We start from the raw sequence: 276071 nt of genomic DNA on the forward strand, positions 1-276071 counted from the left end.
AACCTGCTTCCAATAGACCTGGAATTCACCCAGTTTTCCAATTATTCTCCAAGTCAGGCTCTTGCTATCAAAGACTCTCCTGGGCGACCATACACACAGCATCAGATGAGAGAAGCAGATATCATTTAGCACGCCTGACGTCCATGCACATGAATGGAGCTATCATATTTAGTTTTCCCCACATATACTTTTTTCTTTAAATGCAAAGCATCCCATTGGGTATAAGCTGATGTTCATTTATCTCCCATTCTGGAAAATCCACTCTCTGGACAAGGCCACATCTTTGAGCATGGTGCCGGGGACCTGGAAATGCTGGATGTGCCCACCTAAACACACACACACACACAGTGGCAAAACCCTGGAAAGACATAGGTCAGCATTCTGCATGGATGTATGTTTGTGCCAAAGCTGTATTTCCGCTATTTTAGAATAACAGCAAATAACAAAAGATTCAAACAATTTCTGCTGGAAAAAAAAAAGGGGGGGGGGGGTCTTGGAAAAGTGCAAATAGGCTGAAATAGTCTCAAGGAAGAACGAGCACATTTGGCCAGTGCTGCTCTGAAAGAGGTCAACTGTCCAAAAGCTGCAGCAGTCTGTGAATTTAGGAGGTCTTTACAAAAACCGGCACCTCTGCAAGACTGGCGGAGTAATTCCTGAGGATGGTGCCTCCATCAAACACACGGGCAGTGTTGGTGTCCATCCATAGATGCCCTTCTCCAGGCAGGTAGATATCTCTCCACGTTTGCCCTTTTTCTGTTATTGGGGCAACCAGGACCTGCAGTGAAAAAAAGAAAGAAAAAAGAAAGAAATTTAGCAGTTGGAGGATTAGCCAGGACATACCACTAGCTGTGCCAAGCAAACCATGAGGCTGAAGGGACAAGCAAGCAACCACAGAGAAGATCAGGAAGTCTGGCTCATCACTGCAAATGAAAGTATCCATCCGTGCAAGAAGCAGAGGCCAAAGCTGGTAAGTGCAAGGGTTCTTGAATTGCAGTGAGAAAGGATGATGCAGTGGCCTTCATCTGACTGGGACTGGGATCACTGTTGCCTGCAGTAGCCCCTAGAGACCATCCAGCTCATATTTTGGAAGACCTGAACAAAAAAGCCCATCAGAAATCTGTGTTTCCGGCAAAACAAAACTCATGCTTCTAGGTCGAGTAAGACAGGGTGGGCGCGGGCAGGCCAGCAAATCCCAGGTGCTGCAGGTGGGTTCAGGCTCACTTGAGGCAGCTTCTGAGGAGGTTTTGCAGGATTGCAATGGGAATTGGTGGCACAGAGTCAGGGCAATAGACATCCCCATGCCACATAGGGGATTTGGGGCAGAATTGGGAATTTCCCTTTCCTCCCATAATCTTCATAATCTGGTATGAAACCAAGCAGAAACTAAATTCTAAATTTCAATTAGAAAGGAACACGTTATAGGGGTAGGAGAAGAGCTTTGGCTCCAGGCTGCTAAAAAGGAGGGCTTCAAAAGCCCTCTGCCCGGGGCTGCTCTCCAGGCAACTTAACTCTCCCTCCCCACCTTTCCTCTCCTGCATTTAGGAGAAAGATTTGTGTTTCAGCCTCTCAGACTAATTAAGCATTGCAGGTTACATAAACCCTAGGAAAAGCTTGTGTTCAAAATATACAACATGATATACAGAGTCTCAAGCAACATATTCACATTTATCATTCTATGGACTCAAGGCTCCTTTGGAGATTCAAGGGATTTAGCTGCCCAATGCCCTTAAATGTTCATGAAAATCCCAGCTGGCAGCCTTGGCATATTGGCAATTGCATTTTAAAAAGCATATAAAAATGAAAGCATAAAAAAAAGTTGCACTTGGGTCACAAATCAGTGAGTCCCATTCAGATATGAGGCATAAGGAGAAATGTGCTCTGCTCACTCCTCCCCAATGACTTAGTCAAAGTAATCCAGTCTCCAAGGAACTTTAGAGATTTTTTTTTTTCCCCTCCTTGCTTTATGGGAAAAGCAGTTTCCAACATTCTGAGAATATTTATTCCTGATAAATTATTTCACTTCAGAAGCTGAAAGAGGTTTTCAGGGCCCTAAATAAGAGTTTTGCAAGAAAAAACAAAGCTTCTTTGAAAAGGAAAAAAAACCCACCCCGCCCCCCCAAACTAGCTGCTTTGGCTTCAGTTTAAATCTGCTTGAACACTGAGGCTTTGATTTGTATTTGTGCAGAACCGGGTTCACATGATGATAAAAAAAGAGGGGATGATAGGAAAAAAATTAAAACTCTAGAAAGACCATTAAAGGAGGAAACAAACAAACAAAAAAGGCTAAATAGTGAAAACTGGATATGAAATTTATGGATCAGTCCCTCTTACACCCCATTTTTGGAAGTCCTGGTCAACAGCAAAGAGCAAGTGCTGGGGACTTATCCCTGCACCCCTTAGTGATGCTCCTTGAGCTACATGGCAGCATTGTCCCAGGGAGATGTGGTGTTTGGCACACCTTGGGGGACACTTTTGGACCCTCCTGGCCTTCATAAATATATTTGGCAGCAAGACCTGGCTTCCCTGCCTCTTGCAGCATCCGCTTTCACCAGGCACATGGCACTGACACGCAGCGATGCTGCGTCACAGCCACAAAACAGCACCCAACAATATTTTTTTGCCAAATGAGTGAAACTTGTCTCTTTGCTATTACATTTCAGTATGCTTTGCTGGAAGGAGTCAATAGCGGTCAGCTCCAATTCCCTTTTGCAGTAGTGGAAGTTTGCTTATGAGCAATGCTGGAATATGGCCGTGCAGTGCTAAATCCAGTTTCAAGACCTCTAGTCAAGGATCAAAACCACCCCGACCACTGCAGTCCCACACCACCGCCTCCCAAAATGCTTGCAGAAAACCCAGAGGCATTGCTGTCCCGTCTGCTCAAAGGCAGCAGATGTTTGTTTCCCTTGGTAGTCAGCAAAAATCTGACATAAAAACTGCTTATTGAGCACTCTGCTAATTTGACAGATACATTGTCCGGCCTGATTCAGGTTGAAAGTGTGCTGCCAAGAGATCTGGATGAACGAGATCTGGAAGTAATGAATGTACAAATCACAGCCTGAAAGTCAGATTTCAAAGCAGCCCAGAGTTACCTGCAAGAAAGCCTGGGGCACAACTCAGAAGCAGGAGGGCTACAGCAATAGCACAAAGCCGAGTTTGTCAGCACCCTGCTTGCGCTGAGGGATGATGCTCAAGAGGTTTATCCCAGCATCCTAGCACTTAGTCCTGCCTCAGACCATACCGGGACAGAACCCCCCTGTGTATTTGCCAGTAGTTTATTATTAATGATGCTCCAAATTGCACCAAAGCTGGGTTTGGAGTGCATTTCTATTCTTCCAGCTTTCAAAACCCAGCTTTAAAGTCAAAACATCCCCTGTCTGGGCTCTCCTGCCACAAGCTCAGGCTCTTTCAGGGGGGTGAAGGGATTGAAAATCAGGCGAGCTTTTTGCCAGAAGGGCTTGGCCCTGACAAGTTTGTGGAGCAGACATCACATTTTACCGTATTTTAGGAGCTTTCAGCCAAGCCAAAGCTTTGCGCCTCCTGGGAGAGAGGGCTAAAGCTGCTCTGACTGTTTCCCCCGCCCCCCAAGTTTGTGGTATTTTACTGGGAATCTCACCTCACTAACACAGACCACATTTCTGCCCTGGCTGATTCAATTGCATCAGGGATTTTTCAGTCTGAGAGATTTTGGGGGAAGGAACTAGGTTTTAGCATGCTCAGTTATAACTAATACCATTGTTACTGCCCAAACGTGTACTCTACAGCATGTTGGGACAGCAGAAAAGCCTCAGTTCCCTCCAACCTCTGTGCTTGCACAATGCTAGTCTAAAATTCATTTGTGCCAAGGATGTGTGTTTTAAAGCCTTTACACTTGGTTATCTGAGCTCTCTGCTAAAATGTCTTTCTGCTGCTTCTTAAAAAGTAATTTCCTGCAGTGAAAGTTTCCTTTAAAAAAAAAAAAAAATCTATAAATTGAATCCACAGAATCTGTGGCCAGAAACTCAAGCTTGGAAATCAGGTATTGCAGTATCTGTTGGAGGTTGCAAGCAGAGCCCAAAAAGATAACTCTGCAGCACAAGCTGCTTTTATATTAAAACAAGAAACAAACTCCTGTTGAGCTTTGCTCTTGGGATTGGGATTTTTTTTTAGGGAGACGATATCCCCATGATTAGCAGCATCCCCATGTAAAGACAGCCCAACATGTTGCTGCAAAATGAACGCAATAGCATGAATAGTATAAATATGCTTTTAATGGAAAAAAAAACAATGTAGGAACTGCCAAAATCTTGAGCTGCTGGGATGCCGCACCCAGGCAAAGCAGGAGGGACAAAGATAAAGTGATGCCACCACACAAAATAAAAGGTCTCCTTACAAAAATGGGAGGATGAGGCACAATTTTCTAAATTGCAAACCTGAAGGAGCCAACAGGGTCCCCTCAGCCCTTTGGTTTCACACAACCTCTGTATGAGCACTGTATTCAGGTAGGATGCAAAGAGGCAGATGGGCGAGCACAGGGGGCACCTTATTTGCCCCCACCTACCCTTTGAGGGTATTCAGTCCCCACATTTCCTACCTCATCTCCAATGAGAAATTCATCCTCTATGGTAAAAGCAGTTGGATCTGTGGGACTGAGCCACCACGCCGGCCGGAAGATGGGGTACCCCAAACTAAGCCATTCCTCGCTGTATTTTAGGAGGAGTGGCACGACGAAGTCCTGGTGCCTCTGTATGCATTGCCGGGTAAGATTCAGGACCTGCAGGGTGGGGGAAGAAAAAGAAACCCATGACAAGTCCTTCATCCAATAAACAGCAAAACAAGCAGAAAGAAAAGAAAATTTGCATACATACATATATATTTTTTTTTTCCCCCTTGGGAAGAGAGATTAGCAAATTGCAACGTCCTGATCAAGTTATGGCAGCTAACAAGGCGCAAACAGGGTTCATACAGTGGATTTATTCCCATTAGATGCAAAAGCTGGGGACAGCAGCTGACTGGTGATATCCACCAGGGTGTTGATGTCTAACCAAAGCAATGAACTTTTTTGCTGCTGGCAAAGAGATTTAATGACATTTCCCCCTGTGCCCCCAATTTTAAGAATCACTCTCCCCTTTTATTGCCCTAAAGGTGACATCCCTGGGAAAATGCCTCCGACTGTTTAAAAAGATCTCAAATGTGAATCTGCAGGCTTCACCCTGCTGTAGATATTAATTATAGTTTGACCGAATAGTTAAAGAACTTCAGCAGCAAAAAGGAGGGAGAGAGACACATGATGATTGCTGTCATTTCTACAGGTGTTGTAGATACTGGTCCCGCGGTTGCACATAGCTGTGAAGTATAAAGCCACAAAAACTCACATGAATTTTGCAGCAGAAATACTGCTGAGAGTGTACAGTGATCTGGTTGCTGGGGCAGAGAGCAGGATTTTGTGGGTAGCAAGAACAGGACAGAGATTTTTAGCCTCAGCTTTCCCCGGTAGGGACCTTAATGGCTTTTGGGGGTGTTTGTCGTATAAGGGACACCGTGTCCTCCTCCACAGGGCATGGGAGTACATACCCAGGCGTCGCAGCAGAGCCAGGGCGGCGTGCTGAAGGCCATCACGGGGAGAAACGTCACGATCTGCAGCCACCGCACGTACAGCTCTGGGTCCCCTGGGGCGTCACTGGCCAGGCTCCCTCCTGCCGGGGACAAGGAGCTGAGCAAAGCCGCTCGGGGGCATCTCATGGTGGGATGAGTCCCAAACGACCTGCTCACCATGCGGGCAGGACATGTTACCCCATTGCAAGAGGGGCTGAGTTCTCCCCACCCGTGTTTTTCTTCCTTGAGCACCATCAGCAAACGTCAATCAGACATCCATCTCTGGCCATTTTAGGACCAGACATGCTGGGGCATTGTAAAAACGGGATTTCTCTCCTGCAAAGAAGAGTGTTGGGAAAATGCTGGACTTTGCCACTTTGATGTGCAAAGACAAAGCATCACAAGAAAATGCTCCTCTAATTTGGATCCCTTCAAACTCATAGTGAAGGGTGGTGGAGAAGCAGAGTATTGCCAACTAATTAATCAGAAACGTGTCATGGAAGGGGATTCCAGTTCCCCTCTGAAACACCAGAGAGGGGCTTGGGAAGGACAAGAGAGGATGGGATGGGACAGGGAAAGGGAAATGAAGCCCTTGGGGCTGAAGCATCCCTAGGAGCTCCGAAAATCTGGCACAGCTTCTCCTAGAAGTGGTACCAACCCCCCCTCCCAACACCAAGGGCTCACCCGAACCATCTACAAAACCCCATTTCTGCCAGAGGCTTTCCCCATCCTGACCAGCCCCTGTTCCCTATTACATCTCCCAAGCTGTGGTGTCCCTCCCACATCTCTTTGGGGAGGGAACTGGCATGCTGTGATTGCCTAAGCCTTGTTTTCTAAGGAAAACTGGCTAAAAATAGAGGCCAAATTGAAAAATTGCTCAACAACCCCCTTTTTCAGGACCGCCTTTGCAGCTCTGCTCTCTGGGTCTGACACTTCACGTGCAGCATCTCTGTTTGGGGCACGTTTTAAACACAAATAACCCAGTCACCTCCAAGAAGAGGGGAAAAACGAGCTGCTTGGCCCCAGTTAAAGGATTGTTTCTTGACTTCTATAATGTTTTTATTTAAGGATTTCTCAATCCATTGTGCTTTGGAGCAGAAACACAAACTTGGAGCAGGGCTGCTAGTGTTTTAGGAACATCTATTTCCCAGCCAGGAGCCTGGGCATGCAGTTTCCCGGCTGTGGGCTCCCTCCTCGCTTTTGCTGGGTGGGTTTTCGCTCAAGCAAAGCTGCGAGAGGCGGCGGGCTGCCCTCCGCCTGCGGTTAAGCTCTGTGAAGGGCATCCCCCAGAGACCTGGCTGCTTCTAGGGCTGCCTATTAAAATTTACAACATGTTTTTTTGTTTTCAATTCCTCGGTCAATTCCCTAGTAACATGCAACCCAATCAAGTCAGCACAGCAGAAAATTGGGTACTGGGAACCAAGCGTTTCAAGCCTTCATATAGCACACCTAAGCCAGATGGTGCAAATGTACCTCCCATGCTCCTCCCGCCTGAACAACTGCTGCAAAAGTCTCTTCAGAAGAGCCAGAAATAGGGGGAAAAAGCAGAAAAGAAATTATTACCTACTGCATCGGGGATGAAGAAGTTGTAGCCCAAGAGGCTGTAGTGCAGCACGGAGGGAATAACGCCCTTCAGCCCAGCGTGGCTCCAGTCCGAGTGCAGCGGGCTCATCTGGACGAAGAGCGGTAGATGACTGGATCTGGGGGAAACAAGGACAAACCCAATGTTTTTAGATGGCTCACAGGAGCCGAAACTCTCTGACGCCTGGCTGTCTTGGCAGTCACTGTGGTCAGATATGGGTTTCTCCAACCACTTGGCATCTCCGTTGGAAGGAAATCAGTTCTCCCCAATACCACTCCCACCCACTGCACCTGCCCTGCCGAGCTGGGCAACCCCAATCCTCCTCCTTCTCCCCAAATCCCCTATTCAAAGCTTTCCTTCTCCTGGCTTGATCTCATGAGGACCGCAATTTGGTGGCCCACCTTGACGGCAGCACAGCCACGCTCTGGGTTGCAGCTGTCTTCTCGCTACTTCTCACATGGCAAAATGCTCACAGAAAACATACCCGTGACACCAGCTGGGGTATCCCAACAGCACCCTCAGCCCCAGGTCCACGCGGTTCCCCAAACCCAAAGCACCAACCTCCTTGCGATGTGGATGGCCCAGGGGACATGTCCTGCAGGGAGGATTTCTCCTCCTGGCTTTCATTTGCACTCCTCTGTTTCACACTGAGCAGCTGTCATTCCTGACAGCAGTTTTATCTATCCCCCAGAAGAAAACATTATTTTCCCCATATTTTTTTTCCCCCAGTAGCATTTCTATGCCTTGGGTTTACTTTGGGGGGGGGGGGGGGGGGCAGGGGATCACATCATCAAGCAGCCCAGTACAGGACACAGTGTTTCTCGTGGCCAAAAAGGGTCATATCTGGACCTTCATTATGAGCTTTGGCTTGAAAAATGGTCTGGAGCTCATTGAACCATGGCGGGGGGGGGGGGGGGGGGGGGGAGTGGGGTGGGTTGGTCTGAGTCTGCTTGCTCCTAGAGTTTGGTTTCTTCCTCAACCTCCCACCCATTTGCTGACTCCCCAAAGGTCTCCCAGGGACACTTTTTCATCTCAGGAGCTGGTCAGGCTGATGCGAGACTTTATGAAACACTTCTGGTATGGAAACTGCCCACCAGGAAAGGTATGATCCTGGTCGGACTAAAAAATGGTTAGAAAAAGGGGGTTTTCCACAAGTCTGGTTTTGCAGATGGCTGAGTAAGAGCCCATCACCACCTTGGCATGTGAAACTGCTTTTTCAAAGTTGCCTTCTCATGCAATTTACTGTCGATGCCTCATCCACAACATGAAATAAGTCATTTTGCAAACAGCCTTCAAATGCCTTTGCATCTGCCAAACATGAAAATAATGGGAAAAAAGTAATAGTTTTTGGTGCCTTTGACCAAAGGGTCCCCATGTTAATAGATGAACCCTGTTGTGGGCTATGCAAGCATGAAAAGTCAGAACACTGCAATCATTTGACACCACAAGCGATTACCAACACAGGGATTTGGCCAAGACTCCAGGGTTCACCCTCTCCCTCCTGCAGAAGAGGCAGTGACCCAGAGCTTGAATGGCCATAAATGACAAGATGTGTTTTTATTGCATCTGGCATTAATGCATTTAAGCATTTTTATGCTTTGAGACTTTTAAGAAAAATAATTAAAATGCTCCAAAAGAGAGGAAGACGAGATATGAGAGCAATCCCTCCCTACATATTGCTCTAGACCACCTCCATGCTCCTTCCCTAGGTGCTGAGTGGTGTCTCGGCATCCCAAGGGCACGTTTAAATCATCACCTCAACCATCTCCCAAGCAGCTCACGCAGCCATCGGCTCCAGCGAAGCATCTTCTCCTTGGTACCCACCTGGCACCAGCGCTGATGACAGTGGCGTTTCCCAGCGTCGCCAGCGCCGCTGCCAGCGCCCCGGTGTATCGGTCGCCCACCAGCTCTGCGGGAGGTGGGACGTCTTGCTCCAGGAAAGCATTGCCCTCGGCACCCTCGAAGACCACGTACGCGGCTCCCAGCACCTGCCGCAGGCGCCGGGCACGTGCCAGGTACCAGCTCAGCGCCGCCTCGCTGGTGATGTTCAGGCGGGCGCAAAGCCGCCCCTTCCACGTGGTCAGCAGTGGGACCTGCGGCAGAGGATGAAAATGTCTATCAGATCCACAAAATATCCCGACAACCCCGGGGTGCAGGGCTGGAGGATGCCCGCTCTGCCCTCATCCTGCCCTACCACAATTTGCACCATTGTGGCACAACATGTAAGAGGTGTAAACCCTCTCTCAATGTGTTCCCCCCCCCCCGCCAAAAATCCCTGAGTTGATGGCAAATTGGCATATCATTAAAATGACTGCAAAAAAGGGAATCGAGGGGGATTTTCTGAACACCGGCAACTTCTAAAAATGTCTTTTGGAACTGGAAATTTGAAAGCTGCTTCCTTATGAAAAAGGAGAAAAGCCGCTCCCCCAGACATCGCTTTGCCCCCAACACAAGAGGATCGGGTTGTCCTCCTCTGCCAGTATTTATTCAGCTTTAATTTTGATTTTATGTTGAGCAGCAGGTTCAGGGGTTGGAGGAGGGTCTCGTACCGAGCAGCCCCCGGATTGGGGCTGCAGACTCAGCCAGTAGCTCGCCGCCTCGCCGTCCCGCAGCGAGCGCAAGAAGAGCGGGGAGGCGATGCTGGCGTACGGGGACAGCGTGATGGAGAGCTGCAGCGGTTCGATCAGGGAAGGGTCCCAGGCGCGCGTCGAGTCGTGCCTCTTCCTCCGCTCCCAGGGCATGTGGTCCTGTGGGGAAGGAAAGGCAGAAAAAAGGTGTTTTGTAGGAGTGGCAAAGCCGCCGAGCACCGGCTGCTGGGTGTCACCACCTGCGCAAGGTGAAACTCCAAACCGAGCGTCCCTTCTCAGGGAGGGGAGGTTCCCAGCCCCCACCCCACAAAACGGGTGCATTTGCATTTTACACGTAGGGATTTAACCGTGCCCAGAGCAGGGCTGACGGCATCTCTTCGTTTGCCTTTCGAGCCCGAGGGCCGGCAGGACGGGACGTACCGCGGCGGCGAGGATGGCGGTGCAGCGCTCGCCCAGGGCCAGGACCCCCTCCTGAAGATGATGCCGCTTCAATCTCTTGGCCAGCGACCTCAGACCTCGTTTAATTTTGGCAGCCGAACCCGCCGGGCCGTGATACCGCCAGATGGGAGACCTGCATGGTGGAAAGAGCCGGGGAGGCAGAGGGGTTTGCGCCTTGCGCCGGCACGAGGTGCTCAGGGCATCGACCGGGATAAGGGCTTGGAAAGGAACCCCGTAGCCGGGAGGGAAGGAGCATCTTACCCCAGGAGGGCCGTGTCCGGCAGCGCCCGCGCCTGCCCCACGAGCTGGCTGCCCACGAGCTGGTGGGCGGCCGCAACGTCGGGGCTGACGCAGAGGAGGTAGCGCAGGGGCACGGCGGCTCTCCCCGCCGGCGTTTCCAGGCAGAAATGCCTATTGCTCTCCAGCGAGACGAAAAGGGGCACATCGGGCGCCACTGTCACCGTCACTCCTTTGGGGAGAGAAGAGGAAAACGGTGCCTCAGCAAGCGGCTGGCTCCTCTCGGTCCTCACGCTGGTGGCCACAGGGACGGGGATGCGCAGGGCAGAGCCGAACTGGTAGCAGGACCTCCCGGATTGATCCCGGCCACAGATCCGGCCATGCAAGCAAACCCCCACTCTCTGTTTCTGCTATTCCCTTTTAACCTCCAAAATGCCTTTCAAGGGCTGGATTTGCTCCGTTTCTTGCCTTTTTGCTCTGCATTCAGCTTAGGCAGCGGCTTCAGCTTCATCAATGCAGGGCAGTTGCAGATCAGTTGATTAATTTGGGGGAATATCTGAAGTTTGGCATTCTGCAGAATAATCTAAATATCCACCCGAAAATGGCAACAGCAGGTGAACTCATGCCTGCATCCAGCATCCCGTACCAGCGTCAGGGACCCGTGAGCTCAGGCTGAAGCCACTCGAGTGGAGCTGGAGGATGCAGCAATGGACACAGATCTCTGCTTAAAAAAGACACATCAAGAGCATGGGATTTCCCTGGGGTGACTTGGATCAACCCCATCTTCTCAGGCACTGACTTGTAAACACAGCTTAGGTGCACTGAGGTTTAATATCATGACCTTTTCCCCAGGGATGAGGCAGTGTGGGATCCGTCCTTTGTGTCCTGCTGCCAGCTGTCGTTACATTTGTAGGATATTTTAATCTCGGAGACATCTATCCTGCTCTTAAACTAGTTGCTTTATAGATGGGGAGAGGGATGGAGAAACACAGGGGTTAAAGCAATAGGGCATTGGACAGGGAAGGATGCAATTACCTGTTGAGCCTAAAAAGTATCTCTCCAAAACAGGCCCGTAGCCAGCGGGGTTTTTGCTGAAGTCACCACTGACGAAGGGCTGCGCGTGGCTCTCGGCGCCGTTGAGCGGCCAGCGCTGGGCGCGGATGCTCGCCCCTCCGTACCAGGAGACGTTGGCCATGGAGAAGCAATCCTGCAGCCAAGAGAGCATCATCAGATGGCGAGAAACGCCTCGAGGTGAGGACGAATGCGCGAGTAGTTGCATTTGGAGAGGCAAACCCCGTGCAAGTTATTCCAGTGTTGTCAGACCAGTCATGGGACTGGTCTTTTTGCAGGAGGAAAACCCCCAATCCCATAAGATTTAGGTGTTTTATGCAAAAAGCAGTGGGTGCTCACTCTTTGCTTCCCACATCTAACCCGGTAGAAGATACTTGGGTTTAAGTTTTTCCTCCACAAGAACAAGAGCTGGGCTTTCAGGTACAACAAAGTGCTGAAATTCTTCCTAACCGCTTGATTTCTCAGTGTGCAACTTATTAAAGTTATCAAATGGTGTAAGAGTAGGAAGAGAAAAAAAAAAATTGTAGCAAAAGTCAAAAGTGCAAGTTATGCACTTTGGCTTTAATTAGCAAGTTAAGACTTGTTGTTGTTCAAGGTAAACAAAGACAACAATTTTTCTTCCATCTCCCCTTACACATCTGCATTCAACATGCAGCCACGTAGAGGAATATAAAAATCCCACCACAGGAATAAAAACTCTATAGCTTAAAAATTATGGTTTCCTCTAAAATAAAAAAACCACAAGACATCTTCCCCAAGGCCTGCCAGTTTTAGGTAGATGTACTTAAATAAAATTGCTGTGAAGCAGTCCGGCGACCCAGAGGTAACACCCACGCGTGATACCCGGTGCCTTGGAGAGCCCACCTGGTTACATTCCTGCACTCATCACAATTATCAAAAATTAATGGGGTTTTGAGTTGCTGGTGAAAAGATGCTGAAAACTGTTTAAGCGAAGGGGCTTCACAGGTGCACGTTGCTGCAGGACAAGAGTGACAGTGGAGGTGGAAAATTCAAGGCAGCGGCTTTAAAATACAGTGACAGTGCTTTCATAAACCCATCTTGGAAAAAATCTGTTTGTTTGGGGTTTTTAAAAACAAACAAACAAAAAACCCAACAAACACTACCACCCCACCCCCCCCAAACTTCTCCTAGCTACTTTCTGCAGTGTTTCTGGGGTGAATTTACAACCTGAATCTGCAGCTATCCCCACCTGCATGCACAGAGGGAGATTTTAACCTTGTCGTGAGTGCTCATCTCAATAGCACCGCAGTGTCCCTGGGGTAACTTGTGGGTTTTCTGCTCTCTCCCAGGGCAAAGCCTCCCTCTTCCCTGAGGGCTGGTAATAGAGAGTAATTCCCCCAGCTAGACTAAATCAGTTTGGGTATTTGGGGCACTTCTCGTAGGGCTGACGGGGCAGCAGAGCAATGAGCCATCTCCAAAAGCTGCTGGTCCCAGGGCACGTCCCCATCCTTGACCCGCCTCCCTTCAGAAACCATCAATTTTCACTTCAAAGCCTCTAAAAACTTTCCCCTTTCTGCCAAAGCAGGGATCAGCAGGACTTAGCATCCCGCATGACTTCACATGTGGGGACGGGCTTCCCCGAAAGCCTGGGGATTTGGGGCTGCGGAGGGAGGGTGGGACGGGCAGAGAGGGACACGACGACCTCCCAGCTCAACACAACGTAGTTTTATTCACCCCGACCCCGATCCCAAGGCTCGGGCAGCGCTCCTGGAGCCCTGAGCTTGTTTCTGCCGTGGGGGCAGAGAGAGGTTAAGTCTCACTAAGGGGTGGGGAGAGGAGATGTGAATTATTAAAGTGGAAACCCTGGAGGCTCAGAATAGCTGTACCAGGTGTCAGCTGAACTAGTTACACCAGCTGGGAAGCGGGGGGGGGGAGCGGAAAAAGCCTATTCTTAACTCTTAAATTTCACTGGATCATATTTTCCAATAGGTTTTTGGTTTTGTTTTGATTTTTTTTTTTCAGAATAGGCTTTTTCCCCACTTTTTATCTTGCTCATCCTCTCAACCACCCCAAATTGATGTCAGCAAAGGAAAATCAGCCCCACGCGCAGCGGTTGTGTTCAGGCAACACCTTCCACTGGCCCAAAATTATGTCAACAGGCAATTTACAGCTAAAGGGGAAGAAATGCCCATCCCCGCAGGATCCCATCTCGCTCCCTCACCTGTCCTGAGGGCTCTCCACAACAGGACGCCACAGTCTGACAGGGTTTTTCCTTCCCTTCCCTCAGGCTCACTTTCAGAGTCTGCTTTTATTTAACTGAAGGAGAAAACTGGGAAGGATAAAAAAAAACAAACCAAGCCCCCATAATTTTTTGCAGCAGTGGACATGGATTAATTCCATCCCGAGAGAGCTGCCACATTGTGTCTGTGGTTGGGAGAGACCTTCCTGAGCTCCTCGCGTTTCTTGCCAACATTGTGATCTTAGGCGGTTATTTATTCTGTCTCTATATAAACACGGTTCTCCCACCCTGGGGTTACCAGTGTGGCACCGGGAGGAGGTGGCCGCGGCCCCTTGGTGTTTTGGTGGCTTGGCATCAGGGCACGAGGCTTCCAAAGGGGCTTTTCCCATCTGGGACCCTCCAGCCACTGGAGGCTTTGGAAGATGGGGTGCCCCCAACCATGGTGCAACCCCATAACCGTGCTGGGAAATTGCACGTTCAGGCCAGATCCTCCTCGCTTTGGCTCGTTTTACGCCAAACGCCACAGTTCAGAGAAGGGCACGGGGGTCCCCGTTACCTTTAGCATCACGTCGGGGCGCAGCGGGGTCCAGCGGACGCCGTAGCACTCGGTGGCGGGGGCTGGCGGGGGCTCGAGGGAGAGCCGGAGCTCGGCATCCTCCTCCCAGGTGTAGCAGAACTGCCCACCGTCGTGCCAGCAGCGGTCCCGTGGCGGAGGCGGCTCGGCGGCCGGCACGCCGCCCACCGCGATCACCGCCACCGTCCGCCCTGCCGGCAGCGCCCGCAGGAGCAGGGCACCCCGCCGGCGCTCCCACAGCATCCCACTGGTGCGGCCCCGCAGCACCCACTCCTCCGGTGACTGCTCCAGCGCCTGCCAGGAGATGATGCCGATGGTCATGGCGAAGAAGACGGCCACGCCAAGGCAGCCGACAGCACCTTTCCAGGGCTCCGTCATCTCCCTGAAGCCCGAGGTCCAAGCAGCATCGGGGATTTGGCCGGTGGGGCGGGCGAGTGGCATGGTGCGATCGCAGGGGGATGCTCCGACTCCTCTTTCTCTCCCCTCCTGCAGCAGCACAAGGAAGACAACCCTCTTCTTGGACTGCTCCAAAAGAATATTAAAAAAAAAAAAAAAAAAAAAAGAGTTTAAAAAAAAATAAAGCCGCAACTCTTTTCTCTTTGCAGTAATCCAAAGGTAAGAGAAATCTCTCTTCTGCAGCCTCCCTCTGCTCGCCACCGCGCGGCTAATCCCACTGCCGGGCTCGGCGCTGGCTGCGACGACGGCTCAACCACAAAACCCCGTGCCGGCTGTCAGCTCAACCCCTTGGCACGGCCGGCAGCATCCGCTCAGCGACGCCGTCCGGGGCCGCAGAGAAGCACACGCGTGGCCAAAAGCCACGGGAGGGCAGACGAGGCAGCAGCTGATGGGAAACGAGGCAGCGGTCGAGCCTCCGCAGATCTTTGGGTTTTCGCTTCGCGAAGCAGCGTGGCTTTGCTTCTCGGTTTGCAAAGCAGCAGTAAATAGCCGGGGGCGTGCAGAAAAAATATTGCAGGGGTGGTTAGAGAAAGAGTGGGGGAACGCAACACTGGTTTTCCACCCCCCTTCCCTCTTGCCTGTAAAAGTATTTGATTAATGCATAGAGCAGGGAGAAAAATTACCTGCGGGCACGGTCCGGCTGCACTGGCTGAGCCCTCGCTCGAGGGAACAGGCACCCGGTGCTCCAGCCGGGCAAGGGGCCACCTGCGGTGACAACCCCGTGGGGTGACACCGGCTTCTCCCCCCGTCCCAGGCTGCCCTGACCGCCTCTGCTGCCTCCTTCCCACCTGCCCAGGGGCTACGCTGCCTTTTGGGGCCGATAGCCCACCAGGAACGGGTGCCACCTCTCCCCGGCTCAGCGCACCCACCCGTCGCGTCCCCCCGCCACCGCCTCCCAGCAAAGGCACAGCTGCATTTCTTTTACCTAAAGGCAGGTTAAAAGATGCTTTAGCAGCCCCCAAAGTTGCTGCCGATGACAGAGCACTCAAGCCCCAATTATTTTTCCACTGGCGGGTTGGGCAGCAGGTTTTTCTCCTCTTTCCCCAGGGTAGTTTTTCCTCCCAGCCACGTCAGAGACCTTTACAGCCGAGGCAACTTGATCCAAACTAACCCAAGAGCGTTATCCAAGACGAGACATGGCGTGCTCCCTCCCACCCTGCTCCCTTGCAGGCTTCACGTATCCTCAGGTAGTTACATTAGAAGCAGAAGCAGGAAATTAAAAGAATAATTTTAAAAAGCATTTATTTATATGGGAATAATTTTAAAGGGATTTTTTTCAAAGTTATTGAGATGGCTCCAGTTGAGCCCTTACTACACACGTGCGAATCCACACATGAGAGTCGTGACAGCGCTAAGCCTCCCTGTTCCGCTGCTTTGGCTTTTTTGGTTGTTATTATTATTACTACTATTATTATATTTGGAGGACTTTCTCCCTGTTTCTAAATGAGCTGCTGGGGGCCCCCTCGGGTCATCTCCAGGGCTGCAGGAAAGGGTGCTGCTTGCACCCAGAAGCAGAGCACCCTTGCAGAGGCAAGCAGCCACCTGGGACCATTGCAGTCCCCACCAGTGCAGAAAACTCTAGAAATCTGGGATTTCCATCCCCTTTTCCATGCCCCAAGCACTCATCCCACCAGTCCTCCCCCTACCTGTGGGTGATCAGGGAACACCTGGATTTTACAAGCAATATTACAACACACTGGCTGCCAAGCAATAAAAAAAAAAAAAAAAAATTGACATTTCAAAGAGTTGCCCCATTCTGCATCCAGGCAAAACCCCAACAACCCCAAACCCTGAACCCAAAGACAAAAGCACTACTCACCGCAGGAGATGCTGCTCTTTGAGAGGGTCTCAGGAGGGCTGAATCCACCATGAAAATCCTTGGCCATGGCCCAAATAAGCCCCTGGAGGGGCCTTTCCCACAGGCACCTCCAGTATCGATTTTTAATTTCAACTGGGGCAATATCCAGTAAGGGATGGAGGGGAAAATGGGTCGATCCTATCAGGACAAGCATCTCCCAGCTGCTGGCAGGGGCTCCAGAGCAGGGAGAAAAGGTTGGATCCAGGGTAAGGAGAAAGGATGAGGCAGGCTTCACCGAAAGCTTGAAGACGAGATGGGGGACAATGATGTCCGTCCAAACAGGGACCGGGGATCACCTGGGAAAATGCTCTCTCCAGCTGCCAGGTTAGAAGAGATTATAGCAAAGCTCTAGGTGATGGAGATGGCATTGGGTGTGATGTGCCAAAGAAAAAGGTCCCAACTCTCACAGGACACCCCAAAAAAAGCCGTGAAGGTTATAGACTGAAAACTAGTTAAAATAAAGGCAAAAACATTAAAAAAAAGAAGGGAGAAGGGGTGCTTCTTCCACCAAAGAAGTTACAGGCAAGGTCATGGAACTCGCACTGCTCACCACACCCCACGACCTGGATAAAGGCAACAAGTAGAAGTTAATAAAGTCCCATGGTGATCCAAAGCTGTTCAGCTACAACATACACCTAAGCCAACTGAATTATTAGGGTGGGATTTGCCACTCTTTTTATGAGGTTTAACAACTCCATCTGCCCTAGCAAAAGCATAGTTCGGCTAAAAAACATGCAGAAACAGGGCAGAGGAGGTGAGAAAAATGACCTTTGGGGTGCGGCTGTGGTCATCATCTGGTCCAAGATAGAGAGGGATGGATGGGGATGCAGTAGTAGCCCTAAAAATCCAGAAAAGCTGCACAGGGATCAGCAATTCCCCATTCCTCACCCCAAAACAGGCCGGGGACACACACACACACAGACTGATGGGGTTATTTGGCAGTGGCAGCTCAAGGCAAAGCTCTGTCCCACGGCACACGATTAAATCACGGCTGCGGGATGGCAGAGGGGCCGTGAATCACTTCAAGACGGGATTAGAGAAACCCAGGGACGACGAGCCCAGTGGTTGCTATTAGCACAGCGGTGACAATGCAACAGGCTAAGGGGGGGGCTGCAACCAGGCGGGATGCCAGGGAAATGGGGATTTTTTTTAAAAAGCAGCTCAAATCTCTTCTTGCATACCAGGGAAAAATCCTGCTGGAGGTTTCAGCAACCCAATATTTTGCCAAATTAGGGGGCCCCTGCCAGCTTGGCAAATAGGTGACTGTGTGGGGGATTTGGGACTGAACCCTCTCATCAAATTTTTTTTTTTTTTTTTTTGAGGGTGGAGGAATGGTTTTACCAATTTTCCTGCCCATCACAAATCACAGCACGACCTGGCTCCCACAAACAGCTTGAAGCCCCACTTGGCCTCCATTAGTCTTCCTTAAACCGCCAAGAAAAACCACTTCTCCTTGACCGGTCGCAGGAGAAAAAACATTTTGGGGCGGTTCGCCTGGTTTCCAGCAAGCCGACCCTTGCAGGTCTGAAGAGACCTCGAGTTTCCCATGTCACAGCCGATGAGGCTTTCCAAGCCCCATGGATGCTGAGGGGCACATGTGCTACCTCTGAAGGGGTTTGATTTACAAACCCTCCAGGGCTTTTGCTGGGGTGGGTGGGATGCAACTCCTGGCTGCTGGTGCCCAGGGAAGGGAGGGGGTGGGCAGCTGGGAATACATTTAACCCACCAGTGTCAATAAGCAGAGCTTGGGAATCAAAGCTTTTTGGTGAAACACCCAGAAAATAGGGACTAAGGCTTATTCCCATTGGGATTTAGGATCGGTGGCCCGCAAGAGAGGCTTCCTTCACAGTACACCCTGCAGATTGCATACAGCATCCTTTTTAAAATCCTATCGTTACCTTTCAGGCTGGCTGGAAAAACAGAGAGCGCAAACAGCCACAGGGATTTTCCACGCATGTGAGCAGAGGTGAGAAGCACAGGGCTGCACTTGGAGAGGACCAGCCCTTACTATCAATATTTCCCTACAACCTCATAGTGCCAGTGATTACAGTCACAGCTTCCCAGCAGTATGCCCAGCCTATACTCGGGATGCTTGTTTGGGGTTTTTTTCATATTATTATTTTAAAAAAAACCCAAAACGTCGGCTGGCCAAGAACAAAAGAAAACTGGTGGGAGCAGCAAAGCGCCTCCAGGACTTGGCATCTCTCCTCGATTTTCCCTAGGGGGGAGCAGCCTCATCCCCCAGGCTCTGGCCAAGCTCTCACTGTGGGGCTGGATCCTACATTGCCTTAAAAGCCTACACCCAACCCCCCCCTTTTTTTTTTCCACATTATATATACAAGCCAGGAAATAAAGTGATGAGCCAAATCAGATCACCCAAAGCTTGACAGCACCGACGTCCCCATCCGCCTGCCCTCACCGCCACTGCAGTACCTACCCGTGGTTTGTGTGCTGTTCTCTAACCAGGAGGAGATGCCTTAAAAATGAAACCCAGGAACAAGGCAGCTGATGTGCTGCGGTGGATGTTTTCCTTTTGCTTTTCTCCCTGTTGCAGTTCCCTGCCTTTCCTTTCAGGGCCAGCAAAAGCCTTTGGCTGTGCTGAAATTCTCCGTGCCTTATAGAGCCTTGTGCTAGTTATTAGAGCTAAGCTATTGAACAGTTTAAAAGAAAAAAAAAGAAAAAAGGGTGATATAGTTCCTGAAAACCCTAAATCTCAGCCCCAGATTTCCCCCGGAAAGCAATCCCGAATTTCCATGAACTCCCAGGCAACTTCACAGCTATTTATAATGGCAAAACAATGAGCAGCAGGACTCGCATTGAGAACGTGGGCACATAAATAGTAACAGCATTTGGAAACGACCGCCCGGGACTATTGTCTCTTCCCCCACACCGTGTCCGCCTGAACCAGGAGCACCGAGTTGTGAGTTGTTTGCGTCCAGCCACAGCCCGTCTGAGCTTTCAGCGTGGGCTCACATCAAGCAGCCGTTTTTCAGGCAGAGGGTGGGCTGGGGGACAGCACAGAGCACCCCACAGGTATTCAGCTTCCCAAAATTTTCCACAGATGTGTCACGGCAGCCGTCCGAAGCAGCTGGAAAGTCACAGGCTCCAGCTGCCAGCACCAGTCGGTGCCGATGGGATGGAAATGGCTCTTGTGTACCCCTTGCCCCCCCTCTCACCCCAGGCAAAGCCCGATATTTAAGGGACAGCTAGGGTGGTGAGAGAGTGGCAGGGACTGACCCCACGTGCCCAACGCACTCATGGCACAAAAATCACCTAAAATTGCTAATGTGGGAGAGAGGAACCTGCTGTGCTGAGGAAAACCACCTTTATCAGGCACTTGCCCTCCTGCACCCCCAGACCCAGAAGCCTCCAGGCATCCAGGTCGGGCATCTTCAGGCCAGGAAATATCACAACACCCAGACAATCTCAATTTTTCTGCTCTGAGCTTAAATCGAAGCAATTCATTAGGGGGGAGAGGTTGCACTTATTTTGGGTGTCTAAAAGCAGCAACTGCTTGGAAGAAGCTGCTAGCTGCTCTGCTCTCCCCTCAACCCCCAGGACCGGGTTTGGGGCTGTGGCAAGGCCAGATCCACACACTGCTCCTCTGGGTAAAGCCTTCAAAAAGGCCCAAACCCTCTTTTTTTTATTTAAAAAAACCCCAACAAATACAAGATTGATAATAAAGGCTGCAGCTGCAAAGAGAAAGCAGCTCCACTCCACCTCGTAGGCTTATTCTGTGCCCCTTGCTAAGAAGGGATCACACCTCCTGTGAAATCAGCCTTCCCACCTAAGCATGGTTTTAACTTTCTGAGCAAGGCTTTGGCTGCTAGAGTTGGGTCCCAGCCCCATAGCTGGCTTAATTTTTGAGAAAGCTCCCCAAAACCACATGGGGTGTGTAAGCAGAGGAGTAGGTGCCAACAAGGATTCGAGCATCGGCGCAGGGTTCCTGCTCCATCTCACTCTACAGGGCTCAACCCGAGTGCAATGTAGGGGGAAAAAAGAAGTTATATGTACTGATCTCAGCCCACGCCATACACACTCACCTTGCTTTTTCAGTGAAGGCATTTGCAGATGGGTTAAGGGGAGATAATACGGAGGCTTGGCATGCCAGGGAGCTGCTGCTGGGGACCGGCAGGCAAGGGAGCTTTTGGGAAGGACATTTCTGTTTCATTTACTTCATCTAAGCTTCCCAGAAATCTGGGAAGCAGATTTGCAGCCTACATGCTCACCTAGTTAAATCACTGCCCTGGAGATGCCTTTTGGATGATGAGACCCAAACTCTTCAGCTGCTCTCCGTGGAGCTGAGCCATCACGGCCCAGACATGGGGCTCGAAGGACTGCGGGTGCCCAGGTGCAGGACAGCCTTCGGGACACCCACGTGTCCCCAGAGGGGTGGCATTTTCCAACAACACACAGGAACATTTGCCCAGAGGATCACTATGGGATACCCCAGCTCCATCAAGCTCTCTTTCCTGCATGGGTTATTAAGCAGCCCTGAAGCCTGGTCCTCCACAAGGGTGGTTTGGGGTTTTTTTTGGAGGTCTCTGAGGCAAGGCAAGCCAAACCACAGCCCTCACTCCACACACTCCTGACTTCCACCCCCAAAATCCCCTTTAATGTTACTAGTGGCGTTGCCCTTCTCAGCGAGGAGGAGGCTGCAGGTCAGGCGTCCCCACAGACCCAAGCACTTCCAAGGGGCTGCAAAATGGAGGTCTGGGCACCTCCTCTCCGGGCACCTGGTTTTAACCCACCTCCCCGAGCCTCTAAAGCTGCAGGCTCTGCTCCAAGGAAGGGAGAGACCTCCTTCTTCTTCCTCCTCTCCTTCTTCTTCCTCCTCCTCTCTTGCTGGAGCCCTGCAGAGCCTCCACCACAGGGATTTAGGATTTATGGGGGTGCCCCTGTGCACCACCCCCAAGGGTACATTTAATCCCCAGGTCCCCACAGAGAGCCCACCCCACTGAGCCTCTTCCCACCCGTGATGGATAAGGCACCCTCAAGACTTTGTACCTGAGAGGGGAACCTCCCCCAGGAGAGCCACTAAAGGCTTTCACTAATTAGCAATTAGCAGCCCTGACAAGCTTACCCTGGCCTCTCTGAAAGCAACTGAGCCTGATACTAATGAGGTTTCTTGCTAATTATAGCAGGCTAGCAAGGCCAAGCTGCCTCCTGGCCTCGGTGAGGGGGCTGCAGGCTGAAACATGGGCAGCGACCACACCGAGCTTTTGGCTGAAAACCTTTTTGAATTCCTTGTGCTATAAAAAAAGCGCTGGGGTTAATTCAGGACAGCGATCCCTGCTGTGCCGAGCGCTCCTCTGTTCCCAGAGACCAGGAGCGCTGAAGGATGCTGTTCCCGGCGGCTGGCTGTGCTCTCTGCTCACAAGCTGGTCCTCTCTCATTCATCATTTCGAATAATTTGTGCCAAATAATGTGGGTTTCTGCCGTGTCCAGCATTGCACCGACCTGGAGCTCGAGCCAGCAAGGAAATACAGTCCCTTGGACAAGCCTTGGGGACATCAGGGACTTAAGCAACATGCTTGAAGACACCCAAAACCTCTGTGGCATGGCAAAAGGCTCGAGCATACATTCAGCCTCCCAAGGGGTTTTTAATCCCTCTTGAGCTGGACTGTTAATGCAGCCCCAAGCTGCTGGGTTTGGGGTTGGCGAGCGAGGCTGAAGGCTGCATCTTCGTAGCTGCCGGGCTCTTCTGTCCCTGTCCTGGCGGCTGCGTGGTCGGGCTGGCTCTTGGCTGACTGGGGTCCCTGGCGCGCGGCAGCCAGCTCAGCATCTCCCGAAAGCGGCTCTTTTCCAGCCAGCCCCAAGAGCCGGGCAGCAAACACCCGCTCCAGCTGCCAGACCACAAAACCCCAAGCCCAGCTCGCAGTGTTCAGCCCACTTGGGAATGCCATAAAAAAACCTAAAATTAAAACAAACAAACAAAAAAACCCCAGCCCTTGCTTCCCCTTGGCCAGCTTCTCAAGGCTTTAAAGCCCCCAGTTTTACTTTCGCCGTACGCAGAGCCGTGAGCGAACCGGCAGCCCCCAGCGGCATTTCCCATTGCTGGCATTCAGGATTTTAATTAAGATGCTGGAAAGGAGCAGTCCCAAATTACTTTCTTGGCCTGGCCCCTCGACAGGGTTCATTTTCACCCCACAGGAGGGATGTGGGTATGTGAACGAAGGGGGGATTTAATGAAACCCTTGGAGACAAAGCCCTTGGCTAGATGCAAGGAGCCCCAGGAAACATCTTTGGGAGCTGTAAGAGGGGAAGGGGTGTTCGTGCAGGTTTTGTAGCAGGGAGGGGAGGTGGGATAAGCGGTTTCCCCAGGCTGCGATGCTCCGGAGGGAGCCCCACTGTATACGTTCCCTGGGCACGCACCTCTGCCTGCCTTTTCCCCATTGCTGAGAGACGGAGGGAGCCAGGAAGGCACACGGTGCTGGGGCTCAGGCAGAAGGTAAGGGAGGTGCCCGGCCCGAATTTAAAGGGTGTATTCCCCACCGTGCACCCCTTTGCTACAGTCTCCCTGAAAGGGAAACAGTGTGATAAAATAACCCTGTCCCCATGCTCGCAGGCACGAGAGCATCGTAGGCGGTTGCTAACTCGGCTTTTATTGTCACAGGACGCAGCAGCAGACGATGCAACAGGTTGCTACAGGGGGGACATGGGCATTACACCACAGGTCTTCCAGCACATTCACCTCGAACGGCAACGCAGTGCTCCTCATCAGGCAGGAGGGAGGGAGAGAAACGATGCTGTGGGAGGATGCCGCTCGCTGCAAGCCCTGCTCCTTTCCGTGCCTTTGCTGTCCCGTCTCTGTGCAAAAAGACAAATTCTCAGGCCACAGCGATTTTCCCTTTGGGGATGGGGCAATTAGTAAGCAGACAAGGGGGTCCCTGCTAGGAGCATCATTTGCACCTCCCGGCATTGGCTCCATTGCATCCATGCTTCAAATTGCCAGCCAGTGGTTTTGCTCGCGCTACGCTCAGCTGAGTCGCAGGGCAAAGGCATTAACAGGAGAAGCCGCCCGGGAATACTGTTCCTCTAGGATGGAGAAGCGTGATCTTAGCCTAAGGTTTCAACACACATCAGAAATGCAGTCTGTTCCACTTGCCTCCCCTCAGAGACAGGCTGCCCTGAGCGAGATGGCGATGCAAAAATAAGGGGCAGACTCAGCGAAGGCAGAAACCCCAGCAAAGCACCGAGGATGTGGTGCCTTCAGCCTGAGATGGAGCAGCAACATCTGCCACCTTCACTGCCCTTTGCCCAGGATTTTATTTACAGGGTTATTAAAGGAGAGTGCGCCAAGGAGCCTGAAACGTTAAAAAATGTTTTTTTAGAAAAGCCAGGGATTAACAGGCTTTTTTTCCCCCCACTGTAAACAGATCTCTGGTTTGGTTTTAAAGATACCCTTGGTGCCAGCCTGTGAGCAGCCAGGGAGGGAGAAGGGCTCCAGCAGAGCTGGGGCCCTGCAGCTCCTCTGCAGGGGGGGGATGCGGGGGTCTGCCCCTCTGCAGCAGCTTCAGTTCACAAGCCCAGGGGAAAACCAGGATGGAAACACAGCCCCGGGCTCCAACAGATGGATGCTGGTGGCTGCAGATGGGTAAATGGGCTGGTCTCCGCCGCCCACCGACCCGCGCGGTGGCTGGGTCTGGGGGCACTGAGGGGGGGATGTCAGCAGCAACCACCCCCTGGAGCAGCCGGCCAGACTGGGAAGGTTTTGAGCAGCTGGGGGATTTTACCCACCAGCAACACTGAGCAGCAGAAGCAACAGCCATTTTCCCCAGGACGGGGACAGCTAACGACAGCCCGGGAGCCAGCGCGACCCTTGGGGTCACCCCGGCATTGTGGGTGCACACGTCGGGGCACAAACGGACCCAGCAAGCTTTCTTAGGGGAGTGGGAAGACCCATACAGACGTTTCTGTCCTGGGTCTGATCCCCACCGAAACGCTTCTGAGCTTCCAAGGGTGGACCCACCACCACTGAAGTCACCACGAACCACCTTCGCTACTGACTTCAGCTGTGCGGGAGGAGGAAGAGGGAGCAAAGGGGTAAGACGGACGAAGAACATCTTCCCTGCTGACACAAAGCCCGTTTGTAAAAACCTGTGGGCTTTAAAAGGCTGTTGTACCCCAATCTCCCCCTCCCCACCTCTGAACCTTCCCCTCCTGGGAGCCGGCGCAGCCCCACGAGCTGCCCCTCGACCCTGGAGCTGAAGCAGCGGGTGCCCTGGCAGCAGGATAACTTGTCCCTCAGTCCCAGCTCGGCTGTCACTCTCGCCTCCGCAGCGGGGATGCTCACTCGGGGATGTAGTCCCTGAAGGAGTTAAAGCTGAGGCTCCGGCCGGCTGAGTTCAAGGTGGAGCTGGCTTGCATCTTGGGGATCTTCTCCATCAGCTTCGACACCGTTCTCCTCTTGAAGGAGCCCGGGGAGAAATGCCCCTGTCTCATGAGCTCCTGGTAGAGCATGTTGAACACCGCCACGGTCTCTTCATAGCTGTCCCGGGTGGAGATCTCATAGAAAGGAAGCTTCAAGGCTTTGGAGAGGTTTTCGCCGTCCTCTGTGGACACCATCCTGTCGAACTGCAAGTCCTTCTTGTTGCCCACGATGACCACGGGGGGCTGCTCGCTCCCGCTGCTCCGCTTGGGGCTCGAGTGGATGTGGTTGATGAGGAAACACAGCCGCATGACCTCATCGAAGCTGCACCTGTCCGTCACCGAGTAGACCACAGCGAAGCCATCGCCCCATTTGATCTTCTCCTCTATCTGCAGGGAATCCTCCTCCTGCCGGGGCAGACAAGGTCGTGTTAACACCAGAAGCCCCAGCGTCTCCTAAATACCAACGCCGCTGGTTGCAACCTAGAAAACCTACCACGGGGGCCCGTCACCATCCCCCTGAAGGTTTTTGGCCTGGGCTTGCACACAGCAGCGACTTGCAAAGCAACGCAGGTAGCCCAGGGCAGGAATTTGATGGGTTGGGCAAAATGATGGATGGAGACAGCAATATCAGGCCCATCCTGATGTGGGCAAGGGGACAGTTAGTGCCGCTAAAGCAGGTACGCAAAGGCAGTGCTGTTGCTAGATGGGAAGCCAGCACAGGGCTCTCCATCGCCCGTAATCCTGGTGCTTGGTGGCTCCTTCGACCCAGCACCCTCCTGCTCCCTTGTGCTGTCTCCCTGCCGTCAGGATGCTCCACAAACACGGGGAGCAGAGCTGTGCCACACACCGGTAAAGGGAATGGGGAAATATTTAGCTGAGGCCACGCTGTAATTGATGTTAGAGAGACATAAATTCTCCAAAACACCTTTTTTCCAAGATGAACACATCTTGATCAACATTTCGGATACAACAGATTAAAGCTGATGGAAGAGCAGGGATTGCCTTCAACGGCAAGTCACGCTGCTCCGATGGTATTTTCCAGGGTCAGCCAGCTATGAAACGGTGTGAGCTCACCTGTCCTGCTGTATCGAGGATCTCAAAGTGCACCATCTCCCCGTCAATGACGGCCATGTGTCTGTAGATCATTTCTGGAGAAGGACAGACGGAAAAGTGTGTGTGAGAGAAGGCCCCAGGTAGCAAATGACAACCCCGGTGGCCTCCATGCAAGCCGTGCTGGAGAAGTTGATTTTCACCTGCTGCAACCTACAGCCCACGTGGCCCCTGTTTCAAGTCCACGTCTTGAACTGGTCCTCAGCCTGTCTCCCCACGCCTGGGAAGGACAGCCCTGCACCCACAGCGTCGAGCCCAGCGTTTCCAACAGGCAGCGGAGACCCCCAGCCAGCACCCGGCCGGCTTTCGCCTTGCTGGAAATAAAAGGGCAATGGTGACCGAAGCATTAGAGCAAAAAGGGGTCATGGAATGCTGCTTCTGCAAAGGAAGAGGGGCTCAGCAGGAGGGTATGAGAAGCTGGGTTTTGTTTTGAGACCCTGCTCATGTTCCTAACCCAGCCCTTTGCCCAGCCGGCATTCAACTCCTGCTCCGAAGCAGCGGGGGAGCGGCTCCTTTCTAACCAAGCAATAAAAGCAGCTGCGAGGCGTGCATCTGGGCAGCTCTTCGGCACAAAAACCGCTTCGAGCTTCACTAATATCAGGCAATAAAACCAGCCAGCACTCTGCATAGCAACCGCTCTGGGCACAGCATGCTCGACGGGACGCCTCACTCTGTGCAGATGGAGCACCTCGTTCACACCGGGCTTCGTGTGCCACGCACGACGGCAGAAACCCGCTTGGCTTGGCCGTCTACGGGATAAACCAGGCATTTTCCCCTCCTCCGACATGGGGAAGCACCAGGTATGCTCACCGTATGGTCTCTGTGTTTTATCACATCATATGGAGCGAGCCCAATGGGAGGAAGAAGCAGCAGGCAGAGAGGAAAAACAAATTGCACTCTGGGGGAAAAAAGCATCATTCACCATAACAAGCAAGGAGTGGGGATGTAAAGGACAGATGGGGCAATGGCGAGCTTGTTTTTCAAACCAAGCCTTTCCCTGGGGTCCCTTGTGAACCAGCTGGGTTAGAACAACACAGAGACTTCCTAAATTTCCCAGCCCGGCGGGTGACAGCAGGAGTTAGGCAGAAGGATGCACAGCCAGCGACCGGTCATTTCTGGGATACTTCAGCAGGGACACAACTTCAGCGCCCAAAAAAACCTCAAACCCAAATGCAAAAAATCCCCCCAAACCTAGAAGACAGGAAAGCACTAGCCGCTGCTCCAGTGGCTTAGATACCTCCTTCCCCTTAAAAGCCACCTCCCAGCAAATTGCTCGAGGATGACTAAGCCCACTGTGCGTCTGTGCTTCCTCGTGCAATGCCAATGGCTCACCCCAACAGATTTTGCCTTAACAAAACAACAGAAAAGGAAAAAGGGATGCAAGAGCCAGGGAGGTGCTACGATGGCTGGTGGCTCTAACTGCTGCCAGTCTGGTCAAGGAGGAAGAGGAGGGAATACAGTGAGTTTGGGAGCAGAGTTGGCTCTGCCAGGAGCGGCACTGGCTGCACCAGAGTCTCCAGGCTGAGCCAGTGACAGAAGCGAAAGCAACAACAAAAAGGACTTTACCTACCTAGGGTTGGGTCATAGTCTCCAATGAATCTCCTGGTGATGAATCTTACGGTCAATGCTGTAAAAAAACCACAACAAACCCAGTTACGGTTGTCAGATCAAACTGCAGAAAAACATCAGCTGATAGAGGCAGGAGGGATGGAGCAAAGACCTGCCCCAGCCTCCTGCGAAAGCACCCGAGTGCGCACCAGGAGAAGATATCCCAGCAGCGATGCTACAAACCCAGCCCCAGGAGGACCAGGTTATTGCAGGGTTGGGAAAAGTATCTTCAAAGGCGCCCAGACAGGCTGGGTCACTGCTGCATGCTGGCCAGGGCTGCCCTATGATGATCAGAGAAGACTACAATAAAGCAGCAAATTGCCAGATCTTGGTGGCAAAAGGTGAAGGTGAAGCAGACTGGGAAAGGATCACGGTTGCCCAGGTGGATGCCTTGGACCCAGACTGTTACAGGCCCTCTTTTCTCCCCTCTCGGATGGCAGTGCAGCCCTGTGCAGGCTGTCCTCTGCCTTGCTTTACCCTGTGTACAACGTGGGAAAAGCATGTCAGGATGGGCAGGAGCCCACCCAGGCTGACAGCTTGCACCTCACCACTTCTACACAGCCTAAAACATTCCCAGAGCTTGCGGACATTGGTAATTTCAAAATAACTTCACTGCAGCCCTGAGAAAAGGCTAGATGCTTTTTGCACGTTCTTTGCAAACGTTTAGATCAAGGACCAAAACCCACCGCACAACGGGATGCCCCAGGCAGAGGAAGACGTCTCTGCCCAGCTCCATGAGCAATGCACCAGGCACCTCTGCCCAAAGCTGCCTGCTCGTCAGCAGCAAAACGCCCGTCACATCAACGAAATGCAGCCCAAAGGCAATGGAAAGCACCGATGGCCCCCCCGAGATTGGCTAACCCAATCTCTCCCCTTGCCGGGGCACAGCAACCTCTCCTGCACTGCTGCTGTCAGAAACATCCTTCCAGGTCGCATGGAAGCGGCAGCTCAGGAGCCCCAAAAGTGGCAGAGAGAGGTGGTCGGGCTGCGCAGGAGGCGGCCAAGACGGCAGGAGTTCCACCGTGCTCGGCGGGCGGCAGCAGGCAAAGTCCAGGCAGAGCCGCAACCTGCGAACGCACCCAGACCTGCAGGTGAGAGGCAGATCCTCGCACGTGGAATTCACTTTCCTGCATGGTCAGGGTTGATAAATTGCATTTTCTGGCCTTGATCCTGCAAAGATTTATGCACATGCTCAAGTTTTATGCCGGGTGAGCGATCCCCTTGGTGGCCTCCAGCCAACCACTTTCCAACACCAAGCTCAACGGGGGGGCAAGTCGGTGCCGGGCCAGGCTCTCCCTCTATATCACCGGCACTGACGGTGTAAGTGCCTGGATGGGTCTCATGAATTTCAGCCCTGTTTGTTTAACCTGACCCAGGCACCCTGCACAGAGACAGGAAGGCCGTTGGCACCAAATCTCATGAAATTCATCAAAAGGCCAAAGTCGGAGGAACACGGGGCATGGCAAACCGGGAGGTTCTCCTTACGCCAGCCATGTGGTGCAGCAAAACCAGCCCTGGAAATGCACCCGGCAGCATTAGGAGCTGGGGGAGCACGGCTGAGCAGATGTCCCAGGGAGCAGCCCACCCCTGGGCGGACACATCACCTTCCTGCCATGCCTGCGCCTGGGAATTCACGTCCCCAACGCGGGGATGCGGAGCTCAAGCGGGGACCGCTGACTCTCTTCCATCCTTGCAAGGAGTCCTCTTGCCGCTCCTGCGGCAGCTCTCCGGCACGCAGGGGGACGAAGCAACCCCCCGCCGCGAAAACACCCCTGCCCCTTCTGTCTGCTGGCAAGGCATCAACACAGAGATCGAATCATTTGGCCCAATATTTCCTCCTTGCAAGGGCAAGGAAAGGAGGAACAGCCGCAGCACGGCAGTGTGGGCAATTAAACCCCTCTTATCCAATTATCACATCTCCCTGCACCAGAGACTGGGCGATGCGAAGCCCAAATTACACGCTAATGCTAGGCTGGGTGGAGGTCTGCTGATGCTGGAGGCTTGCCTGATAGCTCCATCAAACATGGCAAAGGCTTTCTCCTCGCTGGGGAAAAGTACTGCCTCTCATCGTTTCTCTCCATCCAGCCAGGCTGAAGGAGACAGACCTCAGCTCCAGAGCAAAGGCTTGTTTGAGGTGGGCAAGCTCTCTGGGGACTGCAAAAAAAAAAAAAAAATATCAGAGAAACTGCTTATATTTTTCTGTAAGGGGTAGCAAAAGCTTTGCCATTGTGCAAGGTCTCTAGGCGGGTATTTCCAGCAATGGGGACAGCAGGCAGGGCTGAGGCTCAGCTGGCAAATAGCCAGGAATGGGAAACGGAGGGAGGAAAAAGCAAAGGCTTTCTAAGTAACGAAGCAATCTGGAGGTGCTGAAAATCCTGCTGGTCTGAACGGGGCAGGGAGGCAGCCAGAGCGTACCTCTCACTCCTGCTAACAGAGCATCAAGCTTTGCTAAAAGTCCCTGGTGTGGCCAAAGGGCCACAAAAATGCATCTGTCCCTGCCCTGGTAAGTGCTGGGTTTTATCACGGTCTCCTGCTCCAGAGCTGGCACACGGGGAAGCCTCCTCTGGCACCGCAGCAGCCCCGGGGCCACGGCAGGACCATCACGGGCCCCATGCCGGCACCCTGGGTGGCACAGGGAGGTGACAAGAGGAGACTGGTGCTCGTGAAAATGGGCAGAAGCAGGTGAGATGCTACCAAGCTGTTGGCGAGATGCTACCAAGCCGGCTTCGTTTCAGGAAGAGTGCGGTGAGGCTAGTGGCATCCCAAGGGAGGATGCAGGAACACGGCGCTGAAGAGCTAGCCGGAGACGTGTTTTTGCTTTGAAGCAAAGCTGACATACTTTTTACTTGACTTCACACCCGCAGCCTCAAGCACCCCATGAAAAAGCCCCAGCAGAGCTGCGAGGAGGCCGTGATGCTCAGGCTGAAGGGGAGATACTGGAGAGGTGAGGAGGAGCGGGTAGTGCTTGGCTGCCGTCAATTTACCAGCAGCAGAGAACTTGTCTCCAAGGCTATGCCAGGGGCTCACGGCACGACAACTCCTTTGCCTGGCAAGGGAAGCCCATGGCTTGGAGCCTCTGCCTGCAGAGAGCGAGCGGTCACCCCTGGGCTTTCACAGGGAAGGACGAACAACAGCAAAGCCGAGGTGCTGTTCAGCCACGCACAGAGCGAGGGCACGACGTACAGGGCCCACGGTGGCTCGCTAAAATGGGTCGTCTCATCCAGGATGGGATAATTACTGGGTGGCAGTGATTTGGCAGAGACCGGCAGCGGCACAGAGGAGGCGGGTGGGGATGTGTCTGCGCGCCGAGGCTGCGGTTTGCAGCTCAGCTCGGACCGAGGAGAAACTGCAGCTCTGGCTGCCAGAGGATAATTCGGGAGCAGCCCCGTAACAGCAGCGCTACAGGAACCTGGCTCTGGATCATGGAGCTGAAAAAGCAACGGAGCAAACGCAACGGGACGTTCAAACATTACACCTCCTCTGCTCAGAAAACATCAAAGGATGCAGTCCTTGAAACTCCGCGGTGCTGGAGGAGCTTTTGCATCAGCGGGAGAAGCGACCAGTCTTGAAAAGAGATCGCTGCAGGTGACCAACTGCATCTCCTGACATCCCTTCTGCTGGCGAAGGACTCCCTGGCCAAGCCCAAAGGCTTGTTTTTCTACTCTCCTTCACCTCCATCCCCAGCCTCCGGAATCTCTTTCTGCAGGGAATTGCCTTTAGGATGCAACAGGGTGGACCTGGAAAGCACTAGCACCTCTGAAAGCAGATCTCCACCCTCACAGAGCGAGCGAGCTTCCCTCTGGCTCTCAGATCTTCCCTACAGAGCAAAAAGGGGAACTGCGTTTTGGGGAGAAAAGTCAGCAGCAGCGCAAACACCCTCTCAGATGTTGTTTCAGAAAAGCCTTGCTCTTCTCCTTTGGAAAGAGTGAGGCAAGACAACTAATCTTCACACTTGGTCCTCGAGGTCTAAGCTGATTCAGACAACTTCCAGGCTGCCTCCGTGCGCAGGAGCCGATCCATGCGCCTGATGCTGCAGATACGCCTGTTCAAAGCAAAACCCTCCACGGGGCCTTTTGTATGTAACATCTTTTCAATGCAGCTGCTTCGAAAATGCACCGTTGATGCTTGGGTGTGATTTTCTGGTGTAGACAGAGAAAGCCATGGTTTGGAGGCTGAAGGGAGCACAGGAGCACAGCTAATGGCAGTGATGCTTAAGCCCTTCGAGGTGTTAATGACGGTAATAGGTACAGACAGGCTGTGCAGGGACAGGAGTGAAAAGCAGCGGAGAGGCTGAGAGCTGGCTTGGAAAGGCAACAGGAGCAGAAAGTGAAATTGGTGGAAAATGAGTGGGAACGGGGGAAAAAAAAACACAGCGAGAGCAAGGCAGGAGCGCAGAGCCCAGGAGGGACAGCATGGAGAAGCTGTGCACCAGGCGTCAGCGCAGCGGGAGGAAGGAACCAGAGCAGGAGTGCGAAGGGAGAAGAAACCTCACCAAAACCAGGACAAACCCCCTCAAAAACACAAGATGTTGGTGAAAAACTAACACCAGGCAGGGCTGGTGCACTCCCGCACCGAGCTTGCCTTCCCCATGCAAATTCGGGGGCAATTTGTCCCAGCTGGCCATCAGCAAATGTCCCCCCACGTCTTGCCGCTGCACATCCACACCGTGCCAGTCAGGATCTGTGCGTTTGCCCTGGGAATGTGGCTTCCCACCTGAGCCGGGCTTTCTGCTTCTTCAGCCCCAGCATCTCTGCCCCAAGCAGCTTCTCCTGCCCTCCTACACCTGCCCAGCTCCTGTTTGGGGGATTTGCCATCCTCTCACCTTCCAAGCCACCTCTGGGTTTCAAATCCTGCCTGTCAGAGAAGGGATTTGATGGAACAAGCATGTAATTTAGCAAAACTGCTCTGTGGAGATAACCAAGCACCCCACAGGAAGCATGTATCAGCACCTTCAAAGAGGTGACCAAATTATCAGGGAGAGAGCGAGACAAGTCAGGCTCAGTTTCTAGAAAGCACCTGATTCTGTGTCATATGTTAGGCAGCCACCCAAAGCCGGAGCGCATGGTGTTGTTTGAGAAGAGGAGCCAATTAAATTGATTAAAAATTGGCTGGAACGCAAGAACACAAGCAAAGCTGCCAATCGGAAGAAGTGGATGCAGGCAGAAAAGCGTGAGCACATCCACACAGCCTTATAAGGAATTTTTTTTTCCCCATCTTGAACATAAGTAACCTCAGAAAGGGCTCTCCTTGGAGAGCCCCAAAGCTGAACGAGTTAATTTTATATTGAATTTGGTCTCTAGGAATGACTATGGAATGGCTTGATGCGTGATTAACCTGCCATTGCAGGGGTGGGCTGGGTACCTCCAGGATCACATTGAGCCCTGCACGCCCACGTGCTGCTCTGTTTATGCTGCTGCATAACACATCTCTGTTGCGAGCATAACGGCTTACAGCATCAATTCATCTTTGGTTTGTGTTTTGTAAAGCAGAGCTTTCCTCTGAAGTATGGCAAAGTTTACACTGGCTAGCATCAACAGCAGAAGACAGAAGATAACGCAAGCTCTGGCTGGACTGGATTTAAGCCTCCCGCAGGTGATTTACACAGCCTGGGCCAAATCTTTAAACTGCCGATGGGGTTCAGCCACGGGTCTGCACCCAAACCTGTCCCTGCTCAGAGGATCTGGGACCTTGGATCACCATATCTTGAAGATTTCCTAACTGCTCCAAAAAAATAGAACTCTTTTGCCAAGAACTGTGTGGATTTTTCCCCCTTTCGCAGCTGCCTGGATTTTCATTGCCCTTTTGATTGTTGACACCCTCAGCCCACTCAGCTCTCCCAAGCGGGTGGGTGCCAACAGCTCGCCCAGGTGATGCTCCGGCGTGGGGTCCGCTCACAGCCCTTCCATCCCACCAGGACCGGGAGCTTGGCAGCTCAGGGACGGGTTCGGATGAAACTTGCCTTCACCCTCTCCTGCTTCCCCTCCCCAAAACAGGGGATCCCCATGCATTGCACCCTGTCCTCTCCTAGCCACCTTGGGCAGCCCCATCTCTCCCCTGCCTTGGGGACCAGGCACCTCCCGCAGTCCGTCCTGCCCAGCCCCGTGGGAGCTCAAGCGATGATGCTGATGCTTTTGACTCCTTCCTCGCGTTTCACACGTGGGTCCCTCAGGCCAGATGCTCATGGTCCATTACCCAGGGTGTTAGCTGCCCTGCCGGGCAGCGGAAAGCACTTAGAAGTTTCCTCGCCCCCAGCTCCATCTGGCACAGGGGCTCGGAGGCAGCAGGACCCGGCAGCTCGGGCACAACACCCAGTGAAGATGACACTCCGTTCCCTTGCAGGAGAGGACGTGCAGGACAGCACCCAAGGGGACAGAGATGGGAGAGCCCTGCGTCAGGGTGGCTGCCAGCCTGCGGGAGATCGCATGCCTGCTGTTCCCAGGGACTGCTCCCAGTTCCTGGCACGCTCCGGCTCTCTTCTGCATGAGCCAGGTATCGATTACCTCCCTCTGCCCTGATTTCACAGCCTGTGTTACCATCACAGCCCAAAAACATGCAGCTGAAGGGCACGAAGGTTGCAGGCACCCACAGAGCTGAGCTGCCGCAAGGCAGACCCTGCAGATCGGCCCCGGGCGATATCCAGCTCTGCGGTGGCAGCCAGCGGGGAGGGCACCGGGGCCGAACCCGGCTGGAGGAACCTTTTAAGATCCTCAGCATGATCCGACCCTACGGAGGAGCTACAGCGGCCTCTCGCTTGCCCACAGGAGAGGCCCAAAGCTTCCAGGCGCCTGCTCCACGCTGGGTGGGATTAACGCCGGCGGGGGAAATACGTATGTGCAGGCCGGGGTGCGGGGCGAGCCAAAGCACTTTGTACGCTTTGTACAACCATCGCTCACGGCTCCATCTGCTTGCAGAGACTGAGGCCAAACACTGTTGCATGGACCCCCCCAGTGCTCTGGGTACGCCCGGAGCTGAGCCCCATCCCTGTGCTCCCGCTCCCTGGTGCTGGGCTGCTAATCGAGATCTGGGAGTTGCCTCCTTTAATTTAATCAGAGAAATCATGATTTTTCACTAATGCCGGGGAAGAGGCTCACCGGTTACTGTATATGGAAACGCAACTTCAACGGCACCAACAGCCAAAGCTGCTGGCCGCGAGCCAGGCAGAGGTGCCACCGCCGCAGCGTATTTAAAGGTTATGCTTTTTCTGGAGTGGCAAGCCAGCGGGACATTGCCCTGTGCCCAAGGACGCGGCAGTCCCGGCCATGTCCCCCCCGAGCTCTGCGTGGATCCCTGCTCCCCTGCCCTGCAGCAATAAAAGCAACGTGGACCCGTGCAGACACGCACCTTTCCTTGCCAGCGACCGGCACCTCTCGACCCCGCTCGTGGCACGCTGGATGCTGCGCAGAAGCGGAGCGGAGGCCGCCTTCGCCCCTGGGTGCTCGCAGTCTGGGATAGGGGAGCGGGAAGGGGTGGAAGGACGATCCCCGGGCAGGAGTGGGGGTGAAGGAGGGAGCTCAGGTGCTCCCGGCTCAGCATCCCAAATCCCCACCCCGGCAAGCCGCAGATGGAGAGCGCTGAGCAAAGCGCAGGGAAAGGGAGTTTTCCTAAAGGAAAACTAAACGCAGCGCTGTTAACAGGCGGCTCCGCGAACCCGCTGCCTTTGCTAGAAACAAGCAGCAAACTCGAAGTACCCGGTAAAGCACAAACCCGAGCTCGGCTTTCCGTCCTGAAAGCTCCCACGGTCGGCAACATCCCACCCTGACCCCCTGCCCTGGGCTCCCCACGCAGCCCGCGACCGCTCTGCCACGGACCCCCCCTCGGGACGAGCCCCTGGCTGCCCACCGCTAAAACTCGCGGGGAGGAGTGGGGGGAACCTCCGTGCCCTTCAACATGAGGGGCTCGGGGGTCCACCTGGGCCATGCCGCGGCCCCCCCCCGGAGAAACTCCTTCCCCATCCCGGCTTTCTGAAACGGCTCCCGCCTGCTGCCCACCCCCGGCTGGACCCCCGGGGGGGGGGGGGGGGGACTCGACCCCGCATTCCCGGGGAAGGAGACCCGGGGAGGGATGCCGGGGGGAGCCGGGGGGATGCCGGGGGTCCCCCGTCCTACCTGTCTTGCCCACGGCGCTCTGCCCCAGCACGACGAGGCGCAGGGAACGGGCCGGGCTGAGGCTCACGGAGCGGCGCAGGGGCCGCGGGAAGCTCATCCCGGGACCGGGGCCGGGGCCGGGGCCGGGGCTCGGCCGCTCTCCCCGCTCCGCCGGGCGCTGCACCGGCGGCTCCGCCCCGAGGGCCGGCCCGGGCTCAGCCCCTGGGCTCGGTGCAGGCGGTCCCCATGTGATGCCCACCTCCTCTTCCTCCTCCTCCATCCCCGCCGGGCAGCGGAGGCGGCCGGTACTTCGTCCCGGAGGAGCCGGGCGAGGGACGCTTCGTGCCTCAGTTTCCCCGCACGCAAGCAGCCCTGGGTGGTTCTCGCCGGGACCCTTCGGGCAAAGGAAAGGCAGCTGCTGGCCTGGGGAGCTGCTCACCTGAAAGGGGGCAAAGCGAGGAGAGAGTGGAGAAGCGGTGCAGCACCTCCCCGGACGGGGAAACACGGCCAGGGTGCTGCCCCCCCCGCCCCCGGTTCCCTGCACGAAATCACGATCTCATCTTCGGCCGCGCCTGTGTGCAAGACAAGTTAATAAAGACAAGTTGGCTTAGCCCCCAGTCTTTCCCCTCGTTCCATCTTTCAGGTGCAGTTTGGTCCTCACCAAACTCGGCCGGGCAGACCCTGCTCGCTTTGCACGGCCGGCAGCACATCGAGCACAAGCAAGGCAAGGAGCAAATCCTGGCTCTGCACAAATCAGCGATGAAATCCCCATCGATATCAAAGAGCTAAGACTTCACATCAGGCCTGGAACCAAACTGTGCACGCGCTTTGGTGCAGCAGCATCACAAGGCTGTTAAATAACAGCGTAAGGCTGTACCCAAGAGCAAGGGGTTACGTGTGCGTGTGTCTATACAAGTGTGGGCATAGGTAACATGTAACTGCTCAGAGCAGCAGGCGGAGCAGGCATGGATGGGTGTTGTGGGTGCACGGAGTGCTGGGAAGAAGGGGAAGGACCTGCAACATCTTGACTGTCTTCAGCAAACTCCAGGACGCAGCTTGCCCATGCGGCGCAGATGCACGGATGACACCAGCACTGCAAACTCCAGCAGAAGGGACCTGACCAAGGGTGTGGAGCAGTCAAATGCCTGCGCTAGGGATTTGGTCTCTTTTCCGAAGGCTTTAGTCATTTCTCTGGCACGGGGATCTCTTTGCCTGACTATCTCGGGTGACTCTGCTTGCAGCAGAGCACAGACCATCCCTGCCGCCTTGGATGGTGCTCAAGGTAACACGAAACCCGCCTGATATTTATCAACAGTATCATGTGTTGAAAGTAAACATCACTGATGCCTACGGAAGATATTAGTACACAACCAGCACCTAAGTGGGTGTCTCACCTAGAATAGCGAGAAGGGTTATCGAAAGTATTGCTGCTGCCAACGGGAGAGGCGTAGCTGTTAATGCTGCTGGGACAAAGTCTGGCTGAAGAGAGGGGCCCTGGATAAAACAGGGACTGTCCTGGGAGGGCTCTCCTTGGAGGGCAAGCAGACCTCACCCAGAAATTCATCTTGCCATCGCAAGCTGGCGCGTTTTTCCCTGCATGTGTCTTTCTGTGCATCAGCCGCTCGCAACAACCGTGTTCCTGCACCGCTTCTCCAAAGCTGACGAGAGACACGTTCACAGCTTGACTACATCTGGAGCCCAGAAGACAACAGCAAGAGCAATAAACCTCAGATTTCAGGACAAAAGCCGATTCCCAGCTGGGGAAGAGGGGGGGCTGTCAAGAAAAAGCAGCCTCCGTTATGTTCCTTTCCTATTTTTAGCCAGATTTCTAAGGAAATGAGATGTCTGCAATCAAGTCCTCTGTCTTGCCTGTCCCTCATCAATACCATTTCTGAATACATTGCCCAATTTCAGCCAAATCTGACAGCGAGGGAGAAGCCGCAGAGAAAATTCTTTTCCTGCAAGTTTTGTGACAAAAAATGGTCAAATTTCATGGAAAATCAACCCTTGCACTTTGGAAGGCAGGAACCAGCTGGCAGGCTCCTGGCTGGAGGAATCCAGAATAACTATTTCCACTGCTCCCAAGGGCTGTTCAGGTTCTTCCTGCACGAGAGTCCCTTGCAGCAGGAGCGTGCTGCCCTCACCTCTTGGTAAAGCAATTGGCACCGCAACCTTGCTGTGCCATGCTGGAAGCCGAGCAGTCCCAACTTATCTATCTCTACCTGCCTTAATTCTGATTGCATTAAAAAGGCATGGATTTGCAGGGATGTGTGGGAAGAAGCAGACAAGAAGGATGGGCTATAAAATTGAAGCACAGCATCAGCATAGCTGCATTCATCTGCCAGCCCTGCCACAGACTTCCAGTATCACCTTGGGAAAACCACTTCACCTCCCCTGTTATTCTGCAGAACTGAACACCTGCACCCGCAGCCTCACCACGGGAGCCTGTCAGTTCCCACACGCATCTCCGTCGGGAGGGAGAGGGATGCACATGCCTCACAGTCCACAGTTGCTCCTAGTTGCACTTATTCAGAACATCAAAAAAACCCCAAACCTCCCCCTTGCAGAGCTGTTCCACTGAGAGGCCTCCCCGCAATGGCAGAAAAAATGATGCTGTCTCATCTTTTTCTTCCAGCGCCAAGGAAAAAGACAGAAGATCTACCCTCAGGAAAATCTACACGGCCCTGCTACGAAGTCTAGCAAGTGAGGAGATCCCAGGCTGGACTTTGCAACTCTTTCAACAGGCCTTTTAGACTGGTCTCAGCAGTGAGTGAGTGAGCATCCTCCTTTGCCCATCCCGGTCCCCTCTTTGGTTATTTTTGACCAGCCGCGGCACAGTTAAGCATTTCAAAGACATTATATAGCCCAAGAAGGTTTCACAGAAGTGGACTGAAGGGAGGGATGGCTCAGCCTCATCCTACACAGAAGAAACCATACAGGAGATTCATGGTAGACGCTCTCAGCATGGAGAAGGCGTCTTTCAGCTCTGGGGTGACCTTACACAAAGTCCATCAAGCTCAAGAAACAGAGCCCTAGGCGACAATCGATCTTTTGTCCTCACACCCTCACTGACCTCCTTCTCTAAACCTCTAAAGGCTCTTGCTGGAGAACACAACAGCATACCTAGACACTTGCCTGCACATCCAAGGGCAGCTCTCACCAAACCAGCTCTGCAACGTACAAGTGTTATTGAAACACGGAGTGCTGTTCTTGCAGCAGAGCCCACAAAGGAGGCGTGGGAGAGGTGGTTATTTCCATTAAGATGATCTCCTATACTTCTTTAGCCTTCAGGACAGAATACAAGCATTCAGCAGAGTCAACCCAAAACTCTTTTTGGTGGTAAGCGTCTAAATCCAGCCAAGTGCAGAGTGATGGTATGCTTAGGTAGCCCACAGCAGAGCTTTGAAGGAGAAACATCTCTGGCCAGCTTGCATCCAACTTCCTTCTCTCCCTCCAAAACACTGTGTTGTTTCACTTACCTCAAAAACAGAGATAGGAGTAGACTGACTTAGACCAGAACTTGTGTAGATTTGTTTCTTTTTCACCCTTGATTCAAGGCAAAAAACCTAGAGTGCTGCAATTCACAGTGTTATGCTCACCTCCAGCCCGGTGAAGTGCTGGCCTTGGGGATCACTAGATAACCACATACTGCTGCAGACCCTCCTGCTGAGATGAGGAGCCGAAAGCACCGCTCAGAGAGAAAACAGCTCTACACACTTCAAAGCCATCTCCCATGACCAGGCTGGATTGGACTGCTGTGACCCTCTGATCCAACTGCTTCAGAGACGATGCAGAAAAATATATCCTTGACTTCTTTAGGAAAAGGTTGGCTTGGGCCCCGGAGCTGGTGGGTTTATATCCCTGACAGCACATCTGGGGACTACCCAGAGAAACTCCTACTCACCTCACACACAGATCTCCTTGGCGTGGTGGGAAGCCACGTGTCTTCCAACATGTGCATTCAGCACCGGTGCCTACACGGTCCCACGTTTGCTGGGGACCTTTCAGCTGGATGACAATGGAAACACAACTTTATCATCTGCAATCGCTGAATAAGCCACCTCCAGCGTAACAAAGCACCTGCGGCGGAGCCAGATGAAAGTAGGTGGAGTAGATATTGTTTTCTGTTGAAATATTTGTGGTCAGGCTATTCCGTACTTGCCATTTTTTAAGGATGTGGAGTCTGCACCGGGAAAGAGGCCAAAGGCACCCATGAATCATGTCCCTGCAAACAAAAATCCAGCAGAAATAAGAAGTTGTCCTAAAGCAGACAAAGAACCAAATCACCTCGGGCTGTAGCCTCGGATCATGGGAGTCCCATACCACGGTCCAAACTAAGTTCCTGCCAGGTCATTGGCTATTTTGAGACCTCCCCCAAAAAATTGAACTGTGCTGCTTCTGAAAGAGAGAGAAGTGGTATGTTTGTTTTTATTTAGGAAAGGAAGATAAAAGCAAAGCTGGTCCCTTGTCTCTCCGTTAGATGATCTGAAGGTGTGGGATGCTAGAAGATCTATGCAGAAACCAACCCACTTTCAAGCTGACTTTGGAGCCTGCACGCTGTTTTCAAAAATGACCAAGGTATTTCAAAGTTTTGGTCCCACAATGTTTAGCTCATCTCCTGAGCATCCACTTGAAGGACTCAAACCCCATGTTTCCAACTCACTATCACATTTAATTGTCACTCATGAATGATTGTACATTGTTCCTATCGAGACAATACCGCATGTGGCAAGCTTCACTGCTAGCACGCCTCTTGAGAGTTAATGTCGGACGGGGCCGTCAGGGAATGCTCTCCAAGAATATAACTGAAGCCACGCCGCCCTGTCAATAAACATATTTTTGGTTGCTATAGCAAAGCCAGCATGCAATTAAAAAGTGCTCTCAGACTTCAGGGCCCTCTCCTTTCTCAGCGGCTTTGCAGACTCACTCTGTTCCTACTGAAATCAAATCCTGACTTTGCTTCAGCCGTGTGAATGCTGCAATAGCAGCCAGGCAGAGACACAGCAGGAGCAGGAACACGATCCCAATAGCTTCTCCCATGTTCTATAAATAGGGAGAGAGAAAATAGATGAAAGGCATCTAGCCCCAGTGCTTGCTCACGCCCAGGCTTGCTGGCCACTGTCTGCCTTCTCCATAAGGGCTTTGTATCAGATGGGACCCGGTGGTGAAGCATTCCCTTTCTCTTCCTAATGAGGGGACTATTTTTTTGGTCACAAGAGACAAGAAAACCTCTAGTGCAAGAGAAATCAAACCAATGCAGTTTCCTGGTGTTACATTCTGTCTGTTGCTGATTTCTAAAGCGTATTTCGACACACAGCCAAAACGTGGCTAGATCATGCTGAGAAAATAAATCTGGCTCCACATAAGAGTTCAAAGGCGCCTTTGCAAAGCTGACAGGGGAAAAAATCGCACCAAAGGGGCATATTAACAGCATTTCCCTTCCACCCCGGAGGCCCGAACAACATGTCCTAAGAACTTGTCAAGCTGCTTTGCCACTTCAACTGGATAAACGCCTGCAGCTCATGACATAGTAGAGCGTATGAATGTTAAGCAGATCCAAATATCATAACCAAGTTGCTAAATCCCTTTGCTGGCCCTTGGGTCCCAAAGAGAGAGTTTCATGCACTTTCGGTTTTCTGCAGAAGCTGGCAGTTGGGAAGAAAGGATGCTGACGCTTACCATGTCTATCTCACTTCATTAGGCTGCACAAATAATGGATCCTCACAACGGGAAGCCTTCACGCTGTGAGAAATGGCATTGCTTGTGAAGCTTATTTTAGAACACAGAACAACTCGCCAAGAGAAGGAAGAGGAACGCCATCAGGTAGGTAATTTAAAACTCATCCAGACAGAGCTCTAGAGATAGGCTGCAGAAAGCTATCCTGTAGGATGACCAGCATGGGCCGTTTCCCCTTCAATCACGATGATGATCTTCTTGTTGTCAGGATGCGAAACCCAAATCCAAGCACCTCAAATCCTGTTGGAGGGTTTAGAAGAACAGCATTAGCCTTTTAAATGATTGAAACCTCGCTCTAAACCAACTCCTGAAAGCATCTGTATCTGAGGGGGAGGAAAAAAAAAAAAACCAGCCGCAAATGAATTAAGGTGCTACAGTCCCTTGCTCTTAAAAGGGCAAAGGATGAGGTCACGGCTGGGCTGACATTCAGCCAGGCCAGGAGTTCATTGATCTCTTGTGCAACAGCACATACCGTTTGCTGCCACGGTGCACTCTTAATTAGGGCTTGGCTATACATCTCCCTTCGCTCTTCCAGAGAGGTAACAGAAAGGGGGAGCGAGGGGTGTCCTGGGGGGACTGCACTGCCTGTCTGGGATCCAGAGAGCCGCAGAGCCAGGAATCCGTTCATGCTCAAAACGGGGGGACGTGAGAGCGATGCAATGCCAAAGCGGAGCTGGCAGAGAAGCAAAGGCACCTCCCGACAAGTCTTTCTGAACAAACCTCTCGGCAGCCCGGCTGGCGAGAAAACAACGCTTCCTTATTGTGGAAAAATGTCAGTGTTGCAAAGCCTGTTGTCCTTCTGCCGGGGAATGAAGCAGAGTCCTACCGACATTCTTCGAAAGCACGAGAGAGAAACCAGAACAGCCAGCGGCTTTGTGGCCAGCAGGCAGGGAGCACGCACTGGAATTCGGGTCTGACTCAGAGCAGACGGATGCCCTCCACTCCAGCCCTCGAGCCTCCCTCTGGGCAGCAAATCCTTATTTACACAAAGTCAAACAGCACCGAGGGGAGATTATGGGGGACAAACGCCACAGTTTTGCTTTAGAGGTGCTGGATGGCAGGAGCTCAGGTCTGGTTCTCGTCTAACCCATGTGGATGTCTAATCTTTAGAGACTCTGGGCAAAGCATCTCTCAAATTCCACCCTCATCTGACGTGCTGTCCAACAAGATGTTTTGTCGTAACAGATAAATTTCCACCATGAATCAGTGCTTGGCGGGGGGGGGGGGGGGGGGGGGGGGGGAGCCTGCTTTGTGGAGAAATTTCTGCTCTTAAACTATTTAAGCGTGGCAAATAACATTTAGCAGCCAGAAAGAGGATCACAAGCGGCCACCCGCCAACAGGTGAAGCCAAATGGAGACTTACAACTTCACTCCAGAGAAGAAATGGGGATTTCTGCTTCCACTTGGAACAGCAAAAAGCTTTTTCTTTAAATTCCCCTGAAGAAAATGTCAAAAATAATCCTCAGTCTGAATGCATTATTTCAATAAAACCTGAACATTTTTCTCTGATTTTATATTATAAAATTTTCAAAACAAAACCCAGGACTTCCTGATATTGGTTGAATTTTCCCTTGCTGCCCAAATTTCCCTTTTCTCACCCAAAACTGCTGTGAAGCCACCCTCATTTCACAAAGTATCTCACTTGGATTAGAATTACATTTCCCAAGGGCTTTTTTGGGGGGCACCAGTTTTACAGATGAACTTAAGACATTCGCTTTTTCTTTTGAATCAACACTGGGCTCTTCCTTCCATATTTCTGAGCCTTGAAGTCGCTCTTGTTATTTTCAAGTGCTCCTCCATAACCAGGAAGGACAGAAAATTCCCCCTACATCCTCTTAAAGCCAAGACATGCATGCTGTTTCTTAGCCCCAGCACTCACATGCCTTAAGAAACACAGAGGGACTGTGAGGTTTCCAGTAAAATTGCTTCAGCTGGCAATGCTGCTTCTGCTGTGGACTGTGAGCAATCTGTAACTGGTAGGCAGTCACTGTGATAGTCTTCATGTCAGCCTGCAAAATATTTCCAGTCACTGCTACTGCTGGGATCTGTGGTCCCAGCACAGAACTGGAGCCACCTTTGGGAGAGGGGGAAGAAAGTGGGAGATGATTTTTGGAGGAGAGGTCCCCCCACTGCCTTCCATTTGTAAGAGCTTGGAAACAAGGATGCAACGATCAAAGCTGGTCGCAGAAAGGTCCCTGCCCTCGTATTACCGTTAGCTGTTTAAAATCTAGGTGTCCAGCCTCCTTGTACAGTCAGTAGAGAAGGAACAGCATCTCCCAAGGGCTGTTCGTGCCAGACAATCCTAAAGGGGAAGAGATGAGTCAGCCTCTGCAGATGACCATCTCACTCCAGCAACTAGAGAACTAGCTTAACCCAAGCCTGCCTGGATCCCTCTCTAGCTGAAGTCAGGCAAGACAAAATGCAGCCTGAGCCATCAAGCTTGCCATTTACGGCACCTAAAGTGATCTCCTGAAGGTTTATACAGACCTGTGAGATTTGAAAGACAGGACAAGACCCAGATATAGTTATGTTCAAAACTAGCATTTCCTTCAGTACAGGGTTGTGGGCAACCTTGGTCCTATGAAGGAGTCACAGTGGGGGTGCCTAAGGACACCCGTATGCGGACTTGCCTCCCAACTCATTTGAAGCAAGGTATTCCCTACAGAAGTGACAAGGTGAGCAGGGCCCACTTATCACTTCTCATGGTAGCTGTAGGGAATCTGATAGCTACCCTGAGAGCCTGCTGAAAGCTCTAGGAAACTCCTCCTGGTTGTTATTACAGTCCAGAAACACATGCAAACCTTGGCTGAATAAGCCTGCTGATTCTGGCCTTGTACATGCTGCTTGGTAAGTGACAGTGCTCAACTTGCAGGCAAAGTGGAGAGAAAATACTGAGATCCAGATGTGAAAATATACTCAATAGGTCAAGCACCAAGTCTGTGAAATAGGCATGAAGTCACTCCTGAGCCACTAGTATCTGTTATTTTGATGGTATTATACACACAGACAATTTATTGCTATGCAACAGACTCTTTGGCTCACCTTTCAGAGGGTTATTTCTCAGCTGCATCTCCTGTTGCTAATCTTTGAGAAGGATTTCCACCACTCAGCATGATCTGGGAGTAGATTTGGGATCCTGCAGTCATCTTGTTTCACTGCTGTCTTCAGTCTCATGTTTGCTGCGGGCCGCACTGTACCCCAGGATATTCCCTGAAGCCATACAGTGCCAGGAATTATATGAACAGAGCAGCAGGGGTTTTGTCAGGACAGGAAAAGGGGCAGGGGGCAAAATTACACTTAGCACTTTTTGAAAACACCTCACCTATTTACAGTGATGTAACTGCAGTCTGTGGAGAGCAATGAGTGTTTCCAGAGGGCAAATCAGCTCACCCAAACACGCCTGCCTCTCTGCTAGCCTTAAGTGCACTCACAGTCCCAGGATAGGGAAACTTGCTAGGACACAAATAACTAAGCACAGCAACAGGCTCTTTAAATTGACTAATTATACACATAGATTCTGCCTTCCAGGCTCAGAGCCTCACCTCTGGGACTGGGGAGGCAGATGGCCCTTTTCTTCCACAACCAGTGAAGCCCAAGGTATTTTATGACACAGCTGAGAGCCTGAATTCCTAACGTACATAAAGACGTGCAGGCAAAGGTAGACCCAGTTGGCATGAAACAGCTAGCAATGGATCCTGGGTTGTTTAAGACTCTTGACAAATAAACACCAAGGCTGAAATAATAGTTTAAAAAAATATTTTCTTTTTTTTTTTTTTAAAAAAGAAAGTACATATAGATTTCCATTTCCGACAACAGCAAGAAGTCCAGAACTTTCCAATGACAAGGCAGTTTTATTTCCATAATTGCCTAAAGCAATAATAAACCTAAGCCACACAACACCCAAGCAATCAATCATGACAAACGGGGGAAAATTTCTATGGTGTTTATCCGAAGGACGGTCTGTGGGTTCACGATGACTGAAAAAGAATGAAAAGAGAAAAAAAATATCAGATGACCCCACAGAACTGTTGCGTACCTTTCGGAAGGCTCCTGCTGGCTTAGCTACATTAGTCTACAGAATGCCAAGGCGTGACAGTTTCTAGGAGGGGGTGTGCTGGCAGATGCTGCCACGTTGGCAGGACAGCTGCATGCCATTGGTACGGCATGAACAAGAGGTCTAGGCAGAGCTCCCATGGGACTGCGTCAGGCCGGTCAAGGTTTTAGCATCCGTTCCATAAAAAAAAAGGTCATACTTTTTCTGTCCCTCAGTCATATCTGAGAAGGGGCAGTCGTTTGGTAATCCAAGCGCCTGCCACAGGATACTGTTAAGGCTTGCTAATATCTGTGATTACGTATCTAGTATTTAAGGCTTTGGAAAGAGAACAAGGTTGCTTTTCTGCCCAGGATTTTTTTTTTCAGCAAGGTCTTTTGCAAGGCTATCTAACAGAGGGTGCTGGACCAAGGGAATATTAAGTCACTGTGCTCTAAATACAGTGGGCACACCTGGGGCAGTGGGCTGGGAAAGAGGTGCTGTGCCATGAGGGGTCCTGGGGATATGGTGAATGAGTGTCCTCCCCCAGGCGCTGCCCTTGTGTCATGATACCTCCCCCTCCCAGATCTAACAACAGAACAGCAGGGAAGGAAGCTCTGTATTCTTTGCATCTTACTTTTCTTCCTTTGATAGTTGTGCCTCCTCCAAAAGCGCATGTTAATTTTTGGCCATGACTCTGTCTTTTCAATCACAGTAGCCTCCACACGGACAAGATCTTTCCTTAAAAATAAATTTTAAAAGTATCACTGTTTAATTATTTACATTCTCCTCCTATCGGTGAGCAGGTTTCTGCAGAAAAGCGACACACAGATACCACAGGAACTACAAAGTCATCATAGAAGGAGGGAAATCTGTCAGGTTGTTGGCTTCATGGTGCAAACATAAAAGCCTCAAGGTGCTGATGTGAAGGTTTGCAGGGCAGTGCCTCTCTGCCACGTGAGGGTAAGTTCAGAAACAGCTATGGAGACAGTAGTAAGACAAACCTGCAGGAACCTGTAGGATTACAGTAAGATTCCCCTGGCACGTCTACATGATCTCATGTGCCCTACTTTGCTTATGGTACAGGTTAAACCCACCCACGGCCACTTCTCCTGCGCTATGCTGGTCAACACTGAAGTCCTTCCTCCTTCTACAAAGCATCACAGTCAGCTCAAGAAAGTCTTCTCACCTTGCTCACCTGATTAAGTCCTGACAAAGGCTCAGGGAAAAGAGATGTGGCCCACTGTTTCCAGCAGGAAGCACAGCTAATTGGCTGCTGGAGTAAGTCCCTTCTCCTCCCACATGCCTCTCTTCTGCTCCTACTCTTGGTCTGTCCTGCTTGTTTACCCCAAATTGGAAGAGAAGACAGGGACTTACTGAGGATTTCACATACTGCTCCCTGCCCCACAGCTGGGGGAGTTCAGGCTGAGCGGTGAGACCACTTGAAGACTCAAATTATTTCTAGAACTCACTTCTACATATGGAAATTCTCAGCAATAAAACATCCCCCCTCCCTAAGGATGGAGATGAAGAGAAGAATATGGCCCATACTTCCTTCACAGGTGAGTAAAATCACAGAGTAATTCATCCCTCCACATTGCCTTACCGACACACACAGATAGACCTCCTGCCCACTCAGGGATTCTGCAGAGCTCCGAGAAAGGAAGTCCCACTGAAGTTAGAAAAAGAGTGCTGGGATTTCTAGCTGCTATCCGAAAAACACCAGAGCTGGAAAACAAGGTGGTCTGAAGCACACGCTGGAGGACCAGCTACCCATCTACACAACAACTCCTCTCTGGGAAGATAACTGCCTCCAGACAAGAGCCAGACTAAAGCTTTGGAAAGCGTGGTTTTAATCAACAGCCACAATGGAGGAGGAAGAGATGCTCTTTCATGCAGCATCACTGCAGAATACCATTAAAAACTCATTAGCATGCTCACTTTGCCGCCAGAAGACATTTAAAGAACATTTTCCTGACAAATGACTCTGTCTGCACTTAAGGGGGGTAGAGGGGGGGGAAGCCCATCTAGCCTAACTGTTCCAGCAAGGTCACTAGGAGGCCAAAGGCTTTGAGACATTTACCATCTCTCTTAACATTTACCCTCTGGGGTGTAATAAATATCAGAGATTGAATCCTTGAGGGAAGAGGGAAGGACAGACAGAGGAGAAAACTGATATACCTGTATTTAGTGACTAGCCCAGTAGAAAATAGACATAAGATAATATAGATTTCAAGAGACCACTGGGTGACCCTGACATCGCAGCTAAAGGATGTTATCCAGATTCAGCCCAGTGATAGGACCCAACCGCACTACTGAAATACACAGCAAGCCTTGCAACGCTAGGAAAGAAACCAAAAAATAAACTGCACTCCAGGGGCTGGCCATGTTTTACCACTATAATTAGGGAGCTATACTTTCTGGGTCTAATTCCTGCCCACTGAAGGCAAAGGGAAAACTAAACTCCCACTGACTTCTCACAGGCTTGGACTGTAAAGGCATGCAAGAAACTCACTAATGATGATCACATGGGAAAACTGGAAAGCGGCCAGGCCAGATAAAGTGACCTGGTCACTGAAATCTCTGTGCTGCTCTCAGGAGAGCCAGGGTTTGCAGTAGCACAGCCAAGCTATCCCTGACACAGCTCTCACCACTGGACAGCACTAGCTGTCCTAGGCCTGGGGTAGCATCCAGCCAAAGGGAGAAACATTGACACACAGATGTGTAGGCAAGTGTCACCCCCCCCCCCCCTCCAAATTGCTCATAGATGTTGACACGGTTTCAGGCAAATCTTTAAGGGTATTGTTGAGACAGCTGAGTATCCAAGTGTGGCTTCACTCTGCAAGTCAAAGTTGCAAACAGGCCCTGGTGAGTCTGTCTTTGTTGGACAAAGCACTAGGAGCTGCTGGTTGAAAGGCTGAAGCACAGCAGAAACCAACTTGCTGGTGAAGTGCATATGAACAGAAAAGTTCTCAGCAAAATAGAGCCCAAGAAAAAAAAAAAAGAAAAAGAAAATCTTTATCGAATGTTTTAGGTATGACTGGAATGTCCATAAAAATAAAAAAAGGGTCACACATTTCCCAGAGTCTGACACAGTCAGGCCTGCTGCTTTCAGCAGCAAAATGGTTCATGACAAAGCACATCTATCGGATTTTTGCAGGAGGCAAGAAAAATTCACACTGAAATCTCATAGATCTAAGTTGCGCTGAAAGCTATTGTCATTAAGCAGTGAAAAAGATCCAGGCAAGCTACAACCCCAAAGGATCATAACTCTTAGAGGTAATAATTTCAACTGACAAGCTCACTTGCTCCCTCCAGAAGGTAACTGAATCCCAGCCTGGCTGTCTGGGAAAAGAACAGGTCCAAGGGCCTTTGTCATTTCCACTGAAGCCACTGCAAAAATGGGCAGGTAGCAGGAGAAAGAGAAAGGTTCATCTAGAGGAAAACATTCCCAACAGCTGTACTTTGTCTAGAAATAAGCTAAACTTTCTCATAGAGGCACCATTCATTTCACTTGTGTCTAAAACAGCTGAGGGCACTCAACTGACGGCCTGAAATGCAAACCTGCCCAAGGTTATGCTCACTTTTAATCAGCTTTAAAAGCGCACAACAATTTCTGCATTATACAGCTAAATAAAGTACAACTGCATACTGCTTGATACCCTTGTGCCAATCGACCAGACAGCAAGTTACTTGAACAAACACAAAACCCAACAGATTCCAGAGCAGAAGCCAGCTAGAAGTTCCCAGAATAGCCTCTGCCACGCAGATATGTTTTGTTGCACTGTTGTTTTTTAAGGCTTTAGAGGAGTGTCATCTTGGGAGGTATCTGACTGCTACAGAAAATTAAAACATGACCATCTGTCCAAAACAGGACAAGTTCCTACCCGCCTCCAAGTTTGAACAGGGAGTGCAGCTGTAATGAACTGTCTTACGCAGATACTGGTGCAAGCATTCACTGATGTGTTTATTTTTAAAACAACAGAAAAACAAAACCGCCTTTGTTCACATCCAACCTCTTATCTCCCCTCCAAAATGTTTGTGGTTTAGGCACAACTGGGAACTATGTGAAAGAACTGCATGTTGCTCATGACACGCTGGGTTCTGCTTTCCTTTCCTCAGCCCATAAGGGAGAGTGGGGGACTCGGAGGTTTCCCCTACAGCTCGGAGGGAGGATGGCATTTCCCCACCAGCCTTTCATTCTGCCTGGTCAGCCTCCTCCTCCCACTGATCTTCCTCTGCCAAAGTTACTGGAGTTCAGGCTAACATTGGCAGATGCGGTTTGGTCTGCTTCAAGCAACTGACAACACTTTCCACACACTTAGAGCACCTGTAGGAACCCAACAGCTGTATTTCTTCCTGTCCCAGAGCTCCTGGGGCTCGGGCCACATGCCAAGTCCAGCATGCAAACTGAGAGTTGCAAAGAACCACCCCAGGGCTACTGGTTAAGAGAACCAGGTGAAGGATGGTGCTCCTAAACTGATTGACATGGCCCTGTCTGCAGAACTCGGGCCCTTATTTGAACTTCTGCAAGATGATATTTCTAGTCCTAATGATGAGATTCCCCTTCCAAAAATCTTCCACAAGTGCACTATCTAGCAATAATTCAAAGACTCCTGATGATCTGCTATTCCAGATCTATTTGCAGTACTGTTAAAAGGACTGGCAGCCCTCAAAATCCTGTCTAACACAGGGAACCTGAGGCAGTTACCACCAGTGCAACTGAAGTCATGTCATCAACTGCACAAACATGTTACAAGTAACTCTTAAATACCAACAGCCCCTGGTACCACAGAAAGCACTCGGAAGTGAAACCAATCTGAAACCATGTGGTATTTCTAACCTGAATCTACAAGCCACCAAGAAATAATTCTCAGATGTACAAGTTCCTTTTTATCTGACCATCCTCTGCCAAAGCTGCTGCAGTTCAAGCTAAGACCTAAACACACGGTTTAGCCTGCAACCAGACCACAGCCAGGGCTTCCAGATACTTTGAGCACTTCCAACCCACCTTAACTTGACTTGCATTTTACCACTAAAACCTCTCGTCCTGGGGAAAATAACAGTTCATGACTTTGCTTCTGGCTAGTGCTAAGAGCTGAGCAATAACACCTGGTCCACGCACCACTTCCTTTTGGTAAAGAAAAGGCTGAACAACCAGGTGTTCTGCCAGTTTGTATAGCAAGTCCTACAGCATTGGGATGGAGATGGTGCCAAGGGGGTAAACTCCTTCTCCCCAGTTCTGTGATTGCTGGAATATGTGACTAGGAGGAAGGGAAAATTAGGAACTCTAAAATTAAGATTAAGGCCTGCTGGGTTAAGACAAGGGCAAAACGAAACGGGTTAAAAAACCCAAGTCAAATTAAGGGATTAAGGGATGGGAAAGGATTTCTGGGTTATTTCAAGATGACTATCACCAAAATTAGGGTAAGGGAGTAAAGATGTTGCAGAGCAAGATTTACTGCTAGTTTGTACAAGGCTTATACCATGAGAAAAAGATCCAACCCAAGAGAAGTGAATATCCTACAGTTACCTTAGAAATGGGTACTGCTGCTCTATCCTGGCACTGTGGCAATGGTTAGAGCCAGCAGAGGCTGATGAGCTTGTTTTATTGGTGATCCTTTCAAAAGCCACAGGGCTGGGAAAAAAGCTAGTGCTGATAAATCCAGGTTTCTCTTCAGTTTCAGAGACTGTAGGAGCCCTGAAGCTACAATTAAGAATTGTCTTGAAGATAATTCTTCTATGAGACATCTTACCCGAGAAGTGGCCTTCCAATAAGCGTGAAGTCGTCAGCACCAACCAGCAAAACCTATGGAAAACAAATCAGGCATATATCACTGGTTCATTGTCCCAGTAGAAATGCAAACAATATCTTCCAAATTCTACAGTCACAATAAAGGAGTCAAACTGCTTAAAAATAGGCCTTTGCACATTTCAAACCTGACACTGTTACTAGAGAGGGATGGTGGGGAAAGGCAGCTAACAGGCAAGAAACAGATTCGTTAAACAACCTTCCAGGAGACCTTATCCTACTAAAACATACTTTAGAAGCATCTTTCACATCGATCAGAACACCCTGAACCTTTCTGTTCTGGCTCACCAACAGTTGTAAAAGATATGAAAAGCAATACAGGGAAGAATAATAATATGCCTTGTGTGGGATGTGAATGAATGGCAGCTCCTAAAATCATTGGATTTTTATAGCAATTGCTACGTATCCCAGTAGAGGAACACGATCCTCATTCTCCTCCATGAGGCCTCAAGATGGGCAATAAAGAAATGAACATCTGGGGGGGATTCACCACCCCAGGGACTAGCCCTTTTGTTTCAGGGCATTTCAACCACCTGCCTATCTGAAGGACCAGGCAGGATAATAGAAAGGATATCGTGAGAAGAGGTAGCATTTCTTACAGACTGCCTCCTTCCCCACACTAATTGTATGGCAGCAGTTAAAAACAATATATAAGTGGTCATGAGATGTTCTGGATTTTGTTTTAGGCAGATACTTGCCAGTAAAATCCCCAAAGGGTTATGGCAGTTAGGCTAGTTTTTCACCTTCACTCCCATCTAGACCTTTGCATTCCTAGCTGGCTACTCCATGCAAATCACTCCTCTCATCTGTATATATCTGTATACAAGGATGCAGGACACAGCTGAAGGGGTGCCTAAAAAGGTGCCTCAAAACTGGACTTCAAAGCAATGGATGAGTAAAAAAACTGCTCGGCTCTCCCTAACTGCTTGCTTGGCTCTAACAACCAACATTATGATTAAGCCAACAGAATCCTACTTCATAATCTTTCATTTAAGATTTGGATTAATGAGCCTCTGCAAGTTTCTGCTAGTTAACCAAGGCTAAGGATAAAGATATTGAACTGCACCTTGGCAGTTCTCCCCTACACGCACCATCCCTCTCCCTCCACCCAACACACTCAGCGTGATAAGGATCTTGCAAAGCATTGAGCAGTGACAGTCTCTCTGGGAATACTGCAAGTATTTTGGGTGTTGGAGTCTCAAGGTAAACACAGTCTTTAGCTGCCGTCTCTAGAAACAACAACTATAATTTTTTTTTTTTGGATGAAGTTAGTACAACAAAAATACATCTGCTGACAGAGTCGGCCACAACTCATTTCAACCCTGTTCAACAGAAATCACAATAATATTATCATGAACAGAGTAACTGAAATTGGAACAAAAGTAAGGCAAAGCAAACAGCTGGAGTAAGAACAGGAGATCCAAGAGGAGCTCTTTGGGACATGTTTTTAAAAACTGGTTATGGGTTTTGCCTCAAGGAACGTTTGCAGGTAATTTGCTCTGGCCCCATACACAGCATGGCATCACAAGCTCTGTGGAAGCATGGCACATCACCTTTTCCATCCGGATTCGGTCTCCACATTCAGCCTCCAGTACATTGTCCATCATAATCAAGTCTTCACCGGTTATTTTCCACTGCTTGCTGGCAAAGTGGACCACAGCAAAGAGTCTTCCGTACTGCCCCGTTGCGATCATCTTGTTCACCTTTTGTACCACTTCTGTTGGCAAACAGCAGGGAAGGAATCAGTGTAGAAAACCCAGCAACATGTGAAGAGCCGTTCAAAACTAATTCAGCCACACTGCTCTCCCACCAAAACTCCTATCTTCTGGGAATCCTTAAGCAAGGATCAACAGCAACGTTGTTTCCTATGGGATGTGAGCCTCCCTTTTGTAAACCTAATGACCTATTTGTATTTTAGTTGCTGGCAAACCCATGCATATGTAAACACCTAGTGTATATATACTGTGCAGCTATCTAAGGCTTGACTTCTCAGCCTATTTCTTAGGCATCCTAAAATGCACTGTATTCAGATATAAAGTGTTCCAGAAAAGAGCGCTTGTCCATACATCCAACATTTGGAGGGGAGCTCCTCTCAATTTCCAAGTGATACGCAGAAGGCCCAGGACTCTGAATACTGTGTTAGGCACGCAGGAACATCGGGAAGAATTTGGCAAAGTACACAGGAAAAAGGGCTCCAGCGTACTAACAAAGCCTGGCCTGAGAACTTGTACCTGCAGCAAAGACAAGAGAGACCTTTCCCTCACTCTTTTCCAGAAAATCTTTTCCCATATGCACATGCACTCAGAGCAGGTGCCAGGAGCAGTACGAATCCCAGGGATGAGGTCCTGCACATGAACAAACTCTGTTTTCTGTGATCAGCTTCCGGAGCAGTGAAACCAAAACCAATTTTTATGGGAACATCAAAAGGTATTGCTTAATGAGTGCCATTCCAGTGCCAAATAGTAGCTTTCCACCCCCTTGAGCTGTTCAGAAAAAGAGCAACTTTTCTATAACTGGAAAAATAGATTTTTTTTCTTTGTCCTCAAAAGTGGCTGAATCATTTTTTCTTGGAATGTAAACGAAAACAACATCCATTTGGGACAGACAAGAATTTAACAGCCAGTCCAACTAAACCAAAACCTTACAGGAACACTCTGAAAGTGTCCAAGTTTCAACCCAGCAGATGCAAATTATTAAAGGTAGAGGTGAGAACAGAAATTATTTGCAAGGCAGTAGTTGCTGCAGTTCCCACTACGATGAAGAGTTTAGCTTCTGTGTTGCTGGAATTGCTGTCCCAGAATAAAAATCCACTGTGTGCTCTTTTCTCTGATTCACAGTGGTCCACTACAAAAAGTCCAGGGAAAAAATACAAACCCCTTCTCTTTGTTATGCCCCAAACTGCACAACAGGTACAGTAAATTTCTTCCAGCTCTAAACTGGTGATCTAGGTATATCAGTAGTCCTGTGGTCAACATTTCGAAAATGAAATTTCAAAATTCTGGCCTAAAATTTTCTCTTGGCAAAAAACATGTAGAGTCATGCTCTAACAAGGGTTATTTCCTTGTCAAATTTCAACTTTCTACCCACGGAGCTTTCTCATCTTTTTGTAACCAAAAAAGGTACATTTTCTTTACTGAACTTGGGCCCTGAAGTTGTTGATAAGTCTTCCAAACACCTCTAGTGACAGGAAACATCAAGTGATGTTACCATTTGATTGCTAGTATGGCTTGTATCTCACCACCATGTGGAGTGACCCTTCCTAAAATATCCATGGCTGTTCCATAGCCAGCAGGAAAATAGAAGGCAGAATTCAAAAGCTCTTGCTGTTGTTTGCTTTGGATAAGCACAGCCAGGAGATAATGATGCAAGCTTATAAACAGTAGGAGGTTACTGGGCATGGAAATCATAGCGGCCCCAAGGATCCCATGTGAATCAATCAGGGGAACATGGGACCCTGTTCACCACAGGGCTTCAGCAAATCAAACCAATCAGTTTATGGTTCACTACTGGGTCAAATCATGCCCAGGGACAGAACACTCATCTGTCACTTGAGCAATCCCAGGAGCACAAAGGAGATAAAAAGCAGGATGAAAAACAGCCAGAGAGGAGACCTGGAGCAGGAGGCTTTCTCCAAAGCACATCACTCGTGCCGTTATTAACACACTTCAGCCCGATGATAGGAGACTATCTGCAAAGAGGTGGACACAACTCAGCTTTTCTCCTCTCACTCTCTCCTTGTAAAACAACTCCTCTCCTTTACTTCCTGGGTCTCTTCCATCTAAAGCAGACAAGTCAGGCGCCCTTCATAGATGTCCCAGAGGCTAACACAACGAGACAGTAAGACTGCCTGTTAATAAACACAGGAGCTCATTGCCTGCACGGAGCACACAACTGCTAATTGCCACCGCCATTGCAACTGTAAAAGAAATTCACCCGCAGGAGCTCATTACTGCCTAGTTCTGAGAACCATCCTGTACATGTTTTGGCTTCCCCACTACCATCCCTAGCACGGTCTGGATGACAACAGCCCCACCTGGGCAATATAAAGCTAGACACATATGCCTTCTCTGTATTTGATTTTCACATCCCCACCTGCCAGGGGAACCTGTGTCAGGTTACAAGTGGAAGACTGACATGTTTTAGTAAGGCTAAGCAATGAGGATGGTTGCTAAACAGCTATGGGCACTTAACTCACTGAATTGTGAGGCTGACTGCTGTACGGTCCATGTGCTCCTTTCAGAAAGACCACTGGCTGTGTTCAACAGTCCTGACTAGACGTGGGGACAAGAATGCATTCACTAACACTGCATCACTTGCCAGCTGCTCATTGCCTTATGTCACACCTCTGCAGCTCTGTCATGTGCCCACCATCCAACTGCTTATGCTGGCTCTAGTGTTCTGTTTTATGCACTAAAATACACCAGCTCTCTGATGTGCCCACCATCCAACTGCTTATGCTGGCTTTAGCTTTTTGATTTATCCATTAAAAGAAAAATAATTTTCTCCTGTCCAAAAGGCTTGTTTCGTGCTTTAGAAAGCAACACATCACATCAGGTAAGATTCCTCTGGGAGTGTTACAAGCTGTCATGCTGTCATAAACTAAGGAGACCTCATATCCTACCCAAATCTCCAGCAGCTGGAGCACAAGTCCAGTGACACTAACACATGCCAGAAATGAGACAAAAACGCAAAGAACAAAAACTAGCTCCAATCATTGAAGACACTTATGCTCAATCAGGCCACCAATGGCAATACTGGAGTGCTAGTCTTCACTTGGAGACTTGAGAACTTTACCTGCATGATACTTCGCTTCTTCTACTGGATCTGGAAGTTTCACTTCAGGCCATGGGGGTGAAGTCAGAGATGTTTTGGCAACAAGTCTGTGAATGATAAGGCAAGATTTACTTGTAGCTAACAGATACTATCAAGAGATGTAAAACAAAGAGAGGAAAAAAGATAAAAGAAGCTAGAGATGGAGTAGAGATGGTTTGCCACTGGGGGAGCAGAAGTTGTACAGGAGGCTGAATGATTTATCAGTATGAAAGACTTGACCCAAAGCCCACTCGGGCCAGAAGGCAATTTCCCACTGACACGTTTCACTTTGTAGCAGCTCATGAGCAAGGAGAGGTTTTCTATTCTGTTCTTAAGTGTTACAGACAGAGGGTGGCAGGCAAGGCAAAAGCCATGTCACCTGCCTAGGACTTAATCCAATGGAGGACACTGGATATGGCAAAGTCGCCAGACCTTCAGCCCAACACCTGGCAAAAGGACTCCAGTAAGACAAGCAATACTGCAGAAGCTGCAGCCCATATCGCAAGGTTGTTAAAAAACATGCAGAAAACACTTGGTCTCATTTCTGAGTTCAACCTGCAAATGCTCTACCAAACATAGTTGCTGGTCCCAGGGCTTACCATCATTTAGGTCCACCATTAACTGCAGCAAGCTTTAAGAAAAAGCGATAAATGCCTCAGTGGTTGGTTTGCTTTACTCCCATCCTGTCATAAAATTCAGTATGGGGAAATGGATTTTTCTCCTTTTTTTTTTTTTCCCCCACACTTCCCACTTCAGAATGTTATTTGAAATAGTTTGAAACAAAGAAAGAGTGCAGAAAGAAAGAAACAGATTGAAAATTAACTGAAAATCCACCCAGGCTAGGTTATCACTTGTTCCTGATGTTGAGATCTGCAGCTGGATGTGCTAGTGGTGATCAAGCTCAGCAACAACCAGTGACTTTCCACTGCCTTGTTTTTACAGGCTGGAATTTTGTCACCAACTCCAATGGAAACAGACCTACTTTAAGCCTTACTTACACCTGAGTTTTAGATAAAAGGCTCTTGTATTTATACCTGGAAAAGCTTAACAAGTTACCTCCACTACAGCTGAGAAGCTGAACACATTAACGCTCCTCAACCCACTTCAGCACCAAGTACAAAGCTCTGAAGTCACCCAATAGTGGGGAGTATCTGGGAGGAGGAAACGTGCCTTCAATGGGGAAGAAGGGCTAATGAGCATTCTTAAACCAGCCTCGAGCACTACACGACTGACTCACACGCATCCTTTTTTCCTCTATTTTTTGAAGCTCTTCTGTTAAATAGATACTTTAGAGAGGGCCTTAAGACCACAGCTGGGTTCTTTACAGGAGAGTTATGAGGCTGCTTTTCTTTTGTCACTTACAGCTGCATTCCTTGAATGGCAATAACAACATCTTCTCCCACTCCGAGTACAATTCAGCATTTAATACCACAAACATTTAGCCAAAAAGCCTCTTCTGTGCCATTACCATGTCTGTCTACAATCGACAATACCAAACTGGGGAGGGACTAGCAGGGACATCTAACAAGACTTCTCAGACCCACACCTATCTTGGTTCAGGTTGACCACAGAAGGGAGCGGGAGTGTGCACCATCCCACATCCATCCAGCCAAGCACAAGCATTGCTCCTCGTGATGACTTTGAGCATCAAGATATTCTCCTAAAAGGTGCAAATTAAGTCCTTACTCTCCTTGAAAGGGTAGCTTCAACTGTTGTGATAGAGAATCGCTTTAATAACATCTCTTTTCAAACACTCTGCAACTGTACCACTGAGACAAGAGCCCCTCCACTTCAAGACATTGCATCAGACCCCAAAGACCTTCCTGGTGACCAGCCCAGCGGACTTCTGAGCATCACAGATGTGTCCCTTTAGGATCATTCAGCGCTGATACAATCACAGGAGCAACCACATCTCAAACTGCACCAGCACCTGAATGACAAATTCTGTGCAGAAGACATCTTACCTGAAGCTACTCTGCTTTCTATAGTTAGACGTTGCTCTCTTACTTACTGAAAATGGTATATGGCTGTCACTACACATGACACCTTCCGTTTAGTGAATAAACTGGGGTCCTGAAGGCAAGCAGACTACAGTATGGATACAGAAAGAAAGGCTGAAAACTGCCAGGGGCGTTTCAGCTAGCAGCCAGCAACATGTTCTCATTAGCGGTCATGGTGGATTCTTTCCAGTTTTCTCAAGATTATCACTGAGAGAGATCCTCTGCCTCAAAACTGAGCTAATTCCCGACTACCTCAAGCCCTGTACAGTCAATAGTGCAGGTATTTATTTGCATGCACACATTGCCTTTCTTGACAGTGGTGCAGACAGCACTAAATCACAAGAACCCTGTTTAAAACAGGGTTGAACAACAATTAACACTGCTCAAATGTGCCACAGGGTGTTAATTAAAAAATGAAACACTATGCAAAACTCACAGTATGATTTTGAGTGGAAAAAATGCAAATGCCACTTTCTTATAATTAGCTGTTTTTCAAGATCTCTAGGACAAGGAGCAAAAACAAGGAGGACCAGAGGCAGCCGTTAACATCTCTGCATAAGAGCCAGTTACAAAAACCATTGATTTGTTCCCAAAGAACTGGAGAGAAAAGCACCACTCTAAGCAGGGATAGTACTTTGCACACGCAGTGCTTTCATGAGAACTGCGGTACGTGTTTCAGGGGGCAGGGAAAGGAGGCACAAGGCCCATCCTGCAGCATTCAGAGATTATCCTGAGGTGCCAAGTGCCTTTACTCAGAAAGAGACACATGACCGAAAGGCATCAGATTATAGTTCCTTATTAAGCAGGAATCTACGACACCACAAAAGACAATCTTAGATTTAAAGATGAGGGAGATTCACGCTGGATCTCAATGAAATGATCAGAAAGGTATCAGTTTCTGAAATTTGAAGACAAAGGTGCTGCTCAGTAAATACCATCTCCATCACAAATGGGAAATCCAGAATTTCTTGTGCACTGAGATCCGTACTTTCTATAACTAACACAGGATGCGCAAACCACACAAAATATTCAGGAAAAAGCATTAAATGCTAGTGAAAGAAGGCAAAATTAACAGAACAGCAGTTGTGTTTGATCCCTTTACTGTGTAATGCCCAGCAATGCCTCTCAAAGGGCTTTAACAGAAACTCAAAGCGCTTGTGAGCAAGTATATAACCACAAGCACCAAGGCTTCGTGGGTCTGTGGCGGGGTTTAGTAATAATGTTGGGCACTGTGTCACAGAGGCAGAGATCCAAACTGTGTTCCCACGTGTGTGAGGACCAGCGGGAAGAGGCCACCCCCCTGCACCCTTCAGCAGCGCAGAGGGAATGAGCAAATCTTGTCATTTTTCCCCGATGCTGCTCACAGGAGTTCTCTATTTCTGCAGTGTCCCCTTCTGGTTAAAGCAAGCAGCAGCACAGCCTGCAGCTCTGTCTCCCACGAGATCCCAGCAGAGGAAACAAAAGACACAAACAAGCAGCTTTCAAAGTGCTGAAACAAATGAAGCCTGAGGTTTCCTGGCTCAGTGTCCTGTAGTGCTTGGGCTGTTAATCCCATTTTATGAAGACTGCAGTGCAAGTTCAGTATTTATCAGATGTCGGAGACTCCAGGCAGGAGATGAACCCTGCCTGAGGAGTAGACTACCTGTACCTAAAAAGATGAGTGTCAGCTGAAGCTCCTTCCACAGCTGAGGAGTTTGCAATGTCCTGACTTGAGTGGCTTCTCTGCTGTCTACTACGGGCTGAGCCCACACTGCAGCCCTTTTCTCAGTGGAGGATCTAATTATCTGTCTCTAGACTCAGCTGCTTAATTTCACAAACCAACGGAAACATCCTTCTGGGAAAGGTGACTGAAGGTAGGCAGAGAGTCCAAAAATACTGGGAAGCGACAGACTGACAGAGGGGTCACATAAGCCTCCTTTCCAAAGGAAACACAAGCTGACCCCCACCCCACCAAGAAAGGTCAGCGTTTCAAGGGGCACAAAGCAAAGCAGAAAGTCATTTGACATTACCCTTGCTGCAGTGACGTGCTCTGGGAACTCTGGTGACGAACCGCAGATGAAAGCAAGAAGGCTAAAAGGGAGAGAGGGAAAAAGAATTAAAAATAAGCAGCAACTGCTGGGCTTTTAGTCCCTGGTGAGGCAGCATTACTGCAATGTTGAACTGTCACAGCGCTGGTCAGCTTCGTGGCACCATTTTTCTGCCTGTTAAAAGCTTTGTTCAGTTTTATCGTGACAGGCAAAGATAAAGGGCAAAGCAAAACAAGACACATGATAAGAGAAAGGACCCATCAGTTGTGGGCAGCAGTGCAAAAGAGCCCAAGAAAGGCCTCCCACTGCAAACACACTTATTTCAAGTGACAGCTCCAGCTAGATGCAACAATTTAATATGGTTACACTCAGAGCATCCCACCTCTTCTGAAAACAATGTGACTGAAAGGCAGAGGGGAAGAACAGGAACACTCTCTTAATTCTGAGCACTAACCGATGCTGCTAGAAGGATCCTTTCCAGCCCTCTGGGCCCTCCAAAAAGGGGAGGGGAGGTATTACACAACATTTACTAGGTGATTCTCGGCAACTTCTACTAAGCCTTACAAAGTTCCCACTCTGAAAAGAGATAAGGAAGACAAGGTGTATTGCTAGTAACTCACTGGCCCTTTAGCTCCCAAGCAGACACCGCGATGCCAAGTGAAACACAGTGAACTAGAAGAGCGGGACAGCTTCAGCAGATTTGATTTTAACACTCCTGTGTCTGGTTTTTCACCATCCCAAAGACACCTCTTCCTTCTAGACAGGAGGAGTGGAGGAGCTACGTAGCTAAACAAGTAACATCAGCGGAAGATGGGAATTTGAAAAACACATTCTTGTTTTTCAGAGCTGCGTATACATGAGCTAACGTTCACCAAAACATTCCAATTGTTACTGTTCCAATACACAAATCTTCAAAGAAAGAGTGGTTTACTACAACTTAAATTACGCTTTTGAGTGTAGCTTCAGCATTTTTTGGAAAGGAGCTGGGCCTGCACACACTGTTAATTAGCAGAAAGAGATGAAGGCCTAAAAACACACGCTCAAGGATTTATCGCTGTGTTATCTCAGGGATAACAATCCCCTTTCTGGAACAATTTGCATAACAAAAAGACAGACCGTGCACAGCTTCTTTGCAAGAACATTATCCTTCACCCACCAGCCAAAGCGCCACCAGCACGAGGGACTGGGAAGACCTCTTAAAACCAAACGTACTTAACCACCTCACTTGTAGAAGCTGCAGTTCACCAAGGTCACACTCACCTGGCACAGAAACCAAACCCAGGGCCCCCCCCGCGAGACCCCCAGTCTTCTCCCACAACAAACACCCTGCTGGCTTCCCTGCCCAGCGAGGAAGGGAGGAGGTTGATGGGAGTCCCTACACCCTCCTCCACTCCCTGGATTTTGCTGAAAGGTTCAACTAGGCTAGAAAAAAGCGTGTCAAGTCGATTCTCCTTCTTGTTAACGTTTCCTCCTCCCCTGCCCCCGAGCCTTCAGGCTGCTCCATGCTGGTCGCTCCTCTTGTGCCTCTTTCACCTCGGCAGCTTTCCCTCCGGGGCTCACCCACCAGGTACGTGGCGTGGATAAACCCGGACCACGAGCCGGCCGGGGGGCTGGAGCCCCCGCCCTGCGTGGGGAGGCCGCGGGGGCTCGCTGGGTCCGCGGAGAGGACGGGGCCCCCGGCCCAGCCCCACGGGGAGACCGGGCCGCATCGTCCTGGCGGTGGAGACCCTGCCCCGCCGCCTCCCTCCTTCCCTCCCCCGGCGGAGCGGAGCTCGGAGCGTCGCGTCGCGTCGCGTCCCGTCCCGTCCCGTCCCACCTCACCTGCCGCCCGCCGCTGGGCCCCCGCCACCGCCGCCGCCATCGCGATGACCCCGACCCCCCGCCCCGGAAGCGGAAGTTCGGGGCGGGGCGAAGGGTCAGGTCCATGGCGGCGGAGGCAGCGGAGCGGCAGCTGGAGCTGCTGCGGGAGGAGCGGGAGGCCGAGGTCGCCGAGAGCAGGTACGGCCGGGCCGGCTGCGGGGGGAAACCTTACTGGCTCGCTCCTGTAGAGCCCGCTGTCCCCTGTAGCAGCCCTGACGCACCGATCCTGGGGCGGGGCCTGCTGTGTCTTATAGGAAACCCTGAGGGACCTTCCCCCGGGACCTGCTGTCACCTGTGGGAAATGCTGACAGACATACCGCTAAGGGACTTGCTGTCACTTATAAGAAACCGTGCTGACTCGCTCCTGCAGGACCTCATGTCACCTGTGGGAAGCCTGCTGTCACCTATGGGAAATGCTGCTGTACTCACTCCTATATAACCTAAACGTCCCAATAGGAAACCCACCCTACAGCACCTGCTCTAATCTATGGGCAACCCTGCTGGACTCACCCCTATAGGACCAGCTCATCCCTGTAGGAATCCCTCTTAGACTCACCCTTTAGGGCTTGCTGTCACCTATAGAATCCAAGCTCACATCGGCAACACCTTGGGGCTCCCCTTCTTCTCCCTCAGACCCTGGGGTGGGGGTGTGCTGGGAACCTGCAGCCCCCACCCAGCTTTGCCCTCCTGCCCCAGAGCTTGAGCTGAAACCAAATCCCACCTGACTCAGGTGGATTTGTGGTGCCAGGGAGGGCGGGGGTATCACCAGGTCCCCCCAGGTTGTGTGGGCCCATGTCGGGGGCGCAGACACCCCTATTTCTGGTGCCAGTGAGGCCTGGCCTTACCCAGCCCTGAGGTCAGAGGGTGCCAGGAGACAGGACAAGGTCATTCCACAGCTGCCTGAAGTTCTCTGACACTTCAGCTCCCTACAAACCAACCTACAGGACACAAGTCAACTTGGGGTACTAAAGAGAATAAACCTGTGGGATTTTCCTTTTTGTTTTGATCTATACAAAAATAAAGTCACTCTCCCCAAGTGAGACTGTGGCGCAAACACAGCTGCTGCAGCACACTTTGGCCCCAGAGGACAGCAGTCTGCAAAGCTGCTGCCTGCATTTTGTGCTGTAGTCACTTGTAGCCTGCAAGTCTCTGCCAGACACCCGCTCCTTTTCCCTGTGCAGCCGTGTGTGTGGTGTTTGTTGGAGGTTAGCACAACTTCCTGTAAAAAATGGCAAATCTTCCATTTAAGCACTTATACGTGATAGGAGAAAACTCAAGTTATTCTGTCCTGGGTCGTGGGATGTGGATAACTGGGCAGGTCCTTCCCTTTCACACCCAGACAGGAGAGAGGAAAATACACATAAGCAGCTGTTACCTCCTCTTCAGGATCTGTGAGCATCACCCCATTTCCCAAAAAAAGCTTGTGGAAGCCAATCTAGTTACATCACTACAAAGTGATCGCGTAAGCCAACATTTCAATAAGCTGATGTCTCTTTTGCCATCATCCTTCCCCCTCTTTTACATCTCCTCCTACTGTCTTTTTCTTTTTTGTCTTCTGAGGCTTTGAATCTCAGCTTCAGTCCAGAAAATGGTTTTCACACCTGTGTGTGCTTTCCAGGGCATGGCAGGAAAGCATCTCCCTGAAGGAATTGCAGCGCAGAGGCATCTGCTTGCTAAAACTCCAAGCTGCCAACCAGAGAACCGGCCTCTACGGACGGCTGCTCGTGACATTTCAGCCTAGAAAATATGATTCAGATGCTGAGCTGCCCTACAACAGTTTTGGGCCTGGTAAGTGATCTTCCTGTCGGTGCAAAGTAGGTAAAGTAAGAGATGACCAATGTCTTCTTCCTAACATCTTTCTAATATGATATTTGATTTGTAAAGACTGAGCAATTGATGCAAAAAAGGAAGGGAGAAAATGTTACGGCTACAGGATGAATCTAGAAAAAACAGCCTCTTTTTCCCTCGGCTTGTTATGGACGTGTATGTTGCACCAGGAAGTGCTGGTGGTTAAAGAACTGGCTTTCCTCCTTCTGAATCAATAAAAACAAAGCCCTCGTCTCTTGTCAGTAAAGATTTCGTGACATTCTTTGTACAAGCCAAAGCATTCATGTTTATGTCTTGCGGTACGTAAGGAGCTTCTGTCACTTACACTTTAATTCCAAAATGGAAAGTGGATTTTCCTTTTCCTTCCTGAGTTGCTGTATTTCCTCCCTTCCCTGTACTATTATTTTTGGCAAGGAAGAGGAAGAAGTGAAGTATGTAGCGTTATTAGTTGACATGCCTGAATTTCTGTTGGAAATGAAGGTACTAGAGAAACACAGACTCACCAGCACATCAGCCAGTGGCCTTTTCACTTGTGTCTCACGCTCTGCCATCACTTCCATGAAAACATGACCAGGAGCATCAAAGCTGAGCTGTTCCCTCTGTGGCCAGTATCTGAGGAAAGCGAGGACGCTGTCTGCCGTGCTGTAAGCAGCTGTGCAGGCTTACCCCTCGGAAGAACTTGGGTTTGACTGTGAAGTAGTTCCATGTGAGTCTGCAGTCTGCCCTCTATTTTTTCCCTGCAGAGACCCTTCTTCTCTTTTCCTTAGGCAATGAGGAGATTGCCATGCACTCTCCAAAACTGGTCCACAAGAGAGAAGCTGGCTGCACCAGATAATTTTCTGGTTTAGTTTAGTAATTTTCTTGGTTTAGTTTGCTAGATCATTGAGCTTGCTAAGCAGGTGCATCATGGGGAACCAGACTGTTTCTGACCCTGTGTCCTGGTTTCAGCTGGGACAGAGTTAATTTTCTTTCTAGTAGCTGGTAGATTGTTATGGTTTTGATTTAGTATGAGAAGAATGTTGATAACTGATGTTTTCAGTTGTTGCTAAGTAATGTTTAGTCTAAACTCAAGGATTTTTCAGCTTCTCATGCCCAACCAGCAAGAAGGCTGGAGGGGCACAAGAAGTTGGGAGGGGACACAGCCAGGGCTGCTGACCCAAACTGGCCAAAGGGATATTCCATACCATGTGATGTCACGCCCAGTATATAAACTGGGGGGAGTTGGCTGGGGGGGGCTCAGGAACTAATTGGGCACTGGTCGGCAGGTGGTGAGCAATTGCATTGTGCATCACTTGTTTTGTATATTCCAATTCTTTTATTATTGTCGTCATGTTATTACTATTATTATTATTATTTTCTTCCTTTCTGTCCTATTAAACCGTCTTTATCTCAACCCACAAGTTTTACTTTTTTTCAATTCTATTCCCCATCCCACTGGGTGCAGGGGAAGTGAGTGAGCGGCTACGTGGTTGCCAGCTGGGGTTAAACCACGACACCCTGGTCGCATGATGGTACTATTTCAAAGTGTGTTGAAGTTCAGTTTGTTGATGCATTCTTTGTCACCCAGGCCTCCAAGCTGCTGACCTTTGAAATTAAAATGACTTATTGCAGATTGGGGCCTCAGCCTTGAGAGCATGTGCCAGTGCTCTTCAAAGAGAAATAACATTGCCGTGGCAGTAAATTATTTCTGGGACACAAGCATTTTAATGTAAGAGCTGATGGACCTTACAGAGGAAGGCAAGCTTCCCATAGTTTGTAAATCTGAAATTTAATCCTCAATAAACGTGAGCCGCGGCTAAGTTACAAACTTAGTCAAACATCCTGCTCAAAACCTCCATTTCAGCATTACACAATGTAATTCGACTCTCTTTCATCATCTCACAGTGACTGTGAAAAGCTGTAGTGAGTCCTTAAAAATCTCTCGTCTTTCTTAGTTCTACTGACTAGCATATAGCAGTCATCTGGGAGGCACATATTGTCATGCAGACTCCTTGGCTATTATTAAAAAATAAAATGGATGTAAAGTGGTTTGTCTGAGAGTTCAGAGAAGTCAGGTTCTCTCAAGGTCTGTGTGAAAGCACATTGGCTTTCTGAGCAGCTCTGGCTATGGGGAGCACTGCTTGTCTCCACCCCAAGACCTGTAGCGTATGGAGGTCTGAAGGCCGCCGGTTAGTTGCTCTCTGGTGTCCTCTCACTGCTAATTGTCCTTTTGCTCCCTCTTGCTGTGTGCTTTCTGTCAGCTAAGAAAAGGATGTTCTCCATTATGGGCTTGACACAAATTCTGACCTTGGCAGGAAACGCAGTGCTAGAGCTATGGTTGGTGTAGGTGGTCCTGCTGTCTCCAATGGACCATGCTTGGTTACTGGTGTCCCCAAAAGAGCTTCTTTTCAAAATGTTTGCCCCACTTCACGCTCTCTCTTCAAACTTGTCTTTGCAGGGGATATTGTGGGCCTTTATGATTCAGCTGGCCAGGGTGATCCGCTCTCCACTGGCATTGTAACACGTGTCACCTCCAAAGCAGTGACTGTTGCCTTTGAGGAATCTCGAGATGGCATGCTGAGCTTGGACCGAGACAGCTCTTACCGCCTGCTGAAATTAGCCAATGATGTCACCTACAACAGGCTGAAAAAGTAAGGGCCATGGGGTTGCAGCTCACATATGGTCACTCTGCTCAGGAGTGTAGAAGCCAATTGAAAATTGCCATGTTTATTCTGAAAAAGCTCTTCTGAGACAGATCTCAGTTTATTTCACTCAGCATGGTTTCTCTCCTTTCCTATTTTACTCCTCTTACTCCTATAGCAGTTCCGCTTAGGGGAGGTATCCACCTTTTGGATGTGCCTTTCTTCTGCTAACTCCTGAGGGAAGCCATACTGAGATAACTCAATTGGATGTGTTATGCCACAGCATCACAACAGCCTAAATTTATCTACCTGCTGGCCGGTATAGTCCTGCTCTTCCCTCTTCTTCTCCCACCCCTCACCCCACACTCAGCTACATATTTTGGTCCCGTGTTGTATCACTGGTACTCAATGATTTGTGTGTAGAGCCTTTTCCACCCTGGCAGGAGAAGTGAGTAACTCTTTGCTGAATTAATGTGTTGAAAAGGCTCGCCACAGGGTCTGACAGTATCAAACTGGAATAATAGAAAGTGGAAGTCTGACCAGCATAAGGGATGTGTGTGTGTGTGTGTGAGGGTTGGGGGGTGCAGCAATTAGATAGGATTAGTCTGTTGTGGAGTAACATTTTTCAGATTTGGAAGAATTGAATCTGTGCCCAAGGTCTTCTGTCACTGGGCCCTAAGGTACACAGGAATCTCTGAAGGAATTCATGCTGTGCATGTAACCTGGCTATTTTCTTCTTTGACAGAGCTTTAAATGCACTAAAGCAGTATCACAGTGGTCCAGCCTCTGATCTGATCAACGTCCTCTTCTTTTCTTCTGATCCAAGTGCATTCAGTGACACAAGTAAGAATGCTTCTTCATAAGATTTTATACCAGACTTCTTCTGCACCTTTAGGGTTAGAGCCCCTGGACCTTCACAGCCAACCACGTGCACTGAGACTGCTACTGGTTTTAGTCTGCTTTGGTATGTGAACTGGGAGTTACACAGGTGGAGAACTCTTTTGGATGGACTGGTGAGAGCAGTGATGTTGCTGCTTTCATGCTGGTTTTAAGCAAGGATATGGAAAGTTATTGTGGGGAAGGGGTGGGGGGCGGAAATATTCACTCTCCAGAGCAATCAGTGAAGCCTGAAGTTCCGTAGCCGCAGGATGAGAGCTCTGCGTTCTCTCCGTGCCCAGTTAGGAGGATGCTTACCTCTTCAGATGTCACATCTGACAGAGGCACAGAGCCGGAGCCCTAAGTGATGACTGTGCAGACATTTCCCACTGTGCTACCGTTACTCCTCTTCCAGTCCTCCAAGTCCTGTCTCTGGTGCTGACCAGCTGAGAAGGGTGCTTGTGGTCTCTCAGTTCAAGACCCATTCTTTGAAATAGCCCATAGGAACACAAAGAACTCTGATCTTTGTGAAGTTTTTATCCACACCAAACATGCAGCTTGCTTTGCTCCAGGAAAGACCTGAGTATTGAATGTGAGTAATAAGTGGTGTTGCAACTGGCAGCATTGAACACTTAACTTTTCATACTGGTTTATGGGTCACCAGACACACTTTACTCATGTGAAGACCCTTGTCATCGCTGCAAGAGAGACTATTCAGGTAGCTGCTGCTCACTTTTTTTGGAGTGTACCAAGTAAAGCTGAATTCTGGCATGAAACAGGCAGGATTTGTGATGGGGGAATTTGTTTGCACACATTCATGAATCTGAAATTCAATTTAGTTTATGAGGCATTTCTTACTTGCTTCCTGCTCCAGTCTCATCCATAAACTTCAAAGATCAGAAACTGCCAGCGCTGCTTCTGTATTGAAAATCCAATAACTCTGCCTTCGTGGGAATTAAGTGACTGTGGAACTAGTCCAGTTTGAAACAGCGTGGGAACACTTGTATTTTTACAGCCTTCTGATTGTATTCACTCAAGTTGGAGATGTGCAGGCTGCTTTGGTTTCATCAAATACTTAAAACCTTACAACTTGGTTTTACCAGCATCTGTCAGAAAAATTGCATATAAGTAGAATCCCCTTTTACTCAGATCTTTTTTGGCGCAAGTCTTTGGAAAAATGAAAGATGAAATTACACAGCTTACCTTTTCAGAGAAACTATGTGAAAACTAAAGCCTCTGATCAGCAGAATATCCAAATGCTTGGCAACTGCTAATTAGTATTATCCCTTGACAGAAGGGAAATATCATCTGGGCTGCAAAAATCAGGAAATGAAAGCAGAGGGTGGATTGAGCTGCCTGGCAGGATCAGGCCAGCCATCTGTATCTAAACCACGTAGAGAGCTCAGGTCTCTCCTCTCATTGCTCAGCAGCATGCCATGGGTGATGCCATCCATCCCTGCCTTGTTCCTTACTGGCCAGGGTTCTGCTTGGTTTCCTCCCCACCACAGCTCCTTGCACTCTGTGCTTGCTGTTGCAGCTTTTCTCTTACTTCGATTACTGTATTTGGTTGTCCACAGAGGTCCCCTCTTTCACATACTCACTCCCATTCCCCTGCAGTATACCTTCAGGCTAGGCTTCTGATACGGTATACCAAGGATGAAGAATTAATGTTAGTGTGAGTCATATCTCTGTAGTTCTAAGCACTGAGCTTAGTCTGAGTCAAACCTCTTAGCCTTTTGGCTACCTAGGGACCTTGGTGCACTCAGGTTTTTAATATTAGATAAAAGAATTAAATTTTAATGAACTAACTTTCTCAGCAGCTTCAACTCTGCTTTTTCCCTTGTGGTAGCAGAACTGCCTTTCTAATGAAGAAAAACTCCTTTTCACCAAATTGCTCAGATGTGCGAAACTAAGCACAGAGATGAATTTTATGTCTCCCCAGCACTGAAAATATTGATAGAAACATTCAGCCACATTAGACAGACAGAAGAGATGCAATATGAGAAGGCAGCATATCACCTGAGAACAGCAAAATGCTCTGGCAGGGTGGAATGGCCTTCCATTTACCTCCTCAATTTATAGCTCCTTTCTCCCCAGCTAGAAAGTTGGGAATTAAATAATAATGACTTTAACTTTAAATAGGTCCTGCAAGGTGCCTTGAACAGCCAGCCTCCACTGAGTTGAAGGGGAAGGCACTCAGCAGCTGGCTGGATAAATCCTGTCTCTTATGCTTATATGACGGCACATGCAGTTCCCCAGGTGTCCCGTACACCGTAGGACATGGGGATGTGTCTCTGCAAATAGTATAGAAACTCGTAGATGTGTGGACTGTCTGGAAAAGGCAGCAAGTGCTTCCCAGGTACATGCTCTGACACAGAAGGATAGAAAAACTTCACAGCATTTCAGGCTGCTTCTCCATGACACTTTATTTCTTTTCATGACAAAGCATCTTTTAGCCTGGTTTCTTAGGGAGATGCTTCCCTGTATCTGTCTCATCCCATCCATTATCTGATTTCAGACCAACCCATCAGGAGTCTCAGAGTTAATAAGTTCTGTACATCTCATAAAACTGGCTGTCTAGACACACATCTATATTAACACCATTCCAGGATGCAATATAAGCTCCACTTCAGTTAGAAACCCAGAAAGCCAGGGGTTGGAGTGAGACCATATAAACACCCACCCAGAAAAAAAGCTAGCACTGACACTTGTGCCGGAAAAGAAGGAGGAAGGCAGCCCAGAGTAGATGAGATCCATACCTGGGGGGGTGAGTGGGGATATTTGTCACTCTCTTCTATACAAGTGGTGGGGAAGAACCAAATTACACGGAGATTGAGAAGTAGAAAGGTCATTGGAAATCATAAGCACCCAGCTCTATGCCTGGATGTTCAAGGGTGTTCTCCCAAGGGCAGAATAGGCTCCAGCAAATGGTACATGCAGCAGCAGAATCCTAAATCTAAGTTTTTAAGCATGGGGAAAAAATTAGAAGCCTCGTTTTTCAAGCACGGGAGTCTCAGGGCTTTTAGGTGGGTTCTGATACCACTGTGCATTTTCATAAAGCATGTAGGGACTTTATAACAAATCAGTTAAAAACTGGTCAGCAGATTGAAGTGTTACAGGGGTGTAAACTGAAAGGGCAAAAGATAGACAACAAGTCTGTGCGTGCTTCACATCCTCAAGAAAGCAGGCTGTAGGTACCCAGGCTGCTGCAACAATGCAGAGTTGAAACACAGAACGCTCACCAGTACCACTGAAAAATGTGAGATGTAGTGGTTCTTTCCAGCAGCAAAGCTAGTGGAGTCTCAATGCCATCCTCTGCTCCGCTGGTGCCTTCTGCTTGTGGCTGTTTCCCAACATTGACCCTTGTAGCCTGGAGGGAAAAGCATCTGGGTTTTTTGTTTTTTTTTTTTTTCCAGAAGGTTGGTTATACAGGGTCTCTTTAGGGCATACCCAAATAGAGTTACAGTAGTCTCATGGCCTGTCTGGTAAATAGCTTTTAGTTGCTTATTTTTTGCGGTGCTGCATTGTGATCTTCTCATGACTGGATCGCAGCTGCTTGGCTTATCTTGGGAGAGCAGGCTGCCAAATGCTGTGCCTGGAGGATCTGTATTAAAGCCTGTGTCATCCCAGGAGAGTGCCTAAATCCAGTCGCTAACCGATTAGGTCAACAAGGAGTCTGATAAAGCCAATGGAAACATGGTTTTGAAGTAGGTAGCAGCTGCTGGCATCTGACCAGTGCATGATACTGGCTTGCTAAAAAGCCATCACTATGCACAGAAGGGTAATAATGACAAAAAAAGGTAGTGCCCTTTTACCCAACTCCTGATGACTGGCAGAGTTGCTGCTGCTATGCTAATTTGCACGCAGCTGTTTCCCACAGTGTCAGGAAAATCCTATTCACTACTTGGGGGATGAATCCCTCCCAGTACTAATGGATAGAGGCATGACTCCCACTGGAACAATGTCCTGGGAGCATGTTTTTGGCACTGGGCTTGCGTAAGATGGTTATCAGTAATTTGGGAAAAAAGTGCCAGGCTTTTGACCCCAAGAAGCCTGAAATTAGTTTGTACCGGCCTTCTCATTCCTGGGTATTTACAGACAACAGGAGATCTCACAGCTAGTGGGTTCTCACACCATTGCTACTGCAGGATGCTTGGATTGCCCCTCTGGGTCTAGCCAGGAGTATGTTTGGGCTCAGGGTTGAGCAGGGCCAGGTCTGATAAATGTTTTGGGATCTGAACTGTGAGGGACAGCCAGGGGCTTCAGGTTTGATTCAGAAAGCTGGTGGCTACCCATCGGATGGTAAGTGACAGGGGTATGTCGGAGGCTCTCCTACATAAAAGGCATAGCTGAAATGCTACTGGAGACATGAAAAATGTCAGTGCACTCTCACAAGCCCACACCCCTTGCATGGCCAGAAGGATTGTGTTTGCTGAAGTCATGCACTGAATCTGTGCTTTTCATCTCTCCTCCTGAGCTGCTGGGATTGTGCATAGGTTGAGGCGTTACCTATAGCACTGCACATCAAAGGACAAATCCTTTCAAAACACTTAAAAATACAACTCTGGATATATATCCTTGGCATAACACAAAAGCACTAGACAGGCTGTGGGAACAATAACCTGTGGAGTAGTCGAAAGGAGCATAAGAAGGTATCACCAGTGGATAGATGGGATCTGCAGCTAAGAATGGGACTGGTCCCTACCACAACGCATTTCCAACCCTTACCTTGCTGCCTCCAGAAAGGTACCAAGTGGGAGAATAAGCTTTCTAAAACGCGAACTCTGAACTGAACAGGATTTCTGCTCGTTGGACTCTCTGGGAAGCAAAATCCAGAAGTCCATCCATAAGAAATGCTCTGCTTGGCTCTCTTCCACTTTAGCCTGCACTCATGGCCCAGAAGCATTTAGACTTTTCACACCAGAAATCTCCTACAAGAAATCCTTCCCTGCTCACAGCATATATGCAGGGACCCCTGCACCTGTACATTGTGGTGGATGTATAGAGATGCTTTGCTTGCCAGTAGAGGCCAGCATTGCTCTGTTTGCTGTGCACCACAAGGCCAGCCAAGCGGGATGGACATATTCCCTTTTCTTTCAGAAATAATGTTATGCCTTATTGTAGGCATAACCCCTGCAGATCACTAATAGCTACCAGCTCTCTCCTGTAGTCCTGGTGTAGAAAAGGCAAGGGGGTGTTCGTCTCTATGCCATGACACTGGCTGGCTTGCATGGTCACATGGAGTGCAAAAGGCATGGCTTATATCTAATTCTGCCTATTGCTGTAAAAAGACATTTGAAAAGAGAAAGAAGGAAGAAAAAAAAAAAAGCCTAGTTAAAAGGCAAGAGTATCCCCAGTAAAAGCCAACCCAGCAGGCAGAGCACTGGGGAAGCACCAGGGATTTCTAGCAAAACTTCCTCAGCTTCTTTGCACAAGTCCAGTGCATGTGACAAGTCCCTTGCAAAAATCTGAAATGCTCTTTGTCCCTCTGCCATGTGATACCTCTTGTCATCACAGGGGCCATGAAGAGGCCCTTGAGATCTATGGGGAAAACTAAGCAGTCTGGACAACTCAGCCGCCAAATATTTCATAGGGAGAGCAGGGGAATTTCCTTGTTTTAGGCTTAATTACCACCTGGATTTTGTCCAACAGTGGCTGCAGTTAGGTTGTAACATAAAGGAGCTGGTCATGGGGTCCCCATGCTTTGCTCTTGGTGCCCATACACACTGATGGTGAGGAATGTACTTTGGAAGGTATATTCAGAAGTGAAAGGCCTCCAGCTCTGGAGAATTTGAGCTTTTCCTCCCAGGGGGACTGTTCCTATCCATGTTTGGTGCAAAGACCCCTTTCCTAGACTTGAATATCACCTTCCAACCCACTACTTCACCTGAACTGCTGATACTGTGCAGAAAAGTGTCTTGGTTCCTGGAAATGTTGGAGGACCAACCTTGATGGCCAAGATGATTTTTTTTTTTTCCCCCCCAATGCTACACTCCCAAATCACGTCATGCATCAGGGACTGAATTACCTGACCACCAGCGAGACCCATCCCTGCCAGGCCCAAGGATGCGGATTTACGTTCATCCTCTCCATTGTGGCCTGAGATGGACAGCCTTGGGCAGAGCAGGAGGCAGCAATGCAGAGTTGATGCCACAGGGCTAGAGCTGGGTTAATGGGTGTATTCTGGGAGCATCTGTGCAAACCCTAAACTGATTGCTTCTAAAGAGCTCTTGGGCCAGCCCTGCTGGAGTGGATAAACTGCATTTCTTCAGGTGAGCCTGCTTAGAGCACAGCTGGTAGATGGAGAAGAGTTTAGAGGAGCCACAGCATCCTTTAAAAGGCTCTGCCCTCCTCCTCACCACTAATGTGCCCGGCCCAGAAAAGAGGCACATTTCCCAGCCTGCCCACATAGCAACTTTTGGCAGTGTGTGATTAAAAGGGAAGAGGGTGTGCATGCATGTGGAGAAGCCTGTTTCTGATCTCATTCCTTGAGCAAGGAAATATCAATGACTCCTACGTCCCAGCTGTTCCTCATTGTGGGAAATGCCTTTCAGTTTTTAAGCTAGTCTGTCTTTTTCTCCAGCCCATGGGATGCTTCCTAGTCTTCTCTTCATCATTAGCAGACTAACTCAAAAATTATGTATAAAGCAAGGGGGAGGTTAACAGGAAAAAGTACCATTAGTCCTGTTTCTCTCTTCCTCACCAAGCATCTTTTTAACGAATGTTACTTGTTTAACCTGGACACCTCGTTTAGTTGTGGTGCATCAAAAGTCAGTGCCAGAGGTTACATGGGAGGTGCACACAAGTTAACCTGCCTAAAACAAGAAAAAACTTTCATGCTATTAATCAAGCTCTTAATGCAAAGATAGCAATAAAACACATGATGCCCAGCAGGGAACGATGCCCAGAGATTTGTCTTATATAATCTTTCATAGGAACTTTATTTTCGGTAAACCTCAGTGTAATGAGTCATCATCTGCTGTAATTAACTTCCATAATCCTGCTGCTAATCTCCTTGTTCATTATGGGGGATGAGAATAAATATGGATTTAAATTAGATAAATCTGGGAGGTAAAAAGCAGCTTGTGAGAATTGGGTCTTCTGCAGTGAAACCAATTCTCTTGTAATGCAATTTGCATATTCTTTTCCCTTTTTTCCTTTATGATCATTAAAGCTCAAACTAATTTTAGTTTTCATCATTTATATTGCTGGTTTGTATCTTTTTCCTGCCTTCCTTTTCAGTCATTGTTGAACAATACGGGACTGCTCTTTTCTGCTCACAGACGCTGTAGTTTTTTCAGCTGCTTTTTCACTAGGACTGTGTTGGGTTTGTCAGCTGGAATGGGAGTGATTCATTTGCATGATCAACTACTTCCTCCCCTCTTTTTATTAAAAGTTTACTAAATACGCTGGCTCACTTTTAAAATAAACCCAGGGCACCTTCCAGATCCAGGAGATCCTAAATGCTTGATGTTATGGCCAGTAAATGCCTTTCTAAATGCTGAAAAGTGTCAGTACATACTAGCTATGTTCACAACTGAATGGTTGCTCCTTCTGAAGTATAGCAGGGTAGGAGAGAGAATGGGGAAGAGACAGATGCAGGATGGGCAGCCTGTTCATTTTGAAAGCATAACAAGCCTTACTTTTACCAGCCTATGCTCTTTTAGCCACCTAGGTGGTACACAGTGTACCTTCCTCCCCTAGAATGTTACTCTCATTATTAAATTGATTTGGGCCAGCTACTGAGTAGCTTCTTATTTGTATTCATAGATTTGCGCTTCTTCGTGAGCACCCAAGTTAGGGCTGGGGTCCAAGTGAATCTCCTGCTGTCTCCCCAGAGCCTCTAAAGCTTTACAATGACTCACTGGATGCATCACAGAGAGAGGCTGTCTCCTTCTCACTGGCACAGAGGGAGCTTGCCATCGTCCATGGACCGCCTGGCACAGGGAAGACCACAACACTAGTAGAGATCATCTTGCAAGCTGTACAGCAAGGCCTGAAAGTGAGTATCAGTGGCAGGACTGTAGTGACAGTGTTCACCTTGGTTTATTTTGCAAACTCATTGGGCTTCATGACAGCTGGAGCAGATCCAGTAACAGCTGTGCTACACTACAGAGTCTGGCTTGGTTTGCAAGGACCAGGGAGTTTTGCCTATCAGCTGAAATTAGGTGCAAATAGCAAACCTGAGCTTTGAAGCCTGTATTTATTGAAGACCCTGCACTAGTGCTTCAAAGCAAGGCGAGAATTGCCTTTGGTGTCTGGAGGCTGTGGAGGTGTCAATGGTTAATTCCCAATAGTATGTGTTGGTCTCCCTCCTCGGACACTGTTACTCCAGTGTTTTTGTGTCCTTGACAGTAACAAGCACTTGGTTTCTCCCCATACAGGTCCTGTGTTGTGCCCCTTCCAATGTTGCTGTGGATAATCTGGTGGAAAGGCTGGCTGGCTACAAAGCCCGCATCCTGCGGCTTGGGCACCCTGCTCGCCTGCTGGAGCCCATCCAACAGCATTCCTTGGATGCAGTCTTGGCCCGTGGCGACAATGCCCAGATAGTAGCAGATATCAGGAAGGACATCGACCAGGCCTTTGTACGTGTCCCTGCAACATGCCCTGTGTGGGTTACCTGAATGCCAGCTCTCTAGATTAGCAGTACCTGATCTGCTAGGCAGGCAAGCTACTTTGTCTCTAAAACTAAGGAACGACTCTGCCACTTCTTGCGTGTTCTTAGAAGAGAACCACTACAACCAGGTGCTCTGGGTTGCCCCAAAATCAGTGGCTAGAGGCAAGTCACAGTGACTAATCCTGCTGTGAGCCATAGGCAGGGTGCAGCCAGCCTGCACCCGGGTTGAACCTGGTATTCATGGATTCAGGGCACCATGAGCCCACAGTGATGCTCCCAGTCTGGTTCTTACTGTATCCAGGCAGGGGTAGAATATTGGTGGGCATGAGCGCCTCTGTGGTCAGTCAACAGTAGAAAGGCCACTTCAGGAGAGAGGAAAGAAAAAAATAGCATAGTGCAGTGGACTAAGTGGCAGTTGATGTGTGTGGCCTGGATTAATCCCATTTACTCTGATGGGAAGGCATTTAACCTGGCCTTGGAAAAAAGGAACTGGGTTGCAAGCCTGGCGGTTTTAGAAACGGGGAAGGCATCCAGCCTGGCAAGGTATCTCACAGAAAGCCTGTCTACCAGGGGCTGCCTGAGCCTCCTTGGTCACCTGCCACCAGTGCTCATCTTCATCTGCTGTAGAAGGGGCTAAAGGTAGAACTCCTCCTAGCTGAATTCCTCATTGGTGGCAAAATCATAGTCATTACTGCTGCATGGGGAGATGCTGCAGTGCCCTGCTCTCTAGATTATCTGTCTGGCATTGTTCATGCAATCCTCTTCACCAGAGAGCGAGAGAAACATTCACATCATTAATTCACTTCCTAACGAGATGTCTGGCTGTCCTGACACTCCCTCCCACTCTCAGCCACCTCAAGTAGAAAGCAGAGTGCACTATAAAAATGCATCCCTAATTTCTTCTTTCACAACCTAATTTTCCTAGACTTAATTTACAGAGTAGCTCTTTTACTTCAGATGATAGGTTTTGATACCAATTAGGTTTTTTCCTCCCCCTCCTGGTGGCAGCACTGTCCAGAAGCCATTTTGCAGATGCATCCAGCTCAAGAGAGATACTGTCTTGATCAGAGATGCAGGAGGGCATCTTCATACCCCTGCACACATGTTGTGTCATACTTGCCCAAGTATATTGCCCTGCCCTTCAGTAAGGCACTGCGCGTTTACTTTAAATGATGCAGACCAAACATGGCTTTCAACTCCATGAACATTAATCTGTAGCCACCATTATGGCAGCAGCTTCAGTTTTCCCAAATGTGGTTATGCATCATCCAGTGTTTCTGTTGCTGAGCAGTTGGGGAAGTCACTTGGCAGACAAGTTGTTCTTGCACATAATGTAAGGGAAGGAGAGAGTGTCCAAGGGCTGGGTAAAGTTGTACTTGTGGCTGAGAGGCAAGTTCATGAAGGATGTACTTATCTGCTGGGATGGAGACCTGGTTGTAGTCACAGCTCTACACAGAATCTTTTTTACTTCTTAATTTATTTTGCATCTTTCTCCCTAGTGGTTAATTTTCCCTTTCCTCTCCTTGGGAGACACTTCAAAAGTTGAGAGGAGGTTTTTTCCACTGCTGATTTTCCATAGTGGAAGGGATATTAAGGAGAAAGCAGAGCCTTCAGCATTAAAGTCTCTATATGCTTCCTCCCTAGAGCAAGGGGTATGTAGGGACTGGCCACCAAGGCTTGTTCTGCCCTGAAATACCAAACAAAAACCCAAGAGCTAGCATACTGCTGCAATTCAGCTTGCATAACAATAGTGCTTTGAGCTGCCTGTGATAGGGTCTTTCACAGAAGATGTGTCTGACTCATTAGCATCTCTTTCTGGTCTGCAGAGAGCTTGCCTCTGAGGTCCTGGCCCATCTTTCTCTCATCCTGCCTCAGTTTCTCCCCTGCAACATCCCCTACTTGCCCCTGTAATAATTTCTTCCTTTGTCCACTCCATATTTTGACTCTTCTCACTCCTTTATTTCACCACTACCCCCAACCACAGGAGAACTAGTAATATAAGTGAAAACCCTTGCTCTCTGCACATTTTCTACCCCTTTGTGTCTCCTTCCCTCACCTGTTCAGGCTTCAAGCTTTCCAGGACATCAGCTTCTGGATATTTGCACCAACAAGGGTGCAGTCCCACAGTACCTGAGCAAGAAAGGTAGCACAGATCCAGTGATGTTGAGCAGGATCAGCCAGCAGTCCAGATCACCAGACAGGTCCAGAGTCATGAGGCAGTCAACCCAGGAAAGAAGTCAAGACCAGAGCACAAGCCCTATAGCTCAGGCAAGAAACAAAGTCTGGCCTTAAATGCACTCCCAGACCAATGAGTGTGTGGGTGGGGGCCCAAACGAGGCAGGTCAGGAAAATTAGAGCCTGCTGGCACCCACAGAGCCCTAACGAGGAGTCAGTGGGATCCAGGCTCACAGTGTCCCAAGCACTATCCTTGGGGCTGACTGGCAGTGCTCTGTTAATTCTGGACTGGGCTCCCTGCTCCCTTAGCTGCTTTTAGAGCTGAGAGTCAGTCAGATGTTTGGATCTTAATGTCACCAGAGAACAGTTGCTGTTGTTAATTTACTAACTAGATCTTTTTTGCTGAACAGACATTAAAATTGGCCCTACTGGCACCATCAGTTTTGCTCTCTAATCTTCCTCTGTTTCTAACAGAGAAGTGGCTGCAAATCTGCTTTGTTCCTTCAGCTCAGTGACTATCATCAGGACTGGCGCCCACCCTGTCCTTTTAGATCAAGCTAAGGAAAAGATGCCTGTGTGATCACGTTATCTGCACATCTGTCTGTGATCCCTCCCCTGTAACTTCTGAGCCTGTCAGCCAATTTTAACTACACTTGACACACTTGTAGAGGTTTCACAGGTATTAAATACCTACAAGTTTAACGAAACAGGTGGCTGAGTAGAAGAGCGAGACACATGAATGTCTTTCCTAGGGAAAAGGCTACAATATGAGCTGAACCAAGTTAGACACTGGAGAATCCATCCATACAGAGGATGATTATAGGAACCATCAGGTCATGTTGGTTTGGCAGCTTATAAAAGCTTCTGTCTGCAACCTTTTCAGCCTTCTCAAGTCATCAGCCTTACCTCCTAGGAAATAATCTAAGTGCGTATAGCTTTCTCAAGGTGACTTGCAGTGAACGATAGCTTGGCTGTTATCTCATAGCTGCTGGTCTGTAGCCGGGGAAGCGCTAGCAACCAGTGGTGATGATTTGTTGTGTTAGATATATTTAATAGGCGTTGCTAAAAAAAGCCATGCGCCTGTCTAGATATTGCTCTGAATCATTTACAGCAACTCAGAAACGCCTTTTTAAAAATGCAAAGCTGCTACTTTGGCTGGACATGGCGCAGTCAACTTGGGGAGCCCTCCTGCTTCAAGGTCATTTGGAGCCAGAGGATCCCTGCTTCCTCCGAGCAACAGAGCAAAATGAGATAGGAAGTCCCAATTCTTCACCCAGCAAAGGCACAAGACCCTTCTTCCCATTAAGCCTAATTACCATTATACATTAGTCCCTGCTTTGTGCCCAGATACTTTGACTGGTGCATAGTCTCAGCCATCAGATGACTGAAGCATCTGACCTCCCTGCTGATCTTTGGGGCACTGGGAAAGTACAGGGCAGAGCAGGAAGGGCTGAACAAAGGATTTAAGGACAGGGAGTTACTCTTCAACACTTTATGCTCACAGTTCAAGACTATCAAAATATGCAGCCAGAGCAGTTTAAGCATGGACCAACTAAGTCTGAGAAATTGCTGTCTGGACCCTGAGTGATGGTGTTACTCCTGATGGTCCCAGATGATCTGATTGGCAGTGATATTCTCATTTTGCTGTTTCATGCTCAGAGCCTGGGGCTATATTGACATAGTTCATCTTTTGCATAGACAGAAATACTCTTTATGCTTCAAGCAATACTGATTGTGGAAGGGGCTTTCTGGCAGGGAGAGGGAAGAGAAACCAAGGTTTTGTGGGACTGATTATGATGAGCCAATGTATTATGGTGGACATAGAGAAGCCATGCTGTATCCAGGTTCTTTGGTTATGTGAGAAGCTGAACATATCCCTAGGACTACAAACAGTTTGTTCTATCTTGATTTTTCTATTTTATAGGCAAAAACCAAAAAGGCTCAAGACAAGGGAGAGCGGAGCCATTTTCTCAGTGAGATTAAGGCACTGAGAAAGGAGCTGAAGGAACGAGAAGAAACTGCCATGGCTGCAGCCCTTACCCATGCCAGTGTTGTCCTTGCTACAAATACAGGTGCAAGATCCTCTTTTTCTTTGGTATTTTACCTTACTTGCCAGGACTCACTTAAACCATGTGCCCTGCAATGCAGCATCCTGCCAGGACAGGAGGGAGACTTAGTCTTCCTGCTCCAAACTCCTGGGAGTTCAGTCAAGTTTGCTGCAAGCTTTCAAGCTCCTACACAGTGGGATTCCCCCTGCTTACACTCTGGCACGTGATATTGTTGTTTAGCAAAGAATATGGGTCTAGAAGGGCCTTTGGTGTGAGCCAATGTGGCCCATCTGTGTTAGTTCTGAGTAGGAGCTGAGCTTTAAGTGAGTAAACAAGTGCTTTGGAGGTGTGCAATCTGCTTATTGATTTCATAAGTCACATGGAATTGCTTTCCTGCTTGGATAATTTCTGTGACTGATTGAATACAGCACGTTTCCATAGCCTGGTCTCAGTCTGCATGTATTTGGCTAGCTCTGTAAGTTGCCCAAGTGGTGTAAATGACATGGGATTTAGGGAACAGTTCCAGGTATTCATCAGGCAGCGCATGTAGGCACATCGGCATCTCAAGTAGGAAAGTAGTACCCTTGCGCTCGAAGGGGAATGTAAGTGCTTAAAGTTTAACACATGCTAAAGTGCTTTTCTAGATCAGATGTGTAATACTCCAGGGCCTACTTATAATCTTCAGATTTGGTTGCTCAGGGATTATTTGCTGAAGGGAAACATCAATAATTTTAGGTCATAGAAAAGAACCTCATGGGGCATTCACAAGTTACTAGTGCGAAAGTTAAAGGAAAGATAAATCCTTCCAGTGCATTATTTGCTGGGAACCGGCACCTCACTTCTTTTAACTTTGCTTGAAAAAACAGGGGAAGGTTTCCTTTTTTCAGTAAAACTGGTATTTTGTGCTGACCGTTGTGTTGATCAGATGTGATTTGCTCCTGGGACTCTGGGACTTGCTAGCCAGTGTGGAGGTCTGTGCAATTCTGCTTCAGCAAAAGGTCGTAGACAAACAAGGGGTTTGGATTTTGTGTTTTCCTCAATTAAGCAATCTTGGTATTTGTCTGAAACCACATAGTCTGATGGGAATTATTATTTATGGAAGCCAAACTGCTCTGTTGCTAGGTTCAGCAGAGAGAGAATTTAATCATGGCAACACACAGGGACACCAGTGACCTTTACTTAATGGGAGTTCGATAAACTCAAGTCGAGCTGCAAGGCTGTAAGGGAAGAAAATCATCTGCACAGCTGCATGCCACATTGGTGCAGTCTTTTTTAGATAGAGAGAACCTTTCTACTTACTTCTTTTCCACCTTCAGTGTGACAAAATTACAAAAGTCAAGTTCAAACTGTATGCCCCTTGATACCAGAGTGGATTCATATAGGCTGGGAAAAACTTTTTTAAAGGAAAACACGGTGTCTCAGTTGACAAACTGTAACATCTGAACTGATGCAAAGCTGTAGAGGCAGCAGGATTTACAGTAGCAAATCAAAATCACCTCAATCAGAGCTGCTTTCAGAGCTACACTGCAATAGCATGGGAGCTTTTGAAAAAACCCTTCTGTGAACGCTGTGAATCTCCTTGTCTGGCATGCTGGCTTCTTAATCCTCCTCTCCTCCTTTTACATCCCTTTTTCTATGAATTGCAGTGATATTTTTGATGCCTCTGAAATTCACAGTTCTGATCAATGCGTGGATCAATATCGGTTCATGTCTGGATTATAGTAAGATGTGTGTAAGGGTTATTTGTTTGACATTACAAATGGACAGCTGATGTAAAAAAATAGGCCTTGCCATCGTTGTCTGATGACAGTCTCCTATGCTTTCCCTTCTCCTACTGCCATGAGGAAGGACAGAGTAGCACAGCCGGGGTCAGCAGCGTAGAGGAGTCAGGGTCTCAGCTGATCTTTCCCTCTTGGGGTGTCCCTCAGTGTATCAGGCAAGGTGAATCTCAAGTCCGTCATCCTTTCAGTTTTGGTTGGTGAGAAATTTTGTTTGAATTTCAGGGCAGAAGGAAAGTGGGTGTTCATTAGTGCTTTTGCTCTGCTCCTGCTCTGGGTGAAGTATTTGAGCATATTGTTCTGTTTGTCATCTGGGTTTCACTGTTGTTTTCAAAGATACTTGGAAGCTTTTGGGCCCAGATGCCAGGGCAAAAAAGTACAAACAGAAATTGGCAAAAACAATTCTGACGTATACATATAAATGTATAAGTATTTGGCAAGGACTACAGAGCTGAATTTCTAAATCTGCAAAGAAACATTATTTTACATGCCTCCCTCAATCACAATTAAAGCGTGTGTGCTTTGTTTTAAAAACAGGTTGCTTGCTCTTCTGTGCTTCCCTGCTAAGCTGTGCACCTTCTCCTTTAATTAGGTGCTTCCTCTGATGGCCCACTGAAGTTGCTTCCTGAAAATCACTTTGATCTTGTGGTGATAGATGAGTGTGCTCAGGCCCTGGAAGCCAGTTGCTGGATACCTCTGCTGAAGGCTCCGAAGTGCATCCTGGCTGGGGATCACAAACAGCTTCCCCCCACCATCATCTCTCACAAGTAAGCAGTTTACAGTCCCAGGTCCTCCTGTTATTTATGCAGCCAAATGCCTCTGAATGCCTCAAGTGTCAAGACATTTCATGAATGTGGATTATTTATTGGTATCCCCCATGAGCTGGGTTTGGTCACACTGCCAGAACTACATCAGACCTGTTTTACTGATAGCCACTGCTTAAAGTTTAATGCGGCTCCATCTGAGCAGGCTTTCTTATCGCACGAGGACGTGACGGTTGTTTTACCTGCTGCTGACCGAGCCACATAATAGCAAAGTGTGTGTAGTCAGCATGGTACTGGAGAGTTGCCTTTTGTGCTGATGAGTGCCTGCTGGGCAACTGCTTCTGGGCTTGCACGGGTTTTGAGTTTGCAGACAGGGAGAGCAATCCAACAGGCAGCCTTTGGCCCCACTCTGGAGTTGCCAGGAATTCTCAAAGGTGTATGCACCTTGCCTGTGAGGCTCTCATCTGTGCGGGAGCAGAGATGTGGCCTGCAGGAGTCCGCGCATTGGATCGAGTTTTGTAGAAACAACCTTAGTTGGGTTACCTTGGTAGAGCTGCTAAAGCAAACCTCAGAAACAGAAGGTGATTCTGTACCAGATCCTATCCATTCGCAGTAGGAATACTTGCTCAGACAGTGACAGGGAGCTGTCTGCCTTTGAAACACTGCTGTGCTCATTTTGCAGAGGTCCTTTAAGCTGCATCAGGGACACAATCCAGCAGCTAGAGTCCCAGCCTTCTCCGAGATTGCCTTTTGCACTTGTCCCACATTTACTTAGGAGTTGTGTACTCACAATGGAGAGGATCCTCTCCAGAAAAAGCAGGGCAGACAGGGAGGGTGAGTGCAATGAGGCAGGAAGAACAGGCAGAAACTCATGCCGAACCATGTTTCAGGATGATCTGTCACACTGGGAATGTCAGGGGTAGCTCTGCAGCATCATGGAAACAGCTCAAAAAGCCGTTGTAACAATGTGTGGACCTTCCCACTCACTGCCATTGCCTCTGTGCAAGGGGCAAGTACTGCTGAGGTAAACAGCATGATATCAGAAGGTATTGTACTGGCTGGTACTGCTGTGGGATTGATGGTTGCTTTCTGTGTGCTTGCCTGCATCCTTCCATCAGTCACCTGAAACATGCCCCAGCTCCAAAGAAGTCAATGCTTGCATTGTTCACTTTGGTTTTTTTCTTTAGTGAGGAGTATTTATGCTATGCACTACTACTGAGTTATTCAAAATTGTGTGTATTTTGACAGATGTTTTTCCTGACAGACGTCATCAGCAGAAATATTTTTTCAATTCTGCTTGCTTAGCAGCACTGTATTTGAATTCTTTGTTTTCTCTCTGCTATGTGAAGTAATTTTCAGAGTGGTTAGAAAAGTTGTTCAAAAAACAGTTTAAAACAATCACATCAGCCATTCAAACTAGTAAAATGGTAAGCAAACAGAAGGTGAACAAAACAGAGACACAAATTCTGGTTTCACTGAACAGTATTTGTATATAAACTTTAAAATGTTTGTTTTTAAGAAAGATGATCTGTTTTTTACATGAGGTTTCCTTGCTCCTGGCAAGAAGGGTGGCCTGGTTTACCTCCTCTTTGCTGATTGCAGGCTCTGTAGAGTGAATTCAGGCTCATACTCAGTTTAATCCAAGCCTTCTCTTCCCTTTATTAAATTCTGCTTCTGTGGTTCCACATTTGTTTATTTAACGTATTAATGTTATAATTATAAGTTGGCCCACCGAGATGCTGCATTATCACACACACCACAGTGATCATAAAACCTCACAAAACCTACAACATGCATATTAAGAACAATTAGTTTGTGGAAGAGATCTGTGGCTAGTGTAAATTGCCTGTGCTTCGAGGGGGATACTCCAGATAGTACTGGGGAGCCTTTGGGTAGTATAAAATATAAATGTGTGCATGTTTATCTAGCTCTAGATCTGGAATTACTGAACCATCATTGTGCAGAAGCAGACAATAGGGCTGACTTCATAAACTTTCTCTCCTGCTTCCAAAAAATAATGAGCAAGATACATATCTATAATCTTCCTTGAATTTTGAACAAGGGAAATGAAAAATCCAGGGGAGGCAGCGGCTCCCAGCAGGTGGCTAAGAGATGGTGCAAATAATGTTAAGGCACTGTGTCATCTTCTCATTTTACCATTATCAGATGCACAAATGCTTGTTGTTTTGTAGATCTTGGCAGGTGATAAGCACACTCCTCCACTGTCTGGTGATGGTGTCTAGGCTGGTGAACTGCAAAAAGCCTACCCAGAACCCCCTACCCTTCTTGTCTTGCTGTTTATTTACTGTGAGTTTGCAAGCTGTGTCTCTCTGCCTAGGTTTTCCCCATCTGTAAATTGGGAATAAATAATTTTACGTCCACGCAGAAGCCAAGTGGCTAGCCAAGGCTGGGGAGCTGGAGAGAGGCTGTAATCTGTGCGGAGCCAAGAGATGTTGTTAGCCTAGGGTGGGAAGAAGCAGTCAGAGGCTAGTTGGGGGCTAGAGCCTCACTTGCTTCCTTTAGTAGGGAATTGGTTTAATCTGGAGTCAGATAACAAAACTATTCCAAATAGAGAAGAGCTCCTTGCCTGATGTGCAAGGTACTTTTTGGAGTAAGTAACTGGTTACTAGCAAGAAGTTTGCAGTTTGTTCCTTCTAATTTCAGGGTTATAATTCTTTAAGTAATGCGTAAGGCTCATCTTCTCCACCAGAGAAACTGTATTGTAGCTGCATAATGCCCCAGTCTTTGTGCTGTCCTTGGCCAGCATGATTAATCTCGACTGCCATTCTGAGCAGTGACACTGGTTTGAGATTTTTTTCACCCCTCTCTCTGCTTGTGCCAGTAAGTTGTTCCAAATTATGAATAAACAGAGAAGAGGGAGTTAGATGCTCTTCCTCTGCTTACGCTTCTGGTTGTGGAATTACACTTGTTCATCTCTCAGGCTCCTGCCACAGCAATGCTGATTTACAAGATCGGAAGCTTTAGGTGGATGAAAATGCTCACCAAACAGTCACTGTGGTCCCAAGACAGCAACTATGTACTAGCGAGGCAGACAGGGCTGCCCAGCCCCAGGAACAGAGCCTAGAGACTTATTCTTCCCAAGACTGTCAGATTAAGGGCAAAACATAGTAGAAATACCAACTCCATTACTATGGGTGAATGGGTCTAATGCTCAACTGATGTCAGTTTTGGCCCCTCTTTGAAATGAAGCAGATTTTCTTCAGAAGCACTCCAGAAACATTATACTACCTGCCAGCTGCTTTCTTCTGCTCTGTCATGATGGCTGATGCCGGAAGCCTTTACTGGTGCTGCATCGTGGCATCAACAGCAAAAAAGTCCTCACTGGTAGGACCCATCTGCTGCAGATCTCCTGGATCTCCTCCTGGTCCTGCTCGAGGAGTTGTGCTTTTCTCTCCCTCAGTTTTGAGTTCATTTGACTTCGCAGTGGAAAGTTTCCACTGTGCAGGGAAGTCAGTTTTTAGGTCAGCTTCCATCTCTTGTGGGGTAATCCCTTTTGGACAAGAAACCTTAGGGATGTTTAAACACCGTGTCACTCTGTGCCCTTCCTAAAGTTCAATAGATTTAAAATAAAATAAAGCAGAGAAAATGTGTGTCTGAATCAATAGTGTTAACAGATTTATATCTCGGCCTGGCTTACCAGTTAAATTATGATCCAAAAAACTTGCTACATTAAACAAAATTATTGCTCAAGGCATCAGCAGGTCCACGACCCAGGTCCTGGTCAGACACCAGTCACCAGAGCTCAGCCTCGCAGACAGTTGTCTTTTGGAAGATAAAGTGCAAAAAGCCAAGCTGACTTCAGCTTACTTGGAAGAATTATGGGCTGTGCTCTCAAATGCTGCCGCTCTCCAGGCAGGTCTCCCTGTTTTAGCCTAAAAGGCAAAGCTGCTATGATGCTGCTGCCTGTGCCAGCCGGTCTTCTCTCCGTTCCCCAAGTAACTCTTGAAACCTATTAGCTAATGTGAAGCAAATCCGTCAAAGTGTGAAAGCTGGGGAGATCTTCAACTCTGTAAAAACAGATAAAAAAGCCAAGACCTGAGTTTGTTCCTGCACTCAGGGGAAAGCCATCATATGAACTTAACCAGAGTAGTGGCTACAAGACAAGCCACACAGGAGGGAAACAGAGAAAACCCTACTTTCTATATTTATTACTGAAGTTAATTTAGCACTGGAAAACTCCAGCTAATATCCTATTGTGTTAGGCATGGTGTATATAATGGGAGATGGTCCCTGTTATGATCTGAATGAACAAGTGTGAGGGGGAAGAAGGATTACTCTCCCCATTTCATCCCACATCATACAGGAAACCTGTGGTGGCTTCTAGGACTGAGCAAGATGACTTGAACCCCAGCCTGGTGTTTGTCTGTGATTCCATCTTTCCTGTCTTTCCCCTCACTTCTAAAGGCTGACATCTTGTTAAGTAAAATTATTCAAAACTGGGTTTTTTCAGGCTTTGCCCATTGCTCAGGTGGCTGACTGTTGGAAGACTGAGAATGCAGGAAAACAAGTGGAGAATAAAGCTTTTTGTGCTATTTATGGCTTTACCTTTAATCTCAGTGGGAGCTCTTGGTAGTAGCCCCACAGGTATTAACTGCAGATGGGTATACTAGCAGGTATTGACTGTACATACAGAAATTAGAGTGGGTGCTCATCAGGCAGGCACTGATCTGGAATCTATCCGCTAGTCCTAGCCTCTGTTTCAGAATAGCAAAAATTCCCTCTCCTCTTTCCAGATTACCAACGTGTCCCTCAACTCCCTGTAGAGTAGAGCGCTCTTGAACAGATCATTTGAATCTGCAAAGCGTTTAAATAGCACAATGCAGAGTATTTGTCCTGTAGAAAATACCTGGAATGAAAGGTGTTATCCTGGTAGAAAGCAAAACTGCCTAATGCTGAAAGAAAAGAGTTTCTTTCTTTCAAGTTCTGTTGTTGTCTAGTGAAACCCCTCAGCCAGGCTGTGATGGAAAAGATGTGCAGTGAGGTCCAGCTGGAGCAGCTGACAGTTTGGCTCAATAGCCTCCTAATTAAATGCAAAAGCTAACAAATTTTGATCAATTAGAACAACTTATTTGAGAAATCCAATTACTTTTCAGATAAATGCCCTTAAAAATTATTAGCTCTTTTTCTTACAGATCTGAACTCTGGCCGTGTTTTTAATTGCTGCCCAAGTAAAAGCATTTGCTGTATCGAACGAGGCACATAACACAGCTTTCCTCTTTACAGCCCCGTCCCCCTGCACGATGTAAATAAAGCAGATGCTGGAGAGCACCACTTTGCACTTTTCACAGTCCCAGCAGGCTGCAAAATGCAACACAAAGGCAGATTCCCTCTAACTCCATCTTGTTAGGTACTTCCAGAGATCTAATTAAGGCACCGAATCACCTACCATCTCCTCTTTGGTTAATGGAAAACGATAAGCTATTTCCAGGGATGATTCATGCAGAGGACTCAAAACGCTTCCGCCTGCCTTCCCCTTCTCCTCCACTGCTGACAGCAGACCTGAAGTGGGTGGACTCCTATTTTGGGGGCCTCAGTGAAGGGTCTAAAGTCAGCCTGGATGAATCTGGGCTGACAGAAGGATCATCTGTTACTGTGGTATGTGAAGTTAATCCTGGTTAAGCAGGAAGCCTCTGTTAAACAGGAATACTTTGATACTTTGTAGGAGCCATACTGCAAGTGCGATCAGACAGCTAGGCTTCCACACAGGTTGTGCTCAGCTCAGGGAGCTGGGCCCTGTCGGGTATACCTACTTTCTTGTTATCTGCTTCGTCCTCCATGGATTCAGCATTTATCAGTTATTATCATCAGGTTTTTTTCCACTTGAGGTTAAGGGACTTTTGGTGGAGAGTCTGAAGGATGCTCCTCTTGCTTGCTTTTTGACATACCTGGAGTTATGTCAGGATGCAGAGGGCATCCCCACACACACCTTACAGTACATTCACCTACATCTTGTCCATACTGGATGTGTTTCTTCTGAAAGACCTCCAAGTGATGGCAAATGCCAGTCCCCTGCTGTTCCCCTCTTGGCAGCCCGCTCCAAAGTTCACGGACATCAGCTTCAAGCCTCCTGCTGGGTTTTGGCTGGGTCCCAGGGGGCCTCTCAATGCCAGGACACTTTCTGCTGTCTGACAGGAACATTTGTTTTCCTTGTTTTCATTTTAGTCCTCATTCCATCCTTTTCTGACATCCTAATTAATTTGTCTCTACGTCAGGGCTTTGATTTATTAATTTGTTTTTACACTCTTCAGATATCTGCAGATACTTATCAGACCTCTTGCTCTCAACTAGTTTCTTAGACAAGCACCGGAATATTTTGCCGTCTTGTTTGTTAGCAGTAAATCTGGATGTCTCCACCATCCCAAATCCACATGGTAGTCCTCCATGCTCAGTAGTTTGCCGATTTGCATATCAGGTCCAAATGGATTTGCTTTCACCTTGTCACTGAAGAGCAAGTGTCAGGCCTTGGTTTTCTTTGGTAGCCTCCACAGCTGGAAAGAACAAGCTACCCTCCTCCATCATATTTGCAAGGACTAAAAAAAATCCACAATATCCAGAGAAAGGGGGAGTTCTGCACAGCCTCAGTTAGTACTACTTTACTTATTTGTGAAACCTCTTAAACCTACACCAGGATAGAAAAGCCTAGGGCACAAAGCAAAGGACAGCTAATACTTTGTGTGTCCACAACAGCCTCAGCCTGTTTTTTGCCATCCAAGAGCTTAATGCAGAGTTCTTGAGGTAGGAAAACACAGTGACATCCTTCTCCAGACTTTGCTGTCTGAATTTGGTGGTGTACAGCAGAAATCAGAGTCACACCAATGTCTCCTTCTGTCTCTTAGGGAGGAGACCAGCTATCCAGAGGATGAATAAGAAAAGATATAACATGACTGAGTGCACAGCTCCATCCCTCCATGGGAAACACTTCCCATTTGTTCCCCCTAGTAATGATTATTCTTGACATCTACATGGCAGGCTGACTCCTCACACCCAGCCCATAAAGGATATTTCACACCACAGTGGGCACAATAGCCTTTGAAATACTTGGTTCCACTTGGCTACAGCTATCTCTGTTAACATGTAGCATTTCTTCTAAGAGCTGGAGGAGGAAGCCTTACCTGTGAAGAGCAGCAGGGCTTCATCCTCCCTCATCGGGATCTATCCTGGTACCCCCCACCCCAGGAAGATGCACTCAAACAAAGTACAGCCTTTTCCTGCATGTGAAGCAAGGTGAAACCAGGTTAGCAGCAAATAATGGCTACTGTGGGCTTATGTCAGTAATTTTAGCTTTACTTTAGGTACTTTAAAGTAGATACTCCCGAGCATCAGATGCGTGATTCTGTCTGTCCAACCTCCTATCCCAATTTAGTTTCTCTAAAGCAATTGATACTTAAAAAACTTTTGCTCAGTGCTCTTATGATTTTGCTGGCATAGAAATCAACCATCGTAGGAATTAATTGAGCAGTAAAATAATAGGAAATTTATTAACAGGTGAAGTATTTGCAAGCAGTTTAATATCCTCATTATTAATTCAGTGTATAACCTCATGTAGATCCCTGCAGTGGAAACTGTGCGGTTAGTGTATAGAAGAGCACTATTTCTAAGGCTTGCTGTGAGGTTTAATGCCTCCCCCATGCTTTATTGTATATCATTACAAGAAACACTTGAGAATATTTGTTGTTAAAAAACACCACGGTTTTCTTGCCAGTTCTGCATGAAAAACAGTTTTAGGCTTGCTCTTAGATTTGCAAGAATTTGTGAGTCAAGGGAGGGGAGTAAAAGACAAAAGCAAATGGGAGGTACCTTTGGTTGGTAAGGCTGCTAAGCCTGCTGCATCCCTTTAAGACTTTGAGAGCACCTTACTATGGTATCCCTCACTTCTCAGTTAAGTTGCCTGATAGGACTTACACAGCCAGTGTCTGGCAGCAGCAAAGGCCAGGAGCGGCATCATCATCAACAGGACACAGTCCCATGGGGTCTGAGGACAGTGGGCAGAGCCAAGGGCTGGTAATGGGCTTCATCAACAGCTCCAGCAAGCTATGAAGCAGGTCCGGGATCCATCCAGGGGGTCCCATCAGGAGGCGGGCTAGAAACAAAGCCATGATGTGGGTCCAGGATCCACCTAGAAGATACAGCTAAAGACTGGATCAAAGTGACCTGCAGCATAGATCCAAGGTCCGTCGATCTCTCCCTTTGGGAGACCGAGCTAGGACATAACTCAGGCAGGGACTGAACGGCCAGTGCTGAGCTTAAATGGGGCCCATGGGCAGAGGGTGTGGGTCCCAGCTGAGGCTGGTCAGGGCAGTTAAAGCCTCATGGTGGCCTCTGGGCCCTGAGAGCCAGATCACCTATGGGTGACACAACGTGACCTACTTTTTTATTAGCTTGTCAGGAGGAGATGGCTGGTGGAAGGAACCAGAAGCGTTTTTACCCTGGTGATAGTGGTCATGCTCTAGGCAAAGACCGAGTGAGAGGTGGGCTCTGAATCTCCAGATTCCTTGGTCACACTGGAGGAAGGACTGTTCTTAAGGGAACAGCTATTTCAGGTAGGTGCTTGTGCCTGAGTGCAGACAGCTCTCCCTGTTAAAACTGCTTCCTTTCTTCCTTGCCCAGGAGATCAAGGCTGCCTTTTAGCACACCCCGTGGGGCAGAGCAGAGCTGGCAGGATCAGGCTGTCAGTGCCTTCTCATTCAGTTGTGAGCCTGGAAGGAGAAAAGCTAATTCCCGATAACAGGAACGAGCTCCCCAGCCCCACATCCTGCTCTTTCCCCTCACCCCACCTAATCCCCTTCCCCTCCTGAAAACTCAGCCCACCTCTGACAGACTGCTGTTTCATCCACCCCTTGCTTTTCTCCTATGCTCTCAGCTAGGACCCTAAAGACCTCTGTAAGTATATCTGTGCCATACCAGTAGCAACGCTGGGGCTGGGAAGCTGTAAAGGCTTCATGGCCAAACTCAGTGCAGTTCATGATCAGCAGCAAAATGCACAGCACAGCTGGAAACCTCTGTTCCGTAAAGCACAATGTCCTTGTTGCAAACCTGCCAACCCTCCTCCTGGCTTCTGCGCCTGTATGTGGTGTTCAACGCTTGTTAACGTTACAACAGCCTTTGAAAAAGCAGCACTGTCTCTGATGTCCTGCAGTTGTGTCCATTCAGAGTTTATGACCCGTTTTTTCCCCATGTGCTGCATTCTGTGATTTAGCAAGAAGGAGGGCTAATGAGACTCAACTTCTCAGAAAGATCTACCCTCAATTTTCTCTTCTGCAGTTTTAATGAATTTGCAGTCTCTTGTTATATTTACCAAGTGCCCTGTTGTTAACATGACAGGGCTGGCCAGTACAGCAAACAAGACACTCGCTGTGGTGCCTTGTAGTAATGTAATGCTTCCCACGGCAGTAATTGGATGCGTGCTGTGCCCCTTAGCCTTGACGGAAATAATTTTCCCGAGCTGTTCTCTATCATCATTTCATCATCTTTGTGCTTGTTCATTGTGTTCTGGTAGCAACCAGAACGCCTCACCATGAACCACAGTATTGTACAAGGCGCTGGACACACAGTATGAGAAAACTCTTTATGCTCTGAAATGCTCAAAACACAAAATCAAAAAGTACAACGATTCTTGTTCTTCTTCCTCAGACAGTACCGTTAGGCGATGCTTCTAACAAACCCTTTCTGTACGGCAAAGAGAAAGCAATTAGGCTCCTGAAAGGCTTATTTCATTAGGAGCTTTATTAATTTGTGGCACAAGTATAAGCACGGGACCTTTGCCAGAAAGTGATGGAGTGTTGGTTTTCTTAATGGATAATAAAGCAATAAGCGCTGAAATGCATTAGTGTGTTAGTCTGGGGTGAGTGGCCAAGGAGTAATGAGAATGCTTGAGCGGCAAGTGTCTTGATGAAACATTAGCAAGGTCTGGCTCTGTTGACATCAAGCGCTTCAAGATTTGGGGTTGAGCTCTGATACTAATGCATTAGGTGATTCTAATGCCGTTGCTGAGCTTGCAGTAACATGAGTGTAATGTTACACTGACAGATGCAGTATCTAGAGCTTGTTATGAGCACTGTGACTAAGGATGTTGACGGGATGAGCTTACAAGTTAAGAGGTTTTAGTTCCAGAGCTGTTTTCCCAAGTAGAGATCTTGGGCATCCTCACTCATTCCAACCACACTGAGCAGATCTGGGTGTGAGAAGTGACTGCTGCAGGCAGGGATAGCCGATACTGTTTGCATCTCTTGCATTACAATGGGAACACCCCTAGGCATTTCCCGATGGGAAGGGGAAAGCAGGCATCTCTCCACCCTGATGTGTTCAAGCTGATCTGATCTCCATGCAAGGCTGAAGTCTATCCCTGAGGGTATTCACCCTGTTGGGGAGCCTACGCTGAAATATAACACTTGGGACCCTGCAGCCTTCTCCTGCTCCCTTTCCACCACCTGTCGGTACCCAAGTGAAACAGTGGGAAGGCCAGGGAGATAACACCATACCAGCAGAGCTACACGAGGGTGCTCAGAAGGGTCCAGAGCAGGTATTGCAGGTGCTCTGACAGCATTGCAACTTAACACCATTAGCATTGATCAACACTGCATTCAATTCCAGCTGCAGCACTGATGGGGCTGCATCTGTAGTGAGATGCTGATTGAGTCTTTAGTCCAAAGAGGGTTACAGCCGTACCTCAGATCATCACTTCAGAACAGATATCCACTTCTGACTTGCTTTTCCCACGTAGGGCTGCTGCCAAGGGCCTTTCACTCAGCTTGATGGAGCGTCTCATCGAGAGGTACGGGGAGAAGATAGTGAAGATGCTGACGATGCAGTACCGAATGCACCAGACCATCATGCAGTGGGCTTCCTCGGAGATGTACAGCGGCCGGCTCACTGCTCACCCATCAGTAGCCCAGCATTTGCTCAAGTAAGTGACTTGCTCTTCACTGGTATGAGCAGAGATGTCCTTTTCATCACACTGCAAGCAGGGTTTGTCCGTTCCCTATGATGGAGTTTTCCATTCCTCCTGGCCCTGCGATAGCATTTCTGTTTCATCCTTTATTTCATCAAGGAAACATTAATTGCGGGAGTTGTCTTTTTTCTTATGTAACAAGAAGTCATGCAGAGTTAACTTCTGTTTCCTCCTTTGGTATGATGAGCAACAAAGTAAGATCCCCTTGCACCTGGTGAGAATATATGAAGGCCTGATTTGCAGCGGGCATACCCCAAGCAGTGTTTCTCTATCTCAAGCTCTCATTGAGGGTAGAACCAGACATGAGTCTTTTATTGTGTTTCCACATGTCCATGTGATTATGAGGGCCAGTGTGTGCGTCCCATCATTGGTCCCAACATTGACATCATAAACATCAGAAAGCAAGGTTCCCTTTCCGGCTTGGATAGTTTTACTGCCAGGACAGCACCTGAGGCAGGTCTGATGGCATCCGATCCATTCCTTGTCTGCAGTGTTTTTCCCTTTCTTTGGTAATTTAAAGGAAGTGACTAGCATTTCATTTCCATTGCATCCTGGGACAGGGAGTTGTTTGCCAACACACACTGTGACTGTCAATAATTGGTGCTTTTTAAAATTGAAGTCAGTGCAGTTCAGGGAGGCGGATGGGAAAACATTAATTCTCTCTGTTGGACTCGGAGAAGCATAAAATATCACAATGCTTGTCTGCATAAAGCTATTGTATTTTTAGCAATACTTTTTTTTAAATGCAAATATTTAAGAGTCAGAAAAATTGATATTCCCCTAGAATCTCTTCAATTCATAATAGATCCAGTTTTGGACAGAGATAGCTGGAGAGGCCATTTTGTCTTACTTGTTTCAAAATAATCTTACTTGTGACCAGTGTGAATACTACCTGGATGGGAAGAGCAAGCTTTGTGTTTGAGAAAGCCCTGGCACCCTCGTCTACATCCACTGCAGTCAGCGTGGGGATTTCTGCTTGTGTCAGCATGCTCTGTATTAAAGCTTCAGGGCTATCGAGGCTTCAGTTCAACTTACATCAGTGAAGCTATGCTGACTTCTATCTTGGTTTATATACATTTGTGTATACATACATAATTTTATGGGTGAGTGTGGTGGGATCTGCAGGTAAGAGTAGGCAAGGCTGGTTCATCCGTGCCAGGAGGAGCTCAGCTGAGCTGGATGGGACTCATTCAGCAATGTTTTAGCCATACAGACCTAATTCCAGGACCAGTGCTGTACAAAACGCTCTTCTTGATTGTTTGTGTTCCTTGCCGTGCTTGTTTTTCCATTTAACTTTGGAAATTAAAAATAGCAACTAGCGAAGAACCCCAGGCAAAATGGCTTGAAACCGTTAATATAGGAAACAATTGAAAAGCTGAAGTTAGGTGACTTTGTTACTCTGATGATCTGGTTATTTTTATAGCTGATGGAGTGAATGTTTTTCTTTCCAGTCCGCAGTGCAGCTTAGTCCCCTGCTCAAGGCCTTTTTCTGCAGAAAGTTTCTGGTTTCTAAACTCATAATCAAACCTGCCAGTCTACAGCCCTACTGACATGTCGCATGAATACAGCAATCCTCAGTTCAGGCACTGGACCACGTAAAGTTTCTCTAGAAGACCAGGTAATGCAGGGGCTTGATATTGGACCATGATCTTCTCATGTTTAGGTTGCTAGCAAAAATTCCTTCATGATACTTGTGAGCATCTCATGTGTTTTGTTGGCTTAGGCCAAATGATTTGCTTAATCCCTTACCTGAGCAAGAAATAAGTTTTAGGCTCTGATAGTTCTAGGAAAAGCTTTCTTATAAGCAGAAGCATCCTAGGGAAGTGGAAGACTGGTGGGTGCCGACAGGAGTTACCTGCTCATACCAGAAAGCAGCCAAAGCCTGGGCTGCAGCTGCAATTGCAGCAACAGGATTTGACAAATTCTGGGTCTGTAGCTTTTTGTTACATCCTTCCGAAGGGCTGGGGGGTGATAAGTGAGGAACCTGAAGAGTCCCAAAGCACAGTCCAAGGAGGGGGATCTCCTTCTCTGCTGGAAGCACTTTGAGCTCTTCCTTTGAAGAAAGATCTGACTGGAGTGATCCAGACTGTAGCTCTCGCCACACCTCTAGTATTGACAAAGCCAGCCCATACAATTGTATTCTAGCCTTGAATTTACAGTGACCTCGGTGCCATTTTGAGAGGGGAAGCTTGAAGAAGCATGTCCCAGTCTTGAGACATACTGCTGGGATGAGGTCCAGGTGCAACCACCTTGTGCTACAAATTGTGGCAGGGAGTTTTTGGTCCAGCTGAACTTGTAAAGCCTGATACCCGTGGGCTTTCATTCAGAACGACTCTCCAGGGTATAATCCCCAATGTCTGATAGTAAGGCTGCACTCCCGCCATGACCTTTCCCTGAACAGCATTGTTGATGCAAGTCTCATCTCCTTTACCTGAAGCACAAAGATTGATCTTTGGAAAAAGAAGTGCAGCTCTGCTCCAAACGACTTCATATTTCCTTACCAACTTTTGCTCTGACATCGGAGGCACTTGGGAATGCTTTGTCTGTGATCTGTTACGGATTTCTGCACCACTATCTTATCTCAAAAAAGGATACTTTGGTTTCGTGCGGTATCTTTTCAGGGGCAGAGTATTTCCAAGGGAGCAAAACCTTCTTCCCAAATCTCCCTTCCTTCTGAAATGGGTGACAAAGCACATCAGAAACCCCCACACATCTCCAGAATTAAGTCAGGGAGGCTGCAAGCAGTATTTTTCACATTTAAAATTTGTGACTCAGTCTGTGAGAAAATGGTTTGAAAATCACCCTGTCATAGCTGCAGTGATCTCTGTACCTTCCCAGCTGTGCATTACAACAGCAATAGATTCAGACAGGAGAAAAACGAGTTTCAGTCAAGAGAGGAGACTTTTGTTGTCAATGGAGTGAGTAATGTCCGGAGTCCAAGGGAAGCAAGGGTAGTTGGTGGCATACAAATGCAGAGGAACAGACATGCAGTGCTGGGAGTCCTGGGAAGGAGAGGCTGCAGCTGGGGGCTTGTCTTGAACTGGAAACTGCCTTTACCCTCACTTCCCTGCCTGTCACTTGGAGGTAATTTTCCTTTTTGATGGCTTGCCATCTGCCTTGTTTATTTGCAGAGTCTCCAGAGTCACAGCTCTCCGTGATTTGTACGTGATATACAGTAACATATCGTTGTTTCAGAGCTCTCCTGCCATCTCCAGGCTTTATGTTCCTGCTGTCCATTGTCTGTCCTCTTTCTAGGCTGTGAATTCAGCTAGCAACTTCCTTGGGTATTAAAATATGGTTTATTAATATTTTTTTTTAATGCAACAGCTTTAGATCTAGAAATGATGTGAAACCCCAATTCCTCTGTGGTTCCTTGTGCTGCACTTTCTTCTCTTGCTCAACAGCACTGCTGTCAAATCTCTGGCAATACTTCAGGCACTCCTTCTCCCTCTCTACACCGTAAAAAACAGAAAGGAGCTGCCACATCTCCCTAGGTCTGCATATCTTTCCTGTTCGAGACCATTTAAGCGAGACACTAACACCCACACACTGTACCCTTGCATTGCAATAACTGGTCTGTGTAGCATAGCCGGTGGGAAAGCTCTCAGCACTGCTGGCTGGCCTCTGTGAGACTCTCTGGGGTCCTCAGCTCTTCATTTGCATTTTGGGAGAGCATTTAAGCAGCAATCCCATGGTGCAGAGCAATAATGGCTTTTCAGATATGGCTTTCTGGCGTTGCCAGACTCCCCTGGGCCTCTTGGGACTTGCTGTGCCATTGGTTGTGGCTGCCATGTGGCACTGAACCCAGGGAGCCTGGACCTGAAAGCCGGAGGACCCCACCAGAGCTAAAGGGCCCTGCTTAGTTATTGTACATGACATGCTCTTCAGTAGCATCACTGCAGATGCAAAGGGGACCAGAGCTTGGTAGAACAGAAAGGGGGGAACCTCAGTTCTGAGTTTCTGTCATTCTTCACCAGCTCCAGAGCCAATTTTCCTGCATTTTCACCCCACAGGATGCCACTGTTGGTCTGTAGCCTTGTCCCTTAGAAGCAATATCTAGCTATGTTTTCCCTCTGTCCTTACAGTGTTGTTGGGAGGAGTAAGCAACAACATAACTGATCATCCCTCTGGCATAATTTCAGCGTTGTTAACTGGCCCTTTCCCAAATACCTTGTGCAGGGACCTGCCGGGCGTCACCTCTACAGAAGAGACCACAATTCCCTTATTGCTTATAGACACTGCTGGCTGTGGCCTGTTTGAGCTGGAAGTGGAAGACGAACAGTCTAAGGGGAATCCAGGTACCATCGTTTGGAAAATTTTGTTGGTCAGAATTGATTGTCTGAGGTCCTCAGCCTCCCATGGGCTTGGCCACTGCACCAGCTGAGCCACATCCCAGAGATGTCCCCCTCCAGAGCAGGTAGCAGGGGGAAGGTGGGGTCCCCAGGGAGCCTTGCTTATTTGAGAGATCATCTCCTCTGTAAATCCTCAAGCTCAAGGACTCTGAGCCAGAACGGAGTGGCCACAGGGCCATGATGACAGTGTGCGGCTTGTGGGTGGCCATGCTGGCTACCTTTTTCCCTTGCAGAGACCATGCTGTGGACTAGGACAGGGTGGAAGATCCCTGCGACAGATGCTTTACACAAGTTGGCAGGGCAAATAGTATCAGGCAGAGTGCAAGGCTGTAGATGTAGCTCAGAATTGCCTCCCAGTCCTCTGCTCCTTTCATGAAGTCCTATATTGCTCTCCTCCATGAATTTTCTTAAGATACTGAGTTTGTTGCTGGTTTTTGACTTAAAAAATAGGTTTCATTATGAGGATTGAGTGTAAAGTCAGGCTCCATAGCTATTCTGATAAAGTGAGAGAACTTTGAAAATGATGATGCTACCTCCTTTGTGTCCTCACACAGCAGGGCAGGTGGTTGTGATTTGCTGTTCAGGGATGCTACTACTCATGCTCCTCTAGATTTAGTCTGGCATCTCCACACCTGCTAGCTAGCTCTTAAGAGGCTCACAGAGGGCCTTTGCCAGGAGGTGTTGCACATGGGCTGTCCAAAATCTGGTGATTCATCTGACAATCCACATATCCCAACCTTGTTATGGAGATAGCTCTCCTAAAAGCATTAGGGAGAGCTTTTAGCCCAGAAGGCTGTCAGCAAAAGGATTGCTAGGAGGCCACAGCGAGCCTTGGTTTTGGGGAAGGTAAGACTCTTCTTTCAGGGCAACATCTTCCCCTGGATTGTAAATTCACTGCCTAGATAGGCTCTGCGGTGCCTGGAGGGGACCAATCTCTGTGTGCGGTGCCTGTGCCCTGCCACCTCACCCATGGCCACCCCTGCCTGCCTGGCTGCTGCCTGCAGTTTTTGCAATGCACTTTTCCCGATGGCCAAACCACAGGCTTTTCTAGCCATTCGCTCTCACATGGCCAAAGAGCTTATTTGGCAACACGGCTGCCTGCTTCAGGGTTTCACTTGTTTTCTTCTCTACTCACCAGTGCAGATCTCATGCCAGCAACAGATTTCTGAGGTTTCAAGCCTCTCTCTGCAAGACAGGGAAAATGGACTGTAAAATACAAGGACAGTTTTTACCAGTTTAAATATATTTTGCCTTCTTTTGTTTGAAGACCTACCAGCATTTAAGTGCCTCTCATTTTTCCATATGCCAGTCCCCATGGCCCTGCTGAACAGAGAAGGGCTCTTGTCCCCAAATGGAGAGCCAAAAAGACTTCTCTACGATAACTCAGGGATTTTGAGCAGGGGATTAAATGTGCGTCTCCCAAAATTTGGGAGGCAGCCTTTTGGAGCAACATTCTTGATTCTTATACCTGTGTTTTGCTGCAAAACAGAGAGTAAAGTCAGTCCAGCCAATAAACTAGTGAAATAGTTCACATTTGTATTTAACTTGCCCTCATTAGATCTCTCTGAACCAGCCACCATCCTGAATAGCCAGTTGTTTATGGCAGGCTGCTTGCAGTCTCTGGAAGGTCTGAGCACATGGACCTGAGCATGAAGCGTGTTTATTTGGTCATGGGGGTTTAGAAATGCGGGGATTTGAAAAAGCAGAATTAAAAGGAAGGGTGGAGTTTTTTCAGTTGCAGCACAGAGAATTTTTAGTGAGGCCTAGGGTCTCACTTCAGAGGGAGAATAATCCATTGCCTGGATTATCATTGATCTCTCAGATTAATATGGGAAGGCCAGAGAAAGCCAAGTGCTGTTAAGAAAGTTCTTCTTAAACTTAAGTGAGCTGGTGACTTGGAAAGGCAAGAAGCAAGCACAGTGCAGTCCTAGGAACAAGGCTGCATAGCACATCACCATCTAGCCAAGCAAGCCGAGTTGGGAATCGTTACCCCTGTGCAACACTGGACTGCAGGCAGGACTTTCCTTAGCCTTTGCTTGCTGTTTAAGGGGAGTTGGGCAAATTTCTCCAAGTCACGGCATGTCCAGGCTAGTGGCTTCGGCATCTACCTGCCAGCCTTTTCCCATCACCGCCCCTTCTGCTTTCTGCCCTAGGGGAGGTGCAGCTGGCCGGTTTGCACATCCAAGCCTTGGTGGAAGCTGGTGTGAAGGCAAAAGACATCGCTGTTGTAGCCCCCTACAACCTCCAGGTGAGATGACCCTCTCCTGGCACCTCCCCTCTCTTTCTGCATGCATGCAGAGCAAATGCACAGAGGTGGATTCAAACCTCGACATCTTCAGGAGTGATACCAAAACGTCCTCAGAGAGATGAAGGTGGAAGTCAGCAGAGCCAAGTTGTATAATCAGCATTTGTGGCCAACTTCACCACATTTAAACAGCTTGAGGCCATGGAGGGAAGAGGTGTCAGACAGGTGTTTTCCACTCCCAGCCTCAGGAGTCAGTGCTTGACCTTCGGGAGATGTGAGCGCTCATCCTTGTGTGTTTGAGAGGAAGGGACTTTACCAAAACAGTGCCATTTTAATCCTTTTCACCTTGCACTTTTCTTTAAAAGACATCTTTTGTGTGTTTTTCAGGTGGACATGCTAAGAGAGCACCTTTGCCACAGGTACCCAGAACTAGAAATTAAATCAGTTGATGGTTTCCAAGGAAGAGAGAAAGAGGCAGTGATCCTGTCGTTTGTGAGATCCAACAGGAAAGGTAAGAGTTTGCTGCCGGAGAGTTACTCCATGGGGAACAGGAAAGAAACGGGAACAGGAAAGAAACGGGAACAGGAAAGAAACGGGAACTGCGTGATTGCTCCAAGGTTGCTCATCATGTTGCCAAGTGCTGTGGTTTAATTGCAGTTCTGACGGTCTCTAGCACTTTGCTCTGAATGAATTTACTGTCAAGAACCTTCCTTTTCAGCCTTTTCTTTTTTTTTTTTAATGAACAAATATATTTGCTGTCAGAGTTGCAGAGGAAGGCACCCATGCTAGGCAGCAGGTAAAAAGTAAGCTAGGACTGCTTAGTTTGAAGGTTTCCTGGCTATTGAGGTCTCAGAAATTATTTAAACTGGGGTCCTAAGAATGGCACAAGTCACATTAGCACCACATTTACTGGAGTGCCAAGCACTTCCTGCAAAAGGTGAAAATTTAGGGGGCTTATTTCTTGGATTTGGAGCCTATTTTGGGTCACTTCCCTGAAGAAAGCAAGCAGGAGCTGGCATTACAAGTCATGCACAGAAAATGCTTCTTTTGGGAGCAAAATCTAGAGCGGAAAATTGAGTTCTTTCCTATCAGCAGCTGCAGCAAAAGTTAATAGCTGGAAAAAAGCTGCTGCCCTGGAGTTGTGAGGCTCCTTTGGTGCACCCATGCTGAAGGGTTTTGTGGCAGCCAGCTCGAGCGGAGGGCATGAGTGGGACCGCTCCGTGAACCACCTCTCTCCCGTGTGTGGACTACTGCCCTTTTCAAACCCACAGTGAGACACATCCCTTGCTGCACTACCTTTGCTGCTAATGCTGCTGAAGATTAAACACTGTGTATGTGCTGGGAGTGCTGATGTCTAGAAAGAAAAAAAAGGGGAAAGGATAGATGGAAGGAGGAGGCTTTTTTTTTTTTTTTTTTTTTTTAAGAAAGCCTAGAGCAAGAAAAGCAGTGTTGTGGGGAGAATGGAGGTGGGGGACAGGACTAAGAATAGTCCGTATTCATGAGTGACTCACCTCGCCTTTGCTCAGTGGGAGCTGGTGTCCTCCATGAAGGCGTGCGTCCCCCGGCCCCTTCCCATGCACAGCGAGCAGCCAAAGCTCAGACGCAGTGCAGGAATCGCTTTCCTGGGGGCACGAAGCAGCTTCTCATGGTGTCTGGGCACAGCTCTGGTCTGCATGGGGCACAAGAGATGTTGTTAGCCCCCTCTGAGACCCCTGGGAGAAATCCATACCCTTTTTGCAGCTGCATTTCTCAGTTCAGAAGAGGCCAGGGATGTTGACCAGCACTGCCTGTCCCTCTGCAGCCATTACCTATCCAGCAGGAAACCCTCTTGCCAGATCAGAGGAGTTGGACTTGCCCCTGCAGTCAGGCAAAACCACATCAGAGAAGCTGGAAATTGTTCTCTAAGCTGCAGAGCACAGAGAGGGGAATCACCCATGCCCTGTTCCTCAAAGGCAGTACAAACTAGACTGCTCAGCCACAGCAAGACAAGGCAGAAACAGAGCCAGGCTGGTCACCACACCGGCAGAGACATTAATTTCTTCCCAACTGGCCTCCTCTTTATCCCCAGGAGCTGGAAACTCAAAAGCCGCCCACACTACCCTTCTTGCTAGCTGATCCTCACTGAGTCATCTTGGCATTTGCTAGCTCTTACTGCTTTTCTTTGACAAAATAGTCAGAGAGCAGAAGCAAACCTTGGAGAGTTTCCTAAATGGCTATTACTTTAAACCTGCCAAGAGTTTGGGGCAGGTGGGGGAGGGGGTTGTATAGGACCAGGTATATTTCTTTACCTGCAGTTCCTCTTCTGTTGCAAGGAGAGCCTCTTCCACGTTTCTCCGTATTGTATTTGCTCCCAGGTCCTAGCTTGACCTTGTGTCATGGGCCACCCAGGAAAGTATTTCTCCTCTCCATGTGCCACCCACCCTCCTCCCAACCCTGGGAGCTAAGTGGGAAGCCCTAGCTCTGGCTGGTGGGTGGTGAAACAGAGGCAGAAAGATTAAGGTAACGGCATGTCAGGGACCAGAGCCCAGCAAATACTGACTCCCACCCTTCAGCTAAGCAACGCTTCAATCATTTGGGCCAAATCTAGACCTGGAGCCAACCCTGTACCCACTGACGGTCCTACACCCCTTGGTTTCTTTCTCACAGGTGAAGTGGGCTTTCTTGCGGAAGACCGGCGGATAAACGTAGCAGTGACCCGCGCCCGGCGCCACGTGGCTGTCATCTGCGACACCCGCACCGTCAGCAACCAAACCTTTCTGAAGCGGCTGGTGGATTATTTCAGCCAGTATGGGGAGGCACGAACAGCCTTTGAGTACCTCGACGACCTCGTGCCCGAAAACTACACTCAGGAGGACTGCAGCGAGCGGCAGCAAGGTGCAAAGCTTCCTGCAGCATCTGGCCCCAAAAAGCAGCCGCCTCTGGGGAAGAAAATCAAAGCAGCAGCAACCAAACCAGGGTGTCAGAAGCCAGAAGCAAGTTTCTCCCCAAACACAAGCGGACCTGGGAGAGAGAGCCCAGGGACAAAAGACGGTGCTGATGGATTCAAGGCCATGCTGGTGGCCTTCCTGGAGAGCAGTGAGATGCAGTTGGATTTCCCCCCATCCCTCAATTCTCACGATCGGATGCTGGTTCACCTAATGGCAGAGGAGTACGGGCTGCAGCATGTGAGCACTGGCGAAGGGAGGGACCGGTACATCAGCGTTCGCAAGAAAGAGCCTGCCGAGACTTCGCTACCCACAGCCACCCCCCGCAGCAAGCAGCTCCCCCTCCCTCAGCCACAACATCCCAGCAGGGAAACTCCTGTCCCTGCTGAGCCAGGAGGAAGCAGTGAGGGCTCAGGAAAAGTGGACCTGAAAACCCTGCACCTGGAGAGAGTTCAGAGGGAGAAAGCCAGACGGGCGGAGGCAGCGAGGAAGGCTCAGGAGCCCAGTGCCAGTCTTCAGGGCAGCAGCAGCAGGAAAAAAGACAAAAGGGAAGCCAAAGGTAGATCACTCTCTTTGTAACCAGAACGATTAATGGTTTTCCTTGAATGGATCATGCTATTTAATCCCTGTGTTTTTGCCTCCAGGCCTTGGGATTTGTCTGCACATGTGGAGCATGGGATGTGGCTCTTGGAAAGCTCTCTGATGCTTTTCACTGCAGAGATGTGAGAACTGGCAGGAGCATGCATCACTTAGCTGCAGCATCTGGGGGAGAGGGGTTTTGGATGCCTGGAGGCATGTTTCTTAAGTCGAAAGAAAAACATTAGGGACCCTTTCCTAGGAAGAGAGGCTCAGGAGTTAGATTGGAGGCTCCCAAAGGTAGGCAGAGGGACCAAGAGGAATACCTGGCCCACACCGAAGGATGCAGTTGCCTCCTAAACAGAGGCAGGGGAAAACAGAGCCAAGAGCTACTGTCCTCCCTGCCAGACATGGTCCCTTCCTCTTCCCCAGCCCCCTTTTAGCAGCAGGAGACACCCAAGGATGCTGCAGGTGGGAGCCTTGAGCTCCTGCTAGTGCCTTTGAACACAGGCCAGAGTTTACTGGCATGATGGACCTCATAAGGGCAGAAATCCCAGTCACTGCAAACGGCAACTCCCTGGACCCCGTGCTGCTTCTCACTAGCCCAGGCTGTAGCTGTTGGGTTGCTCTGGTTTGTTCTCAGTTTCTAAGCAGGTGGTTAAATGGCATGGGCTATTCCCCTGTCTTCTCCCCAGGAAAGCCAGCAGTTAAGAGCGGAGCAAACAGCATGGCAGAAGAAGATATCGACGCTCTGATTTCTGCTGCCATTAAAGCTGACAACACCTGTGGCTTCCCCCGCTGCAAAGCCAGCGTTACAACCCTGGGACAGCTTTGCCTTCACTGCAATAGGCGCTACTGCCTCAGCCATCACATCCCGGAGGTATGTGTGGGGCCAGGCAGCCTGCCCAGGGCTTTGAGCACTGAGGGGGCTGGAGAGGAGTAGGATGTGCCAAGCAGCATGGGTTTAACATGGGAATTTTCCCTGTTGAGCTTCCCAGACAGGATTTCCTTGCAAGGAGTTAAAAGCAGAACCCTTTCTGTCAGAGCTTTTGCTAGAGCTGCAGTTAGAAAGGGCTGCCAGGCATTAACACATGGGCTCTGCACACCTCCTCCTGAGAGCTTTTTCTTTTTTCCCCTTTTGCTTTGTTCCCTTCTTTACCATTCTCTGGCATTTACACTCCCAGGTCGTGCAGATAAAGCAAGGCAGAGAGGAGAAATGAAGAGGCATGAGCGTAAGGCAGTGACTTCAGGGAGCCTGGATACTCAATTCCTAGCTCTTTGCAGATTCCCTCTGCAGCCTGGGGACAAGTCAAGGCTTGAGCCCATACAGAGCAGTGCTGCATGCCTGGTTAGCAATTAGGCATTTCCTTAAGTGCCTTACTGGCTTGGAGCTGAGTTGCTCCACACTGTGCAGCCTCAGCTTTAGCTCCCATCCATACCTGAGTGGCAGCAGTCCCTCAGCCTCTTCTACTCTGCTTTCTTGTGGTGGAGGACTCTCAAGCAGGCATCTCAGCAGCCCTGTAACGTCCTGCACCTCCGTGGGAGGGGTAGTGTGATGGCCACTGAACCAACAGCTTCTTCCTTGCTGTTCTTCCGTAGCTAGTTGAAAGCCCTTTTCTCCTCAGATCTGGGAAGGAAGGAAACTAAACTTAAACTGGTGTCAGGCTTCATCTTTCTGTTCAGGTGCAGAGGCAGGCAGGTAAGTTTAAGCCTCCAGGGTTGGCGGTGTGATGCTTCATGGTAAGCTGGCCTCGGGGTTTGAGTCCTGTGGGCAGAGCTGACTTGGCTGGGTGGTGGCTGTGACGAGCACACAGACTGAGAGGTAACGATTTTCCACTCAGCTGCAGCCTCCTGTGCCCATCATCCCTCGTCCTACATCACCTGGGTGTAGCTCTTTGCCATGTGGAGCCTCCCAGAGCTTAGCAACATTTAGTGAGCTGACCTATAAATCCTCAGCATAGATTTTTTTCCCCTTGTCAAGTACTATCTGTTTCCATGGCAAAGAATAGTTGCATTTATGGTCATTCACAATCCAATTGGGATATAAATTTATTTCCTGCAGAATCACCTCTCCCTGCTGAATTGTAATGAGGACTCCAATGAGAAACAATTGGAAGGATAAAAATCCATGTCAACAAGTTTTTCTTGAATTTTAAAGTTCAGCCCTTTTTCCAGGTGTTGTCAGGCTTTGATGTGAAATAACCTGGGACCTCCTATCCCCTAAGAGGGGCTAGCACATACCTGGAGCCATCTCAGAGGGGCTGGAGCCTCTGCATATGGAGGGTCCCTGTTCAGAAAGAGCTCATGTTCCACCTTTAGCAGCCCCTAGCTGCTGAACCCATCCCCACCCAGTACAGCACAGCAGACCCCAATGACTGATGGTCAACCTGTGCTCCAGCACCTACTGATGCAGGAGTTACTGTCCGTTTTAAAGTTGGTCTAGAGGGTCTGTTAGCTACAGCCGGTTTAGATCGGGCAGCAGGCTCAGAAATCCCAGTCCTGGCTAGGAGCCGTGTGCCAGGTGCTGTGCATGGCTATTCCCAGCCATTGACAGCCTGCTCCAGCAGCGCTAACAGGGACAGGAAGGTTTGTCACAGCACTGGAAGAATGGGCTGGGATCCTCAGATCAGCTTATGTTCATGAAAACATCAAGTGACTTTGGGATGGACCAAGCAGAAGGGGTAAACTTTTAGGATCTCTAATTTAGACCTGGTGGAGATGATTCAGGACGGTGTTGAACTTGGCTTAATGCACCTTAAACATGGTCTGGGCTTCAGCGCAGACTGGTTTTGGAAAAGGTTTACCTGCACAAAATTAGCATTATGAAGCTTTTTTTATTCCAGTACAGAAGATAGATCTAATTACATTAAAGCAGCAGATAAATGGCTAAAAAGGTCTCTTCTTATTTCCCAAGTCACCTTTCCTGTTTCACTCCTTTTTCCCCTCAAGTCATACTGTATTAGCAGAGAACATAAGCGGGAGCTCAGTTTTATTTCTAGCCCTCATGCAAGAACCATAAAAGATCCAGCTGTTCACATGACAAGTGTGAGTTTTCCCCAGATGTTTAAAGTTTTGGAAGAAGGCACTTAAATGGTCCAAAAGGATGACTTACCTGCTGTGCAGATTCCAGAAGGACAAAAATTATCTTTATGTTTTGTTTTCTGTTAGAGGAGCTGTAAATAAATGGGAGGTGGTTTTAGGTGGGTGCAAAGCAGGTGGAAGAGGAATTCCAGGCTCCAGGAATAAAATCTCCTTATTCCCAAGTATACAATTGCTGCCCTGTTTCCTGGCTGCCACCAGTGTCAGTTCTCTCTCCACCAGGTTCATGGCTGCGGGGAGAAGGCCAAGGCCCACGCACGGCAGAGGATCAGCAGAGAAGGGGTTCTCTATCCTGGGAGCGGCTCCAAAGACAAGTCCCTGGACCCAGCCAAGAGAGCCCATCTCCAGCAGCGCCTGGACAAGAAGCTCAGCGAACTGACCAGCCAGAGAAAGAGCAAAAAGAAAGACAAGGAGAAATGAAGGATCTGAATGCTACTTTTTTAACCTTGAAGTCACAGGTCAGACTACATAAACCAAAGATGCTATTAAAGGTACAGGGCCGTGCTGAGCCCGAGAGGAAAATAGGAGCTCTCATTTTTGGGTGGTAGACAGTTTGGAGCCACTGTGCCTGAATAAATAGTCACTGGGCCTCCCTAAACCACAGAGCTGAGACAGAGGAAGGCGAGCAGCTTTATTTGTCCCAGTTATCCTTATTGACAAAGTAATGGATGTACACAGAGAGGCTGGAGAATGCCAGTAAAGATGGATATTAAAACACCTAAAGCAATCAGCTGTCACTGTGACATTTTTTGCTGCTACAGTAAAAAGATAAATGTCTGAGTAGGAACATGAGAAGAACTGAAAACCCCAGGTGACCCTCTCCTCCAGGGAGGATGACTAAGAAAATGGATGCCTCCAGCTCCGTTTTCCCAGTCCAGCAATCCTCCTAGCACTGCCTGGAGTTGGAGTGGACTGGTGTGTCCACACAACAGCCAGCAAGACCCAAAGCCCTGGCCTGCCCTTCGGGAGCAGGCAGAGTCAGGCTGCATCCCCTCCCCACCATGCAAAGGGGCTGCCGCATGTGGGCTCAGCCCCACTGCAGGATGTGGCCCATGCAGTGCTCAACCCTGCTTCAGGGCTGCGTGGGGACGGAGAGACCTCAAGTCCTTACCTTGCCAGCACCACGGCGAGCTGCTCCGAAACACCTGGACCGCTGCTCTGGGATAGCTGCCATCCGCTGCCTTTGCTCACCATCCTTCCCAGTAGCACTGGCAAGGTCTCTCCCTCTTCACTGTGTGCCGTTCCCTTCCCAGACCTGCTGAGGAGATGCATTTCTTTTCTCTGTCCTGCCCTTCCTGCAAAGCTCCTTGGAGGCCTGTGTCCACTGGGAAAGTCCACAGTGGCAAAGGCAGGGTACGGCTATGTGAGCTTTGTGCAGCCGTCCCAGGCAGGAGGGAGCCTCATGTTCAGCATCGCCCATCCCTCCCAGAGCTGTTCCCTGGTCCTGTACCCCCGCAAAACTAATCCATCTCCCACGTTGTTTTCTACCTGCTGATCCTCATCTGCAAAGCGCCTCTCCATCCACCCACAGCCTTCTGCCCCATCCGCTCTCCTTGATGGCTCCAAGTGGGTACCAATGCATCGCACAGGGTCCACTACCCCCTGAGGAATAGCTCAAGCAGCCAGTTTTTGTCCCCAGGGTGGCACATGTGGGCCCCAGGATGAAGGAAAAGGTGCTGAGATGCCTCCACAGAGGAATGGTTGGAGAGGGGCACAGTAAAAAGCCCCAAACCACGCATGCCCCATCATTTTGGGGGTGAACATCGCAGATCTTGCCTACTGGTGATTTCAGCACCAGGGGAAGGCACTCATCTCATCCTGACCAAAGGCTCAGCAGTTTGCAGGAGCTGCAACATAGCTAAGCATTTCTATGTCTGTCTCTCTTCCCGAATGCTAGATGAGGTAGCTAATAAGCAAATTTTCCCCCAAATCTCAGTGCCTGTTAGTACAGGCTGTGAACACCTTAAAAAAAAAAACCCTTCCTCGTCCTTTAGTAAACCTCATCCTTCAAAAAAACCCTCCATTTGCAGCCCCAGTCCTGGGCAAACCCAGCCTGCCTGCACCTACCTCAGCTCCGAGCATTGCCTTGGCTCGTGCCTTGGTGCCCGGGGCCGGCTGTGCGTCAGCCCGCAGAGGGATGGCACCGGCTCGCACGGCAGCAGATGGGACATCGGGGCTCCTGGAGGGAAGGGTGGGGAGGAGGAAGAGACGGAGCGTGGGAGAAGAAAATCTGCGTATCAGCAAGCAGTGTTGGGCATATACGGGGGAAAGAGCCAGAGTGGTGCCTACAAGGGGCTGTGGAGGGGGAAGATGCAACAGAAATCACAGCCTCATCCCGAAATGAAGGTCAGGCAGAGAAGACAGATGAGCAGAAAGGAAAAATGCTGCCAGCTCAGGGTACCACCACGGTGTTATCTTTAATCGGGGATAAATGGCTCATTCACACTTTTTTTCCACTCATATCATTCAAGCAACCACATCCCTGACCGTGCTCACCCCATGGCACCGGCTTTCTGGCAAACAGCCCCGAACACCCCCAGATTTCCCTGCCTGGCTTTCTGCCAGCATTCTGCAGGCAGAGAAAAGCCAAGGCTCTGGTACAAGCGAGGGATGCGTCTCCAGGGCATCCTCTGCCCACCAGCCCATGCCATGGGGGAGCTCCATCGGAGCCCTCCATCTGTCGCCCTCCAGAAAATAGAGTGGGCATCGGCTCTCCCAAAAAAACCCAAACCTTACCCAGGGGGCTGGTCCTCGCTTGGGCCAGGTGCCCACGAGCAGACAGGATCCAAACAGATTTTTCCCCTCCCTTCTCCCTGAAACAGGAGTTGGGCTTAAAAATTAAAAAATTGTGGGGGTCTCATGTCTGCGTTCAGTCACAGGGCCAAGACGTTCCTCTCTGCACCCAGATTTCGGATAAAATGAGTGAGCTTTGGGATGAGCAAGTCAAAGCATAACTCCAGGACTAGGGGCTGTAAAAAATAACCCCCAGTTGTGAGGTTTGTGCTAAAAGAGCAGGAATTTGCTGTGTTGTTATGAGCAGCTCTGAGGGTTAGCTTAGCTGGGAAAAGTGGCCAGGGTGGGAAAAGCTGACCCCGATCGTGTTGGACCTTTAGGGGATGACTCTCAGCCTGGATCTGACCTCAAACCTAAGAGGCTGAAAAAACACTCGTCAGGTCCAGACACCCCTCTGCAGCCAATGGAGAGATGAGCAGAGATTTACTCTGCTTGGAAAAAGATGGAAGGAAAACACACATGTAATAACAATTGCTTTTTCTGCTGTTATTTCTCCCTTTTTCCATTCTCTTTGGAAATGTTTCAGCCCCGGTGCAGCGCATCAAAATCCCACCGAAACCCAACAGAAAAACCACACACGCCAAGAGAAACCATGCCGTGCTGGCACTTTATCAACCGCCTCTCCATTTCCCCCCCCACCATTCGACCAAAAACCACCTTCCAAAGAAATCCACCCCCTCCCTGGGAGCTCTTAGGGCCCACGTTCGAGGGCACCACGGATTTCGGGGGGCCACCAGGGAGCATGCGGGATGCTCAGGAGCCCGGCTGGTGGCCGGGCAGCGGTTTGGGGAGGTTGTTGCTGGTTTTGGTCCATCTGAAGGGAGGGCTCCTTTCTCGGCAGGTCTGTTCACAGCCCCCAGCGCATGCGAGGGTGACCCAGATGGGGAGAGGCACAGCCAAGGAGTTGCTCTGTCCTCCAAATATTTCGGCAGCGAGATGCTCCGGCCAAGGTGCGCTGGCAGCTCTGCCTTTTCAGCGCTGCAAAGTCTCGCTCAGCCCCTGTCCAGCAACAAACGCCGTGTTGCGGCAGCTCTCGGGGGAGCCACCGGCCAGGCAGAGCCCCCCTCTGCCCGCTGTCCCCCGGGGCAGAGCCGGTGTCGGGGTGCAGGACCCCGGAGGCACGGCAGGCTCCCCCCCGGACCCCGCCAGCAGCCTAGTTTCTCCGGAGCGGGTGCCACATGGAGACGGGCTTCCTCAGCGTGGCCAGCATCTGGTTCCAGTGCGTGATGCCCATCCCGCTGGCCGCCGGGCCGATGAGGACGTGGCCCGTGTTGTCGGCGTGGCCGTCCTCGCCGCACTCGGCCACCGTCACCCGCAGGGACAGGTCCTGCGGGGGAGCACAAGGCCGTCACAACAGCCCAGCACAGAGCAGTTGCTGTATTGCTAGCACTGACACCCCCCCCCCGTATATACGCATCCCCATACGCTCTCCAACCAGACGTGCACGCACAAGCGTACCCCAGCGCTAACCCATATGTACACGTCCCCTATATCCCCCACCCCATAAATACACACCCACCAGCTATACCCTGTATATACGCATCCCCCCATACCCACCTCCCCATACTTGAAAACTATATATGCTTATCCCCATACACAACTATACCCCATATACACATCCTCCTATACCCCCCACTGTACTTACACATCCCCCTACTTTCTCCACATCCCCTAAACCCATGCATGCACCCATCCACATACACAACCATACCCTATACGTATGCATCCCCCATATCCCCCAACCCACACATACACGTTGCCCCCCCAGCAGCCATACCCCATACACATATATCCCCCATACATACACATCCCCCTATGCCCCCTACCCCATGCATACATCCCCCCCAAACCATATATGTGCATAGATGGCCCCACCCCACCCCACAGCTCCTATGATCCCCCCAGATCCCCTCACACCCCAGGAGGTCCCCACTAGCGCAGGGATTTGGGACCTCGAGAAGCAATAAGACATGCCCCCCCAGGCTGAGACATGCCCCCTGAGCCGGGACAGACCTGGAGCACGATAGCCGGCACGGAGAAAATCATGGCCTCATTGAACACGGGGTTGGTGTCATCCCTCTTCACCGCTGTCTTCTTCTTGCTGATCTTCCTCCCGTCCTGCAGCAGGTACACCTTGACGAAGGGATCTGCTCGGGGCGGGGGGAGAGAAAAACCCCGGGGTCAGTCATGCATTTCCCCTGTGATATGGAGAAAGTGGGGGAAACCATCTCCGGTGGACCTTCCTTGTAGGGTCTATCCTCGGTGGGAGCCACTCCAATAAATACCCGTGTAGCGTAGTAGGATAAGCCAGGATGAAAGCTCACCTCCAGCCCGCAGAAGACCAAGGGACCCCTCCCCGGCATCCCCCGCTCACCTGCGGTCACTTTGCCGTTGGTCCACACGAGGTTCTTGGCTTTGACCACCACCACTGTCAGGCGCTCGGCCGTGGGCAGGTAGCTCAGGGAGAGCAGGATCTCCCCCACCGTGTCCACCGCCTGCGGGACACAACGTCCCATCACCCACGGACCCCCAGCCCAACCGGGAGGAGAAACCCCCCAAAAAACCTGGGTGGGAGATGGACCACCGCCCCCGCCCGCTCACCTTGTTCATGTCCTGCAGGTAGAGCCAGGCGTTGAAGGGACGGATGGCCAGGTCCAGGTCAGAGAGCTTGAGCTCGGCCACGCCGGTGCTGACGTTCCTCTCGTCCTCATCGATGCCGAAGACAGAGAAGCGCAGGCTGTTCTCCTCCAGCGCCGCCGGGTCCAGCGGGATGGAGAAGCGCTCGTCGAAGGCCACGGCGTAAGCGCTCCGTTGAATCTGCCACGGGGAAGGGGGGGGGGGGATTGCCTTGATACCTGCCGGGTTTTAGGGCCACGTCTGAGATCTACCCCGTTTCTCTCGTGGGAATTGCGAGGAGCGCGTGGCTTTGGGGCGGTGAGGACAGGGCATCCCCCAGCCCAAAGGAGCTGGGGGGTCCCAGCCTCGATGGGGACAAAAGTTATTTCCCACCTGTCAGCAGCAGCAGCTGAGTGATTGGGGTAGAAAATAGGGGCCGGGACCTGCCCCATTGCCTACTAATTCTTTTAATTAAAAATTTAAGGTTGGTCTGGTGCTCTCAGATGCAAGAGCCAGGCATCCCCGCGCCCTGGGAGTTCAGATCTGTAGCTGGCTCAGCCACTCCGGGCTACAGGATTTGGCTGAGGGGGTGCAACCCCCAGCCCCTCTCCGAGCCGGAGCCAACAGGCTTCGCAACCCCTAAATGCCCCAAATGGGGACAATGCTTTTTGCCAGACGTCGTCTCTACGCCCCATCATTCACTTGGAGCAAATGCAGCAGCAACTCCCCAGGGATCCATCCTGCCGGGTGCTGGTCACTACCTGGCCCCAAAGTGCTGGCGGGGGGAACTGCTCTGAAATCACGGCTTTAGAGACTGGTTTTGTCCTACTGCAGCCCTATTTCTTTTGGCAACCAAGGTACCACCCCCAAATCAGGGTTTTGTCCTAGAGGGAGGCCCAGCGCTCCCATGGGATGGAAAGCCGCAGCCTCGGATGGCATGGAGCAAAGCGGAGCCACCAGCTCCCCGCCACCCATCGAAAGCTGGGTGCCACGGTGGAATAGGGATCCCACTGCGGGACCAGGGGGCTCAGCCCTGAACCCATCGGGCTTCATCACCCCAAGATCTGCCCGGACTCCCCAGCAGCAGTGGGGAGATGGTTCATCTCATCCCAAGGACTTTCTCACATCTGTCTGTCTTCTCCTAGATGTGCTCCATCCCTGAGATGGAGGACACAAAGCAGCTCACGAGGCGGCACCATCCATCACCCCCTTCCTAGCGCAGCAGCCCCATCCTCTCCCGTCGGATACCACTGACCTCCAGAGTCCCCGAGGGATTAAAGTATCTCTATGGGAAAAGCAGGTTTGCAGCTCTCCGCTTTATAGCACTGATGACTGCCTGTCTGCAGCCAACATTATATTTTGGGATCTCTGGATGAAAGGTACAACAGAAATGTTAGCTGCTATTTTAAAAAAAACCCCAACATAAGTACTGTAAAGCATTAAAGGAAAAGAACCAAATGTGTCTTTATAACTTGTCTCAGGACAGCAAAAGAGGGTAAAATAGCGCTGGTGAATTATAAATAATGATGCTAAATAATTAATATCTCCAGAGCATAAATAAAGAGCCTGATCTCTGGATGGAAAAGCGGTCTTAAAAGGGCACTGTGGAAATATTTTAAAGGCAGTGGTTTTGTGCTCTCTGGAATGGTACCTCCACCCCCGTGGAAAGGTTTCTTCAGTGGGATGAAGCTTTCTGCTCTTTTCTGGAATAACCTGATTAAGTCAAACTGGCTGACCCTGAGCTTTGCAAAAAGCAGCTGCTGAAAAGAAAACTGAGGCTCCTGCTTTCCAAGAGCAGCTTTTGGGGCACCTAAAAAGGGAGGTTTTGCCCCCAAACCACCCCCAGTTCTGGCCGTGCTGGTGCAGGTGCAGCTGCCTGGATCTTTGGCCACTGCATCCCATGCTGGGAGGGAAAGCATCGCGGCTGCAGGGCAGCGCGCTCGGGCTTCGTTAGGGTGAATCAAGTGTGCGGGGACATGGATGACACTGGCAGCGTGTGCCCAAAACGCTGCCTCTCCCCACATCCCACCCCAGACTGCTTCCTCCACCTCCCGCAGCAGCCCCAGCCCCCGGAGCAGGGAAAGTCAAGCAGGAAAACTTGCCACAAGCCACGCTCGGAGACGACAAAGTCATCATGCATCCCAGTCAAGAGGGAGAAATTTCTGCCTCTGCTGGGTCCCGATGAACAAACCCCCCTGGCCCCCCCTACACCGCAGAACGCTGAACCCCCCCCGAGCAGGGCTCCAAAAATCCTGTGCCAACCGCACTCCGCCCCAACGTGTCCGGACCTCCCCACTCCCAAGGCCCCATCCCTGTCTTGGGGAGCTTGTCCAAGGGATGCTGCGACCCAAAAGCAAAGGCTGCAGCGGGCACGTGGCGAGCGATGCCACGTACGCACGCGGGTTTCGTGCAGAGGGGCGAGCGGCTCACCCGGGAGATGCCGACGATCTGCTCGGCCGGGAGCAGGCTGATGCGCATGAAGCAGGACTCGAAGCGAGCGTCCTCCTTCTCCAGCAGGTCCTTGCCCTGCAGCAGCGTCACGTGCAAGGTGGCCGCCTTCCCGTCGTACTCCATGGAGACCTCCACCTGCCCCACCGTGAAATCCTGCCCAAAGTTGTTCCCGATGGAGGAGATGGAGCTGAGGGAGTCGGCCGAGATGGATTTCTTCAAGGGGCCGTAGGAGGCCAAGCCCAGGTCTTTGCTCATCAGCTCCAGGCTCCCCAGCTCGTTAATGCTCTCGAAGGTGTCGTCTGCCCGCAGGCTGGTCTTGCGGTTGGGCGAGGTCTTATCCAGCACCCTCTGCGAGCCCGGGGCCGTCCCTCGCTGCGAACAGGGAAAGGAAAACCGGGCGATGCAATCCCATCCCTTCCTACGAAGCCGGGGACAGCTGGGATTCGCTGGTGCCTTTTTGGATGCTGTACAGCCCCCGCTTGGCCTCAAGCTGCCGCGGCAGCAAACCCTGCACCTCCTGCAGCTCCCAAGCCCTGTTTACCAGCTCCACACTGATCCCCCCAAACTCTCCAGCCACACCAGGTCGCCGCCCGTGGCTTTTCCCCCCCGTGAGAGCACGCAGGCGATGTTTTTGCCCCTCCAGCCGCTCACGTGTTGCAAAGGGAAAGGAGGCGAGCCAAACCTTCCGCCCTTTTACCTTGTGTTTGACATCCGAATACGCCGCCCCATACTTTTGCTCCAGGTATCGGTAGTCGTAGTTGGGGAAGGGGGAAGGTGCCGGGTAGCTGCCGGAGCGCCAGAGCTTCCAGAGGTTGACGGCGGCTATTCCCAGCAGCACCAAGGCACCGGCGGTGTAGATGCCGATCTCCCACCGAGGCGGGCTCGTGGTGACTGCGAGGGGACAAGAGGCACCGTGAGCCGGCCACAACCCCAGGGCAGAGGCTTCATCCTCTGCTGCTTCCATGCCAGAAACTCAGCTCTAAGCTGTGAGGATGGGACTGGCCAAGGCGGGGGATAAACCCCAGCGTCCCACTTGGGCGGGTTGCAAATGGTGTCAGCCAGCAGCTTTGCAAGGCAAAAAAATCACAGTCCTCGCTTTGCTTTCATGGGAGGTGAAATGCACATGTATTTCAGCCTTGTTCCCCAGCAAACAAGGAAAATCAGTGAATTGCTGCATCACCCCAGGGGTGCTGGGGGGGTCCTTTCACCAGCTACGGATCTGTCCCGCTCACAGACGTGCTCAGCGCACTTCTGCATTGCCCTTTCAACCATAGGAAAACCCTCGCTGCTGCCTGGTTTCCCACAGGCTGGGGATGCCAAGAAAATCCAGAAATAGGAAAAAAAAAAAAAAACAACCAAACAAAAAGCTTATGGAAACAGGGGGGAAAACCCCACAACTGCTGCTGTTGTGATCCAGGGAGGAGAAAGCCCAGGCTTGCGGCTGCAAAGCAGGGAGGACACAGCAGCCCTGCGATGGTACACTGAGCAGTTGTTGCTGCATTGCACCAGCCTCCATCACACCAGCGACTGAACCACCACCAATCACTCAGTGTAACACAAAAAAAGGGGAGAAAAAAAAAAGAAAAAGATTTCTCATTACAGAGCGCTGCTGGGGAGTCCTCCCGCGTCACGCCGCGGCGCTCCCTCCTTCAGCAGCAGCTTCAGAGCTAGAAAAAGCCCAAGCCAGGCTTACTCCCACATCACATCCGAGCAGAGGGACAACCCGCTGCTTCCCCCCCACCCCAAACCTCCTCCGGCAGGAGCCAGCAAACGGATAGATCAAAAAGAACCAACTGTTCGCACCCAAAGCACCTAATTTTGATCCTTCCAGAGGACCACGAGCAGCCCAGAGGGATCTCGTGGGTTGAAGCCTCAGGGTACGAGCCCAGTCCTGCTTCCGCCACCCCAACCCAAGCCCCTTATGATCTGCAAAGGGCTGCGATTTATCCCCCGCATCCCCGGCTAAGGATGCTGGGGAAAGCGCCGCAGCTTTCTAGGGCACTCCTGCACACGGAGGTTTTTGGTGCCGTCCGGCTCCGAGGAGTTCACGCACTCCTGCTACGGCAGGGGGGCAAAATTGGGGCAAAATAACCCTTTATTGGCTCCTACTTCTGAATGACTCCAGGTTTAAGGGTTTTACTCTTGTATTAGGAAACTAAACCCCGTATGCATGTGCAGCAAAGGGTTCCTCCTCCAGAAAGCAGCAAGGATCAGCAATCCCTCCTGAGAGCAGCTCAGCGTGCAAGCCCCGGCCCCCAAAACCCTTCCCCGGGGCTCGCTCAGAAGTACTCACCGCTTAAGCGGTATCTGCTTACATGACTGTTGTCCATGGCAAACGCTCCCCACTAGTGGGACAGCCTGCAATGCGTGAGACAATGAGTTACGATAAAGGGAAAGAACTTAAAAATAGCTGCCTTTTGATTTTTTATCAGGGATGCTAAACAGCTGCTCCCCCCTCCATTGCTCCTGAGGCGCAGAGCAAATGTGCACTAAAGCACCTCAGCCACTACCAGAGGAGTTAAAGAAGGGACTGAAAACCCCACGGGAACCAGGAGAGTGGCCACCCCGAGACACAGAGCTGCATGAATTACCTCAGGAGTATTTTAAGGGGTGACATTGTCAATGGCTCTTTGCGTGGACGTGTCCCCTCCAGGAGCCCTTCAAGACCTTTGCTGCTTTTCTAATCCTTTTTCCAGCTTAAATCTTGCCTTTGCCTCCCGTGGCTTTCCTCAGCCTCTCACGAGGGGCTGCTCTGCGCCTGCGGCTCTGCCGTGGCCACACGCAGGAGAAGCAGCCCAATTTCTGGGTCCTGCAGGGTTTAGATGATGCCCTTCCCCAGGAATCAATTCCTGCAGCGGGAAAGCTTGATTGCCTTCCTCCCCAAAGGGGTTTTCCCAGGTAAGTCATATGCGAGATCCATCCTAAACGTACGGAGATCCCAGAGAAGGCGTTGTGCGTTGCTGAAGGGGCTTTATCCAAGCCAGGCATTTCCCGCTATGCAAAGGGGGTTTTGGATCCCCCGCAAACACCCAACAAGCAAATCCAACGTGAACTGGGCCAGCACCCCTCTTGCTACCTAGCATCTGTACTGGGAGATCACAGACCACAGTCCGCTGGTGTGATCCCACAGACGCAATCCCTGAACCCCAAGCCCAGGGACACATCTTCAGCACCACACTTAAAATCTCCCCACCGTCCCCATCGGCACCCCCCAAACCTTCTCCAAAACTCACACAGCCCCAAAGCCCACTCGTCACATGGGAGGAAGAGCTGGATTTGCCTCAGATGGACAGTCACTCAATATTTGGGTACCATCTTCTACCTCACCTCAGATGCTCCCAGATTCAGGCACTGATGGGGTGATCAACCTCCCCCAAAAGCATCCAGGCTTAGATTTTAATAGGCAAAGGTAGAAACTACAGTGCATTATACTGTAAAATATCAGCCACGCTGGCCTGACATGGCTGGGGGACCCCCTCTGCAAGGGCCACGCAGTCCACCCTTGGGGCAACAGTAGGAGGAGGGTTTTTTCTAAATGTAATTAAGTCACTAACCAAAATGACAGCAAGCTGGGAGATGCCCATCTCATCCCCAACCTCCTTCCTCAGGCATAAGCCTCTATGTGCAATGGATAAAAACTCAGTAAAATCTTGGCTGAGAACATGCTACACTCGTGTCATGTATGGACTGAGCTCAGCTTAAGGGACACTTTGCTGTTTAGTGCTGGAAATCCACACAGACTTCTTAATAGTGCAACATTATAGAGATTTACCCAAACCAGCTTCTTTTTATGTCCTGAAAAATGACATGCCTAAGTCAGAGGCTCCATTTCTTTCAATGTTTCCTGGTAGCTTTTTTCAGTATGAAAATACAGAAGTTTTCAGTACCAACTTTCTCTGCAGAAGGGCAAACATCTCTTAAAAACCCTCCATTTTTTTCCAATTCCTTTTGGAAATTGGAAATAATTTCTGTTAAAGCTTTTTCCCCCAAAACATCCTTTTCTAATGAGCTCTAAGCAGCAACTTAAGCAGATTTCCAAGGCATCACACAGAGAGACACGAACTGACTGCAGCATTCAGCACAGGAATTGAATTAGGTGGTATTTTCCTATCAGCAAAACAGTATCAGCCTTTCCTGAGTGAACAAATGAAGGTGCAAGGTGCTCCAGGAAGGGATTTCTTGCATTTTATATTAACTAAGCTCTTCCCTGCGAGTGTTTCACCGAGATGCTCCGTCGTCCCCCCTGACCTGCCTTTCAAATCCCTTCCTGGGAAACCAAATCCGAGGCATTCGGGACAGGCACCGCTTTCCCACCGCCAGCAGCCCAGGGACAGCTGGTTTTTCCCCCGTGGAGACCTCAAGGCTCGTCAGAGCCCTGGCTCTGAGGGTGCAGAGCCTCCTCCTCCCGCCGCAGCACCCCTCTGCTGAGGGACGGGGCAGCTTTGTTTTCCTTACGAGCTGCTGCAGAGCTCGGGATACCTTTTCCTGCTTGGGGAGATGATAAAGTGGCTCGATGTGGGGAGAGAAATGGCAATGAAGCCACGAGTCCCCTTTGGAAGAGGGGGGCCTCCCCCCAGACTTTGGGGGGGGGTTGACAGCTCGCTGCCGTTTTGGTATCATGACCGTCCGAGGCCCGAAACAGCTCATGCAGAAACCCTGGTTCCTGGTCCCAGAGCACCTGGGCCAACACGGGTACAGCCCCACGCCGCACAGACACTCTCCAGAGCGTGCTGCAATCCCAAAATTTCACAATCCAAGTTATAAAGCACAGCAGTGACCTCCACGTTCATCCTTTCCTTCTTGCCCTAACCCAGACACCAATGCCCAGTTTCGCCGGGTGCCTGAGACCGGGCTAAACTCTTCTTGCTAGTGAGCTTGGCCCTGCAGCAATACTCCTCCTCTCTTCCAGCACTGACCCTGCTGCTCACACGCACCCATCCTGGGCTCTGAGCAAGGCTTTTCCATCCTTCTCCATCCCTTTCCTGCTGGAGGGGGAAAGTCCCGTCTGGCCTCAAGCCACAAGGCAGGAAAGTAGGATAGAGTTTGCTGCTGGCATATTTGTCAAAAAAAACCCCAACCAAACAAAAAACCCACCACATCCAAACCTTGACAAAATACAAATATTTAGGCTCTGCCCCTCATTCATGCTTGACCCCAAACTCACTCACCTATTGCCTTCCCCATCCTACCACTGGGGCTGAGGAGACGAAGCAGCCACCTCCCCAACAGACCTACACCTTGGACAACCAGCGGTGCGCCGATCCCACCCGATTTACACCCAAAGACAAAGACCCTGCACCATCCCGCACCTCCCACGGCCACGAGGCTCAGCACGGGAGACGCCGGCTTCGCAACCGGCAGAAGCCTGGATCCTTCCCAACGCTTATTGCTGTATTTTACCTGGGCAGGTAAAAATCACCGTGGGCAAGAAAAAAAAAAAATCTTTGGGGCTCCGCGTCGAAGAGCGAGGACCCTCCTCGCAGCCTCCGGCATTAGCTGAGCAGCAGCAGCGCGTTCGCTCCCCAGCCGTCCCCGAGAGGGGAGAGAAATGCAGCAATTTCCAAGCTCACCCAGCCAGGGAAGCAGCAGAGTGACTGTGCAGCGGCGAGTCTCGGGGAGCTGGTGCTGGCACTGCCCAGCTCCTCGCTTCCCAGAGCTCCCTACGGATTTTGAGTTCAGCGGGGACAACTCCTGGATCCAAACAGCCCCCTGCTCCGATGGGCGATGGCCTGGCATGCCTCACTGCAGGAGATTCGAGATTCGGGGTCTGCTGCCAGGCTTCTCTTCCTTCCCCTGCGAGCGCCGGCTGCGGGCTGCACCTCCTGCTCACTAGTGCAACGAGCCGGGCGGTCTCTGCAACCCCCCCCAGGGAGAGGCACGTTCTCCAAGCTGGCCAGACCCTCCCGACGGTTTTGCTCTAACCCAGCCCGAACCCCCTGGCAAAGCAGGAGAGGAGAAACACCACCGCCCCCCCCACCCGCTCCCCCCGGCACCCGGCCGCCCTGCCCGCCGCTCTCTGCCCCGCAGGAGCGAGCAAGGTCGGTCTGGAAAGCGTTTCCCACCTGGCTTCTCCCGCCCCGGGCTGCCGGAGGGACACGACGGCCGCCGCTCCTCCGCCTCAAGACGCTCCTAGGCGGCCATGGGGCTTGCCCGAACCGGGGGCTGCACAAGCGGAGGACGGGGCTGGCGAGAAGACGGCTCCGCGCTGCCCCCGCCGCGGCCGGGGCAGGCTGGAGACTTCGGGGGGGCTGGGGGTGAGGGGCAGAGCTCTCTCCCCCTGCTTCGCCGCCCAGGCTCTCAGCACCCAGCTCCGCGGGCTGGCAACTTTCCTTAGGAAGTTGCCGTAAAAAAAAAACAACAAAAAACACCGAACCAAAACAAACCCAAAAACAACAAACAAAAAAGCCCACAACCCCATTAACCCCCCCAAAACCCACCGAGGAGCGAGGAGGGACGCTGCCAGCTCCCCCCCCCGGACCCCCTCCGCTGCGTGCGGGCAGCCCTGGGCGCACACGGCAAACCCCGGCAGCGCGCACCTACCCCCCCCGCATCCCTCCCCACGCTGTCACCCGTGTCGCATCCCCCGGGGCTGGACCGCGACCCCCTTGTGTGTCCTCCCCCGCCGCCCCCCCCCCCTCCGCCCTGGCAGGCGGGGAGCTCCGCGGGCTCGGACTCACCGCTTCTTTGGGGGAAAAAGGTGCATTTTCCGGCCGATGGCGGGGGGGGGGGGGGGCGGCAGCCGCCGGAGCGGGCACTGCGGGCGCTGCCGCCCCGGGCTCCACCTGGGCTGGGGGGGGGGGGGGCGAGGGGGGTGGCCCCGCCCCCCCGGCACCCCCCCACGCTGGGGTGAACCGGGGACGGCTTCTGCTTCTTCCCCCCCCGCTTCAGTTTGGGGCTCCCCCAGGCCGAGCGCGGCCCCGCTCCGGCTTCCCGGGATCAGCATCCTTCAGCCCCCGGCTGCTGCGCCCCAAATCCCACCTCCTGCTGCCCAGGGACACCCCCCCCCATCCGACCCCCTCCACGCCCCTGCTGCCTCTCACAGCACCTCTGCGCCTTCAGCTCCTCCTCCCTCACCCCATGGACCTCACTTTGTATTCCTCTCCATCAGGACCCGTGCCCCCTCCTCTTACCCCCCCCCCCAAGGGTGCTGCTCTCCTCCGGAAAGCCATTGGGGGTCTGTGGATCCTCACCCGCCCCTACCGCAGGCTTCCAGGCTGCTCTTTGCTCCCGAAGGGATGCGAAAGGCAACACCAGCCTCCTCCCTCCTCCATCCCACCTCTCAGGCAGGCAGGCAGTAACACTTGGGGTCCTGGGTGTAACAGGCTGTCCAGCAGCAAGGTCTTGGCTTTGCCTGTTCATAAAGAAAATCCATCGGTTCTCCTCTCCCTCAGTGAGGGCGAAGCCTCTTCTCCAAGGGCCGAGTGGCATTTACCCGGGACTTGGCCCAAAAAGCCCTTTCAGCCATTTGGAGACCAAAATCTCAGCAGTTCCTGTGACAAAGCGATCATCAGCCAAACTCCTACATGTGCTCTCATGCGACAGGGATGGAGATCTTTCCCTTTCTTACCCTGGTTTCATAACCATGTTTTCAGCCACCTTACCTCAAATGCCAGACCACCATTCCAGGGGAACAAGTAATTTCAAACACCAAGAGATTCACTTTGCTTGAATTGGAGAAAACTGAATAATCACAATTTTGTGGGCAAAACAACCTCCCCATGCACCCCAAGCAAAGACGCTCTCAACTGGCCACAGAGCAGCGTGACGCTCCAGAGGACCTTCAGTTCCTGGGAAAACCCACCACATCCAGCCACAGGGCCAGTTCACCCATCTGCTGCCCTGCCGCAGGGCTCTCCGGCAGCTCCTGTGCCCGGTCGATACAGGGAGGGTCAGCACTGGGAGACGGTCCCATAATTTCCCTGGCAGGGAATTAACTTCTGGGAAGAAAACAGACCAAGTTTTGACTGTAACCCCAAAATGCTGCCTGGGTGGGAGAGGAGCCTCACCCTGCAGTCAAGGGTCCTTTCCAAGAACATTGGGCTCCCCAGCCCACCCAGGAGACAGGCTTTTCCAAAATGCAGCCCTTCCTCTAGGTGTGTAAAAACCAGTGGGGAAAAAAGAGCAAGCCATGGCTTCCTTCCCCAGTTCTCAAACCTCACCTACAACAGAGGTGAGACGTTACGATCCCGAGGGACATGGCAGGCTGTCCCCCTTCTGCGGCACAGCCCAGGACACCGGCAGCCTCTTGCGGGGCCACCTCAAGGCTCCATCACTTCAGCCTCACAGCAGCAGCAGCTGACCTGCAGAGAGCTGTTTTAAATGTGACTGGGTTTGGCTGAGTTTTGGTAATCTCCGAAGGCCCCAGTTTGGCACCTGGAGATTTATCCAGTCTCTCACAGATGCCAACTAATCCATTAAAAATCAGTTTCATATTGCTAACAGATGGCATGAGTTTATCACCACCCTTGTGCTTACTTAGGTCAGGCCGTTGATAACTGTGAGGATAATTAAGTAACAGCAGTTCAACAATGCAGACTGCTAAAGCAAACCCTCCCAGCAACCAACACACAAGCAGTTCAGGTAGTGGCAAGGCGGCCCACACACCCCTCATGGGGTTTTTATTTAGGTTTTTTCCACCACAGGGATGTAGCAGAGGTCCCTCAGCTGCCTTCTGCTTCTGGTGGCACATTCAGCCAGCCCACTATGCAGGAAAGCTATTTATTCTTGGTCAAAATACTCCTGGAAAAGCTCCCCAACAATACTTGTGTCAAGCTGACAATTCCATAAGCATCACACAGGTCCTTTAAGGCCAGTAATAGGACCAAAAATTCACAGGTAAAGGAAAAAAAAAAAGCAGCAAAGAAACCCTTCTGCAGCCCCAGCTGCTACTGCTCCCTCCTCCCAGCACAACAGACAGCTGGAATAGCAACTGGGGGGAGCGGAAAGGATGGCGAGATGGACCCACGAACTGGTGCTGATCAGAGCCTTAGAGACTGGAGGGTACAGGCCGCTCACATCGAGCCATTTTCTGACTGCCCCAGTCAGCAGACTTCCACTGTAAGCCTGTGCAGTGGGTACTTCTATCTGGAACAATTAAGTAAAGCTAATTGCTGACTAGCTTAAGATGCTCTGAAGCAGCCGTTTCCCCCTGAATCTTCACCCAGAATGGCACGCCTGCCACTGCGCCGGGTGAGCACCTCCTCTGTGCAACACCAGGGAATTTCAGGCAGCCCCTCTGCTATCGAACCCAACGGCTGCATTCCCTAAAGCTGTGTGTGTACAGCAAAGGGAAGGCAACAACGGGCTTGTAAGGGCTGTGGAGCACTACTGCATCATGTGCAAGCAGGGACAGAAACGAGGGTGCAGGCAGGCAGGTGGTCTCCTCAGAGGCAGTGACCCAAGTACTAACAACTTGGAACCACCACCTAAAATCCTGTCTTAAATACAACAATCTGCACAACTGGGCTTGAGGGACATCAAAACTGTATAGCTCAAGGCAGTATCAAATCCCCTGCCAGCTTGCCTCCAAAACAAAGAGAAAAAAACACTTGCAAGAAAAGTCACCCACAACAGCATTAGCTGAGCACATTCTCACCCACTCACCCATTTCCCTGCATTTTTCCTTTCTAAAGCCAACAACTTACCTTTGGTAAACCTCACTACAAATATTAGGGCCTACCCACACGAGGAAGGTATCTTGTTCCAGTTTTCTGACAAAGAAGGTAAGCTAAGAAAATGAGCAGCAAGATACAGGTGTGTATAGACATGGGAGACTGCTGCCTCTTTCATCTCCATAGGGATGGTCTCATTTTATGACACTCCAAATGTAATTTAAGTGAGGCTTATCAGCTGTCCTTTCATCTTCTCCATAGGAGGCTGCTTTTGAGTACTTCTTCGAGATGATCACAAAAGGATTCCTAAAACCAGGCAAGATTGCAGTGATTAGAGCCCACCTGCAACGCTAGACATTAGTCTGCAAGGGAAGCACTCAGACTACAAAGTTACTCAACACATCACACATAGCCCAATTCTACTTTAGAGCGGAAAGATCACCCTTGTAAAATGTACTGCAAGAGGCATTTCCAAATTACAGAAGTGGACTGAGGGCTTGTAACATCTGTTTCTCTGAAAACCTGGACAAGTTCATTAAGGCCCAGCATCCATTACAGACAGTGCCAACGCATTTGATAGCCTTGCTACCGGAGGGGAATTCAGACCAAGTCCCCTTAGCCTCCCAGTTCCATTCATGAGGCAGCAAGCGAAATAAACCATGAGCACGCACACATTGTACCAAAGAACACACCAGCAAACATCGCTTTATTACACCAGTTCAGTTATCCAGACTAACCATAAAAGCTGTTTAGAAGGATGTAGACAAACAAGTGAGTGTTTTATGTATTAGGTCAAAGCTCCAGAATCGTTACCAGGGAACATATATAGAAGAATACCTAGAATACTAGGTGTTCTTCACCAGTTGTTTCAAATGTACATAAGTGGGTCTTTGGTGGGGAGGGGAGGAGGAGGGAGGTACAGTGACAGATCCTCCTCAGGTGTGCCTGCTACCCCCCAAATCATGAGACAGACCCCGGAGGTTGTATTGCAAAGAGATCGGAGGGGGGGCCACAGTGTTAATCAGCACAAACAGAATGGAGATATACCAACCTGAGCCTTGCTCAGCTGGGACTACACGAGCACAACACACTGGTACGAGCTACCAAACAATCAGTTAACAGTTTGTAAGACTGGTCTAAAGCTGGAACTAGAACAACTCTGGGTGGAAAGGCATAGAAATAAATACTTGCTCAACTCAGCACTCTGCCCATTTACAAATTTGTCAGCATCTAGTTACACAGCCATATATTCTTCACTACCTCACAGCAGCAAAATACTATCATTTAAGAGCAGCCGTTGAGTGACTATCCACAGTACATTGTACATACTCGAGAAAGAAGCCTGATGCTACCTCTCATATTGGTCACCCTCCTCTGCACCTGCTAGGCAACTGGGGCATCCCCCGGCCCATAAACTCTGGCATCATTTGTTGAGCTCTTCAGATGCAGCCAAACTGCTCGACTAATTGAAGACTGCCCAACTGCTGAGTGCCCATTCTTTAGGGGTGGAGAGTATTTGGGTCACTCTGTAAACATGGGAGAAACGCAGATTTTGGTTGTCATTCACGTACAAGACCAAAACAGATCAAAAATGCGGACGTTTGCTAGTCAGCAGCTCTGCAGGTCCTCCTGCCACTTAAAAAGTTTGGGGTTGCACTCTCAATATTTTACTGGTGGTGTTTATGTCATTTTCTTCTGGATAAACACTTCCCTGAAAAATACCCTTTAACAGCCAGATTAGATCACAGTATTTAAAACTGATATGGTTACAGTTACGTCAGTGCCTTAGATGCCAATGCAAAGGCTTAGAGCAGAGGTTACAAAATTGATGCTTAGTGTAGCACTTACAGTTTGGAATAATGACCCCCCCAAAAAAATGAAGCCGGGGTTTCCGATTTCTTTTCCTAGATGCTGAGTCACCAGCAAAAATGCTGTCTAGCTTAGCCTGCAGACCTTCACTGCTACACAGTGCTCGGGGAAGAACGATGCACTTTGCCTCAGTTTGTTCTTTTGGCAGGGATGGCGGCACGTTAACAGCTATTTTGTGCGTGACTGCAGAGAACGCCTTTTCCAGATGGACTCAGGAGATTTCTCAGTCTGGAGTTACCTTGCGAGGAATGGGGCAGCTCTGAAGGATGGCAGAACCTGATGTGCCCCATACAGCAGACACCAAGAATGAAACCCCTTGGTAAGTGAACTAAAAGAGCTGAGAATAAGGCAAATAACTTAAGACTGATGGAGTAACTCCCAGTTTTCTGCTTGTAATACATTTTACTCCAGGAAGCAAAGGAAAGGCAGGTTGACCTTTCTTATTTAACCTTCCCTTACATTTAAAAGATGACCAAGACTAAAAGAAAAACTTAAAAAAAAAAAAAAACAAAAACAAAAAACTAAGGAGCAGCTGTCTGTCTCCCTAGAGCTGTGATACAACATAAACCTATTGTAGGCTATTCCAGGATGTTGAAAGTCAGTTTAGAGAAAGGCAATAACCCCCATACTACAGGGGCTGTAACAGTAGTGTACTGTATTACATTCTGTGCAAGTTACACAACTTGTTCACAAGTTTCAGTTTATCTACGTTTATCTCACTGCAGTTCTGTTAATTGGTGGCTGAACACTTTACACAATCTTACTCCACAGCTCAAGGTAACTTCAGCAGAAAAAAGATTCATTTCCTGTGTCTGGCATCTGTACACTCCAAAACAAGTGTTCTTAATGCCCAAATGTCAAAATCGAAATCTCAGTTTACTGGAAATAGATCAGCTAGATTCCCTTTGCGCTTTGTTTTAAAGCCCCTTGTCTCTAAACCTCGTTTTCAAGGAAGACATACAACACGCTTGAATGAAGATCCCATCTCGTTGCAACGGCGTTGGTTCTGACTTCCCTCTACACAGACTTTCTCCGACTCTGCCTAGGTGTACACGAGGAGAAAGGGCATGTATGTCAAAGTGACATCTTTTCCCCAAGAGGATTTTCACACGTTGGAAAGCTAACAATGAAAATTACAAGTTAGGTAAGATAAGGTTGAAACTGTCCACCAGGCCAACTTGAGCACTCTGAGTTCCTTTCAGCCCTTTGTCTGTTCCTCAAAGTTTCCTCTCCCTTAGTTTGTTCCCATTTTGTTCATCCAATATTGATGAGTGTCCATCACCATTGCTCAAGTATTTGTCCTTTTCATATTTGTGCTCTTGCTTCTGTCGCCTTATCTCCTTATACCGCAGAGTGATGTCACTAAAAAGAAGAACAGAGGTGAACCAGTGGTGTGAATAAACGATTTCAATATACAATAAAAACAGTAAGGCAAGCCTGTTCTGGATGCAAGTGCCCTTGGGATAACTTAACCCACTTGAGTCTACTGGCTGTAAATTTCTAAAATTGCTGATGGCATCGATTCACTTGAAATTTGTGTTTCTTGCTAGTAGTCTGGCTATTATCACCTCTTTCAGAAGCATAACACAACAGCATTCTCAACAAGAGCAACCACTGCTGTTGCACTGCGCCTCCTCTATAGATTAGTGTAATTCTTTCAGCCTTGTGTAGCTGGTTTTCATTTACTTGCACAGAGCAGCATCCAAACCAAACACGTTTAACTTGGCTCACTTGTTGCCGACACTGGGACAGCTCAGACAATTGCAACACAGCAGACTGTTCTTGCAATTAAGCTGTAAAACACTTCAGTCTTTTCTAATTCAGAGCACAGAAAAACCAAAACACTGATCTTGTCTGCCATCTTCACTCATCGAGGAAGACCAGGTGCACAGTCAGGCACTTAACTGTTCACCTGCTTCTACAGCAACACTAACAAAAGTAGTCCCACAAAGACCAAAGCTACCAGAGGCTTGATCCAGAAAGAAAACTGCCAGGATCACGCACAGAAAACTCCCTGCTTATTTAATAACTCTTACAGAAAACCACTGCAGCTGTAGCCATCCAAAAGAGTTGTGATCTATCTTCAGGAGGCACTGAAGGCTAACGACTGCTTACATTTGAAGATGCACCGTTGAATGGACGTCCAGAACAACCCACCCTGTAAGACCCAGGCTCAACCTGAATGTAGCCCATCAAATGCTGCTTACCGAATGAAAAAACGCCAGGCTGTCCAGGTGAGCACAAGTATAATCCCCAAGATCCAGCACTGGGTAATGTAGAAAGGAAGAGAAAGCGTGAGTGTATAGGGATCATACTTCACAACAATCAGAAACTCCGTGGCAGTAATAGCAGCAACCAGCCATGCCTGCTGACCCAATTTCTTATGGAACTTCCTGCAAAATAAATGCACAGATAAAACAAAGCTATTGCTGTAAAGTTAAGCATTCAGAGAAATATTCATAAAAAGACAGCTGGGGTAATAATTTCATTCATCTTGGCACAACTCTAAAAGTCTAGTTCGGATTACACATGTACTAAGGCTATGCACGCTGAGGACTTTCATGTTGATGTTACTCAAGTTTCCTATCAGAGGCTCTGAAAACACATGAAAAGTTAATCATCATCATATGATGCAAGGAAGAATCCCAATTTTCAGGGTATTGGTAAATCCACATCAAACAATTATCTGACCAGCTTGAGATCAGCTGAGGTTCAGGGTATGGTATGAAATAGGAGCTCTGTTCCTAGATTTCCTCTGCAAACATCAAGTCACACTGCTGTAACCATATTTAACCCCTATATAATTGTATTCTGAAACTTACTCTCTTCCCAAAAAGGTACTCAATGAGCTGTCACTAATGATCTCTGAACAGATTTTAAAAGAAGAAAGCTTAATAACAAACAAGCAAGATAATGAAAGATGCAAGGACAGCCTTTCACTTTCACTATAGGACAACACAACCTTGGGGCAAATACGTGATTAATATTTAATCCCCAGGGTTTGTTTTTAAGCAGTACCAGACAAGTCAATGAGAAGCTGCAGTGCTACGTACAAGTCTAGTGAAGGACTCATCAATCTGTAACACTAGAAATTAAACTGCAGTAGAATCAAGACATCTATTCAGAGGCTCTACTTGCAGAAGGAGAGATTGGAAGTATACCATCTTTTGGGTCACCTATTCCTGCATGGCAAATACATAAAACCAAAATACCTATAGGCTGCTTTTCAGGAAACCTCATTACCCTCACAGGTAACAGCCTATTGCTAGAAACCTAGGTAAGCTGCTTGATCTAAACCAGCCAGATCCTCCACTTCTTGACCTGGTCTGCTCATGTCATTTCTAGACTTGACATTTTTACAGCTTACTGACCTGACAGGGCAGATGATTCATGTGTCAATAATCAAATGGGATTCTGTTTGGGCAACAGAACAAGACCTTTTTTTATGCATTGGATTGCACTGAAATCCTGCCCACCACAGCACCACTGGTGCATGCAGATGTGCTATCCAACAGCACAGAGTCAAGTACATCACTTCCTGCTTGGTAGACTAAATTTTTGTTCTTCCATCACCCATCTTCTGAATCTAAAATGGGATTTTATTCCCATTAGAGGAAAGAACCAAGAGAAAGCTACTAGAAGTTTTATGTATTTTTTTTCCTTTTCTTTCTCAAAGGCATGATTTACTTAAACGTTTCCTGAAATGCAACTGATTTGAATCAAGTAAGACTGAACTTGAGAAAAGAAATACCCTTAACCATCACAATCACCAACTGTTTCACCAGCAAGCACACACAACTAACTTTTCTCAACAGCTTTTGGATTGTATTTTACTTAAAAACCACACAAAGCAGCAGTTTGGTGCACCTTCCTGTTAGCCCTAAACCTACTACCTTAACTGATCATTATATCTCTGAAGATGCCTGAGATAAACCATGCAAATAGAAGCACCACCAACTAAACTTAAAGGTGGCTGTTCTTTTTGCCTTCTATTACTCCTTATTCTGCCTTTATTCTACACGTCTCTGCTTTAATCGCAAGGCGCATCTACTCTGCAGAGTGCCTTGCCCTCTCATTTAATCATAGTGTATTCTGAAGTACATTTTCCTACCAGGTCCTTTCTCTTTTGTCCAGCTGACTGTGTTATTCCATTGCTACCACAGCGTAAGATGCAACGTGAAACACATCCAGGAAGAATTCCTTGTAAAGTGGCAGAACTACTGGGGCAGGACAGAGGAGATGGGGACCAAAGCGATATAACAAATCTACAGAGGGCTGGGGAGAGAGGGATGGACATGTTAAGATGACCTCTGCAGTACTTCTAGGGCATTGCAGCAATGGGAAATTCTAGTCTGGTCTATGACCACTGTGATGTATAGCCTCCTGTCTGGCTGAGGCACTGATTTAGTAAGTGCTGTGATATTCAGCAGCCACGTAAGCTCTTTGGGCCGTATTTTCTTGCCGGTTTTGCCACACAGTGGATGAAAGAGAAGCCACCTAACAAATCCCTGATTAGGATTTCCTTAGAGAGTAGCTGCTCTGCTAACGCTTCCCTCTGCTAGGCAGAGAAACAAGCCTGCCCGACACCCTGCCACCTCCGGCTGGTATACTGCCCAGTTCACACACGTTCAAACAGGCCCCAGGCATCTCCAATAGTGCTGGGGCAGAGGGAGCTGTGACTACACATTTGCTCCCAGTTTCTCCTCCCCTCTTCTCATCAGATGCCAGCAGCTGCACTGGGGAGACCATCCTTCCTTTAGCAGGTGTTTTCCTGTTGCTCAGACATTATCTGCTCCACTGCATCCCCTTGGATTCTCAGTATCTGGGAAGGCATCTAAGCACAGAGAGCAAACAGAGCTTCTCTCCCCTCTCCTGAATCCAGGGGAGTCATTGCAAGTCAAGCACACAAACCACACAGTTTCTTAAACATGAGGCCAAAGAGTCATATTTGACACCAATGCATAAGTTCAAACTACACAAAATCATCCAAATACACTGGAAAAAAATATGATGCAGTAAATCAAGTGTAGGTTATTGCTGATGCAGATGGGATGAGCACATTCAGTTTTGAAAAGTATCCCGCCTAGACCAACTCAGATGAAAGGACTTCAGAAACTGCTCCAGGTGGTTCATCTGGTATGACAGATTAAATGGGCAGAAACTAGCCTTAACACATGGGTAGAGAGAAAAAATGAAACAGCAAATCTCTCACTGTGAACTCAAGCTATTCAGATGACTAGGTCAGCTTTCTGCTTTGCTGATCTGCTTCCTCATTTGCTATTGTTTTCTTTCACTAGCTTATGACAGCACACTGACAAAAGAATTAAAGGTAACGCCGACGGAAGAGCTGTGCAGAAGCTAAAGCTGCTGAGGAAGAAAGATGGTTTCCTGCCCTTCTGCTCATGAAAGATTTTAAAGAAAAGTCCTTTTTTTATTTGATGAATGAGATTAAAATTCATGGCCTCAATGCAGACTCCTTGGAAGAGATGTGAAGACTAGGTATCAGGAAGATATGACAAGGTCAAATGCTACACAGACTCTTACATCAAGACATTTCTGGTCAGGAATATTTCACACAGCCAGTCCTCAAGAACTCAGAGGCAGCATGTCGATCACAATAGCAGCGTGGTATGTAAGAGCTGGAGAACAGCTTCAAGAACCACCCCTCTTCTTGGACTATTTCAATTCTAGATACTTTATTGTCACCATGCTCAGATCAAGAATTGTCTGCAGATACTAAGAATCCTAAATAAGGAAAAAAAAGTCTTCATATTTGAACTTCACTACTTTCTAGACTAAATATTGCAAGGTTAGCTGAAAAGATCTAATCAGTTTACCTCAGACAATCTCGTCACTACCAGACAAGGCAACGAGCCATGTTTCTGACAAGGAGGGTCAATGGAATATTCCAACCTTTGTCCATTAAGTTGAGCATTTCCAAAAGGAAAAGGTCAGGAAGGTTTCTCATGTGCTGTTAGCTGGGAGCCTCTGGTACAGCCTGCTCTCCCCCAGCAGCTTCTCCCTACAAGACAACACAACAGGAAGAATCCAGCACAGTTCCTTGGTTCAAAATTATGTGCAAGTGAAAATACACCCAGCTAAGTTGGTAAAACAGGGTTAGATTACCTCTGCTTGGATGACCTGAAATGCACAACGGAATTGAAGTCCAGTTGCAAAAGCCTTTGCAGAGAAGATATTAGGTAAGACCAGATGCTAGTTTCTGCCATTTTGCATGAACGGCCTGATGAGGTCAGCTCTGTGGTGCATCAAGCAGAGCCATGAACCTCAGAAGTGAGCGGGCTAGTCACCTTACCCACCAAGAGAAACAGAACAGCAGGTGGTGGTGGCAATGATGAAGACATGCAGTTCAGGATGAGTCTCTGCTTGCTGGATTAACTTCTCCAGCTCATTGAAAGAATGGCAACAAACTGAATCAGCAATGAGGCACCAGTGACTGATGATTCTCCTAAATTTCAATGTTATGCCATGTGGTTGAACAGAGGGCAAAGGAGTTTTTCCAACCCAAACACGAGGACCAGAAGATTGTGAATGGTGCTAAGGAGAGGAGCTCACCAGTGAGAGGCAGAGACCTCTTCTTACCTTTGAGTTGGAGGCACGTCCCAAACCAGTAGGTCCGACACCAAAGGCAGGGGCAGCCTGCCACTGCTGAATGTCCTGAAATCCGACTAAGCAATGTGGGTTGACCCTTCTTCCCAGTTCTAGGAGTCAAAGCCTTGCAAGGGAAACTGATCTTCATAGAATGTTGGAACCCTAAATTCTGAACACAGACACTTTTTGTGTTGGTCAATGACAGACAATGAACATCCCTTGAAGCCAGATGTTGTCTTAGACTTAAGATGTGGGCTCAGGCAATTTGTGACATTACTACTAAAACTTAAAAGAAAACGTGATTTTGAGAACAAAGCTTTCTCAGGTCTTACATGGTCTGCAGAAACAAAAGCAGCAAGGACAAATATGATGCTTAAGTAGGAACAGTCTGAAAGTACATGCACTGTTGTGTATGGGTGCACTTTGCCTTCAATACACTTTGCTATAAAGGGTCCTCTGATCTGCAAGAGGATGCCACAAGAGCTCCAGAGGACCAGGGACCAGTTGGAAGAATGGTCAAGAAAAGAAGCGCCTTTAAGAAAAGGTTTTTTTTTTAGTTTGGGCCCTGTTGTCCTTAGAAGGTACGTCTAAGGACTGTAGTTCCTGGCTATCAACCTGAAAGTGGAGTTCAGTACTCCTCTGCCCACAAGCCAGTGGCACTCCAGCTAATTTACGCATTACATTCTCAAAAAAGTGATCATTTATTAAAAACTGACATTAAAAACAGTGCACATAGAATGCCCTTAACAACAGCTGTTCTCTAACCAGATGTAGTCAGAATTTTACCTCCAAAACAAAAGAACACATAGTAGATGCTTTGGGATTAGGTCTTTTTGTCCCCAAGAAGCTGAACTCTTTCCCTGAGATGGATGCCAACAAGCCGGAGCAAATTCAAAATAAAGCAAGTGAAGCTTGACATGGTATATACACAAGAGGACTGGCTTACGGGTCATCCATGAAGTCGTAGATCTCCCTCATAGCCACACCTCCCACATTGACAAAAAAGACAAGTCGTAACAGGACCAAGTAGTGTTCTGGTGGCATCCAAAGGACAAACTTCAAGTAAAATGTGTTCAGCTCTGCCAATAAAAACTGAGAAAAAGGACATTTTAATTACATTCAGAAGACTTCACTGAATGAAGCCTGGAATCTCCCTCTCTCCCTGCATGAATCCCCCCACCATTTCTCTAACACCACAAAGCCCTACTCAGTATTACTGAGCACACTATCATCAGTTGCAATAATGACCAAGAACAGCTGGGTTTTTTAAATTTTTGTGTGTTGGAAGAGGTATTCAAAAAAACCACAACAGAAACCTGGACAAGCACTACCTCTAATTTTGAACAAGTTTATTGGGAGTTTGAAGTACCTGCAGAACTACTGATGACAAATCCTAAAAGCAACGACTTGTCCTTTCACTATCATTTAAAATCTGACTGAGGGAACCCCAAAATAACAAGAGGCATAAACAGTACATCCTGGGTTTTTTTGTTTGGTTCGGCTTTTTACAAAGTTATGCAAACATCACTGCCAAAGCCAGCTTAGGAGAATTGGTTATACATTTATAGCAAGATGTTCTCAAGTGAGCTGCCCTGGCAATGTGATTAAGTGAGCAAGTAGACACAAGTTTCTCACTTCAAAAGAAATGATAACAAATGGCATTAAGCATTGTTTAATCCAAAAGAGTGAGCCAATACCTGAAGCTGCTTATAAACTGTCAGCTGAAGCTAGGCTTTGCTAAAAGAAAAATTATTATACCAAAGACTAGTATAAATTCAATGGAATCTCTCGGTTGCAAAATCTGCTCCAGCACCTAAAACCCAATTTCGTAAGGGTGCAAAAAGTTGGGAGCATGCACACAGTACCCATTTGGAGAAACATGTTAATTTTATTTATGCAGGCACATTTCCTTTACTTCTATAAACTATGGGAACCTCAGCAAGTCTGTTGTGCTATGTGAACTTGGCAAATGTTTTATGTAGCAGAAATCAGGTGATGTAAACTTGTATTCAACTGACTGAGTTTGCAAACTGCCTGGCACTCGCTGCTGGCACTACTGTGTGCTGCTTGCTTACTTACAGACAGCACATTGTTCCTGAAGCACACTCACGTCTGAAATTTGACATCAGCATAAAATGCAGGGTTATTATGAGAGAGAGAGAGAGGGAGGTGGTGGTGGCTTGCCAAGCTCACTAATGTGTCCCACTCAGCAAACCATAATAGGGAACTTCACTGGACAGACCCAAAATAAACAACCACCACCATAGTTCATATTCCACATTATTTCAAGATGCTTAAAGGTATGCCGTTCTAGCATCTGTTAAAAAATACACACTTATATCCTGTACCATAGCAGTTATACGGAAACTGGTTAATGCCCATTGTCTCTGGAATCACTAGAAGTGTCACAAGTTTTTTTTAAGTTAAACTTCACAGTTGCTGAAATGAAGTAAGTTTGAGTTGCTCAAAACTGAGCCAAGTGACATCCCATGGATAGCACAAAGGCCAAAGTCCCCCAGCTGACAAAAGGCAGGAGTGGGGTAAAAGCGCTTAAACTGCCAAGTTTATCCTCCCTATCAGTGTCATGTGCATGATACCTGTGACTGTGAGATAGAACTTACGAATTCAAGATGTTACATTCCCATAATACAGACTCAGCCACTCAGATGGCTAGATGAAGGAGGCAAGACTGTCAAGTTGCTGTGGCTGCTGGAGAAGCCAACTTTCTCTTTTGTCTAAATGGGGGAGCTAGTTTACCTGAACTGCTCAAGCTGGATACTGTTAACACCACCAGGTGCTACGTGTTCAGTGAAACAAAAATTAAAAAAAATAATAACCTGGGATAATTGAATTAAAGTCTGTATAAAAATATTATCCGAGGCAAAACTGTGCACTTTGGGAGCTGTGCTGCCCAGAGCTAACAAAGAGAAGCCTAAAGCTTTGGTTCCAGACCTCTCTAACTGTAATTATGATATGTATCTGCTTAAGACTGAGAGAAACAAGCCATTTTCATCCAAAGCCAACGTTTTTGGTAGCAGCAGTTACATGCTGAATTATGAGTAGATCACAGTTTATATTGCTTACATTGCCAATCAACACTGTTCAGCAAGAACAAATATTTATGCAATGAATCTGTAAACTGTACCAGAGACATGGAAACAGACACTGAATCCTGCAGGATTCGGAAGTGATCTCTTCCAGCTTCAACTAAAGAAACATCACCATGTCAAGAGTTTCGGCCTAAGTTACCATTTGTACAATTGCTTGAGTGTTACAAAACATTAAATCAAATGGTAGAGAAAAGACAGAGAAGTTTCCTTACTACAAAGATTATGCCACAAACTGCTAGCCATCTGCGTAAGCTGGATGCCGGCTTCCACTCAAATTTGACCCAGCTATACGGGGTGAACTGGAAGACAATTCTCTTCATTTTACCTCTGAAAAAAAAGCAGAACACATTCTTGCAATTTTAAGAAACAGCACATAAGAGACATCTACTAACATTTCCATTTGAGAAACTAATTCACATATGCAAAATGCCTTAATTTACTGCACAAAAATTACTGCTTAATGAAATTAACATTCTGAGTTAGAGAAGCCTGTTATTTGGACTATCATTTTAAACTTTAATATACCACACCCATTGTAGTAAGCAGTTCCTCAGTTCTGCTCTGCTCAGCAAGGATAGTTCAGAAAAGGACAGTTCATTACTGGTACAAGACTACAAGGGATTTATTAAATTTTAAGTTTCAGTGTCCCAATTACTATGAAGTTCTGATTACTAGGGAATGCATTATTTGCACAAGGACCAAATAGATCCTTGCTGTGAATTAGAGAGTATGATCCCGACTTGGATTCCTGCATTGCCTTTAACAATTTCATTGAATAAGCTCATTTCCACAAGATGCCCTCACTCCTAGACATCAGGCATCAATGATTTCATTCACAAGTTAAATAGAACTCTCATAACAAGCTTCCATGCAGTAATAAGTTACTAGATACTTGAGTCATCTAAACACACATGAATTCTTTAATTCACATTAACCCTAACAGAACAACCCTTCAACAACCAAGATCTTTAACATGGGCCCAAACTTTGTGCCATGCTACTGCTTGCGGAGTTACTTTCTACACCAACTTACTTGTATGTAGGAATGTTCCAAAGTCCTTGCCATTTGTATGTTTTCAAAGAAAGCCAAGACAGAGTCTTCATCCCACAGTAAATTCCTAATCCATTACATAAGATCACATCCATTATCCACTGAAAGGAGAAAAACACAGTGATGCTGGAGAAGAAACACTAAAGGTTGTAAAGGGGAAGACACTATAGGTACAGAAACACAGACACACTCTCAGTCACAAGGACTGAACATCCCCATGGAAGAGAGATGCATGAACTGTCAGGAGAAAATCTCAGCTACCCAAGCCTCAAATAAAGCAAAAGTGTTCTACATATGATGGCTGTTGATTCTCTTTTGCTGTATTCATTCTGCTACAGAACAGACTTCTTCCTACTTACTCTCAGCTCAACTCCACTCTTAAGTGATAACTTTAGAAACACACCAAAACACCCCATCTGAACAGGTTCATATGGACTGGTTTTTACTATGCTCAATCACTTAACATACTCTTTAAGCTTCAGGCTGCCTCCTAAAGAAATGATTTATATCCAGGCTCAAGATGTGAAATTAAACAAGTGATTTCTCCCCATGCTCTGTCTTATGGCCAAGCATTAATTCTAGAGATGGAGCTCTTGAGCTGAAAAAAACCTGGCTGTCCTCCACATTCAAAGCAGCGGAGCACAGAGTGTTAATTTTGTAAGAAGTTTTTTTGAAGGCAAAATAGCTTTGCTAGATGTCTTTATACATAACGCATTTATTTTTATAAATACAACCACGTAGCAAATCATTACAAGCTTGGGAAAGAGCTTGTACTTTAAATGTAAAAACAAGCCAAAATAATGTTAAGAACCATAGCTGTGTGCCCTGAATGTAGATAATTTTGATCGCTCTCGTAACCAATTTACATTTCATCGGAAAATTAAAAAAAAGTGTCACTTTAAGCTACAGAGCTTGGTTTTTTTCCATAGAGACACTACTAGATCACAGTAGTCACTCTGGCTTGAAAAAATAGACACAAGCAGTATTTTAGGACAAGAATGGCTACAGACTATCATGTGCAAAGACCATACAGCTTTTCAGTAAGGCCAAATGTTTATCTTTTAAAACCTTTTTATAAGCCACACCAGAAATTGTAAACACAGTAATATTTACTGTTTTCAGAAAACAGCAAAGGTAGGTTTGCACAGAAGGAAGACCTGGACACAAATTGCACTGAGTCTGTGTGTTGGGTTTGTTTTTTTTTTTTTAACAGGCAAGAAAAATCACCATCTGAAACTTTATAAACAATGTTTTACCTTTCTCTTAATTTCAGATTTTATGGTTTGTACCATCACCAAATATTTGAAAATGTTCAGGTAAAGCTTTAGATTCTTTCTCTGGTGTGAAATGAACCAAAACAAGTATGAAAACACACAAAATTATACAAACAGTGACAAACGTATTACAAACTCAACACAGAGAAGCACCAATGCTCCTGAGCTGCAGTAGTCACACATACATCTTTGGCCACATGCACATGATATAATTTAATTCTCACCACCTCCTACCCCCCCCCCCCGTTAAAATATATACTTCCATTTAGACAAATATATAATGATCTATACAGTACATACGTGATCCCACCAACATTCACTGAAGTTTGGAAGCTGGTGTTCCAGACTGTACTCCAAAAACTCAAACATTACGCTGATGATCATACACATCCACCAGTCTCGAATCATCAATGTCTATATAAAGGGAGAAAAAAAAAAAAATCTTTCAAATATCCACAAGAGTTGCACAACATACTAAAAACCATTACAAAAATGAATACTTGCACACCAGACTGAGTAGAACCAGACACCACTTACACTAATGCCCTTTAGAAATCTAAATAAAGGAGAACTCCATAAATACTTGTCCTGGTTTCAGCTGGGATAGAGGCACTGCTCAGATTTACAGTTTTGCAACAGTGTATGGAAAAATTATTACCTTTTTTCCTAATTTTAAAACCGATCACATAAGGGATATGAGATTAACCCTTCTGGACTCTGAACACAGAGGACACACATGGTGTGCTTTGTTTACTGGTTATTTCTACAGTTGAGTATCTTGTCTCCAGCATCCAGAAAATGATCAGGAAACTCATGACAATCTTATTTTTATCACGTGATAGTCTAGTAAAGCCAAATGCTCACAGGCCTCTAAACTTATCAAGTATGCAGCACAATAGACAAGAAAGACACTGAAGAGTATGGATGATGACATTAATACCATTACATGAAAGAATAAAAGGCAGGCAAGATGGGATACAGAAGGAAGAAAGTTAGTTAAATGAATGGAATTACTGGGTGCTCGACCACCACAGGTAGCATCATTCTAATGCTGCTAAAAAAAGGCTTTTCAGAGACTGCTTAATGCAAACTTTAAAAAAAGTCACCTGCACTAAATCTCAGCCCTAACTATGCTGGGACACCTGACTCTATACCAGCTAGCAGCTTGTCAGGGTGAGCACTGAAGAGCAGCATCTTCTTCCACATTCAGCATAAGGATTCAGCTGAGCTGCAGTCCTAGAACATACATATCATCCAGGCTTACTCTCAAAACAAGGGAAGAGATTTGTGGTAACACTTTATTTCATATTTGTAAGTGGATAAGAGCACAGAGAGCCTGTACGTATGGTCTGCTGCCTGGGAACTCAGCTGTGCATGCAAATCCTCAGCAGCGTGCCTAGATGGAACGTGGCAACCCCAAATGTGCTAGTACCAATTCTGCAGAAGTAAATGTAGCTTGGTGTTGATCGCCTCAACCAGAAGATGGAAAAATATGATAAGCATTATCACACATTAGTCTGACATGTGATCTAAATGACTCCAAAACAAACAGGGAGGCCCACAATAATTTCTGATGAATGAGGCACATTAATTCTCAATATTGCCATTCTGGTGCTTTGAGATAGATACAGCTTAAGAGTCTGTTACTCAAACCAGATTAAAAAAAAAAAGAAAAAAGGAAAAAACCCAAACACATGCTCATCTCTGTTTATGAAGACAACATACTCAACTTCCACCTTTTTACAGAAAAAAAAAATGTTAACTGACAAATAAGAAATATAGCAGCTAGTTTACTTGAAGGAAAGCTTGAAGCTTAGCGGCACAGAAGTAAACACCCTGTGGAGCATGCTGGGCTCTTCAAATCAGACTGCAGGTTGACAAAGACGACATACCATCTCAAGCATTTCTGCAGGAACAGTCTCTTTAATGAAAACTATGCTTCTTCCAGACCAAGACAGATAATAGCTTGATTGAATAGACTGGCATATTGATTTCTATCCCATTCTAGTTCCTCAGGAATGTGTTACTACTCCCCTTATGTCTTGTTACCAGGCTCTCACTATTTTGGCGTTTTTTCCCCTCAGTATGACATTATTTGTAAAAATAAATACCGAATGTAACTGAAATGCTGATATTTAAGTTTCTAATGTAATTCTCTTGGATGAAGAAGATCCAAGTTTCTCCAAATGTACAATTCTGTATACTAATAGAGCAAGCCACTGACAAGTTGATCTGAAATCAAAGTCTCCCCATGCCTACCATAGTTGTCTTTTGGTTATGGGGACGGGGGGGGGGGGGGGGGGGGGGGGAGAAACAGACCAAAACAAAACACTCATAGGAAGACATCTGCACTTTCAAAATGGAAAACCAAAACAACAGTTGTAACTTATTTTTAAAACGGCCTGAGCTTTTTCAGTTTATTATTTATGGTGGTCTTCTAAGTTTAGAAAACCAAACAAGATGTGCAGGGCAAAATAAAAGTTAGCTAGTAAATTTGCTCAGGTTAAAAAAAAGGCTAATATTTAGGCCAAAGTAATCAGCAAAACATGTGTTGAATGTGTTCTGCCAGACAAGCACAACTGGAATTCCTTCCACAGTTGGTTGATACTGACTAGGAAAGTAAATGGGTAATGGTTTAATTCTTGATAACAATTTAAAATCCTGATTTAGATGCCACCGGGAAAAGCCTGCCTTAGAATAGTAGTAGTGTATCACCACACATTTATGTCTGGGTAACAGTAGACTTTCACTGCCTTCTCTAAACACTGTCTTCCCCCTACTCTCTACACTCATAGGTCATTCAAACATTTATCTTGATACAGGAGTAAAGGTTTTTGCTTTTATTGATCTGACCTCAGAATGAATTATGACAGAGGAGGGAGCTTGTCAATGTAATGTTACTCTGGAAAGAAATGAGGTGACCTAACATGGTTGGGGCCAGGGTTGGGGGGGGAGGGGGGGGGAGCGCCTTTCATGTATTACAAACACTTAGTCTAGTTCACAGATGACTGCCTAATACAATTGATCACGAAGACTGGCATCGCTAAAACAGAAGCAGTCAAGCTTTATAAGTAGAATAGCACTGTAACAGAAATGTAACAGAAGACCCATTCTTACTTTCAGGTACCAGCCAAAAAAGTGAGCAGGAACAAATCCATCCAGTTTGTCCTATAAAGCAAGAAGAGAGTGTAGGTCACTTTGCACTACAAACAATAACCCATTCTTAAGGCTTACTTTTTTCCCCCCAAGAAAAATGCAGCAATAAGCTTCAGTTGTTTCACATATAAATACTAGATGCATTTTATGAATTTCTTTGTTCTCAAATACAGTGAACAAACAAGCTATCTTCAAAGCAAAGCCACAATTTTAAGGGGCAGAAACTGGAATTAGGATCGTATTGATAAAGCAGAGACTACCTTTTTAATGCTAAATGTCATGTTCCTTGCCTTCCAAGGGGACAGAAGCAGAACACATTCAAGCCAGAGCAAGAACATGTATTTCTTCATCAGACCCCCATCTTGTATCTAGCAGAGCTTCTTAAATCTTATCAGTCCTGCCACCATAAATTCCTGGGCAAAGAGTGCCTTTCTTCCTCCTAGTTTTGGTGCAAAACTAGAAAAGGACAGCTGTAATTGCTCTCAGTTATCCCAGTGCCTGATGCACTGAAGACGCAAAGGATTCAGTGCTCCTCACTACACAAGCACTAGCAGCTTCATGCAATCACGGAATTCTAAATAATCAGAATTCCTTTGCCCTTGAATTTCAAGTCTTCTGTTTGACAGCAAGAAACAATAACCTGACAGTTTCTGGTATTCAGAAAAGTGCAACTTAAGGGTTGCTTGGCAACTTTTGAACTTTGTGCCTCAAGGTGACTGTAAGTAGAAGATTCTTTAAGCACACAAATAAACCCAGACTCCTAGGGGAAAAGGTTCACATCAATAATCTGAGAAACAAGGGTTATTAAGCGGTTTACCCTTTCTCCTGGGCAATGTAATTAGGATAGAGACACACATCTCCATCTGATCAACAGGAAAGGTCAAGAGAAGAGAAATAAGGAAGCTAAAAGAGTCAGTCATGACCTGTTCTCTCATTCAAGACTCAGACAGACTCATGACTGCACTTTTAAGAGTTCAATTAAGCAATCTTTTACCAAAAAATAGTCAGACTCATTAGCAAGTAACTTTATTTGTTTCTTACCCAGACGTTGTGAAATGGATCAGTTTCATTGCCAGGATCATAAATAAGGCAGTTGCCACCATAATCTCTTTCTGGCAAAGGAACACCTAAATGTGGATCAATGTACTTCATAAACTGTCTGCCATCTTGTACAGTCTGCAAAAGGAACACAAACCCCATGTTTCCCTCTTAGTAAGTATTAATGCACAGAAAAGTACAAAGATAATTCAGATCAACATTGTATCTTCAAATGGGTGGGGTTTTTTCAAATTTGTTGCAAAACAATTATTGAAATATATCCAGACCTCAAAGCACCACACAGCATATACACCTGACTTTCCAGGCCTCTAATGCTAAGTATTAAGGAAAAAAATTACTACAGAATGAACTTAAGATTTCTTAAAGATGAAAATTGGAGATACTTAACTCTGTTTCCTAAGCCACTCCTGTATGTCCCCTCCCTCCCAAAAGCTTAGCACTCGAACTGGCACACAATTCATCCTTCCCACTGACCCTTTTGCCCTTCCTCTCCTCTCCTCAAGCTTGGCGAGGGTAAAGAAAAAGCAGCCAGTAACTCAGGAAAGGCTCATTTAATGGCTGCATCTCCTGCTTTGGTGACCTTCTGGTTTCCTAGAACAGGAAAGATCCAGCAGCACTTTAAACATGCAGCTCAAATGAAACACAGTACATGCAAACATCAGCAGATTGAGCACACCGATTAGGTGCACTGTTAGCAGGATTAGTCGCACATGTGTGCTCAGCTCACTTCAGCTACAGAAAGTCGAGAACTGCACTGCATTTCATAGCAGAAAAAAATTAGTGCCACTCATTGAATAAACAGTCATTTCAAGTAAGGCCCCACTAGCAGCACAGGTAATAAACTTGAAGCAAACAGCAAGGAAGAAATTGTCAAAATAACTAGTTATAAACAGTGACCAAATTTACTAGTAACTCAGACACACATTTGCTGAATAAGTATTTTCCAATGAAATTGCTCACTGTTGTGGTCAATGTTTTACAACAGAAGCAATGTAACATCTATGACAGACTAGCAGACAGTAAAAGCAGGGCAAGGCCAACATTAGTTAATAGCAATAATAAAAACATTATAGAATAACACCACTAAAGTCACATTAACTGTAAGACAAGCTTCAACTATGAGCGAGCTTGTATTTGCTTTTAGGGAAGTTTAGTCACTTACGGACTCAGCATAATTTTAACCTTATTTAAACCTGTGCAAAGTAATAATGTATTTTTAGTAAAGAGCTAAGCAACAGCTAGGGAGTGTCCTTAACAACTAAATGGCTGGTAACATAATATACCACCAGAGGAAAGCAACACAATTCCAGGCTTTTCTATTAGAATTCAGAACTACAACAGTACTATCAAATAAAAATGAAACATATTATTCAGTCTGACTGCAGCTAATCAGCAGTATCATTTACAAGGATGCCTGGAAAAAAAAAAAAAACAACAGGGTGACATGAAACAGTAGGAACATAAGAATTAATTGGAACTGAGTAAGTATTCCTCAGTGGTGAGGAATAACAACAAAAAAGGCAAGACAGACCTGTTCATGCCTGTGAAAGGGTCAGAACTCCACTCCCTCCAAGCAGGACAGGCAGCCTGAAAGAAACCCTAATGAGACATTAGGGCCCTGCATAAGGGTTTACACTGAACCCCCAAGTTACATCAACAGGACAGAAACTCACACTGTTGTTTACTGATCTACTGTGGACACATTCCAGCTGCTGACTGAAACAATGAGCCAAGCGAAAAAAAAAAAAAAAAGAAAAAAGAAAAAAATATACAGTTTTGTGTTCTTAAGAGAGCTTGGCACTGACTTTTGGGGAGGCTCCAGGAAAGCCAAGCAGAACAAGAAATGCTGGAGCCAAAGGAAATCTTTGATTAGCTGGAAAGGGTGTGATCAATATTAAAAACTTGTTTGCAAAGCAAATGCCCTACTCCAACAGAAGACAGATGACAGATCCTGACACCTCTGAATTCCAGCCCCACTTCTTCCAAGCTCACTTGGCCTCTAGAGGCAAAACGTTTTTTGTTTTTTTTTTAAAAAATACGTTCCTCATCCTTCTCATCTAAAATGATTTTTTTAAAGTTACCTGATGAGTATGTGATGGTACTTGCACAACCCTTTTAAAATAGAGCACCAAATGTTACTAAGATGTCAGCAAGAAGGACCTATCTGAAAATGAACAACTGAGGACTCTAATTGGAATCTAAATCTGAAAAGTAGCCAGCTGTCTGACAGGACAGTTACCTCTCATGGTTTAGTACCTCTACGTTTGCTTTTGGTTTCAAATCATGCTGTTGCCTGAGGAGATGACTGCAATAATTGGATTGAGTAACTGAAGAAAGGATGAATCTCCTTCAAATTCTCAAGCTCTTTCTTGGCACTCAAACTTGATTTGCAGTGGTGTAAGTATACATATAGGAGCACAATGGCTTTGTTAATAGCATCAGGTTTACTGCTCTTGCTTATCTCAAAATATTTTACTTTAACTGCTACATTTCTGAGAAGTCATAGAATTGTAAAAGCCAGGGGAAGATTCTCAGTTTACTAAAGGACAAGAATATGGTAAAAAATAAGGTACTTTATTTGGAAGTACCAATAGCATGTCTTTCTAGAAAAAACACCATCCTCAGTTTGCTGCCACTACACAAAATTGTGTATTAAGTTTTGTGAATTTTTGGCAATAAACTGAAAAAATGTTCAAAGCACCTATCATTCAAGGTAAAAAGTATTTCAAAAGATTGAACAAGATGAATTCACCCTACAACCTGTAGGATCTAAGAAACTAACAGCTGGTATGCAACTTCAGCAAGTCACTAAGTCCAGAGACTAAACACGAGAAGCATCAACTCCTGATTGTTTGATCTAAAGAAGAACTCTGACTTCTTATCGACTCATTTAAGAACACTTCACTGTGGTGTCTAACCTAGGCTGAGACTAATTGGAGGTTAGACAAGGTGAAATATTTTTGTAATATTGTAATTTTTCCTCAACCTAGAAGTCTCATTAAATAGCACAATGATTTGATTTCACAAAAATGAAGAGCATCTCCTGTAGTCAGCGAGAATCCTAAAGAACACCACAAAGGATTTTATATCCACATTAAACTGGCATTTAGTAACTAGAAGTTTAAGTTACTTACCTGAAAGAGTATAAAGATGAGGAAGAGCTCATACACAACACTGACACACAGCCAAAACCTCCAGTAAGCTACAGAAACAAACGGGATATTAGCAAGCTTTCAAGCAAAACAGCAGTCAATTATTCATTTACTGTAATATAACTAAACACTTCAAGAAGAGATGCTCCCACCAACAAATTATAAAGCCCAGCATTCAAGTAAAGTGTTCACCATCCTTCCTAAAGTGTATAACCAGAAAGGCTTTTTAACTACCAGATGGGCTGCTATGTAAATTTGCCAGAATTGCTCAGGCCATGACCTGGATCTGTGAGGATGGACCAGGATCCATAAGAACGCTTCATCCCAATGAACTAAGTATTTAAGAATTAGAAGGAATGATACATGCCACTTGCAATGCTTTCTAGCAGTCTTTGGAAGAGAACTATATCCTTCTTGAACTAATCTAATTTCTTTCTCCAAGATCTCATGGAACCAACTTTGGTTTTCCCAGCCCTATCACGGCTAACGTGCTTTGCCAACTTCTGCCTATGTACTGCTAAAACAGACAAGACTAAGACTGGCAGGAGGAACCACTGCTTTTACTTTTGTAAGCCCGTCTTCTTACCGTGAAGACAAGGTTGTTTCCTCAAGGGGCAGAAAGCATTTCAAAATACCAAAGATATTTTCACTTTTACTAGGAATTAAATAAATTTTAAAAAAGTACCAAAGGTTTAGCAGGTGCTAGATGCAAGACCTATGAGATCATCTGAAACTCTTCATAAGAGAAATATCATGCAAAACTCAGCTACTTCAGAGTCTGCAGTTGGTTTTCACCCTCCCAAGATGTGCTATTACAGATCTTCTCACACTGAAGCAACACCTGAATCTAAAGGGTACACAAATTAAAGTATTTGTACACTTCCAGCTCCATCATCGTCACCTCAGTTCTTCTGAAAGACTCAGTCCTCAGGTAATAGGCTCTCTGACTGTCCTGGGTACAAGCCTTGTGGTCCATGGGCTGCATTCATGCCCCTAATTCATCCTACTCCACCCAGAGTCTGGTTTGGCCTCCATTCCATAAGGTGATTTCTGGGCTCTGAAATCTCATCCAGCGTTTTTGTTAACTCCTATACAAGAGGAAGCAGGTTAATGCAGAGCCAGTATGTGTATGGAGTGCTCCAGCATTTTTTCCTAACCACATCCAAAAATTTACACAAGGTTTTTCAGCAAAACTTGACTCATTCCAAGTGGATATTTAAATTTCTCAGCAACATCACATACTAATTACTCTGGAATGATTTGAATAGACTTTCCTTCAGGTGTTTCCTGTTTACACTTATAAAACAGAACTCTTCTTCCATGGTTACATCTAGGTGATAGTTAGAATTGGATTGGGTCAAAGACGAATCAAGAGAGTCATTCATATGGTTGAGTGGAAACAGCAAGCTATTCCACCTGCATGAATATGGTTTGCCATGAAGTAAAAAAAAAAAACCAAGAACCTTAAGGCCCAATTTGGGCATTTATTAACTCCAGGGCAACTTAGGTATGTTAATGCTTAAAAGCAGGACCATGATATAAATAATGCAAGAACTAAACAAACTCCAGGCTTGCAAACATACTTGTTTATCAGCTCAGAACCTGAAATCAACTAGCCATGGTGTTGCAGAGCTTGGTGGAGGCTTGTTTGACCCCCGAAACAAAAATAAGTGTTGTCTTTGCCCACCCCCCCCCACAAAAAAAGAAATTCCACGTTTTTAAAAGAACTCTCTAACAGCCTGCTTCTGACACCATCATTAAAATAGATTGAAATGTGAGAAGGCGTGACCTTTTTTCAGCAAAACTGCTAAATTAATTTCATAAAAAATGGCCTACTTTACACTTTTAGAAAAAAAAAAAAGGAAAAATAAGTGAGGCAGGTGTGGCCTGGGTAACGGGAAGTTCAGCGCTCTGTAACAGCTTTCACTGGAAATTTGGAACTTTTAAGATTTTTACTTAAAAGTCTACAAACATAATTGTCATTTCTTAATTATGCAATATGAAGTGTCTTCTTAGGGGTCAGTCATTAAAAAACCAAACCTCTAAACACACATTATGAGGTGGTTTTGTCCCTTGGTCTCCTTGAGGGAAGGAAAAGCAGAGTTCAGCCTACCTGCTCCTTGGTGAGGCAATAGCTAGTGCCTCTTGTGCAGCTGTCCTTACACAGAAGTTGTAAAAACAGTTACTTGAGACTTCTGTCCTTCCTTCAGATTTGATTAACTTTCAAATCCACTGGCAAATTTCACTTGGAAGGACTGACCAGGAGCATGCATGCACCTTCTTGTCTTTCTAGAATGCAGCTTAGGAAAAACAAACAAGCAAAAAAACCCTCCATTGGTCAAAAGATTATTTGGAAGAGAGGAACCTCTCCCCAAACCAGCACCACTGCACTGCTGAAAAATACTTTAGCCTTTTGAATGCGAGCCTGCAGGACAGAAATACAGTGGTGACTTTAAGGTGATTAAAAAAAATCTTTTTAAAAGTGATTAAAATTTTAAAGTTTGATAATGTGTTTTCTATCCTTTCCTATAATGGCAGCATACCTTGAAGAGTAACCATTATGTTCAAGCCAGAAGAATTAACCTTTCATTAACACACTTCTCCCACATGAACTAAGCATTGTTTCCTTCCAACATCACCTTCAGACTAGGAGCCTTAAAAAAAAGCTGAGTTTTTTCTGACCTATAAAGCCTTGTATGACAATTTTTACACTACTCAGACATAAATGTGGCAGACTAGTTCTGAAACTGATATACATACAGTTCAGAAAGCAGAAAAATCTAAATCCTTATCTGAGCTTTTCTTCTCCTATATATGTAGGGTTCTGGCAACAGATGATCTGCAGCTGCTGATTATGCTCAGCAATACTACATAATAAAAAAAAAAATACAATCTGGTTATAATTTAGTGTGCTTTCTCCCTGGCTGACCTAAGTACCCAAGAGGTTTTGAAGACTACTTTATATCTGTACGTGTACGCCAGAAACAAGATGTTTTCAAAGCTGTACAAACACTATGTTCTCTGTCTTCCTGGACTGGCCTCATCTTTAGCTATAAAGTTATTTTTGGCATACCTCTAATATTTGTTTTCCTTAAATGCACCTGTCACCATGAACCTTCCTCAAATTAAGACTATCTTCCTGATTAAGTAGGCTTCAACTAATCATTTACATACCTGATAGTTTAGTGATTACTATGCTCAAACACTGAACCGTTGCCATTGTAGGGAGACTTGAAAACACAAGATGAAAACTTAACAAGAGGGCGCTGCCTGGCTGAGTGCACAACCAGCCACTTACTCCTATTTAGCAACAGAGGTTTGAGTTTGACCTATGCCACCTGAAAGGCTAAATGAGTAAAGAAAAAAATTCCAAGGAAAGTAGACTTACATTGAGGGGGGGAGACTAAAAGCAAAACTTGTTGCTTTAGCAAAACCAACAGTGAGTTGGCATACACGAGCTGTGTATAAATAAATTAGGTGGAAAAACACCAAGTAAAAAGAGCTATTTAAACAGAACAACATTAGGCACAAAAACCAGACAAAAATATAAAACATCTCTGAGCTGGTCATAAATAGGTACACACATACTGAATAATAGGGCTCCAAAAATCACCTGACAGAAGCAGGGCACGAAACCTAGCTACTTTTATGATACAGCTTGAAGAGTTCACGTAACACATCTGATGTGGCTGTATGTGATCGTAGTGACCTCACTGACCCAAAGGCTTCTTTCTGCCCTATAAATGGAAGCAGTGCACACCAGTGGCCTGTGCTGCCAGTTCCTTTGAGATGAGATCTTTCTCCCGGAACAGCACCACAAAGCTAAGGTCAAAGACTTGATTGCCTGATGGGAACTTCCTAATACGCCCCTCTAACTGGAAGAGCTGACGCTGAATCTCACGGGGCTGCAATGCCATGCTCTCTGCTACCTGCTAGAGCCTTCCCACAGGAGACGTATGGAGAAAGACTGCCATTCTCCTTTCAACAGGCACCCAGATGTCTTGCTGTGACTGTGGAAGTATCTGCTACCGTAGCAAACTGCTATAGCCCCTGAAAACCACTCTTCAAAAATCATCCCGTCAAACAAGATAGAGGAAAGGTGAAGTTAAGACAAAAGATGTCATGAATACACTCAATATTTGAAGTGATTGAATACATGGGAACTTCTTCAATCACCCTGTTCATGGACGATTTGATTCTGCTGAAAGATACTCAGCTTCAGTCCAGTAACTGCTGTTTCCAAGACAGGAGCATACAGAGGTGGTAGACGTTGGCTCAGTCTACACTAAAAGTTTGCTGCAGAGATCTCTGACCTTTGGACTTTCCCCATCCAATTTGTACTACGTTGTTCTAGGGAATAAAAATTACTTCCATCCCAGACAAAACCACTGGATGTTCTAAAACTGAAAGCACCCAAACATCACTGGTGTCCTTAAAAGGAGTAATTTGTCTTATAGGAGGAACCAGAATTAACTGTAACAGAAAAGAAAGACTAAAAACTGCTATTTAATAAGACCTCAGAAATGCAAACTTCTGAATAAAACCTTAAGTTTGCAGAGGTGTGCTGTGGGCATTGCTCTAGAACAGCATCTGCTTTGATTGAGGTTTTTAACATGTCTGCTGTTTCTCATATAGAACAGCATTCCTAAACTTTACAGTTTAAAGGTTAATTTTTTGGCATAAGAAATACTTATAGCTGTATTTGACTGTAGGAGAGACTAATGCTTTCAGGAATATTATGTAAGCCTATATATATTCCCTTAATTATTTCTCAATGATTCACATCTAAAAATAGGCAAAAGATCAAAGATACTAAAACATTTTCATACTTCATCTGATATAACACTACATGGAAGAGGTTTTGTGTTGTGCTTTCAAATGCTTTCAAGACTTACAGTCTTACTAGAAATCTTTAAAATCATAATCAAGGGCTTCTAATTTACCGGTTATTGTGGATAATGGACATACAGTAAAAGGAGCATAGTGCTCCAGCAACCGGATACATGGTCAGAAGTGCAGTCCTATTATAGAAAGGAGGGGGGGGAGGGGGAGGGATACACAGGGGAAGTTAAGGTTTCGAGAATCTAGCAGTTCACACAAAGCTTTTGCTAATAACAGGAAGCCAAAACAGGGAGACAAAAAAAAATCCTATGCTACATGCAGATTGAAAGCACAGAACGATCGCTATGCTGTTTGCAGACTCAGAGTCTATGTGCTAAGTGTGCAGTGTTAATGAACCTATATTATTATTATTTAAAATTACCACCTACCTTCTCTACAAGTAACACAAATATTTACATTCACCATAAACCATGCAATTTATCAGAAACATTTGAATGACTTAAGCAACGTAAATTACCTGGATGAGGTCTTGAAAATGGTCCATCTTTAGCTTGTGTAACTCCAAAACATAAGAAAACCAAAATACTGGCAACAATACCTCTGAAAGTGAAAAACAGAACAAACTGTTCATATTGCTTCATCTTCCTAATGAAATTGTAATTTATATTCTTTGATGTAAAAAATGTCTGGTCTGTTTCTTAACTACTAAGCATGTCAATCGTAAGTAGATGACTTTTGAAAATTATATATCAGGGAAACAGGTATAAATTCTTATACTTCTAAGCGTGGTTTCATGACAGACTGTCGCAAACGCCAAACTTTAGCCATCCGTCCTTCTCCCTTCCTCCTCAGTAACTGCATGCTTCCATTGCTTCCATTTTGCTGTCATTTACTAGTATCTGGCCAGCCAAGCAAGGAGCCTGATCTGGCTGAGAACTCATCCAGCAAAAACAAAAGAGCAGTTCCTTGATCCACATGATGGGCCTTAGCCTGCAGGTGATCGTGAGAGGCACAAGCCAAATGCTTCCCTATGTATTTGAGAAGCTTTCATGCCCACTTTGTCAGAAAGACACTTAAAATTTAGCAGTGAGAAAGCTCTCAAGTTAGAGAGCTTCTCATTGCTCCAGTAAAATTGCAGTAAAATTTAAAAGTGAACTGTTGAACTTGTCACCACTCCAAAACATTTTCTTAGTCAACTAAAGACAAGAAGGAGCTTGTAAGACCAAACCGCCACTGGTGCTATTTCAAAAGCTAGAACTATAATATAGAGCTTAACAGAATGTAACAGAGACATTAAAGAAAAATAAGAAATATCAGACCATGGGCCCAAGTATACCAAAGACCCACAATGTCATCCCAAAACCCTAAGCCCAGACCTGCACAGTTTTGTCATCCTCAGCAAGGTAAGACCTAAATAAGGGCTGCCGCAGTCCTGCTGTGTGCCTCCTTCCAGGAGGCAGAATTTTCTGCATTACCAGAATGAGATGGTACAAGGACTGATCTGGCTGAAAACTAACCTAGGAAAAAACCAACTTCTATTCAGTTGGCTTGGCTCACCTCTCTCCCAAGGAAGGAACACAGCAGTCCCCAGTTAAGGCTAAACCATCAGCTTAAGCCAATGTGGAACAGAACCCTTAAGGGCAGCCAGAAGGCTCCAGGAAGAGATCCTTACTGTTCAAACAGCAAACTAAGCAAGCAACATTCGAGATCCAGGATTTGAAACCCACTGATCACATACAGTATGCTTTTCAATAAAGTTTTGTTTTGCAAGTAAAAGAAAAATGAGAAAATGCAAATACTCATGTCTGAATGCCTGACCCTTGCCATCAGGAACACCACTCCTTCAGTATGCAGTAGAGACCTCAAGAGACTGAGATGCGAGTTAGGTGGGTGAGGTCTGGAATTTAATTTCAAGGTACCTAACATCAACTTAAAATTCTCCTGAGATTTTAAGTAATTGAGATTTTAAACTTCTTACATGCACAAAATGGCATTTCTTTTTCAGGGGGCACCACTTGTTTTTCAAGAAGATAAGACCCCATGGTCTATACTTGGGCATGTTCCTTTAGTCTTAATGAATGGAACAGTATAATGCAATCCAAAAATGCTCTTTTTTCTACATCTGAACTCCCAATAGAACTTTCATGCTTCCTCATATTACCTGCTTAAGAGCTGGCTGAAGAGAGAGATAATTGAGAAATACCTCACTACATTGTAGGATAAGTGTAGGCCACGTTTGCAGTAAATGATGCAACCCTTGACTGTAAATAAAATGGCTATGTTTGCAGGAGCCACAGAAAATACCCAATAATTTTGCTTTTATTAAGGAAATATTACATACAAGAAGCAATAGTAGACTATTCATGCTTTAAACATTTCAAAATCTTATTTCAAAATAAAAACCAAAAGGATTTATGAAAACTATTTTGCAACATTCACCTCTGAGTATAAAAAGTTTGTGCTTCCTGAAAATAAAAATAGGTTCTACTTAACAGATGCAACTCAGTTATTTTATTTGCTTTATGACACTGGGAAGCACAACAGAATTAGCTACTGAATGAAACAGCTAATAGATAGTGCCATCATGATTTTCAAAGATGAAGATGCTAAAAAGTTTCAGCTGATCTCAAATAATGAGAATATTCTGCATTTTGAGTCACTAGTCTGTATTTGGAAATACCAGGACTACAAATTTACATTTACACAGAATAGTCTGCATTCTGTATCATGTAACAATGCACATCTCTTTGTTCACTATCATTATGCTCAGCCATGAACCAAAATGTCCAAGATCATTGTTTCAGGCCTTGTGAGGGTAATTTTCCCAAAGCTGGAGATAACCTGAATCTAAATCACCACAGGAACTTAGTTATGTTCCTTTTTCTAAAATCTACTCTCAGCCAAACAGCAGCTGCAGCAGCTGTGCTGAAATAAGCTGGGATTTCAGCTATATTATTTTACTTCAAGTTCACCATGAGAAGTTTTGAAGAAGAAAACAAATTTGCATAATAACCATGTCAGCTCCATTATCTTTTTTTTCCCTGTGGTAAATAAATTTCTCCCCTTAACATCATCATACTGCCTCCTTATGAAGCTTTCAAAGCCTAACCAGCCTGCTGGCTTACCATGGCTTGAGGTAAGAACTTCTCTAGGATTTGGGGGGGACGGTTCTTCAAACTACCCCTGCAGGCAGCCTGGATGGATGCAGCTAATGTATCTTCCTGGGCTAACATATTTTCTTTAGCAGCAGATAGTAAAGGTGCCTACAAAAATAATTTTAGCACTTAACCAAATAAGAAAGGGCAAACATGGCAACAGTTTCACTAGTGCAAACAAGCTATTGCTTGTGTTATTTTAAGAGTCATTCAGAGACACAAGACAATGAAGCTTGTCTGTGAGTATCTGTATATTGTCCTTTGTTCTAGGCTCTTAACAAGACAGCTCCCACTCCCTGTCCCTTCCCTGGCTGTATCTACAGTAGCATGACTGGTACAATCCCCTCAGTGGTGTCACAAGCTGAAGAACTGGTAGACTGGCAGATGGAGGTCTAGCCTCCTTGTTACCTTGTTTTCTCTGTGGGTGTTCAGCAACAGGAGGTAGAGATCATCAACTTGTAAATACACATACACCTAGATTTGTTACCATGGCTGAGCAGTTATTGCCAAAAACTGGTGTAGAAAGGCATCTTAGAAGTGAGACTGTCATGGCCTGAAATTCAATGTACAACCCTCATGCATACAGGATTTTAAACCCGAATGTGTTTTTTTATAAACAAAATATTAACTTTTTTCCTAAGAACGCCCACTCAGCATTCAAAGTATTTTGGAGATGTGGATTTCTTCCACTGCCATTGTATGCAAAGGAGGTTGCTGAATATTTATTTAGCTACCCTCAGAGCTGGAGCTCAGTCCTGTCAGCTCCTCCTGGGTGCTTAATGGCAGAGAAGTTGACAGTTGTCAGACGGGGTGGACTATTTCAAAGCTGCTTTGAATGCTGTAGGAACTGTGTGAATAAAAGGTCTCATCGATCAGACAGGCTTCAGAGCGCAACATCTCTTTGGCTAAAGTAGTAAATTTTCAGCTGTCTCTACAACAGAGGCAATCTGGTCACATACACATGATCACATCAACATTTTTGTGTATGATCCTAATGAACTTTAACTAGATTTACATATAAAACGTTTCTATAAATCTTATCTTAAAAAAATAAATTCCTCCTTTAGTTGCCCTAACATGCTGCAGGAAGAAAAATGGCACTCAAATGTCAGCATATAAACAGATGCAAATATAAATCTTTGCTATAGATACCACGCCCCATGACCTCACAGGTTCATGTTCTAATTTGTTTTTTGTCCATCATTTCTCCTGATGACTTATTGCATGAATCCAGCCACTCACCCTGCCCTCAGCTGCTTGTGTAAGTGACTGCATGAAGCACTTTTATAGGGGAGAAGACAAGAGCCTCAGATGACTTCCTATTGCTTTAGCTAGTCCAGGAAACAGCAACAGCAGCTAGCAGAGCAATTTGTATACTTTGCTTCAATTTAATCATAGAATCATAGAATCATTTAGGTTGGAAAAGACCTTTAAGATCGAGTCCAACCGTTCTGCTCTAATCACCTAATGCAGTTCACAGGCACTATGGCACCTCTCAGCAAGAGCTTAAGAACAAAGGAGGTTTAAGTGTTTGCAAGCATGTATTTAGACTTTGCACCTAAGCACCGAAAACACTGCTCCACTGTCATTGTGCAGTAGTTGGAAATAAAAAAGCATGACAGCCAGAGATACTGCTCATTGGTAATAAAACTACTTCTGTTCGTTAAGCAGGCAAGTGTTCCCATGAAATATTTGCACACAGTGACAGCCTCATGCAGGCCAAAATTTTAGATCAAAACACACAACAGCTCTACATTAAGGCTGAAAAAGATCTCAGGGTAGGATAAGGTATTTTAAGTTATGGAAGCAAAAATAAAAATCTGTGAAAACTGGGGATATGGATATACTTACGCAAGTTGTGACCATCTCACTCCTGCTCTGAAATGCCTCTTTTTATTCAAACGTACACTTAAAGAGCCACATAAAATTGGTCAGGAACAAGGAGATATGAGCACAGCAGGCACACGGATGCTAAGGAAGGTAAGGACAACGGCTGGGACATGAATTGAGCTGGAATCCTTCATGCTTAATGGTGATAAACTTGGCATAGCACTTACCTCAAAGACCTCAGAAAAGAGATTTAATTGGGACCAGACAGGAGTTCACTGAAAATTGACTCAGCATAAGGAGTGTGCTGAACAACACAGACACTTCCATCTGTTTTGTAAATCACGGCCAAGGCAACAGAGGTGAGCTTAGGAAAAGCCCACAGGACTTGTGCATTATGTCTGCATTGATCTTTAGCTTGGATGTAGAAATGATTTGACCAAATTAACTACCGTCTCAGACTTCGTCATGTAGCATGAATGACTGTGGCAATAGCGTAAGGGTGCAGCATGAGTGGAAAGAGAGATGCATTCTTCAAAACCAATTAACGTAAACCAGTATTTGGAAGACCGTATACAATTCTCAGGATGCCGCTTTTCAAGTATTTTTGCACCTAGATATTGCAGGCAGTATTCCACAAGCAGCGATACAGAAGTGATCAAAGAACATTCACTACTCATTGTCTGTTATGATGCTGTTACATTGATTTTAACAACTGGGCACATTCTTCCCTGCACTGAATATGCAGAAAGCAACTTCTATTTCATGAAAGAAAGGCTAGTCTGCTGATTAATCTTCCCTGGTTTTGTTTTTATTAAAGCAGTAAAGGCTCTAATCTCAATAATAAGATATTCCACTGAGTCACCTTAGATGTGTATTACTCCCTAACGATGTGTCATCACTTCTCTTTCAGCTTTTCCCCTTCTTTATTTTTGAACTGCCATTCCAAAGAATGTCACGCCACCATCCGCTCCCCAGACTCGCTCGTTATAACTGGGAATAAAATGGCATTTATTCACACCAAAGCCTCGCAGAAATTTTCCCAGCTCCAGACAGGGCACTGTGTTCCAACTTGTTCCATTTCACCCACACACATAAAAATACAAACCCTCAACTCAGCACACGTGTGAGTGTGAATTAAATTAGCTACATCTATTGTGTAACTGACAGAATAACAACCAAGATCACCTCAGGAAACACCCTAATTCCTGCATCTCCATGACAATGAATACTATATCCTGAGTCACTTTAAAAAAATGTAAAAAATAGGAAGAAACCCTTTAATAGCAAGGGGAAAAAAAAAAAAAAGCAGTATATTTAAGCAACCAGACTGGTAGAAAACAGAATGATTTTCATGCTTATAGCACAGATGCTTTGCAGTCTGTAAGCACAGCCTTCATTTTAAAAATATACTTAGATTTTTAAAAGACCACTTTTCTTCCCCCTTTTTGTTCCTGACTGTATTTCTTTAAAAAGAAGAGAAATTCAACTACATTTAATCAGTTTAATTATGGTAGAAATGGACTATACATGTAAGACTCATTCTTACTTTCCAAGAGTTTCCCTTTGGGCTACAAGTTCTCATGTTAATTTTCAACAACAAATAATAATCTGTATTGAACTCCTGAACATAATTTTATGAAAAGCACTTAAGTCAGAAAAATTTAGTCACAGCTCACATAACTTAAAAAGTTAGGTTATTTTAAGAAAAAGAGGCAGAATCATTGCCAAAGAAATGCAGCCAGTACTTCAAGGCTTTAGAAAGAGTTTCGTATTTTGTTCTAAATCACACACACAGCAGCCACCAGGTATGACAGTGAGTGACACTAAACTGATTAGAAATTAAATTCAGTGACCAGCATCAAAGGAGCTTATAGACTTATGCTTGGTTTTGTCACTTTCTAAGGGTTGGGGCATTTAAACAAGTTAATGCAAAGGTCATTTGAGGTAGCTTATCCACAAGGTAAAAGCGTGTATGGTAACTTGTTCATACAGCTACCTTTTTCTAATATACACCTTATAGAAACACTTTCTCAAATATTTACCTCTTTGTATTATAGGCTGTATCTTGTGGTGTTTCTTCAAGCAAGGTTACGTAGCCCAGCGCACATGTGAGGATGAACAAGACTGTTAAGGTGTGAGCTCTCCTAAAATTTAGAAGAGAGAAAATTGACATCAGAAAGCAGAAAAAACTTTCATCTTCACCTGTCAGTGAAGCCTCAGTAAGTCTAAATACATAGACAACAGTCAGTAATACTAAAGAAGTTTTATGTATTGTACAGCACAGAAAACAGAATTTACAGTGGCACTAAATTTAGTTATCAGTCCATTGTGCACTAGCACACAACAGAAGCCTACCACAAGAACGGATCTTGCTCATTTTCCCCCAAGTGCTCTGAGTTAAGGAAAATTTGGACAAACACTTGCCAAGTGAACAACAGGAACTTGAAAAAAATTAGCACCAACTGTGCTAACACTGAGATCTAAAAACCTCCAGATTTCTCTCCTGGTTTGTCAGGTATATACTTCATGGTGCTGCTGCACAGCTCTATTTCAAAGCCTATTAATAAAAACTGCAGCAGACTGACAGACTCTTAAGACTAAACAGAAGGGAATTCACTCCAGACATGGGAATTACACATTACAAGAAAAACTAGTCATTAAAAAAACCCAAAAACAACAACAAAAAAACCTCTGAATGAGACCAGTTGCAATTGTAAGAATTAGGATGCTCCCTCTAGATGCCTTATTTCCAGTAATTCTTACAGTTTCATTCCATCTTAGATCTGAAGAGCAGGTACAGACTGACAGCTAGAGGTTTGTGCCTGCAGAACTCTATGTGGCCACCTCTGCACAAGGGGTTTCGGCTGGAACAACCATGTCAGCAAAGCTCCACAGTAAAGCTTGGTGGTTGTTCTTCTACGCTGTTAAAGCGTGCAACCTTGCTGGTGTAATATACTCGTACAGGCAGAACATTGCTAGTGTATATGGAGTCACAAGTTCTCGCTTCCCCATCCATGAGAGTCCATTTGCTTATACTGATCTTGGTGTGAAACAAAAAAGAGCTAAGTACACACTGCCAGACCAGGGAGTTAAGAAGAGAACTTACTGCAGCTAGTTGATATGCACACACATACACCTACTGATTACGACATACATTATATTCTTACATTGCACTGTCTGCATTTTTTTATTTAAAGTTGAAAATTCCCTTCCTAATGAGAAGCCATTTATTGTTTTCAGTGGAAAACTTATCTGACCTCAGCTCAGAAGCATGTGAAGTCTGGCCATTTAAGATCAAATCAAAGACACAAGTTCTGTTTTAGAGGACTACACAACATCTCTTAATACAAATGATTAAAATAACACAGGTATAAAGCATCAAGCTTAGAGAACAGAAAAAACTGGAATTAAAATAACTGTATGTGACAAGTATTTGTACATAGTAGCTCTTTTTACATTTTCTTTTTATATTATATTGTAATAGAAGCTAGCATTACATTTCCATTTTATGCCAAAAGACCAAAGTTTGTATATATTCAAGTTGTACAGTGCATCATAAACTGCAGATCACCAAGGATTTCTGAGAAGTCCACTGACTTACCTTTAAACATCAAACCCAGTAACCTACCTAAAATTGCTCTGAAAGTTAAGGTAAGCGTTATTTTGAACTACAATTTCATCCTAATCCAAAACACAGCCACTTCTCACAGCATCCTTTTAATCCCACTGGAAAACACATGCAATACCTCATAAGCAGATGCAATCCTCTTCTGCCACTGCTAAAAAGGTGTTCGGCATTTAACACTATCCTTCCTTGCAGTCCAGAGGACACAGACTAACCACCTCCAGGAAAAAAAAAAAAAAGAAAAAAAAGGGAAGGACCCACAAGTATTTTCAAAATTTGCAAGGAAACAAAACGTGAAAAAAAAATATGCAAAGGCTTTGCAGCAGCAAGCTTCCTGCCCAACAGATGCATTTTCCCTTTGACTTGCCACCCAGGATGCCAAATAACAGGTGATTCAGACATCACATACTTAACATTCATTTAACAGACACGTGACTCGGTGCCTATTTTGTAACCTACAGTAGTTTAAAAAAACCAAATACAGTCCTCTCAAAGGAGGCAGTACAGCAGGGGACTGAATTAAATGCTCTAATTCACTTAAATCAGACCATGGTCTTGTTTGCTGCATTTATAGATGTATATTAATTAATACAAAAACAACCCATATTTTGATCATAGAAAAAGGTTATGTTAACCGCAAGGCTATGCATTATATTTTATGCCTTGTTTTATTGCTTACTTTTTTGAAACTAGTATCTAAGAGGCTACTAAAACAATCTAGAAATGCTGTCTTCCACCTTACCATTTCATCATCTGAACACCTATATGAAGTTGATTACTTTTTCAACGCACTGTCATGTAAATTGCCAAAACAACAGTTACTAGCACAGCCTCATTTAGATGAACACATCTAGAAACTCACCGATGGCCTAGTTTCCTTTATCCCTGTGGGGAGTTTGTAGCAAAGTGAATGGTCAGTGTTTGGGAGCTACATGCACCCTGCTTTCGGTTTATTTTTGGTGCCACAACCATCAACTTGAATTTCAACAAGCTCCCCTGTTTAATGAGAAACAAGAGGCTATATATCTCGTCATTACCCTTTTAGCTCAGTTTTCATTTCTAACTGAAGCCAGATTGTCTTGTAGCAAGTTTTCAGGATGGTTAGTCATGTAAACAAATTTGCAGTCTAGCATGAAATCCAGAAGCCAGGATGAAAGACTTTATAGATTGGTTTGTCTTCTGGAAAGAGCAAGTTGGCAGCTCTAACCAGAAAATTGCAAGTAGCAACAAAGTGATGGCAGCTGCTAGAGGTAGCAAAGCACCATGCAAACCTACCTGTGAGAGGGGAAAAAAAAAAAAAAAAAAGCAAGCATAGATACACACCATATCTTTCCACAGCTTCAGAGTTAAAAAAATAAAATAGAAATCCACAGTCACATGGAACAAGACAAAATGTGAAACAGTTAGAGTAGCCAGAAAAATGAACAGCATACAGAAGAACTTATATGAGTGATGTCAGTCTGGATGAATTAAACTGCATAAAGAGGGATTATTTTAGTCTTCACATACACTTTAAAATAACACAGCAAGAGGAGGACAAGACAACTAAGAACATTCCCAGCAAGGTAAGCATTGCAGGAATTATGCAGAAAGGCTTTTATGTTCTCCTAGCCTGAAGTCTGTAGAGACTGAAAACAGCTAAGCTAAGCAGACCAGGTATCTTCCCCTTGGAATCATACAGGAGTTCAGGCAACACACCAGAAGCAAGGGGGTACAGACTACAGCCAGTTCTAGGAGGTTTTATGTCAAAAATTCTGAGAAAACAGTGCCTAAAAGTATATGCGTACAAAAGTATGTAAGACCAGGAAGGTCAAAGAGAATTCACAACAAATCCCAAACTACTAAAAAGCTGGAACATTAAGTAGCTTATTTTTCTGTCTTCCTGTACCTTACATCTAGCTCCTTCCCCATTTAAACACTCAGGCATTTAAGTGAAATAATTCAAGTTTTGTTTTTATAAAAATACTTGCCCTGCTAACTTAGTTAAGCACCAAGTGAGGGCAACTTAGGCAGTCCAACAGGCAGCATCAGTCACTACACCTCTCCTGCACTGCAGTTTACAAAGAAATGGGGGCTTTTCCAGTGCACGGGATTAAGTTCGATTCTAACTTCTGTTTTTCATGGTAATTCATTCTTCTGTCATATTTAGAAACTGTAGGTTTTTCAAGGAAATTACTATTAGATCTTTTATTTTCCAAATAAAGTCTATGAGAAAAAAGAGCTAAGGAATTTTTTAAAGTATCTCTTTTCTAGGGAGATTCGGAGAGATCAGCTCCCTGGATGGAAAGGAGGGAGTAATACCCCGGCAGAGCGGGCAGTGGATGACCTCATTCAATCTCCAGTACAAACTAAAATCAGCTTAAGTGAATGGGACCACACCCTTATTATCCATTGCTTTGCATTAGTGTTCTTGTTTGTCATAAATGATGCAATAACTACATTAAAAACAGTAACAATCATTGAGAACGGCATGCAAAGGATTTATTTATTAATCTTTTTGTCACTTCTCTAAGTGAAACAAAATTCCGAAGAACAGCCAGTACGGTTGCTTTAAAAAGTTGCATTAATAGCTACTGCTAGAGAAAGAATCTGTCAACAAAAACAACTAGTCCCATCTTAGCCTATCATCAACTTTTTCCACAAAGAAATAATTTTTTTTCTTTATTCCAAATAATGGTAAAGTCATAAAAGCATTTCTGAAAGAGATTTTAAAAGATGAACGAATGTCAAAGCTCTCTACCCTCCATATACCAATGCATCATCTGACACATGCTGGGAATTCTAAAGAAAATATGACAAATAGACAGTACAACAAATCTACTACTTCAACAGCAGTATAGTGTTTAAGTTATTGTGAAGAATAAGATACAGGAAAACACAATACAAATTAATAACAATAAAACTGACCAATATTTTGACATTCAAAATCAAAATTGTAATTAACAGGGAAACAATCCTGTTTGGATATAGAGAGGTTTTTGAAACCTTCAAGAAAAATTCAACCTTGGTCATAATCCTGATAATACATCCAAAATTAGAGACATGAAACCGAGACGTTCATGTTGCACAGGGCCAAAGCAAGTGGTCAGGCCCCAACATTTCAAAAATAAGAGGTTAACTGCCAGTCTGTGACATGAGATCTCTGTCATCCACCTAGATCACAAAAAAATAATCAGTGGCAGCCAAAGCAAAGTATGTACTTCATACGTGACACTGCCTGAAAGCTCCAAGCATCTACATCTATAATGCAACAGAAACATGGCTGTTGGTTTTAAGCTGTAGGCTGCATTTTAAAATCTGTTTAAACTCTCGGAGATAATAAAAATGTACCTATTCTTAGACCAGTAACAAGTCTTCAGTACATCTATAAAGGTACACAACGCTGATTAAATTTCTGTACGTACTTGTGACACTCCAAAATAGTAATGTTGATTTTCCTTGCCATAAATTGGTGCCTCTCATAGAGCAATCACTCAGCAAGAGAAGTACAACACCACATACCTTCACAGAGAAACTAGAACAATGGATTAAAAAGCAAAGCCTTCAACAAATTAGTCGTTTCCTTTGAAGAAGAGAGGAAAGACAAAGTTTCCATTTATCAGTTCTAGAGAGTTCACAAGTTAATCAAAGTTCACAAAATGATCTGTTTTAAATATTAAACATTTTTATACGTTTAAACCTATTGAAATCTTTGTTTCGGGTTTTAGTTTAAAACAGTTCCACAGAGACAGCATGACTTTGCATTACAGATAACACACACTTTAAGCAGGTTTTTTTAAAAAAAAGGCACTCAGGAACGAGAAGAAGGTGCCCTTACGCCAGATTTAACTGCATAAAAGCACAGAGCTAATTCTTCAGGCTGATGATTTGTTTTGTAAACTGCTGTAGAATTCAAGTCATATGACAGCGCTCTGATGAGCCAGAGTTCAAATGCCAGCATGGAAGAAGGTGTCTGCAGAGAGCTCCTACCATCCCAGTGTGCACTCACAAACACAAACTCTTTCTGTGCACAGAGTACACCACTACAAGGAAAGTGACTTCCCCAGGGTGAAACTAATCCTGCATACTCTTGGCGTGCTGAGCATTTGATTTCACCAGATACTGAAAACTCACTTGTATCACTTGTGGTAGCGGGGGGTCTGCCTTTGCACTCCCCCCTGAAAACCGCCCCTAGGAACCCAGGCTGACTCTCACCACGCTTTCCCCCCATTCTCCTTAAAACTTCTGCAGCATGTTTACAAAAAAGAAACTGATACAGAGAATTAACACTAGCGTAAAGCCCAGCTGGGGCATTAAACTCTCACAGGGTCTCTGCACAAAGATACTTCTACACTTCTAGTTTACTTGAAGGAACTATGCAATCCCTTCCTTTCAGGAAAAGGTAATGACATTCTAATAACGCAATTCTGAGGAGACAGCTGCCCTCATCCTTGACAAGAGTTAATACGCCCAGCCGACTAACGTGGCTTAGCCGGATTGCACAACTGCCTCCTGGATGTTCTAGCAACCGGACACTGCCAGGGCATACCTAAACACTAAAAAAGCACAGGCTGGGTGACACATCAGTAGCCTGATGCAAGATTTCTCTGCTCAAGTTAAGCAACATGCTTAAACTTGGTCAATTCTGACCAGGTAGAGAATCAGAAGAGCGGATTCAGCAAACACAGAACCTCACCACGGCCCACTTTAAAGCAGCAAGCTTTTATGGTGGTGGGGGAAATCCAGCAAATGTTAAGTTTCCAACAAGCTTGAGGAACATTGCCTTGGAAGTGCTGCAGCCAACCCTCACGAGAGGGTACGAAAAAAGCTCCTGCCAATTTGCAGATCATCTCCCTAATCTCTCTTTCAGCTAAATCATCATCTCTTCCTCCAGACAGCCTTTTAGAAAATCTCACCCTACTGTAAAGTTAGTTTTTTAGAGGTAAGAACAACGTGCAAGGAGTGGCCAAGTAGTACTTTGCTTTGAATACCAATCCCATGTTTCCAAAAACAGCTGGTTTGCACACACGTATCCTCATTTCCAAAGAAATGTCCCTGCACTGGCCATCAGGAAAGATTTCTCACAATACTGGCCAAAACAAGAGAAACATCCAGGCACAGGCATCTACACACTACCTTTTCCTTAGCTGCAATTTCTATGCTTTCTGCACCAAACAGGCTGAATTAATTCCTACAAAAGCTGTAGTAGCCCATGGAGTCTTCTACCTACCATTTCCCTCTTTTTTTTTTTTTTTTCCTTCTTTTTTTTCCCTTTTTCTTTTTAAAACTTCCTGAGCTCCATAGATCTCTGCTGCCACACTATGACCTTAGTAACTAACATCACAACCACATGATGGCAATATAGAATTATTTACTGTGAGAGACAAAAACACATCAATAACCAGCAGAGGACATTAGAGCTAATTAGATTCAAATTAAAGTAAGGCTTAGTAAAAGCAATTAACCCATAGAGTCACAATGCAATGTGGTGGCAAAGATCTATCTGGCACCTCCACACCTCTTCAAATCAAGACTGGAAGCCTTCCTGGAAGATACACTTTGGTTAAATACAAGCTATGAAATATATACAGAAGTCAGGGGTAACAAATTTTAGGAGAAAAATCATAGACAATATTTAACTAGATGATCCCAAACTGGTAATCCAAGACTGGGATGGGCTGGCATGAAAACACTCAACACCACACCACCTTCTGCTGCCTTTCACTGGCTGCGAGGAGGGGGAGGAACATTTCTTCTTCTCTTTAAAAAAGTTGCTGCACACCTCCACATTTATCATTTATTTTATTTAGTGGAGATAAATCAATTTACTATTTCACTGAGCTTTTTTGCTCCCCCACAGAAAGACACACAGCTCCTCTTTTTCAGCTTCAACTATCTTTAGGCATCTGTCACAGTTACTGCTCACAGGTGACAAAACCCCCGCTTCTATTGGATTCACCTTTTCCCACACAGAACAAAGTCCCACTAGCAAAAACCTGTAAGACACATCAGCACTCACTCTGCAGCAGGTTATAGAAACAAAGCCACAGAGATGTTGTAGAAAGCTCTATGTGGGGATATTTAAAAAAAAACAAACAAAACCGGTGGTTCTTGCATGCTAGCTCAGTAAAAATATCAGATCTACTGTGCTTCACACCATACAAAAAATAAAAGTCAAAATCTCAGCCACAAAGAGGTCCTTTGTTTGTATTCAGAAAGCTAATTCTGTAAGCAGACAGGCAAGAAACAATCAAAGGTACTGGAAACAACAGTGAACATGTTTGCCTAGAACAGCGGCTTGCCAGGCAGCCCTGATATTTCCAGCTCTCTGCTAGTAGTAATAGATGTTTTGAAATTAGTTCAGGGATAAAAGATACAGAGACCGCCAATCTGTTTCATAAAGCTTCCTCCCGTTTCCCTTCCTTGACATTTCCCAATGAGAAAAAGAGCTGTCAAGGTACTGACTGAGCAGGTTCCCACAATGTAATTAACATATAGTATTTTCCAGTTTTGAGTTAAGACTGAATAAGAATAGAATTATTATATAGCATGTAACTTGTTTTTCAAAGTTTTAGGAAGATGTAAAAAGAGCAGGCAGACAGCTAGAAAGTACCACCTTTCCAAAAGATTGCATTTATAGCAGTAAAATTACCTTTGCAAATTGAACTACTTCTAGAATGATTTCTGACTGCATCTACAAGTCCTAAATTCTTGACTTTTTCCAAACCGAGCACGCCAGATGGGTAACCTTATCCCCTAGCTTCTGAACTTCAAAGAGAAAAGGTACTTTCCATACAGGCAAAGACAGAGAACGCCCACTCTCTTGAAATTTCCATTTTCTGTGACCACCTCCATAACACACAGCACAAGAAGAGTACTACGGGTCACAGGAAGAAAATCATTCCTCTGTATAATCTTTATTCTCACCCACTGTAAGAACTGAGTCATTACCAAAGGATACGCTGACACACTCAACGCTGTCATGCACAGGTCAAAAGTAACAGTAGAAAAAACCTTGAAACTTTTACAAGCGTTTAAACTCCTGGCTGCCAGCACAAGCGACATACACTACTAGGGAAAATAAAATAAACAGGTAAGTTAAGGAACAATTCAACACCACACTTGTCCACACTGCCCTCCTAGAAGGGACTAGCCAACACGGGGGAAAATCCTTAAAGAACAGTAGCACTTTGGGACTTCCAAAGGAACAATTCACATGGACAAATTAACTGCAGCTACAGCCTTTATTTTAAGATGAAAATCCTGTAGGGGTGCCAGACTGCATGCTGGCCGCACACCCCCACAACAGGAAAAAGGTGCAATGAGGTGAGATTATAGAATAAAAACAGCAATAGGTGTTTTTAAGGCATCACAAAACACCTGGCAAGAGCCACCTTAACTAGATAGTAAGAAAATGTCAGTTTTACCCATTTTCCATTTATAAGATGGCACTACTCTGCAGACCTCGGCAGGATCCAGTTATTCAGTCGCTCACTCAGCCTACATATGGCAATGCTAAGGTGCTCTCCAGGAAAGGTCCTCTTGCCCTCAAGATGACAATGACCCTCGGCTACACTCACGTCTGTCAGGCTTCTGCAGAGACCACCCTGCGATCCAGCAGCATCTAAGTGTTTCTTTGCAGTTTGCACTGACAGAAATATCACCTAGAATCAGCGGCTTCATCAAGATCAACACCCTCCACTCCGCTGCTGCCCAGATTGGCAGGGTGAGAGCCAAGTGCCCTCCCCCTCCTACTCCTTAATGTCAAACTCGAGCCAAATCATATCACCCTCAGCTCATATTCCAAACAAGGGACTTCAATGTCAGCTTGGTTTCCTTAATCAAAAAGGATGTGCATTTAACACGCACAGAAAAACTATGGATGTACGCACATGTGCGCTGAAGTGGATTTCTGGAACAACCCCAGCAAAGATGGGATTTAGAAGCACTTTTCTAGAAACGCATCCCTTCCTGCGAGGACTGAATTTAACAAAAACTGATTTGCCCCATTGGCCTAACACAGATAGTCACAATTTTCTGCACTGATTTTCTGGACCGAACATCCCACAAAACCATATGAAATACCTGACCAGCAGAACTTAAGCATAACAACTTTAGCCTTCTCGCAGGATTACAGGAAACAACACGGAGAGAAAAGACCTCTTCCAAGACTGAGGGAGGGGGAAGAAGTAGGTGGAGCTCACCTAAAGGACGCTGATAAAACAACCAGAGTCAAGCATGAAAGCTTGCCCACAGTCGGTGGGCTCCCCGAGTGCCAGCATCCACCTCCAAAGCGCTCATCTGGCGAGACCAGCCCTCCCGGTTAGCTGTAAGGCACTGCTCGCTAATGACCGGGACTGAGAAAGGAGATGCTGCTGCCAGAAGTCAGTCCCGAATCACTGTTAAATTGCCAGGAAGCAACAATTGATAGTGCCACAGTATCAGCAAGAACATCTGGAGACACAGCCTACGGCTCCTCAGTTTTAGCACCGGCGCCTGTCGCAGTCCCAACGTAAATTGCCGATAACGCGCGGTAACTTTTCGTTTCTGCTCCCGGAGCCCCCAGCCCGAGAACCCATTTCCTCAGCGTCTCCGCGGAGCCGCGCTGCCTGCACCGACAAGCCGCGCATCTCGCCACAGGCGACGGAGGAACTCAAGGCCGCTGCCGCCGGCGGAACCCCCGCAAGAGCGAGGAGCAAGCGGGGCGAGCTGAGGGGAACCGGGAACCGCAGCTCGGTGCGAAGGCCTGCTCGCCACAGGGGGACCGCGGGGCCGGGCGGGAAGGGGCCCCGTCCGGGCCTCGGCGTGAGGGGGGCGGCTCTCACCAGAAGAAGGTGTTGGTACCGTCGTCGTAGACCTCGGACTCGGTGCTGCGGCGCAGGCCGGGGCCGGGGCCGTCCCTCTCGGCGCCGGGCGGCGGCGGCGGGGTCCGCTCCACCGCCGCGGCGGAGGTTCCGCCGTTGGGCTGCGGGGGCTGCTCCTCCAGGGCGGCCTTGCCCAGGGCCCCGCCGTGGCCCCGCCGCTCCCCGCGCCTCATGGCGGCACCGGCCGCGTAACGGCCGCGCACGCGGGGAGGGCGGGCGGCCGGGTAAGAGGGTGAAGAGGGCGGGGCGGGCCACGCCCCCGACGCGACCCCACGTAGCGCGGAGCCCGGCGCAAGCGCAGAGCGCTCCTAAGGGAAGGGCGGGGCGGGAGCAGGGCGTCTCCCGTTGCCGCGGCAACCGCGCCGTTCCCGCGGCCGTCGCGGGGCGGGCGCGCGCGAGGTGCCGCCCCGCCGCCCGCCTCCTGATTTAAAGTACCCTAAATCAGGACTGAAGTTAACGACGTGTGTTGAGCGTTTTGTCTTAGAGTTTAAATTCTTGTTCTCCAAATCAGATTCCAGCTATTTCGTGAATAATAAGGTCAGTTTTTAATATGGCACGTTGAACGATGGACATGCGTTTTCAGTGTCATTAGAAAATAATGAACGCTTCCTAAAGTTTATCAGAAATCACATTATCCTAAATTCCTCCCGTTTATCTACCCAAGATTCACCTTCCATCAGTAAAAATATTCAAGTTAGGTTTTGAAATAGAAGTTGTTACATATAGATCCATGTTGGAAATATAAAGATGGTCGTCAAGGAAATAACTTTTGTTCCAGAAGATGGAGCTATTCCATCATTAGCAATAATGTTTTTCAAGTGGTTCATGTGTTCAGATCAAACATTGTAAACTGCTGAGATACTGCATTTAAGAATGCATCACGGTTCAGTGCATTTTATTCCTAAGTTTGAATGGTGACGCAAAATGCAATAAAAGGCCTTAGTTTCTGAAAAAATAAAGACGTGCAATTTTATAATAATTAGGACTTCAGGGCAAATACATTTTCTTTTTCTTTGTAAGAACTGTCAGCAGCTGGACTAGAATCAGGTTGGCATCAAGTAGTTACCTGCAGGTTGCTGTGCAGGAAGACATACGATTCCCTCTTCTACACAGAGCTTCCAAGTTAATGACACACATTGGGAACCTGCTCTCACTTTCCAGCTTAAGATGGTGTGAAGTGGCAACCTGGCTGTTCTGGCCATCCCTGTGAGCTCTGGCACGACTCCCTTGAGAAATGCAGCGTGGGGACTCTACTGCTCTGTCCACACGGAGCCCTGCAGACGGTGCTGGCAACGCAGTCCCGAGCCCCGCCGCCATCGCGTTCCTCCCCCTCGATGACCGGAGTCCCGTGGCCTGTCCAGCTCCCTCACGGAGGAGACGCGGCCTCCTCCCTCAGGGGTCTCTGCCCCGCCATGACAGAGTCATGTCTTCCCCCGGCCTCTCCACAGCCGCCACGAAGGAACGTCACCTAGGGCTGCGAGAGGTGAAAACCGAGGCCGAAGCGCAGGTGCCAGCCTGGAGGAAGAGGACCCGCGGCATCGCTGCTCCCCACAGGGCCGCGGCGGTGCCCCCTCGTTGGTGCCCGCCGCCCGGGCCCCAGGACGTGGCGCTGAGGGAGGAGATGCATTAACACGCTTCAGGACCGGTTCTGCTCAACATCCTCACAGCCCAAGGTCCGGCAGTCCCGAGCCGGAGGTTCAAGTAGCGTTTCGATAACATAAATCAACGCTGCAGGATGGGAGAAGGGAAGCGTGGCTAACTGAAAGCGCACCAGGAATTTAGGTGTGTTGATCCTGACGTTTAAGGCGACTGTTTCACCGCGGCCCGGGAGGAAGCGTCCCCAACGCTGCCGAGAGCTCCCGGGTGATCTTTGGTGAACGTGCCTTGAGCTTGTGAAACCTGGAGGTGCCTTTGTTGGAGGTGGCAGGCATCAGGAAAAAAAAAAGCAGAGGAGAACGCTGTTTTCTCTTTCCAAGAAAATATGAAGAAGGGGGGAAAAAATGAATAAAGAAAAGAGTCCTTTCAGCTCTGACAGGACAGTGTTATGCTATGAGTACATAAACTTGGCATTTGCAAACTGTAGCAGTATTGTAAAAATATTTAACGCTAAAATTCTGTATCTTTTGGCAAAAGTAACCAAAGAATGCTAATTAAAGAAAATGGCTTAATTCTACACACAGTCACCGGAATTACTCAGGGGCAAGTGCTCTTTGCCAGAGTGTTGTGCAACTTTCAAGTACCCCAGACTGTGCTTCCCGGTTAGTCCCACGCCTGATGCCGTGGCTGTCCCAACTCCCGCTTCCTTGTGCGATGAAGCATTAACCGCCTGACCACTTTCGCGTTTGCAGAAATGTGAGAGTGTTTTGCCGGCAGAGGTTTTTGTTTCCCCGCTGAGGGGTCTGGCCGGGGCTCTCTTCTTCAGGTGCACACTGGAGCGTACCTGGAGAGACAAGTGCGAATGGAGGGTGGTGTGTGCTCCTGTGGCCTCAAGCCTGCTGTATTCTTAGCATTCCTCAAAACCCCCTCGCGGGATCTCTTACCTGCAGCAGGGCTTTCCAAATTATTCTTTGAAATCCACACCAGGTCAGGCTCTTCAGCCACAACAAATCCAAACACGACACAGTGCTGCCGGCCTGCAGGCAGGGAGACCTTTCTTTCTGGCAAGACGCTGGAGCCATCCTGACGAGGCAGAAAGCACCAGAGGATGCTATAGGGAGAAAGGAGAAAGCCCTGCAGGAGCAGAGAAACGAAAACGGAGGAAGAAATGAAAGATTTGCGTGGCTGCAAATAAACGAGCTGGCCGCATGATGGCAGCAACCAGCTGGGCTAGGAACAGGGAGCGTGCGGTTTAGTGGCCGCCCGGGCTCTGGCAGCAGAACTTACCCTAAACCACCAGTTCCCAGCTATTAGAGCCATTTGTGTTTGAAAGCAGCTTTGCTGTGTTGGCAAAGCCACGCTTCTTCTTGTTTTCTCTCTCAATTAGTAACGACAGCTTAAGTTGTGTAGTCGCCACATCTGAGCGAGAAGGATTAAACCAAAGATTCCCTGAGAAGGTGGAATACTCCTGCCCTTTAAGAAAAAAAAAAAAACAACACAGTTCTGCAGATACATAAGGACACTTCTGGCTGCTGCATAACCCCCTATCAACCTGAAACACTCTCTCCTGGGCACCCCACTATGTTTTATGAGACCTGGAGACACTTAGCTTGTTCCAAGAGATGTCACCTCCCACTGTAAAAGCAAAGGCTGAGGTCGCACAGCTTTCTGTCATAGTGGGGAGCATCCACCACACCGCACGAAGGAAATGTGAATAAACTCTTTTGGGTGTCCCTTTCCCCCCACCTTATAGCCATGACATGTGCAAAACATCAAAGAAAAAACACACGATACTCACGGGGCAGCTGATGATTCGGCTTTCTGCAGTCATGGCAAGCACCAAGTCAGGTCCAGGTCTCCTGGTCACTCATGGCCTCTCGTCTGCCTGTGTCTATTGACGTGGGCCCATCACTGTTGCTTTGGGCCTTCAGGACAGGTAGGAATTCTCCAACGGAGGGAAACACTGATACCTTGCGAATGACGTGTCGAGGAGAGTCCAGTGGAGCTTCTTCAGCAGGCTGAATGGTGTCAGTACATGAAAGCAGTCCCTGAGGTCTCAGAGCCTCTCGCACTAGCAGGTGGCAGCACAAAAAGCCTTTCCTCATGCTTGGAAAGGAGATTTACCCTCCTAAGCACCCAGTACTTTTTAATTACAAGCAGGGCTTCACCCCAAACCACAACCTCTGCTGTAATGTATCAACTGTAGCTCCAGGGATACCAATGGATCTAAACAGACTAGGGTTTGGGTGAAAATGCCCCTGTTTTACAAGAGAACACAGGCAATTGTACTGCCACTCAACTCTACAGCAAAATGGCCTTTGGCATCATAGGACACGGCTTTTCAGAGACACTCGCTGGCCTGGCAGAGCCAGAAGTAGTGCACGAGAGGCCAAGAATGTACAGCCAGAGCAGACTTTGCAGCAGAGGCCATAAACTGCAGTTGGAAAGTGCAGTTTGGACTTTAGGAGAAGCTTTTTCCTGAGGAGGGTTGCGCAGGGCTGCAACAGGTCACCCAACGAAGGGGGGAGGCATCTCTGTCAATGGAGGCTTTCAAGACTCAGCTCGACAGAGCCCTGATGAGTTAATGCTGGCAATTCCCCCACTTTGAGCAGGAGGTTGGACTAGAGACCTCCAGGGGCCCCTTCCAACAGCACTTCTGTGTTTCCATGACTTCCAGGGTGAAGCCAAGCCTCCCAGTACTTTTATGCAGAGCAGCACCACACCGCACAGCCAGAGAAAGGCTACACCACTCCGCTATCACCTCCAGAGGCAGCTGTGGGCTAGCCTCTCTGCAGCACACTGGCTGTTCCTCTGCCTGCCTTAGTCTCAAATTTCAAAACAACTTTTGGCCAAGAAAGTGGAAATTTTCCCAACCAGAACCATTCCTGCTGAACTATCCCCAAAGCACAGTTGGTGGTGCTGGATGACAGCAGCTTGAGTGTTCAGAGCCAACATATTCTTCTTGCCAGGCTCTCGGTTTCTGGCCAGCTTGCTCATTAGCGCTGTTTTCTAACAGGATTTTTACTGGCTGCTGAGAAACACAGGCATTACAATCAATCCTAAAGCCTAACAGGTTCAACAAGTATTAATCAGGCTTCATACGCTGGTTCAGCATCACTGACTTCTGTTTGAAGCTTGTCTTCCCTCTCCTTTTCCAATAGCAGATAGGATTCAAGCCTTACATTAATTTTTTCCAGCCAGTTTCATTTAGCAGTTTTTCCCAGACACTTCTATCTGGTTTTGACGGATGCCTTCAAAATGAAGACAGACAATAGAAGTCCTGAATTCTTTTCTTTTTTTATTTTCCCCACCCATTTTGTGCCACTCATTACACAAACTGAATTGAAATTTCTTGTAGTAGCTAAGATATCTCTAGTGCTGGGCTCTCATATGAAGCTGAGCAGCCAGCTACTGTGTTTCTTGGAGCAAGAACCTCTGCTTCAAATCAGTTCATGAGTGACATAAAGGTAAGGTGGTTCAGGGAAACACAGCCCTGCTAACCAGAAAGTTGCAGTTCGGTGCTGAAAAACATCTAAACAACCTCTTCTGAAGGATCTTTCTTCTTTCCTGTCCTTCTAGCCAGATACACAGGAATGCAGTACCCTTTAAACTCCTGTCCTGGAAAAAAAAAAAAAAAAAAGAAATCCAAGACCCTAGGAACTGAAAAGAGCAAATAAATATTTTAGCACCATCCTAAATTAGGGATGCTTGCATGCCGTATAGCCTTTGTGCACTCAGAAGAAGAGCTCCCTGTCGGAAAGCATCATTGTCAGGTGGGGTGCAGACAGGCATCCTCTATCTACCTGGAGCGGTTTCATCCATGAAAGCCTTCAGTGGTTTGTTACCACTTCTCAGGCGGAAACTACCATTTCCGCATCCAGCCGGGATTAACAGGTCAAGGGAGTGCTCCTAGAGAGCTTCGATGCCAACTCGTTCAGTCGGGTCAAACCGCTGCCCAAAGTGGTTGGAGTCTATCGGGCTGATGTGATGGCACGGTGGATTAGCATGGGAACACCTGACCGGCCCCGGCAGCAATATACAGTGGAGGGTGATAATATCTTAAATAATTCTGGCTGCTTACAAAGGGTTTGTGCGGTTGCAATACCTCAGCACATGTACAACATTTCACATCTGTCGTGGTTTAACCCCAGCCAGCAACTAAGCACCACACAGCTGCTCACTCACTTCCCCTGCACCCAGTGGGATGGGGGAGAGAATTGGAAACAAAGCAAAACTCGTGGGCTGAGATAAAGACAGTTTAGTGGACAGAAAGGAAGAAAATAATAATAGTTATAATAATAGTAATAAAATGACAATAATAATAAAAGGATTGGAATATACAAACCAAGTGCTGCACAATGCAATTGCTCACCACTCGCTGACCGATGCCCAGTTAGCTCCCGAGCAGCGATCCCCCCTGCAGGCCAACTCCCCCCAGTTTATATACTGGGCATGACGTCACAGGGTATGGAATATCCCTTTGGCCAGTTTGGGTCAGCTGCCCTGGCTGTGTCCCCTCCCAACTTCTTGTGCCCCTCCAGCCTTCTTGCTGGCTGGGCATGAGAAGCTGAAAAATCCTTGACTTGGTATAAACACTACTTAGCAACAACTGAAAACATCAGTGTGTTAGCCACATTCTTCTCATAGTGAATCCAAAAGATAACACTATACCAGCTACTAGAAAGAAAATTAACTCTCCCAGCCAAAACCAGGACAATGTCTTAAGCAGATTTTTCACCAATGGACTGGAAGGTACATCATCTCCCTCCCTGACTTTAGTTGTTCATGCTGCCATCCTCAGCATCAGTCCTCCAAGAGCAATAAATGCTGAGACGGTGCATTGCAGGAGGGTTGCCTGGGAAGGAAAGCACTGAAAGAGGAACATCATCAATTTGGTCACCTGCCCTGCTGCAAAAAGAGCTAAATCTTGCCTAGGCAAAGCCAAATTCCTCCTAAACAGAAGCAGCAGCGCACCATCTCCTCTGAGTGCCATGAGAGATGCTGCAGGGGTCGGATACCTTGGACAAAGCCAATCCACAGGCACAGACTCACCTTCCCCACTGGCTAGTAAAGCCCGTGAGTTTTCGGGACTGCTGCTGGATGCCCGCATTCAGTTAGCTGGCCTCTCTGGAGAGCAAAGTCCTCCCAGTCCTACTCGGCAAAGTTTGCAGGAGGAAGGAAGAGATGTGCAGGTGGAGTGACGTGGCTGTCCCACCTACACGTAGCCCCGTTTCCGTTTAACCCAGCAGTGCTCACGTTGCAAAGGTCTTCGATCTTCGGTCAGGAGATGTGGAAAGCACCATCGATCCTATCTTACAAGGCTTCACTCTCTCTCCAGGTAAACACACACACGTTCTCCCACACCCATGGAGAGCTGCTGGTGATAAAGACAGTTTTCCCCTCCTGGCCAGGCCTGCAGATTGCCTCTGGGAGACTAAAGGTCTGCCCGCTCCTTCCCCTGCTCTGCTTTTCATTTCACACACAGCAGGAAATTTGGAAGACAAGTTTGGGGGGGGGGTTCCCTCTTCTTTTTTTTTCCTATTTTTTAAAATTCGCAGGTCTGATTCCGAGTCTGTTCAAGGCACTTGGCAAAGCCACAGAGTGATGTTGGCTTGACTGGGAACAACAGTCTGGAAATGCTGGCTGCCTTTCCTGCCAGGACACAGCCAGATCACTCCCCAGGACATACTTTATTTAAGAGCAACACACAGCAATGCTGTTAGAGAGCCCAAGGGAATCCAGACCAGTTATTGGCCCTTCTGCTATACCCAGGAAAGGCAGGTCTTCTTACCTTGGAAACTAAAGCAACAAAAAAACCCAGAAAACAAATACAAGGAGAGCTGTCAGACCTGGCTTACACATAACAACCTTTTCACTCATGCTTTTTGTTAAAGAGAGCTATACCCTGCTCCAAGCTGTAGCTCCAGATGGATCAAGCCTTTACGAACAAAAAAAGTGCTCAGTGATTTGGTTACGATTTCCAGTGGGACACAGCCCAGCTTCCCAACACAAATGCCATCAGGAAAGCCGAGGCTGAAGCAACTGTTCTCTAGTAAATCATCTAGTACTCTAGTAAATCTATCTGCTTAGAAGTGACAAGATTTTAAGGAGCAGGGAGGCAGGAGGGCTCTGTGGTTTGGAGGAACATTCAGAGCACACTTTGATGCTTTCCTCTTCAGCCAGGAGGGAGGGGACACTTGTTCTTAAGGACTGTAAAACACTTACAGATGTTCCTGTAATCATTGACGCCAAACCCCGATGCCCCTCATGCAACAGCACTATTACACAAAGGGAAAAAAAGCATGCGACTTCCAGTGCTGTTTTTGCCAGCCAGCAAGGCGTGAAGAAAGGATTTCTTGGTCTCTGTTCAGTCCTTCCAGGAAGCCAGATTTTTCTCTGAGGTTCACAGAAGGGTTTCTGAAGGCCACATAGGGAAACCTATGGTGGAGAGCAAACCAGGCCACTGTCCAAGGCAGGGAGGAAGAGGGCTGCGTTCAAGTGGAAAAACTGTGGAGCAGTCTCCTCACTTATCGGGAAGCTCATGCTTTCCCGGTTTTCCTTGTCCTGGCTGTTAACAGACTCACCCTTGGCCCCATCCCATCCGCTCTCAAAGCCTGTGATGCTCCCATCCCCTACCTCTCACACCCAGTCTCTTCTGTGGAGCCCAGACTTCACTCCGAGAATCGGGCAGGTTACCCACAGCTCAGCTTTATTTTCTCCTTTTAGGTTTAATGTTTTTTTCCCGTCTTGTAAGAAAAAGTTTAACGCTTTCTAGACCTTTCACTAATACCTCCTTCCTCCTTTTGGCTTGCTTGTGACAGCTCTTTCGGGATGTTCACATCCTTCCTCCTTTTGGCCCCTGTTTGTGACGCCTCTCCGGGGATGTTCACAGAATACAGCAAGCAGCATTGGCACCGAGAGGGGCGAGGAGGAAGACAGGGCTGGCAGAGCACTGGGGTTGGCAAGAGGAACGCGGCACGGTTACCTGCCGGCTCTGCTGGGCGGTACTGGGCTCGCCACTCCTTTGAGCAAGGGTGAAGGACAGATTTCTCACCTCCTCCTTGATATCTGCCCGCTGCCAGGCAGAGGCAGCTCCCTCCCACGAGAATCCCACACGGAAGTCAAGTCACTGCTCCGTTCACATGAGACCTCAGGCGAAGGAGCTGGGGAAGGAAACCACGCTCTGCGAGAAACCCCAGGAGCCTCGCGGCTCGTCCCGCCTGCGGCCCCAGCTTCACCGTCTGCCCCACGGACAGCTCCTCAGAGACCTGCCCGAAGGAGCAAAAAGACCCAGGGGGAAAGAGAAAGGCTCTCCACTCCACCATGCAGGTAGGAAACAGAAACTGCTCAGCTATTTCCAAGAGGTTGCTTTTCAGCACCTCTGAGCCACCTGTAGCTTGGAAACGTGGGACACGCTAAGCTCCAACCTCGACCACTCACGTGCTTTCAGCCTTTAAAGTACTCAAAAAGTACTACAAAACTCCTGTTCCTCTTTCCAGCCAGCAACCTCAAGCCTCCCGTGAACGTGCGATGGGGAAAGCGGTGCGTGCCGCTGGCTCTGCAGTTTCCCGCAGCCGGGGAGCGAGGCAGGGCTGAGCCTTGGGCTGCTCCCCGAGGTGCAGCGGGGTCACGCAGGGCCCCAGACGTTGGTACCAGAGTTCAGCGGTGCCAGAGCACAGGTCAGAGAAGGATGGTTCGGACTGAGACCAGATCTTCAGCTTATATAAACCCAGGGAAAGGCACTGCGTGTAGTAGCGGAGGTGACAGCCCCAGATGCTTCAGGAGCACCTGGAATAAAGCAAGGGGAGGTGGGGAGCTGTGAAGTTTAGTTTCTCTAGCTTGAAAGAAAAGATGTGGTTTTCTTTTATTCAAAAAGCCAGGCAAACTCTCTAAGATTGAGGCAGCTAGTAAATGTACAGGCATACCATCTGCCTGTTCAAGATTGTCACATTTCTTAGGAAACTATGAGGTAAGGTGGAAGTGCTGTAAGGGAAGCGTTTGTAAGAAACATCCCTGAGATAAGAGCAATTTGATCATCTCAGTGTGGGTGATGGGAACCACCCAAACCCCCACCAATCCACAATTAGAAAGGAAAACAAGGATGCCAGATCCTATCCAGGTCCTTTGCCTGAGTTACTCACACAGGTGACTACACCCTCAGCCCAAGGGTGCCTGTCACCATCTCTCTGGAGGATCCAGTCACCTCACGCAGGGCAGCGGGTTACCTGGCCTGCAACAAAGGGACAAGGACCCACTGATACAGCTGGAGACAAACCAGGCACGCTTCAGAGCACGCCAACCCTTTTTAACATTGAAATTCCTGCTTCTCGCTGTGCCAGTTACTTCTACACCTTTGCACAGCGCGCCTCCAACCCTGCTCCAGCCACCGGGCAGGAAAGAGTGAAGCAGGCACCGTCCTCCTTGATAGCAGGGATTAGAGTCCAGGTTTTATACAGCCACTTCAGAGCCGCAGTGGCCTTGCCTGCACGTGGGGCCAATCTGACTGTCTCGTGCTGCCAGAGCAAAGCAGCCATAATCAGACAGTGTCGCCAGTCCCCCGGGACAAAAAAAAAAAAAAAAAAAAGGTGTGGGAGTACTAGTGATCCGAAGTCCCTGCCGTCTGCAGCTGTCCCTGTGTACAAGCCACATCTGGCCCCAAAAGCAGGCTGGGCTTCTGCACAACGGTCCAAGCAGCCAAGGCTTACAGCAGCCACTGTAATGAATTAAACCTGCTGAAATGCTGCTCTTCCATCACCACAGGTTTGCAAATCCCCCTCTGTAGCTGAATGCAATTTTTATCTGTTAACTCTCCAGAAGCGGGTAGCGGGAATTGCCTGTGCTAATCTGCAAATAATTCACAAATTCCTCCCCATTTTTCAGTCCTACGCAGAAGCACTCGTGGTGCCTGCAGAGCGGGTACCAGGTGGTAAATTACACTGCTATGGGAACACAGAGAAAAGCCAGACCCCGCTACCATGACATCCTTATTGCCTAGAGAGCCGTACCAATTCTTAGGGCTTGACTGGAAAATTAGAAAGCAACAATTCCCTCCTGGGATTAAAATCAGTGCTTGCTATTTGAGGAACATGGAGAAGCAGGGACAGGATCTGGCTGCATCAGGTCTGAGAGACCAGCAATATGACTGGGAGTGCTGGTGGAAGAAGGATGCTCTGCTGACGCTCTGCAGGCTCAGCCTGAATGCTCTCTCTCCTTGTGGGCAAGGCCCTGAGGCACAGGCAGGGGCTGGTAGCACCATCAGGGAATCGGGGGGCAAGGCTTCCGATACTCCAGCCACCCAGCCTGGCTACACAGACCAAGCCCCATGGCTGGATACGTCCCATTTGCGAGCCTTCCTTTGTAATCCCATCAGCCTCTTCCCCAGGAAAAGGATGTGCTGGTCAGGATGCTCTGGCTCCTGAGCAGGGGGCATGCCTGCAGACGGCGGAGGTGGGAACCACCTGGAAACAGAAGCTGCGATGCCAGCAGGTCCGTTCACCTCGTCCTGAGCTCTGTTGGGGTCAACACCAGCAGCACAGCTGTGTCGAGGCGCTGACCCTAGTGGCATCTAGGAACACCTTGAAACCCCGCTGTCCGCAAAGGGTGGTTTCCCCTCCACATTGCAGGGATCAGCGATAGAGCTGGAAGCCTGGCAGCCCCAGCAGGCAATCTTTGCAGGATGAGGCTGGTGCACACACAGGCTGACAGAAACCAGCCAGGCAGGAATGAGACAATGCGACCTGCAGAGAGGGGGTGCCAGGCTAGATCTGTGCCAGCATCAGAGCATCAGCAATGGGGCAGAGCCCCGATGGGACTCCTACACCCTCCCCTGTGCCCAGAGAGGGGCTCTCGGCCAGGGACAGGGAGACCTGCCATACCAGCTAGGCACTTACCCACCTGGGGAGACCAACCCGAGCCAAAACCCAATTCTCCCACCCCAAAGCCTGCTTAGAACTTTGGCAGAGCAGATGACAGCACCATAAACCCCCCTCTGCGTCCTGTCCTAAATTGGGGTACCTTTCAGCAGTGAGAAGTTCTGGTTCTTATTGCAACAGCACCTCTGGGGGAAAATATCCCTCTTCTCAAGCCTTCTCACTTTGGCTTTCTGTTGGTCAGTCTCCTCATGACTCTTTTCTTTGGGTGAAGCCAGGGCCTTAGCTCCACGTGAGAGAGCATTTGGCAGAGCATTTCAGCCCTGTCCTCATCCCGGTCTCTTCTGCTCCCATGGCCTCATTCTTCAGTGGAAGCTTGGGATCCAGATCTTACATCAGGGCATGGTTGCACCATCACTGCTCTGCTCCCAAGATTACAGCTGGATGAACTTGTCTGGCTGGCCACTGTTTCAGGTCACAACATCTTTGGTGGCAATACTGACTGACGATATCCCCATCCCCTGGCAGCTCCTTCCCACTTCTGTGCTGCGTCACCATGCCCTCAGGAACAGGGGCATAACTCTTTGTGGGGCTGCACCATGAGTCACATCAAAGAACCACAAAAAAACCCCCAAAATGCTGTTTTTAAGACAGGATCCATTCCCTGCCCCTGTCACAGCATGGCCTGCAGAGCGTGTCTTTATTAAACTCATTGCATTCACTGGGATGTGAAGCCTGGCATGCTCTTGCCAATCCACTGAAAGGCTGGTTGGACTAATCCCTTCTTGCCTAAGAGGGAACTATGGCTGCAAAACCAGGCTGAGATCGCATCAGGGAAGCCAGGCATAGAGGACAGGGACAAAGTGGTTTGAAGCTGATGCGCCCCAGTTCCGGGCGCCCACCAGGTCCAGCCCACCCAAGGGTGCTCGCTGCAGCATCCTTTCACAGAAGGACACCGCAGGCTGGAAATCACACTGGGCAGAGGGCAGCTGCTGCCACAGGGCCACCCTCTTTGCTTCATGCACGACCAGAGCTGTACCACTTGGGTGTCTGAGCATAATTAGGCTTAAATAGTGAAGGTGAGCAGCTGCAGTCGCCCCTGCGCACCATCTCCCTTGGGAGCTGGTAGCACACGGGAGGGAACCAGGCAGAAGCCAAGTGTCAGCAGCTCATCTTCCCCTCTCTGTCCCTTGGCTGCAGACTGAGGCATCTGAGGTGTTTTCCAAGAACTCGTTTTTCACCTGCTTTGCTGCAGTCTGCAGGGTTGTGCAAGCCTCCAATTGCCCATGCCCGACTCTCCCTTCACCGGAATTTAAAACTACCTTCCCCACCCTTGCCAAAAAGCTAACAGTGCCCTATCTGAAAGGAACAACTAAATAGGGGAAAAGGTTGATTAAAGATTGTAAAAACCACTGTAGCATGGAGGGAGAGTTGAGTGTTTACACTCATCCAGTACAAATGTCAGGGCATCAGGTGAAACAAGACAAAGTGAAGTCCAGAACAGAGGGAGGGGTTTTTTTCCCCTCCTGCCTGGCTCCCTTGTGACCCCAGGGTACCATAAATTTTGGGCATTACATGAGTTCATTCAAGACAAGGCTGCACATACTCACAGAGCAGCATTCCCTCCAGGATCCCTAAACACAAAGCCATATTTGGCTCAGGAAGACCTCGAACTGGAGAGCAGTCGCGTATGGGAGAAGGTTTCAGACAAGCCTGTTCATACCCTCCTCCCTGGGCAACCCTTCGTGGCTGCTGGGAGAGGAAAACTGGGCCAGGTGGATCTTGATCTTATGTTGTAATGCAATTTTATCTACACAGGCTCTGTCTTTTTTGATGTACTGCAAGTACAACCAGTGACACACCCCAGAGCACCTAAACGCCAGGCGGGCTTTGCTGACGGGCAGGTTTCTGTGTACCACAAGCAGAGCGCTGCTCACCTGCACTCACCACCCGGAGCGGGGCAGCTTGATCCCGATGCCCCCAGGAGGCTCTGATCCAGGGCATTGCGATGCCATCCGAATGTTTGCAGGGAGAGCTTTGCTCTGTGCCCAGACACGGGATCTCCCAGGGAGCCCGCTGTAGCCTTGGCTGGTTTTCTCTTCCGCAGGATGAAATTCTGTTGACTCCCTGGAGGGATTTTCCTGTAGAAGACACGGACCCATTTGCCCCCCCGGTAAGCTTTGCTCCCTCTGCACTCACAGCAAGTTCAGCACAGCTCAAAGAGGGGAGTGGGGCAGTGTCAGGGCAGCTGCTGCCTCAGTTTCCCCATCCCCATTCTCCTGCTCACTCCCAGTTCCCAGGGACCCTTTACACAGTCATGATGAAGGTCCAGACCTCTAAGAGGCTGGAGCCGAGAGGGAGAGCTCTCAGCTTGCCACCCCCATAAATTCCCTGGTGTTTTCTGTGGGCAGGATGAAGATAAGTGGGATTTCGTCCTGGTAAGCGACATCCACGAAGTGGGCAGCGAGAAGGAGATCAAGAGGAAGAAGTTCCTGGATGAGCTGAGCAAGAAGGGGTTTGCCATCAAGGTGAGGTGCTGTAGGAGGAAAAGGCAGCAGATACTTGGCTATCTCGTGGTACCCAGGATCCAAGCATGGTTTGGGCTCCTGCATCCCAGGAGATGGGAGAGACCTGAACCATTGAGCTGATCACCATATCAGTGCTGGAAAATAAACTTGCTCCACCAGGGGAGACCCCAGCCCCAGGACTCACACAGCCCCTGGCCTTTGCAGCTCTGCCCTTTTCCCTGCCCCTCTGGCTCTGCCAGCATTGTTCTAACAGCCCTTCTCTTCCACCCACTAGAAAATTGAGGACAAGAAGCTATTTTATGGAGTCCGTGCCCCAAAACAGATCTTCCGGAAATATCAGTGGCTCTTGAGGAACCCCGACAGCAGGCTGCAAAACTGCGATGTCCATCATGACATACCAGTGACCACCAGGTGGGTGCTGAGCTGGGCTACTGACTTCCAGCATCTTGCACTCCCCTTTCTCCACACCAGCATCCATTTTCCAGCTCAGCTCACAGTTGCCTCAGGCTTTTCATTTTCCACAGAAGGCCACCTCCACCCACCATGTGCAAAGCTGCCAGCTTCTCACTGTCCACAGCCAGCTCCCTGTTTCTTCCCACCCTTCCTTCTCCCTTCCCTCCCCTGTTTTCCAGGGCCACACAACACAAGTCTGTATCCCCAGAGCAGCCTTTAACCACAGTTTCTCCTTGCTCAGGATACGGATCGTGAACTTCATCCTGCAGAACACAATGACGCCCGACCTCGGTAAGGGAATGGGGCCAGCAGGGGTGATGCTCAGCCTGGGTCTGCAGTAAGGCTTTTGCCCCATGGCAGGCACAGGCATCTCCAGCAGCCTCACCGCCCCCAGGGACGATGCAGAGGGGAGGAGAAAGCCAGGGTGCAGCTCAGACAAGTACCTTTGCTGCTGCATCCAGAGGCTGGGAGATTGGGACTGCAGGAACCAGCAACAGCCCTCTACTCCCTCTCCCCAAACCCCTCACCTCAGCTGCCCACCACTGCTCTCCTGTGTCCCCAGAAGAGCTCATTCCTCTCTGACACCCCAGGATGAGCAGAGCAGCACAGGGTGTGGGCTTTCTAGCCATCTCCAAGGACCTGCCTACCTGGCTTGCTCCCAGAGCCAGCCACAACACAGCCTGTGGCAGCCCGGCAGAGTAGCACAACCACAAGGATTAGTGCTGATCCCTTTTGAATAGTTCAGCCTCTCCCAGGCATTTATTTTTTTTTTACCCCCCTCAAAGGCTCCAGAAAAGGTTTGGGGTGATTCTGCCTGGCAGGGAATACACAGGGGCAAGAGCAAAGCTTTGTCTCACTAATCCTCTCCATTCTGCTCTGCTACCAGAGAAGCTGGATGACCTGATAAAGAAGAAGGTCTTTGAGGCAACGTTTCCCCTGCACGAGGTGAGGCCGAGCACACAGGTGCCTGGGAGGAAAAGCCACGAGAGGTAGAGGAGCAAGACTGGGCGGGGGAAGATTTTTGGGTAACTGGGGCTGCATCAAGACCTCCCTGGATGAAGGGCATGACCAGGCTCCCAACAGCAGCCTGGGAGCTGGGCTGGGGATTAAGGTTGCCCTAACATTCCTGTGTCTGACCAATGTCTCTGCTCTCCAGAAAGAAGTAGTAAGGGAATTCCTGAAGGAGAAATGGGTTCACTGGAGAGATATATTTTGCGAACAGCGGATTGAGAAGATCAGGTAACACGGGCAGAAGAGGCACGGCAGATCCTTCTAACCAAGAAGTCCCACCTGAAATCCAGACAGCTTTATGCCCTTTGCCAGGGTCCTGTGTTTTCTTTTAAATCATTAGTTTGAACCTGGCTCTTCTCGCACGTATTGGGCTGCTTCTGAAGCCTGCAAAGTTCTTAGCCTAAGGGTTATCCCTGTGGCACCAAGCTCCATCTGCTAATTTTGCAGTATGAAACAACCCCCACATCAGCACGGTTTTTAATTAGCCGTTTCATTTTCAACCACGCATTCCCATGTTCAAAAGGAAGGCGAGATGGGAACAGAGCATCAGTGCAGCACATCCAGCCTGAGGCAGAACTTGGGGCATTAAAGGCAACAAGGGGCTCCTATAACCACATTAAAACTCAGGGAAGAGCACAGCTCTTATTTTAAAAGGGGAAGAAAACTAACTCTCCATGGTCAGGGGAAGGAGGGCAAAAAGAACATGCTACTTCATAAAGTTGTCAGTGGGCTCTGTTAGGGAGATGAGATGTTAAAATGGAGATGTGCTCTCCTTCCTTAAATGTTTACTACAGTTCACAAGTCTAGCAGAGGCACTAGGGACTCTTGATGCCTCCACGGTGCACAGGGTCAGACAACTCACCATTTCTAAGGTCAATGCCTGCTTCATATGGAAGTGGGCATCAGTGAGAGTGGCTCTCCTTGTGGCATATTAACCGAGGGGGAAGAAAAAAAAAAAGGAAGAAAAAAAAGAAATAAAACCTCACTCCTTAGTTTGCATCAGTCACCAGGTTGACTGAGAACAGGAGAAGCTTCTCACAGGTTTCTCTAATCCTCTGCAGGACAGCGTGCCCTGCACCATGCGGTGTAGACCAAGGCAGCCCCCACAGCGGCCTCGCGTTGCTCTCCATCCTGCGTTCATCCCTCAGCCGGAGCTGTGCTCTCAGCACGTCTTTGCTGCGCAGCCCCACAGTGATGTCCACAATGCACTTCACTGCATTCCCATGCAGTCAGAGCACAAGGAGACCCAGCTGTCCCTCCTTGCACATGCTGCTGCTGAAATCCCCTGGGAAATGCTGCACGCTTCTGGTTCCTCCAGCTCCTCTACTCAGTTGAGCTGACCCTCCCAATCCCAACAAAATCCCCAGACATGCAGATAGCACTGCCCCTCCTGGACCTGATATCCTTTTGGGAGTGGAATAGCATTTTCTAGCATCCCCTAACAATGTGGTCTCTTCCAGTTGCTGCAAACCACATCTCACCTTTCCTTCTAGGTGCTATTTTGGTGAGAAGGTGGCCTTGTACTTTGCCTGGCTGGGCTGGTACACCTACCTGCTGGGAATCGCTGCAGTGGCTGGACTGGTGGTCTTCGTGGCTGGGATTACTGTTTTCAACTCCAGCCAGGTGAGGTAAGGCAGTTGGGAATGCCAAACGCGCATCCTGTTCACAAGCCTTTGTTACGCACGCCACTTTGAGCCACTGTTATTCCCCTTTGCTTCCCTCTACACCTTTCTCTCTAGCAAGGAGATCTGTGAAGCCAGTAACACCATCATGTGCCCCCTCTGCGACCAGAAGTGCCCATTCTGGCTCCTCTCTGACACCTGCACCTACGCCAGGGTAGGTAGCCCCATTCCCAAGACAGGCTCAATGCAAAGGATGGGGAAACACTCCCAGCTTGTGCTGTTCCCACACCACTAGAAAGAAAAGCCACCCCAGCAAACTGGCTACAACACACAGGAAACCTCCACTAACCTCTGTAATAAGGAGGAGGTATAGCCAGATCACAGTCTCCATCACCACCAAGGAAGAGTTTACCACTAACAAGTCCCAGTGTCCATCCCCTTCCTGCATTTTGCCCTCCTGGAGCACCCTGACCTGTCTCAGGGGGGACCAGGGTGGCAAGAGGACTGCTGAGCACAGAGGCTTCTCCCCAGACCCCGAGGTGCCACAGCCCCTGCACCCCGCTGCTCCCATCACGCTCTTCCTTGATCTTCTCCAGGTCACTCACATGATTGACAACGAGGGGACGGTTTTGTTTGCCATGTTCATGGCGATCTGGGGTAGGTGTCGATGTCTTGGTGCCAAGCACACACAGCTTGGAAAAGGGATCAGCCCACTGTGGCTTAGGGGGACCGTAGGTGGAGGAAAATGGGACACCAACGCAGCTCTACCATTCAGGAGCTTTTTAGTCCTTATCTCCTCTTCTTCCAGGGCCACCAGCTCCCCTTCCAGACAAGGCAAGGAACAAAATCACCCCAGCAATTTCCTTCAGCTCCCCAAACACTCCTTACCTGTCCTGCCTGAAAGCTTTTACTCCTTCACCCACCCTCCTGCAAAGCATCCAACAGCCTCTCTAGTCAGGCTTTTCTAGCACCAGCCTGTAAGTGGTGGCAGCTGCAGGAAGGAGGCACCACCAGATCCCTCATTAACCTTCCCAGATTGCTGCTGTGGAATAAGCACAGCAGAGCACTGGGCCATGAGCTGATATGATCCCATCACCATATTAGCTACACATCTCATTTGTCTTTACTACAGCCCTTTCCGCTACAAACACCACCGCAGGGGTGGGCTGGGCGTTTCACCTGCAAGACCACGGTCTGAGCAGGTCACGGACATGGTCTCGTGTCTCGCTATGGGCTGGTTTACATGGGGACAAGCTCAGGAAGGTCAATCCAGATTAACAGAAGGGATGGTTGTAAATGGATTAGCAGAGGCGTAGCCATGCTGGGGTGCAGTCCAGGATACCTATTCCACTTGAAAGGTGTATTTTTCATTAATCCAGAATAATGTGTCTGGCTGGCACCACATAAACATGCCCACCACAGCAGAACAGCCCTGATGCTTACTCTTCTTTATGCCAAAACCCCTACAGACACTAGAGCTGGCCTGACTCCCAGTGAAAACTCACCCACACACCTCCATCCCCAGCCCCACGTGGGGCCGAGTGCTCATTGCTGCATGTCCAGGGTCCTTCCCGGTTGCTGAGACGCAGAGGTGGCTGCCTGTCCTCCATGGGCCAAGGGCAGTCCAGGCTGATTTGCCATCAGGTTGGATAGTAACGTGACTATCCATCCCACTCTATGGGACGGAGAGGTGACTTTGTCCGAGAGCCATCCTCCAGTGTCACAGTGCTCTATCCTTCCCCCCACAGCCACTGTGTTCCTGGAGCTGTGGAAGAGGAAGAGAGCCAACGTGGTCACTGACTGGGACCTGTACAGGTGGGATGAGGAAGAGGTGAGGATGTCATCTTTCCTGCTTAGTGCTTCCCTTTTCAGGGCAGGAGTCAGCCGGACCTACAGAAAAGACACGTCACAGGGACCCCCTTGCCCAGCTTGATTCTCTGTAGATGTAAACATCTAATGGAGACACTTAAACAAGCAGCAAAGCCAACATCTGACAGTCCTAGGAGAGTCCTGGGAGAGACAGAGCCCTCCAGAGAGTGACGCAGATGCTAGCCACTTCTCTGCATTGCTAGTCACCTCTCCACCTGCACAAGGGCTTGAACTTAATCAGGATTGGCCATGCTGTTGTGCGTTGGGTTGCGTGTTCATCCCTGTCCTTCTCTGGTGCTGCTCATCCCATATGCCCATTAACACAATGACCCCTGGACTTCCCACTACTTGGGCACAGCTCTGCCGCATCCTTTTTTTTTTTTTTTTTTTTAAAGGAGGAGCTGGCTATGGAGCTGATCAATAATTTGCAACATGAACCCCGGCGGTACCAGCACTCCTACTTCCGCAGCACCATCATGCTCCTCTTGGTTCTGGTGATGGTATGTGCCAGGGTGACCATAGGAAGATCTGATTTAAGGGCACATGGGCTTTCCTCCTGATCCCTCCCTACTCTGCTGCAAGAACAGCACCTCAGTGTGTCCTATGGCTACAGCAAAGGCAGAAACCAGGCTATTAGGGCAGGTCCATGCCCATCACAAGGATCCAGTGGCCTCCCTACGCTCACACCTTGCTGTGCTGATGCGAGAGGCCAACCGCCCCTTGGGGATCTGGGCTGAAGACTCTGCTCTCGCAGTGGAAGGCAGTGAGGATCAAGGCAGTAACCCAGAGGGTAGGAAAAGGCAAACCCTTGATGCCCTCATTTCTCCACGTGGGCCAACAGAGAGAGTCTAGGCGAGTAGTTCAGGTGGAGACATCCACCTTATGAACCTCTCATCCTTAAGCACAGGCTTGCATTTGAGGCCAAGGCCAGATGAGCTCTGGTGAAGGGAACCAGGGTTTGAAGGGCTGGTGGTCCTCAGGCTGGGATGGAGCACGTGCCCTCCATGCACAGCTTCTCACCACCCCACCGCCCTCCTCCACAGATTGCCGTGCTGATCGGCATCGCCCACGCGCTCATCATTTACCGGGTGATAGCAACGGCTCTCTTCACCCAGAGCAACTTCGAGTTCCTCCGCGAGCAGGCCAACACGATGGCAGTGATGACAGGGGCCGTACTGCACTACATCACCATCGTCATCATGACCAAGGTGTGGAGCGAGACACGGGGCGGGCAGCAGGTCTTCTCCTTGCTTTTCCACCATCAACCCTCCGCTCACATTTTATACCTCTCTCCTGCAGGTCAACAGGCACGTGGCCCTCTATCTCTGTGACCTGGGTAAGGGAAACCGGGGGCTGCCTCCCACCTGCAGCGCCGAGCCGCCCAGCAGTACCCAGGGACCGCAGCGCAGCACCCCCTCGGTCCCCAAATGCGGACAGGCTCCTGGCCCGTTCCCTTCCTCCACCATCACAAACCATCTACTGGGCAGCTCTTGCCATGCAGGTCCCCATGGGAGGCCAGCAGCCCTCCAACACACAAGCCCATCTGTGGCCCACAGGCTGCCAGCTGGCTGTCCCACAGCCACGTTACGCTTTGGAGGGGCAGCCACCCTACGGGGCTGAGACCTGGCACGAGCAGGAAGCCACCACAGCTGTAGGAGAGATCTCAATATGGTTTCCCTCCCAGCTGAAGGGTCCCTTCTCCCCCAGCTCATGGCTCTGAGGGACCTCCCTGCTTAGCTGGGCTCAGCTCCATCTAAGGGCTCAGGGGAAGGGCAGGGAAGACTCCATGAGGGGCAGACACCCTTCCAACCTTCAAAGAGCTGCTGTGGCATCCAAGGGGGAGCAGGGCAAGGTCCCACCACTCTGTGACCAAGCCCCTGCGCCTTGCTCCCTTCCCCAGAGAAACCACGGACCTTCTCCCAGCGTGAGAACAACTTCACCGTGAAGATCTTCACCTTCCAGTTCTTCACAAACTTCTCTTCACTCATCTACATAGCCTTTTTCCTGGGACGGTGAGTGGTGGCTGGGGACCCGGCGGGGAGCAGAGGGGAGCCTGGGTTTGGGGCATACATCCCCAACTCTCCCCAGGGTCTAGGGACAGCCCAGTCCCTCTACCCACCTCACCAGGCACAGGGACCCCATTTGGGACCTCAGGAGGGCCATGACTTTTCCCCGTGGGCATGTTAGATGGGGGAAGCCCCTTGCCTCTCCACCAGTGCCCGGAGGATGATGGTCTCCATCCTGCGCCTGGATGTTCATCCAACAGGGGTGAGCAGCGGGGCTCAACAGGTATCGCTGTTGTTGCTTCCTTGCTCAGGATCAACGGCCATCCAGGGAACTACGTGCGCATTGCTGGCAAGTGGAGGCTGGAAGAGGTGAGGGACTTGCCATGAAGCTCTCTGACTTACACCACAACTCCTACTCTGCCTTTCCCTACTGCCCAGCAAGGCTCTGGGAATCTCAGCTTCCTCCTATAGTACCTGCCTTGGCCAAACAGCCCCTCGGGCCAGGCCACCCTGCTTGCAGGGCACGACTCCTCTCGTCCCTTCGCAGTGCCACCCCAGCGGCTGCATCACCGACCTCTTCATCCAGATGGCCATCATTATGCTGCTCAAGCAGACCATCAGCAACGTGATGGAGTATCTCATCCCGTAAGCTTTCCTCCAGCCCGTGGAGTGCTCATTGGTGCTCCTGCACAGTCAGGACAGCTTACCAGCTCTTACAGAGAGTGACCCTGGTCTTTGGGCCAAGAGTTCCTCCTTTTCCTTCCTCGGGTCTCCAGGGCTGTCACTGGCAGCAGTTCAGCCCTGCTGTCCTCTGCAGGTAGCCGTACAAATCGCTCCCTCCCCTTGCAGCTGGATAGCCCACAAGCTACGCAAGAAGCAGCAGCGGCCCAAGAAGAGAAGCATGATATTAGGAGAGGAAGAGGAGGAGGCCGAGGACCCCTGCAAAAGGCAGTGGCTGAGCAACTATCAACTCAAGGAGGTCAACATCTTCAGCTTGTTTGACGAATTCTTGGAGATGGGTACGTAGGGCAGGGGGTCGAGTGAGGTGGGATGCTGGGTGCAGAGCCACGTGCCCTCCTTGCCTGGAGAGAGCCTGATGCTGGGGAGCCCATACACAGGCAAGGGAGAGCTCTGAGACCCAGCTCCGAGCCCAGCCCCGCTCCAAGAGCTCTGGCACACCAAGGAGATCATTCCCAAAACAAGAGAGAGCGGGCAACTGTGCTGGCCTTGGGCACCTGCCTAGGACCTTCCTCTCCTCCCAAGAGTGCCAAGGTGATGGCTGTAACCCCAGGGCAGTCCCTCTGCCTGGCTGGCTCAACCAGCGCCCTGTGGGGCCCCCACAGATCCCCCTCTCTGACAGCCCTGTGAGAGGTGGGTGTCTCCTGTGGGGGTGTGGGGTCCCCAAGATAGGTCTATCTCCCCCTTTCACCCCTGCAAAGCCCCTCTGACACAAGCCACAAAGCAGGACAAACCCAGAGAGAGGTCAGGACCCTGCGGGATGTCCCCTCTGCCGTGGCTTCACACCAGCACCCGGCGTTTTCCCCCTCCGCAGTGATCCAGTACAGCTTCACCACCATTTTCGTCGCTGCCTTTCCCCTTGCCCCGCTGCTGGCATTCTTCAACAACCTCTTTGAGATCCGCCTGGATGCTATCAAGGTGTTGCGGCTGCACCAGCGCATGGTGCCCAGGAAGGCCAACGACATCGGTGAGATGGGGCCCAAGGAGCACCCTCCTTCCAGCGTTGCTGCTTGTGCAAACGGTGCCGGCGCTAAGCCCTTTCCCCAGTGGGAAGCCCTTGAGCATCCATCCCTTTGCCAGGGACTGGTATCACTTCACTGTGGAAGTAGAAGAGCACAGGGACAGCTGTGGGTTGGGGAAGGAGAAGCAATTTCAGACCCTGCAGAGGCTGAGGGGCAGCTTGAAGGCCTCCTTCCTTGACCTCTTCTGGCCATGCCAAACCTGTCCCTGAGCTGGGACTTGGTCTGCAACGCTGGAACGGCAGCAGTGAGCTGTCAGAGGGGCCTCGCTGACCGCTCCTTTCCCGCAGGAATCTGGCTGCAGGTCTTGGAGGCTGTCGGCATCCTAGCTGTCATTGGGAATGGACTGGTGATCGCCATCACATCCGACTTCATTCCCGTGCAGGTCTACAAGTACACATACAGCCCCTGCATGATGGAAAACAGCACTAGCGTGGAGTGAGTGCTGCCAGTCGGCTGCTCGCAGCCCTGCCTGCCTCGGTGCCACCAGTGCAGAAGAGGGAGGCAGCTGAGCGGTCCCCCACAGCAGGGTGGGGGGAAAGGGGAGCAGGGAAAGGTTTTCCAGATGGCACCACCTTCAGCATCCCAGATGGCCTCCCACTCACATCATCCCCGTGGTGGGTAAACTGGTACCCCTGAATGAAAAGAGCACCATGTAATGTTGGAGCGCTGCAGGACTGCCCGGGTGCCTGTGCACACTCTCCCCTGCCCTCCCCCTTTTCCTCCAAGCCTTGGCTCACCAGCCAAGTTCAGTCAAACTGGACAGAAGTCTCGGAGACATTCATTTCCCCCAGGCTTTGTGCAAATGGGTAGCTAGGGAGGGGAGGGAGAGCCCCAGATGGGCGCTGGCTTCCCCAAAATGGGAGGCTACAGTCTGTACTCAACCATACTACTAGTCACCTGAGAATCCACACAGCAGGGAAACTGTAGAAACGAAAGCTGCAGATAGATAGATGGGCTTTGTAGCAATCAGAGGCCTTCGAGTCCCCTAGAAGACACAAGAGCTGCAGCTTTTGGTTAGGGCATGCCACAGCCCCCCAGCACGGCCATGAACCAGGAGCACCCCCCTTCACCGCTGGGCCAATGTGTGCAGACATGATCTTTCCCCCCTGCAGCTGCTCGACCGGCTACATCAACCACAGCCTCTCCGTCTTCCGCATTCAGGACTTCGAGCCGTACACAAAACTGCCCGAAACGCTGCCAGACTTTCTCAGCAACGAGATCAAGGAGTGCAGGTAACAGCAGCCCACGGGCATTGCTCAGCAGCATTCCCCCCACCCCTTCCCCAAGCCCCTCACTGTGACATCCAGCCTGCAGCTTGGGGAACGGGCAGGTGGTGGAGCAGGGTTTGGAGGCAGCCGTGCCGAGGAAGCTGCCGGGGCTCCTCTCGGACCCCCACGGAGGGAGCCGAGGCAGGGCACGATGCCCGGCACGGGGGCAGCCTGGGCTGGCACCGATGGGGCTGTGCTGCAGGTACCGGGATTACAGGAACGCCGATGACTACAGCTACACGGTCCAGTTCTGGCACATCTTCGCAGCCCGGCTTGCCTTCCTCATCCTCTTTGAGGTGAGCACCCAGGGAGGCAGGAGGAGGCTGGGGCAACGGGGGGATGGCAGCAGGGGGAAACAGGCTGGGTCCGTGCCGCTCGCACAGGTCACATCAACCGGCCCGGAGAGCTCCTCACCGCCTGTGGCGGCTCCTTTTGCTTTCTGCAGCACGTGGCTCTGTGCGTCAAACTGATTGCAGCCTGGTACATCCCTGATGTCCCCCAGTTGGTTAAGAATCAATTTCTGGACAGAAAACACAGCAACCTTCGTAAAGATCTGAGGTGGGTGATGCCCCGGAAGGTGCCAGGGGCTGCTGTGCTCAGAGACGGCACAGCCTCCAGCAGCAGACCTGCCTGGCCGCAGGATCCATCTGCTCCAGAGCCCCACGATCAGGCTAACAAACACCCACCACCACAGGCATGGAGAAGGTGGGGCCATGAGCTCCTGCCCTCGGGGCAGCTCCTCCATCACCCTTGTCAGGGTAGCTTCTCCCCCAAGCTTTCAGCCCAGTCTCTACTACGTGGGACCTACAGCAGAAAATGTTCTTTTTAAGATGAGCTGCATTACCCATAAATGAAGATCCATCTCCCTCCGTGCCAGTGGCCTTGCTCACTAGCCCAGGTGCCTGGCTTTTAGGCACTCAAGGCCAGTGAAATGAGTCCCACCTGAGGCAATTCAATACTAGTGCTCACCAGAGGAAATGTCTGCTTGACTTTGGCTTTTCCTTCGGAAAAAGGAAAGCTCCAAGCTAAAACAAGGAGCAACTTTGCCCAAATTATCCATTTAAACTTTGTTTAAAAAAAATCAAGTATTTCAGCTGGAAACAGAACCAGTGTAGCTGAGAGCCATAGGCTGGGCCACCCTGGTGCTTCTGTCCTTCATGGACTGAGCCCCATGTTGGAGGAGGGCTCAGACTGCCCCTCTTCACAGTCACCTTGTCCCAGCTGCCACCCCAAAATCCAAGCAAGAGCAGAAGTGAGCGGGGCTCAGGAAGCACCACGCTGCCACAGTTCAGCTTTCAGGCTCTGGCTTCCCGTTGATGGAGGGATTTCCCACAAACAGCGATTTCCCACAAACAGTGTGTCATTCTTTCTCCATTTATTTCTGGCAAAAGGCCCTGCTCCCACTCTGAATATTTTTCCACACCTCCCCATTGCTTCCCATTTCGGACAGTTCCCTTCCACAACGCCCCTCTCCTTTCTCCCCCAGCATGATGGAGTACTCCACCGAGGTGTAGCCACCGCTCACCAAGGAGAATGAGAAACACGGACGTGAGCCCCCCTCCCCAGCCTGGCAGTGCCGTGGGTGCAGGAGAAACCGCCGCAGCACCGTCCGTGGAGACGGGCCACGTGTCCCGGCTGTGACCAAGCTTGGACTTGAGCTGGGAAGCGACAACATGACGGTGGCTTCACAGGAGCAGGATGCTTTTCAACTCGCACGGCTGCGAGGAGGAAGGAATTTGCAGCAGAGCTGCGGGAATGGCACCTTCCCAGCACACCGAGAAGCTGGGGAAGAGCTTTGGCACTAGGGACAAACCACAGTGCAGCATCCAGCCACTGTCGGGTGAGCACAACGCTGGTCTGCAGGAGGATGACCTGGCTTCCTCGTCAATCATTGCCTTAACATGCAACTTGGCATCGCAGGAAAAGCCAGCTACCTCATTCTAGGTTCCCTCTCTGCTCTTTTTTTGCACTTTGGCTTCTTTTTCCTCTGCCTTCAGTGACCTCCCTGCTCTTGCACCGCTGAGAAACTTGAGTCCTTCCTCTTTCACCACAGCCAGCACAATCCTTCTCTTGGCACAACTACCACATGGCTGCAGCTCCAACCCGCTGTTTTCACGGACGTTGGGAAAAATCCAGTTGTTAGCCTGGCTGTGTTTTGCTCCAGGCTCAGCCGAGCCTCTGCATCTGCCCTAAGCACACCCGACAGTTGTGCCTGGCTCAACTACCACGAGCAAAATGGTAAATAAACATAACACCCATGCGGACACAAGTGGCCAGATCTTCAGCTGCCGTTGAGTCACTGCATTCACACTGGTATCATTCCTGCCTCCCTCCTTTGCCATCCACATCACCCAAAGAAATTGTCCCCCCGCAAAACCCTTTTTTGTCTTAATGTGGACAATTAGAAAAGGCTGGAGCTGGAGTGTCTGTGCATAGCCCAGAGCTAGGGCTGTGCGTGGGTGCTGGCTGGGGAGACACTGAAACGAAGTTGGCACTTTGGCTACACACAGTGGGACAACAACCTGTTAAATGTGCTGGGGTAACAGAAATACTGAGCTGCACAGAAAATCCCGAGCTGCACAGAAAATCCCGAGCGATAGGGCTAGCAAGGGTCATCTCGTGTTCCAAAACATGAGCTGCTAGCCTAAACCCGAGCCCCACCACCCTGACACCAGTGCTGGCTGCAGCTGCCCTCTTCTCCCTACAACCGCAGACAGAAGGGGGTTTGTCTGCAGCGGAGCACAGGGGTTACATCCCAAGGCTGGACTGGTGTCACAGCCAACGCTGCGACTTTTCAAATATATGTGCATTCCCAGCCTCTTAGCTTTGCTCTTTGCCGGGTCTACCTTTAGCGAGACATTTACTGACTCCAGGCAGAGTTATTTGTGCGTAAGGAACAAAGTCTTTGTTCATCGCTGCCCAGGAATGATAACGTGCCCTCAAACACGTGACTCTTCGCTCAGCTTCGAGTGCACAAACAGCCCTTTGATGCCCCGTGAGATTCCCCACACATTACATCAGGCTTACGCAGCCTCGCGGAGCTGGGTTTGCAAATGTACAGGGAAGAAGCTTTTCTCTTAATTTTTCCTAATTTCAGTTAATGAGGAAGGCAGTAGCATGGGACAGGTGACTGCAGCTTGGTTTCCAGCTTTCTTATGGTCCGTGTAAACTCCAGGGCAAATCCACTGACTTTCAAAGCTTTAGAGTATTTTTTCTTTATAAGACCTGGAAACTTTTAACCAGTTTGTAAGTTTAACCTCGAGCTCCACCCTTTCATCCCCTCCTCTATAAAATGGCAATAGGTGCCTCCCTGTGTTGGAGGTGAATTCTGGGGATAAACTGAACGAAACATGGGAGTTAAAAGGGTGCCACAGCATGAACGTGTGTGTATGTGCACGTGTAACAGCTGTGACAGCCTCCCTGCGAACTCAGAAAGATGCATATAAGCAAACATGAGCACCAGAGGTCAGGAACTATTTCATTAGGGCTGATTTGTCTTGTTCTGTAATTAAAAGTCAGACTGGCCCAAGCCCCTGCTGTGGCTAAAGCTGTACTGCTGTACAGAAGTCTGCGCAGTGATGCTTCTTCTCATAATGAAACCAGTTCTCACTGTATAAAGCGCTGTGAGCGCTGCATGTGTCACAAGAGGCTACACCGCTTTCAGCTCGCTTGAAGGGTCAGAGCAGCCATGCACCCCGCAGAGTCCTCGGCCCCGATTTAAGAGCAAAAAGCCAGCACTCACCGTGCCTCCTCGGAGAGGAGCAGCGATTGTGATTAAAGGTCTGTTGCTAGGTGGCACCTCATCTTGTAGCAATATTCTGGTTTCTGGGACTTGGAAGCGAAGGTTTCATATTGTATCAATGGCCTTGGAACACAGTCACCTGGCATCTCTAAGTAGGTTAAATTTAATTAGCTTCAAGCTGTTAAATGCATTGAGAATTGGCTATTAGCGAGCTCGCACTACACAGATATTTTCATTCACCTGCTAGTTCGCAGGGAGCCATTTGTGCCTCAGCAGTGCCCACTCACCTCAGGCTGGGGTGCGGCAGCAGGCAGGATGGGTTCACAAGCCCCGATGTGGCACAGGGTCTGAAGACAACAGCCTCAGCTCAAGAGCATTCTGACAGGGGAATTCAGATGCAGGGCCGGGGGAAGCCACCTCCTTCCCCAGAGACATGCTGACCCCAGCCACTGCCCGCCTGGCAGGACACAGCTCTGTGGAAGCACAGGGCAGGCTCACGGCTGTTCCGCTGCGGAACCTGCAATGCTGTCAGAGTCCCCCGAGGGTCCCACCACAGGCACCTCCAGGAGGTGGTGGGTCCGCAGGGGCTGAGGCCAGCCACAGGCAGGAGGTGACTCTCCCGGAGGTGACGTGCCTGAGTCAGTACTGCAGAGAAAGGCACCAGGGTTAAGTCAGCCTCAAAACTTCACTCCCGAGAGCATGGAAAGCCGCTAACTATCTCGCAGGGAACTGAAACAAGCTGTGCTCTCAGCCCTCCGGCTTGTTTTGCCCTTTCACCACTGCAACCAAAACCACCACCACTCTTTCTTGCTTTTAACTTACCTACCCACAGGAATAACGCTGGCGGATAAGAAAGGTTTTATCAGCTCCCAATTTGCTACCAAGCCTCCTCACGCCATTACCATCCCCTGGACCTGGGCTTGTTCCTTGGGATCCTTTATCATCCCACAAAGCCAACTGGTTTACGCTGGCTTTCACAGCCCATACATCAAAGTGACTGTGGTATTGTGGATGACAGAGCAGCCCTCCCCGAAAGAGCTGCTTAAATAGCTGCTGCCCTGAACACGCACACAGCTGCCTCGCTGAAGGGCACAGGACCGAGAGGCCATTCCCAGAGCACCAGCCCTCCAACAGGGCTCCCACTATCCCATTTTTTCCCCCCCACAACAGGTCAACAGCACCAATATTTGACATAATAACCAACACGGATTCGGCGTCGGGGGGTGTTTCGCCTTGTCAACAGGACCACAGACCTACCTGTGACCTATACCTCTGTGTGTACAGAAAAAAAAATACATAGATATGTTGCAAATATTCTGGTAAAGAAATCAAAATTTAATCACATAGAAGAGTTAGGTTTGCTTAAGAAGTAAAATTGTGAAGCATAATGTATAGGATTGTTAAGTTTGAAATGTAGCCATAGAAACTTTAGGAACTGTGTTATGTGTGACTATAGGAACCTTAATATTGTTAAAGTTTGAAATAGCTAACCATAGAAACCTCACCAGGAAGTTACTGGTTTTTCTATGTTTTGTTTCAAGAAACTAAGGAAACCGTCATGGACACCAGTTTGCTGCTTCGAAACCCCCTTACCCTTCCCATCTCGAGTATTGAAGATTCCCATCAGTAGAGCTAAGTGTAACGGACCAATGATTGTTTTTAAATAAGAATATTGATAAGGTTATATAATCAAAGGACCAATCGTTATAAAGGTTAAATTTAAGAGCGAGCATAGTATGCATTTTTATATAAAGAGCTTATATAACAATGACCTGACAGAAAAAGTCTGTAAAAACCGATGGATTTTGATACTAAGTGGGACACGCCTTTGGAGGAGCGATCCCCCGTGTCTCCAGCGCCGCAATAAACGAAGTGCCCGCTTCTTAACTTCTCATTGGTGTTAAGGAGTTTCGTTCCGGATTTCGGTAACAGAAACACTTCACCCAGGGACAACAGGCCCTACCGGGAGCTGTACGCGCTTTGCCAGCACTTGCCTCCCTCGCCCCCAAGCTGTCCCTCAGGGGGTGGGGGAGGCCCCGGCGACGCTCCGACCCCACGACCGGCGTTATTCAGCCCCCGGCGCCCCCCGTTTCCACGCCCGGGGAGAAGCCCGGCAGTCGCCTGGCGCGGGCGGCCCAACGGCCCCGGCCCCGGGAACGGCGGCGGGCTGAGGGGAGCGCCGCCATCTTGGCGCCGCGCGGGGCATGCTGGGAGCCGTAGTGCCGCGGCCGCAAGGGCGGGGCGAGCCCGGCGGAGACGGGACTACAGTACCCGGCGTGCACCGCGCGGCGGGCAGTTGCCATGGAAACGGCGGGAGGGGGCGCGGCGGGAGCCCAGGCCCGGGCTGCGAGAGGGGTTTGCTAAAAACAGTACAAATAAAACAATAACTAGAGGCGAAAACACGCCGCGCAGGGCAGCGAGGAGGAGGGGGAAGGCCGGGCGTTCAGGGTGGGGAGCGCCACGGCCGCCGTCTTGCCCGGTTCCGGCGGCACATTGCAGTGTTCGACCCGCCGCGCGCTGCCGCCCGCCCTACAGCACCGCTTCTCTGGCGGGGTTTTATTCTTTTTTGTTTGCAAAGAGGAAGTTAGAACCTTTTTTTTTTTTTTTCCCCCAAGTCGGGGATTGGGGAAAGCTGAAGGAGCCCTTCCCGGCCGTCTCTTGGCCCACCCCAGCCTCAGCCCAGAGGTGTGAAAGCCGCCGCTGACGAGGCCGGCGAAGGCACCAGGGCCCCGACACCATCCCCGAGCCCCTCATCCTGCTTGAGCTGGGGCCTTGCAGGAGGGAAATACCCTCTTTTTTTCCCTTTTTTGGCCCCAAAGCCCATGCAGTCCAATGTTTTTGCTGCTCAGCCACTGCGGCTCAGGTCAGTGTCTCTCTTGTGCTGGCCGAGGCTGTTGCAGTGCCAGGCGGTGCCGCCGCTATGAATGCAGCCCGTGCCTGCAGCGTGCTAGGGCTGTAATCGCCTCCTCGGTAATTATTACAAGTGATCACCTGCTGTTTGCAAGCGGCCACAGCTGGGCCAGGTTCCCTGTGGCCAGTGCCAGCCAGAGGAGCCACCCCACGGTACCAGTTTCAACTTGCAAAGAGGCTTTTAAAATCACGGAGGAGAAGGAAACAGACGGGAGACCCCGAGACACCCACGGGCACAGCCGACGGTTGGCCGGCCTCCCCTCACCTCCCTCCAACTCACCTTACGAAGCCTGAGAGTATCAAGTTTGCTGGTGCTCAGCAAACCATGGCACCAAAATGCAGGCTCTGCCCAGGGCTCTCCCCACAGCACTGCGTCGAGCAGACACCTCCAAACCCCCCAGGCACGCTCCAGTGCAAGCCCCTGGCTGCCGCCGTGGCGCGGTAAGCTGGTATTACTGGTGGTGGCAGATGCTGGGTGCGGGTTTTATCTTGCCCCAACACCTCCATGGGCTTTTCCAGCCATGGAGAGCCAGGGGGATTCCTCCTCAGCCCTGGGAGCCTTGTGCAACCTGTGTACGCCCAGCTCCCCAGGGCTGCTGGGCCAGCAGGCTGGGTGGGTTGCCTTCCCCCTCCTTTTTTCTCTTTCTTTTTTTTTTTCTTTTCCCCTCCCCAAAAGCCAGAGTTATTTATTTTTTTTCCCCCCACAGGTTCAGGTGGAGGTGGAGCAGCAGGAGGGAGGGACGGCCAACCCCTCCTGCAGGCCTGGCGCCCAGCGATTGGGGCGGCGGGAGAACCCAGCAAAGGGCAGGGGCTGAACCGGGGAGGGGGAAAAATAAATAAATTTGGAAAAAAAAAAAAAAAAGAGAGAAAAAACAAGCACTGATCTGGCAGGTCCAGTCAGCTCGAGCAGCGCACAAGGGAGGCAACTGGCAGGAAGCCTGCGGCCGGGACACCAGCGGAAGCTCCAAAGGTAAATGCAGCTCGCCTCCGCTTCCCTTTCCGCGTTGATGCCGTCTCGGCCGGGGTCAGCAGGCTTTCGCCCTCTCCCCGCAAGCCCGGCTGCTCTCTTCTGGCTCTCTGGCCCCGCTTGCTCCCTCGGCTCCCTTGCTGGCGTGCCTCTCTGCCTGTCTCACTTTCCCCGTGGCCGTGCTCTGGGGGATGCCGCAGCCCAACCATCACCTACCGCCGCACTTGGAGCGCTACAAAACCGGGGTGTCCCCAACCCCAAGACATAGGAAATGGGAGCGTGCTGCTGCCCGTTAACCTGTGCTCCTCCCTGCCTCGCAGTCAGCAGCCCTGACACCCGGCTGCCCTTTGGGCATCCATCGCCATTTCATGCCCCAGAGCAAAGGGGCCCCAGCTGGCTGTGTGTCTCCATTGGCCTGGGGAGGCATTTAGGGCCTCCCTGAGCTCTCCGATCAGTCTGCATCTTACTGGGGCTTCCTTATTTCCAACCATCGGAGCGAAAACATTTATGAGTGACCCATCCAGGCAGGACCGAGCAGAGCCAGAGCATCCCCGTCGGGCAGAGAAAGCCCCAGGCCACCCTGGTGTAGTGTCTCCCATCCCCTTCCCCACGTGAAAAGCAGGTGGGCTGCCTCATCTCCATCCCTTGCTCTTCCATCCCCAGCCACAGAGAAACCCAGTTAATACTTTAGGTATAAATCGTTTTCCCACTGCTCAAGCTGAACACGTTATAAGTGTCCCTTGCGTACCTTGACCCACAGTTTCACCCCATGCCTGACACCAGGGCTGCTGTGCTGAAGGGGAGCAACGTGCCTCCATCCCTCTTCACAGCAGAGCAGCGCTGCAGACCTCCCCACTTCCCGTTTCACACCAGCAGCAGAGAGACGCGGTTTCTCCAGGGATGAGCCCAACCTCAGCAGCCCTGCTGTTACCCAAAACCAGTTTGCAATCGAGAGCGATGAAGCTCTGGGGCAAAGAGGCAGCCGAGAGAGATTTTTATCCCTCCTGGCCCCAGCAGTTATGCTGGATGTGTTTACAGTCGTGCTGCCTTGCAGAAACACTGGCAACCTGACGTCCTTGTAATTTCCACATCAGCCCTGGCAGACACACCGCCCGCACCAGGGGCTCTGCGGGTGTTTGGGGTTGGAGGAGCCCGACCTCGCCGCCGGGCTCTGCGGTGCCCCTTTGCACCGCTGCAATTTATCGGTGGGGTGCAGGGTGTCCTCCATGGTCCCCCTCTTCCCACGGGGCTATTGCAGCGGCACCACTGCCGGTTGTGCGATGCCGGCCGGGGACCGGTCCCCCTTGTCCCCCTGCACCATCCTTGCACTCCCCGCTTGCCTGCACGCATGGCACGTTGTGTGGCTAACACCTCTCCCCGGGCACGGCCGCAGGGTAGCAATGCGCCGAGCCTCCTGCCGCGAGGGGAGTGCTGCACCCACTTGGCTTAGCTCAACGCTACGAGAGTTCATGAGATAGGAAGCCTGCGTTGCTATAAATAAACCGCCCTGCTGTTTAATTAGCAATTCCAATGGGCACGTCAGGCTGGAAGCAGCACTGCAGCCAAGACAGGGTGTTGGCAGCATGAAGGGGGTCCCGCTGAGGCCCCCCAAATGCAGCCATGGGGCAGCTCACTGTGGTTTCACAGGGAGGTGTTGCACGCCCTGCAGTTGAGCTACGACCGCGGCTCGTTTCCCCTCGCTGGCCTCTGGTTTGAGCCAAAGCCACATTTTTAACGTCCTGCAGCCCCCGGTTGGTCATTAATCACCTCCCGCCCTTAAATTCATGGTGAGGAAAGCCAGGCTGCGAGTTGACGCTGCGCAGGGAGGGCAGGTGACACGGCGGCCACCAAACCGTGGCGGGGACATGGGTTTGGCTTTACCCCACAGTGGCACCCGCTGCTCCCCGACCCGAATTGCTGCGGGGAGCGACGGGGACTGCTAGGGCCCTCCCTGTGCCGGACTGGCCCGGAGCAGCCAGCAGTCAGGGAGCCATTTCTGATCTATTCCAGGCCCAGCCCGCCCTGTGGTGGTGGCAAGTGGACTTTGTCCCCCGGAAGACGCCGCGCCGTGGGGGCCCTTCTGTCGCAGGTGGCCCGCTGGTGATGCCGGCAGCTCCCCCGCACGACACCTGAGCACACCATGGCAGGTAGGCTGCAAAATCACAAGTTTCACCTGTTTTCAGCTGGGAAGGACCCCTCACACTGGTGGGCATGGCAGGGTTCCGGCTCGCTGCTCCAGCTTTGCCTCGTAGGGCGGGCGAGGGTCCGTCCCGGCCCCGAAAACCGGCTCAGCCTGTTGAAAAACAGCTGCAAGCGCCGCTTGCTGCCAGACCCCCGTGGCAGAGCTTGTTTTTCTGGGAAAGCCGGGATGGCTACGACAGTTGCCCGCCCAGCTGGGAGCTGGATCAGCTTTCCCATCCGAAACCCCCTTCCTACTGTGCCCCCAGACCTTTGCAGCGTGCCCCCCGAAATCCTCGTCCCGGCTGCCAACGAGACACTGGAACTGGCGCTGGGGAGCCAGATAGCACTGAACTGCACCGTGCGCTGGGCAGCCACCGAGGGCTGTGAGCCTGTCCCTGCCTGGATGAAAGACGGGCAGTGGCTGGGCAGCGAGAGCAGCCAGGACACCAGCTGGTAAGGAGCCCACCCTGGGGTATGTCCGTCCATCTGTCTGTCTGTCTGTCAGGGTGGGTCGCCTCATGGCCCAACCCACGGTGGCCCCATCTCACCCCAGGTTTGCCCAAAATGCCTCGGAGCGGCTCCTCGCCAGCGTCCTGCAGCTCAACCTCACGCATGATGCCGACTTCGGAGTGTTTGCCTGCTGGGTCAGCAATGCCACGGCCACCTTTACCCTGCGGCGAGCGGGTAGGGACATGTTGGGGACAGAGGAGGGGCACCTCCAAGGAGGGCTTGCTTGCCTAGAGCAGGAACAGGGGTCCCATGGGGATCATCAAGGCAGGTGTTAGGAGCATTGCTGCCTCTCCCAGGGCAGTGCAACAGGGTGCAAATCTACACCAAACCCAGAAAACCTGGTCCAGGGATCACCAGTCACACTCACCGTGCCCTTCCCTGTCCTTACAGAGGTGGCAGGGCACGTGCCTGCGGTGCTGGCAGCCCTCCTGGTCCTGGCACTCCTGGTGCTTCTGGCCGGGCTCTATGTCCGATGCCGCCTGAGCGTGCTCCTCTGGTACCGGAATCGCTACGGCGAGCTGGAGATCAATGGTGAGGCATCGGGGAAGGGCACAGATGCGGTGCCCCCCCCTTGGGAAAAGCCTCCCCCCGGGCCAGGGGCTTGCCCATGCGCAGAGCCCTCCCTGGCATTACACCCCTCCCTTTCCCCATGGCTCTCCCCAGACGGGAAGCTGTACGATGCCTACGTCTCCCACGCCACCACCCCAGATGACCGAAAGTTCGTCCACTTCATCGTGAAGCCGCAGCTGGAGAACCGCTACGGCTACAAGCTCTTCCTGGATGAGCAAACCATCCTGCCCAACTCAGGTAGGCACCAGACCTGCGCGGGGTTGGGCAGAGGGGCAACACCAGCACCTGGGGGCTTGAAATCCCTTTGCCTGCAGAGCCATCAGCCGACCTGATAATGAACGTGAGTCGGTGCCGGCGTCTCATTGTGGTCCTCTCCATCGCATACCTGGAGCAAGACTGGTGCAACAGCAGCTTCAGGTAGGAGCGGCTCCTGCCTGCTCCCAGGGGAGAGGAGCTGGTGGGTCCTTTGCTCTCCTGCCATGTGCTGTCTCGCAGGGAAGGGCTTTGGAGGCTGCTGGAGCTTTCCAAGAAACCCATCTTCATCGTCTTTGAGAGCCAGTACCGGGAGATCACCCACCCTGCTATCAGCATACTGAAGCAGCACCGGAGCGCGGTGACCTTGCTGGTGTGGCGAGCCGGCTCCATGGTGAGAGCCAAGCAGGACCCCATCCTGCCAGCACCCCCCTTTCTATTCCCAGTGCCCCATTTTTATGTCAGCCTCCCTGTGACGCTCTGGGGCTGCTCCCCGTGCTTCAGTGCTCCTAAAAAGCAGGTTGAGGCCCTCATCTTTTAGAGGCAATTTAAAAAAAAAAAAACAACCAAAACAGCCCTAGATCTGGGTGCTCGCTCCCCAAACTTGCGCGATCAGGAGCCTAGTGCCATTCCGGGGTCTCCCCCAGCCGAAGCACCAGCACGAAGCCTCAGCTCTCAGAGTGAAGCTTTGGCCTGTGGCTGCTCCGGCCATTTCAGGGCCAGGCTGGGAGCTGCAGCCCTCAGGAGCATTTCAGCAGGTCGGGCTGGTTTCTCCACCGATGCATGGGCACGCTGCCACGCCAGGAACACAGCCCTCGCCTTGGCTGAGCTCCCAGCGCTAGGAAGAGCGAGCTGAGCCCCACAAAGCCTTCCCCAGCCCTGTGCAGGGCTGGGCTTGGCTTCGTGGTGGTCCCAGCACAGCTCGTCTCCCTGCCCCATGCAGACCCCATCATCGGACTTCTGGAAAGAGCTGTGCCTGGCCCTGCCCCGCAAGGTGTCCTTCCAGGGGGCCATGGGGGACCCACAGACCCAGCTGCAGGAGGACAAGGACCCCATGCTGATCCTGCACAGCAGCTACCTGGACAGCAGTGGAGACCTCCACCCAGATGGGGACCTCGGTACAGGTCCTTGTCCCCTCCTTCTTCTCCTCGGGGGGTACACGTGGACCGGAGGTCACCTTTGGGCTTTGCTTCACCCTCCTGTGGCAGGCAGGCTGGGTTTAGCCCCTTCCCCACCACCTAAAACCCATCTCCCCGCTCCTTCCAGGCCTCCGAGGGTGCGTTTTCAGAAGCCCCCCGCCTCCCCGCATCGGTGGCCCCGGTGCTCCCATGGCTTCGGCTGCTGGCATGATGGAGGACGCGCAGCTGAGGGCCGGCCAGAGACCTGAGCTCGACATCTCGGACCTGGGATCACGCAACTACGGCGCCCGCACGGACTTCTACTGCCTGGTGACAGAGGATGACATCTGAGCAGGGCTGCGGGCCAGCAAAGGCGGCATCCCCCTTCCCCGCGGGGCTGCACAGTCCCAGATCGCGGCCAGAGGAGCCTGGGCTTTATGATGGGACCAAAGCCAAGATCTCGGTGGGAAAGACAGGAGCCGGCTCCTTCTGGCAGCATGCTCCATAGTGGAAAACCATCACCAGGGGACACCCCTGCCTGTAGTGCCTGGGCACCCTTGGGTGCCAGGCCCCCCTTCCCTCACCATGGGCGGCAGGGATATTTTTCCTGCATGATGGACAAGCGTTGGTCACCCATCACAAGATGGGTGACGCTCTCTGAGAAGCAATGTGCCCCAGTCCCAGTGACCCAGGGGCTGGGAAATGCCTGACAGGAGCAGCTGCGGCACACATGGAAACCCCTGTGGCAATAAAATCCTGCTGCTCCGAGTGGGTCTTGTCTGTCTGCGGGGACGTGGGTGCCACCGGCAGGTCTCCCAACCATGGGCAGCAGGGCAGCCAGCATTGTGCTGTTTCCCGTCCCTGTGCCGCATCCCATCCCCGTGCCAGCATCCCCACCACGCTGAGTCGGAGCAACACCCGGAGGTGGCGAGCAGGCTGGCACTGCGGGGTGAGCCCACCCGAACGCCGGTGTCCCGCGGGGTGCTCTCCTCCCTTCACGCATGCCGGCTGAGCACGGAGGCAGGCGGGCATCGTTCAAGGCCTTTATTTCAGGGATACGCAGGGCTCGGGGAGTTTGTACACGGAGAGCTGGGGAGACAAACGCACCGTAACACCCCGCCCTGGACCGCGCCGGGTGCCAGCTCACCGAGGGGACCCCACCAGCCCTGGATGCGTCCCCTCCTGGCAGCGCCGCCAGGTCTCCCCGACCCTCCCGCCCCTGTACCTACTCTACCTTGTTTCCCAAACGGGGTGTGCCATGCCCCCCCAAGCGCAGGGTCTCCCCACCCAGCCCCAAACCCGCCGGCAGACCAAAGCCACCCCACAGCCCACCCGCGTGCCCCGGTCCGGCCACCGCCTCGGCAGGGAGAGCTTTGGACCCGCTGCCCCACCTGCGCCAGCCGCGCCGGGCACCGAGGGCATCTCCCCACCCCGCGGGGAGACGCCTTCCAGCAAACACAAGCCGGCTGGCCCTGCCCGGATCCTGCTTACACAGCACCGGCCAGGCCCAGCCCTGGGCAGAGCAGCCAGCAAAGAGCGGCAGCAGCGGCTCTGCCTGCACAGGGACAGTCCCCACGGGGTGTACGGATGGGGACGGCGTGGCACAGAGGTGCCCCGGCTTCTTGAAGCGAGGGCACGGGCAGCCTCAATCACCCCCCTCACGCCCAGCAAAGGAGGGGACTCAGCACCGTGTCACCGACGCAGTTTCCCAGCTCCTTACAGCTCCAGTGCCAGCCCATAAAAATTTGGGAAGCCACCTCAGACCTCCCACAAACCCCCTGAGCTATGCGAAGCCCCCTCCCCACCCAACCAGGGCAGAGTGTGTGTAACCCACGGCGCACCCCGCACCAGCACCCTCCCAGCCCCTGGTGCGCCGCGATTCGGGGCGCTGGGATGGGGTGCCCCCAGAAGCCCCCCTCGCCACCAGTATTGCTTTGCAGGAGCATCCCCAAAGCCCTGCAGCTCCTGCCCCTCCGCCGAGCCGCGAGACGAGCTGAGCTTTACAGCTGGCTCCCCAGGAGCGGAGAGGGTCCCCAGGGGCTGAGGACCCTTGGGTGCCATGGGGCAGTCCCCCACTAACTGGGGTCCCAGCGGGGCCCCGCCGCAGAGCCAAAAGCAGTTGCTGGGTTTAAGGCTGCAGCAGGAGGGAGCACGAGTGTCCCCCCACCCGGGAAAGGGGGACCCGGTGGAGGGGGGAGGCGTGAGGGACGCGGCGGGGGCTACACTACGGAGCAGGTATCCAGCGGTGAGCAGCCTCCCCAGGCCAGGGCCAGCAGCAAGGAGCATCCCGGCGGGGAGAGTCAGGGCTGGGCAGTCCGGCTCCCGGGGGTTGTCCTCACAGGCCGAGGAAGTCCTCCTTCCGGAACCCCTTCTGCACAGAGACAGGCCACCCGTCACCTTTCCTGCCCGAGGACATCCCTGCCCGCGCCTCGCTGGGCAAGGGGAACGCGAACACAAACCCGCTCTGCTCCGGCACCGACGTGGCCACGCTGTCCCCACACGGGGCACGTGGCTGTCCCCACCCCACTGGTGCAGGTGCCACCACAGGGACGATGCTCTGGGGACATCCCCACCCCTTCAGGAGGGGGAGGCGTGGAGTTGGGACCTGTTGTATGCCTGGAAGCATTTGGGTGGTGTGGCTTTCTAGGGTGAAGCCCCGGGCCTTGACCCCCTTGGGATCCACCGTTAGGATCCATCCCAGGATCCCAGTGGCTGAAGAAGGCACCAGAGGGTGGTACATACCATTTTGAAGTCCCGGTGGAGCTTGGTGTATTGCCACATGTTGCCAAGGAGGCTAGCTGCTGCTCTGGAGGACTTCTCATTGTCCGAGCTGGGACAGGGAGAGGAGGCAATGAGCTTTGGTTACCGCTGGGCACGGGATGGTGCCCACCAGCCCAAGGATACCAGCCCAGAAGGGCCCGGAGGGGCTGAGGACTTAGCACTGGTGGGAAGAGGCAGAAGACTAAAGGCTGGAGCCCACCACAATGGGCAGAGTGGCAAGCAGTTGTGGCAGGAGAGGTGAGAAGCACCCAGATGGGTAGAAGGTGGCTGCAGCAATGGGCAATCCCATAGCAGGGTGTCCTGAGGAGGGAGCAGAGGGCTGGAAGGTGGCCATGAGGCCACTCTGAGCTGGTCTGGGGGCTCCCAATGCCAATCCTTGGGAAGGGAGACTGGTTGTGACCCTCTTCCACCTCGCTGGACCGGGGGAGTAAGGGGAGAGCAGGACTGGACCCCAGGTCTGAGCTGGGACAGCAGAGCAGACAGGGAGCTCCTACCTGTCCCTTCTCTTCTTGATGTAGAAGAGCTTCCTGAGGCCATCAAAGTAGACGATGTCACGGGCAGCCATGGGGCTCTCCACCACCAAGTTGTTGAGGACCGCGATGATGTTCACGATGACGTCGGCGGGCGGCGCCTTGTCCCCGATGCTCCCCGGCAGCTTCTCAATCAAGTGGCTGACCACCTTGGTTGCTGGTGGGCAAAGGCATCATGTCAGGGCTGGTGGCCAGACCCAGGGGACACGCGGCAGCCTAGGGATGAACCTTGCAGCCTCCCGCGGGCAATGAGGGGACAGAGAGTCCAGCCAAGGACCCACAGGGCAGTACCAGGGATGTCTTCAAGCCCTTTGCTCTCTGGAGCCTCTGCTGAGACTCCTTGGCACCTGGGAGAGGAGTTGGGGGATGAGGACAAAGCCAAGTGAGATGGTGGGGTTGCGGGCAGAGCACAACGTGGGGGGGGTGTTCGGTTACTGGGGATGGACCAGCCACCACGCGCTCAGCTGTGAGCAGGGATGCAGCAGGCAGGAAGGTGCTGAGACATGGCTGGAGGTAACTGGAGGCCAGACCAAGGAGGAAAAGGGTGGAGGGCATCCGTCGGGCTCCTGCCCACAGCCCCAGCCCTGCCCATCCCTCCCTGGCACTCACACATCTCGTCCTTGTTGCGGGCATGGCGGGACAGGTTGCGGATGAGCCCCGTCAGGGAGCGCAGCTGGTGGTGGTCGGCGGTGCGGACGCGGTCCAGCACGGGGTTCAGGATGCGCTCCTGCTCCAGGGCCAGCCGGCTCAGCACGCCTGCCCACTGCCAAGGCAAACGTCCGCTTGGAGACTCCCACCTGGAAGCCGCCGGCTGCCTTCTGCTCCCACCCCATCTTCCTCCTCTTGCTCAACGGGGCCAGGTCAGGGTGACCCATGCCCGGGTGGGGTGAGTAGCGTGATGGCCATGTCCCCTACCCAGGAAAGGCTGGTACCAACCTGCAGGGAGGTGCATCCCCTCCCCGGGCACGGCTGGTGACTAGCCAGGTGGTGGGGACAACCAGGCAAGACGCGGCGAGCCCCAGGGGATGTTCCCCTCCCGCGCCCTCACCCTGCGGTCCCCGGCAGTGATGTTCTGCAGGGCGCCCGAGGCCGCCTCCGTTGTGTGCTTGTTGAGCTCACAGCGCTGCAGCAGCCGGTTGTAGATGCCCACGATCTGTGGGTTCCAGAGCCACTCCATGCCCTTGGGGTCCTTGGAGACCTCCGTGAAGGTGACGATGTCTGCATTCAGGTAGTGCTGCGGGGATGAGAGTGGCACTGTTAGACTCATAGGGAACATGCCCTCTGTGGCATCCCTCGCTGCTGGTGTCCCCTTTTTCCCGCGTGCCTGGCCTCAACCATTGAGCAGCTCCAGGCTGGCAGGGACCCAGCAGGTCACCCTGGCTGCGTCATGCCCCGTGGCATAGCAAAGTGGGGTTTTGGCACCCTGATTCACCCCACACACCTGATTCACGCTTCACTGAGCTCACCCGCATGTCCCACCCATCAGCTGAGGCCAGCATCCGCCTCCGCCTCAGCGTCACCTCCACTGCCAGCTGCTTCCCAGTACCAGTCCCGCCCCAGGTGACGCGGCCATCACGGTGCCCACCACCTCCCAGCCACTGACCTCTCGTGCTTTCTTGCTCTGGGGGCTGAAGCAGCCCACCAGCTCCCCCGTCACCATGCTGCTGTTATTCCTCCTGTGGCCTTCCAGGCGCTGGAGGGAGGACGGGGGCATTTCGTCGTACAGGCGGTAGGAGAGGTTGCGTAGGACACAGACGGCATTCTCCACGCTCTGGGCCGGGGGGAGATGGGACATGAGGGTGTCAGTCCTTGTGCTGTCTGCCAGGGCATCTCCAGCTGGCACGTCCCCTGGGGCGCAATCCCATGGGGCTCCCTAGCCAGAGTCACCCTGATGACACCAGTGGTGCCTCACTGTGCCCAGTAAGCCCAGATGGAGCCAGGCTGGTTTTCCCACCATCACATCAAGACACGCCTTTGTACCACGATGGCCAGGCGGCCGCCAGGAGGGAGGGAGCAGCACCCTGTCTGAGGGCACCCAAACCCTCCCAGCACCCAGCTCCCGGGGCTCACCTTGTCCTCTGACTTGCCCACTTCCAGGGAGCTGTTCACGTAGTAGATCATGGAGTCCACCAGCCCATGGCACTCACGCATCTTCTGTCGGGTCTGCTGGCTGGCAGAGCTGAGATTCCTGTACGGGGAACATGGGTCCATCATAGCAAGAAGGGGCTTCCCCACAGCCACCCCCCCTCCTGCCACTGGGCACCACCACGGGGAGGGCAGCTAATACCTCTCCCATGGGGTTGACCAGGCTTTGCCTTGATGCACAAGTGCTGCAAGGGATGGGGACCCCAGAAATGAGCCCTAGAGACCTTGCTCCCTACGTATACAGCACAGATGGTGTCTCTTCTTCCACCCAAAACTTTACCCGCAGTGGGAGGACTGGAGCCGTCCCAGAGCAGGTACCTGAGGAAGCCTGTGGAGTTGTAGAAGATCTCCGCCTCTGAGGGGTTCTGCTGGATGACACCCGAGCCCCCCAGCCCAGAGAGGGGGACCAGGACCAGGTCTGTGAGCTGCTCCAGCGTGTCCCGGGCCAGGCGATCCTTCAGGTTGTCACTGGAGGAAAGATTCCACAGGATCCCTGCGCAGAGGGGGATCTTCAGTCCCAGGAATGGCTGGAGAGCACGTCCACCCTGACTCACCTCCCCAGGGGGCTCACGCCGACCACCCTCAGCCAGGAGCAGCCATGGGACAGAGTGGGTAACAATGACGCAAAGAAATCATCCCCGTGAAGCGTCGCCCCAGCTTTACTCATGGGGTGGGGGCACCATGTACCACCCGCAGGGGAGGAGGACCCTTGCCTGCCCCGCCATCGTCTCCAACCTGTGACATTCTTGCGGAGCTCGTCGTCGGGCTCCCGCAGCGTCCGCATGAGCTCATAGATGCCGTTCTCCTCCACCAGCGCCAGCTTGTTCTCGGCGTTGTCGTAGATGAGGTTGCGCATGGCGCCTGTGGCATGGCGCTGCACCTCCTGGTTGGGGCTGTTGAACAGCTTCACCAGCTTGGGCATGGCCTGGAGGCTGCGGGCCTGGGAGGGGAGAGCCCAGCCAGGTTGAAACACCCAGCCGCTCTCCCGTTCAGCTGGGGCTCCCTCCATCTCCTCCACCCTCCCTGGGGTGCCCCACCATAGCAGAGGGGCTGGGGACAGCCCCTTCTCCTTCAGCTCCTCGGCACTCACCTGCTTCTTGGCATTGCTGTCGCTGTAGCATTTGTGCTGGAGGTAGGCAGCGCCCAGAACCTGCAGGTTGGGGTCGCTGGCTATCAGGTATTTCACTGCAGAGGGCAGGTCGATGTCATCAAACCTGGAAGCCACAGGCAAGTGAGGAAGATCCCAAGCAAAGCATCCCACAGTGGTCCTCCACCTCTACACCCCACCATATCCTGCATCTCAGAGGATACCCATCAATCCATCTCCCCCCCCGCCACCCTCTTGGGACCCAGCTGACTGAGCATCTTCCTACCCTCCTGTCTCAGGATGCATCCATGAGACGAGCTAAGGCCACATGCGGGACATGCTTGGAGGTCAGCCCATGCCACGGTCCATCGCTACAGGGCCAAACTGTGCCCACCATCTCACCCCTCCTCCTGCATCCCTTGCAGCAAGGTAACGCCAGGCAAGAGATGGAGAATTTTGCCCTCAATCGGCCAAGCGACTAAGGTGGGGACAAGGACCAAGCCGGTGCCGGCCCAGCCCCATTGGCACTCACCCCCCTGACTGGTGGCTGAGCAGCGTGCTGTGCCCGTTGTACATCTCCATGGCACGCTGGTCCTGGAGGTGGTGGCTGGACTCGGCCAAGCTGCGCACGGAGGGGGCGCGGGAGCTGTGCTCCACCATCCCCATGTACGAGCTCCCGCCGCCCGCCTGCGAGGCCGCCTGGATGCTGCCGAAGGAGCCGGTGCTAAGCCGCGACCGGTTGTTGCTCTGGAAGCGCTGGAGCGTGCGCATGGCAGGCGCCCGGATGGTGCGGCTCTGGGTCACCTCACCGCCCTCCAGCCAGTCGGAGGCAGCCTTGGCGGTGGAGCCGGCGCTCATCTGCCTCTCAAAGGTGTAGGAGCGAGTGAAGCCGCCGTTGCCTTGGCTTTTGTAGAGGGAACGGTGACCCACGGGGTCCAGCTGCTCTGAGATGATGCTATAACGGTCATCTGCGATGGCGGTGGGCTGGAGCGGCCCGTCGGCCAGCCGCAGGGAGTGCAGCGAGAGGGTGTCGAAGTTCTGCCGGGGCCGGTAGTTGCGCTCATGGAAGGAGCTGGGCCGTGGTGAGATGTTGGCGGCCTGCGACATGGTGTAGCCGGTGCCGTAGCCCCGGCCCTTCGCCAGGCCCCCATTGCTGATGGTCGCCATCCGCTTGTGCGGGGTGAGGTCCACCGCCGAGCGTGAGGACCAGCTGCTGCCCTTCAGCGTGCCGAAATCCTTCTTGGCCAGCGGCTGATAGAGCTGCAGGGGGAAAGCGGGAGGTTAAGGGATGCCCACAAGCCTCCTCCTCCATCCCCACCATGGGGAGAGGACAGGACGGAGCCAAGAGCCTCCCCTGGCACAACCAAAGCCACAGCCAGCAGCTAGGTCTCCACTGGCATCCCCAGCTGCCACGGTGATGGGCACTAGCGTGGGGCAGGAGACAAAACCTCCTTGTACATACCGAGGCTTTGGGGTCCAAGCCATTGCTCTGGGAGCGGGAGCTGAAGGAGGAGCGCAGGGTTGTGCCGTACTGACCACCTGCGAGACGGAGACAGAGGGATCGATGTGAGCACTGGGGGGCCTAAGGGGTGGTCTTGGGTACCAAAGATTCCCCCCCAACTCATCCCAGGGGGACCTGCTTCGGGAGCTGCGGCAGTGCCGGCAGCGCGGCAGGGAACGAGGGAGCGGGCGGACACCGCCTTCGCCTGCCCGCTGGCAACGGAGACCAGGAGAGACGGCGGCAGCGTGGAGCGGCAGCCTCCCCGCCTTTCATCGTGCCCCGATGGCGAGGGGAGTAATTGCCACCTTGGCGGGGACGCGGCGGCTGAAGCCCGGTCCTCTCCGCCGCAGCCAGATTGGCAGACCAGGCATCCCCCCAAAAAACCCAGTCCCGGCTCCGCCACCCTGGGGACAGGAGCCCAGCAGGGACCCGGCCGCCCCACTGCACCCCACGCCGCCCTCCCGCCTTGCCACCGCCCCAGAGCCGCCGGCGGGGACGGGGAAGACGCCGCCAGCCCCGGCGGTGATGGGAGCGTGACTCATGCCCGCGCCCGGGGCAGCCCTCGGGGTGCCGGGGGGGGTCTCTCCCCACCGCCGAGGTACCCCGGCACCTTGGATCGGGGGGGGGGGGCTCGGTGAAACCCCGCGCCGGTGCCAGGCGAAGCGGCAGGGCGGAGGCCACGAGCGCAGACGTTAAATGGAGGAGCTTGGAGCCCGGCCAGCGGCGCTGCTCAAAGGCTGGGGGGGGGACAAGGAGGGATCTGCCAGGGAAAGAAAAACCTCCCCCCCCGCCACCCCGCCAACCCAAAGCGGGTTGCGGGACGCCCCTGGCGCCAATCCCCCCCCGCAGCGGGCAGGTGGGGAAACTGAGGCACGACCCCTGAGCGGGGTGAAAGAAGCCCACGCTGGGGCCGTGCCGCCCCATCCCCGGTGCTGGGGGTGCTCGGCCGGGGTGGGGGACACCCCCCCCAGCCCCAAGCTAGGGTGCGAGCCGAAACCCGGTGCCGGCCGAGGGTCTCCCGCCGCCCGTTTTGACGCGTGCGCCCGGGAAGCGGGGGGGGGGGGTTCTCCCACCTCTGCTGCCGTCAGCGTGGTCGGGGCCCTCGGCGCGGGCGGCCGCTTGCCCCCTCAGCATCATCCGGATGCGGACCTGCTCCTGGACGCGGGCGCTGCGCAGCCGCTGGGCCTCGGCCGCCTCCCGGCTCCTGCCGTCCAGCTGCCGGTCCGAGGGCAACGCCAGCGAGCAGACGCCGGCCTCGGGCTGCAGGGCCGACAGCAAGAAGGTGTTAGTCTCCTGCATGGCGGCGGTGTGGAGGCCGAGGCCGCCTGGCGCAGGTGAGCGCGGCGGCTTTCCCCGCAGCCGTAGGGAGGCACCGGGCCCGCCCCGCCGCCGCCACGCCTCGGCCGCCGCTGAGCGGGAAGGAGGGGACCACAGCGGGCCCCCCGCCATCGCCGTCGCCGCCGCAGGCAGAGGTGCCCAGGACTGACCTCGCGGGGACGAGGGCGCGAGGGAGGCGGACGCCCGCGGTGGCGCGGGGGGGGTCCGGGGTGGTCGTGCCTGCGGCCCCAGCCGTGAGAGACAGACACCCACCCCGGGCAGCCTCCCCGTGGACCCCCCAGACCCCTGGGCAGCCCCACCAGCGAGCCCTAGACCCTCACGTTGTCCCTCTGGCGAGACCCGGACCCCCATTGCCTCCTGGGAGAGCTCTGGACCCCCATTTGCCTCCCGGGAGAGCCCCGGACCCCCAAGTGCCTCCCGGGAGAGCCCCGGACCCCCCAATGGTCTCCCAGGAGAGCCTTGGACCCCCATTTGCCTCCCGGGAGAGCCCCGGACCCCCAAGTGCCTCCCGGGAGAGCCCCGGACCCCCCAATGGTCTCCCAGGAGAGCCCCGGACCCCCATTTGCCTCCCCACTGACACCCAGACACCCGCATGGCCCTGCTGTTAAGCCGCAGACCCCCGCATTGTCCCTCTGGCAAACCCAAGACCCCCAGGCAACCTCCCTGGAGAGCCCCGGGCAAGCTCCTCAGCCAGACCCGGGCCCCCCCACGGCCCCACCAGTGAGCCCCAGGCAGCCTCCCCAGAGAGCCCCAGACCCCCGAGCCACCTCCTAGGAGAACCCCGGACCCCCAGGCAGCCCCCACCGCCGACTCCAGCCCCCCGGGCTGCCCACCACCATATGGGGCCAACAAACCCCTCCAGCACCCAGGGAGGGGGGGGGCTGGCCTGCCAAAGGGCCAGAGCAGGGGCTAATTGGCAGTAATTACTGGCCAGGCCCTCCCTGCTTTGCTTTTCAAATCAGCCGGGGAACAACAGTAATAATAAAAAAAAAAGGGGCAGCTCAGCGCCGGCAGGCCTGACGGTAATGAACGCGGGGTGACTCAGCCGCTGCCACCACACAGGTACTAATTAGGCTTGCCCCACCCGCTGAGCCGCCCTGGCCGACCCCGGCATGGCCGGGGTGGGGACGCCACGTACCCCCCCAGCCCGGTGTGCTCAGGCACGGCTCCCAAAATCCCCACGGTGTTGTTTCACACCGCTCTCCCTCAGCCCCTGACTCACTAACTGAGCTGCTCACTCCTGAACAGAGTTGTGCCCGTCCTCAGCCACACCCGGGTGCTGAGGCTCTGCCCCTGCTAATGGCCATAGGGTGTTTGCCCGTCGGCTCCGGCACAGTGCATCGGCTGGAGAAGCCGGCACTGGCTTTGGCCGTTTGAAGGTGAGCGTGGCAACGCGGCCTCAGCTCCGCAGCGAGCCACGGCTCAGCACTTGGCGTCACCGCTCCGAACCCGCCTGGCAGAAGCATTACGGGCTTTGCCAGCTGGTGCTTACGACACCCGGTGATGACAACGCCGGGACGTTGATGACAACACCGGGACGGCTTCTGTGCTTTGTTAGGAGGGTGAAAAGGGCGGCTGTCCCGGAGGAATGCGCCGCCGTCAGCAGGAGCAGCGGCTGATGCCGGGGCAGGGTTGCAAGAGCTGCGGGCAAGTGTTTTGGGGTGACGGCCCCTACTTTGATGGCGTCCTCAAACCCCAGTGGGCTGCAAACCCCGGTGCCACCATCGCATCGTGCCTGGGGACCGATGTGGGGGGGTGGACCCACCTCCCCAGCTCTGGGGGGGGGTCCAGGGACTCCATGGGTTTACTGGGAGTCCCCCCTTTAGCTTAGGGGTCAAACCTGACCCTTTTGGGGTACAGCATCCAGGGATAACCCCAAGGGCCCCCCCCCTTCTCCCACCTCAGCACCACCCACACGGGGAGCGTCGGCGGGTGCACCAAGTTTGGCAGAGCTCAGCGGGGCGCTCCCAACCCTCCGAGCCTGGATGAATCACGGGTTCCCCCCCGGGAGCAGGCGGGGAGGGCGGTTCGCTCCCCATGCAAGCTGATGCTTGCCCGCCATCCCCGTGCCAGACACCGAGGGTCTTGAGGACGGCCCCAGGAGCCCCTCCATCCCCAGGGGATGGAGGGGCTCCCGGGGATGGCCCCGAGCCCACTGGCAGCCCTGCTCACCCAGGCTCTGCCTCCGTTCCAAGCCCCCATCCCCCTGGTGTGACACTGCCCTGCAGCTTGAAGATGGAAACTGGGGGGTCATGGGGGGAGTTCGGGGGGGGGTTGCGGCAGGTTTGAAGCTGAAACCAGCAGCACTCGCCTCGTAAAGTGGCTCGTTAATAGGGGAAGTGTTGGATGGGAGCAGGGATGCGCTGGGATGCTTAAAAAGCAGCAAAGCGGCAGAAAAAAAACCTCAGATTTGGAGCAAAAGTGGGGAATTCCCGAGGGGATCCAGCCACATTCAGGGTGATACAGGGTTAAATAACTTGGTCTGGGAGTCCCTAAAGCGGTGACTGACTCCTCAGCCTAGAGGCACCCATATCCCTTCCTCCGCGGGGTGACAGAGCCACGTCCCCAGGGAGACCCCAGCTCCTGGGTGCGCATTGTCCTCTCCCACCCCCTGAGCACCAAGTGCCTGTTCCCCAAAACCGGGTCCCCGGGGAAGCCTGTGGCTGCTGGTGCCATCGGCGTTTCAAGCAGGGAGTGGCCGACACAGCACCACGCAGCCTGGCCACGACGCACGTGTGCCAAGAGCCACACTGGGGAAACTGAGGCACGAAGAGAGGAGAAAAAAAGCCTCTCGGCCAAAGTTGGCCAGGAGCAGGCAGCTGCTGGATCCAGCATCCGCACTGTCCCTTTCCACTGGGTGCATGGGGACTGGTGGCAGGGTGGGTACCACCAGTTTTCCCAGGGGACCCGCATCGGGATGGGTGCGGGACCGGCCGGCACGTACCTTGTTGGGTGGCCCCGGAGGGCCGTTACCCTGCAGCATCCTCCCGGGCAGGCGGGTGCACCCCTGGGTGCCACACGGGTGCCGGGCGCCCCGGCACGGGGTGGGCGATGCCGTCTGCGGCAGGCGTGGGGCTGCGGCACGGGCCCGCCCCGGGAGCTTACCCAACCAGTCTCTTCGCCGTTGTTTTGCATGTGCGCTCAAAACCCGCTCCCCTCGCAGCCAAGTTTGCGCTTTTGGGGCTTGTGGAGGCTCCACAAAAAGCCTCGGCACAGCCAAGATGCCGGCGGGGTGGCCGGGGGTCTCGGCTGCCCCATCCCAGGCAGCAGAGCCACATCTCAGCTGCTTTCGTGGTGCTCCAAACAATCACCGCCAGTCCGCACCACCATGGCCATGGTCCAACATGTCCTTTCCACTGTATCCCCTTGAACCTCCCCAGCACAGGGCACCCATGGGTGCAGCGAGGAGAGCTTTGGGATTGCTGAAAGGAGAAGATGGAGGGGAGGCAGAGCTGGGGGGGCACAGGTCTTTGGGGTGCAGGGGGCTCCCCCAGGCCCCAGGGGTTCACAGGGAGCATGTTTGTGTGCGTGGGATGGAGCAGGAGCCCTTTGAAGCCAGATAAGCCAAGAGGGAGCGCTTGAAACGGGCCAAACCAGTTCGGGGGCCATCGCTTCCACCGGCACTGCAGCCCGGGCTCCACGCCGCACCCGGCGCTCGCTGGGGGCTGCTGAGAGGTGACCCCCGGGCAAAGCCCAGCGTAGGGCAGGAGCCTGCCCAGGTCCCTCCACCCGGCCGCTGCTGCCACGCTCGGCCAGTTCTCAGTCCGGAGGCGTCGGGTGGGCTCCCGCGCTCCCCCTCGCCCTCCACCGCCGCCTCGCTCGGCCCCACAGCCCGGGCAGCCCTACAGCGAGGCCGCCCCGGGCTGGTGTTCGTCTCCGCCACCCCAAACAAGCCCCAACGCCTTCGCAGCATCCCCTCGGGGGAGGGCGAGCCGCCTGGCCAACGCCTCGCCCCAGCACCGGGGCTGCTCCTCTAAAAGCGGGGACCTGCCTGCACCCCACTGTCACTTGGGGCTCCAACGCCTGGCCCGGGAGAGGCTCCCCGTGGTCCCCATGACCACAGCTCAGCCGCTGCTGGAGAAGCAAAACCCTCCGGCGTTTTGCTGCTGGCCCTACCCCAAGCGGTCGCCATCGTCTGGCTCCGAATTGTCCCGCCCAGCAGGGCTGGACCAGTGTCCCCAGTGGGGACAGCACCGGTGGCACCAGTCCCTTCCAGCATCAGCGGCAGCTCTGGCTTTGGCTGAGCCCGGTGCCTGCTCCGATGCCGGTGGTTTTGTGAGCTCTCCCACAGCTGGGAAGCTGCTGGAAAAATTGTGCCTAAGGAAAGGCAGCTTTAGGGATCCCGCTGCTGGCCCCGGGGACCGCGGGGCTGCCTGCCCTGCCCGGGACTTCTCAGCCCACAGGCCAACTCCCGGTGCAGCGGGCAGAGCCCTTGCCCACAACAAAGCGCTTCCAAAGTGCTGGAAAAAACAGGCAGCAGGGTGAGGAGAGGAGCCCGCGAGTGCCAGCATGGAGAGAAAATCCCACTGCCTGCCGAGAACGTCCCCTCCCAGCAAATCCTGGGGCCACAAGTACCAAATTAGGGATAAAAAGCCCCCAGCGCCCCAGATTGTGGCTGTTTTCTGACGGCAAGCAGGTTGCTGAGCCCACCACCTCCATCCTCACCCCAAAACTCAGCGGATGCTCAGACAGAGCCCAGGGGATGTGGATGGGGAATAGACACTTGTGGGGGGGGAACTTGGGGGCTATCTCCACTCTCCCGGGGGTGCCCACAGCTGTTGAAAGCTCATGGTGGAGGGCAGCAAGGACGCAGCCCAGGGGATCTGCAGGGACAGGGTGACCCGGCTGAGGAGCAGAAGGAGCTCACGGCAGCCAGGCCCGAGGCAAAGCGGGTTTGCCGGAGCCCACGAGGCGCTGCGTGCAGCCGGGCACGTCCACGTGCAAGTGGAAAAGGTGAGCAAAGAGCTCGGGCAGGGGCTGACACGGCCATTTGGCGAACAAGCGTGCAAGGGCGTGCGGGAGCGAGCGGAGCAGCTCGTGGCTCTCCCCTCGGCTCACCAGCCCCGGGGGCACCGGAGTGAGCCCCCCGTGCAGCGTGGGGTGCAGGCAGCTCCCCGGGAGGAGCCCAGGTGTGGGGCGGAGGCTCAGCAACCTCCCTGCAAGCCCGGGCGTGCATCTGGGCATCAAAAACACGGCTGCTGCCTCCTCCTCCTCACTGCACAAAACAGCAAAGGGGCCCCTTGCGATGCCGCCGCTGCCCACTCCCCCCGAAGAGAGAAGATCCTTGCCCCGTACCCGTCCTCCTCCTCGGTCCCAGCAGGAATTTCTGATCTTGCCTCCCAGCGCCAGCCAGGCTCAGCCCAATGCTTCCACCAGCGCGCTCCCTGCAAGCTCCTCTCTCCTCCAGGACACGCCGGCGGGTCGGGGCTTCCTGAGCCCCCCTGGGTGTTACAGACGGCAGCGGTGATTTCAAGCGGGCGAGAGCATCTCCCAGCCTGCGCGGTGAGGGACAGAGGCCAACCTGGCTTTTCGTGCCCTACGTCCAGCCGAGGGCCACATCCCTGCCAAGGTGCGAGGGTGACGGAGGGGAAGGAAATCCCAGCCAAGACATTGATTTTATTTTTTAAGAATAAAAAAAACCCCAAAACAGACAAAACTTCCTGAAAACAGCTTCCTACCTCATAATTTCACAGAAATTAGCTTGGAAACGTCATTTGCTCTCCCCTTGCTCCCGTACCTGCTCTGGGCTCTGCCCTTTCCCATCCCAACCCAGCCCCCCCAGGCGCAGGCAATGCCAGCCCATCGTGCCAAGGGGCTCTGCCCCCCACCCCGTACGGCCGCAGCGGCATGTCCCCACGCGGCAGGGCAGAGCCAAACCCCTTTTCACCTCCACGGTGGCTCCACGGGTCCCGGGGAGGGGAGCAGGAGGGTTTGGGCAGCCCCAGCAGGCTCATACCCCCGGCTCACTCCTGTGGGTACCGGCAGCCCCCCCAAAAAGCTCAGCTCTCCAGCCTGGCACAGGGACAAGGTGTTGGGCGTTTTGGGGGGGGGGGGGGGGGGGGGGGGCGACCCAGCAAAGGGGCTGTAGAGCGAGTGCCGGCTGCGAGCTTGGGTACCACTTTTCCACCTCTGGCATCACTGGCCCAAGCACAGTCCCCGGAGACCCACCGGCTCTGGGGATCAGCCAGGAGGCTTTATCCCTCCGGACAGCAGGATGCCCATTGTCCCGGCACTAATGAGTTAATAAATTCGTTTCTGACTAAGAAATTAGACCCTTAAGAAAAAAATCACCGCCCGCTTTCACCCTCCCCACTCCCCCCCTTCCCAAAATAACTGCGGTTCATTTACGGGTGCCCTCCGTGCCGGCACCGAGGTGCGTCGGCAGAGGTCGGGGACAACCGGGTGCCGGTGGTGGCCTGCCTCCGGCGGGTGCGGGGGGGTCAGTGGCTTCAGGCCGGGCTCGGGGCGCTAGTCCTTGGGTGGCTTCTTGCTGCGGGCGTTCCACATGCCGCGCTTGGAGTGGTAGTAATGGTAAAAGTTCCTGAGACGCAAGCGCTCCACCTCCAGCCCGCTCTGAAGGACCCTGCAGCCAGACGGAGGGACAGCCGCTCAGGGGAGGGAGGGGATGGACGCGGCCCTCCCGAAGGGAGGTTTTGCCCCTTCTCCGCCACATCGCCCCGGTCTTTAGCTGGCCGGATGGAGAAGAGAGCGGATTTCCCAGGGGATGTGCCCAAATCCGCGTGGCCAGCCCTGCCCCGGGGGGGGGTTAGGGGGCTGCCAGGACCCCCAGCCTCACCTGTCCAGGAGCTCCCAGTCCTCCCCGCCCCAGCGGTCTCTGAACTCCTCCGTGTTCATCCCTCCCACGCGGTCGAAGTCCGACTTGTAGATGCCAAAGAGGCCAAAGCCGTTCACCTCCCAGTAGCCTGGAGGAGCGGGAGAGCAATGAGGCGAGGGGTGCGGGGGGGCCCCAAATCCCCAGGCCATCACCTCCGCACTCTCCCTGCTACCCGGGAACCACAGGAACACCCTGTCCCAACCTCTCTTCCCACCACAGCTCTGTCCCCAACACTGCCACCTCTTGTGGGGGTGCACCGGGTGACAGCCCGGTTCTGGGGGGGCACCGTGCCCCGCGTGCCTCGAGCACCCTTGGGTTTGAATCCCATCTTGCCAGAGCAAAACCAAACCCATCCTCCCTGCGCATCCAAGCCCAGCTGTAACCCAAACCCAGCGCCGCAGCTCTCCTCGGGCAGGTGGTGGACATTTTCCAGCTGGAAGGGCGTCACGGCAGAGGGGACCCCGCTTACCGTTGGGCTCCCGTGGGGAGCTGCCGCAGCTCAGCCTCATGACGATGGGCGCGTAGGCCAGCTTCCCCTCCACGCAGTGCTTCCGGATGCTGTCCAGGATATTGGGGGGGAAATGGATGTGCAGGTCGCAGAGGAACACGATACTGTGCCCGTCCTATGGGAGGGGATGGACACAAGTGAGAGGATCAGGGTGAAAAAGTTCTGGGAGAGAAGCCAAGGCGAGAGCTGGTTCCTCTCCCCCAGCTCACCTCCACCGTGTCCACACCAGCCTGCAGCCCAGCCGAGCGCTCAAAGTTCCCCGTGCGCCGCAGATACTGGTAGCTGAGGAGAGAGGACAGGGCAGTTAGTGCTGGTGATGGGAAGGGACACAGCCAAGAGGGGGACAGGGACCATCAGTGAGGAGAAGGGACCTTCTCAGAAGGGGGTCGGGTGCCTACAACTCATGCCGCGGGTGCCCCCACGGAGGCAGAGGAGGTTTCTGCATCCCCGACTCCTCTGTGCAGAAAACAAGTTTAAACCCCCAGAAAAGAGCAGGAGGCAAGGGGCAGTGAGGCAGAGACACGTGCTGGGCTGGGGAAGGAAAGGCAGGTTGCGAGAGCACCACCAGGATGGCCTGTCCCACCACGAGGAGCCCCGCAGACCCCCCTCGGCAGCCTCAGAGGGAGCAGGGTGGGACGCGGAGCTCGCGCAGGGTGGGTTACCGGGGCAGTCGGGCATCCCGTAGGGCTTTCTCGACATCCATGTCGTCGCTGTCAAAGTCCACCAGGATGACGTTGAAGTTGGCGTCCTTCGTAGCCCCATACAGGTGGGCCATGTCCGAGATGAACTGCTGGACCCAGCGGGCTTGGTTCTTCACTGCCAGACACAGCCACAAACGTCCCTCAGGCTCACCATAAGGGTCCCAAGAGCACCACCTTCCCCAACCAAACCAACACCCTTTCTGATGAGAAGCGATAACCTCAGCATCTCATGAGAAGAGAGAACCTCATCCCCCTTGGGCCAGCCTGAAGGATACAACCAGGGAGCAAAGGGGTTGCCTTCCCCACACCAGAGGATGCCGAGGGCAGAGGGAGCAGCAGAGACCCTGGAGAGACACATCCTGCTCTCACCTACCAGGTACCACGAAGTGCACCATGACGTCCTGCTTCCAGCTGAGCCGCAGGGGCCGGCACAGGACGGGTTTTCCATAGAGGATGCTCCAGGTGCTCGGCTGGGGCTCAGTGGCCCCCAGGACCAGCCCTTCGGGGTTGGCCTCGGCGCTGTCGTCCTGCTTGCCCTGGTGCAAAAGGACGTAGACGTACTCGGAGAGCCGCACCGTCCGCTGGCCCCGCTCCGCCAGCTCCAGCTCCAGCAGGTAGCGGTTCCCCCGGGCCGTGTCCCGACGCTTCTCCACGTTGACGATCCTCAGGAGGGTGTAGATGCTACAGGGAAAGGAGAAGCACTTGAAAGCACCATCACCATAAGCCTCGCTCCCCGCAGCTGCCTTGCTCAAGGGGTTGGCCTGAACCCACCATCCAGCTCACCTGGCCCCAAGGAGCCAAGCGGGATAAAGGCACATCCCCCCGACCTCCCGCCCACACCCCGCTCCCTCCCTACCCTCCATTCTTCTCGTTGAGCTTCTCCATGTACTGTGCCACCACATCGACGACCTCGCTCTCGCTCAGCTGCAGGTTGCCCGACACGTTGCAGCGCAGGTCGTTCCAGTCGGAGCGCAGGAGCTCGAAGTCCACCGAGCTGACGCTGAACGTCCTCTGCCAGTTGATGGAGTCTTCCAGCCAGCTGTGCTGCAGCTCCCCGGTCTCGTAGCTGTAGTCTGACACCTCTTCTTCCTCCTCCTCCTCCTCTTCCTCCTGGCCCTTTCCCTCCTCCTGCTGGGATGCCGTCGTTTCTGACATCTTCAGAAAGGATGTCACCCGCGTCCCCTCTGAGTGGGTCGCCTCGGAGGAGTTGTAATCGGTGGTGGCCGCTGTCCTGCCCGGGGCAGGGGTCGTGTCCTCGTGCATCTCCCTACTGAAGAGCCCTTCGGTCCCCAGGGCGAGGAGACTGGGCAGCGCCTGCCGCTCAGTCCCCGGCTTGGACGGCTGCTCCCACCTCCTGCCACCCATACGGGCACTCTTCCGCCTGGCAGCGTCCCTCTCCTTGGAGATGTTGCTCAGGAGCCAGGGGGTCCGGCGGCCAGGGACAGCATGGAGCTTGCTGGAGGCGATGGGATGCTTCTGAGGGGTCCTGGAGCGAAGATGGACTTTCCTCAGAGGTTTTGGGTAAAGGAAGATGCCGGGGAAGGCTGGCTCCTGGGCCGGGGCTTTGCGCTTCCCCGGCTGCAGCCTGGTCACGTAGACCTTCTCCTGGGCTTTCCGGGGTTTTTTGTCCTCCCTGGTTGCTGCAGCCTTGCTGGGACCTGGCGTTTTGGCTTTGCCACCAAAGATGGGAACAGAGAGGTGGGGTTGGAGGCTCAGGGCCCCAGCATGCTTCGAAGGCGCCAGCAGCCCCAGTTCATCCTCCTCGCCCTCGCCGGGATCCTGGGGTAACCAACTGAGCATCCGCCCATGGACCGGCTCCAGCGCGGGGCCCACGTCCTCCTCGCCGTGGAGGTCCTCGAGGACAGCCGCCGGACTGGCGCTGGCCTGGCGGGACGTGCTCCATCTTCCCGGCTGCCCAGGCGTGCCCGCATCGTCCCGGGCCTGACCCTGCTTGTGGCGAAAGCTGTAATAGTCCAGGTCGTCTCCATAATCCCCAGTGACTGGCGGGGTCTCTTTCCCTTTGGCTCCGGGTACCGGCCCAAAGCTCTTCTCCTTGGCTTCGGGAGCTGGGTCTGTGGGCTCAGGGCTGTCCACTCCTTCCTCCTCCTCCTCCTCCTCATCCTCGAGGAAATCTAGGGAGTAAAGGCATAGATAAATACCCCGAGGGTCCGAGCCGCTGGGCACACCCCCCTGCAGCATGCTGGTCCAAGACAAGGAGGCAAAGCTTGTCTCCAGCAAGAGATTAACCTGCGAGCGGCCTCAGGCACTGACTGATGCTCACCAGGGCTGGTAGCTCCAGGCTCTGCCTGTTAAACCCTCCAAACCTTGGCTCTTGTTTCATCTGGGAGCAAACCTAGCCTGCCAGGGCTTTGCCAGGCTGCAAACCGACAGCCAGGTAGGCTCTGAACAAACCAGCTCCTGCAGGTCCCCATGAGCATCCCCAGACTCCACACCAGGTCTGGTCCTATCCTGCTGCCCACTGACCAGGCCAACCCAGGAGATGTGGGTACACAGCTTCAAGAATTAGGGAGGGCGAATCCCAACCCTAGCATCCCACTCCCATATCCCACAGCGCTTTGTGGCTGAGCTGAGCAGGATGCGTGACCACGGAGCGTGCGGGACCACTCAGAGGCAAGCTGCTCTGCGCAGCCCAGCCCTCCTCGAGGCCCCCCAGCATCGCTGGAGGCATCCCTATGAGCCGCATCTCCGAGTGGATGGGCTGGTGGGCAAGGATGCCAGTGCTCAGCCCCATGCCAAGCTGATGAGAGATGCCCAAAAAGCTGCCAGCGGGGAGCGGTGACTCACTGTCTGGGTTGAGGAAGAGAAATGCTCGCTGGCGTGGATCCTCCTCCTCTTCATCCATCTTCATGTACTTATAAAAACCAAACCTGGGAGACAGAAGAAAGATGAAGTCCCGGAGGTAAGGGAGGGGTGTACGTGCAAAGGGACGGGCTCGCACACACACAAGCCCACGCAGGGAGGCACGTCCCCGGCTGCAGCACAGGTGCCTGGGCACAGCCCGGCTCTGAAGGGAGCTGGGATTCCCAAAATCCAGGAGCACTGCCAGGTCCCAAGCTGCTACATGCCCGAGAGATGGGAAAAGAGCCAGCCTGGAGGTGGCCCTTCCATGGGGGATGGAGCTTGGGGACACGCGGCTGAGGATGCATCATCTCAGCGCCGTTTCTCCAGCTCTTTGAGCCCCCTGTTGACACCAGCCCCTTCCTCTCCCTCCATGTACCACCCCCAAATACCAGCCCACCAACACTTACTTCTCCAGGTAGAGGGGGGACTCCCTGTAGAAGCACTTGTTCTCCGTCTCCATGTGAGTGAGGCGCGTGAAGTCGTTGGGGTACACGAACGAGAGGTAGACCTGGGGAGACGACCACGCCACCATCACCCCGGCGCAGAGCGGGCTCTCTCCGAGGAAGCGGGGGCCGGCGGGACTAGGAGCCAGAGACCCAAGGCCAGTAGCGCAGCCCCTCAACACCAAGGTGACCTCCAGCATCTCAAACACACCATGGGGCTTTTAACCCAAACCCTCTCGGGTCAAGATGGGGAAGCTCAGCCTGATCCTCCAGCAAGAGACATTTTCTCCTGGATTGTAACCAGGTGGAAAAATCCCTGCCCCGGGGTGAGGGCAAAGCACCCTGCTTCGCCATGTCTCCCATGAGAGCGTGACCCCATCCCTGTCATGGGGAGGCACTTACAAATTGCAGGCCCTGATAGCGGGCGATGGGGAAGTCCTTCACCACGTAGGTGGGGCTGTAGGCACAGGGCACCAGCACGTTCTCCACTCGGGAGGCCTCGATCGCAGGGGCTGAGGAGAAGCAGCCGCAGCTCAGCCCCAAGCCATGCTCTGCCACCCTCGTAGCCCAACCCACCTTATAGTCAGTAGCCCAAACCATCCCAACTTGCCCCCCTACAGACCCCAGCAGAGATGCCCTCCACCCAGGAGACAGGCAAGAAGGTAGGAGGGATGCTCTGGGTGCCCTGGCAGTCAGGTCCTGCCTTTTTCCTCCTACAAAATCCCACGGAGATTTGCAAGGGTCTGCTCCCAGCCACTTACTGAGGAAGAAGGTGTCCCTGGGGTCAGACTTCAGCATGTCAGCCCCGTGCTCATCTTGCTGTGCCTCCCAGAGGTAGCTCCCGCTGTGGCTGGCCAAGGTCTGCGGGATGTGCTCCACGTGGTTCATCTTCAGGGACGATTCATCTGAAGGTGGCGAGGACAGGAGCTGAACCCCATGGGCATACCCATACGGAGCACTGTCCCAGGAGCATCCTCCAAGGCGGCGCTTCCCAACATCTCCATCCCTCCCACCAAGAGAGCTGAGAGAACTGCGGATTCCTCCTGCTCCCAGGGGCACAAGGGGAGCTGATGTGTTTGTACGAGGGCAAACCCAGCTCCTCCAGCCCTCTCACGTGCTCACAGACCCCGTGACTAATCAGCCTAATGATTATTGCCATCAACTAATGAGCACCGAGAGGACAAGGGTACAGCTGAGCTCAGCCAGGCAGCCCAGCTCCGATTACGGCATCGCTCACCACGCTCAAAGACAAGGGGGTGGGAACGCTATGGGCTTTTAATTCCCAAGGACACAGGAATTAAACCGTGAATGTTCTTCCCCGTAGAGGTGCAGGTAAATGTAACATGAGCTGGTTTTGCCTCCTATTCAGGGATGAGGGTGGCATGTTGTCCTTGGCTATCAACCAGCCCCCAGACCTCCCCGAGGGAGGTCACCTTGCTCCGGTCACCTTGGCCATGCTCAGAGCTGCCTGCCCTGAGCACGCAAGGGTGCTCCCTTTCCAGGCAGCTCTCCCTGCTGCAGAGCTGCAGGGAAACAGTCGGGTCCTGAAGCAAGCAGGAACCCCCTTCCCGAGCCCCAAATTCTTCTGCTTGCAGCAGGGAAAGGCTCCCCAAACACCTCTGTGCAGCTGGCTGAGGTTGGGCTGCAACCCCTGGAAAAGCCTGGAGAAAGGGAAGGAAGGAGGATGCTCTCCACGCTGCTGGTGTCCCCCTCGCCATGGGGATAGGCTCCCCACGAGTGATGTGGCTTCACCCTGGAATGCTGCTGGGGTCCGAGGGAGTCGGGAAGTGGGAAAGAGAAGCACTGAAGGACAGCGGTTGGGGAGGGGGAATTTATCTGCACGCCATCCATCTCATGGGCACCTGCATCAATACCAGCAATACCCCTCCATCCCTCCTCTCCCCACTAATCCCTGCCTGTTGCCTGTCCCCTCCTGCCTTATCGACACCTTCCAGGGCATGTTTGATGACCAGTCCTCCAGCGTATTGAGCACTGGGGCAGGACCCATCTATCAAGTCCTTTCTTGCTGCCAGGGAAGGGGCAGGAAGCAGAAGATCTATAGATTTAATTAAACCTTGCGCCATCCATCCCTGGTTACACGACAGCTCCTCATAACTCAGGGCCAGGCCAAGGAGCCAGCCCTCCATGGTCTCATTAGCAGGGACGAGGCTGGAGCACCAGGAGAGCTGTGTTTCTGTTGCGTGTCACTTCCCCAACCCGTTTTTATGAGGGTCGCAGCACACTCGCAGCATCACCAGTACCTGCCGCAGCCCCTTGCCTTCTTCCTTACACCCAGCAGAAGCTCTGGGGGGGCTGAGAGGCTGAAATCTTCCCCCAGGCTCTGGTTTCCTTCCCAGGCTCTGGTGCTATCTCTCCTCGGCTGCACCAACACATACAGCCCCCTCGAGAGCTTGCTTGCCATGGCTGCAGGCAGACACGTGTGGCCCTTACCTGTGTACAGGGAGATGTAGGAGGAGTCGATCACTTCAAACTTCAAGGTGGGCAGGAAAACTCGCCACTAGGAAAAAATAAAAGGAGATGGAGAATGAGCAAGAGGGTGGCAGGGGTTCAGGATGCAGCTGCCCAACCCCAGGCACCCTAGGATGGGTCCTCCCCTCTCCTCAGCTCCCACAAACTTGCCTGCACTGGTCCCAGCCCCAACCCTGCGGGAGGGAAACAAGGGAGAGGACTGATCCTGCCCCAGCACAGACCCAGACCCATCTCCTGCCTTTATCCCGGGTGATTTGGGATTAGTAGGCATCCCTTGCGTGGTCAGAGAAGGGAAGGCTCCCAGAGGTGGGACACGGGCTCATGCTGCTTTCCGCTCAGGACTGCCACACGACCACCCGTTGTCCTTCTGGGACAGGCAGGCCAGATCCAGCCCCGCATCAGCAGCAGCATCAATAACACCATGGGAGGCAGCACAGTCACACGTCCTGCCTCTCAGGGGAGGGCTGATGCTGGGGCACAGGGCAGCTTCTCCGCACACCCCCTTCAACCTCAGGGAACAGAGCAGGGAGGCCACGGCACCCATCAAGGACCTGAGCCAAAGCCAACACGCACCGCGAACGCACATTAACAGCAGACGAGTTTGCATTGACTTAAGAGGGTCTTCATAGCTGCCTGCGCTGATCTAACTACATGCATTTTAAAAGCATGTCTTGAGCCTTTGTCAGGACAAGCCCTCAAATGCCCGCAGGGAGAGACGCATTAGGGTCCTGCTTTTTTGTTGTTGTTGTTTCTTTCTGAACATCTGAAAGGCTTCCCTCCCTCCAGCAAAAAAATGTCTCCCCCATCTATTTGTTTTTCACAGCAGAAATGCAGATCTTATCGGGATGGATGGAGATGGAGCCCTGGGAGGGGGAGGTTGAGCGATGGGGAGGAGCGCGCCAGCGAGGAAGGGGTGTTGTCAGCCTCCCTGATGCTTTGCTGGCACAAGTTTGACTCCAGTGATTAATGACTGCTTGGGAGAAAGGAAACCTTTGCTAACGAGCCAACATCTTCCCCTCCCAAAGACAGCCCGAGCTCCTGACACACACACTCCAGGCTTTGCCAGGGTTGTGCAGCCAAGGCAGACAAGTTCAGATTTGAAACTCATGGTATCTCTAAGGGGGAAAAGAAACAAGGGACCCACTCCATCACCCCGGCCATTTCTCCCACCACTGATCCTGGGATGCAAGCCAGCAAGGTGGTCTGCCACTCGCAGATGGTATCCTGGGACCTGCCTGCTCTGATCTTACACGGTCTGGGCTCTCCTTGCCTGCGGCAACGGGGTCCTCAGAGAAGAAGCCCGCAGGGGACCTTTCCCCCTCTGCCAGCCCTTCTGCAGAAGGCCAAGGAGAAAGGAGAAGGGATGGGACTGGCCACGTGGAGCTGGATGTCCCACCACCACTGGAGCCTGGAGCGGAGGAGGGGCTGCTCTGTTAGCATCCATTGTGGGAGCACATCGGCAAGGCAGGAGCACAAGGGAGGGACAGCAGGGTCTTTAGGTCCCAAAAGGCCATGGCACGAAAGGATCGGATGAGGACAGAGAAAAGCAGCCTGTGCCAGGTGCCCTGCACAGCAATAGCCCAGGGGCACGGGGACACGAGCCCCAGCTCCATCGGAGCGACGCTGACTCGTCCCCTCTGTGGGCTGAGCCACTGGCAGCCATGGGAGAGGGGAAATCGTGGCTTTGCTCCAGGAGAAAGAGTTTTAACGCACATCGGGAAAAGCCCTGGCGCCAGCTCTTGACAGGACAAGCCTTGAAAGGAGCACGGGGTGGGGGCATTTACTCACGCCAACTTCCACGTGGTCTGAACCTCGGTCGTCTTGTTTGTGGAGCAGCTCGAAGTAGTAGCGTCTGGAGGACATGAGGCTGCGCAAGAGGGGAAGAAGCCAGTTAGAAATCATTGCTGAGCCAACTGCTACTGCTGCCAGGGCAATGGGAGCTCCCCTGCTAGAGCAGCCATCTCGGGAAACCCTCTCTGTCTTGCTCATGTGTGGCTAAACCTTCCTGGGGCAAGGAGACAGGCAGCATGATGTGGGTATCTGCTCCCCCATCCCACTGCTGAGAAGCTTCATGAGATCGGGGGGATCCCCTGTGCCCACTGCATCATCTGCAGAGGTGGCTGCGGCCCCCAACACCTTCAAGCCGTGGACCTGGAGGCATGGTTGGTTGAAGTCCTGCCCAGCCCAGACCCCACATGCCTTTTGGGAAGAGACCACGGCCGGGGTCTCCTCCCAAGGAGGAGGAACTGAGTCAGCATGGAGCCAGCAGCTCCGTCTCCTGACTCCATCCACCTGGGATGGGCAGCGGGAGCAAGCACACACTTACCGCAGAGGCTTGGAGACTTGTGAGCTGAATTTGGTGAACTCTCCCGGTGCCGTCCACTCGGTGCCCAGCTGGAGGAAGGAAGGAGCATGTGAGAGCACTGGGGACACTACGGGCCAAGCGGGCAAAAGGCCCAAACCCCACCAGGCTGCGAGAATCTCTCCTCCACCTCCATCAGGCACTATGCCATGCTGCAGAAAGGCTCTTCAGGCAGGAGGATATCCCAGAGGCTCTGTCCCAGGGGCCGCTTGTCCCCAGCTGCTGGCACTCCTGCCACAAGAACTTGTCACTGGCTAACACCAAGATCCCAAAAAGGCATGGGTGCAACGACGGACCATGGGGTTTCCGGTTATAGGAGTTAATGCCAAGAAAATCCAGGAGCAAATATTAAATCTCCTACTCTGGAACATAAGCTGGTCTTTGGTAGCTACAACTAGGATGGGACCCGGGGGCAGAGATGGGACCTGCCTGGCATTTCCCAAGGGGGCAAAGAAGCAGGAGAGCTGCTTCTGGCAAAGTCACACATGGACCCTGCACCCTCCCTTTAAGAGGTGCTGCAGCAGAGGGACCTGTAGAAGGGAGAATGTGCGGTGGCTAAAGAGCACCCATGGGTTTGAAACATCGTTAATTGAACACTATGGATCCCCGGAAGGCACTCGGAATGGTTATCAGCATGCTGGGAGCAAGGAGCCAGGCACCCCAAGGGAGGAGACACTCTCAGTGGGAGCTCCAGCACCCCCAGTGCAGGGAAAGGCAGAGGGTCAAGGACGATGGCGCGTACCTTGCCCACAAATGCAGCCAGCCGGGAGTTGGACGGACTCTCGTCGGAGCTGAGCCAGAACTCCGAATTGTCATCTGAAGCCACAGAAAACTGGAAATCCCCTGCAGAGAGCAAAGGAGAAGGTCACCACAGAGGGATACAGCAGCTCCGGTGGCATGGGCTCAGTCCCGGTGCCTCATTGTGAGATGGGGAAACAGGGATGGATGGACAGAGGTGACGGGGCCACCCCAGACCCCACGTCATGGCTCTGTCCTGGATGGGTCGTGGGCCTTGCCTCCAATTGAAGCAACCAGGGAAAAGGGTCTTTGCTCCAGAAAGACCCTCCTGCCTGGGAGCCAGTGATTCGGAGACTGTCTTTAAGAGCTTTTCTGTCCTCGTGTGGCCCAAGAAGGGGGAAGGTGGCAGCTTCTCCACATTGCTGCAGGGGGAGAAGAGGCCAAGCTCCATCACTCACCATCCTTGAAGGGGTGGATGTAGCCAAAAATCCTCAGCCCATAGTTCTTCCACTTGGGCGACACAGCCAGCTTCTTCACTGTGGTGCGGGTCTGTGGAGGAGAGACAGAGATGTGAAAGCATGAACAGTTCATGCCCAGGCTCATGCCTTGCACCAACATCACCCAGCCCACCTCCTCCTTGTTATCCCAGGGTCCTGTGCCCCTGGCACCGGAGGGAATGTGGATGTCCCATCACCACCCACCTCTTCTTCCATCCCTGCTCTGTTGAGAATTACCTGCCCCAAACCAAACCAAAAAGCCTGCAAGCAAAAGTCTTCAGGACCAAGCCCACACCCAGTGGAGATCCAGCAGCATGAGGAGAAGGACGAGCGGATCCTCCCTCCAACCCACCACCATCAGCCCTGGGACTCACGTGGGGAAAGAGTGGAAAATGGAGGTTCTTCCTCAGGTGCCTCACAGCCCCTCCGCACCAGTCTTCAAAGACGTGCAAGTTTGCCTTCCCTTTGTACTGCAGGACAAGAGAGGGAGATGAGCGGGGTGTCCTCCTCACATCCCCCCTCTCCAAGGACAGCGTTAGGGCAGGCTGAAATGTGGATGTCAAGCCCTAGGGATGTCACCTGCCCAGCCTCAGCTCTTCTGCAGTGACACTGAGGAAGGGCTGAGTTCCCATCCCTGTGCCAGCCCCTGGGTCACAACACCAACCCCCAGGAGATAACCCTCCTGCTGCTACTCCTTTGGGTCCCAAGCGCACTTGGACCCTTCACCCACCCCCAGCATCCATCCCACCGGCACACGGCCAGCACAGGGAGATGGGCGCAGCGTGGACCCATCCAGAGAAGACACGCGGCAAGATGTCCCCTTGCACACCCGCACAGACCGATGAGGGGGCTGACGCACACCCACGGCACACACGCGGGGAGCTCATCCTCACGGGCACCACGTTAACCCCAGGACCAGGCAGAGCCCCTGGGATGGGTGATGGAGAGCAGGGAGGAGGATGGCTGGAGATGGCTTTGGAGCCTGGCATGCTGGGGGGACATGGGCTGCGGGGTCCCCAACAAGGGGCAGGGTGGACCTCCTCCTCCACCATCACCCTTTTGCTGCTCCCTGCCCACCTACCTGCTCATTCCAGGGCAAAGCCTGCTTGGTCAGGTTGAGTTTGGGGTGCGTCGTGGCTCGGTCGGACCGTTGGCCTCTGGAAAACCAGCCGTCCAAGTCCTGCCCATCGTTCTGCCAAGGAAGAAGGAGGGAGATATGAGAGATGGGGGAGAATCAGGGCCAGCCCGGCTGCACTTGCATGAGGACTCCCTAGATCTAAACATTTCATTTTGGATGTCAAGCATTGCCAAACCAAGGCGAAAGCTTTCAAGGCTAACAGCAAAGGAAAGCAGGGGCAGGAGGAGGCAGAAAAATATTGGCAAGGTGTCCCGGGGAGCAGAGTTTCAAAATGTTCCAACTAAACTCGTTTCCCTTCCTCTGCTGAGATAAACTTCTCCAAAACAGTGAGTTTTCTGTTCATCCAAAATGTTTGGCCAATCTGATGGGCTACTGGAAATGGAGTATTTTGGGCTCCATCTCCAAAAGAGCAGAAGCAATCTCTATGTCTGCTCATGGGCAGAGGAAGCAGGATGTTTCTCTGCTCCCCCTCTTCCTTTAAAGGGGATTAGGTTAATCCAATCGCTTGTGTCTCATAATTTAGAGGGATTAGGTGAGCATTCACCTGCCCCCGGCTTGCTGAAAAGGTGATGGGTGGCAAGGAAGACCCAGGCACTTCTGGAGCCCACGCAGAGCATCCTCCTCTTCCACCACGTTGGCAGCTGCAGGCAGAGCCGGAGTGAGCCCGTGCCATCCCCGTGGGCATTGCCCTCTGCCATCACATCCCAGGAAGCACGGGCAGAGGGGGGACAAGGGACCAGCTAGCACGTGCGGAAGGAAGAGCCACCAACCCTCTCCAAAGCGACCGCCGACCTGCCGCTGTGTCCCTTGCTTGGGGTGATGGGAAGCCGTGCCTGTCACGCAGGGAGCTGGCTGGTGTGACAGCCCATTGTCACACTGGTGATGCCCACACTCAGCATCAGTCCTCTCCGGGGATGGGACTGAGGGGGACATGGATGTCCCTGCCACCCGTCTCAGGAGGATTCACCATCATTGTCCCCTGTGGCCTTGGCCAGGGAGGGAGGGACCATGCCACCCCCCAAAGAGCGGAGCCAACACCTCTCTGAAAGCAGAGCCCGGCTCTGAGCCCAGGCGAGAAGAACCACAGCATCGACAAAGTGCAGCCCGTTAGGATGCACAGTGCCAAAGCAATAATTAGCAAACTTTGCCTGAATGAACTCATTAGCGTCCCAGAGGAGGGGAGCGGTGCCCTTGGAAGCTGTTATTAGGGAGGTGGCGTAATTGTGCCGTGCTTGTTGGAAGGATTCACCCTCCTCCCAGGGAAGCCACGATGCAATTCCTGCTGTCCCCCTCCGTCCTCACCCAGCACCAGTCTGTGTTTTCTCCGGGCACGTCATTTTCCTCCTTTGCCCATCTGCCCCTTATTTATGAGGAGCTGGGAAAGATCAGAGCAGGGGTCGTCCTTTCTCGCCCATCCCCTGCCAGCCAGCCAGGCGCAAGCAGCCTCTTCCCCATCCGTATTTCTCACTGCCTAATTGCTGCCTATCCTGAAGCCAGCTCTCCTTACTGGCACGTGGCTCTCTACACCCAGCGCCTGGAAAAAACTCTCTGTCCCTCTCTGGAGAGGGACTGGGATGGGTCTCCATCCCATGGGTGAGATGGGTAAAGAGGACAAGCCACCGGCATCCCTGCCCTGCCCCAAAGATAAAGAGTCGGCTGTGTCAACAGCAAGATCCGTGGTTGGGAGCTCACCAGGAGGAAAGTTTTCCATCTCCTTTTTTGAAGCAGCATTTTTTTGCTCCAGTTTGCAGAGTCCTTTCAAGCCAAGCTGTTTGCTTTCAAACTGGAGTGAACTTTTCCCCCGCCTGCCCCAACAGAGGGGACTATTCACAGCCCAGCTCTCTGCAGCTGGAAACAGGGGGTGGGTTATTTGCTGAAGGTGGGGACAAACCGGCCTTTTAATTGCAGAGCCAGCGATGCTGTAGATGTCCAGCAGCTGCAAAAGACACTGGGCAGGGCTAGGCATAAAGAGATGGGCACCAAGGGGCTCTGGGCGCAGGGACTCGATGCTTTCCCCTCCCTCCAGACACAAAACACTCACCTGTGCTCAAAGTACCGTGGCTTGGGAACAGCCCAAGCAATGCCCACCCCGATGGTGACTCGCTGTCACGGGGACCTGCAGCAGTTAGGCAGTGACCTGCTGTTGGGATGGGGCAGGGGACACTATGTGGTTTCCCTCTCCTGCCATCCCACCTGCCTGCCCTGCTCCAAAGCCTCTTGGTGACAACAGGTTGAACAGGGGACAGCAGGGTGTTGAACAAGGGCTTGGTGACAACAGATTGAACAGGGGACAGCAGGGTGTCCTCGTGGCTACAATGCCAAGTGCCTCTTGGGCTGTTAGCAAGGAGAGATCCTCTCTCTGGCTTCTGTGTGGAGACACCACCTGGGGTACACTGGATCCAGTTTGGGGTTCTCCAGTCCAAGACAGACAAGTGGAGGTTGGCAAGATGGAGCAGAGGAGAAGGTGGCTTTGCCCAGCAAAGCAGGACTTTATTGCCATCAACAGCTATGCAAGAGCGGGGTGCAGAGAAGATGATGCTGGACCCTTCTCAGAGAAGCACAGCGACAGGGCAAGAGGCACAAGGTGCAACACTAAAAGTTTCAATGCGGTATTAGGGTTTTTTTTAATTCACGACAAGGGCTGTTGAGCAGAACCAGAGAGGTTGTGCCCTCTCCATCCTTTGATCTACTCGGATGGACAAGGCTTGGGGCACCCTGCTCTAGTTGGCCGTGTGTTGGATAGGGGACTTGGATGAGCAACCTCCACAGGTCCCTTCACACCCAACCGCACTGTGGCTCTCCACTTACCATCAGCTCCTCCTCATGGCTCTCGCTGGAGTCCTCGGCTTTCCTCCGCCGTGCCGACGCCTGGGCTGCCACCGGCCGCCTGCCGGGATCAGTCACCTCCCCCAGCCTCTCGCCATCTGCAAGGGGAGCAGAAGAAGGAGTGAGACCACAGCCACCTCCCACGTCCTCCCCATCCCAACATCGCCCCTCTTTTGGGGACACCCCCTTGCACTGGCAGGGGGAAGGGCAGGTGCTGCCATCGCCGCTGCTCCCAGCGGGGAGGGACACGGGGGACGATGGCACGGGACAACGGCGGGGGGCTCTGGCTGCGATTCCCCTCATTACATTTGTACTAAGCAGCTTGCAGCAGCTCATCAGCATCAGGTTTAATTACACCCCCCGCAGCCCAGCTCATGGCCCTTTACGTAAGAGACAGCCAGGATAAGCTCCTGTGGGATCTCACTCCCCATCCATCCTCGGGGACGCATCCCTGCTCCCCTGTCCCTCCAGTCCCCGGCTCTCCTGGTGCATCCCACAGCTCTGCCCAGAGCACACTGGCTCCGAGCACCCCCCAGACATATTCTCCCCAAACCCATCTTCCCACTCCCCAACACCACACTAAATGCACCATTGCAAAGACTTCACTAACAGCCCTGCTGCAGATGACTTTGTTACTGTGTGCTGCATTAATTATCCCCAACCTACAGACTCCCCTCTGCAGCTCACACCCATCTGCCTTGGGCTGCAAAGGGAGGGTTTCTTTTAAACCACCCTCACTTCCCAGCATTAAAATAACTGACTTCCCCCCAAATAATGGCACAGTCTTGGAAAACGTATTAGTTATTGGGGGGGGGGGGGGGGGGGGAACTTCCTCTATCTCTGACATAGCAGGTGGCTGCCTCTGAACTTTTTAGACAGGCACCCCAAAACCTGGTGGGATGGAGGGAGTTTGCAGTTCAACCGTCGCTTCTGGTGCCGGTGCACGGCTCGGCTCTGCATTTCAAACCGACATCAAGGGAAGCTCAAGGTGATGCTCAGAGAGGCGGGTGTCTAAGAACACCCATGGGTCCCCCAAAAAACCAGCCAGCCCCATATCACAATAAGGGAGAGCCCCAGACGTTGCGAGCAGCCCCGCAGCCCTGTGCGCCAGCCATGGGCATTGCAGCAAGGGGGTCACCGACACCCTCCAAAGGGTATGGCAAGACGCTCTCCAGTCCCTCCACACCCTCCTTCCCCCCAACAGCAAGTCCTGGGGGGGTCCTACCCCCCCAAAGTGAAACAGCCTCGGTGGCTGCTGTGGTGGGAGCTGCTGGGGTGGCTTCAGACCCCGCAGCCTGGCCAAGGAGGGGCTTGGGGTGCCCCTGGAGCCCCCCTACCGCACGCCTCCCATGCCATTAGTATTCCAGCAGCCGCGCAGCTGGCGTCTCCTTGGAGATGGCAGCACAAATCCCATCCCCACCACGGGGACAGGAAATTAAGCTCTAAAGCCCCTTCTTCTGCTCTCAGCCATTCTTCAGCCCCTGGCAGCTCCAACTCTCTCCTGGCAGCTCCCTGCCTCCCTCCAGCCGCCCTCCTCTCCTCGCCCATCTTCATCCCCGCACCGTTCCTCCCGTGGCCCCAAGGAGGGTGATGGGGAGCATTGCAGGGAGGAGCGGGACCAGATCCAGCACCCTCCTTTCATCTCCTCCGCTCTCGAGACCCCCATCACTCCTAGGGATGCTCCTGCCAGCACAGGCGGTGGAAACAAAGCTGATCCTCGCTGTGCCGAGGCTGCAGATGCTGCTACTCCGGCACGGAGTGCCGGGGACAGCGTTATTTCCCCCCCAGCGGACACGAGGAAGATCTCAGTGCATCCCCAGGGACCTGCCAAAGGATGGGATGCACCAGCCGGCTCCACGGTACCCATGCAGGGTATCTCTCCTGGCCTTGGAGGAGATGAACCTGTCCCGTGGGATCTGCCAACTCGGCATCCGTTTGCGATGCAGGCTGGGGGTGCCATGCTGCAAGTCCTGTCCCTGGGACGGACTAACCCCATATGGGCCTCTGCTGCGAAGCCCCGGGTCCTGGTGAGCAAACCCGAGCCAGCAGCATTCCAGGCTGCATCCACAGGGGATGGCTGGGCACGGTCACCCCCACTTCGCTCAGCCCTTTTCGCTCACCTCTGGGTACAGCACCCTGGTTTGGGCCCCTGCTACAAGTCATTGGGTAAATTGGAGAGAGATTATTTGATATAAATTGGAGCAAAGGGGGGGGGAAAAAAACCCGCGTTGCCCCCAGCAACACTGCGCAGGCTCCATCCTTGCAGGCTCTCAAGAGCCAAAGCCATAAGCCCCTGCTCGCCCTCCACCCCCATCACCCAGCTCCAGCCCCATCAGGGACCCTCTCAAACTCAAGCAACTCCTCTCAGCCACCACAAAGGATCAGGATAGGGCTTGTGCTCCCTACTTCAGTTTGCATCTAAATTAAACGCCGCCGCTGCTCTGGTGGGGTTTAAGTAACACTGAGGCTCAAAACCTGCGTGCCTTCAGCAAAACCCTCTCCCTTCTTGGCGGGGAGGCTAGTGCTTGCATCCCCAGAGGAGTGAAAGCACCAGCAAAGCCCCAGAAAAAGGCTTCCAGGCTTCTGCGTCGATGTTTATTCCCCTGCAATTTAAATATTGGATAGGAAAGTCAAGGGCAGCCTTAGCCAAACACCCAAATGCTAATCAGCCTGTGTGGGAACGGGAAATAAATGTCGCCCTTGATAAGGGGAAGGAAAAGCCAGCACCTTGTACCAACAAGCATCACTTTGCTCCCCCCTCAAAAAATCAAGCCCCTTTGGTCTGAACCTCGCCCCTGCAACAGAGGAGCATATCAGGGGTACAAGAAGAGGAGGGAGAAAGCAGCACCAGGAGGAAGGAGGGTTTTGGTTTCCCCCAGCTTGGTTTCCTCCTACGCATCCTCCCAGCGCCCTCCGGGACTGCTCGTTTGCTGTGCCCAGCCCGGCTGCTCCCCCTGCATCCCTCCGGGATGCAGAGCCAGCACCGCCGCTCTGATTAATTCTGCTAACCTGCCTCTTTTTCAAGGACCAGAAAGAGCCGCATAAAGGCGGGTAGCAGGGGGCGAGAGGATGGGGGAAGGTCTGGAGGATCAGCAAGGGACCTGCTCACTCGGGGACGGCATTACCCGGGGGGATGCTCGGCAGGGATGCATTAAGAGCTCTTCCCCCAACAAGTGCGGGAGCGACGCTAACGCTTTCAGAGCAGCGCAAGGAGGGGTCAGGAGATGCACACGCCATCGCATGAACCACCTCCGAGTCACAGCAGCCTCCAGACAGCGAGCCAGGGCCAGAAGCGGTCCTCAGGATGAGACCGTGGGTGCGAGGGACCAAGTACCATCCCCATCGCACGGCACAGAGACCAGGGCGACGCCTCTCTGGGAGATAAGAGTTTCCCCGTTATCACAGCCGTATAAACCCCCTGCTGCCGCCTCCCCCCTCCGCCGGGAAGCACAGAGGGCCTTTCACGCAGCCAACTCCTGCCTCCCCACCTCCCTTCTCCTCCCCTCCTGCTCGGCTGACGGCACGCAGCTCGCTCGCCCCGAACACAGCCCCTTTCTTCGGTTGGGTTTCGGAGCTGGGATTTCTCTTGCAGCTTTCTGGACCCTTGCCAAACCCTCCAACGTGGTTAGAGATGCCCCCTCACTTACGCTTCCTCCTGCATCTCCTAATTGCTTCTAACGAGTCTCCCCTCCACAGTCACTTGCTGCGAGCTTGCTCTGCTCCCACCCACCACGTACCCAGACCAGTCACCCAGGGATAAACCCAGACACGGCCCAGCGAGCCAAGCTGCCTCAGCACAGGTAGGGGAAAGCTCATAGGAGCATCCGCAAAAGGATCAGGGCTGGGATTCCCAAAATCCCCAGCTCTTGCCCTCCAGCTGGATGCTCAGCCCCAATGAGCTCTGGCTGCTCAACGGGAAGGGTCCCACGGGGAGGCATCGGGTTGGACAGGCTGGTCCTGGTCATCAGGCAGCCACGTATGGAACGGATGGAGCCAGCAGAGAGAAATTGCCGGGATGGGACAGTGGTCGGGCAATGCCTTGGCATGCTCTGCCCAGCTCCAGCTACTGCCAGGGCTCTGCTCCCCGTGGTTTGGTTTCCCAGGCCCCGTGTTGCCTGCGAGGATCTGACACCATACCCCAGGGGACATGGCTGGCAAGGGCAGCCTGGCCACGGGAGAAGATTCCCGTGCCTGCGAGGAAGCCTCAGCACCGCAGGAGCCTACGGTTCCCCACCAGCTACCCCGACAAGCAAACCGTGACCAGAGCAATGGAAAAGGAGATGGATGGATTTAGCTCGGTGCTCCAAGAAATCCCCCCTGGGGTGACCATCTGCTTTCCTGTCTTCCCATTCCTGCAGCAAAATCCGCACTGGATGGGAGATGCCGAAGCATGCAGCTGGGCTGGAGACAGCTCTGGCTAGCAGCCTCGCCACCATCCATCCCTGAAATGCCGGTGGACTGGGCTGCAACGGGTTGCCAAAACCCTCTAGGTGTGTTCAGAGCTGCATCTTAACCTGGATCCCTACCTCCCAGTAAAAAGATGAGCTGAGAAGCAGCACCACCATCCATGCACAGAAGATGGGGAAAGGCAAGGAGAAACCCAACCAGAGCCAGAGCGCGGAGCATCCCCACCAAAGCCAAGCCCTGTGGTCTAGACCAGAGCTGGAGGTGGGTCTTACTACTCACAGAAACACAAACCTGGGATTTGCTGCTCTCCTCAGCATCCCAACGCTGCTCCCCAGCACATCCCAAAGCCGAGGGATGGGTGACAGGGGTGAGATGTGGGATGAGCACTGGTGCCAGGCTGCCCACCCCGAGGGATAACTTCATCCCATGTTGCGCTTCCCAGCAACGCAGGGCTGCTCCCCCTTTTTGGCTTGGGGAAGGAGCCTGCCAGAGCAGCCAGCTCCAATGATCTAAAATCAGGCAAAGCCTTTGGAGGCTGGAAAACGTGAGGGCCTCGGTTATTTCCCTTAATTCCCACTGCCAGCTGCTGCAGGAGACCTTGGGACCAACACAGGAGATTGCCGAGGGACCTTCACAGGCACATGCTGCTACCTCGCCTTCCTCAGAGGATACAAATACAAGAGGAAAGGCCAGGGAGGGGCTGGGATGGGATGTATGTCCTGCATCTCCCTGACACAAGGAAGCGCTGCTCAGGAAAGTGCTGGAAATACCAGGACAACACCATGAAGGTCAGGATGCTAAGAACCAGGTTTCGGGCATGCTGAGTACCCCACGTCTGAGCTGACATCTTTTGAGGTCCACCACCCAAGGGAGGTCTGCACATGTCCTGGTTGCTCCTGATCTCTGAACTTCTGCAGGATGCTTTTGAGCTCTCCGAATCCAGAGGGACTGGGGAGGGACAAAGCTTCTCTAGCATCCAGCCCAGCTACTGAGTCCATCTGCACAGCTGTGAAACACTGCAAGGCTTCTGTAAAGAAACCCTTGCCCATCCAGACCATCGCATGCATCCCCTCTCTCCCCATGGAAAAAGAGAACTCAAACCCTACCAAACCAATGAGCCCGCAAAGAAAGTGTGGGGGGGAAGCCAGTCCTGCTCTTGGGAAAAGCGTGGTGGTGGAAAGATAGGGGAGAGGGCCTCACTCATGGCAGCACTTGAAGCTACCATTGTGCCAAAGGGGAACGCCAAGCCCCCAGCAAGAAGCGGTACCCGTGTTGGGAGGATGCCAGCAAAAGAGGGATGAAGGCAGCAACTCGAGCCAGAAGATGAGCCAGGGATGCAGCAAGCGGGCGAGCAGCTCAGGAAGGACCATCCCAAGCATCTGCCGTGGGTTCAGGGAATAGAAGAGGAGGAGACAGCCCAACACCTTCCCAGGACAAGGAACAGGGCAGCTCGGGGGAGTGGGGCTCTGCCCAACAAGTCCTTACCAGCAAGAAGAGACACCAGATGCGCAGCTGCAAAAGCAACGGGGTTAAACTGGGTTTACACCCCTGGGGAATTCAGGCTGATCTCTCCCCGACTTCACGGGGGACACGACCTCGGTGGCCAGTAACAAATTAGTCCCAAACCATGCCAAGACCAGCGGCAGAGCGATGCCCAGGAGGTGCCCACCTCTGCAGGAGCCAGCAGAAAGCAGAAGTGCCCTTCCCAGGGCTCTGGTGCCCACCCTCAGACCTCAGAGCGCTGCTAACGCTCCTGTTTTTCCCTGCAATGCGAACAGTGGCATCCCTCTGGCCACGCAGGACCACTCCATGCCCCAGCACATCCTTCCAGGATGCTGCCATGGGGCAGAAAACCGAGTCTATCCCTCGGGGCTCGACCCCCAAGGGCTGAACAGGGGCACCCTGCCATGACGGAGCTTGGAGATGGAGTGAAAGGAGCAGCAATGTGAAGCAAGGTGACATAAACCCAGACACAGCTGCAGCAAAGGTGGCAGCGTCGGCGTTTTTATTAAACCCACCGGTTTAATTACCAACAGCCTGGTGCTCTCCAGTGCAGACACAGCCTCCGAGTCAGCCGCCAGAGAAAAGAAGCACAAGCATCCCTCCACTGATCCTCCTAACGAGCTGTTAAGCAATTATAATTAGCCAGCAAGGAGTCAATATTGCAAATCCCCTTCCACCACCACAAAAACGCAGCGCTGCCCACCAGGAAAAAAATACTGTGCTGCCCGCTGTGCTGCCCGCAGTAATGCGTTTGCTCCACGGCACCCGGGGGGAAACCCAGGCGGTGGGTGCTCACACGAGCCGGGTGACAGCCAAGTGACAGCAGATGACATTGACGGGGCTGAGGCGAATGGGGCTTGTGACCATCATGGGGATGCAGGCAGGGGTGCAGGATCAGTCCCCCGGACAGCCCTTCCCTGCCTCCTTCGGTCACTCTTGCCTGCTTAGATGACGATTTTACCTGCTGCCGGCTGAGAAAAGGGTTTTTGATTGGTCCCTGGGTCACTACCTCAAGGAACAGATGCCTCGCCGAGGGAACTAGAGGAGTAAGGGGATTTTTTTCCTACCTCCCCCAAACCCATTCGTTTCGTGCTGTTTACCCACTCTGTGACATCCCTCTCGGCTGGAGCAATGGAAATCGATGCTGAATCGCTCAGGGCTGGCGATGGAGCTGCCATGAGACCACTCAAGCTGACAAACACCCACCAGGAGTGGCAGCCCTGACACATCCACGCTCAACTCAGGGTCCCAAATCCCTCCTGTGCATCGACAGCACCCAGATCTCCCCCATCTTCCCCCAGCCCACACCTGACCGTGCATCCGTTGGCCTCCGGTCCCCATCTGCTCCAGCAACGTTTCATTTTCCACCAGTTCCAAAGTGAGCCAGGGCAGCTCCAGCCAGACCGTGCACCCATCCCTCCACCCTGCCCATTTGAACAGGGATGATGCTCACTCACAGGCCTCAGCACAAAGATTTCGCTTCCCGGGACACAGCCTCCGGAGGTGGTCACTTGTAGCCCGCGATGTGCCAGGAATTGGGCAGAATTCATTTCACCCTAAAAATATTTCAGTCTCCAACCTCCACGCTGCCCTGCAGACAGCCCGTGGGGTTCACCATTTCACCTGCCAGCTTTCCAACCTGTTTCAGCCAGCGTCTGGTTTATCTCCACCAGCGCCGGGTGCTTTTAACCTTTCCCTTATCTTTAATTTGGCAGCAAATTCGGCTGAGCTCTACCCCTTTGCAGAGACCATCCTCTCCTGCTTCGCCTCCCTCCCCGAAATCCTCCTGTGCATCACACTCGTGCAGTCCCCGCCGGTCAGCAGCTGGCTCCCACCCGTCTCCTCACCCAGCCGACATCCCTCGGTCCTGCCATTGCCAAGGCAACCAGCCACCGATACCTCGGGGTGGCTGCTCATCCCCTCCCAAAGAGCGGCTCCGGAGAGGCCTGGCCACGGCACAGAGCGGGGAAGGGATGGAGGGCAGACGCATGGCGGTGCTGGGAAGCATAAAGCTCTGCAAACACCAAGGCAAAAAGCTCCTGGTGCTTGGGAAAAGCTCGTACCGTGGGGTGTGGAAAGTGTTTCGCCCTCCCTGAGCGTCTCCAGACGTATAATGGCTACATCTTCGGAGCAGAGCGTTTTCCTAATAAAAAGCCAATATCCCTGCCCCGGCCCTCGCAGCCGTCACCTCCAGGCCAGGGGAAGCCGAATGCGATGGCAGCAGCCGAGAAGCGTGTCACCCACCGAAACGCCCTTTCGGGTAACCCCGCGGCACCTCCCAGCACAGCCACGGCCGCCCAAGCGCCCGCTGCCGGAGCGGTGCCGTGCCCGGCGCCGTCACGGGCTCGGAGGGCATCGAGCCAGCCAGCTGCGGGACAGGGCTCGTGCTGCCACGGCCGGTCCCGGCACGCCAGGACCCACCTGCTCCTCTCCCCCCCTCTGCCACGCTCCCTCAATCGTCTCTTTGATGCCGAAGCCAGCGGCACAGAGAGGGCTGTGACCGCGGCCGCACAGCTGGCGTCCGGCCGGGGCTGCGCTCGCCTCCCCGCATCCCTCCGAGCCCGGTGGATGCGGGCAGCGAGCAAAAGTCCCCTCTGCGCCAAATCCCCCGGGATGCGGTGCTGGATGAGCAGAGCTATGGGTCCTCCGATGCCCTCTCCGGAATGCTCTGAAAGCTGCTCGACTCCGTCGCAGCACAGCGAGGGCGGAAGAGAAATGCCATGGAGCAGAGGGACCTGCCGCCCCACCGCTTGGCCAGCCGGGCTTTGCAGAGGCCCCTTCCATGCGGATCCGCCTTTTCCCAGACACAGAGGAGGCAACTGGTGACCCTGGCTCGCTGCAGAGCATCAACAGCTCTGCAGTTAAAGCAGACTTCAAAAGAAACCCCGAGAGGAGGAAAACAGCACAGGAAATTAATTGACAGCAAATGCCCACATTAAAGGGGACTGAGAATAATATTTATAATCAGGTTGTTTTATGTCCCTCTTCATGTTTTTAAAAGGACTTAAGCTGCCAGGTCTTGGAAGAGCCTCCATGGCTGAGGAGCAGTGAAGGGACAGAGCGCTTTGCTCTCTTCTCCTTCCGCCATCACCGAGGTCCAGCGGGACCCGCTGACCCATCCCCACACAGACACACACATGCCGAAACCATCCCCTCTGCCCGGGGTCTGGGGTTTCCGCAGGGACCGGAGCGACAAACGCACCCACGACATCCTTTCCCTGGGGAGGGACCGTGCAGCTCCCAGGAGGGCAAAGCAAAGGGCAAAGCATCCCTAGAAATAAAGCCGCATCCCTGCTCCTGCCGTCGCACGCTCAGTGCTGGAAATCCTGGGGCTCGCAGGGCGAATCCCCAGGGATCTGCTCCCACCCTCACCCATCCCGCACACGAATATTTCAGGCAGAGGAAGCAGGACCCAGGGCCAAGCCCTTTTCCCTGGGTACGGGGTCAGATCCAGGCTCCCCCCACACCCTGCCTTACTGGTCACAGCTGCAGGCAAGAGGACCGGCTCTGGCACTGAGCTCCCCGCAGCCGAGCACAGCTCAGAGTCCCCACACGGTCACTCCAGCCCGCCGCAACCCTGGGGACAGATGGCCGGAGCACAGGCAGGATCAGGCCCAGGCACCCTGCCCCGTCCCACCGCTGAGGTGCATCACAGCCAGCCCTCAGCCCCCCCAAACAGGCAGCAAGCGGAGCTGCAGCAACCAGCAGCAGGAGGGCAGAGTTAAGGATAAATTACCCCAGTGTAACCCATTTGTTTTCACTCCACTATCAAGCCCTGCAATTCCCCACCTCCCCTGGCTTCAAGGGGCTTTTCTGGGGACCCCCCCAGATGCCAAGGGGACCAGGTCACGGCCAGGCTGGGGAGAGGTGCTGCTGCAGGGTGGTTCAAAGCCAGTTGTGCCTTTGAATAGCCAAATTTTTGCCTTTGTCTAACCCAAAGTACCATACTTTTCCCATACTTCTCCCCCATCACCTGCCAAAAAGCCCCGAGATGCCCACAGGCCCCCCCAGCCAAAGGACAGGGCTCGCTTGTCTGTCCATCCATCCGCCTCCTTTTCCATCCGGCTCGCTCTTGGCAGGTCCGGCGCGGTGACAAAGAGCCGATTCAGAGGAGCGGGGCACCTGAGAGGAGCAGGGCAAGGAGCCCAGGGCAAACCAGGCCACAGCCCGGCGCAGAAGACGAGGGCTGCGGGGCTTCCCGGCTGGAGAAACAGTCCCAATGACACCAAAACCAGCCTGTTCCCCTGCTCCAAACCTCCCTTGTCGGCAGCAGGGATGGGACCAGCCTTCCCCCGCACCGGAGCCCCGCACCAAGGGGGTGTCCGTCCAAGGAAAGTAGCCTCTTCTAGCAGGGACAGGAGAGCAGGGCAATGCCAAGAGAAAAAAAAGCAGCACCCAGCCTCCTCACAAACCCTGCTGCCCTTCGTCTTCAAAAGGCTCTTTCTCATTCTCTTCCCTATCTGCTCCCAGCATCCCTGACAAAAGGAATGAAACCCACAGCGGTTCACAGCGTTTCAGCATCCCAATTAAAATCAAAGTGCCGATCGCAACCGCTCTGTCCAAAAGAGACGCGTTATCCCCTGCAGTTCAGGGGAAATGCTGCTGCACATCATCCCAAACCTTCTCCCTCCTGCTCTCCCTGCGTGCAAGACCCCGAAGGACAGGTCCCCGGGGAGGGACAGGCAAGGACAAGGCTCTGCAGGCAGCGACGGGCTGAGCCAAACAAAGAGCATCCAACCCATCACTGCCTCTGGCTCACAGTATTTTGGGGAGCCCTCTGGACCATGGCAGAGGGGTGTCCCCTGCTCCCGCACATCAGCGGCTCTTCTTCCAGACAAAGTTCACGAGGACACACGCAGCCAGACCCAGGCAGCACCACGTCCTGCTGGTACCAAGAAGCCCGGCTGGGTTTTCCTCCCCAGACGGCCCCGCTTTAGCAGCGAGTTGCCTTTAGCATCCTCCAGCACGCATCCTGCGCTCCCCCAGTCGCAAAACTCTCCCAAAACCTGGCTCCCAGCACCACCGCTTGTTCAGCGTGGGCAATAGCCCCGTGTGCTAAATCACTGCCCCAGCGAGATGGCTGCCAGGGGAGCAGGACCAGCCCCACGCCCCTGCTAAGAGCCATTTTAGATTTTTACTGACATTTTTTTTCCCTTCTTCCTTTTCTTTCTTCTTTTTTTTCCTTTCCACCTGGCACGCCAGCATTTCCACCCCATTGCCTCTGAGCGGTTTCCAGCCGGGAGAACACCGTAATGGCCTCATTATTTCAGATGAGGAATCTGTGTGTTCAATTACGCAGAGAAGGGTAATTATCTACTTGTAGAAGATAAGAAAAGGGGGGTTATTTTACCAGGGACATAGCACCAGCGCAGTTCCCAGCGAAGTCTCCGGATGCTCCAGCTCCATCTGTGATCACCAGCTGGGCCGAGGGGACACGGGTACCCCCCAAATAATCCCCCCACACCTTCGCTGTGCTCCCCAACATGTGCAGACCCCACTGCCGCCACTTGGCCTGGTCCTCCCCACCTTACACCCTTCCAAGCCACCCAAAGCCTCGTGCCCTGCACCTTCAGCCTCCAGAAAGTACCTCTGCCAGGTGATACTTCATTTAATGAGTAATTAACCCTTTTTTTCCCATACATCCTCTGCCAGCTGACACAAGCCGGGCAGCACCCTTGGCAGCAGGCAGACAGGTTCTGGCTCACAGTGGCCAAAAAAAAAAAAAAAAAAAAAAAAAGAGTCATCTCTGAATCTCAGACACCTTTTGGTGCACAGACCCTTGCAGTGATGCTGAAGAGCCCTGCATCCTCCGCAGCTACCTCTCCCCCTTCAGGGACAGGTGTCCCCCTCATCCCTAAGGGATCTGGGACCAGGACACACCAGAGCTCCCTGGAGATCCCACAGCCCCACAGATCAGGTAGGAGAAAGTACACACGTGAGCCAGGAGGGCACGGTGACCCCCCCCCTCCCACTTGCTCACCCCAGCCCAGGGACACCCGCTAAGACCCTGGGAATATCGGGTACTGGCTGCTTTCCATCGGGAACACAATGCACACCAATGACTGTGCTCTGCCACCAGCTTGGAGGATGTCTCCTGCAAAAGCTGGGACGTGGAGAAAAGCAAACCCCATCCCCACCGTGACAGGACCCCCGTGGCCATGAGAAGCAAGCTTTTCCCCCCAGCATGGCTCAAAGGAGCTTCAACACAAGCGAGGTGACAGGGGAAAACATCACTGGGTAGAGGGGGGCTGCCCCAGAGCCCTCCCACAGCACAGCTCTGCCTTTCAGCTCTCTCCACGACTCAGCCCCAAACCCTTCCCTCTCCCCTCAAACTCTCGCACCAAGCTTTTTCTTGAATTTTTTTTTTCTCAGATATGTTTTTTTCTTTTTTTTTTACTCCATTCAATATTTTTTCCAACTAAAACAGCTCCCTGGCTCTCCCACTCTGGCGCTCTGCTGGGTCGCAGCAGCAGGTCTAGGGTCCATCTATGTGTGACCGAATCCCTTCCCCAGCCTCCACCCAACCCCTCTCCATCACCACGCTTCCAAAAAGGCTCAGCGGGACCTAAACTCCAGCTTTGCCACACGTTCAACCAGGTTTTAGGCACCGATGGGAAAATCCCAGTGCAAGGAGCAGCATCTCCCTGGAGTCTGGTGCCAGACAGTGGAGGGGGCAGGATCCAGCCCCGGCGAGGTCCAGCTTCCCCTGGGGAAGCACCCACCTCGCCGCACCCTAGCCAGAGAAGATGCCCGTGCTCCCCATGGCATGGGGCGAATCCAAACCCCATCGCCGGACCAGTGGAAAACACTCTGGAGCGCTGCCCTTGCCTGGCACCTCCCAAGCCACGATCCCCCCACGCCATCCCCATCTCTTTCCCCACCTCCCGCAGACCCTCTTCTCCCCCAAAGCCGTGCGCTGATCACAGCCCCGGCTCACAGCCGTCCAGCCGTGCTGCAGGGTTTCCCCGCTGCGAGCCGGAGCGGGGCTGTGCATCTCCTCGCTGCTACAGCAAACCCTACGTCCCCCCTCAAAGCACCCTGAGGGGCAGGCTGGGATGCAGGGCACGTAGGGAGGAGGTAAGGGAGAGCAGGAATAGGCACCCACCGGGTTCAGCACCCGAAAACACACTCAGGGAAGGCACCGGCACACAGGCATTGCTCTGTTCACCCTCCCCAGATGAAGCCACGGAGGAAAACCTCATCTCGCTCTCACACCGCTGCATCCCGACACCCAGAGGGACCCCAATCCGCAGTTTTCACAGCCAGCCATCCGCAGGGCCAGCGATCCCACACCATCTACCCCCCTGCCCGAGGCTGCCGGCCCCGAAAGAGGAAGGACTCGGCCCTCCTTAACACCAGGATAATTGCAGAGACACAGGGCAGCCGCTTGCGGTTAGACTTCTGTAACTTGTGGCTTTTCCATTAAGCACGACCCTGCAGCGGAGAAAAGAAAACAAGCGGCGCAGCCTCCCCATAACCCCTCCTTTGAGGCGATGCACAAGCAGCCTCATTTCCTGCTTCTCGTATTAGCATTATCCCGATTTTACCATAAGGCCCAAAAATTTGCAGGATCATGCTGCTGCTATGGTCGGAAACTTTGGGTTTGCCAGCTGAGAGGCTTCACCGGTCTCCAGAACTGCTCTGACCCGCTCAGGAAAGTCATTTCTTGCCTAAATAAGCAGTAACGCTCATTTCTTTCTTATTTTTTTTAGGACAAAAACCGCTAGGCGAGTTCAGTCCGACCAGAAATGTTACAGCTCAAGTTTCACCCGGCAAATATTTTGTGCAGTTTTATGCCACCCGAGCAGCCCAGCGAGGTCTGCAAGGGTAAAGCTGGGAGTAATTAACCACAAAGCCGAAGCATAGGGCAAGTGCTAGCACCTGTCCCTCCGGATTAGCCCTGCCGGAGCATCCTGGATTGCATCCCTGGGTGCAAGCCGAGGGTTGGAGGAGGATGGATTTTTTTTTTTTTTTCCGATAAAGAAGGACGTGCTGAGAAAGTGTTGGGAAAGGATGGGAGGGTTTGGGTTTGCCCCTTCCAGGCAGCAGCGAGTGGCTATAAATGGCCTTCTTTGTCATCACAGCCAAAGTGGCGGGCGGAAAAATGAGGACGGAGCCACTCGAGGCTGGGGGAGGGGGGGCGGGAATGAAACCCCCCCGACCGGTTTGGGGTCCCTCCTGGGTCTCCTCCGGTCACCCCGCTCCCTGACGGTGCAACACCGGGGTGCGGTGCCGAGGTGCCCGTGGCAGGGTCCCGCTCTCCCCAAACCCACCTGGGCGGTGCGGGATGGAAAGCCGCCATTGGGCCGGGGGGGGGGGTCCCCACTCTGCGGGTGCTGGGTGGGAGCGGGGCCGGCGGGAGGGGGGCGTATGCTCTAGAAGCCCAGCGTGGTGGGGGGCACCCACCACCCTTTACGGGGCGACCCCAAACCCCACCGAGGCCTCGCACCGAGGGGTGATGGGGGTCGGGGGGGGACCCCCGGTGCTGTCCCCGGTTGGGGAGGGATGTCGCCCGCCCGCCCCCCCCTCCAGTTACCTCTGCCGTAGGCGAAGGGGAGGCGCAGGGCGCGGCCCTGGCGCACCAGGCTGATGTGGAGGTAGGTGAACCAGACGGCGAAGGTGAGCAGCACCAGCAGCAGCAGCAGCTTCAGCTGCTTCCGGAGCTTCTTCACCGGGAGCCGCGGCATCCTGCCGCCCGCATCGCCCCCGCCGCCGCCGCCGCCGGCCTAGCCCCGGCCCATCGGGCCCCCCGCCCGCCCGAGCCCGCTCGTTACGGGCCGGCTGCGAGGGCAGCGGGGCGGCGGCGCGGCTCGGCGCGGTGACCCCCGGCCGCCCGGTGCATCGCCGCCGCCCCGTCGCGCCGGCACCCGCGGGTGGGGGAATGAATGAGCGGGGCCGCGGCGGGATGAAGGCGGGGGGGGTTAGTGCGGGGCGGTGCTGCCGCCACGCCCCCTCGGCCCGAGCGACGGCACCGCCGGCCAATCGCGAGACGCCCAGCGCGGGACCACCGCCAATGGGTGGCCCGCGGGGGAGGAGCCCGCGGAGGCGCCGCGCGTCTCCACGCCAACGGGCCGGCATCCCCGCGAGGCGCCGCGGGAGAGGCCATGGGGAGCGCGGCGGGGGACAGACACACACACACGACTGGTGACCGTGTCCCCGTTCACGTCCCTGTCCCTGTCCCTGTCCCTGCGCGGCGGCGGGGCGGGAGAGGAAGGGCTCTCCGCGCCGCTGGGCCCGGCGGGGCCGGCGGGACCGGTGACGCGGGCCTCGGCGGGGCCGCCCCCCGACCCCTCCCCCCCCCGGCGGGGATGGTACGTTCCCGCGCGGCCGCGGCAGGGGCTGCGGGGCCCGATTCCGTCCGCGGGGGGGAGCGGGATCCCCCTCACTGGTGCGAGGATCCCCCCGGCCCCCCCTCGCCGGGTGCAGGGATCCCACGGGCTCGGATGCAGGCATCCCTGGGATCCCCCCTCCCTGGGTGCAGGGATCCCATAGGGGCGAGTGGTGGGGTCCCCCTGATCCCCACTTGCTGGGTACAGGGATCGCACTGGGGCTGAGATCCCCCGGATCCCCCTCGCTGGGTGCACGGGATCCCACGGGGGCTGGGATACCCCTCGCTGGGTGCAGGGATTCCCCTCGCTGGGTGCAGCGATCCCACAGGGGCTGGGATCCCCCGGATCCCCCTCGCTGGATGCAGCGATCCCACAGGGGCTGGGATCCCCCGGATCCCCCTCGCTGGATGCACGGGATCCCACGGGGGCTGGGATCCCCGGGATCCCCCTTGCTGGATGCACAGGATCCCACGGGGGCTGGAATCCCCGGGATCCCCCTCACTGGGTGCAGTGACCCCCGGGGCCGAGGCCACTTCTGCCAGCAGGGCCGTCTGGAAGAAGGAGGGCTGTAGCTCACCCCGTGCAAAGCCTAACAGTAATTAGCAGCAAGACGTAATTACACTGACAGCAACCAAGGCCTTGCTGATGGAGGGTTACAGGCTGCACCACCTTGAAGGAGCCGCTCACCAGGGCTACTCCTCGGGGCTGCAGGGGCTCAGCCAGGCTGAGACCGGCCACAACTCACTTCACCGATGCACAGGCTGGTTTTTCCCGCTGCAGCACAGTGGCGAAAACATCAGGGCGCTTTTTTTTGTCTCCTTTCCCGCCCCACAAGTTGAGGCAGCAGCTCCTCCTTGCTGCGGCTCGGAGCTGGGACAAAAACACACAAGAAATCAGTTATTGGAGAAAAAAAGTACATTCCCAGCTGAGAAAACTAGAGGGCACCAGTGCTCTGGGTTTCGTTTCCCTGCGCTCCCCTCCCTTAAGGATGTGGAAGGTTAATTAGACGGTAATTAAGCCCAATTTAGACAAACAGGCGGGGAAAGCTGCAGTGGGAAGCTCGGTCCATGTTAGGAAGCAAACAGGCACTGAGCCCTGCAGCGGGCTGGGGTGGCCAGGGGCTGGCAGGGCTGCCCCAGCCAGGAGGAGGAGGAGGAGGCCGGGAGGAAGGGGATCTCTGCACAAGGCTCTCCCAACCGATGTGGAAGACGCGCATCTGGGGAAATTAAGCCGTTATTTCCCCCATTTTTAGCACCTCTGCAGCAAAGGGAGCGGGAGGCCGCGGCTCAGGACATGGCTGTTTGCACAGCCTTCGGCCAAGGGACCGAGGTTCAACCTCTTCCCACCCTGCCAGCGGCCCTGGGGGGGGTCTGGGAGGTTTGGGAACACCGGTGGGACATCCCAAAAAAATTTGTGACTGGCCCGTAGTGACCAAGGAGAGAAGCTGGGACACAAAGTACAGAATTACAAAAGCAAATATTCATGCACAAGGGGTCCCAGCCCAACTGGGGCACCCCAAATGTGGCTTCACAGAGGATTCTCATACCCTTCGATCGGTCAGGTACAAGACGACTCGACTAATTACTAGCGCCTATGCTACCGATTACGAATTGTAGTCAAACTTCACAAAGCAACTCTAGTTTTGCGGTATTGCAAAGTCTCACTGATTATCCATTGAGCCAGATGTCCCTGGAGTCAGTCTTGCCGGACTGCTCTGTGATGCCAGATGATGCTGGGAGGGATTCCAAGATGTGTCAGAAGGGTTTAGGATGCTGGCATGATCTTGGTTGTCCCGGGGCATCCTTTAACTTTCATGGACAACTCGAAGCTTCTGAGAAGCAAAGTCCGTATTTCCAGGGCCAGGCTGCCCTTTTGTTTGTTTTACTTAAGCATGAACAATCCCAGAGTTGCCAATAAAATTTTGTTACCTCCTCATATTACAGTGTATAATCCGAATTAAGATGTATTAACAAAGTTAATACACTGTCATACTATAAAGACTGGTTGGTGTAACAGTGAGGGAGGGGAATTTTCATAAGGGGTCTGGTACCTTTGGGGACCGCAGGGAGCCGGCACGGTGCTTTTTGCAGGTCCCAAATGATGTCCCCAACAAGTGGCATCTTCTGGCCTCCCCCCATATTTGTGGGGGATGGAGTCAGAGCCGGGCTTGGGTCCCTCTGTGAGAGCAGGGTTTGCTCCTGACTGCTTTGACCCTGTAAAGGGCTGCCTGAGAGGTGACAGAGCTGGAGGGGATGAGCTCGCAGCCAGCCATCCCAGTGCTGCCTGAAGCCGCTCTCCCCCCACCCCAGCGGGATTTCGGGGATTTCACAGGCAGGCACAAGCCCAAGCCCTTCGCACGGCATCCTGCCTCCCCACGCCAGCTGTGCACTCAGCCCTGCCTTGACGAGGTTTCCGGGAAGAAACCCCCTCCAAAAAATTAAGGGAGCGGCAATCCGCACCCTGCCAAAGGGACAATAATCCCGGCCAGGGCTTCTTCTGCCAAAAGCCTTTCTCCTCGATGGAGCTAGAAACTTTAGGGGCCTTGAAGTTGTGTCCCGTTGGCCTTGACCGCTTCTGCTGAAAATCCAAACTGTGGGGAGCTGGGGTTTGAGGCTGACAGGGGGAGGCAAGGGGGGGTTCCCAGTGCTATGCGGCAGGGACCTTATTTAGAGTTTCTTCACCAAGCACCCCAAAACGCTCAGGGTTGACCCCAGATGGTCGCCCCAGGAGGGGACAAAGAAGGGGACAGAGAAAGGGGCAAGGAAAGAAGGGGGCACAGAAAAAGGGGGCAAGGTAAAAGGGGACAAGGAAAGAAGGGGGCAAAGGGAGGAAAGAAGAAGGGGTAAAGAAAAAGGGGCAAAGAAGAAAGAGATAAGGAAGAAGGGGGTAAAGAAAAAGGGGGCAAAGAAGAAAGAGATAAGGAAGAAGGGGGTAAAGAAAAAGGGGGCAAAGAAGGGGTAAAGAAAAGGGGGGTAAAGAAAATGGGGGTAAAGAAAAAGGGGGCAAAGAAGAAGGAGGCAAAGAAGGGGGTAAAGAAGAAGGGGGTAAAGAAAAAGGGGGCAAAGAAAGAAGGGGGAAGAAACAGGGTAAAGAAAGAGGGGCAACGAAGGGAACACAGAAAAAGAAAGCAAAAAGGGGGCAAAGAAGCGGACACGGAAGGAAGGGGACGAAGAAGGGGGCAAACACGGGGGGAAGACGGGGACAAGGGGGGGGACAAAGGAAGAAGGGGGGAGCCGGGCACAGGCGGCGGACGGCCCGTGCCGCCCCGGGGGGGGGGCGGGGAGCTCCTCCCCCCCCCAGAAGGGGAGCCCGGACGGGGCGGCCCCGACCCGCCCCATCCTCGGCCTCGGGGAAACGAAACCGCCGGCGGCCGATCGCTTCCCCCCGCCCGCCGCAGCCCCCCACACCGCTGGGATGGAGCGGTCGCGGCCGCTGGGGCCGGCGCTGCCGCCTTACGAGCCGCTGGCGGAGGGGCTGGACATGGAGGGGCTGCCGCGGAGCACCGTCGTGTCCGTGGAGCCGCCGCCGCCGCCCCCCCCCCGCGACCACCTGGCCTGGTCCCTCTGCACGACGCTCTACGCCAACGTCTGCTGCCTGGGCTTCATGGCGCTCGTCTTCTCCGTGAAGGTGGGGGGGGGGTACCGGGGGGGGGGGGGGAGCCCGGGCGTCGCCTGCACGGTGGGGTGGGGGGCGGCCCCGGGGACCCCACTGAGCCCCCAGCCCCAGGGAGACTCATGGAGCCCACAGACACCCCCCCCCAGGGAGCCCACAGAGCCCCCCCCCAAGCCCAGGGAGACCCGTGGACCCCCCAGAGCCCCCAAGCCCAGGGAGACCCGTGCACCCCCCAGAGCCCCCAAGCCCAGGGAGACCTGTGGACCCCACAGAGCCCCAGCCCTGGGATGCCCAAAGCACCCCACAGAGCTCCCAAGACAGGAGCCCCATGGACCCCACAGAGCCCCAAAGCCGAGGGTGCCCAATGGACCCCACAAAGCCCCCACTCCGTGGACCCCTGGCCCCACAGAGACCTGGCTGGAAGCTCTGGAGGAGGCAGGGGTTTGGGGCAGTTGGCACCCCAGAGTACCCCGGTGTTTCGCAGGGAGCTCAGCCTGGCATGGCGGCTCAGGCTTGCACAGCCCCTCCAGCACCTCTCCCACCCGGCTGCAGCCTGGAGCCCCCTGGGGTGTCCCCCTCCGCTGGCTCCCCCCAACCCCACTGACTCTCCCCTCTGCCTCCCCACAGTCCAGGGACCGCAAAGTCCTCGGCGACTACAGCGGGGCGCTCAGCTACGGCTCCACCGCCAAGTACCTGAACATCACCGCCCTGTTGCTCAACATCTTCCTCATCATCCTCGTCATCGCCCTGATCGCTAGTGGCACCATCGTCGTGGTGAACCTCTTCAACCAGGAGCATCAATCCTTGTTCGGCCCCACTTAGCCCTTCCCTTGTTCCGTGGGCAGAGCATCCCCCCTTACGTCTGCTAGGAGCCCCCGTCACCCCTCAGAGCTGGGGGTTGTCATCCATGCGGCCTCCCAGAGCCCGCTGGGGTCCTGTCCCCCTTTCCTCGCTGCTCAAAGCCCCTACGGAGCCCTCTCTGATGGCTGCCCTCGTTGGCCTCCCTGGAGACACCTCTCTTCTGGCAGCAGCTGAGCACCCAGGAACTGGCTGTAGCCAAGGAAAAGAGTGTGCTTTTCTGCTTGCTGTTTCGCTCTGATTTTGTAGCCCCAAGTGCCTCTAAGAATAATCCGAAGGAGAATTGCCTTGTTCGGAGAAAACCTGGCTCAAATAAAGGTTTCTTTCACTTTTGCCCTGGCTCGGTTTCATTTTGGCAGGGGGTGGTTTGGGGTTCCCCACCCTAGTTTGGCCAGCTGAGAAATGGCATCCACCCTCAGGATGTGCCTGAAGAGGGAAAATTGTCCCTTGGCATGGAGCATCACACAGATGATGAACCAGGCTCGGTGAACCCGGGTACCCATGGGGAAGAGGCATCCACACAGGATGCAAAGCGCTTGTAAGGCTCACCCCAAGGATGCGAGTAGCACCTCGTCTTTGCTGGGGTGTCACCAGGAGCACCCCCATCCTCACTGACCCTCAGGAGGGTGGTAGGAGCAAGCAGAGCTGAGAGCAAGCTGGTTTTGGGGGGGGGGGGAGGGTGCTGTGCAAAGGGCTCAAGCAAGATGAGCTCGAACATGACTCCGTGCAGGCATGCGGGGGGCAGTGGGGCCAGCAGAGGCTTCCAGAAGGAAGGGGAAGCTGTGGGTGGTGTGGCTCCATCCCAAATCGCCTTGCTGCAGGACAGAGCCGTACAACTCAGCCCTGAGACATGGGGCAGCGCTGGGACCGCCGGGTGATGGGGACACCAGCTAGGCAAGGCTGCTTTTGGGGTGAAGTGAGAAGGTGAAAACCCCCCCACCCCAAAGCTTTTTCAGCATTGTGCTGGTTTCGGCTGGGATAGAGTTAATCTTCTTCATAGTAGCTGGTATGGGGCTATGTTTTGGATTTGTGCTGGAAACTGTTGATAATTCAGGGATGTTTTTGGTACTGCTGAGCAGTGCTTATACAGAGTCAAGGCCTTTTCTGCCCCTCACCCCACCCCACCAGTGAGCAGGCTGGGGGTGCACAAGGAGCTGGGAGGGGACACAGCTGGGACAGATGACCCGAGGAATATTCCAGACCACAGGACGTCATGCTCAGCATATAAAGCTGGGGGAAGAAGAAGGAAGGGGGGGGATGTTCGGAGTGATGGCGTTTGTCTTCCCAAGTCACCGTTACGCATGATGGAGCCCTGCTTTCCTGGAGATGGCAGAACGCCTGCCTGCCCATGGGAAGTGGTAAATTACTTCCTTGTTTTGCTTTGCCTGCGTGCGCAGCTTTTGCTTTACCTATTAAACCGTCTTTATCTCAGCCCACGAGTTTTCTCACTTTTACCCTTCCAACTCTCTTCCCCCATCCCACCGGGGGGAGTGGGCAAGGGGCTGCGTGGTGCTTAGTTGCTGGCTGGGGGTTAAGCCACAGCAGTCCTTTCTGGCACCCAACACAGGGCTCGAAGGGTTGAAGATAACAGCAGCTTTGATTGGAATGTGCTGGATCGACTTTATACCTGTTACTGCTGTTTAGCTATTAATCGAGAGGCTCCTGTGCTTGCCATGGGGCTTGTTTGCCTCACTGTGTATTAGAGTCTAGTGCTCGTTAGTGGCTGCTTTTTGCTTTTGCTGCTTGCTGTACTGCTTATCATCTGACTGCCATGCCTGGGAACATTTTGATAACACCAATGGCGATGCGCCTGGGCTGGCAGATGGCCATGGCATCGCTCCTGTTTCTGTGGTGCTGTACTGGACAGGCTGGAACTCCAGTATGAACTCGAGTCGAAGGGACTGCAACCTGCGGATGAATTCACGTGGGAGCAGGACACCCCGAAGCATCTGTGGCCGTGGATAACCCCATGCCAGAGCTGGTACATCTCGAAGCATCTGTGGCAGTGGTTATGTCTGTGCCACAGCAGGTACACCTCTGAAGGATTGTGGCCCAAGGAAAAGTCCAGGCTGGAGAAGGTACACCTCAAAGCATCTGTGGCTGTGGATAAGTCTCTGCCGCAGCAGGTATACTCCTGAAGAGACTGTGGCTCATAGACAAGGCTCCACTCGGAGCAGGTACGCCCCTAAGGGACTGCAGTCTGCAGGTAAGTCCAAGCTGGAGCATGGACAAGGGGAGGAGTTCATTGCAATGTTAAACCCTACGGTCTGCTTTACTTACTAAACTGTCTTTATCTCAACCCATGAGTTTTCTCACTTTTATTCTTCCGAGTCTCTCCCCCATCCCACAGTGGGGCAGTGAGCGAGGAGCTGCGTGGGGCTTAGTTACCAGCTGGGGTTAAACCATGACAAGCATCAAGCCTTCACGCCAGCCATCCCTGCCGCCTCAATGTAAGGGCTGGCTGGGAAGCGGCCAGTAATCCTCGTACCTCCAGGGCTGCTGGCATGTGGCACTCGGCTGCCTGGCTTCGGCGGTGTCCAAAGTGACCTGGACGAGGCCCCGCAAAAACTCCTGGCTGAAGCCCATCTGGCAGAGCTTCAAGTATGTGGTTGGCCTGGCTTCCCCTTTCCCCAGCTCGCTGGAAGCCTTCGCACTCCTCACCCTCAGCAGGCTCAGGTCCTCAGGGCTGGGGCCTCACAAGGATGGGAAAAAAGAGGTTCTTTTTTTTCTCTCTCCCCAAGAACATCAGGCTCCCGCCAAGAAGCCACGCTCATGAGTAAGATGTCAGAAATGCTGCCCGCAAAACAAAACGGTTATTTGTTGCAGGCTCCCTGGCACCGACCTTCTGGTGAATCATTTATTCCTCTGCTTCTTCCCGTAAGAGCAAACAAGCACATGCTCCCAGTTGCAAACTGGGCTGCTCACTGCCCACCTGGCTCACAGGCCACCGACGCGCTCGCCAGCAGGATACTGGTTCAAACGTCCCCATCCAGCTGTGGGAGGGGTGAGAAGTTTTTTAAAAGAGCAGCAAACCCCTGCTCAAAAACATCGCCCTGACTGTTCAGGCTCTTGGCTGCTTCATTACAGTGCTGGCAGCAGCCACATCCCATTGTCCAAGGGGTTGGCGGCATGCCGGCGGGCTGTGCTGGATCACACCAGCTCCTGTGCCCGCCTTCCTCATCCTGCTTTCTTCCCGACCCCGGCAGAAGCGGGATCCAGCCTTGTTCTGCCCAAATCCCTCCCTGTACATTGCTGCCCCAGGGGGTTTTGATGCCCGTCTGGGTTTGCATGGGGGTGTGGGCTCACTGCATGCTCTTCCCCCTCCTCAATCAGCCAACGCATGCAAAAAATCCTGGGGCACGTCTTCCTAAGGATGTTCTGCAGCCCAAAACCCACCAGGGCAGTCCTAGTTGGATATCCCTGTCGGGAGCAGGATGGAGTCAGACAGGAATAAGCAGCCCCTCGCCCTCTGCACCGCCCCAAAACCCTCCTCTGTCTCCCCAAAGTGCAATTGGGGCTTTTCAGCATGGGGATGCCCCTTGGCACAGGGTCCTGGTGAGTGCTGGGAGGGAGCCAGGTGGGACAGCAGGAACAGGGTGGGCTCTGAAAGCAGGGAGAGCAAAGCCCTTTTTCTAGGGTAAACCCACCCGATCCGGGGGCTGCCGCCCCGCAATGGGGAGGGGCAGGACAGCCGTACTCCGAGAATGTGAACAGCCTGTTCCTGCTCTTACGGCAATGGCTTCAAGGCTGTTGGCAAGGAGCCACCGAGCCCTTGAGCTCCCAGCCACGCTGCCAGAAGCGAGTGCTGAGCAAGCGGTGGGACCCGTGCCGGCCCTCGGCGGGCCGTGTAACCCAGCGAGCCGCTCTCAACCCAGCTGAACAAGCCTCCTGCAAACCTCACGGTCCTGCATTCACCTTGCAGACCCTTCCCTCCAGGCACGCAAAAGCCACCCTCCACCCCGGCGTTTCGCTTTCCTGCACCTTCCCTCCGGCGCTTGCCCCAAAAGCCATCACCCACCACATCCCCTTAACTCTGCCCGGCCCCGCTCAGGAGCAGCCCTGGGAACTGAAGCACCTCCCCAAGGGCTGGGGGTGCGGGTGGGAGCGGAGCCAGGTAGAGGCACCCAGCCAGCAGCAGTAATGAGGACTGAACTTTGTCTCTCGGCTTTCTAGTGTCTCGTTTGTTCAGGTGCACGGGCAAATAAATGAAAAAGCTGGAAATGCAGGTGGGGAGGTAGGGATTTCGGTGGGAGGTTGGCAGCAAGCGCAGGTTGGTGAGACACCAGCTGTAATCCCACTTGTGGCAGGAGTTTGTGGGAAATGGGATCCCTAAATGGACACTCAGAAATGAGGGACAAGGAACAAACTGGCTGCGCTTGGTCCTGGTGGCTGCCAGTTGCCCCTGGCCAGCATCCCAACGCCACAGGTCCCTTCGCCTCCACACAAGCTGCAGAAGCAGATAATGCCCCATGGAGGGACCCCAGCAGCCCAAAATGGGGAACCTCCGCTGGGCTCCTGCCAGCAGCTTTTTCAGCAGCACATACATCAGGTGTTGGGACTGGGGTGCAAACACCCACCCAGAAAACCCCACCGAGCCCAAGCCCTCCTCCCTCCATCCCCATGCCCATCCCCACCAGCCTCCCCACTTCTCACAGCAATTCCTTAATTATCACCACAACTTAACAAACCTCATTACTCTGTGCCACCAAGGAAGTAGCTGAGGAGGAAAAAAAAAAAAAAAAAAAAAGAAATCTTTATTTTCGTGTGGGCTTGGGAAAAGTGACGTCAGGGGCTGGGACTGGGACTTTCAGATCCGCACCCAAATTACAGGCACGGCCAGAAAACCTGCATGGCTACAAGCGCAGGTGACGAACGCCTTTGCCCTCCTCCTGGTGCAAACCCTCTGCTCTTTCTGAGTGGGATAAAATCTTTTCTCAGAAAAATATGAGGGCTGAGTTTCCCTATATCAGCCTCGCACTCGGCTTCCAGGAGCCAGCCACCAAGCAGGAAGGATACTGATGTTTCCAAAACCCACATAGTTTGTAGCTCTGTGCCTTGGTGGTTTTTTGATTCAGACGGTTTTTACGTTCCTGCTGCTTTCTTGAAGCTTTCTTCTTTCTTTTTTCCACCCCTCAACCTTCTTGCGGCAGCCACAAGACTTCATCATGGCTGCAAGACCTCGTCATGGATGCCCAAACCAAAGAGAGGAGAAAACCCTTGAAACCCAACATGCAAACCCAGCAGTTGGGGGACCCCCGCCGCTGCTGCTGGCTTTAGCTTCTGCGGATGGGGATCGAGCCCTCGGTGGTGGTTTGCAGCTGGGGAGGGGGCTTTGGGGGGCTGGTGGGTGCCCCCCACCAGTGGCATGTCCCCGCTGCGACTGAGTAATCCCAGTGGCGTGCCTCTGCCCTAACCTGCCCAGGGCAGGAATCACTTATCAGCCCAAGAGGGCAAAAAGCAAAGAAGCACAGGCGAGGCGCCCGCCCCGTGGCATCGCCCGACCTGTGGGCATCCCCCTCCGCCTGCCCCGCAGACCGTGCCCGGGGCTGCGGCTCTCTCCCCCAACCTGGCCCTAAGTCCCCAGCACACCCAGGGAGCCCACCCCACCCTGCAGCCCGTCCCCCGAGAGAGCTGGTGTGCCCATCCCGGTGTCCTGCGTGGTGTCAGGCAGGGTGGCCCCACCCTGGCAAACCCTTCCTCTTGCCTATAACTAGCCCAGGCACCTGTGCCCCTGCTCCTCACTAGTGCCAAGCTGCCATGGAGAACTTCCCCCAGTCCGTCAGCATCAACATGCAGCCCTACGGCAGGAACGGGGCAGGCTCCCCGGCCACCGCCTTCGGCCCCACCATCACCTCTTTTGTTCAGCAGGAGCCTGTCCCCAACCCCCAGGACTTTGTGCTCTGGTCCTTCTTCAACACCATGTTCGGCAACTTCTTCTGCCTGGGCTTCGTCGCGCTCATCTTCTCCATTAAGGTGAGGTGAAAGTCACCCCCGTCCCACCACTCCTGTGCCTGGCTCGGGGGTCCCGCCTGCTGCCTGGTCCCATACCAGGGCTCCCCAGTCCCATCTCTTCCTGGCTCATCTTGTCCCACCCCACCGAATCCCATCCTGTCCTGTCTTGTCCCACCCCATCTCACCCCGTCCCATCTTGTCCCAAATCGCCCCATCCCCACCTCAGTCCCCATCTTCCCCCTCCCCAGGAGACTCCCCCCACTCCCTCCTGCCGCATCCAGCCCCACCACGCCGCTCTGCACCCAACGTCCCCAGAAAAGTCACCGTTTGAGGGCCGCCCGTCCTCCTTTGGTGCTTTGGGAAAGGGGGACCCAGGCAGTGCGGTGGGTCCAGCTCTCCTCCTGCGGGCTCGAGCGAGCCCCGAACCGTCTCCCACCAGTGGGGTAAGGTGGGCAGCCAGCTCCTGGCTCCCTCCCACGGTGCTCCCGAAATCATGGCAAGGCTTCGCCCCTACCTGAGATAAGAAACGGCTGCTCCCTTTTCCTTTATTACCTTGAAAGTGAATAATTTTTAACAGGCGCCTTGATAACCCCTCCGCCCTGCTCATCCAATACCCACCTGCCTCACTCGTGGGGGGAGACGTGCGGCTCCTGTGGGACCTTTCTCCCCACTCCCACTGGACAAGGGGGTGTCCTCAGGCACCCTCCTGGTGCACCCTGACTGAGACAACCCTCTTCAGCATGAACCTGTGGGGTGAGCTCAGAGAAAATAAAGCTCCTTCCCCACCCTTCTCCTTGGAAATGTCATGCTTCTGGGTTTGGGGAGGCGTTATTCCCCCCAGGCATCCCCACCTTGGGGGGCCGGGGCTGCCCCGAAACTCAGACGAGCGGGGAGGCAGGGCTGAGCGAGGAAGAGCAGCAGGAAAGGGGCTTGGCAAGGGGGTGCCACGTCTGTGCTGTTAGTTAAATAGCAGCACACGCACCCTCCCCGGGCTTCTGGGGTGCTCCGAGACGCCCCGCACCCCTCCCAGCTCGCGTTATCTGCCGTCCCAGTCCCAGCCGGAGATGGCCACCGCCAGGCTCTGCAGCCGCTGCCGGGGCACCCGGGGCTCAGCGGGGGACCTGGGGGGGGGTCCCACCTTTCCTTGCAGCCGCCTGCCCCTCGTCTCAGCACCCTGAAACCATCTGCCCAGCCCACTCCCGTCCCTGCCCCACCTCGGTGCCGTCTCCCCACCCTTCGCTGCCGAGGGAGCGGCCCTCCAAGGGGGAAAATTTCGCTTTGGAGCCCCCAAGGTCCCCCGGAGTCCCCAGAGCCCCCCCGACTCCCCACAGCTGCCCCACACCCGCCGGGTGGAGGTAGAGGGACGCGGGCGACCGTGCCCTGGGCGGCAGTGCCACCCCCCCCCCCGGGGTGGCCCCGGGCCGGGGGCCGTCCGGCGGCTCTGCCCGCCCCGGGGGGGGGGCCCGGGCCGGCGGGAGGGGGCGGTGCGGGGCCGGGTTTCGTTTCCCCAGCGTTCCCTCCCCTCGGCTGCTGGCTCGTCCCGGCCATGAAGCCCCGGCAGGCGGAGGTGTCCATCCCGCTGCAGCCCCCCGGGCGGGGGGCGACCCCCGCCGCCGGCCCCGACGGGCAGCCCCGGGACTACGTGGTCTGGTCCCTCGTCAACGTCCTGCTGGGCTACGGGCTCGCTTACCTGGGCTGCCTCTGCTTTCCCGCGCTCGTTTTCTCCATCAAGGTGAGGGGGGGGGGCGGCCCGGGGACCCCCACCCGCCACCCCCGCACCAGCCCGGCTCGGTCCCCTCGAACCGGCCAAGCCGTCCGGGGACCCCCGACCCGGCCCGGGACCCCCAGCCAGCTCCTCCTGGCACCCCCAGAGCCAACCCGGCCCGGGACAGCCGACACATCCCGACCCCCGCCCTGACCCGGGACCCCCCCCACCCCAGCCCCCTCCGACGCCCCGATCCGGTCGTGTCCCCCCCCCCCCCCCCCCCCCCGGACCCTTCCCCGGCCAGTGACCCCCACTCCCCGGGACCCCCCGACCCAGCCCGACACGGACCCCTCTCCTGTCCCGGCACCCCCAGCTCCGGTCTCCCATCCCAGACGCCCCTGATGCCACCCTGCCCTGGGACACCCCCCCCCCCCCCGCGATTCAGTCCTCCCCCCATGCAGTGTCGTCCCCGCCGCCCCGAGCCTGCCCACCCACGCGTCCATGAGGTCCCAGCACCACGTTGCAGCCAACCCCAGGCCGGCCCCCCAGCCAGGTCCCCCCTCTAATGAGCCCCCCATTTGCCCCCACAGGCCCGTGACTGCAAAGTACTGGGGGACCTGGAGGGTGCCCGGCAGCATGGCAACCGTGCCAAGGTGTTGAACATCATCTGCTCCCTCCTGCTGGTCCTCAGCGTGGTGGCCATCATTGTCATCGTCATCATAGCGACCACCCGGTGAATCAACCGACTGCCGCATGGCCACGGACCTGCTTGCTGCCACCACGTGGGGTGCTTCTCCTCCCCCCCTCTTCCTTCCCCCAAAATGTCCCCACTTCAGGCGCGTGGCGAAAGGGAGAGAAGCCCCGGCCCCTTGCTGCCCGCACCCCTGGGCATCCCAGCGCAGCCACCGCGAGGAAGGGGATGGGTGGGCCAGGTTGGGACACAGGGGACAGCCCCCCTCTTTTCTCTACTTGTGCGCTTCAGCAAGGAGCTGTTGGGCTTCCTGGGATCTGTGACACACGTGTACATCACTGTTGCCACAAATAAAGCTCGCCTGCCAAACCCACTTGCCTGTTGCCTTATTATAATCAGTGGGGAAGAAGAGTGTCCTTGTGCATCTTCAGGGCAGCCGCCTCCTCCTCCTGCTGCCAGCTCCACAGCTCTCTGCTTCTATCCCCACCACGGTGCAGAGATCTTCCAGTCCAGATCCAGATAAGTTTCTTCGTAAATGCTGAGGCATAGCAGAAGAAGGAAAGAAAAAAAAACCTCTGAGTTTTTCTGGCTGTACACACCCCATCCCACCACACAGCCCCATCTCCTCTCACTTCCAGGGAATCCTGTAGAAGTAGCTTTTCCAAATTTTGGTAATAAGTTGCCATTTAATGCATCCGACAGCCCAAACGTGCTGCAAATGAAGGGTCTTCCCAGCCAAGACCACCTGGAGGGATTGGGCTGAAAGTATTGGTGCAAGCCAGTGCAGCCAGAGGTCCCGGCACCGAGGGTCTCTCTCATATCAGCCCCTCAGAGTGACAGTCACTTGGCTTCGAAGTCATCCCATGGCTCCATTCTGATGGTCCTCCTCAGGCACTCGGCCTCTCCTTCGGTGATGCTGGAACTGTCTGTGCTCCTCATCGCAGGAGGAAGGCTGGATATAAAAAGCGTGTAGGCTCGCAAAACCAAGTTTGTTTCTCCTAGCTCCCAGCCAAGCATGTCTGATAACCACAGCCCGGGGAGGGCTGTAATTTCTCGGGTTTATATATAGAGGAGACGAGGCCGTGCCATAGACAAGGACTATATAAAGGGGCCGCCCTGTCCCACTCCCCCAGCCAGGCTGCTGGAGCAGGAGAACCGCGGCGTGCCCCTCTCCGTGGCTATGGACACCTCCTACCCACGGGAGGACTACCTGCCCGCGCCGTCCCACAAGCGGGAGCCGTCTCCGACCGTCCTCATCTCCCCGCCCCCCCGCGACCACCTCATCTGGTCCATCTTCAACACCATCTACATGAACTTCTGCTGCCTTGGCTTCGTGGCGCTCGCCTTCTCCGTCAAGGTAGGGGCACCGAGCGGGGATGGGAGACTGAACGTTTAGGGTCACCTGGGAGCCCTCCCCATGTTGGTGCCAAGGGATGGACTTCCCAAGGAGGCACAGAGCATCTGAAATAACTACCTGGGAGGGCTGGGGTAGGGGACAAGAGCCCACCACCCTCAGGAGGCTGGTTGCAGCTGACACCATCGCCTGGTAAAGCCCCCCCATTTTTCCTGCCACCTATTAACAAGGCTGTGAGATGGCCTGGAGAACCACAGCCTCCTGCCACTGCCGGAGGACCAACCGCTTCTTCCTAGAAGGTGTTGGGGGGCCATGATGCCCCCGGCCCCTCCACCCGCCGTCTGGCAGGAGCAGCTCCAGCTGGACTGGACCAGGGTGGAAAGACTGGGGCAAGCAAGAGCTGGAGCCAGTGAGGCTCTGAAAGACGCAGAAGGGAAAATCCCAGCGGCAAAGAAAGAGGGGCAAGAGGGGAGCAGGAGCATGTAGAGCTGGTGCGGACTAAATTGCAGGCTGCAAGGGGGCCAAAGCCACGTAGCAGGGCTGGGGGGAGGCACAGGGAGGGAGCTGCAGGCAGCCCAGGCACTGCTGCCCCGTCTCTCGGCTGTTGCAGGCACGGGACCGGAAAGTGGCCGGGGACGTGGAAGCTGCTCGGCGCTTCAGCTCCAAGGCCCGGTGCTACAATGCCCTGGCCACGGCGGGGAGCGTGGTGCTGCCGCTGCTGCTCGCCGCCCTGGTCATCACGGGCGTCATCCACCTCTCCAAGCTCGCCCAGGAGTCTGTTGGCTTCTTCACCTACCAGTTCAGTGGGAGCGACGATGAGGACAAGTGACCGGTGGGCGACGGGCTTGTAGAAATTCCTTCGCATGGCTGGTGGCCCCCCCAAAAAGACCACTGGTCCAGCATAACCCTGCCACCACCCATCTCTGCCACCCAGGACCACGTCCGCAAGCTTTCACGCCCACCGGGCAGCGTGTGGCTGGGGGGGGAGGCAGCCCCACAAGCTTCTCCCACACCGCTGCCTCTCCCCTCACCCCCCCCCGCCTGGTCCAGCACTCCTAGCCCTGCGGTGCCCGACCCCGGCTCCTGGCCACGCTTCTTGGGGCAGCTCACTTATTTTTGTTTACCCTGGTGTTTTTTTAACTCCTTCTATCCTGTATGGAGCACAGCATCCCTCCAGCTTCGGTGATTACTATTTAAATCATTAAACCATTTCACACATCACGAATCTTCTGCGTGCCTGTGTGCAGTGCAGGGGGGGGGTGCTACAGGGATAATATAAATACAGCTTTTCCACTCTGATCGTGCTCTTCGCAGCCAAGAGAATAATCTCTGTGAGCCTTAGAGCCACCCAGTGACTGACGAGGGGAAAGCAGAAAAGTTTCTTGGCCCTGTGGGGACATGCTCAAGCAGATGAGATGTCATCCCCTCCAAGGGGAGCTGAGACTTGCAAACTCATTGCAGTAAAGCAGATGTCCCCCAGCAGGTCCCCAGGCAAGGACAGAGGGGATGAGTGCAGGATGCAAGCCCATTGCTCTGTGCTATCCCTCCCTATTGCCCTCCCTGGGCCAGAGCCAGCTCGTTTTGGCAACTGGACTAAAAGGATGCCTTTTTAGGGGGAGGGGAGACCCCTTTTAATGCCATCTGAGATGCGGCTCAGAGCTGGGCTTTATCCCCAGCCCCATCAAAATCCAAATCCAGGTGCAGCCCACAGGGCTGTTATCAGGGGTGAGGGAACGGAGGGGTCCCTTTGTCCTGCCCTGCTGCTGAGGACTGCTGCTAATTAGGGGTTGGGTGACTTTTGACGAGGCCTGATGGAGAGCCAGCATAATTATAAGGTGGGGGAGTCACTTTGCCTCCTTCCCTAAGCGTTCCCACATGCTGCCTGTAGCAGGGAGTGGCCGCAGGGCTTTTTATAAACTCCGTGGGATTCAGCTGAGGTTCCTGGGGTTTTTTGAGAAAGGACAGACCTTGGCAGGGCAGGGAATGCCTTCGACATCCCCTCGCTTTGACCCACGTCTGCTCTAGCAAAGGCTTGGGGCTGGGAAACGAGGCACCAAACCCACCCCCAGGAAGGGGGATGCAGGAGGGGACAATGCTGCGAGGTGTAAGCTGTGTGTTGGGGGGGCATCATGGCCCCCATTTGCATGTGTACATGGGCACAGCCCTTCTCCTCTCCCTTGGGGCTTTCTAGGACACCAAAAATGCCTTTAACAAATACACAGCAGGTCTGTGCTTTCCCTGAGGCTGCTTAGCCAGAGGAGGACTCTGCTCAGACCCCAGAAAAACTCTGCACTTACCATCTGACATAATATTAATGATAACTGATGCCTGGGCTTCCTATAGCCCTTCAAATGTCAAGTTTGAAGGGCTTTAACTCCAAAACTGCTTGAAAAGAGAGATGATAATGTAGATAACACGATAGGGATTTTATACGCCAAATAACTCAAAAGAAAAGGAGCTGTGTGCTGCCCAAATGGGGCTAAAATGCTTTTGGCTGTGTATTTTGTGACTAACATTAGTGCCAAAGTAACACTCAACTCCAGCCTTACTTCCATCCACCCTGCCACGCTGCCTGCTGCCCCATGCTGCTTTTACTGAGTTTCTCATTACGGGGGTCAGCAGGATTTGGGGTGTATTGAAAACCCCAGAGGCTGCTGTGCGTCGCAGCCGAGGGATCCTCCTCTTTCTGCTCGCTGGCAGGTGGGACTGACATGGCAAAGCAGCGGTGGCTGAGCCTCCACAGCCCTTTGAGCCCCCGGAGTGACGCAGGTGGCTGGGAGAAGGTGAGGACCAAGCCAGGACATGCCAGAGGAGCTGGGAGACAGTGCCTGTACAGGCTGGACTAAATACAGATCCATTCAGCTTGGGGCATCCTTATAAATGTTTATGCTTTCAACATCTGCAAGTCATGGGTGTTTAGAAAACTGGTTTAAAACAGTCGCTTTCAGACTTGATGTTGTCTCCTCTGTTAAGTGAGAGATGTTGAAGGCATGTGAATGGGAGTCAGGGGGCTCAGTGCCGCCTGGCACCGACAAAGATGCTCAGCATCCCTCAGGGAGCTGCTGCCACCCCAGCCACAGCGAGAGCTCTGAGTCCACCCCCCCTCCCCAGGGCCACAAAGACAGACAGTGCACACAGTCCCATGGGGGCAAAGGGTTTATGGCACAGCCTAGGACTGCCCCCTTCCACCCCACCTTTACCTTCCCCCTCCACTGACATCCACTCTTCAACTTGTTTCTGCTTCTTCGGTGGGTAAAACCCGGATCAGCCAAGTTTTAAAATATCTCAGTGGATGACCTCTGAATCCAGCCGGCTGCCATGGGGATAGAGATGCTCTGCCCTACAACAAAAACCAACCCATGTGAGATATGGGAATGGTTTCTCCCTAAATTGTCTTTATTTTAGGAAGCAGATCCAGGTGATGACACCGTACCTTCACGCAGGGGAAACCACTGCCCCGACTCCTCCAGCACAGCTTCCAGGGGAGGTGCCAGGGGGTCCTGGCGAGACTCGATCACTTTGATCCTGATCTCTTCTTTGGCGATGGTGAACTTCAGTTTGTTGCCAAAGTAGGAGACACCGGTGACTTTCAACTTGTTGATGTCATTGGGAAGGGCAGGGTTGAAGCGGAGGCTGGACCTTGTGACCCTGGAAAGGCAGGAGCATGTCAGCAGTGGGAACAAAGGGTGGCCACAAAGGAAAGGAGCTTTGTGGGGTTGGTCACCTCCCCAGGCAGCACAGCCTCATACATCCCAGATGCCCCTCCCGTTACTCCGTGTCTCTGTGGGCAGAAGGGAGTCCTTGGTGTACCCCAAGGATCTCCAGGCAAATCCCAAACACACGGATGAAGCATGTGGTGAAGAGCTACCCGGGCCATGATTACACAGCCCAGGACCCTAAGGCGTTCCTGTCCCCCTTCCAGTTCCTCAGCTGGGGTCTGTGATTTCCATTAGGTTGGATTTTTTTTTTTTTTAATAAAAAAGAGAAAAAGATTTTTTTTTTTCTTCCAATGCGGCTCAGTTCCCCACTCCGGTTCAGAAGTTGGCTTCAGCAGCAGCTATGCTGGCAAAACTTCAGGAATGCCCTGCTCTGAGACAGGGAGGGGAATGGAGCACAGGAACAAGCAGAGGTACCCATGGACCCCAAGCAGGAATTGCCATTGAAATCTGGTCACATGAACCTAGGGGCGCAGGCTCTGGGCCATGTACTGGAATTAAACTCCAGTCACGTAAGGAGCTCAGGAGATGGCTGTAGCTGGGATTTTTAGGATGCAAGTTTAGCTTCAGCCCAAGCACCTAGCAGCAAGTATCTGTTCTCACCTGCTGTTGCTCTGAAAGCTGTATGATGCTAGCGAAGAGATGGTGGGAGCTCACCTCACGCCTGGTAGAGATGCTCCTGGAAGTGCTGCTCAATTAAATCACGAGACACGCCTGACCACTAGCACTGCCCCTCTCCTCTGTAATTTGCCACCTCAACAAAGATGCATCCACACAGCTCGGTTTTCACTTTCCCTCTGGGCTGTGACCAAAGTGGGTTGGCAAGGTGACCTTCAGAAACCCACATCAGCTCCCACTGCCACCGGTTTCAAAGGCTTTAAACTCAGCACCGCTACATGTCCTCCTTCACCGAAAGATAAAAATCAAGCAAACAGCTTGAATCCTTTCTCCAAGACTTTACCCAAAGTCAAGCAGAGCCCATTTGTGTGTTTTGGCTTTAGATGAGAAGAGACGATGGTCACTTATCTCCTACTCAAATCTTGACACGCGAGAGCTCTTGACCATAATCTCCAGCCTGTTGAGAGGGCTCAACGGACTGGAGAGGACTCAAGAGAGGCTCAGAAGACTGGAGAGCCTCAGGGGCAGGCCAACGCACCAGCCAGGCTCTGTGGCTTACAACAGGCAAGGCAAGAGCGCGGCCTTGATGGCTGCATAAATGTCATCTCAACATCTGCGGAAATTTGGCTGGAGCCCCAAAGCCTGTGGCTTAAGCCTGTGCCAAGAGGGGCCCAAACTGACACACAGAGCATCTGAAGACCTTCGAGCTTTGCAAAAACTGAGATTGAGGTTTTCAGCTGGGAATATGGTAGCTCACACCCAGCTCCACCAAGAAACCGGTGGGTTTCTCAGCAGCTTCTGGCCACACACATGGAGTAAAAACACATAGTTAGTGCTAGAAGGTTTCAATGGAAATCAAAAGGCTTGTCAGCTTGATCCATCCTCAATTAAACTAAGAATATGCTCAAGAGCCCATTGCTTCAGGGTTGAAACCACCGGGCTGCTTTGGATACTAGACACAGCTTTGAAATTATATGAACAGCTTAATGTTTTTTCTAAGATATTTTAATGCTGTGGCAATGCCAGCTGAGCACTTTCCTCCACAGAGGCTTGCAGAGTCACATGTGTGCAGATGTCAGATTGCTTCAGAGGGGCTGCAGAAGGTCTTTCCGCACCACATCCAAAGGAGATGGGATGATGTTATAGCTAAGCCAGAGGACAGACTTAGGGAATGACATTTAGCTTCCCAATTGTGCAACTAACTCATCAAGAGACCCAGAGAGAGTCTCTTACCAGTTCTGAATCTGTTCCCGTCTTTAAAGTGGGACTAGGCCTACGGCAGCTCAGTGCGGTGGTAGAGGACTGGGGTCTCCATTTACAAAGGTCCGCTTAGAAGGGCCACAGCGTATAAGGTGTATTAAGAAGAAGTCCTGTATTTGCCTGCAAGGTGCTTGTACAGACTTTCTCTTCAATTAGTTAACCAAAAGGCCAATGTAATTGGTGGATCGTAGTCTTTAAGCTTCATCCACACTTTGTGAAGAAACCAAAGCTACAACCACCTATGGAGCAGGCAGGTCTGGATGTGTTTCTGACATGCAGACAGCAAAATGATACAGGCTACCCACAATCCTGACATCATACAGAGATGTCCCTCTTCACTGAGGGCGTCAACTAGTGTTGAAGAGCTCAGTGTTGGCCTAGCTTTGACTCCTTTTGAAGCCAATAGCTTTCAACACTGACATAGCTGGAGGAGAAATGGACCAAAGCTTATAATTTCTGATAACTCCACCCTGTTCTCCACCAGTGACTAACTGTCCCCAGTATCCACAGTTCATCCAGGATCATTGATGTTCCTGTTTGTTTGTTACCTGTTGGGAGTTTTGGAGGATATTCTGGATGCGGCAAGTTCCCTTCTTTTTCATAAGTAAAACCACATTGCTCCAGCTAAACAGTAAGGTTTCGAGTGACATGTAGTTGCTTAGAAATTAAATGTAACATAACATAGGGGCTCACCTGAACCCTGTGTAGCCAAAGAGGACAGCTTGCAAGAATCCACCCATCCCGGTCAAGAAGTTCACAGCTCCTGACCCATCTGAGTTCTCCACCCAGATCTGCTCCAGCAAGAGAAAGAAATGACTCAACAGTTGCATTGGGACTTTTCATACAGTTTTGTGGATTTGAATATGCTTATCATTGGCACTGTCACATATGTGGAGTGTTGCAATGACCATGCCCATCCTGGCATGAGGCAGTGGGTGGGCTCTGATGCATCTCTACATACCACCATCGCCATTCCCTTTGCCATCCCTGGCAAGCAGAAGGAAGCCTGGGGCGAGCGTGATACTGACCCTTGGCTTTGTATTGCCTGGTAGGAAGCAGATGCCTCCTTACTGCTCTTCGGAAGCATACAGAGAAGATACAGAGTGTGCAACCACCTAGTTAATATAACAATACCCTAGTGACCCCACATGCAGTCAGCATAGGCTCCAGTCCAAGTGATATCTCATAGCAACCAGTGCGATGTGACCTGCTTAGGAACAGGCAAGACAGAAACAAGAGGCGTTTGTCACAGGGAGTACCCACGACACAGCTAACCTTGAAGGGCTCTGTGATGTTGCTGAAACACTTGTTCAGTTGGCTCTGGGCTCTCTGCACCTCCTTTAGCTCCAGCCAGCCCACTGCAAACATGCTCTGCAGGAGAGAAAAACAGCCTTTCACCAGCTCCTGTCTCCCCCAGGGGTGACAATACAGCAAATGCTCCAGAGTGACACCACAGCTGGCATCCTTCTGGCCCAGAGTAGACATCTGCAGCACACGTCTCTAGCTCTGCACCGTCCACGCTCCCTTAGAGTTTAAAGCAGGTCTGAAAAATCGTGCCCACTGATGGGGCTGGCAGTGACTAACTCAGACGGAAACAACCACCTCGTGGATGAATCCCATCTTAGGCTTTGCCCCTCTCCTTACCCAGGTCATGGCTGGCCCATCCAGCTCAGTGACGGATTCATACATCTCCAGGTCATTTCTCCGGACTTCAGAGCTCATGGGGTGCATCAGTGGGAATCCAAGCAAGACAACGTCAGCTTGTTTCACAGGTTCACCTGGGGAAAGGAGTTGGTGAGACCACGTATGCCAGCTGGGAGTAAATGGCAGACTGATTGTCTATTTATTCATACGCCGAACGAACCTGACTCACACAGAATCATAAACTTAGAACAACAAAGGCCACATCAACAGGGGGAAGGTAGTGGAGCTGCAGGGAGGATAACTCCTTGCTGCCTTGCTAAAGGCAGACCAGAACAGCAGGTTATGGTTTGTCCCTGGTGCCATGTTTGCTGGAAGCTGTGTCAAGGCAGGACGCTGGCACAGCCCTAACATGATGGCACCCAGACTGGTGTCACCTAAATTTCATGTGCAAAGAAATAGCTCCCACGACGCTATGCACCCAGATTACCCTGCCTCTAACTGTGAGAAAAGGGGCACTAAACTGGGTATGCATTTCTACTGGAACTGGCCCCTTCAATTCCAGAGGGCTCAGGGGTGCTGGAAGGACAACACATGGCACTTGACCTTGGAAAGATAGACCTAACTGTCAGCAATGGCTTCATAGCAACCATGTCATCGCAGCCTAGTACTAAAAGTCTCTTCCTACTCTCTGTGTTCCCAAATTTCCTAATTTTATGAGCCCACTAATGAGAAACGATCTGCCAAGAGGCAGAAAAAACATCTACAAGCCAGGGTCTCCACACTCGCAACCCAAATGCTGCACTTGGGAGAGCAACACTAGAGATTTTTACTTCAGCCAACCATTCAGCCACTGTTCCCCTCTTTGAAAAAGTCAGAGTCCCCACTTCTTGCAGGCTTACAAAGAAAGAGCAGTGGCCAACTCAAAGCTCTGCTGCTGCCTCTCCACTCACCTGGGCTGTAACCATCGTACTCCGGATGATATTTCTTCTCTGCATCAAAGGGCACTTTGATTTTCTTGGCACAGTCCACCCACTCCTCTGGCACAGGGATCAAGAAGTCCCGAGCAATATCAGCTGCAAAATTTAAGCTGAAAAGAAGCAAGGAACAATGCTTTACGTCATGCATGGGTGCCTGTGACCGCCTCAGAGAGGGGAAGAGAAGAAAGGGAACAGAAAGAACTAATTGAGCCGTAACTGCAAAGAAACAGCTACTCTGAAAGAGCATGGGTCAAAGTTTAAGCTTGGGGTAACAGCTTTCATTGCTGGAGTTGGTTGGGAGTCCATTCCTCTAGCTTTAGATGTCTCCAACTGGCTAATTGTATAGACACCTCATAAAATGCAGGGAGAAAAACCCTCCTGTGAAGTGGAATCCCTCTCAGTCTCATGCAGACACCTGAAACAGGTCAGATGAACCACCATGGGACCACCTACTTCTTTCTGCTGACTGCAAAGGCAGGCAAAGGAGACGAGCTCAGGTAGAGGTATGTGAAGAGAGGAAAGGTGTATCCCACGTGGGAGCCCTCCTGCCTCCTACCCCTGCCATATTGCTAGGCAGAAAAGAAGAGAGATGAGCCAGTGCTTCAACAAGGCATGCGCGTTACCTCCGCTGGGCCACGGCGTTGGTGTAAACAGAGTTATCAACCCGGTAATGATACTCATCTGGGGGCATGACACCTGGAGGAAGAGGAAGGGGACACTTCACACCGCAGCAAACCTGAGGTTTGGCATGGCTTTGTGCCCCTCCTCAGGGAGGTGGCACGAGGAAGGGAAGCTCTCCCATTGCAGGGACGCCTGCCCACTTGGCAAGGCGTCGCCTCTCTGCTTCTGGCAGGATCCCACAGCGATCTTGGTGCAATGCTCAATAGAGAACGTAAGTGATGCTTGTTGTGAAGGAGAAGCAACTTGGCTTACAGCTTTGGCTGATGGGAAGCAGATACCTTCAACGTGAGGGCATCTCCCTCACTTGACAGGCGAGGTGACCTATAAATTCTTTCAAGTCATTCAATCAAGTCAATCAAGTCATTAAATCTTTCCCTAGCTACACACTCAGCTCCTTCCTTTGCTGCTTTTGTGCAGATTGTCCCCAGGAGGAGAGATGGCCACTTCCCAAGAGAAACATGAAAATAGACAATTAAATATGTGACTCCTCTGGGGGCACTGGGGCTGTCTCCGAGGATCTTTGCACCAAGATCCAGCCTGCAGTAACCCCAGGGGCTCTTCTAGCTCTGATCACCCCATTTTCATCGAGACCCCTTTGCTCTAACCCAGCCTTCTCCTCCAGAACCTCCTCCCACAAACACATCTTCACTTCTCGTTTTCTTCCTCAGTGTCCCCTTTCAGAAGCAGCCCATCACTGGTAACTTGCACTCGTTAACATAATGTTGCTTCAGCAGGATTACTGCCTGGGGAGAGACCCTTTGCCCTGCCAGACATATCAGCAGTTGTACTTGTTCTGCACCAACAGCACCAGATGTCCTTCAAGGGATTAAACTCCTGCAGATTCCCTGGGGGATTTAAACTCAGGTCTCCTAGAAAAGACTTATAAAAGTCCTTCCTCTCTAAAGCCTTTGCACTCTGTTTTCTCTAAGTGCCACCAGTCACAACAGCAGATCTGAAGGCACCCATGCTTGTGGCATCAGCTTGTACCACTATGGAAGGAGACATTTAGAGGTGTCCTATGAGTGGCAAGGGGCTGAGAGAAAAAACAACCAGTACCGTGGCATTGGAAGAGAGCCAAGCATCTTACCCTGTGTTCATACAGACACAAACATCATCTAGCAGATATTCTAGAGGGCCGGAGTCTGAAGAACCCGTGCATTCCCGTCCAGGTCTGACCGGAGGGGCTCCGAGCCTCTGCTCACAAACCCCTTCCCTACAAACAGGTCTGGCGGTTGCAGAAGTACCTTTGATGTGGTAGCATTGCTCCTCCTCGCTCCATACCATCCTGCTGCACCAGTACTGAGCCACAGCATCCACCAGCTTCCAGCCTCCATCTTCCCTGAACAGCTTCTGGTCCTGGAGGGAGCCAAAGCCAGAGGAAAAACAGGCACATGAGGGAGACCCCACCAGACCCAAACTCAGCAGAAAGACAAGAGCTCTAAGGAGATGGATGTAGCAGGAGAAAAGGTCAGAAAACTGGCCTGGATTGAGCCAACAGGATGCTGAGCCACCCGTGAGGAGAAAGGACAGAGGAGGCAGGGCTGAAGAAGCGACCCTGGGGTGCTACCGGCAATTCTGACAGGAGCAGACAACAGCAGAGTTTCTCTGGGAAGGGACAGTGACAGTCACCAGATGCCCTGCAGGCCTTGCCACCAGGCCATGCAGGTGGCACACGCTCCCTTTACCTGCGTGGTGCAATAATACTGCTCAAAAGCCATCAAAACATCCCCAGTGATATGGATTTCTTGGGCTCCATAGATCTCTTCAGGGCAGACTTCCCGGCCGGTGGCTGCACTCTCCCATGGGAACTTAGCACCCTGCCAGGAGAAGACGTCCATGAGGCAGCTGAGCACAACATCTCGAGATGCTCTCCCCTGCCCACCACCTGTGGGCAATGCCCTGCTCACAGCCCCTGGCTAAAACTAGAGCCAGAGATGAAAAGCAAAGCCCAGCTGTCCTCCCGGGTGGCAGTGGCTGGGTTGCGTTGCCCTCAGCCCAACATCGCTGTCCCCACCTTGTAGCCTTGCTCCTGTGCATTGCGTAAGGCCCCTTCCAGCGTGCGAATCCGGTACTCCAGGATGGCTCTGGCAGCTTCAGGATAAAACAGCAGAATGTTTGGGAACATCCAGGTGTCCTGGAAACATCCAAGCAAGGCAAGATGGTGGCATTGCCTGGTGGGGCACCCACATGCTCCCACCAGTTTCACCCTTCAAGGCCACCCCCATGCCGAATGCTCTGACTGTGATTTTGCTACTACTTAAAGGTGCTGTCCCATGGGCTCATTAAAAGGGATAAATCCACAAGGGACTGCTTCTGCCCATGCCTGCTGCTCTCTGGTATCTCCCTAGGATGATCTCAGCAGGACCTCCCCCCCATCATGCAAGAGAAGGGAGGCAGGAGTCCTCCAAAACCAGAAGCTCTGGAGAGGGTCAAAACCACACGCATCACCAGGAAGAAAGCACACAAGGTCCACAGGACTGAAAAACCCTTGCCCACTGAAAGACCAGACTAGGTTTAGCACAGGAGCCTCAACACCACCCGGCAGTGTCTCCTGCTCACCCCGTGCAATGGTTTTTCAGCTGCAGAGCTGCGCACCCAGTCGCCGTGGCTGCTCCGAGAGCAGATCGCAGCCTCTGGCTGGGGCAAAGCCACCCAGCCCAGCCGGTTTATCGAGTACACACCAAACCTACGTTTAAAACCTGAATGAGCCCATCACAGAAAACTTTTCTGTTTTTTCAGTGATTCAGGCACAATAGGGCTCCCTGATGCCACCAAAGCTGAAAGGAGAAGGGCAGGTTTCAACTTGC

General features: G+C 51.6%; 15 protein-coding genes and 1 long non-coding RNA gene across 36 annotated transcripts in view; 7 read left to right on the forward strand and 9 right to left on the reverse strand.

Annotated features, from left to right (window-relative positions):
- Positions 1-351: 351 nt before the first annotated feature.
- On the reverse strand, positions 352-15802 carry LOC128152595 (SITS-binding protein-like). Of its 3 annotated transcripts, XM_052811005.1 has the most exons (12): positions 15643-15802; positions 15341-15422; positions 14244-14783; positions 11452-11623; positions 10441-10648; positions 10162-10312; positions 9703-9900; positions 8978-9246; positions 7135-7271; positions 5551-5672; positions 4571-4750; positions 352-775 (listed from the first exon to the last, which is right to left on the reverse strand). In XM_052811005.1, exons 3-12 carry the CDS (start codon positions 14700-14702, stop codon positions 602-604), a joined length of 2070 nt encoding a protein of 689 aa, XP_052666965.1. In that variant the 5' UTR covers positions 14703-14783; positions 15341-15422; positions 15643-15802; the 3' UTR covers positions 352-601. The 3 variants fall into 3 exon arrangements, with proteins under 3 accessions (XP_052666965.1, XP_052666966.1, XP_052666964.1); XM_052811006.1 differs by lacking the exon at positions 15341-15422 and having other exon boundaries at positions 14244-14747; XM_052811004.1 differs by lacking the exon at positions 15341-15422.
- Positions 15803-23159: 7357 nt separating this feature from the next.
- LOC128152598 (ras-related and estrogen-regulated growth inhibitor-like) lies at positions 23160-36268 on the reverse strand. Its single transcript, XM_052811013.1, has 5 exons — positions 35772-36268; positions 27629-27685; positions 26023-26096; positions 24872-25353; positions 23160-23385 (listed from the first exon to the last, which is right to left on the reverse strand). The coding sequence occupies exons 1-5, from the start codon at positions 36028-36030 to the stop codon at positions 23241-23243; spliced, it is 1017 nt and encodes a 338-aa protein (XP_052666973.1). The 5' UTR covers positions 36031-36268; the 3' UTR covers positions 23160-23240.
- A 9049-nt stretch (positions 36269-45317) lies between these two features.
- MRPL21 (mitochondrial ribosomal protein L21) lies at positions 45318-78209 on the reverse strand. 4 transcript variants are annotated; one of them, XM_052811019.1, is made up of 8 exons: positions 78099-78209; positions 70594-70721; positions 60150-60210; positions 56123-56208; positions 52882-53045; positions 51273-51325; positions 46154-46257; positions 45318-45463 (listed from the first exon to the last, which is right to left on the reverse strand). In XM_052811019.1, exons 5-8 carry the CDS (start codon positions 53020-53022, stop codon positions 45399-45401), a joined length of 363 nt encoding a protein of 120 aa, XP_052666979.1. In that variant the 5' UTR covers positions 53023-53045; positions 56123-56208; positions 60150-60210; positions 70594-70721; positions 78099-78209; the 3' UTR covers positions 45318-45398. The 4 variants fall into 4 exon arrangements, with proteins under 4 accessions (XP_052666979.1, XP_052666978.1, XP_052666980.1 ...); XM_052811018.1 differs by lacking the exons at positions 70594-70721; positions 78099-78209 and adding an exon at positions 61989-62065; XM_052811020.1 differs by lacking the exons at positions 70594-70721; positions 78099-78209 and adding an exon at positions 60788-60906.
- Positions 62053-107625, forward strand: IGHMBP2 (immunoglobulin mu DNA binding protein 2). Its single transcript, XM_052811003.1, has 15 exons — positions 62053-62165; positions 63646-63815; positions 66292-66484; positions 67221-67318; positions 75190-75353; positions 75736-75936; positions 80068-80215; positions 82562-82736; positions 93475-93657; positions 97882-98000; positions 100208-100302; positions 100687-100810; positions 102946-103782; positions 104495-104679; positions 107121-107625. The coding sequence occupies exons 1-15, from the start codon at positions 62092-62094 to the stop codon at positions 107316-107318; spliced, it is 2964 nt and encodes a 987-aa protein (XP_052666963.1). The 5' UTR covers positions 62053-62091; the 3' UTR covers positions 107319-107625.
- LOC128152603 (uncharacterized) lies at positions 86649-99406 on the reverse strand. 3 transcript variants are annotated; one of them, XR_008238706.1, is made up of 4 exons: positions 99190-99406; positions 90657-90834; positions 89867-89962; positions 86649-86761 (listed from the first exon to the last, which is right to left on the reverse strand). It is a non-coding gene; the product is annotated as an uncharacterized LOC128152603 (long non-coding RNA). The 3 variants fall into 3 exon arrangements; XR_008238704.1 differs by lacking the exon at positions 99190-99406 and adding an exon at positions 91656-93481; XR_008238705.1 differs by lacking the exon at positions 99190-99406 and having other exon boundaries at positions 90657-91122.
- A 2528-nt stretch (positions 107626-110153) lies between the features above and the next one.
- On the reverse strand, positions 110154-121560 carry SYT12 (synaptotagmin 12). Of its 5 annotated transcripts, none has more exons than XM_052811009.1 (8): positions 121436-121560; positions 117052-117116; positions 115456-115649; positions 114738-115130; positions 112293-112508; positions 112066-112186; positions 111705-111838; positions 110154-111018 (listed from the first exon to the last, which is right to left on the reverse strand). In XM_052811009.1, exons 2-8 carry the CDS (start codon positions 117086-117088, stop codon positions 110845-110847), a joined length of 1269 nt encoding a protein of 422 aa, XP_052666969.1. In that variant the 5' UTR covers positions 117089-117116; positions 121436-121560; the 3' UTR covers positions 110154-110844. The 5 variants fall into 5 exon arrangements, with proteins under 5 accessions (XP_052666969.1, XP_052666970.1, XP_052666968.1 ...); XM_052811010.1 differs by lacking the exon at positions 121436-121560 and adding an exon at positions 120821-120957; XM_052811008.1 differs by lacking the exon at positions 121436-121560 and adding an exon at positions 120159-120633.
- Positions 121561-125043: 3483 nt separating this feature from the next.
- Positions 125044-168347, reverse strand: PTDSS2 (phosphatidylserine synthase 2). Of its 4 annotated transcripts, none has more exons than XM_052811040.1 (12): positions 167905-168347; positions 157518-157619; positions 151008-151090; positions 145631-145698; positions 142479-142613; positions 141399-141449; positions 138582-138695; positions 136990-137108; positions 136170-136284; positions 133794-133939; positions 128446-128631; positions 125044-127600 (listed from the first exon to the last, which is right to left on the reverse strand). In XM_052811040.1, exons 1-12 carry the CDS (start codon positions 168114-168116, stop codon positions 127456-127458), a joined length of 1476 nt encoding a protein of 491 aa, XP_052667000.1. In that variant the 5' UTR covers positions 168117-168347; the 3' UTR covers positions 125044-127455. The 4 variants fall into 4 exon arrangements, with proteins under 4 accessions (XP_052667000.1, XP_052667001.1, XP_052667004.1 ...); XM_052811041.1 differs by lacking the exon at positions 167905-168347 and adding an exon at positions 166507-166754; XM_052811044.1 differs by lacking the exon at positions 167905-168347 and adding an exon at positions 159222-159241.
- Positions 168348-176681: 8334 nt separating this feature from the next.
- Positions 176682-193439, forward strand: ANO9 (anoctamin 9). Its single transcript, XM_052810651.1, is given in 25 exon segments — positions 176682-176868; positions 180960-181096; positions 181516-181581; positions 181820-181936; positions 182211-182347; positions 182631-182680; positions 183276-183334; positions 183546-183628; positions 184894-185028; positions 185140-185236; positions 185619-185679; positions 186771-186853; positions 187287-187391; positions 187935-188138; positions 188140-188227; positions 188792-188903; positions 189209-189266; positions 189445-189542; positions 189747-189916; positions 190450-190602; positions 190945-191092; positions 191770-191889; positions 192128-192221; positions 192371-192483; positions 193412-193439. Coding segments are annotated over 25 exon segments (2703 nt in total).
- A 5994-nt stretch (positions 193440-199433) lies between these two features.
- Positions 199434-204943, forward strand: SIGIRR (single Ig and TIR domain containing). 2 transcript variants are annotated; one of them, XM_052812060.1, is made up of 10 exons: positions 199434-199547; positions 201555-201691; positions 201992-202178; positions 202279-202409; positions 202626-202766; positions 202899-203042; positions 203120-203222; positions 203301-203451; positions 204001-204181; positions 204324-204943. In XM_052812060.1, the coding sequence occupies exons 2-10, from the start codon at positions 201685-201687 to the stop codon at positions 204524-204526; spliced, it is 1248 nt and encodes a 415-aa protein (XP_052668020.1). In that variant the 5' UTR covers positions 199434-199547; positions 201555-201684; the 3' UTR covers positions 204527-204943. The 2 variants fall into 2 exon arrangements, with proteins under 2 accessions (XP_052668020.1, XP_052668021.1); XM_052812061.1 differs by having other exon boundaries at positions 204001-204175.
- Positions 204944-205210: 267 nt separating this feature from the next.
- Positions 205211-213590, reverse strand: PKP3 (plakophilin 3). The gene is made up of 13 exons (XM_052811893.1): positions 213293-213590; positions 212181-212257; positions 211251-211978; positions 210722-210845; positions 210367-210571; positions 209950-210124; positions 209557-209674; positions 209090-209257; positions 208535-208720; positions 208096-208249; positions 207451-207643; positions 206918-207005; positions 205211-206546 (listed from the first exon to the last, which is right to left on the reverse strand). Exons 1-13 carry the CDS (start codon positions 213516-213518, stop codon positions 206511-206513), a joined length of 2478 nt encoding a protein of 825 aa, XP_052667853.1. The 5' UTR covers positions 213519-213590; the 3' UTR covers positions 205211-206510.
- Positions 213591-219153: 5563 nt separating this feature from the next.
- On the reverse strand, positions 219154-251046 carry B4GALNT4 (beta-1,4-N-acetyl-galactosaminyltransferase 4). 2 transcript variants are annotated; one of them, XM_052811532.1, is made up of 20 exons: positions 250942-251046; positions 234940-235055; positions 232075-232185; positions 231368-231463; positions 230955-231045; positions 230501-230601; positions 229723-229790; positions 229185-229263; positions 227358-227424; positions 225668-225811; positions 225309-225418; positions 224871-224971; positions 224407-224489; positions 222458-223733; positions 221975-222282; positions 221563-221716; positions 221110-221182; positions 220862-221015; positions 220354-220480; positions 219154-220140 (listed from the first exon to the last, which is right to left on the reverse strand). In XM_052811532.1, the coding sequence occupies exons 2-20, from the start codon at positions 234940-234942 to the stop codon at positions 220026-220028; spliced, it is 3261 nt and encodes a 1086-aa protein (XP_052667492.1). In that variant the 5' UTR covers positions 234943-235055; positions 250942-251046; the 3' UTR covers positions 219154-220025. The 2 variants fall into 2 exon arrangements, with proteins under 2 accessions (XP_052667492.1, XP_052667491.1); XM_052811531.1 differs by lacking the exon at positions 250942-251046 and adding an exon at positions 249404-249790.
- Positions 251047-253542: 2496 nt separating this feature from the next.
- Positions 253543-254999, forward strand: LOC128152543 (dispanin subfamily A member 2b-like). The gene is made up of 2 exons (XM_052810902.1): positions 253543-253823; positions 254436-254999. The coding sequence occupies exons 1-2, from the start codon at positions 253611-253613 to the stop codon at positions 254628-254630; spliced, it is 408 nt and encodes a 135-aa protein (XP_052666862.1). The 5' UTR covers positions 253543-253610; the 3' UTR covers positions 254631-254999.
- Positions 255000-260048: 5049 nt separating this feature from the next.
- On the forward strand, positions 260049-261143 carry LOC128152545 (interferon-induced transmembrane protein 2-like). The gene is made up of 2 exons (XM_052810903.1): positions 260049-260639; positions 260951-261143. Exons 1-2 carry the CDS (start codon positions 260424-260426, stop codon positions 261134-261136), a joined length of 402 nt encoding a protein of 133 aa, XP_052666863.1. The 5' UTR covers positions 260049-260423; the 3' UTR covers positions 261137-261143.
- Positions 261144-262111: 968 nt separating this feature from the next.
- LOC128152547 (dispanin subfamily A member 2b-like) lies at positions 262112-263387 on the forward strand. The gene is made up of 2 exons (XM_052810905.1): positions 262112-262350; positions 262914-263387. Exons 1-2 carry the CDS (start codon positions 262165-262167, stop codon positions 263058-263060), a joined length of 333 nt encoding a protein of 110 aa, XP_052666865.1. The 5' UTR covers positions 262112-262164; the 3' UTR covers positions 263061-263387.
- The window catches only part of PGGHG (protein-glucosylgalactosylhydroxylysine glucosidase), a 19148-nt gene continuing 6448 nt past the window's right edge, over positions 263372-276071 (reverse strand). For 2 of the 5 annotated variants that reach the window (XR_008238689.1, XR_008238686.1), the window contains exons 5-15: positions 275279-275398; positions 274950-275081; positions 274509-274620; positions 273207-273279; positions 272557-272693; positions 271607-271740; positions 271238-271333; positions 270656-270753; positions 267802-268016; positions 267569-267708; positions 265613-267333 (exon numbers count right to left, since the gene is read on the reverse strand). Coding sequence is in view for 1 of the 5 variants with exons in the window: in XM_052810901.1 (XP_052666861.1) it covers positions 267644-267708; positions 267802-268016; positions 270656-270753; positions 271238-271333; positions 271607-271740; positions 272557-272693; positions 273207-273279; positions 274509-274620; positions 274950-275081; positions 275279-275398 (1182 nt within the window). In the remaining 4 variants the exon portion in view is untranslated. Of the gene's footprint in view, positions 263553-263917; positions 263967-265612; positions 267334-267511; positions 267709-267801; positions 268017-270655; positions 270754-271237; positions 271334-271606; positions 271741-272556; positions 272694-273206; positions 273280-274508; positions 274621-274949; positions 275082-275278; positions 275399-276071 lie in introns of those variants that run through there. The other 3 variants (XR_008238687.1, XR_008238688.1, XM_052810901.1) reach the window with 3 other exon arrangements.
- Positions 263610-265565, forward strand: LOC128152546 (interferon-induced transmembrane protein 5-like). The gene is made up of 2 exons (XM_052810904.1): positions 263610-264371; positions 264979-265565. The coding sequence occupies exons 1-2, from the start codon at positions 264195-264197 to the stop codon at positions 265195-265197; spliced, it is 396 nt and encodes a 131-aa protein (XP_052666864.1). The 5' UTR covers positions 263610-264194; the 3' UTR covers positions 265198-265565.

The sequence above is a fragment of the Harpia harpyja genome, chromosome 16, assembly GCF_026419915.1.
Source record: "Harpia harpyja isolate bHarHar1 chromosome 16, bHarHar1 primary haplotype, whole genome shotgun sequence".
Classification (NCBI taxonomy): domain Eukaryota; kingdom Metazoa; phylum Chordata; class Aves; order Accipitriformes; family Accipitridae; genus Harpia; species Harpia harpyja.

What these genes read in the sequence shown, in the direction of transcription:
- B4GALNT4 (XM_052811531.1), bottom strand. Translation starts at nt 249,554, where the DNA reads ATGCCGCGGCTCCCGGTGAAGAAGCTCCGGAAGCAGCTGAAGCTGCTG. An exon ending in CCCCTTCGCCTACGGCAGAG is followed by an intron (nt 235,056 to 249,403) that starts GTAACTGGAGGG and finishes CTCCCCTTGCAG; the next exon opens with ATGGCGAGAGGCTGGGGGAG. An exon ending in CTCAACGAGAAGAATGGAGG is followed by an intron (nt 222,283 to 222,457) that starts GTAGGGAGGGAG and finishes CTTTCCCTGTAG; the next exon opens with CATCTACACCCTCCTGAGGA.
- LOC128152543 (XM_052810902.1), top strand. Translation starts at nt 253,611, where the DNA reads ATGGAGCGGTCGCGGCCGCTGGGGCCGGCGCTGCCGCCTTACGAGCCG. An exon ending in CGCTCGTCTTCTCCGTGAAG is followed by an intron (nt 253,824 to 254,435) that starts GTGGGGGGGGGG and finishes GCCTCCCCACAG; the next exon opens with TCCAGGGACCGCAAAGTCCT.
- LOC128152546 (XM_052810904.1), top strand. Translation starts at nt 264,195, where the DNA reads ATGGACACCTCCTACCCACGGGAGGACTACCTGCCCGCGCCGTCCCAC. An exon ending in CGCTCGCCTTCTCCGTCAAG is followed by an intron (nt 264,372 to 264,978) that starts GTAGGGGCACCG and finishes CGGCTGTTGCAG; the next exon opens with GCACGGGACCGGAAAGTGGC.
- SIGIRR (XM_052812060.1), top strand. An exon ending in CGGCGAGCTGGAGATCAATG is followed by an intron (nt 202,767 to 202,898) that starts GTGAGGCATCGG and finishes GGCTCTCCCCAG; the next exon opens with ACGGGAAGCTGTACGATGCC. An exon ending in AGATGGGGACCTCGGTACAG is followed by an intron (nt 204,182 to 204,323) that starts GTCCTTGTCCCC and finishes CGCTCCTTCCAG; the next exon opens with GCCTCCGAGGGTGCGTTTTC.
- PKP3 (XM_052811893.1), bottom strand. Translation starts at nt 213,518, where the DNA reads ATGCAGGAGACTAACACCTTCTTGCTGTCGGCCCTGCAGCCCGAGGCC. An exon ending in GCTTGGACCCCAAAGCCTCG is followed by an intron (nt 211,979 to 212,180) that starts GTATGTACAAGG and finishes TTCCCCCTGCAG; the next exon opens with CTCTATCAGCCGCTGGCCAA. An exon ending in AACTCCACAGGCTTCCTCAG is followed by an intron (nt 209,675 to 209,949) that starts GTACCTGCTCTG and finishes TTCCCCGTACAG; the next exon opens with GAATCTCAGCTCTGCCAGCC.
- MRPL21 (XM_052811018.1), bottom strand. Translation starts at nt 62,028, where the DNA reads ATGGCGGCGGCGGTGGCGGGGGCCCAGCGGCGGGCGGCAG. An exon ending in GGCCCAGCGGCGGGCGGCAG is followed by an intron (nt 60,211 to 61,988) that starts GTGAGGTGGGAC and finishes TCTCCCTTTTAG; the next exon opens with CCTTCTTGCTTTCATCTGCG. An exon ending in ACCGAATCCGGATGGAAAAG is followed by an intron (nt 51,326 to 52,881) that starts GTGATGTGCCAT and finishes TGTTTTCCATAG; the next exon opens with GTTTTGCTGGTTGGTGCTGA.
- LOC128152598 (XM_052811013.1), bottom strand. Translation starts at nt 36,030, where the DNA reads ATGGAGGAGGAGGAAGAGGAGGTGGGCATCACATGGGGACCGCCTGCA. An exon ending in AGACTATGACCCAACCCTAG is followed by an intron (nt 26,097 to 27,628) that starts GTAGGTAAAGTC and finishes GTCCTTCTCCAG; the next exon opens with AAATGATCTACAGACACATG. An exon ending in TCCTCGATACAGCAGGACAG is followed by an intron (nt 25,354 to 26,022) that starts GTGAGCTCACAC and finishes CTGCCCCGGCAG; the next exon opens with GAGGAGGATTCCCTGCAGAT.
- IGHMBP2 (XM_052811003.1), top strand. Translation starts at nt 62,092, where the DNA reads ATGGCGGCGGAGGCAGCGGAGCGGCAGCTGGAGCTGCTGCGGGAGGAG. An exon ending in TGTCCTTGCTACAAATACAG is followed by an intron (nt 80,216 to 82,561) that starts GTGCAAGATCCT and finishes TCCTTTAATTAG; the next exon opens with GTGCTTCCTCTGATGGCCCA. An exon ending in ACAGTCTAAGGGGAATCCAG is followed by an intron (nt 98,001 to 100,207) that starts GTACCATCGTTT and finishes TTTCTGCCCTAG; the next exon opens with GGGAGGTGCAGCTGGCCGGT.
- PTDSS2 (XM_052811040.1), bottom strand. Translation starts at nt 168,116, where the DNA reads ATGAGGCGCGGGGAGCGGCGGGGCCACGGCGGGGCCCTGGGCAAGGCC. An exon ending in ATCCATTTCACAACGTCTGG is followed by an intron (nt 141,450 to 142,478) that starts GTAAGAAACAAA and finishes CTTGCTTTATAG; the next exon opens with GACAAACTGGATGGATTTGT. An exon ending in GCCTGGCGTTTTTTCATTCG is followed by an intron (nt 127,601 to 128,445) that starts GTAAGCAGCATT and finishes TCTTCTTTTTAG; the next exon opens with TGACATCACTCTGCGGTATA.
- LOC128152595 (XM_052811006.1), bottom strand. Translation starts at nt 14,702, where the DNA reads ATGCCACTCGCCCGCCCCACCGGCCAAATCCCCGATGCTGCTTGGACC. An exon ending in GCCCCGACGTGATGCTAAAG is followed by an intron (nt 11,624 to 14,243) that starts GTAACGGGGACC and finishes TCTTGGCTGCAG; the next exon opens with GATTGCTTCTCCATGGCCAA. An exon ending in CCGCCATCCTCGCCGCCGCG is followed by an intron (nt 9,901 to 10,161) that starts GTACGTCCCGTC and finishes CCTTCCCCACAG; the next exon opens with GACCACATGCCCTGGGAGCG.
- LOC128152547 (XM_052810905.1), top strand. Translation starts at nt 262,165, where the DNA reads ATGAAGCCCCGGCAGGCGGAGGTGTCCATCCCGCTGCAGCCCCCCGGG. An exon ending in CGCTCGTTTTCTCCATCAAG is followed by an intron (nt 262,351 to 262,913) that starts GTGAGGGGGGGG and finishes TTGCCCCCACAG; the next exon opens with GCCCGTGACTGCAAAGTACT.
- SYT12 (XM_052811007.1), bottom strand. Translation starts at nt 116,274, where the DNA reads ATGGAGGCTGGTGCAATGCAGCAACAACTGCTCAGTGTACCATCGCAG. An exon ending in AGATCGTCGGCATCTCCCGG is followed by an intron (nt 112,509 to 114,737) that starts GTGAGCCGCTCG and finishes TCCCCGTGGCAG; the next exon opens with ATTCAACGGAGCGCTTACGC. An exon ending in TGCCGGCTATCGTGCTCCAG is followed by an intron (nt 111,019 to 111,704) that starts GTCTGTCCCGGC and finishes GCTCCCCCGCAG; the next exon opens with GACCTGTCCCTGCGGGTGAC.
- LOC128152545 (XM_052810903.1), top strand. Translation starts at nt 260,424, where the DNA reads ATGGAGAACTTCCCCCAGTCCGTCAGCATCAACATGCAGCCCTACGGC. An exon ending in CGCTCATCTTCTCCATTAAG is followed by an intron (nt 260,640 to 260,950) that starts GTGAGGTGAAAG and finishes TCACCGTTTGAG; the next exon opens with GGCCGCCCGTCCTCCTTTGG.